The sequence below is a fragment of the Mixophyes fleayi genome, chromosome 1 (assembly GCF_038048845.1).
Source record: "Mixophyes fleayi isolate aMixFle1 chromosome 1, aMixFle1.hap1, whole genome shotgun sequence".
Lineage (NCBI taxonomy): Eukaryota > Metazoa > Chordata > Amphibia > Anura > Limnodynastidae > Mixophyes > Mixophyes fleayi.
The window spans coordinates 246,116,172-246,404,529 of NC_134402.1; the positions used below are offsets into that span (position 1 = coordinate 246,116,172).

At 39.3% G+C, this 288,358-nt stretch overlaps 1 protein-coding gene across 3 annotated transcripts; it reads right to left on the bottom strand.

The window, feature by feature from the left end:
- Positions 1 to 23,167: 23,167 nt before the first annotated feature.
- On the bottom strand, positions 23,168 to 242,484 carry RFX3 (regulatory factor X3). Of its 3 annotated transcripts, none has more exons than XM_075209024.1 (18): positions 242,217 to 242,484; positions 176,512 to 176,605; positions 118,722 to 118,846; positions 99,565 to 99,662; positions 97,217 to 97,475; positions 90,325 to 90,399; positions 72,241 to 72,422; positions 68,432 to 68,551; positions 59,457 to 59,578; positions 56,152 to 56,264; positions 48,547 to 48,662; positions 47,354 to 47,508; positions 40,423 to 40,520; positions 40,194 to 40,343; positions 39,316 to 39,524; positions 36,672 to 36,825; positions 35,759 to 35,801; positions 23,168 to 32,841 (listed from the first exon to the last, which is right to left on the bottom strand). In XM_075209024.1, exons 2-18 carry the CDS (start codon positions 176,603 to 176,605, stop codon positions 32,600 to 32,602), a joined length of 2,355 nt encoding a protein of 784 aa, XP_075065125.1. In that variant the 5' UTR covers positions 242,217 to 242,484; the 3' UTR covers positions 23,168 to 32,599. The 3 variants fall into 3 exon arrangements, with proteins under 3 accessions (XP_075065125.1, XP_075065117.1, XP_075065135.1); XM_075209016.1 differs by having other exon boundaries at positions 176,464 to 176,605; positions 242,217 to 242,483; XM_075209034.1 differs by lacking the exon at positions 176,512 to 176,605 and having other exon boundaries at positions 242,217 to 242,483.
- Positions 242,485 to 288,358: the final 45,874 nt, after the last annotated feature.

The window sequence follows — 288,358 nt, forward strand, 5'->3', positions numbered from 1 at the left end:
CTGACATAGATCTTTCACTAAAAGTTCTTGAAACAGATCAATATGGCTGCTTCTGGACTCAAGTGGATAAAATTTTGAGATGGGCTTCAGGCCCGATTTAGACGCATTCTCATAATTTGAGATTAGAGCAGATTCTTTTCTAGCGAAATGTCTTTTCAACGTAAGTTTCCTTGTGAATTTATTGATGTCTATAAACATTTAGAACTTGTTGGGTTTCGTGGTAGGGGCAAAGGAGAGACCTTTGCTAAGTAATGAAAATTCTGATGTACTTAATTGTTGTTTGGACAGATTAAAGATCCCATTGCTTTTTAGCGTTCCATTATTGATGTATTGTACTTTCTCTTTGTCTTTCTGGGCGCCCTCTCATTTTCCCTTTCTTCCGTGTGCCTGCGTTTTAGTGGTGAGGCTACATTTATACTCTCTCTTACATGTCTCCTGTTTCCCCCTCTCTCGTGTAGCATTCGGACAGGAGACAAAAAAATCATCGCTGTCACTTGCATCCACCCTATCCAATGTAATAAATCTGTTCCTAAGGGGCAGATATTCTGTGGGGCGGCGTTTATTGTACTGTGGACTAGATTGTGATCTTTTTCGTCCATGTTGAACTGTTTGCCAGTTAGTATCTGTTTTGGGGGCACTGTCAGGGTAGGGGGTGTTCTTGTTATTATGTTGTATGGTGTGTCTTTTCCATTGTTTGATATTTTTATTATCGTAGTCGTGTTTATCCCTCATAAACTTTTTCTCTTTTGCTCTGATCACTTCTGTCTCCACTCTTTCTAGTTTTTTGTAAAGTACCTGTTCGTTAACACGATAATCCTCTTTCTCCTTAAATGGTTCTAACAGGGAGTCTTTAATTTTATATGCCTTGTGTACCCCCTATGTATGTATGTATGTATGTATATATATATATATATATATATATATATATATATATATAAATAATGTCCTAAGAGGGTAGTTATCACATATGTTTATACCTATTTTCACTGTATCTATTCTTAGTATTAATTATTATTATTATTATTATTGTTTTAACCATAAAGGTTCACAATCACTCAACTGATCACTATGATATACCTACTAATGTATGGAATAAGGTTTATTTGTCTACATAAACTTTTCTGTACAAGTATTCCCTCACTGTAATTATTCTCACTGTTAAACACCCATATCCTGTACTAAGATGGCTGATAATGTAGCCATACTATTGAATGTTTGTCACTCACCGGACCGTGAGTGCCTCTTCCCGGACATTTAGGAACCGTGGCCGTCCACCATCCTGAGGGTCTGCGCATGCGCAGCCCTTTTCTATACTTCAGTGTATACCCCTTTAACTTAATTGGCAGATCAGGCAACCTCCCTATATTAAGCACCTGTGGTCACTACCACGTTGCCTGATCTTGGAGTCTCATTCCTCATGAGTCTCTGAAGGTGTTCCTGTATTACTTGTGTATTCAGTGCTGCTGATTCCTGTGGTTTCCAAACCACTTCTACTGCTGTGGTTTCCATACCACTTCTACCATCAACTGTATCATCATGACTGTTTGCTGATTCCTATCCGCTGCCTCCGTGCACTACAGTCTTCTACACCACTTCAACGTTATTTTATATCAATGTGACTGTTTGCTCATTGCTATCCGCTGCCTCCGTGCACTCCAGCTTTTACCTCACTCACCTGTTTCTCATCAAGTCTGTTTGCTGATTTCTATCCGCTGCCTCCGTGCACTACAGTCTCCTGCTTGCAACTCGCCTGTGTTCAACATCGTGACTGCCAGCTGACTACTATCCGCTGCCTCTGTGCACTACAGTCTCCTGCTTGCAACTCGCCTGTGTTCAACATCGTGACTGCCAGCTGACTACTATCCGCTGCCTCTGTGCACTACAGTCTCCTGCTTGCAACTCGCCTGTGTTCAACATCGTGACTGCCAGCTGACTACTATCCGCTGCCTCTGTGCACTACAGTCTCCTGCTTGCAACTCGCCTGTGTTCAACATCGTGACTGCCAGCTGATTACTATCCGCTGCCTCCGTGCACTACACTCTCATCTCATCTTCGCTGTGACTTCCTCGAGACTGCCGCTTTTCATTACCATCTGCTACACTTCGTTATCTACAGCTCCTGCCCTGCGCTGCACTCCTGTTTCCCATCGCTGTTGGTTCCTGTGGTTGCTACTGGTTACCTCCGTGTGCCGCTGAGTCCTGCCGCTGTGGTCAGCGCTATCGTCCATCTCCTGCTGATCCACTCTCCACGCCTTCACGTGTTCCACTGGTCTCTACCCTCCTGTCAGCATTGGATTTGTATCTCTTCCACTACCCTCTGCTGGATCATCTCCATTCTCCTGGGTTTCCTATGAGTCCAGTTCCACGTGTTGCTGACTCCTGTGGATTCGTGTCCCTGTCGGTCCACTCACCTGTGCGCTGCACCTGCTAGACCGCTGCTTCTCCTATCCAGGGACTTCCTATCCAGTCGGTCTCCAGCCGCTCAGGTACCGCTGCAATTCCATCTGACTGCTACTGCTGAACCACGGTATGCATACTTCTCATTGACTGTGCTGTGTATTGCATATCTTGCTGGACTGTGTTTGGTTCTCTCTGGAGTCTGCTATCCGCTGAGTCTATTGCCATCATTGACTGTGTTATCATTGTGCTGGACTACTTCAAGAGACTTTCTAGATTGCAGACCTGATCAGTCATTTACATATATATATACCTATATTGTGCATATTACTGTGGATCGTGTATAAGGTGCCTGTGTATATCCTGTGTTGCAGTCTTCCCCCGTACACCTCCTCACATATATATGCAGTGGTACAACTTGCTGATGTCAGACCACTGATCCCTGTTTCCGGTATCACCTGTTCCATTATTCTCTCACATAGCAGTGGTACAACTTGCTACCACAGACCACTGACTACCTGGATACCTCCACTTGGATTCCATTCCTTCACTCAGACAGCGGTACAACTTGCTACCCGCAGACCGCTGACTCTCATCACCTCCTTGTTTCTGTTGGACATTCCTCCTCACTATAGCAGTGGTACAACTTGCTATCGCAGACCACTGACTACCTTCACGTGTCCTTGTCCATACAGTTCCTTGTGTATCATTACCTCATTATTACCAGTGTTGCTAGTCATAGACTTTCCTGAGCATCTCATCGGTCATCATTTCATGTTCCGTGATCACCCAGCTACCAGAGTACCCTATTACCATCTACATTGCTCTGGTAAGCCTACCATCTGGTGATCCCTGGGTAAAGACTCCTAGTGCCCGTGACAGTAAGATCAGGCCATGACAGACCCAGATGTGGAACCTACCGCCAAAGAGATGCTGCAACATCTGGTTAGCCGTGTGGAGCAACAGGATGCCCGCCAACAGCTGTTACTTCAGTGTTATCAGTCATTAACCTCCCAAGGAACATCTGGACAGACTGTGACAGCTACTACTGAAGCTCCTGTGCTTTCCTCCGTTTCCCCTTTGCCATCCCAGGTGTCTATAGCTTCCACGCTTCACCTGCCTACTCCGTCAAAGTACGATGGAGACCCCAAAACTTGTAGGGGTTTCCTTAACCAATGTTCAGTCCATTTTGAGCTCCAACCTCAAAATTTTTCTACCCATCGTTCCAGAGTGGCCTATCTTATCTCTTTGTTTTCAGGACAAGCCCTGGCTTGGGCCTCCCCTCTGTGGGAGAGGAACGATCCAATATTACAAGATAGTGCCAAATTCATTTCTACATTCCGAAGTGTGTTCGATGAACCAGGTCGTGTGACCTCCGCTGCTTCCAGCATCCTCCGTCTGCGACAAGGATCTCATACTGTAGGCCAGTACGTCATTCAATTTAGGATCTTAGCCTCTGAACTTCAGTGGAACACTGAAGCCCTAGTTGCCGCCTTCTGGCAGGGGCTTTCCGATAAAATTAAAGATGCACTGACTACCCAAGAGCTTCCTTCGTCACTTGAAGATTTGATCTCTCTATGCCATCGTGTTGATATGAGATTTCGTGAAAGAGAGGCTGAGAAAACGACTTCTGCTAAAGCACCTTTTCGCTCTAACCCTCAATTTCGTCCAGTGTCACCCGCTGTGATTCCCATGGAGATTGGACGTTCCAAGTTATCTTCTGAGGAGAGGAAACGAAGAGTCAAGAATAGACTCTGTATCTATTGTGCTGATTCCACTCATGTCCTCAGCTCCTGCCCTAAGAGATCGGGAAATGCCAGGCCCTAACTAGTTCTGGAGAGGTGAAGTTAGGGTCCCTGGAGTCCTCTCCATCGTCTATGAAATCTAAAGTCTGCGCTTTTGATGTGACTATTTCCTTTGCTACCAAGACCTTTGAGTCACAGGCATTGATTGATTCCGGAGCAGCAGGAAATTTTATTTCCAAATCGTTAGTTAATCAATGGTCTCTACCAATGATTACCTTAAAAACTCCCATTACTGTGACGGCTATCGATGGATCCCGTCTCATCAACGGTCTCATCACCCAGAGTACGTCTCCAGTAACCCTTCAGATTGGTGCTCTGCATCATGAAGAGATATCGTTTTTAATTCTTCCTGTTACGACAAGTCCGATTGTCCTAGGCCTTCCATGGCTTCAGTGTCATTCTCCCCAGATTGACTGGCGCACCCCTCAAGTCACGTCTTGGGGGCCTGAATGTCACCATCATTGCCTTTCCCAAGTCATTCCTCTCAAGGTACAGCAAGCTTCCATTTCAGCTATTTCACCGGGACTCCCTCCTCAATATGCTTCATTTACCGATGTTTTTGATAAAGCTCAGTCTGAACGTCTTCCTCCTCATCGTTCTTGGGATTGTCCGATTGATCTTCTTCCTGGCAAGACTCCTCCCAGAGGCCGGGTCTATCCACTCTCGTTACCTGAAACTCAAGCTACATCTGAATATATACGGGAGAACCTCCAGCGTGGGTTCATTCGACCTTCCACCTCGCCCGCTGGAGCTGGGTTCTTCTTTGTCAAAAAGAAGGATGGATCATTACGCCCTTGTATAGATTTTCGTGGACTCAATGCCATTACTATCAAGAACCGGTATCCCATTCCGTTGATCACTGAGCTATTTGACCGCATCAAGGGAGCCCGTATTTTTACTAAGTTGGATCTTCGTGGTGCTTACAATTTAATCAGAATCCGTTCCGGTGACGAATGGAAGACGGCGTTTAACACCAGAGACGGGCATTACGAATATCTGGTAATGCCTTTCGGGCTATGTAATGCCCCCGCTGTTTTTCAGGGCTTCATTAATGAGATTTTTCGGGACTTATTATATGTATGTGTCGTCGTCTACCTGGACGACATATTGATTTTTTCACAGGACCTGCCTTCTCACCACCAACATGTGGCAGAAGTCCTCTCCAGGCTACGGAAAAATTCATTGTTCTGTAAATTAGAAAAATGTTCATTCGAATTACCCCAGATTCCATTCTTGGGGTATATTGTTTCCGGAGTTGGTCTGAAGATGGATCCTGACAAAGTAAATGCTGTACTACATTGGCCCCAGCCAACTACTCTTCGTGCCATCCAGCGTTTTTTAGGTTTTGCCAATTACTATAGACGCTTCATTCAAGATTTTTCTTCCATTGCATCTCCTATTGTGGCCCTGACTCGTAAAGGGGCTAATCCTAAGCAATGGTCTACTGAGGCTATTCAAGCCTTTCAAACATTAAAAGAGTCCTTCTCTTCGGCTCCAATCCTTCGTCAGCCTGATGTGACACTCCCTTTTTTCCTAGAAGTAGATGCCTCTAATGTGGGCTTAGGAGCTATTCTCTCCCAACGCTCGGAACAGCAAAAATTCCACCCTTGTGCCTTCTATTCTCGGGGTCTCCTACCCGCAGAGAAGAATTATACCATCGGAGACAAGGAATTACTGGCTATCAAAGCCGCATTAGAGGAATGGAGATACTTGTTGGAGGGAGCTCGTCATCCGGTGACGATCTTCACGGATCATAAGAACTTGTCATATCTCCAGTCTGCCCAATGCTTGAACCCTCGTCAAGCAAGATGGTCTCTTTTCTTTTCCCGTTTTGAATTAATAATTACCTTCAAACCAGCTGCCAAGAACAAAAAAGCTGATGCCTTATCTAGAGCCTTTGCTACGTCCTCTGATATAGAAGAGGTTTCCAACCATACCATTCTAGACCCCAAATGTATCTCACTGGCTGCTTCATCCACCAAAACGCTACCATTTGGGAAGACCCTCGTGCCTTCTACTCTAAGGAGGAAAATCCTTTCGTGGTTCCATGCCTCTCGTTTTTCTGGACACGCCGGTGAACACAAGACTTTTGAGATCCTCTCTCGAAGTTACTGGTGGCCTTCAATGAGGAGAGACGTCAAAGAGTTCATTGCTTCCTGTGAATTATGTTCGCAATTCAAATCCTCCCGCAGAACCCCAGCAGGGTTGCTGCGACCACTACCCATTCCGTCCAAACCATGGACCCATATTAGTATGGATTTCGTTACTGATTTACCACCTAGTAAGAACCATAACACTATTTGGGTGGTAGTGGACAGATTTTCGAAGATGGCTCATTTCATCCCTCTGTCTGGTTTGCCTTCCTCGTCTATCCTGGCTGAACATTTCATTAAAGAGATCTTCCGTATCCATGGATGTCCATCTGAGATTGTGTCTGATAGAGGAGTACAATTCGTGTCCAGATTCTGGCGAGCCCTTTGTAAAACCTTGGGCATACGATTAGCACTCTCATCTTCTTACCATCCACAATCCAATGGACAAACCGAACGTGTCAATCAAGATCTTGAGACTTTTATAAGGATATTTTCATCAGCCAATCAAGACAACTGGGTAGAGTTACTCCCTTGGGCTGAGTTCGCCCATAACAACATGTACCATGAGTCATCATCCAAAACTCCATTCTTTGTGGTCTACGGTCACCATCCGTCTTTTCCGGAATTTCCTGCCCTCCCGCCCACCCAAGTTCCTGCGGTGGAGACTGTTTGTCAGACCTTTAAAAATATCTGGTCTCAGGTTAGAACCTGTTTAAAGAAGACATCTGTCAAATATAAATCTTTCGCTGATAAGAAAAGGCGGGCTATTCCACCACTAAAAATTGGAGATCGTGTCTGGTTATCCACAAAAAATATTCGTTTGAAGGTTCCATCCATGAAATTCGCCCCTCGTTTTATTGGTCCATATAGGATCATTCAAGTTATCAATCCAGTATGTGTGAAACTCCTTCTTCCTAAGAGTCTTCGGATTTCTAATGCCTTCCATGTATCTTTGCTCAAACCTCTTATTATCAACCGTTTTTCAACTCCTCCCTCAGCTCCGCAGCCAGTTCAAGTCCATCAGGAGGAGGATTTTGAGATTACCGAGGTACTAGATGCAAAAATTTCGCGAGGAGTCCTCCACTTCCTCGTTCATTGGAAGGGCTTTGGTCCTGAGGAGCGCTCTTGGATCAAAGCTGAAGATCTTAATGCTCCTGCCCTTTTGAAGAAGTTTTACTCCAAAAATCCGGACAAGCCCGGTTCCAGGCGTTCTGTGCCCACCTTTAAAAGGGGGGGTACTGTCACTCACCGGACCGTGAGTGCCTCTTCCCGGACATTTAGGAACCGTGGCCGTCCACCATCCTGAGGGTCTGCGCATGCGCAGCCCTTTTCTATACTTCAGTGTATACCCCTTTAACTTAATTGGCAGATCAGGCAACCTCCCTATATTAAGCACCTGTGGTCACTACCACGTTGCCTGATCTTGGAGTCTCATTCCTCATGAGTCTCTGAAGGTGTTCCTGTATTACTTGTGTATTCAGTGCTGCTGATTCCTGTGGTTTCCAAACCACTTCTACTGCTGTGGTTTCCATACCACTTCTACCATCAACTGTATCATCATGACTGTTTGCTGATTCCTATCCGCTGCCTCCGTGCACTACAGTCTTCTACACCACTTCAACGTTATTTTATATCAATGTGACTGTTTGCTCATTGCTATCCGCTGCCTCCGTGCACTCCAGCTTTTACCTCACTCACCTGTTTCTCATCAAGTCTGTTTGCTGATTTCTATCCGCTGCCTCCGTGCACTACAGTCTCCTGCTTGCAACTCGCCTGTGTTCAACATCGTGACTGCCAGCTGACTACTATCCGCTGCCTCTGTGCACTACAGTCTCCTGCTTGCAACTCGCCTGTGTTCAACATCGTGACTGCCAGCTGACTACTATCCGCTGCCTCTGTGCACTACAGTCTCCTGCTTGCAACTCGCCTGTGTTCAACATCGTGACTGCCAGCTGACTACTATCCGCTGCCTCTGTGCACTACAGTCTCCTGCTTGCAACTCGCCTGTGTTCAACATCGTGACTGCCAGCTGATTACTATCCGCTGCCTCCGTGCACTACACTCTCATCTCATCTTCGCTGTGACTTCCTCGAGACTGCCGCTTTTCATTACCATCTGCTACACTTCGTTATCTACAGCTCCTGCCCTGCGCTGCACTCCTGTTTCCCATCGCTGTTGGTTCCTGTGGTTGCTACTGGTTACCTCCGTGTGCCGCTGAGTCCTGCCGCTGTGGTCAGCGCTATCGTCCATCTCCTGCTGATCCACTCTCCACGCCTTCACGTGTTCCACTGGTCTCTACCCTCCTGTCAGCATTGGATTTGTATCTCTTCCACTACCCTCTGCTGGATCATCTCCATTCTCCTGGGTTTCCTATGAGTCCAGTTCCACGTGTTGCTGACTCCTGTGGATTCGTGTCCCTGTCGGTCCACTCACCTGTGCGCTGCACCTGCTAGACCGCTGCTTCTCCTATCCAGGGACTTCCTATCCAGTCGGTCTCCAGCCGCTCAGGTACCGCTGCAATTCCATCTGACTGCTACTGCTGAACCACGGTATGCATACTTCTCATTGACTGTGCTGTGTATTGCATATCTTGCTGGACTGTGTTTGGTTCTCTCTGGAGTCTGCTATCCGCTGAGTCTATTGCCATCATTGACTGTGTTATCATTGTGCTGGACTACTTCAAGAGACTTTCTAGATTGCAGACCTGATCAGTCATTTACATATATATATACCTATATTGTGCATATTACTGTGGATCGTGTATAAGGTGCCTGTGTATATCCTGTGTTGCAGTCTTCCCCCGTACACCTCCTCACATATATATGCAGTGGTACAACTTGCTGATGTCAGACCACTGATCCCTGTTTCCGGTATCACCTGTTCCATTATTCTCTCACATAGCAGTGGTACAACTTGCTACCACAGACCACTGACTACCTGGATACCTCCACTTGGATTCCATTCCTTCACTCAGACAGCGGTACAACTTGCTACCCGCAGACCGCTGACTCTCATCACCTCCTTGTTTCTGTTGGACATTCCTCCTCACTATAGCAGTGGTACAACTTGCTATCGCAGACCACTGACTACCTTCACGTGTCCTTGTCCATACAGTTCCTTGTGTATCATTACCTCATTATTACCAGTGTTGCTAGTCATAGACTTTCCTGAGCATCTCATCGGTCATCATTTCATGTTCCGTGATCACCCAGCTACCAGAGTACCCTATTACCATCTACATTGCTCTGGTAAGCCTACCATCTGGTGATCCCTGGGTAAAGACTCCTAGTGCCCGTGACAATGTTCCTACACCAAGATGGCAATCGCTAATATCACGTGACCTAGTATAAATTTGGAGATCCGTGATATTGCTATATCAATCCTATTGTTCCACCCCTCACTTTATCCATGTTCACACTTCATACTCCACTAACTACTGCCTGTTTTTACATAAAATCGCGGCAGTACTGTAGCCGCGCATGCGCAGTACGTCCGTCAGGACGCGCATGCGCAGTAAGTCCGTCAGGACGCGCATGCGCAGTAGGATCTATGCTATGCGCATGCGCAAAATGGCGATGCGCATCGCTATAAATACCCCTCTAGCTAAGACCACTTATACTACCTCCTGAGGAAGTCCTGCTGCGGACGAAATGCGTAGAGGCTCATTCTATTCACTCCTGGGTTATATTTGGATCACCATACCATTAGTAATTCCTGTGCGGAGACTGTGGGAGTTTCCTGTTGTACCCGAGGACATGGTAAATCTGTTACCTGAATTACAGATAAGCTTATGTTTTAATTACTCATTGTGAGTGTGCATTTTATATGTTACTTCTTATTAAATGCTGGTTTCTTTGAAATACTACACCATATAGTGCATTATCCTTTTTTCCCTATCCATTGTGTGGAGGAGAGTTATGGTGTTTACAGTATGCTGCTGATGTATGGCTGGAGAGCAGGCATGCAGTTTTGCTGATTATACTTCCTCCTTGGAGAGAATGCTGATTATATATCATTGAGATAACAGCCGTTAATAAGCTGTGTTCCAGTCTCTGGACAAGATATATGCCGATAAGCAACCTTTATTCCTTGTGGTGTGTATTCATTAGGGTGATGGGCTATCACTAACATACTGATCTCATACCTGTTTTTCTGTCTTTTAATGCTTACCAACTGGACTAATACCTATGGTCCTTAAGGATCGTCCAGGAAATTGAAGCATTGAACTATCTTGAACTATATTACTTTCCACTGAACTTGGGTTTAATACTCCCAGTAACGCACCATATTGCGCCGTATCCAGTACCTTATTTATTCTATATATACATATGTGTATGTATCTATATATGCATATGTATGCATTGGTATATATATATATGTGTATATGTGTGTATATATATATATATATATATATATATATATATATATATATATATATATATATACATATGTATATATATATATATATATATATATATATATATATATATATATATATATATATGTATATATACATATAGATTTATATACATATATATACATATATATACAGGGCTTTTTTTCCCATTGAACGCTGGGAACGGCGTTCCGGCACCTTTCTTTTTAACTTTTTTTTTTTTTTCATTACATTTTTTTTTTTCTGTGTGTGTCCTGCTTCCGTCGGCCGGAAGTAGGACAACGAGAGGAGCCACGATCGAACTGAGAAGAGTGAAAAGAAGCATGCATAGAAGGTAAGTAATACAGACTACAGAAAGCGGGGGAGGGGGAGCAGAAAGAAGGCTACAGAAAAACAAAGGGGGCGCAGAAATAGGGCTACAGAAAAACAAAGGGGGAGCAGAGAGAGGGCTACAGAAAAACAAAGGGGGAGCAGAGAGAGGGCTACAGAAAAAAGAAGGGGGAACAGAAAGAGGGCTACAGAAAAACAAATGGGGAGCAGAAAGAGGGCTACAGAAAAACAGGGGGAGCAGAAATAGGCTACAGAAAAACAAAGGGGGAGCAGAAAGAGGGCTACAGAAAAACAAAGGGGGAGCAGAGAGAGGGCTACAGAAAAACAAAGGGGGAGCAGAGAGAGGGCTACAGAAAAAAGAAGGGGGAACAGAAAGAGGGCTACAGAAAAACAAATGGGGAGCAGAAAGAGGGCTACAGAAAAACAGGGGGAGCAGAAATAGGCTACAGAAAAACAAAGGGGGAGCAGAAAGAGGGCTACAGAAAAACAAAGGGGGAGCAGAAATAGGGCTACAGAAAAACAAAGGGGGAGCAGAGAGACACAATGGAAAAATATGGTCTGGGTCACGAATAATCTGACAATATATTTATTCATTCATTCAATAAAACATATAAAAACCTCTAATGCTACACGTCATAAATTATAAATGAAACTACCCCACAATAGATTAATCAGAGTGCACTGTGATATATATAAATATATATAGAGCTCATAAAATAAGATGGTAGCGCTACTATATCATTGAATGTATACGACAGCTGTCTCCAATGTAGCTAAATATATCAAGATGAGCATATGGAGTAGTTCCATGATGTAGAATCAATCCAATGCCACAGATATCCGTGGTGGATATAGAGCCACACTAAAAATAGTGAATGGTATCCAAATGTCCGGATAAAAGTATTACAATCCTGTGGTTCACAGATAAAGGATATGCATAAATGTTCAGACTTGTTTATCAATGTGCAAGAGCAAGTATCTTATAAATTCGCATCTATACGCTCTAAGATTCTTATAGTATGCAGCTCCCACGTAGGCATCAATATAACATATATTCGCTGTTGTTAATTGTATGGTAGAGGAATAACCGGAACCATTCCCCACGGCTATAATCTTTAACCTGCCGTTAAATCAATGATGGAGAATATGGAACCTCGATGTTATTTATTATAACTATAAGGATATCCGTATATCCGTATTATCCCATTTAAAAAGACAGACTTATCTGTATGTAGGCGAAGTATAGGAATCGTGGAGCCGGCGTACTCAAGGTCTTCGGCTGTATGTGAGGCCGTCCCTGTATGTAGCTCTTGGTAAGACCGAAGTATTTAAAATCGTAAAGCCGACATGATCCGCGGCTCTCAGCCGCAAGTACGGTCGTCCTCGTGTGCCGCTCTCAGTGGAATGCTGACTCGTGTCAAGCAATCAGTTGCACAGATACTATGTATCACTTCTGAAGCTCTCCCCCTTCAGAGTATGAGCTCGATAATGATAGCGGCTTCTATATCCTTCCAAGGAATCCACAATAGGCAAAGTTATAAATTTTCCATGTAGCCATTAGCAAAGGTTGATAATAAAAACAATTAGATACTTGCCATAATACCCCTAACGCGTTTCGTAACTAAGTGTAACTTCATCAGAGGGAAATATTAGTGACCACATAAATCAGAGTATACTCAGAGGCAAATTCCACCATAGAAAAATCATATTAAAACCATATATAAACTTTATAACATGTCTTTAGACACTTGATAACATATATAATGCCTATATACCAGTCTGGCTGATAAAACAATAACCAAAAAGATATAGTTTTATACCTTATATATGCCTAAGAAATGTAAACAATGGACCAAAAGAGAAATAAAAATAAAAATAAATATAAAAATAAATAAAAATATAAAAATAAATAAAAATATAAAAATAAAAATAAATATAGAAATAATAATAATGAAAATAATGATAACAAAAATAAATAAAAATAAATAAATAAAATTAAATATAAATATGAATAAAAATAAATATAAATAAAAACAAAAATAATAATAGTAATAATAAAGAATAAAGAAAAGAGAAAAAATGAACCAATTTTTTGCTAAACTAAACCATACAGATCATAAAAAGCAATTCAATTCCATGGATTCATTCAAACCTTCTGGATGAATAGAGTTCAATTTATGCATCCACACAACTTCTTGTTTGCAAAGTTTGTTATATCTGTCTCCTCCCCTGTCAGTCATTTTAACATGTTCTAGACCATATACAGTAAAACAAGAGGGATTACTATCATGAGCCATTGCGAAGTGTCTTGAGACGCTATGTTTCATGTATTTATTTAGACTATTTCGTCTATGTTCAACAAATCTTCTTTTGAGGGATCTTGTCGTCCTCCCAACATATTGGAGACCACACCTACATTGTAAAAGATAAATAACATACTCAGTGTTGCAATTCACAAATCCTATAGTTTTAAATCTATTTTTTGTAATGGGAGAATTCATTTCTTTCACTCCATGTTGTATAAATTTACATGTGATACAATTAACCTTAGCACATCTATAAGTGCCACTAGGAAGCTGTGGTAGCAAAGTGGAGATTGAACCTTTATTTATTCGATTCTGATAGAAATTCTTTGGGAAACTTGGAGCAAGGAGATTTTTTAAATTACAATTTTTCTTAAAAATTATCTTTGGTTTCTCTCTAAAGTATCGATCTCAGAGTAGGATCTTGTAATAGGATTGGATAATATTCTGAAATAATCTTTTTAACTTTGTGAGATGCATTATTAAATTTGGAGATAAAAGCTATCTCTCCGGATGATGTTTTAGCAGACCGATCTTTAGAACTATCTGTAAGTAGATTCCTTCTATCTATTTGTCTTACTTCCTCCAATGTAGTAAACAAGTCTTGTGCAGGATAGCCTCTCTCTCTAAAAGAGACAAGCATATCATTGGCTTGTTGTTCGAAGTCTTTATTGGTTGAACAATTGCACTTTAATCGCAAAAATTGACTCTTAGGAATATTACGCTTCCATGGCTTATAATGAGCACTGTCGAAGTGTAAAAAATTGTTAGTATCTACTTTTTTCTTGTAGTTACGTGAAGAAATTTGAGACCTATCTACAAATAGTGTTAAATCCAAATAATCCACAGAAACCCTACTGAGAGTATGAGTAAATTTTAAATTGTAAGTATTTATGTTTAGTTGTGTTACGAAATCAATAGCCGATTGATCAGTGCCCCGCCAGATAATAAGCAAATCGTCTATGTGGGGTCTGGGGAATTCAGTTAGCCGTGTAGTGTCTTGCAACCATTCTGGAGACCCTTTGCTGCAGATATTTTGACAGAAATCTTTGCTCATTTTTCTTTGCACCTCTATGGGGCGTGAGGAAAAATGAGCGGATATTTCTGCTGTAGTAACGGTAAAGTAAATATAACCAGATCTTGGATTGGCCGTGTGACCCAAGCTTCCAGAAATGGTTGGCCTTGCTCAAAGAGACCCTTGGGCAAAATCATTTTATGTATACTAGCAGGAACTGGTAGAAATGGTCTGAGACTAAATATGCTATTTCAATGTTAGGAGAAGACACCTCTGGGTGTCCAGTCATTAATGACACCATTGCTGAGGCTGTTTATGCATTGATTATATATTGTGTTTAGTGTGAAATAATTGACTACATAATTGACTCCATTTTGCTGTATGCCTTATACTCTCTTCGCTGCATCCTTAACTTGATTTGGTTTGTAGCTTGATAATCAAGACCATATAATAATATTAATTTGGGCTATGTTTAAGCTGTCATTATTTTTATAACTTGTATTTATTTTGTTTTTGTTCTTTGAAACTTTGCAAGAGTTCAAGTAATAAAATAAAGAGAGGTGAGGGAAAACTGAGATGTTTGAAGAGTCAAAGTCTAAAGCCTGCTTTGCTGCTACCTTAGTAACAGACACTAATTTTGGCCAACAAATAATGAGCAGAGAAATTAAATTTGCTGCCTTAATAACATCACTGAAGCTGTAACCTGTTTCCTTTCTTGTACCATGTATTATTATTTAACAACTCTTACTTACAAAGTTAAACAAGCACCTCAGACGGGTATGCTCAGAAACTCTATTCTGAAATACAGATCCATACTTACCCCAATACTGTCTTGGTGCAAGTCTCACCCATAAAATTAAGAGGTCATGTCTCATGGTGAAGTTCAGTGTTTCCAAAGCCCTAGGCAATACACACTTGTATTACTGGGTACATAACAATTTCAGTACTCACTTCTCCAGTAGAAAAGGATGACGCCGATGGGCTTAAAGATAATCAAAAGAAAAAAAAAGAATACTGGGGAATGGCTTGGACACCATTGTGAAAGGACGTACTTTGCATTAGCTCTGTCTCTCACTGCTGTGAATCCACAACAATCAGGGATAGCCTTTCCCTATATTGGCTCTCCTAGGATTTGCTGCCACCGCTGCATCTGGACCAGTTTGAACCATCTGCAGCCTGCATCAGCAAGAACTTTGCCACTCTACTGTTCCGGCCTGCTCCTCAATGGGGGCAGGCCTCACTGTGGCCTACTCGGCACTGCTGGACGGCAACCTTTTTTCTTCCACTTACTTGGTACTTGGCTGCTATTATTGCACCATTACGGGGACTCCATTTGTGCCTCTGAGCCACCCAGTGCCTCAGTATACCCTCCTGCCGTATGTGAAGAGCCCTGTTGCTTGAGGTGCATTCTCTCCCTGAGACTTTTTGCGGCAGTGCCTGTTGGAGGAAGTGGAAGACACCACGAGCCTCCCTTGGGCGTAGTGAGTGTGGCTCTCCAGGCCCTTCATTACTGCTTGGGCACTCTGATACTGGTGTTCCTCATCCCCCCAAACCCTGTTCACCGATATTGTCAGTGAGGACTCACAACGTAAACTGTCATTGATATTGTATCCCAGATATTACAGTACACTTGTGTCATCTGCAGCATTAGGTGGTCAATATTGGTATTACATATTCATCTACATAGTAATTCACTATCTCTCTAGTGACCTGGACTGTATCCTGTTGTAATTGCACAATACCTGGCCTTCAATTATTATGCAGCCGCTAACCCTCACTGTGTCCTGATCTACTATTTGGGTATGTGATCGGCACAACCTTCATGTATGCAACTTTGTAACTGGCATTTTCGACATCTGAAATGACCTATTCTTTGAGACTTTTACCGGTCCTTATAGATAGACAGAAGAACTGGGTTTAAGAAAAAGGCTAACTATGGCAGGGAACCCTCGCCTTGATTCGATATGCAAAATTACCTTATGGTTTCTATGAACCACACCGCATCAGCTCTATCCTCCAGTAGTGCACCGTCTCCGAATCCAGTTCTGGCACCCATGGAGACATCTACCTCTTTGGATGAATCTGCATCAAATTAAATCTCTCTCAACTAAGCAGGACATTATAGCTATGGAACTCATGTGGATATCTTACATTTGGCTAGTAGACTTACATTGATGGAATATTATAGACTCCTCAACTGACTATGTTGCCAAACTGTAAAAGTAGATCTCACGTCAGGTCTCTGAACTCAAGGACCTCCTGGCGAGAGTTGATGACCTGAATAATTGAGGTTGTTGTAATAATCTCCGTATTAGAGGCATCCCGGAAGATATCCCCTCCCACGGGCTTGTGGATGTCTTCACAAAGATTTTTAACAAGGTCTTAGGCCAAGATTCCCACACTCAAATTATCTTTGATAGGGCCCACAGAGTCCTGTGTCCCAAAGCCCTCAATACGGACAAACCTCAAGATATAATCTGTAGATTTTACTACCACTCCCAAAGGGAGGATATATTACAGAAAATCAGAGGCCTTGCTGGTATTGACTTTGATGGTCACATGATTCAGGTGTTTCAGGACCTCTTCTGGCAAACCTTACAACAGAGGAGGACTCTCAAACCGTTGACTGAGGAGCTCCACAAACATAACGTTAAGTACCTTTGGGGATTCCCCTTTAGCCTCCATACCACTCATAATGGCAAGCAAGCGCTACCGATTCTGCTGGATTCTGGACTTACCTGATGTTTCTCTTCAAGAATGGCGTGACAGTTCTGACAGATTGATGACCCCCTCTCTTCCACTGTTGCATGCTTTTTTCATATCTGACACTATGTATATGGTTGTTACCATCTCCAGGTGTGGTGCTTTAATTTTCTTTTTGTTTTATTGCCTTACTATATGTACCTTCTCTTTCTGTGTTTCCTTCCTTCCCTTCCCATCCTTGCCTTTCTTGTTCCTCCCGCTGTTGGCCCTTTCCTGACTCCTTGGGGCTTACTTCATCTACTTTCTCTCCCCCTCTTATATGCCAGTATTCAGCAATACCTCTATAACAGCCATTCCTACTTCTAATCGCTCTCTTGGGGTTTGCTTTATCAATGCCAGGGCCTTAATGTCCCCAAAAAGAAGTCTCAAGCCCTTCACAATTTCAATACTGATAAGACGGATATGGTGTTTATTCAGGAAATCCACTTCAAACAGGATTTGGCTCCACTCCTCCATAGCAAGCATTATCCCCATGCTTTCTATAGTAATTGCCCTATGGGGAAGACCAAGAGTGTGGCCACCCTATTCTCTAAATATCTATTGGTTTCCAATCTTTCTCACTACTCCTTTGGGCCACTGCCTTCTTTTGAAGTGCATGGTCTTTCACCACCAAATTACATTTGTCAATATTTATGTCCCCAACCACATTCAGGCAGCCTTTCTGGCTTCCACCCTGGACTCTCTAGAATCCGGCCTGGAAGGCACTGTAGTCTTTGGTGGTGACTTGAATTGGATCATGGAGCCATCCATGGATACCTCTGGTGAAACCCTGAAACACTCTTGCAAGGTCTAGTGTAAGGTAAGGCGCATCTTTCATGACTTCCAGCTGACTGACTCCTTGCGCCTTAAAACACCCCACAGGTCAGGAATTAATGTTTTATTTCCATCCCAACTCTGCATATTCCAGAATTTATTTATTTCTTAGTCATAGGCATCTACACTTGATACAAATAACAGATATAAGCCAGGTAGCATGGTCAGATCATGCTTCCATTTTTCTTACCTTAAATCTCAATGCTAGTCTTCTCCAACAATGGATGTTGAAGCTGAATGAATCCCTCCTCTATGATTCCTAATGTAAGGATCAACACAACTCGCCTATAGTAGAGTACATTACCTACAAAGATTCCATAACTATGTCCAAGGTGACTCTCTGGGAGACTCATAAGTGTTTGTTGAAGGGTAAGTTAATTCAATTAGGGGCATTCATTATAAAGCAAAAGACTGCTATTAAGGATGTGTGTGCAAAATGAGGAACTGCTGGATCAACCACTTTCCTTAAAGGAACTGGAGGACGTTACTTCTTCAACGTTGGCGGGCAAAAGCCCAGGCCCCGATGGGTTTAAGATTTGCTACTAGCAACATTTTGGGAGAGCCTTAAATCCTAGCTTTTGGGCATTCTCTATAAGATCTCTGAGGACTTAGGCTTCTCTCTTAAAAACTTATAGAACTATCTTGCCCAAAGATTGTAAGGACCCCTCCTAGCGCTTCAGTTACTGACCTATCTCTATGTTGAATGTTGATTTGCAACTTTTTGTTTAAATGATTGATCCATTGTGACCAGGTTAGCTTTGTCTTGGGTCGGGACAACACCTCCAAGGTCATTGATTTAATGTATTCCGTCCAGAATACCCACACTCCTACTCTATTATTGACGGTTGCTGATAATGCTTTCAACGGGGTAGATTGGCAGTTCCTTAATGGGGTTCTGGAGCACATGGGTAGGGGTCCTATCTGTTTACACAGAATCCTCTCCCTTTATAGAGATCCCATGGCATATCAAAGTGAATGGTTCTCTTTCTGATACATTTCCAATATATAAAGGTACTCGGCAGGCCTGCCTGCATTCCCCTCTAATATTTGTCCTTTGCATGGAAGCCTTGGCCAGGTCTATTAGAAATAATCCTGATGTGCCCAGGGTGTGGGTGGGAAAAACGGAGTATGAACTAGCCCTATTTGAGGATGATCTCATGGCCATAGTTACCAACCCAGTGATCTACTAACAAATTTAATGATGAGTTTCAGAAGTTTGGTGAGCTATCAAACTTTAAAATTAATTACACTAAATCTATGGCCCTGAATCTCTTGATTTCCCCACGCACTTTAAAGGGCCTCCAAGGCTCTTTCCCCTTCACCTGGCACCCTGATCGCATTAAGTACCAAGGTGTTTCACCTACTAAATATTTCTCTGATCTGTATAAGGTCAGTTTTCTTCTTTTAATTTCTAAGTTATGTTTGGCATTCTCCTGGCTGGGAAGAATATAGTAAAAATGAACACTTTGCCGAAGCTCTTGTTCCTTCTTCAGGCACTGCCAATCCACATTCTTCCCAAATATTTTATTGATCTTCAAAACCTGGTTTGTAATTTGTTTGGATGGGGAAACTTTCCAGGTTCCGTCATGACATTATCTATAAGAGGAAATCCCAGGGTGGCTTGCAACTGCCACTGTTTACCAAATACCATCAGGCAGTGCTACTCAATAGAATAATGGAATGGACTAGGGCTGTAGCATCCAAACATTGGGTCCAAATTGAAGGCCATATGATGGAAGTCCCTTCTGCTATACTACCTTGGCTGCTAAATTTACCACATTCTACTCACACCACTATAGGTCCTACACTTTATCGTTGGCCTAGGCTACTCACTCTGAAGTTTATATCCTTCTCATTATCTCCACTCGACCCCTTGGTCCATAATCCTGGCTTCCCACAAGGAGCTTGTAGGTCATGGTCTCGTGGTACGGTGGTCAGCTGGTGGTGAATGGCAAGAAAAATGGGGCCTCCCCTCATGGTGGAATCGGTAGGAGCCTCTCTGGTTTTGAGGACTTGTGCTGCACCCCACAGGAACCTAGATATACGATTTCATATATTTACAATAAGCATATTGTTAATATCTTGGGATAAAGACTTGGGGAGGCCTATCTCTGACCATTATTAGACTAAAGTTTTCCAAAATACTATAGTTAGCTACTCTAGCCTCTCCATGGTGGAGATGTAGTACAAAGTTCTTTTTTGCTGGTACAAGTGCCTGTCCCACCTGTGTAAACTGCACCTGGGTGTCTCGGGCTCTTGCTGGAGGTGTGGTTCTGCTCCTGACTGTCCCCTATACATTTGGTGTTCTTTCCCTGCAATGGCTCCAACCTGGTGTAAAGACTGGGATTACACTGAGGAACTCATGGGTTACTCAGTACCTCAAGGTCCAGATTTCTAGTTGCTTAACAACCCAGATAAGCCCATTTCTAACTATAAAAAAATCACTGCTCAGACACTTGAATAATGCGGCCACAGCAGTTATTCTGGTGCACTGGAGGTCTCTGAATCACCAGACACTGAATGATTGGTTTAGACGGATTGATATCATTAGGCTTTGAATGATTTTACTATGTCCAGCTGTCACGAGTCGCGGCACTACCCATGCTGCCACGACTCACCTACCAGTCGCATCCCAGCCGTCGTCATGATGACTGGGAGGTCACTTCCTGTGACGTCATCCTCACTGCCTCCTAGGCAATGGTCGGGACGCTCAGCTAATGTTAAGAAGCACCACATCCTGGCATTAGAGGGCAGCCGGATATGTGCGCAGATAAATATTAATTTACTCACAGGGACATGTCAAATTAATTATCAGCCCCCTGTGGCTTATTACAGTGCTATTGTCCTGTCACTCTGATTGGAAGCCTTGACTATTTAAGGTAGGGAGGGTTATAGCGTTAGTGTGTCTCACAGTTTGCTGACTTGCTCCTTTGGATGCCTTGCTGTCCTAAGATTTGCTTACCTGTTGTGACCTTGTTGCTTGTTTGTTGGACTCTGCTTTTACCTGCCATTGTCTTATTTTATTTTTAGCTTTTCTTTTTTTTTTTTTTGCTTTGTTTCTTTTTAAATTGAGGTTCGACTATTTTACCAGCTCTGGATATTATCGTTGTGTATCGTCTCATCTGTTGCATTTTTTTCCTCAATAAAAGCAATTACGTTAAAAAAAACCTAAAAAAAAAAATACTTGTATTGCTAGACCTTAGAATTGCAGGTAGCCTGCAGCAGTACAATAGCAGTCATATACTTGTTTAGTGTTTTGTGTGTCTACGAGAGCCTGGAAAAGCCAACAGTTTCTTGTCTGAAGTTTCGTACTTATACACCGATCAGTCACAACATTAAAACGACCTGCCTAATTTTGTGTATGTCCTCTTCATGCCACCAAAACAGCACTGACCCGATCTCGGAAGGTGTCCTGTGGTATGTGCACCAACATGTTAGCAGAAGATCCTTTAAGCCCTGTTAGTTGCCAGCCCTGTTGTTTATCCAGCAGATCCCACAGATGCTCGATCAAACTGAGATCTGGGGAATTTGAAGACTAAGTCAACACCTTGAACTCATTGTCATGTTCCTCAAACCATTCCAGAACATACTGCTGAAAGAGGCCACTGCCATCAGGGAATACCATTGCCGTGAAGGGGTGTACTTAGTCTGCAACAATGTTTAGGTAGGTGGTATGTGTCAAAGTAACATCCACATGAAAGCCAGGACCCAAGGTTTCCCAGCAGAATATTTCCCAGAGCCTAATATATCTCACCCCTTAACAAGTGCCATCGTAACGAGATAATCAATGTTATTCACTTTACTTGTCAGTGGTTTTAATGTTCTGGTTGATCAGCATATTTAGTAAGGGCGCCACATCCTTTTTGGCTACCTTTATATATGATTATAAAAATTATCAACTGATAAACTGGTTATCATACTCACATGCTGTGAGGTTTTTCCTTGAATCATGGACATCATCCTGGCCTGCTAGCATGAAAGCAGTTAATAATTTTGTAGGTGGTTAACTTAACTGTACTAGAATTTGTTTTCAAACTGTTGGTCACACTGTGTAACTAGAAATTTAGTATCTGGGGTTTAGGCAGAGGACCTACTTTTACATTTAATTTTAAAAAAATGTAAACAATTTTCACATAATCATAATTGCAGAGTTTCTCTTAATCATTTTGTCCATCAGAGCTCATCATGAAAGATGACTGCATTAATTCTTCCAAACTTGAAATTCCTATACATTTCTTAACTCCATACGTCAAATAATGAATCAGGCCTCATTTTGGACGCAATCCACTGAATTAAAAACACCCCCTGTACAATCAGACCAATCACAGTAAAGTTAACAGAAACAAGCCAATAGTAACACAACATTCACTTTCACATGACCCTATAAAAGTTCCATTCTTCCCGTTCCCTCATTCTTCCTGCTTCAGTGAGAGAAGAAATGTCTGTCAATGCCTGTATAGTGACCCTTGACTGTCACCTTTGCAGTTCTGCCTTTTGAATGACAGCATCACTAACAAGACATTATTTTAGAACTACTCTTGTTCTTCATCAAACAAATAACATAAGTTAGTATAATACAATTTGCAACAGGTGGCATGTAGTGGTAGTGTTGTAAATACATTTTTCCTTTGAAATTATTTGGTAGGCAACTTTCAAAATATTTACATATTATACCCTTTAGCAAGTCTGACAGCTTTTTAGAAAATATTTTGCTCTTCAAATAAATACCAAATTTGGGTTTTCAAGGTAGTGTATTATACTACACTGTACTTACAACACAAAATGGTGTGTGCTATAAAAGCCTTTTTTTTCTGCTGAAATAATGTGACAGGCAAGTTACAAAATATTTAGATGTTATGCTGCTTATTCACAGCAATAGAAAACCACTTGTTGCTGTAATTTATCAATAATATGTCACCAAGTCAGAAATACATAGTGTGATAGGTAAGTGTGAACTATAGTCTGCTTTCTACATTACATTAGCCACCGAGATAAGGTTTCAATTTTACACTTGTCACCAGGACAGGGGTCAGCTTTTAACACTATCCACCAGGATGGATTGCTTTAATAAGGAGAGACAGACATACAGTAGTATGCAAGAAATGCAAATTTGGGCCATCACAGCAAAACATGACTATCTCTCTGAGATCCCGTATGTAACTGTTACTTCTTTTTACATATAATTTACTTTCCTCAGTTTAGAGTAATTTAAATATAAAGACATGAACAATAAAATAATTACACACATTTGTAACAAGAAAACAAATTTATTAATTTTTAAAAGACAAGACACAATTTTGTTTTGAAAAACAACACAAGAAAGCTAGCCTGAGTTCAAGTCTGAAATATTCAGAAAAATCCTACTAATATCTTTAGTATGTTCCAGTCATTTTTAAACAACACACTAAAAGTTAATATATATATATATATATTTTTTATAATTATAAAAGTTCCCCAGTTATTGTACAGTACACAATACAAATTGCCCACAAACTATCATTTAGCTCCTGCCAATTTGGAGAGGACATGATATACTAAAAGATTTAGCATTTCTCACAAAAATCACATCAGGAAATACGTATTTACAAAATCCAATACATTATACAAAAAAATGCATCACGTGGTATTCTCCAAATAGGTTTTAAATAAAAAAGTATATTCAACTGTAATGCAAAAACTGGAAAAGAACATTACATTATCACACACATACAATTCTATTAAAGGAAAAGAAAGCTTCCTACCTTATTTTTATGCAACATATTAATTCTATATAAAAAAAAATGAAATAAAAGGAAAAAAAAAATATTTAAAATTCCTACTGCTACTATTCTTCTGTGCTTGTGGACTGAATTCATGTCCTCTGCCACTTACCAAGTGAAACTGAATACAATGGCACTTAAAAAAATACAAAGTTCAACTGAATACAATGGTACTTAAAAAAAAAATTACAAAACAGAAAAGAAAAAGATGGCGTTTTGAAGCTTGTTGGGGTAAGAAAGCCCTGAGCAGTTTCCAATTAATAGCGTAGTTAGGTCTGTGTAAAATCCAGTTACTTTTAATTTTACTCTTGAAAGGCACAAACCTTAACCCATTATTTTATTCATTTATTTTCAAGATCTTCATTTACTTTTATCACAAAGGCACTCTGTTTCATTTCTCAGCCCCAAAGATTTTCAGCACAGGCTAAAGTCACAACTTCATTGTTAGGTAGGTACCCTGATGGGTCACGGAGCCGATTTTGAAACAGATGTGTTCTCATTTAAGGCATACACATTGTTGAATATATGCTTGTCAGCTGTACATAAGCAGAAGCATTTAAAAGATTTGCGAGATTCAGAATTTTTCCGTTTGCCAAACAAAATAACACCTTAAGAAATAAAAAAAAAAAAAAATTGATTGCATTGCCCAACAGACATTTTCATTTTCCCTCTCCCGTGGCCACAATTTTGTCGTCTATCAATTCCATAGGTGGGGGTTAGATAGTCAAGATTTAAGAGCTTTATCCTGATCAGGCAGGAAAGTTGGGAGGTATGTCCAATTCACTGCTGCTCTGCAAAGCAGAGAAGCAGTGAAAAGGTGCCACGCACCAGTGGCATTGAAGGGGTGTTCTTACGGAGGGGAAGAGTATGGGGGGCTGCTCAGTACGTCAGACTCTATGGCCACAGCCGGTGACCATGCCTACTTCTTCTACATATGGCCATGTTGTCCCAATTCCACTTGAAAAGTTGTGAGGTATGCAATTCACAGATAATGTGGTTCAAAACTTTGAACTCAGAGCTTTCACTCCCCAAATGTTTAAAGCCAGTGTTAAAACATAAGGCATGTTGAACATTTCTAAATAAACCAGTAGCTACTCAAACAGAACAAAAGTAAACCAGGCAGTCACTTTGTAAGTGGCTTTCACCAAGCAAAATAGGTAAAAATCTACTTATTTCTACTGGCACGTACAACCACTAGCAGCAATGATCAAGGCATGCAAACCAAGAAGCATTTACAGTAAATAATTGTAAAGATCAACAGAATAATTGTCAAACTACAACCCTTTGAGTATTGTACAGCTGTAAGAACATATGCACTGTATGTATAGAAAGAAGCGGGCAGCCATGTAGATCTAATTCCAGAGCTTAATTTTCCATGGAAATCAACGCTGAAAGATGGGTAACATAAGATACCTTCTTGCCACAAATATAATTTACTCTACTTCACGGTAAACACAAATAACTGTGATGTAAACTGTGACTTACCTATTACAGGTATAATGTAATGGTAAAGGTGTTTAGCCTGCTGCATTTAATTTATATGCAATATCTGTTTTGCATCGCCCCAATCTCCTTTTTACTAATCCAATGTTTTAAAAAAAACAAATACTCATAAAAAGGATTTATAATTTCTTGCATTGTGTAGCTGGGATATTTTGACAAAATTAGTAAATTGGAACTTTAGGGCCATATGCTCCTTTAAACATGAATAGTTCTTGATAATCGTTCTTATTTCACAGTAATATCATTGCAATCATGAATTTACTGGAAAAATAAAACACATATGATTACCACAAAACCATTTAAAGTAGAACTGCGATTGCTCTGATAAATCACAGTTGCATGCTTTACAACATCGGCAGGTTAATAAACAAATACTACAAAACATACTAAAAAAAAAAAAGAGGGAAACAATACAAATAAAATGGTCATCAATTATTAAATAAAAGTTGTGCAAAGTTTCTATTTTCTGAGTTGTATTTTGCTGACACTATGACTATCTTGCTCGTAACTTGGATTTTTGCCCTACATCCACATTTTATAGGCTTTAAATCAGTTAAGCATTCCCAGGCTCTCCCTATATTTATGTTATTTTATGTATTTGCAGACTCAGTACACTGTGACATGCAGTTTTCCTCTGGGCCTTTCATGTATTGTAGACTGTTAACATTTTCAGCAGTAGGAACCGTACAGAAGGCAAATATATTTCTAACTGTAGGAAAGGCTTATGGGAATAGTTTCAGTGTTGAAATTTCACTGAATAAATGATACATTGGGCACCTCTAATATGCAATAATTACAACCTACTAAGAATCATAAGGAGATAGTTCCATGAAAAAGGTCTTAATTATTACACTGACTAATAACCTTCCTGTACAAATAAGAAGGAGAGGAACACCTTCTGCTACATTTAATGACTAAAGAATAGAGCAAGCTCCATTTCTCTGTAGATATCATTAAGTGGAAACAAACATTAGGGGGTAAATCTATGAAGCATCGGTTTCTGCAAGTCATCGGATATCGGCGACTTTGTAGGGGAAATTTAAAGCGGCAATGGCTTTTAAAGGCAAGTTTGCCTTAAACAGCCATTGCCGCTTTAGATCTCCCCTGCAAAGTCACCGATATCTGGCAACTTGCAGAAACCGATGCTTCATAGATTTGCCTCCAGGTGGTAGGACAGAACATCCCATAACTGCACACTAGACAGGTTAACATTGTACTGAAGGGGAAGCTATGATTTGATGTTTTCTACATAAAGTTGCCCCTTTTCCAGAAGGAAACACTTTACATTGTTCAGTTTGGTACAGATTCAGAAGCTATGCCAAACATACGTAATTCCCCAGCGCGAAACAGAGTGGAGTGAAATTTGTGTTACCAGAAGAAAGCCAATAATTACTGGATACTGGTGTATTAAAAACAGCAAAAATAACAGCAAAAAATAAAATAATTGTTGTTTGTTGTTTTTTTGCTGTTATTTTTGCTGTTTTTAATACACCAGTATCCAGTAATTATTGGCTTTCTTCTGGTAACACAAATTTATGGACTCCAGTGATACACCCAGCCTCTACTGGTACATCCAATCCAACTTAGTAGTGCTTGGATATCCAAATATCTGGTTTTGTTAATATTGTTTCTTTTTGAACTGTGTTCATGTATGCTTGGTTTGATGCCTAATACAGAATATACTTTATTTATTTATAGATCCTTGTTACACAATACTCCACTCTGTTTCGCGCTGGGGAATTACGTATGTTTGGCATGGCTTATCTAGGAGTATAGACCAACTCCTATCTCTTTGTTCCCCTTGCTGCCCTATATCACCCTCACTTGGAAAGCGCAGATCCCCTATTTCTCTTTTATAGTTCTACAGATTCAGAAGCTAGCTTATAGCAAATATTATGAAGAACTTGTTAGCTTATAAATACATCAAGCAAATATGCAGAGTTTCTACTGGAAACTATACATTTTACATAGCTTCAAATAAGCACATGACTAAGGCTGCATCTTATTTTAACATCTAAAGTGACATCCGCTCCAATCGACCTGTAGAAGATAAAAGCAGTTTCTCCATACACGGGTCTTATGCACGGAGCTCTTCTATGGAGTAGAACTGAGTTACTGCATTACTTTCCTGTATTTTACAATGCTCAAAGGGTTAAGCACCATCTTTACAATAAACACTCTAATAATAGAACATATGTTTCTATTCCAGTTTTTTTTTTTGTCTTTTACTTAATTATCCAAATAAGTATCTGATTTTTTTTAAAATATTTGCCACAGCTTTGCAGACAAAATTATTGGTTATACAGACAGAAGAGGTACTTTCAACCCTTATGACACTGGAAAGGCCTATTTATGAAAACTCAATGCATATTTCTCTAGTACTTAAAGGGTCGGTGCTACTTTCTGTATAACACACCTAAAGCTACAATCTGGCAGACACAGGCAGGTTTAGGGAACTGTAGTAGTTAAATGAAAAGTAACATCGTTTTAGGGGAAAAAACTATGTCAGTAGTAATTCCGAATACATGGACAGAACCTGTACCTTGTATATTATGCTAATATGGATTTTTTTTACGCAATTTCATTGTGTTTAGAAATTTCCTTTAATTCCCTGTAAATATTTGGTTAGAATTACTCTGTCCATCCACAGCTACAGAAAAATAAAAATAGGCACACAACGTTCTAAAATACAGAGCCCCAAAGCTTGTTGTCCTTCTCTTTATTTGTGACTGGTTTATCAAGGCAGATGTGAAATCACACAATTGATTTAGAACACTATTTGTGCCCGAATGTAAAGGCCCGAGATCAAAATAATCACATACTGTAAAATTAATTTCCAATATAATGCACTTCCAAAAATGTTTCAGAAGGTTTCTTAAATTAAAAACATCTGGATGTGCTTTTCACGTTCACTAATAGTAGCATTCAATTAGAAATGTGAAAAGAAGCCACGAACCAAAATGGTTATATGAGGTGATTTACCTTATCTTGTTGTGTTTTACACTGCAATCATCTTAGTGTGCCTTCCGTCCTTGGACATATTTTCAGAGTGAATAAATTGGATGAGTGTATTTATTCAATATATATAGATTGACAAAGGGATTAGGCACAACTCACATGAAACTACTGTATTTATATGGAATGGAATAAATATATGTAACAGATAGGCACTATGAAGTACAAGTTGAACAATTCAAGACTCCCTGTGTAAACAATTCAAAAACAAAACTGTATATGGGTAAAAACCCTGAAAAACAACCATGTTTAATAAACGAAAGGTCAGCACCAAAGCCATTATTAATCATACCACATATACTACTGATCACATGACTGAAAAAAAATGTTGTATTTTAATTACACGTTACAAATGTCACTGCTTTTTGGTAAATTTTGTAAAATTGCACCTGATTGTTTTCAAAATAATTAGTTTCACTCTTTTTTCACTAACTATTACAGATTGATTTAACGATTAGGGGTAATGAATCTCACATTTACTAGAGTCATATTTTTATAGCACCAACATCACTATAATTCACATGGGTGACAGATAATCTCCACTGTGTGCCAGGGAGCCAGTGGGACTCATTCATTTCAATGTTATGCCAAGTGAGCATATATATGAGCATATCCTTCTGTTAGATTACAAAGGGTTTTCTGGTCAGAAAATCACAGCGGTCTAAAACCCCCATGTGACTAAAATGCTAATATAGTGTACATTTGGTTTGACCCATAAAAGACAAGCTCTAGATTATTTTAGTTTAAAGGGACAGCTAACACTTTAGACGTCATTGATTTTGTTCACAAACATGGTATTAAACTAACTTCTTGCTATATTCTTACATTTTTAACAGAAAAGCAGCAGAGGACATTTTTTTTTTAAGAAAATGAAGACTTGAAATTGGTGGCTAAGGGAAATGACCCTGCTATCCCATTCATGTAATTATAACAGCCTAACTTAACTAAATAAAGTATAAGGTACATAAAGAATGCAACTACATATCACTGAAAGTAATGATAATAATAAGTAGTGTTCAGATCTATCTGTCCAAATGACTGCTAGCATATTAAATAAGAAAATATATATACTTGGTCTGTGAAATAAAAAGTAATATTGATTTGTAAAGATAGCTGGGACATTTTAGTCTATACTACACATTTCAGGAAAATGCTACATTGGAGTCTGGACATGTTTTTTGTTGCATCATTCTGTGTATTTTGCTTGTGTAATTGTTGGTTATACTTCCTTTGGGCATTTTGATAAAAAAAATGAGGGAATTGTGCTTATTTTGTAATATGTGGCGAGGACAACCAGACTCATGCTCTCAATCACTATAAAACAGAAATATATATACATATTTTTTACAAAGTTAAATAAAAAACTCAAAGATCTTTTATTTCTCTCTACCATTCTAGTGTGATTTTCATGATTTTATTTTTCTAAAGTGTAATAGCATATTTTCTAACTGCATATCCAGTCCTGGCCTTCTTACTTTAATCGACACAAATCAATATTTTCTAATTGCATTTTTTTGCATTGTTCAGGGCATGGGCAAACCATGCATTAAACTGACCTCAGTGCATAAAGGACATGATATGCGGGGGTTTCATTTGATTACACACCCTGCTGTCCTTAAAGGGCTGAACATAATTGCATCTATGCTGACCCTTTTGGCAAGAAAAAAAAAATTGCTCGCTGACATGTTTTGCTTTCCACAGAAATACGCACATGCAGCGGCCTATGGAGACAATTCCCACAATCCCAAGAAAATGCTACTTCCACAAAAGCAAAATACCTTTAGTTACAAAATGGGGAGAGGGAGACACAGAGGAGAATCTGTATATTTTTCAATCTAGAAGAGCAAAAAACGGTTACTAATTTATTACAAAATTAGGAATTTTCCCCACTTTCTGTGGGCTTTAAAAACAACAGGCACACCTTGCTGAAACATGATTAACAAGAAAGAAAATAAAGACAACTACACCTTAGCTTCAGTTCTGTTTAAGGCACCATTTAAATAGGCGAGGTACTGTGATCCCTGATGTACATTCTTAAATGGCAATGGTGTGTCTAGCCACCTGTTTAAACCCTACACAAATGGGGAGAAGTTCCAATGAGGTGTGCCAGGTACACTGCCTAAATGTATTACACACACTTTTGTCTTTTCACACATTATCCTACTCACATTAATATAGCGGTTTCTGATGCTGTGGCTAAAATATAGGAGAGCTGCATTCAAAAAAGCTTCCTTTACAAGCACACTGACCAGGTTTACAGTGTTTCTTTGTAGCGGTGTGGGTTAAGAATATTAAGAGACAAATGTATCATTCTTATTTTGAACTTTTCCTAGCTAGTATAAAGATGGCACTGCTTACCTACAGAGCGATTGTTGTCATAATCCTCTTCTCTACTCTCAAAAGCACCCTATTAATCCTTTTTTAATTATCCAATAATACAACACAGCATGGGGGTGTAGTAAAGTAATAAGGGCAAGTCTGACCTCATTAGAGCACGATGTTATTGGTTGGGTGACTGGAGGGTCCGAAACTGAGCAGGCAAAGGCGATACAATCACAATCCCCTAAATTGACTCATTGCCTACACAAAGAGATAGCGAACATTTACCTACTATAGATTTTCAGTCTTTGGTATCCTAACCAAAATGCAGGAAAAGTAGTATTTTAATTCAATGTATCTGTCTTGTCGAGATCCGACTGACAGTGAAATGTTAAAGTCAGTTACTTTACTGGAGATATGTGAAATAAATTGGGTGTTCGGACCACCAGGAAAATTAAAAATGAATATATTATGCCATCATCTCTGGGGACAATATAGAAATAGATGGATAGAATCATAATAATAGTGTGTACGTTTCCAGCTAATGTGCACAAATCACACCCCTCTATAACATTAACATAAACCACAGTGCCATCTAACAGCCTGTTCTTTGAGCTGGAAACTTGCTAATCAAGTGATGGTCTGCCGGGGAGCATAGCAGTAATGTTACTGCTCCGTCTAACAGCGGAACCTGAGAAAGAAAGCTGAATTGAATGGTAGTCTCAAAAATATCAATATTTTAACATCGGTATCAAGAACAGCTGATCTAAGAACCTGGTTAACAGTTCTCAATCTTAAATACTATGCAGGTTGCTACATTCCTTGCATTCTATAAATTATATTCTTCACATATATATGTGTACATATATATGAATCTATATATATATACAGTGTAATAGCAGCAGAATGAACTACTGTTATGAAATAGAGAGTTTCTGGAATAGAAGGAACACAAACCTCTAACATTAGTCCTTATCTATTCAGCACATTTATCTCTTTAACCCCAACTTCCCTGAGTTTTTATTTGAATCTTGACACTGCAGAGTTTGGTTACCAACAGATAATTTTCCATCGACTACATCTTAACCAAAAAAAGGCCTTTTTTATGTGATGATCTCGCATTGTTGCCAGTCATTAGCAAGCCATTTCAGGGGTGAAGAGGTTAAAGATTTAGGTAATTGTGTGTCCTTTTTTGTTATATTTCATACCATCTCTTATCAGGTATGCTGAAGAGCATATCTGATTTGTGTGCAATGGTATCCAATGCACAATCAGTAGTATCCCAACGGAGGACTGCTCTTGTACTTCAAAGTCCTTCAAAATGGAGCAGAAGTTTCACAGCAATACCTAACACAAGATAAAATGCATCGTCGCTAAGTGACCCCCACAGGTTGCAAATATCATTCTAAAGTAGATGGGTACAATTAACGGAAGTTGTTAGTGTTGTTTACTGTTAGACAAAAGCATACTTTTCACTTGTATCACAACTTTAGCTTACTGCATTGCTACATGCAGGTCATGATATTGACTTGTAGGACGCAAAAGAAGATGCTTGAATACTCCTTTGTACAACAGAACAGCCAAAACATTTACCTTCATACTCATAAATATCTTATCTTACATAGATAACGGGATTCCCCATATATTTGTCATGCGTCTGCTGCCGCACCTCTTTTCTCCAGTGTAAGTGATCAACATTTTCTTTTAAAGAAGTGCAACTAATAAAAATAACTACGATAAACACAGCAATAAAATATAAAAAAAACTTAACAACAAAATTGAGTTTTAAAATAACTCCAGTGGGACATTAAGGAATTAGGAATCAAGATACGATTACTTCAAAGAATAACATGAATAAAAAAAGGATCATAACAAAAGCCAAGATTAAAACCAAGCACAAAAAAACCATTTTGTACATTGCGAGTACGTAAATGAAACTGTGCTTGGGGCAAGGTTGACAAAAAAGTTAAGGTCACAATAGGAAATTTTGACAACAGTCGACCTTTAGGCATATTCTGTTCTACTGCCGCACTTTTAAGCCCAACATACATATATTTATAAATTTCTGTTTTGAAAGCTTTCATATTCACTAGACTGCAGTGTAGGTATTCCCAGTGGCACTGCACTGCCTGATGGTCTGAGTGCTTGTGACAATGTGCTCGCTGTGTATTTGGTTCAGAACCAGGCTCTGCTGAACGCTGCCCTCCAGTGATGGCTGCATGCAGCCCACCTGAAATGCCTGACCCAACTCAGTTTTCTCCCTCTTGGCTGGGGGCTCTCCAGAGTCATCCAATTCCTCATCCATGTCACTCTCCACTTCGCTGCCCTCATCTGCACAAACAAATAACCATGAAACTAGCACAAAGAGAAAGGGGGAAAGTGTGAGAAAGACATATAGCTAATCATCAACACACCTACTGAATGCAATACTGCAATTACATTAAAGAGGGTTCCCATCTTCAGACTACTAACTGTTTCTATGGTCACTTTTTCGAAATACAATGCTTTATGTTAATTTCATATTACTGTGTGTTTCACCAAGGACATTAGAACATCCGGGTAGACTATGTTATTGTTTGCCCTTGAATTGTTCCTACATACTAATTGATATGATCCAGAAGTTACTTGAAGCTGGGCAACCCCTTTCAGTAATGTACAAAATGCCCCAAATTCTTCAGGACTTCTAAACAACTGAACATTTTGGGAAACTAAGAAATAATTTTATAAAGCATCAATTAAATGGTAGTACTGTGTTAGCCATCTGATACATTAGTAAATGTAAAATGATGCATCGACAGTGATAATAAGGCAAAACCTCTAGAATCGAACGTTACAGGAAATCTTTGCAAATTGTCAGGGCAAAAAGGTCTTATAGGCTTTTTAAGACAATCATGCAAATCTATTTATCTGAAGCATATATATTTTCTATAAATAATAGCTTTGACCCTGTTTTCTTATGCAGCTTTACAATGGGTACATCAGGCATGCTAACAAAATGAAAATATTCATTGCTACATACACAATCGTAGAAGAAACAAATAACCCAGCTTATGTAAGTGTTCTATTTGTATTTTATTACAGTTTCTACATTAGTAAAACATCACACAGCTCAAGCAGTACATTAATTCACGATTGGCAGGTCATGATGGTCACGGAGGAAACATAAAATCTAATCGTGGCATATCCTGCTACAAAGCCTGTGTGAAGGTCCTGTGTTGAGGATGTCACGTTACGATCAATAGAAAGAAGGCCAACTGAGGAAACTGCTTCTAATTAGAAGGGCTGTAGGTAACCCTGTCGACTAATGGATGTTGCAGACCACTGCTTCTGGTGGCTTTGTAGAACTAATGAGGTAGGCAATTGGAACACTAGGGTGAGATTGTTAGTTGCATGGTGCTGCAGCACAGTGGATGTTATGCAGATGCTTCACACCAGCAATACAGCCTTTTGGTTTTCTGGAGGGGAAGAGATGCATCTAAATACTAAATGTGTAGATAAAAAACAAAGGCTTTTTGAGGTGTAAATGCTTTGTGCTGTTATAGGAAGTAGATAATGCCTTTAAGATAGATCTGTGTCTACTTGTTCTAACTCAATTCAATTATCTGGCACACAAAAAAATAAATAAATTAAATGGTTGCAAAATGCACTTAGGCAAACGTATGGTTTGCTCCTCAGCCTTTATGCATTCAGAATACCACAATTCACCCATAAGTGAGCAAAAGTATAGCTCATCTTGACACATACAGCGTTGGGCAACAGCAGAGTCTGGTGCAATGGTGGAAAAACAGACATAGGAGTAAAAAAAAATGGCTTTTGCATTACATTGCGTACTTGCTGTTCATTAATGTACCCCTTTGTGTCAAAAAAGGGGAGAGCAAGCCATTAGCAGAGAAGGCAACCTACTGTAAGCAGCCATTGATGAAGTAGGTATGGGTGGGTTAATAACATTTAAATATATGAGCGTAGACTTGAATATTAAAAAGTGCTGTGGGTCTAAGACACCTTGCATAGAGGCGAAAAATTCAATGGATGGCTGCACCCAACCCTCCCCCAGCCCCCAGGAAGAAAGCTATATAATATTTCAAGAATAGCTGCACCTCTTACTACAAACTTCTAATATATTCTGCCACGTCTGCTACTTCAACTCCGAGTGTACATACAACAAAAAGGTCTACTATAACTACCAAAAAAGATAAAATCTCCTTTATACCATTGTGATATGATGACATAAAAGGATGGGTGGCTAATTTTAGTTGACAGTCAAAGCAGAGGATCTAGTGCAGTTTGTGGGGTTTACTTTTCCCAGCTCTAGGACGGGGGCTGTGTTGTACCCAGAGGCTGTTTCCCACTTTCTGTACTTGTTGATGTTATTGCATGTTGTGTTTTTGTATTCTGTAATTTAAAGCACAAAGCATACTTGTCTACTCTCTCAAAATGTCTGAGAGACTTCTGCAATTTGGGGAGTTCTCTCGCCAGAGTAGGCCATCCTCCAGCGTCCCACCAGCATCAAGTTACCTCCCCTCTGAGCAATGAAGCAATGTTGCACTGTTGCTCAGCGAGAGGTGGTGCTGTAATGATGCAAGTTGCATTGTAATTGTCCCTGCACTTAATCCTTGGATCGCTCCTTCAGTATCTCCATGTAACCTGCACCCCTCACACTAAGGGGTGTATTTATCATTGGGTGAAAAGTCCTAAATCTGTTGAAATTGTGAAAACAGATTTTTTTATTGCCCCTGGATAATAAATAGCCCCCTAAGTGACTGTGCAATGAAGGATTTCTCTGGCAATATAATTAAGCCTTAATATGTTTATTAAACAGTGAGGTTGTTTTGTTTTTACAGTTTTCAATTTTTATTTTGTTGTTTTATTTGGTGTTTTTTTTTTAAACTGTTGCACCCAATAAATCAATGGTCTTTTTATACATTACAAATAAAGAAACAAAAATGGAACATCCAAACTTTTTATATAGCTGCACATGATAGTTTTATAATTTTTGCTTTATGGTCTCCAGGAGACAATATTAATACTCCATTTACCTGGAGAGTCATTTTCTCATATATTATGAAATAAAATATAATAATAAATGAAGCTTTAGTGCCCTCCAGTCTGTGATGTTACAGCAACATGAAGTTCTAACTACATGTTTCAGAGAGGGTTCAGCAATTAAGAGTGGATGTCACTCAAAGGAGCATGCAAAGCAGATAGTAATCATGTTACATTTAAGGCTCTATGGCTAAGGGATAATTACCTTTTTCCATATTTCCAGGAGATGCATCATTTAAGTCACCAAACTACAAGAAGTAAATACAAATGCTGTAAATACAATATATAGTACAAGTCATGTTTATGATAAAAGTTTTTTTGCTTTTTGGGTCTTCTTTTATGATTTTGTACGATGGAACAAAACATCTTTGTAAATAAATTAGTTTAGCAAAGTGGTAATCTAAAGGGAAAGTATTCAGTGGACTCCAATAAATTTGGGTTCAGATATGCAATGAAATACATTTTAAGCTTAACTTGTTAATTGAATGTATTCACTACATGGATAAGTCACACGTGGGATTGTACATGGTCATTCAAACTGTATGGGTAGCTACATTTGGTTGGCTGATGACAGCACACATTTGCAGATTGCAGTGCTTAGCTGACCAGATATATATTTTAATTCTCCAGTACTTTCATGATAGAGTTCATTTCCATGTGAAACAAAAATGATACAAACAAGTGAATCTAACTATATGAACTGAAACATGTGAACACCTGGGACAAGTCTATATATATATTTATATGTTTCCAATCTTTAATTCAAAATGCTTATATTCTGACTCTTGGTGTTGCCAAATGAACAGAATTAGTGGAGTTAGATTCTCATAAGTGCTTTACTTTTTATGGCACTTGGAAGCATGAGGCGCATTTTATGGCTTCAACAAGCTTCATGCCACACAAGAGTCCCAGTTATTAACTTCAAAATGATGGAAGTTCTAGCATAGTGATACATACAAAGTATAAACGGAGGTACACTCCAAATGAGATATTTTAATTGTTAGAATAGAATATGTTTTTACGGTTTTATATAAATCTATAAAGTTTGACATATAGAAGTACTAAAGGCCACTAAAAAATGGAAGCCATCCAATTACATCATTTGTTGACAAACTCACCTCTCCCATGACTGCTATTGGGGATTCTCCAGTTGCCTGGGCAACCCTGTGTTCAACTAAATAAAACATGTATTCATCGTAGAGAAGGCGAATCAGATGGAAAGAGCCAAAGCTAGCAGCACTGCGCAAGGTTAAGTCGCGAATAACCATGGAACTGTTTGAGAAACAAAGATCCATAGATTTCAACGTTAGCATTCCACATGCATTTTTTCAGTATTCACACCAACATGGGAACTTTTAAATAAATATTTTCTAAACATATACAGAAAGCACATTTGCTTTCCATCCCTATACAAGATGGCTATAAATAAGAATTGGCTGACACTTTACAAATACACAAAATATAAATCTCAACCTTTTTAATAAAACGATTGTGCAATTTACATGTTCTTTAGATTAGCTAAAGCAAACAAAACAAATTTTATAATTGTCGTTTTACTATTTCTAAAATGAGATTTCTTCGTTGAAACTTATAGGGATGCTCGTTTCATTTTCTATTAGTGTGAAGCACCAAAAAAAGCAAATAATTGGGAGCAAAACTATATAGCTAGTTATTGCAGTAGTATGTGCCATGCTGCCTCTTCCTACCGCAAGCTTACGGTTAGCTGTAAGCAACACTGGCAATGTATAACTGTGCAAGACCAGGTTACCAATTATATTAGTCTAGCTGTTTAGAGCAGATTCAGCACAGTAGTCTTTCTTAAGGGGCAACAAGTGAGGCAAAGGGGCAGCGAACAAGTGTGCAGTTACTTGGAAGCTGTCATATTAACAAATTGTCTGAATCAAAGGTTAAAAAGTTGGCATTTAAAGAGAAGTTTAATTTCATACATCCCCTCAATACTATTTCAATGTCTCTAATTTGCAAGCAGTGGGACTAGAGGCAGGGCTGGAACAGGGCATTGCCGGACCCCATTGAAAAAATTTGGGTAGGAGCCCAATAGAACAGACTGGGTGGCCTCTTCTGACCATGAATGTTCTCCATTTTTGAGAGCTGAGAGAGGGCCTTGGGAGGCGGGGACATCAGAGTGGGGGGGATGACCTGGCATTGATGCCAGGTCGCCGCCACCCCCTTCCCCTGCTTGTTACACCCCTGGCTGATAGGTTTCTACAAACTTAAATTATAACAACAAATGACAAACATTTCAGTGGAAAGCTATTGACAATAATTTTCATACAATGTAGGAGGATGTACCATGGAAGGCTCATGTCACAAAATATTAAGTAGGGAACAATGTAGCAAGGCATAGTAAAACAAATTAATGGGCAAAGTAATTGCTCCATATGTATCATGAGAAATTACCAAACTGCTAAACTTCAGCATGTATCAGAAATTAGTATAAACTATTGTATAAAAGACAATTAGCCACTCTGACCAATGTTTTATTCCTACAGTAGACAATTTCCTCTGTATATGGGACTGCTGCTTGTGTTCTAGAATAAGCTCGGAATCTACTCTAGAATAGAGTAGGATATTTCTGCAGTGATTATGTTTGAATAAACTTTGTTTTGTATATTACATAAAGAGAACCCACTCTAAATGTTGTAATTGTTTTTAGCAGCAGCAGGGAGAAAAACCATACTGTCAGAGTAGCTTACTTTATCTCCCCATTCAACGGCATTATTACAGGTGAAGGTTTCTTATTTATTCCAGACTGATTGGACACACAAGCATTTGGATACAAAGGACTAGATTTACTAAGCTGCGGGTTTGAAAAAGTGGGGATGTTGCCTATAGCAACCAATCAGATTCTAGCTTTCATTTATTTAGTGCATTCTACAAAATGACAGCTAGAATCTGATTGGTTGCTATAGGCAACATCCCCACTTTTTCAAACCCGCAGCTTAGTAAATCTAGCCCAAAGTCTCTTAAAAAAAAATCTTTGATTGGTGGCTCCCATTCATAACATCCCAACGTTACATACTACCTATTTGTTTTCCCAGTCCATCTAATTTACAAAGTTTTATCTGACTGAGTTGATATGTGGGAGTAATGTTTTGCATTTTTAATAGGGGTGTGTCAATTAATTTGGCTATGAGCAGGGGAGTTGTAGAAGCCATTTTCACTGTGGACCTTATGGTAAAGCCTGAATGATTCTTCGTATTCAATACAGCAGATTTCAAAATAAAATAAAGGAAAAACAAAAACAAAAACTGTGCCCATGAAATTTCCCCTTTCTGATACATAACCTGAGCAGATGAATGGACAAGATACATTGGCTTTTTAAATCTCTTTACATTACGCTGAAGTATATTTTAACAATGTATATTTTTTTTCTACAAGGTTTGTAAACAAATCTTACTACATAGTTATCTATTTAAGAGTTCTCTGCTTTTAAATATAGGGTTAGATTCAATTTCTATTACACTTATGAAAACTGTACAGCTTGTTGTTTGATTGGGAATAACTGTGACTGAAAATCCACTGTGTCTCTGCAAGATCCTTGTGCAACAGCTAGGTCTCAGCTGGTGATATCATTAGCCCCATTAACTCAATGGATCTGCCACAAACTACCAGAGTTATAGCCAACATAGTCAGCTAATTAGGGAAGTCACAGCTATCTATTGAACTTATTAAATCTCTGTTTGAATAAAGGGCAATATTGGTATGAGAAAGTATTTTGTTTAGAACACATGACAGCATTACCTGTAAAATGACCATTTAAGCAGGAACTGTCGAGCTGCCTTAGGAAAGCTGGGCCTTCCTTCATACGGTTTCAGTGCTTGTGTCACCACATTATCGAGCCAGGCAGCCCACTGCTCCAAAGTGCTTTGCTGCTGAAGAGTCATTTTGAAGTCTGTTTCTAGTCTCTGCACCATGTTATCATCACACTGGCACACCCAGGAAGCCTGCTCCTGTCACAAACCAAATGAACAGTTACATTCAATGTCACAAAGTCGGTGCTTCCATAAAGCATGAACAGTCTGATGAGTTATGCTGGTGATTTCATATCAACATTGCGAGGAGTAACATTACCATTGCAAAACAGTAAGGTGAGGGGCTTACAGAGCTGCCTGTTGCCCACAACTGTCATGGACCACTATGAGAGTTGTGGGCAACATTCCTATGATCTGACTATCAGACAAACTTTATATATATATATATAAATATATATATATATATATATATATATATCTATATCTATCTATCTATCTATATAATATTTAAGATTTCAAAAGAGGTCTTGTATTTCTATATTAAACATGTTCTAGTAAATAAAAATATGCTAAAAGCATGGAGTTATTTTGTGTTTATTAAATCTATTTAAAAAAAAATTGCCCCCTTCCCATTTTGGCGGTAGTAACAGCAGGTGCTGGAACTATAAATATATGTGCAATGTAAACCAGGGGTCCCTAAAAGTACACATATGGCCTTAAGGGCTTTATGATAAGCAATTGTGTCTTTTCTATTAAATTGAATTCCTCCACTACATACTGCTACACAAGTCCAATAATCATATCCCCCACAATCATAGTAATGATAACAGGGGTTTGTAGCTGTAGCCTACATTCCTTCTGCTTTACCTGGACATTGGCAAAGTCCACACGGTTGAGGTCATTAAGCATCTGGTTAATCTGAGATGTATTCTGGAGCACAGCACGCGCTGCCTGAGCCAAGTGATTGAGAGATGTGTATCTTCGCAGAGTTTGAGCAAAGGCACTTACAGCAGCAACCTGTCAAAATGACAATGTGTTTATACTCCAATCAGGGGTAACTTGTACTTCTGCCACATATGAGGAGGAAGTCACTCACCTTGGTTTGTACCATTCTCTGTGGAATATTACTCATGGCACTAGAGAGCCAACCTTCAAGGCTTTTTGCAAAATTACGAACGGCTTGGGTCAAGGCACCTTGAGGGAGACATAACAGAAAGGCAGTATGCAGTACAGTATATAGCATAACACACGCAGATTAAAGTGTCTCAGTACATTATTGTGCACGCTCTAGTTATACAAAGTGGATAATGATTTTTTTCAAATTTTAAATGTTAAAGTCAGATTGGTGCATGAAGAAATCACCTCTAAAATATGCAAATGAGACAGTTTTGCGCTCAGCTTCTTGCTATCTAGACTGTCTTCAGATGTATATAAGTGACAGCCATTCTTACCACAACTACACAGGAGACTTCATGTAGTCTGGGTGATCTCCCAGAAACTACTGCACTGTAAACTATAAAAAGTGTACATACATATTAACTATTCTTCATCATCTTCGGTGGTCTGGGGAGTCTCAAATACATGGCGGTTTCTGTGAAAGGTGTAGTAAATCAGCCACGTTGGATAATAAAAATGCAACGTGTGGTCAGCTTAACTCTCATTTTAGCACAGTGAGAGAAAAAGTGAAAAACAGTACGATATATAAAACAAAATGTTCACAAGTTCTAACGGTCATAAAATGTACATCAAGGAAAGTTAGACAAGTCTCATATAACGCTGTTGTTTCTACTATATAAAAGGAGCGAACAGCGAGTCCTCAGCAGTGACTACAACACAGCCTGAGGACCAGATCAATGCGATGAGCGTTGCTCTAAAACAGTTTACATCTTGTATGCATTTCAGGATTACTAATATGGACTCAAAAATTGTACAATATCTGTAACCACCTTTACATGTAATGAGAATGTAACACAAAGAACACATTAGTAGTAATAGGTGTTACAGATACCTTAGACAACCATACACAAAATGTTGGCCCCAGCAGGTGAAACATCTATGCAAAATATTACGTTATATTCTCATTGCTCAGTAAAGACAAATTTAAACTGCATGGTATGTTGGTATGTGGGTTACATAAAATAAAATAGAAAAAAAAAAAACACCCAAAAAAATCCCTGCAAAAAATAAAAAAAAGAATATAGTTTCAAGGGCATGTACCTGTTAAATGCATTTGCTACACAAATATATAAGTCATTAAAATATCAAGATCATATTAGATTTATCTTCTAAAGAAAAGAAAACCAATACACAGAGCTGTTTTTTAGGGGGTACCAACAGTAGCCCCATGCTTAATGGCTCTGTTGGCCCTATTATCTCTAAAGTACCACTGGTATTATGGTAATACCTCGCCCCATTGTAATACAAAAAAAAACTGCATAACCAAGGTATCAATACATCCTGAATGCTTAATGGGGAAGTATGACTCTGCTTTGCAGAGGATGGGAGACGCTTCCTTGGTAAGAGCTGCTGGGCAGACAAGGGAGAGAAGAGAAATGGGAGGCAGTGTAAAGGAAAGGGAACCGAAGGGAGACACAGAGAGAGTTGGAGAGAAGAGTGAACTGAAGATAGTAGGAAGAGAAAGCACTCATCTAAAAGATGTGGGTCCTGTTTGTGTGTGTCTGTGTGGGTGGGGTGCACTGGATATAGCACACAGTCCTGCATTTGCCAAGGCCGACCCTGCCAATTCATAATGATGAATTACATTTGGGGGTAGGAATTAACATGTGTGCAAAATAATAAAGCAGTCAAAAATATGCTTTCATTTTATAACTCAAGATCAACCAATGCTAATTGCCGATTAGCTGTTATGGGTTTTATTGCATACGTACACTTTTCCTGTATATATCCTCCTTTGAGTGGCACTTAGGGAGTTCTGGCATATCAATAATGCCAAATAAGAGAACCTCTTAACAATTTATTTTATTAGTTTGTGTAAATATTAAATATGAATCTGCAGTGGATTGCATATAATCTAGTTCTGTTTCATAGAAATTAATTCCAATTGTTTCCTTAAGTAATAATACATGTATAGACATTTACTAAAGACTTTTTAGAAAGTGACAGTGCACTGCACTGCACTCCAATGGGTGGAACAGTTTCATTTGGTAAGCAATAAAACTCCACAACTTTTCTTTTTTGTGGCTGCAAGCGAAGGTCATAAGTTTATTCATGTAGTGCAAAGCCGTAGGCGTCAAATTGTTCTGTGCAGTACGACATGTAATAAGACTTGCGCAACACAGACATACACATCAATTGAAAGCAGCTTTGTTTGCCACAAGGTTCTTTGGGATTACTGCTCTTCAGAAAATCACATTGACTTTCAAATTCCTGCTGCTTGGCTCATGGGCAGAACACAGACACACATGCTGCAGCACAATAATGACTGGAAGGACAAAATATCCTAACCATTAAGCTCTATGCACAAATAGAACATTCATGGGAGAAAAAAAAAAAGATTATCTTTAATCCCCATTAGTAAGATTACCTTTGACATGGATGGTGTACATTTTTTCAGAATAAAAAAAAAAATGTTTTAGCAACACAAAGTGCGTAATTAGACCACGCTGACCAAGCAGTACGTAGGAGTATTGGCTACTGAATCACAACGAACAACAGTGCCAGCTCAGTTAGACCTTAAATGTGTTATTTTATACCTGTGCATCAACTAAAAAAACACAGATTATTCAATGTTCAGAGCCAGGATGTATTGTACCAGTAGTGTTCTACCACGGATGGATTATATTTGGGCCGGGACACCTTTTAATATTTAAATAAACAAGACAGGAAAAATTGAGCCATTGTGTACATTCACAATACTAATATGTAGGATTCCATGAACAGGTTGTGCTGTGTAGTAATGAAGAGCACTCAAAGGAATGTTATTGACAGCTAATTCAATTGCTAGACATTATTCATGCTATATTCTGTGCAAATATCAGCAAGATTTTGTTAATTCACAATGTTAGTTGCTTACAGCATTTCATTCCATATGTGTAATGAAACCATTGAATGCTGTTGATTAAATAAGTGATTAAAAAGGGGATTTACATCTTATGACAGAATTATCTTTCAGGCAGATTTGTCTATTTTAATTGCCTTAAAATGCGAAAAACAGATCTACTGTATAGACACAAATACAATTGTTTCAAGTATAGTCTCAAACTCATCTGTTGTTATGTCTAAAAGGAATGAACATAACTAGATCTGGTCATAGGGTAAATTTGAATCCTGGGCCGGCGGAACACAGTAAGAGCCCCGTCGGCCCCGAATGTTATATTTTGTGCGCCAGCAACATACAAATCTGAATTGCAAGTCCTAGCGGCGCTCCCCAGTCCTGAGTTTCCACATGTGCAGTGTAGTCACCTCCAAACTTTCGCCATAAAGTGCCAAAGAGGCATCAAGGCGCATGCGCCAACTCAGAACTACCAGCACCAGCCATGCTTGAAACGTACGAGATAAAGGTTGGAAGAAAAATGACACCAGAATGGGACAATATATTATAGGAGCTGTCAGTTGTGCTTTTAATTTCGACCTTTTTTATATTTAATTATTTCTTCATCACTCCATTTTATGTAGTACCAATGTTAATAGTTCTCATATGCTTTCTTTGGTAAAAAAATAACTAAATTAGACAATAATGCACCTGTACTACAGCAGCAAAATCCATCAAGGTATTTGATATATACCAATACCTCATATTTGTATTGTGCTACGTATTAACAGATTTGTACTGGTAATGTCAAGCGCCGACAACAACTGTTATTTTTGTGTACATTTATATTACCATGCAGTTGGTTCCCTTAACATGCAGATGAGGCTGAGCACAGCCCTTTTTATTTTGCTCACAAATAATGCCTAAAGTTGTCTTGGGTAATGTAGAGCTTATAAAAAGTGTTATTTAGGTATGGTTTTGGAAAGAGCCTACTTGTCATATTTTAAACTCTTATGTAGTGTAGTGAGTGTACATGACTATATCTGCACTTCAGGGATGTTTCAAGTATAGATGTGAGTGTAGGGACTCGCAAAAAATGAGGACGCTTGACATTGGGATGCAAGTTTAAATGTTTGAATCAAAATATGAACCAATACTTCACACTTCTATCGTCAGGTTTGTACTGGTAATGACAAGCACTGTAAACAACTGTTCTTTTTGCCTCAAAACGTGTGATATACCTAAATGCTTTTTAGCAGCACAACCATGTGGTAGAAATTTAAGAAAGAGGGAGGTTTCTGCATCATGAAATATGGCATGACATTGTCTAGAGATATCTCAATGAACATGAGTCTAAACCAGTCAATAATGTTCTGAATTCCAAGACAAGGAATATGCCCATCCAACCACTTTGCATTTTTGCTAATGCCTGTTCTCACATCAGTGGGAGATACGTTAGAAATGTACCCAATTTGTAGATGTTTTTGTGTATGTTTTTTTTTTTTGCCCCTGCCCACACCGTCCACCCCCGCTGCTCCAAACCCCAACCTTGGGACTCCAAATTTACCCGCTTCCTCCAAAAATGCTCCTGTACCACCGAACGTCACTGGAGAAAATGCCGCTCCCTGGCTGACTTCCTCCACTTTAAATTCATCCTTTCATCCTACAGCTCTGCCCTCTCCCTCGCTAAACAATCTTTCTTTAAATCCCTCATCTCTTCCCAGTCCTCTAACCCCCGCCGCCTCTTCGCCACCTTCAGCACTCTCCTGGCCCCCTCCCCTCCCCCCCTCCTCCCTGACTGCCTCCGATTTCGCCTCCTTCTTCTCCTCTAAAATCGAGGCCATCCGACTTGAAATCTCCTCCTCCACTCTCTCTTCCACCCCTCCCACTCTTCCGTCCTCCCCCCCCCAACCACCTTCCCCTCCACTCCTTCCGTCCCACCAACGGCGAGGAAGTCCACTCTCTCATTTTATCCTCCCCCCCCACTACCTGTCCCCTGGATCCCATCCCCTCCCACCTTCTTCGCTCCCTTTCCCCCACCACCTGCTCCCACCTCGCTCACCTCTTTAATCTCTCCCTCTCCACTGGCATCTTCCCCTCCTCCTTCAAACATGCTCTCGTATCCCCCATTCTTAAGAAACCTAATCTCGACCCCACTTCTCTCTCAAACTATCGCCCCATATCTCTTCTCCCTTTTGCCTCCAAAATTCTCGAGAGGCTCGTCTGCAGCCGTCTCACCTCCTACCTTTCTGAATACTCCCTCCTTGATCCTCTCCAGTCTGGTTTCCGCCCCCTCCACTCCACTGAAACTGCCCTGGTTAAAGTCACCAATGACCTCCTCTCTGCTAAATCCAGGGGCCACTTTTCCCTTCTCATCCTCCTTGACCTCTCTGCAGCCTTTGACACCGTTGACCACCCTCTCCTCCTTCACACCCTCCAGTCTTTCGTCCTCTCCGGCCCAGTCCTGTCCTGGTTCACCTCTTACCTTACTCACCGATCCTTCTCTGTCACCACCTCTGGGACTCTCTCCCCCCCGTCCACCCTTCCAGTCGGGGTCCCTCAGGGCACTGTTCTGGGACCCTTACTCTTCTCTCTATACACCTCCTCCCTGGGAGAACTCATCAGCTCCTTCGGCTTCAGCTACCACATTTACGCCGACGACACTCAACTATACCTCTCCTGATCTCTCACCCTCCCTCCTCTCTAGGGTGTCCACCTGCCTCTCTGCCATCTCCTCCTGGATGTCCTCTCGATTCCTCAAACTTAACCTTGCCAAAACTGAGCTCATAGTTTTTCCTCCCTCTCATACCTCATCCCCTTCTGACCTCTCCATCACTGTCGACAACACCTCTATCTCCCCTGTCCCCCAAATTCGCTGCCTTGGTGTCATCCTCGACTTCTCTCTCTCCTTTGGCCCCCACATCCTCTCTCTTGCTAAATCCTGCCCCTTCCAGCTGCGTAACATCGCTCGCATCCGGCCCTTCCTCTCCCAAGATGCCACCAAATGCCTTATCCACTCTCTGATCATCTCCCGCCTGGACTACTGCAACCTCCTCGTCACTGGCCTCCCCCACTCTCATCTCCATCCCCTTCGATCTGTTCTTAACGCTGCTGCTAGGCTTATTTTCCTCTCTTGCCGCTCCTCTTCTGTCTCCCCCCTCTACCTAGCCCTTCACTGGCTCCCATTCCCCTTCAGAATCCTCTTTAAGCTCCTCACACTCACCTACATGGCCCTCCCCAACTCCACTGCGCCCTACATCTCCACCCTCCTCTCTATTCATGCTCCATCCCGCCCTCTCCGTTCTGCCTCTGACCGTCGCCTCTCTTCCCCCCTTATAACCTCCTCCCATGCGCGTATCCAAGACTTCGCCCGCGCTGCCCCCCTCCACTGGAACAAGCTCCCTCCCTCCATCAGAACTTCCCCATATCTGTCCAGTTTCAAACGGGCCCTAAAAACCCACCTTTTTCTTAAAGCCTTTCAGTCTCCCACTTAACTTCCTACCTTATCTTCTGCCTCCGTCCCCCTACTCTCCCTCTTTCCCCTGCGTCTTTCTGTCTGTCCACCCCTCCCCTTAGATTGTACGCTCCTCTGAGCAGGGCCATCTCTCCTCCTGTTTCCACCACTTCTAACTCTGCTCTCCAGCTACTTAGCCCTCCTCCTCGAGGCTCCACTCCACGTCCACTCTCGCTTCCTCCTCCCCCCTGGGGGTCTCCCTGTCTTCCGTGCCCTCCTTCTTGGGCCCCGTCATTTGCGGATCCTACCTCCCCCTTCCCCGCCCTCTCTAGCTGTGCATTGAGCTTTCTGAGTTGCTGTGCTTACTGTTTACTGTACTGTGCTGTCTCCCATTGTATTGTAATTTGTTTGTCTCTGTACGGCACTGCGGACGCCTTGTGGCGCCTTATAAATAAAAATTAATAATAATAATGTAAAGTTTTTTTTAGGTTTTATTAATGTGACAAAGCACCTACCATATGCATTATAAGACCATAACAGATGACTATAACATGCATTATGCGTGTTATAAGTAAAACTTACTAGGAATTGGTCTTAGGACATCAGGAATGAGGATCTCCACCAAAGCTTGGTACATCACATGATCACAGTTGCACATCCATTTCAAAATAGATTCATTTTTGCACAGCAAAACCAACAGTGATTTTGGCAGTCTGCTTTCCATTTCACTCAGGTTGCTGCCTCACAAACATAGATAGAAAAAAAGATCAAATGTAAATGAGGTATATTACAGCATGTAAACTAAAGAATACAAGAAAGAATGAAAGACACGATTGACAGTATTATACTGAACCATTTCAAGTCAATTTTGATCCTAAAATGATTTAAAACATAACAAGGAAACTAACAACAATACACTTACAAGAGAACTGAAGATATAAATGTATAATTTGATGTGTTATAATGAACAGTAAAATGCACTCCATTACAGAACAGCTGCTGTACTCTGGAGATAATTCAATAGATTGTACTCTCTGCAAAAGCTGTAAAATATTCTGCTCCGCCTTAAAACACAATGACATACCTCTATTGTCAATCTAGTGATCACAGACGTTTTCAAAACACTGTCACATAAATAATTGTCAGCAGAGCATCTCTGTTATATTGGAAATGTAGTTTTGCATTCCCAGTTTATAAATGAACATCAAGAAAACATAGTTTATTGGTAGTATCATGAATATCTGTTACTATCTTAATATTCATAGAAAAACTGAGCTAATTAGACTTTGCACTCTATACTATTATTACCCTTTATCTATAATGTGCTGACATATTTAGCAACACTGAACATTGATGGGATCAGAACACTAACAAAATACATACAATGACATGAGACAAAAAGTAATGTTGGCCCTGTCCAAATGAGCTTACAATCTAAAATGTGTTGAGATGGTATTCAGGAGATCTTTGAAACAACCCAGGCCATGGTCTAATGACACTCTTCTGCACCAGCGTGTAAGTTCCCACTGCCTTCACAGATTTTTAACGTTTTATATTTTTGAAAACAAAAGGATTATGTGAGAGCTAGGGAATAGAGCTGATCTACAGCTCAGCCATCTCCAGCTGCCACCGCATGCCTAGAATGGTGGAAAGAGTGTAGCTGAGCAACACGGTTTTGCTTTCCCACAAAAGGCTTATTCCCTTAATAATACAGCTGCATTATGAAAACATTCCATAATAAGAAAAGAGTTGTCTTGGAGTGAAGAAGCTCTTACCCAGATTCTGTAATGGTGGTGCCATCAGCTGTAGAGGACGGAGAGTAACGCCAGAATGTTTGCCATAACTTCTCAATCAGACTAAACTGCAGGTTTACAACAACATCCAGTATTGCCTGTGCAAACAAGAGGAGGAAAGGTTGCAATTAACAGAGAGGCTCAATGCAATGTACATTATTTTCATGTCAGAAGAAAGTTGTTTTTATTTTAAACAATACATTGTTCAAATAGTATTAAATCAATACTTGCCAACTCTCCCTGAATGTCAGGGAGACTCCCTGAAATAGGGGTGATCTCCCTCACTCCCTGAAGAGTCTGGCATTCTCCCTGATGCTGAGCCAGTACAAGACGTGGTTGGCTTCACCATCTGTGGCATGATGACACAGTCCAGAAATTGTGTCCTATGTCCCTGAATTGATGCATATGTAGGTGGCCATTTTCATGGAGATCAAGATTTAATCAAAGACTTACATTTCTGTCTCCATTACTGAAGTCATGTTGTCTTACCTGTCAAAGACACTTCAGTCTCTAGAGATTCATTAGCTGATTTTCTTTAACGCATAGTTGCCTACTCTCCCTACTCTCCCGGAATGTCTTGGAGACTCCCACATTTGTGGGAGACCTCCCGGGAAAGATAAGTGGTGGTGGGGGGGGGACTTAATGACGCAAATATCGCATCATGTTAGCCCCACCCCCTGCTGTAATTGGCCAACATTGTGACAATCGTTTAGGGGGCGGGACCAAAATTATATGATTTGTCAAGCCCCGCCCCCACACGCCCACCTCCTCCGGGATCTCCCTGAAGGCAATGAGGAAAAGTTGGCAAGTATGATTAAATCACATCTAGAGAAAAACATTTTTCATGTGTCTGAGTTCTCCAGGAAATTAAAAGTTTGACATTATGGAGTCAACTTGTGTCTTTCTTCTAGACTAGTGTGCCTGATTTTGCACTTATAGAACACTTAAATATACACATTCCATAATAATACATTTCAACATTGTCTTGCATTGACAGTAAACATATGTGCAGCCCATGCACTATATGCAAAAACAGACTAAAAACTTGTTTTAACCCCCCATTTTATTATTAAACAACTTTGGGAAGAGGAAAACGGGTGTATATTTTATTGCTGTGTTCTAGTGTTAATCTTTTATGATACAATGCATGTGCACTCAGCTTACCACTGACGTTTTCCAAATGTTCCTGTTCATTTCCTCTTTTAGTTTATTTAAATATCGGGGCTGCACATATGCCATTTTGTTTTAGTTATGCATACAGTCTGACCTCCCCCTGGCCTATTGAATTTTCTGCATATCTGTAATGCTGACATCTTGGTGCTAAATGCACAAAACAAGGAGGACTGATGCCACAAACTTGTAATCTCCATGTTTTGTCTGTGGTCAGTCCCTATTACTTTGGAACAAAATAAATAACAAAACTCTTACTTTTCCTAGGCAATGTACCATCTAAGCCATGTGCTCCCAAATTCAAATAACTTTTATGAGAAACCTCCACTGTAATCCTGAATTTGGAAAATAAACTCAGTACACTAAGCAACATGTATTGCTTATACTGAGCTGTCTTTGGTCTGACATAAACCCATGTAATTCAGTAACTCTCACATACAGGTGTTTTGTGTTAAGTGCAATGGACTGGAAACTGTCAGACAACTTGAGAACAGTAAACCATTGAAGACAACACAATAACAGGCCTACAAAACAAGATTTCTAAGGGGGGGATTTATTTTTTCTAAATTCTTGAAAGTGTTAATCTAATAACTTATTACTTCATCATAATCTAGCTAATGCTAAGGCTTTTTCAGAATAATGGAAACACACGTGAGTGACTATTACAATCTCTCTTGCAAAGAGTCACACAACTTATATATGCATACTGTCCCCTTATGTCCAAACTTCAACATAACTTCAACATAACAGGCCTGATGATGGTGGTGGAGAAGAAGGCACCAAAAGGGCAGAACAATTGATTTATGTACATCAGCCTTAAGCCAGAAATAAAAATACACAATATTTAAGGAGAGTATTATGACTAATATTGAACGAGAGCCTTCTCTACTGTCCTCATTAAAACGTAGGACAAGGAGGCATATTTGGCATACATTTTACATCATGACATGTTGGTTACTAACCTAACCCTAAAAGTGTCCTTCCACTGATATTGTTCACAGTAAGCACCACAAAAACTACATTTGGATGTATGGGAACTGTGTTCTGTCTAGTATATGTGCAACGAACACCTCTTTGAAACACTGAATTGTTCAACTACACTATTAGATGAATACTGGTATATTCTGGAAAAAACAGAATGCACTATTAATAGTGGAAGAGAACATAGATATACATCAGATGGCAGGCCATACACCATAAGAGCACCATTTAATGTTCTGCCTGTAGGATAAGTATTAAAGCTCTAGTGCTCTTTTTTATGTTATATCCGCATATACTCCTCGGTGATCACATCTTTTTAGTTGTGATATCCTATGCCATACTTCCCAACATTTCAAAGTAAAATTCATGTTATGAAAAAACAGTGAAATCTTTCTTCCATCACAACAAGCACACAGATAATGAAAAAATAACAATTTACAATATAAACAACACTGCAAAGCGTTAAAGCACTTGATAAAGTGTCTGTTATCATGTAGACTATACAATTACAGAGACTGGCTGGGCTGGATGTCAGGGGGACATATGCCCCCTGGGCTGGTCACATACTAGGCTACCTTGGGCTGGGTCACTGGGCAACCTGCTTTATTTTCCTTTTAAGATGTTCCTTATAGACTGATGAGCCGAGCCCCCAGAATAAATTTTGCCAGTCAGCCCCTGTATATATTGTAGCAAAGAGTCCTATTTGCCACAGCTCCCCTGCATAGGGACAGATGAGGTCCCAGGAATTCTGCTAAGTAAAGCTGCATACAGAGTTATCTCCCACCAGGGGCGGATTGGTCATTGCCCTGACCGGGAATTTTCCCGGGAGGCCAGTGACACCTGAGGCCGCTGCAGGCCACCTGATTCTTATAAGTTATTTTTTTTACTCCTCCCGTCGGCGCCAGCCTCGTTCTATCCGGTCCCCTCTCCCCCGGACCAGGGGTTCCAACGAGGGGGGGGGGGGGGGGGGTAGAATGAGGCCGGCGCTGCCACGAGGAGTAAAAAAAATAACTTATAAAAATAAGAATCAGGGGGCTCCCCTCCATACTTGGCCTCCTCCAGTCCCATTCAGGCAGAATGCCACATGGGACGAGCACCACGTGACAGGTGCTGTCCCATGTGTACACGTGCAATACAGCAGAGAAGACTTCAATAGAGCATGCCTCCAAAAAGGTAAGTGTAAGTGTGAGGGGGGGCTGTTATACTATTCTTTTGCTATGTGGGGGCTGTTATAGTATTCTTTTGCTATGTGGGGGCCTGTTATAGTATTCTTTTGCTATGTGGGGCCTGTTATAGTATTCTTTTGCTATGTGGGGGCCTGTTATAGTATTCTTTTGCTATGTGGGGGCTGTTATAGTATTCTTTTGCTATGTGGGGGCCTGTTATAGTATTCTTTTGCTATGTGGGGGCCTGTTATAGTATTCTTTTGCTATGTGGGGGCCTGTTATAGTATTCTTTTGCTATGTGGGGGGCTGTTGTACTATTCTTTTGCTATGTGGGGGCTGTTGTACTATTCTTTTGCTATGTGGGGGCTGTTATACTATTATTTTGCTATGTGGGGGGCTGTTATACTATTATTTTGCTGTGTGGGGGCTGTTATACTATTATTTTGCTGTGTGGGGGCTGTTACACTATTATTTTGCTATGTGGGACTGTTACACTATTCTTTTGCTATGTGAGGGGCTGCTATACTATTTTGCTATATGGGGGGCTGCAATGCTATTTTACTATGTGGGGTGCTCTCTACTATTATATGTGAGAGAAGGGGCTGCTATACTGTTATACTATGTGACAGAAAGGGGGGCTGCTACTTTACTATAATGTGTGAGGGAAGTGAGTGGGGGGGGGTCTTAATATAATGTGGGTGTGAGGTAGACAATTAATTTAATGATGTAGTGTAGGTTGGGGCTAATTATTTAGTGAGTGTATATTTTATTTTTGGGGGTGATGGTGGGGCAATTTAATTTAATAGTGGGGATGTTAATTTAGGATGGGGTGATGGGACCTTTAACTTAATCCTTGGGTGGTTTGGGGGCTATAATTTGAATGTGGGTTTATTTTGGGCTGAATGTAAATATGAATATGAATTATTTAATGGCAGTGATAGTTGCAGGAAATAGGTATGTTTAACATAAATGCTATGAATTTATTGCTGGGGGGTCTCTACTGTAATTTGGGTGGGAGGTAGGCTATTAATTTAAAGGTGGACTGTGGGTCGGAGCTAATTATTTAATGGTCAGTGCTATTAATTTATTTGTTGGTTGATGGTGGAGCAGTTTAATAGTGGGCTCTATTAATTTACGGTGAGGTGACAAGATCTTTAATTTAATGCTGGGGTGGTTTTGGGCTATTAATTGAATGTGGGGCTGAGTTTGGGGAGGAGGGCTATATATTGAATGTGGATTGTTGTGGGAAATGGTTATATTTGTTAAACGTTAATGCTATTAATTTATTGCTAGGGCTGTTTGGAGGAAGGGAGATAGGTTTATTTTTTAAATGGGAATACTATTATTTTAAAGCCAGGGCTGCTTGGAGTTTTCTAAATGTCATGTACCCATTTTGTTTTCCAAATAGGGCCTCCAACATTCCAGGATCCAGACAAGCAGCAACTGAGCTAAAGACACCAGAAGCCACAGGTGGTGAAAGTGGCAAGAACAGGAGAGTCTGTCAACTGTCCGGAATCTGGTGACTGTCACGCTTGGTCAGGTTTGGTCCGACAACAAGGACAGTTGGAAGGTATGTCTCGCTTCACACTGTACTGCTAGTGAAGGCAGAGCTACGTGCACCTAACAGTGTATATGTCTAAAATGACAACCACCCTGTCTTAAGTGCCCCAGGCCCCCCGGAGCTTTAATCCAGCTCTGTTGATACTTTAGTGGATCCTATATTGATCCCATTGCCTGCCTTCTACCTTGCACTGATCCCATTCTCAGATCACATTGTTGAACATATGACCAGCCCCCATTACACTGACAATATTATTAATCCTGCTCCTTTGCACTTACTGTATCAGCAGCAAACCCTTGGAATAGCTCTCTCCTTCACTTATGCCATTGTCTTCCAACCCTCCCTGCACTGTTATTGCAACCCACCCCCAATCACTGGGCACATTAGGGCTCATACACAATTGTTGCAAAATAAGTGTTTTGTTGCATTATGGCAAGAATTTCAGCTTTGTGATGATCGCACCTGGAAAGCCATTTATTATAAGGATAATTTGAAATGCATGTTTTGGAACACACAGACACACACAGACACACAGACACACACACACTTAGAGAGAGATTTGACTGGTAGTTTGCATCTCAGGACATCAGGGAAAGATGCAACAGTGAGGTCCTCATATGCTGCTCTGGCAGCCTGATCAAATGCTTTTGTGCCAACAAGTTTCATAATAGTTAAACTTATTAACTAAAATCAGATATGTTTCTATAAAGGGAATATTGGATGGATGTGTTAATAAGCAACTAAACAAGTTGGAGACAGAGGTATAAACCAGTCGCATATCATGCAAAAGGATTCATGTATTTTTATAGCTCAGGACTGGCAGCTTTTTCCCTGCATTCCTTTAGAGATGACTCCCTGTGTATTAAGTCAACACATGTAGGTTTTCTTAAATGTTACTACAGCCAAATATCAGTACTTCTAAACCCCGCCTACTTTTGTGTTGGCCCCACCTACATTTGATTTGGTCCCGCCCACACGAGGCCACTTCAATTATTTTTTCCAGGGCCAATTTAAGTTCCCAATCCGCCCCTGTCTCCCACACAGTCTTTCCCATAGCACACAAACACCTTATGGGTGTTACTGATTTGTAGTCTGTGATTGGTGTGCAGTGGTTAAAAGACTGTGTTGTTCATTTTAAGTTTGTGACTGATGCTGAACTAGTTGTCCAGTTATGAGAGATCTGGACTATGTTTAGTTAGCATTAGGGTCACCAGGAGGTGTAAGCAAAGGGTGCTGTTTGCTGGTGTCATCCTGACAAGAAGTGTTGTCTTTTATTGTGTTGCAAACACTAAATGTACATTTGAGTTAAAACAAGAAGTTGACTGACATCTCTTTCTCTCTCTGTGTATATATATATATATATATATATATATATATATATATATATATATTATACAAGTTAACCCGTGCTCATGCATTCTAGTCAAATCAAGCTACTTAAGGTGTTAAAAAGGTTCTTGTCGTGCATTTGGGCCATAGCCCAGGCCTCCTCAGGGGAGAGCGTTACTTCCCGACGTAAGCGCCCTTTTTTAACGTGGTGTTGTCCACATGTCACCACCTCATCATTTTTCTCCATCACCTCATCCTTCATCTTTATCGCCACATCTATCCAGATGTCTATCCAGACACAGGGATCTCTCTCAGCGGTCCTGAGTATCACACTCCTCTCGCTCTGTCACCCCCGGAAAATTAAATGAACAAATTAAAAACATCTTAGTATACCAAATTTCAGCCCTTTCTGAATTTTTTTTCCCACACACACTAAGAATTTAGTAGATCAGTGTATAACTCCGCCCAGCAGGTGGTGCTGCAGCTTGGTTTTATTTTTTCCACACACACACACACACACACACACAGACAGACAGACAGACTAACACACGCCACTAGGCATATATATATATATATATATATATATATATATATATATATATATATATATAGATAATACATATACAATATATTTACATACTTTCCATTTTTTTAAGTTGGGGAGTCAGGACAATGATGTGAAAAAAAGGCGTGACCACGCATCACCAGCGTGTCCTCTCCTTCCCAAAGTCCTGGGCTGCATGCATACATCCCTTTAATGCCGCGGGCACCAGTGGCTGCAGTTCACCACTGCTTTGCTATGCAGAGCAGCAGTGACCAGGACATACCTCCGCCTGGGCCTGCAGGACAAAGCTGCCCGAAAGATAAAGATTGAGACAGAGTCCTCATATCGTGACTGTCCAGACAATATAGGGACAGTTGGGAGGTATGTAATTGGCAGACAAATGAACATTTGTGGGAGTCAATGGAGGATTTTTTACACATGCCGGAAAACTGGAAAATTCCAAAAGAGTAATAGTTGGCAGCTATGCTATTTGCTAGAGACTTTTCCATGACACAAGACAAGATTAAGATTGGGAACTCAATTCAAAAGTTTCTAGTTAAGCCAGTGCTTCAAGTAAGCTTTTCTAAATAAGCCTACTGTAGTCATATAATTTTATCCAACATGGACACATTAGAAGATTCTGCATGCTGACCATCTTGAAGTTTAACTTTGCTCCACAAGTGTGAAAATGTATTTAGTCCTTCAGCTATATTCTATATATTCTCTAGTATACCTACAGCACTCTTTATCAGGGATTATTAAGGACACAGCAGAGCACAGAACAAATAAATAGTCGTGTGGGAGTAGTAATTCTCACAAAGACATAGGTGTCTTACCTCACAGTGCTCCCGATAAAGACTCTGCAGTGACTTGATATCTTCAAAGGTTGTACCATCTGGCAGAGAAGATATTTCAACTTCTGCAAACTCTGGAAGTGCTCTAGACGCATCTGTTGCCATAACAACATAATGGAAGAAAGATATTGTGGATGGTGCCAATTACAGCTTCATTAGGAAAATATTTAAGAAGCATAGCAAGACAGACATTCTAAAAGGTCACATTACTTAATGAGCAGAGGCTGACAAATTTTTATTTTTACTCTTTTACTAATGTTGCAATAAAAAATATATAATATTTTTAAACAAACTCATGGCATGAGATATGTCTTCCAATGAAGTCTATAAATATGTACAGCTGATGTTACATGTGACTTCCATCTTGCCAAGTTGAAATGAGGAACAATAACCTGAACATTAATAAATATTGAAATACATCAAATAGTTATAAATGTTACTTGAAAAACTACCCAGTTCAAAAATGTACCTAAAAGAGTAATACAAAGGTATTGCACATAAGCATTGTGTTATTTACTAAAAAAAAAAAGCAAAAGAACAAAAACCAACAGCTACAAATCAGATTTGCTTTTAAAATGTACTGATAATTGCTGATTGGTTGCTACAAGTTACTGCAAATTTGCTCTCTGTTACTAAATACCCATCTGTTCTGCTTTCTGTTGTGCAATGCAAACAAACAAGGCTTACTGCTTTGTATGTCACATATAAATAAATAAATGATGATGACGACTAAAAGAAAAACATACTCCCACCATTTCGGGAGAAATGGCAAGTATGCTAAAGCGGTGTATTGTAAAATAGAATAATCAGGCATGCTGTATGTACCATTCTCTTCCTATTTCATATGTCTATCTTTGGATTGGTGCTAAAGCAATAAACAGGCTCCACCTACTTCTGTGATGCTTTTTGAAAATGAGTTCCAGAATGTTAATAATGATCAAACATTTATGTATAGCTCAGTACTAAAGACGAGCAAAGTAGTGGTAACATTGTGTGAGAATTGACTTTTACAATATCATAAACCATTTCGCAGAGGTGTGAAGTTCAAGAGATAGACTTTTGCTTCGTCATTCTGCATTGTATTTGAATAAATTGATCATCACTTAAAATGTGTCGGTTTGTGGGGATAGAACTCCAAGCTAAACAAATTATTCTGTGGTGGGACTAGAAACATGTAAATGCAAAATGCGGCAAATATTCTTGGAAAGTTTAAAAAAATTCACTCATCTCTAATCTAAAATTTGGTTTGTAACGGTTTAAAGCTACCTCATAGCTAGATGTAAGAAAAGTGAAGCTAAACATGTGCAGGGGCACCAAATAGGTGAGAGGGGCCCAGCAGTGGCAATGATGGTAGGAGCTCCATATACCCATCACAAGATCTAGTAACTGTGTGCACTATAGCTTCCTATTGGTCCGTGCAGTCACACCTCTACCAGGCTGCTAGATCTAAATACAGTATATTACAATTGTAATATGATCATGTCCAGTAGTCATGTTAGATTGTGTATCGGTCTATATAAAGTACTTTGCACACAACACATGCAGAAACAAACGTCAAACATCAAAGTGTCCCTGGAAATTATTTTCAAAAGTAAGGTTAAGAAACATTTTATTGTATTCTGCAATAAAAACATATGTGCATTGACTAACTGAAATCAACATCAATGTCTTCTGAAAGTGTGGTCAGACTCAAGGAGGTATAAAATACTGTTGGTAAAAGCACAGAACTATGATAGTATATGTGCCAGCAGTGCTCCCATTTACAACAAAATATAAGCGTTGGGCTTCCCCCTCTTCATTGTTCCAGCTCCCTGCAGGCCAACACAAATGTAAAACTCTGAGGCTGTGAACTCAGGACTCAGAAAAAATTGAGAACTAAACAAACGTTCACGGTAAGAAGGGGGAAATAAAACCAAAGAATGACACAGTAGGTGGTAAGCAAAGCCAGGCTGAAAAAAGCCTGAAGTCAGCGGTCAAATGAACATAAATGTGCAAAAGGATACAATCACTCAGTAGTGTGGGCTTCTATAAAGGGAAGCACACAGCAAAACCCACATAATAAAGAAAGGATAAAAGTTTGGACTGGATAAACGATGAAAAACATTTACCGACATGGATTTTCCAGATGCTATTCAGTTGCCTTAATGACTATTCTGTTGTCTGCAGTTTTACTACATGAGATTTCATATCACCACTATCAGAACCATATAAACCAGTGAATCTTGCTCACAGAAATTGAATGAAGAGCGCACAATGTCTCAAACACAAGCTTACATCAAAACTAGAATTATAGAGTTGCTTTTATATTTCTTATTTAAAAGTTATTACTAAAAACAAACCAGAAGTTAAAAAAGCTAACACGTGGCAAGAAAAACGTTGCTGGTGCAAATCTTATGCAAAATAAACTTTTGTTTTCTGATTTGCTCTTGGTGCTATGAGAATAGTATGATTACTAGACATCTAATAGCTACTGTCATGTATTCTGAAGAAATATAATTTACAATCTAAATATACCGTATACCATATAGAGCCGTATTTAAAAGTTGTATTACTTATGTATAAACCACTTTATATGTCCCTTTAACATAACAATATCACAGAGAGCAATAAATACAATTTCACTAGATAGTGGAATTGTTTGGACATATTTGCATGCCCATTAAAATGTACAAGTGATATTAATATATCAGCTCCCTTAAATGAGACTTTTATAAACCAAACTGAAGTCACTGCTTATTATTGGTGAGTTCTGAAGTCATTACTTCAGTTTTCACTTGTATTACAAGGAATAAAGCACCTCATATTGGATATTGGAAGCTACCTCCAATTCCTGTATAAAAGCACTCACTCAAAAGCCCTGTGATACGGCCATAGAAATCCTCTGTGACTTCTAATATACATACAATCTACTGTATGAAGTGCTTTATCCCACACATCATGTAAGCTCTTGGTATGGATGCCCATTTTATGATGGATGCTTAGAAAAACCAGTAACACAAGTCCTGGACTATGCTTTGTAAACCTGATTAGCAATGTAAGGAAGCTCTCACAAGTGGGACATGTGCATTAATGTGATTAGATAGAAGTAATAAAAACGACAGGAGATTAAATAAATTCCCTATTTAATTGTATTATTCCTTTCAATATCTGACACCTTTGTTCAAATTAACATCATTGTCAATTTTTCCCATTCTCCACACCATACAGAAATTGTAAGTGTGTTCACATGGACAATGATTATCAGACTATACTTCTGTTTCAAAGTTACTTATTGTCCAGACTCTTACCTAAAAACTGTTGGTGATGTTGGCTTTGGGCAATTACAGTTTGCTCAACAGATGCACCTGTCTGTGGTCCACTCCCTGCAAATCCGTCTCCTACTCCATCCACTTTCTGCATAGGCTTGTACCTGTCAAAGGAAGAAGAAAATACAACACACAGTTATGTTTAGTCTGCTCCAAACCATACTTGTTGAGGTTAAGAAGGTAAAAGGTAATATAACTGTGGTTCTGAGCACAACTCATTTTTGGACTATATATGATTGTACACTGAGGGTGACATATTGGAAATTAAATTAATTAATTAAATCAATAGTGTAAGTAATTTATATTACAAAAACCGTAAACAAAAATTGCAAACGTTGCAGACAAGCAAAAATTTGCATCCATACACTTACCTTTCTGCAACTATATGTTGAGCTGCATGTATCTTAATATACGTACAACTTTAAATCAAGTGTATAGATATGTCTAGCACAAATGTGTGGTGGTCATCAATTGGGGAACTTGCACCAAGCCTACGGGTCACGCAAACATATCACTCTTAAAAGTTTTATGTTACCCTGAGGAGTCCCCACAGTCCCCTTTTCCCTCCTACCGCTCTCCTCTTCTGCCTTTTCTCCCTCTTTCTCCGCTACATCTTGCCTGTCACTCCTTGTCTGTCCTTCTTTGTTCACATTATTTACAGCTGGAAGATGGATTGTAATGTTACTCAAAGTTTATACCACTGTACTATCTTCCATTTGATACATAACCATTTTTCAATAAAAACAGGATACATAAAGAAAAAAGTTTTATGTTAGAATTATGTGCCAGGCAAAATAGGATGCATCTCTAAGGGTTAAATGACTTGTGTCTCCATGCCCCTACCATATTGAGCTTATAAGTAAACGTCACTGACTTGCCTCTCCGAGCACAAGTGGACGCAAATATAAGATATGCTCAACTCAAAATATGGGCACAAGTTGTGCACATGCAGTGCGACAAATGTTCTATAATCAAGCCCCGAGTGAATATCTTTAACAACCTGCAAGCAGGCTAGTAATAATGTAAATGAATCACTAAAAGGTACTATGTCTGAAGATCCAACACATGCAGCAAAGCACTTTATAGGAATGTCATATTACCAAACGATTCTGTGACAGACCAGATGGAAAAAAACAATTGCAGAGTGGTAACATGAGAGTTTAAGCAAAGCAATACAAACTTTATCTCCTTTAAAAACTCAAAACCATAATTTCTACAGCTCCAGTGTAAAGGAAGTAGTGCTGGGTAACAACGTTAATGTGAAGATACCGGGTTTATCTGGCCCAATGCTACCCACTTCACGCTGGTTGACCACCCACGGGTGTCTTCCTATGCCAGGGAAATCTACCCAGTACCTTCTAGGATTCGTATGGTCACTCAGGCAAAGGCAGTTATAGAAATACAACAGTATATTTATTGTCATACAAACAACACTAGAATATTATGTACACACAGTAAATAAATGCCAGGCAGGTTTACCACTTTATCCGTCCCTTACCCCAATAGTTTAAGGACTTATAGTCACCTGGCTGTCCAGACTTCACGACCCATGGATCTCTCTCAGATGCATATATAGACTCTAGTTAGAGAACGACAATTCAAAACTCGATCTTGCACCTTCATGAATGAAATCCCAGAATGAACACCCTTCCCCCCTGGAGTCGTTCCTTATAACTAATTTCCACAATCTTTCCCCTCCCTGGACAAACCCCTGGGTCTATTCTTCTTAACCATTGGTCAGTGCAGGACTAGGGGGTTTGGACAGAGCAGTGAAGATGAGCTGTCCTTTCACAGAAGCCCCCTGCTGGGATGCAGACAGAACGTCTGGACTAGTCCTAAGGAGAACAATTGATGCTAATTGTCTTCCCCTACTTCCAAGGATAAGGTAGCAGTGAGCCCCTCCTAAAATTAACCCCTTACACTACTTTGTGATGTCACAGGGTCCCCAGCTGTTCCATGCTTCCTGTAGAGGAAGGAGGGTGGAGAATGACTGCAGCTCCCGCCCTCTCACCTGTATTGTGGACACCACCTGATCTTTACCCATAACCCTCCTGCCTGGCTTCAGTTTAAGGACAATGAACAACATCACCGCAAGTCATCAATACACAATATACACATCTATACTGAACCACAATGTCCCCCCAACCACATGTAATTGGACAATGCAGTTGTAGTCTGGTGAGCTGGGGAACAAAAGCATGGGCTATAAAAAGTATTTGCTATAATCCACATTATGTGAGAAATGAGAAACCGAATGGTCACAGGGTTATCACACTCATTTCGTCACAGTTAACATCACTCACCCGCATGATCATAAATATTATTTTACATAGTGCTGGACAATTATATAGTATGTTTACTAAATAGTTAGATCACTTCTGTTTTATTTTGCCCCACATAAATTATGCATAAATTGTCTACACAGAGAAATCTCTGTCCAAGGAAATATAATGTAGTGCAGAAAGAGCATGCTTCATATGTCTTTCCTGATGTGTTATTTGATATTTAATGCACTGTACCCTCTTCCTCAGCTACGATACAATGGTTAACCCATGTGTCACAGGAAAAATATGTTGTGCTACAGGATGGTGCAGACTGTAAAGAGTCTTGTATGTACCTCTGAGCTCTGATTGGTTGAGAGCTACAATCAGAGGATGGTGGGAAGAGGTCAAAGATTTTTCCCACCACTTCTCTTGTGTCTTAATGATGGACAATAACATTTTATTATTAAAACTTTAATTCTTCCTTTACAATTACTGCACAGCTATAGCAGCTGGACAGCATCGCTGTTTGGAAAGAGGCTCAGCTTCTCTGGGTTTCCATAGCAACCTGCACACCACTGGACTCTGCAGGGGTTAAACTCACTGCTAATTGTTTCTCTTTATAGTTAATTGCAGGGCTGTCAATATTTTATAGGTAGACTACTTTTACAATAAGCGGCAAAGAAGTGTGGTCAGCTGAGAGATGTAATAGCTGGTTCAACTGTTGTTCAGTAAAAGGACACAGCTATATCAGTAACACCACTTTTTAAAGTGTACCTCTCACCTATTGATTGAATAAATTGCAATTTTCTTTTATTGTAGCAATGTCTGAGAAGGCACCTATGGAAGGTCTGCAACTGCCTCATGTATGTATTACCTGTCAGGAGGACAGCGGTAGCCCTTGGTAAGGTTCACTTTTAATGTAGAATATATAAATTGATGTGTGTGCCACATTGTTGGTATTTTTATTGGTTAGAGTTAGGACCATCTGAAGGCACCTTGAAAGTTGTGGATGGCTTACACATGTATTTGTTTTTATTATTGTATAACTTTTATTAATGTTTTAGAGGCACGTTTTAAATTGGTTCCTTTATATGGCTGGAAGATTGCAATTCAAGAGGATGCTGTTTCTTGTCAAATGAAAGAAAAAGATGTGATTTTTCAAGCTATTGTGTTTATTTGCAGCTTGAAGTGGTACTTTTGAATTAAATGCTATTTTAATATAAATGTTTTTCTGACCTTAAAATGGGCTTAGTTGATTACTATTACTAAATATTAAAACAGTCTTATGCCTTTAATTTCATTTCAAATTTTCATTATTTGTTGTATGTCACACCCTAATCTAACATAATCCCATGCTTACTTAACAAAGTGGCATTAAAATCCATATAAATCTAATAAAAATTAGAGATGTTCACTGACCCCCGTGTTTTGGTTTTGGATCTGGATTAACTTCGTGTTTTGGTCTTGGATCCCTATTTTTTTTCTAAAATCCCTATTTATTTATTTATTTTTGCTAAAATCACATAATTTAGTTTTTTTCCCCCCTACATTTTTATTAACCTTAATAACACTCATTTCAAGTAATTTAGAGTTCTCCTGAATGTTACTGGAGACTATGAAGAACACTGCTACCCCTCCTCTTTCTTTTCTACCTATGACGCTGCCCAACTGCACTAGAGACTGCCAACTGTGCTACCCCTTCTGTGTCCCTCTTTGAAATGGCGCTGGATCGCCGTGGAGGGTGGTACTTATAGAATCCAAAACTTGCTAGATCCAATGACATAACAATGACGCTTTGCCTTGTTTTCAATTCTGAGGGCGCACGAAAGTACCGAGTCGAGCCTAAGATCTGCTAAGTTCGGGTGTGTTCGGTTCTCGGGGAACCGAGCCTGAGTATCTCTAAGAAAAATATTTTATTACAGTGGCTATTTAAAATCTAAGCTAGTAATTTCAGGCACTTTTTCACTAGACTATGAGAAGTGACTGACATGTCGCTTTCTGACGTCTGTCTCACTTTATTATTTATAATATTGAAATCTTGAATTCCCACAGCACAAATGTTTAGGCACTTAAGTCATAACAGCTCAGGATGTTGGACTCTTAAACATACATGCCAACTCTCCCAGAATGTCCACCTTCCCCAGGCAGCTTTTGGACGCTGTCTTTTTAAAGTCGGCAAGTATGCTTAAATACCAGCATTCAGACCAATGGTGCAGTCACTGAGTAAACAAGCAGGTCATAAACAAATGAAATTAAGTGAGAGGCGCAATGTGTATGAAGACACTAATTGCTCTGCACTAAGTGTTCACTGAGGTGGGAGTGGCTTGATTCAGCAAATTGTGACATCACAACATGTCGCAGCTCACTATGAAGGCAGTTAAGCACCCTTTCAGGGAGAAACGCCTTCTCTTCCGGGTCTGAGTGGTCTCCCTCTAATTGAGGAATAGGCAACTATGCTGTAAAGCATGTAGTTCATGTAAAAATGTAAAGCTCCCTACATATCAAAATGTTATTTCATTAAATGCATCATCACAAATGCTTAAGCTTAAGCTTTAATGCAGGTAAGTGTTCACAACAGTACTCTTTCTCTCCCTCACTTTCCCCAAATCGGTGTCAGCACTCTCACTGCTCCTCACTGGTCAAGAATTTTAATTCAAGAATGTGAAACCAAAAGGAAAAAATATATATTTACCACAGGTAAATTTCACACAAAAATCACTTTTCGCACATGAATGAAAATATGAGTATTGAAATTATTATAAATTCACAGCTGCTTATAACCTTATTAACTTAAGAACTTAAAAAGAATATACAGATGTAGCAGGCATCAAATTATCTTTTTACAATTACCAATTCTGGTAAAATCCCGTAGCCCATGCAGTACAATTTCACAGCTTGTAATGTTTACGTTAAACACCAAACAATTTATATATTTTTACAATACCATGGCTAACCGTATGGTTTGCGGTTGAATCAGATCCCAGTGGACTCAGTGTAATGCACAGCACATTGTAAGACCTCTGCCCATTATAGCAAAACAAGTAAAAAAAACTAACACAACTTTAAAATATACTTTGAAGTCCACAAGATTCCTGCTTACCACTTTATTAAAAAAAAACAAACAAACATTCTTGATGTGTGGATGTGTGTGTGTGTGTGTGTGTGTGTGTGTGTGTGTGTGTTCATTTTATTTGGATTACAACAGCTCAAGAAGGGAGATTTACCTTTAGATTTGTGGTGAACAAGGGTTTGGCAATTAATTTCTTTATTTCAATTTTTTTTTTTAAAATAATGTGTGTCTTATAGATTTTAGGTACTTCTGTCTGTTTTCACTATAGCAGCAAACTTGTGGTCTCTCTATTATATTAGAAAACCATCCCAGGCTGGTTAGTGCTAGGGTGGTTGAGGATTTAGGGAGGGGAATGCTGCTATTTTATCAATTGCAGTTCTTCTCTATTATTGAACTGCATGTATTTTTAGGCAATTTACTGACAGTTACCTCTGCGCAGGACAATGATTCTGCCGATTCACTAATTTAAGCCAACATATAAAAATAGCAAATGGATTCAATTTTATTCACAAAGCACATTTATTCATATAGCATGCATAGCACAATACTGTCAAGATGCCACCTAGTGGCAGTAAAATGATTTGCAATATTACATTTTGGGAAATACACAAGTGATGGATGCACTATATTTTCTTAGAATCAATGCACATTGGATGAATGAAGTTGTATTGTCTTAAAAGTTAGTTACTTGCCACAGCCGTTTATTGATTTAGATAAAGAAAAAGAAAAATATCAAACAAAAATCCAACAGCTTGACATTTCACCTAGTTTATCATTTTTGGGCTTTTAAATTTAGCAATTAGTAGGACTTTTCTCTGTATCAGTATATTGTGGTGGCATTCAACACAAGAGCATAAGTAGACATTTCTGGGCCACACAAAAAAACTCTGCATGAACCTCCATGTAATGGCCAAGGTTAAAAAAAAACAACACATATACACATGGCGCTTTGAAAGGAATGGCAAGCCACACCAGATGTGGGCCCTGCAGCACTGAATTAGAACCCCTATACTTTACTGCGGTGATATCATTGATAAATGTAATTTCTTATTTCTAAAAAGACATTATAGTGATGCATTAAAAAACAGAGTTATGTGTATACACTGGAACCCATTCCATAGATCAAGATTGAGTGTTGCCTTGAATATATGGAGCATCAAAAAATAGTTAGATTAAGTACAAAAATTATGTTTTGCAGCTTATTTTTTAAAGCAGCAGAGGAAAGAATGACACAGCTGCAATTAAGTATAGCTCACACTCATCAGAATATTATAAACATATAGTCTATCAGATGATTTAACAAAACTAACCGTAGCACAGCTTTTTCTTATGATTCCTATCGACTTTACAACATACCCTGGGGCTGCACAGTGAATCTCCTACACTGAAATTATAGAGAACTCAGCCCACATGTGCCTGAATGTCCACCCACTGCTCTGACATGGAAAGGCGTCTGAACAGTCAGCAAACTCTAATTAAGAACTTCCAGTAAGAGCAGTGGCAGCACAAAATAAATTCCGAGCCTTTAAAATACAAGTCTATTAAGTGCCATTCTGTATTTTCAATCTGAAAGGTTTTCTTAACCTAATGGTAAAAATAAAGAATGTACTGCCTTGGGAAGTACATAGTGAAATTCTAGTACACCAGTCTTGGTGTCTGTGTTCTCACTTCCACACACCGGGCCTCATATAGAGTTGGACGCATTTTATGTCTGAAACGTAACGTAACATTTGTCCTATAATAAAAAGACACAATTACATCTGTATGCTGAGATGCATGTATCTTATGCTATATGCACCTCAGCATCCTATGCAAAATACGTGTGCTGCATGAAGATACATTTAAAGTGCATTATACACTTTAAGCCTATCATGCAGTAGGAAGACACCAATCATCATCATTAAAGTGATGAGAATGCTGACTAGCAATTTAATGTTAAATGATTTAAAAATAAATAGATAAAAAACAGCATTCCCCACCCCCAAAAAAGTGCTACCAGCAGTAGTGCTCTTACAGACCAAAAAGCAGCAATTAGCACTGGGTTATAAAAGTAGTTACACCCCATACAGGGTATACCATGAATTAAATCTATTGATACAAATGTATATATCAATGGAGTTTATTGATATTTTTCTATCAATTTAAGTACTGTGTGTACTTCCAACCAATACAGAACAGCTTTCCTGTGCTCTGACTAATCAGAGCGAAGCTGCTGTGTGTTGATTAGAAGCTGACAGCCCGTCCAGCTGGTTAGCAGTGTTGCACCTCAGCATCGAGCAAAAAGTCAGAAGAAAGAAGAGGACCCCTCTAGATTTAGTTATAGCTGAAAGAGCGTGTGTGGGAGACATTTTTTAAATAAACTATTTTTACCACAATGTGTGTATTTTTTAGCAGTATTTTTTCTGCTGCAATAGAGGTCTCAGTGGGCCTTGGATGCCTGGACATGCAGACGCTTGTAACGCAGATTTAACTACACTTTTTTGTCCCACTACTTTAAAGAGTACCTTGCAGTATTAGCTTTCACTCAGAGAGCCGTTTCTGGAACAGAGACATTGGAGGTGACAAAAGAGACTAGGATTTGAATAGACAGTGGGGTAATGCTGAGTGGAGTACTAGAATTTTGCTATTTACTGACCACAGGCAAAACCTAGGTTATTCTAAAACCCCAAAATTTAAATGTTCAACCATGAGGGTAAAATACATTAGTCAGTATTATCTTGATTATTTCACTGCAGCTCTATCAAAAAGTAAAGCATTACTTACCCATAACATTACAGAAAGCTGCAACTACTCTCACTTGTTTCAGACAGTGTCCTCATTGGATATGATAAGACTGTATTGCTGTAACATCGCTAGGCCTGCCCCGCTATATGAATGAACCAATCCACACTGTGCATTTCTGAAAAGCAAATCTGTCTAGCTGTCACTATCTGCTTGTTTAGTTCAGAAAGCACCTCCTCCATGACACAACAGTGGGTGCGGACACAGAGCAACTGGGGCACGCCCCCAGAGGGCTGCCTAGCGCTGTAGTGGATTTATTTTCCCTTTAGCTATAGGTGTCAAAAATAGTTAACCTTACAATTGGCAAGATACCTCTGGTGCAAAGTATGTAATGAATCTCTTTATGATATTTCAGAAACTTATCTTCTATTTTCTTTTTGCATAACCACACCTTTTACATGGTCATGGTTACCTGTGAACAGGGTGTAATCTGGCCGCTATTTGGACCCCTTCTTTTTAGTACTCTATGGATCACCAGATTTGGGATCATTATGGGCTCAAACATTTTCAATTATGTTTGATTCTCATAGCAAATACTATACCGTTACATTAACAGCTTTGCATATTCTTGTTATAATGGTATGGATAAAAAATAAAATATATTTGAAATAATATAAATATTTTTGTTGAAAGAGTGCTCAGTAAATTACTGAGAGTATATATACTTCATATATTATGGCCCAACCCCTTCTCCTCTATGGATTTTAATGCATACAGGGGTGGATGGCACACACCAACCAGCCAAAAATGAATACACAGACAAAAGTACAAAAACTACATATAAAGCCAATTACTGCTGCTCCCCTGGCGTATATGGTAGATACAGCATTGCTACCACGTACCTCTGTTTCTGCTGCATGGGTTGCTGTCTCATAGCCATATATTGCATGTCCTCTTGTAACCGATTAAGAGGGGAATCTGGCTTGACACGAATCCCATAATAATGGTATTTGGAGTTACCCCTTTGAAAAAAAATAAAAGAGAAGGAATAAGTACAATCTTTACACCAAGATAATAATTATAAATGCATATTATTGTACATGTGATTTTTAGTGATTTGCACATTTGAATATGCATATTTCTGAATTCTGTGCTTTTTCCATACTTCGAAAATGGTCTTTATTAGTAGGGATATGTAAAGAATCTTAAACCGTGACTTAAACTGCACGATAATGTATTCTGCATAATTCTAATTATACAGAGCATGATTAGGAACAATTCTTATAATCTACTAATAAGTACTGACTGTCAGCATGAAAGCTTAACAAATAAGCAAGTTAATTATAATTGCCCGACCCAGGGATTGTATTTATTTCATAACAGAAAGGGTAGTATATCTTATTTAAAATGAAACGTGGCAGGATTGATTGGATGTTATATAAGGCAGTTGTAGGCGTTTTGGATTCATATTTAAACTTCTTATTAAACTAGTAATCTACTCTTTATATATAGTAAGTTTGTATGTTAAAAGCATTTCAAATGGTTTATAATAAAATCCTTTTGGTTTATGGATGTGCAAAAATTATACAAATGACAATTAATAAAATCAATAATGTAATTAATACTTTAAACTATGCACTACGATGCCTGAACTTTCATCTCTCAAATGTATTGACCTTCCTAATTTGATTATGATAGTTGTATTCCAAAACAAGTACACTGTGTTCCATTTTACCAACTGCAATAAATATATTTGATGACTGTTTCTGCAAAACTGACAGAATGAGGAGGTCAACAGAAATTGATTCATATAAAATATGTGATTTACAGAATTTGGCAAATAAGAAGCAAACGCGTTTCGACTTCCAAGTTCAAGTCTTTATGGGCCTTGATAAAAACTTAACTTGGAAGTCAAAACCCGCTGGCTCCTTATCTTGACATCTGGAAGTAGGAGACGGGTGATCCATGTTACCACGGGACCTGTCTACACATCTCTACATGCCTTTTGTATAGATAAGTTTAGTACTAGTCCATCTATATATTTTACTACACTTGTATTGTTTTACTGAATTTTATTAAAGAGGTAATGCACTAGAATCTGTCCATTACTATTTTCAGGTCCTGGCGTTCTGGAGAGGTTGCCGCTGTCCGAGAATACAACCATTGAAATGGAATTTGTGAAAAGCTTGGAACAAGTTGAAATCTAGTAAGCATATACCCTGGTGGGTTGCAGTGTGGATTTTCACAGGTGAAGTTGTAACCTTAGATTCCTAACATTGAACTGGACCAGAATCATATAGAAACATATTATTATACTTTGCAATTGCACTAATTACTACACTATGGGGGAAATTAAATTCCCTCTAGAATAGCGCCGCGATAAATGTACTACCGTTAATACAGTAATTTTAACCCTGCTTTTTGCTGGCAGCTGAGTGAGCTGCCAGCAAAAAGCCGGCGTTGAAATTACTGTATTAACGGTAATTACGCGCACTATTACCATAATATCGGTAATAGTGCGACCAATTGAAATCCCCCTTAAGTATTGGCATTTGTGTTGTGAGTCTGTTTTCTAGATGATGCTGTGTGAACTTTTCATTAGAACTGACGAATCTTTCCTTCAGGCACACATCTTACAATAAGTTAAGTATCATCTCTCTGGGGCATATTCAATTCCGATTCGTGGCCGCGATTCCGCGCGGCTGCGCATATAAAGCGTCATTATGGTAGCGCAATATCGCGGATTTCTGTGCGCACCCGAAATCCACGTTGTTGCAGTACCGGGACTCGTGCGGCCGCAAATCGTAATTGAATATGCCCCTCTGTGTCTATATATGAGTGCCTGATGTACATATTGATTTCTATGTACTATATGTTTTAGAAGTATAGTTGTACCTTTTTATGTATTCGGCTACACAGAAAGTGGAGCGTCATACTGAATGGTTTAATTTTTGTCTATTTTCCAGGTTGTTGCACTGTTACCAAAAATACTCTTTACATTAGTTCTTATATATTATCATTAGTTCTTATATATTATTTCTAGACATTAAAGTAAACCCACAGCAATTGGAATGTATTTCATACCAATTTAGGGGGATATATATTGTAGCTATAAACGGATATCTTTTAATTAAGATTTGAAAAGATAATGTATCTGTTAAGGCTAGTGTTATAGAGGATGGTGTTAGGGTTCACTTTAGTAAAAATAATTCTAGTCTTTAATTCCTTTTTTGTATTGATTTTTTCAAATGAACGAATACAAAACCAAAATAGCAGTAACAACAGGATCTGGAGATTCCCCATTTCAGTACAGACAATAAAATCTGCATATAGAGTAGTAGGCAGCCCTAGACAGTCTTCTGAGATATAAATTAAAGCAAGAAACTAAAGGAAGGAAGAAGACAATTTTATATAGTGAGTGGAGAGAGGGAATACAGGAACATATCGGGCATGGTTAAGGGAAGGGACGCAGAATTGGTCACCACCAAGAGTAGCATTTGATTTTTTTTAATTAAATAGAAAGAATAGACTCATTAAGTTATTGTAGGTATTGATGACAGATCCCTTGTGCCCAGATGTGCAAGAATTTGGCATGAAAAGGACTTAAAACTGCTGTCAACTATTACTTTACCATTTTATCCAATTTATTTGGGCTGCCAACTTCCAAACGTTCAGAGTAGTGGTTTTCAAGCATTAGCTATGGTATGCCATGTGGCCACAAGGTAAGAGAAAAAAGGTTGTGTTCAAACTTATTCACTGGTGCCATTTTCTTACTTAATAGATCTTACCAGGGATTTTCCTAGGCCAGCCCATGGCATCCTAGAAGGGACCAAGTACTAACAACATCTATAATATAAAAGCCTATCGGGATGTGTTAGTCTGTGTGTGAAAAAAAAAAAACAAGCTGCAGCGCCACCTGCTGGGCGGAGTTATACACTGACCTTCTAAATTCTTAGCATTATCTAATATATAAAAGTAAAAGCCTAGCGGCGTGTGTTAGTGTGTGTGAAAAAAACTATTTTCTCAGAAAGGACTCATCCAATTGACCTGAAATTTGGTATACTGACATTATTTGACAAAAAAAATAGAATAGTGAAGTCAGTTAACTTCCATCATCCCCCCTTCCCCCTGTGGGAGGGGTAGTAAAGGCTAAATTTACGAGTTGAGGGGTCAAACTCATTTTCGTGAGGTAATTTTACCTCATGAACACACATTAAAAAGGGCGCTTGCGTTGGGAAGTAACGCTCTTCCCCTGAGGCCTGGGCTAGGCCCAAATGCATGAATAGAACCTTTTTAAGACCTTAAGTAGCTTGATTTGACTAGAATGCATGAGTATCATGCACGGGTTAACTTGCAGCAGTATATATGTTGATTGTAAAGTAAGTACATTTATGGAAAGGTAAACAGAATTAGACCAAACTGTGGGTCCGTGACATCTGTTCTTTACATATTTATTTTGTGCTGCCAATATTTTACATAGGTTCTCCATCATACACTATAAATATTCATAAATACTTGTAGAACACATTAATGAAACTAATCAAACTAAAGAAATTGTATTTACAGATATAATTTGGAAATGGTAAGAGCCACTGCCCTTGTAGTCTGCATTTATCTGTTTTGAGAAAGAAACTAAAAGACTTAACAGTGATCTTTACGTTGACAACAATCCACTATGTTTCTTATAGTAAAAGCCTGTTCACATACTAACCTAGTCCCCAGCCTTCTTGTTCGGAGTCCCATGAATATGGAGCGAATAAGTTTTCCAAAGGATGCAGCATTGACTGGATCGAGTTTGTGCTCCTGACAATGTCTAAGGTAATGATTGTAAAGAGTACTTCTGGGAAGGCTCACTCCTTCAGCAGTCTCATAGTTATCCAGCAGCCACTGGAGCTAAAACAACAACAAAAAAGTAAACTCACTATTAAAACTTACTTTATATTATAAATATACAAGCATACATTACAGAAAATTATAGATACTATATATACAAATGTGACTGCGCTAGCTAACCGGTCGTGTTCTAAAAATGATTTGTATATAATGATGATGGGCGCATTTCCTTATCAATTTAACAACACAATGTTTATTACAAATAATTACATTACAGAAAAATACAAGCATACTTCTATTACACAGTCCAAAGAATGAGCACTATGCCCAAAACATTGTCCTAGAAAATATCTGCACTTTTCAATGATGGCAACACAATATTTTTCGATATTCATGTCTACAGCTCTGTGAAATTGTTAGTGTTGCCTATCTCCTCATACTTTTTTGATTTGTACTATGCCACAAAGCACATCACAAAAACTTTTTTAGTTGGCTTCAAAATGTGGAAACAATGCAAACCATAAATGCGAAAAGCACACATTCTAAATAATGTATAAAGTGGCTACTTAAACGTTTTAATTAATAAAAGGACCAAAATGAGCAATAAAACGACTAAAAAAGTCTTTGATCTTTTATTGCCATTACAGAAGTCCAACTTTGAATTAAAATGATACTATAAAGTGCAATTTCCTCCTTTTAAAAACAGCTGGAAATCTGCAGTTTAATCTCTTTGCTCCAGTTATCAGGAAGTGCTACCAATCTCCACTTTCCCCTAGTGGGCATTCATTTTATAATTATATTCACTAAGGAACGTGTTGTATTTGCAATTGTTGTATTCATGGCATTTTAGCATGGGTTCTAGTTTTCTTTGTATTTACAGAAACAGCTAAGACAAATAGCCAAGTAAATCTGAACTAAATAAAAAATGTTTATATTGAAATAAAAATGTAAAAAAACATGCAAAAGCAAATAAAATGTAGTATGTGTGTCCTGTATTTTGTCTTAAATGCATTACTATGATTGTGTACATAAGCAGGCCAACCCAAAATTTGTCCACAAGTCCCAAGGGAACTTAATATATCTCATGAAATCACTTACTGTTGTGTCTACGAGAACCTGAAGCCACTGGACGGAAGCAAGGCAATAGGTAGATGACTAAATGGTCTTTACGTGTAACATATTGCAATGTGTACCCACTAGGATTAACTAGAAATCACAGTGGAGATTCTTGGTCATAAAAATGTAGTAGACCGAATGCGAGTACTTTAATGTTGGTCGAAAAATCACAGTTCGACTCCAACCTTTTAAATAAACAGGGTGGTCCATAAGTGTGAACACCCCTTTTAAAACGTAAATGAGCGAGAAAATATTAATTTAATGTTGTGAGGACACCGGGGTTAGAACCAAAGCTCACTAGATACCCTGTCCTCTAGGTTCACAGGTCACACAGGTAAGGAGACAGGAAAGAAATAATAATCCCTTTTATTAAACAAAGTGTACACACTTAGTAAAATACAACAGTGCTTCCCAAGGAGAAACTTGTTCCCCCACCAAATATATCAAGTGTCAGAAAATCACCAGTGCAAGTAAAAACTTCCCAACAAAGTCCCCAGCAGGTTACCTCCAAGCACAGAGTCCTAGCAGGCCCAAACTCCTGGTAATAAAATCCACAGCTGACAATCCAAGTGGGCCACGGTTTCTGATCCTTAAGGTGGGTCTGTGTATCTTGCTGATCCCAGCCGCTCGGCCAACTCTCCACCAGATTGGTGGGACCCTGGGTATAGTCTCCCTACCGATGTAGGCTCACCAATTCCCCAGAATCTGCGAGTGTCTGGAGTGGTAACAGAATCAGTCCTAGAGGTACACTGTCCAATCTCTGTCAAGAAGCTCCTGCCTTAATCATTCCTTTAAGGCCCTGCGAGAATACGGTTACTCTCCAACAGTCCAAGTCCTCACTGTCTCAAGATTCTCCAACAACTCCCCCCCTCCCCCAGACAGCTCCCTTTTGTCCATTCCACAACCCCCCACTCATTGTCCTCTTGTGATTGGTGGTGTGGAGAGTTTGGCTGGTAACAGGGGTGGAAATAGTGCATGACATCAGTGGTCTCCCCCCCTGCGGTGATGGTGCCATTCGGACTGTGTTGCAGACTTGCTAGAACAATAGTTAGCAAACAGGGAGAGACCCCCTCCTGATTTTAGATAAGGTCCTGACCCTCCTCTTTTTAACCCGTTCCACTACTTTTTGATGTCACAGGGTCCACAGCTGATTTACACTTCCTGTGAGCTGCCTCTCCCCTCCCTCTCTGGACACCACAGCAATAACAGATCTGGCCACCGGGCGGCATTTAATAACAGAGTGGGCCATGGTTGTTCAGTTGGCCCACTGAGGACAGACCGGGTTGGCAGGATATTCTCAATATAGGGCCCAGGGTCTGTCACATACCTCCCCCTTATTAAATCAAGGGGACAGTTGGAGTCTGGTGGTCGGGCTCCAGATGTTCTCCTTGGCACGGTGGGTTCCTTAATGAAGGGTTCTCCTCCTCTCTTCTGGAGAGTCCGTCCGCATTTGAGTGGTCTTTCCCCTTTTTGTGCGAGATAGTAAAGTTATAACCTTGTAATGCTAAACTCCACCGTAATAACCTCCCATTTTCCCCAGAAGATCTTTGTAACCAGTAAAGGGGGTTGTGGTCTGTAATTACTGTGAACTCTTGCCCATAAATGTAGGGTTGTAATTTCTTTAGGGCCCACACTATGGCCAGGCATTCTTTTTCAATTGTGGCATAGGCTACCTCTCTATCCACCAGCTTTCGGGATAAATAAACCACTGGGTGCTCATGCCCATCCTCCCCCACTTGGCTGAGCACAGCACCCAGTCCACACCCTGAAGCATCCGTCTGTACCAGAAATCATTTCTTGAAGTCTGGGGCTGCTAACACTGGGGACTGGGTCAATGCTGCCTTCAGAGCGTCAAAGGCTCCCTCGCACTCTGGGGTCCATTCTATATGTCTGGAGTATTTTTTCTTTGTCAAGTCAGTCAGGGGCCTGGCAACAGTGCTATACTGAGGCACGAATTTTCTGTAGTACCCTGCGATCCCGAGGAACGCTCGTACCTGCTTTTGGTTGGTGGGTCGGGGCCACTGAACAATGGCTTCTACTTTTGCCGGTTCAGGTCGTATGATTCCCCCACCAACACGGTGCCCCAAGTATTGTACTTCTGCCATGCCCATGAAGCATTTGTCTGGGCTAATGGTCAACCCTGCCTGCCTGATTCTCCTCAGGACCTCTGACACTTGCACTAAGTGATCCTCCCACGTCTGGCTGAAGATGGCAATGTCATCTAAGTAAGCCTGGGCAAATTCCTGACACCCCCCCAACAGGTCATCAATCATCCGTTGGAATGTGGCTGGAGCATTTTTCATCCCAAAGGGCATTGTCGTACATTCAAACAATTCCAGTGGGGTTATAAAGGCTGACCGCTCCTGAGCTTTGGGGGTGAGGGGAATTTGCCAATAGCCCTTACTCAGATCCAAAGTGGACACAAACTTGGCTGCCCCTAGCCTGTGTAGTAGCTCATCTATTCGGGCCATGGGATAAGCATCAGTGGTGGTGACCTCATTTAGTTTACGGTAGTCCACGCAGAAGCGGGTGGTCCCATCCTTCTTCGGGACCAATACCACCCCTGCAGCCCATGGACTATTTGACTTCTTAATTACTCCTAAGGCCAGCATTTCCTCTATCTCCTTCCGTACTTGGGCCAGTATTGCGGGGGTCATGCGGTATGCTACCTGCCTTATGGGCTTCTCCTCCCTTGTGTCTACATGGTGGGTGGCTAGGTGGGTACGCCCGGGCTTACAGGTAAATTGGGCCTGCTCCTTCTCCAGCACCTCCCTCATTTCCTGCCTCTGTCCCTCTCCTAGCTGCATCCCCACTGTCACTGTCTCCACCCCCTTTTCCTCTCTCACCTCCCCTATCATCTCCAGTAGGGGGTCTACCTCTGTGGGACCCATGGGGGGACAACACACCACCATTGCTGCCATCTGCCGTTCCACATAACCTTTTAGTCGATTGATGTGGAAGGTTTTCAGCCAGGTTTCCTCATCATCCAGCGCTACTACATAGTTGACCGGCCCTACCTGCCTCACCACTTTGTATGGGCCATCCCAGGTGGCTTGAAGTTTATTCCGTCTCATTAGGACTAGCACCATCACCTTCTGTCCTGCGTTCAGCTTCCTTTCCTGAGCGTGGGTATCGTACCACTCTTTCTGTCTTGCCTGGGCTCCTTTTAAATGGCCTTGCGCCAGCTGCGCTACCCTCTTCATCCTCTCCCTCATCTTCTCTACATATTTAAGGATAGGCTGCTCATTAGCCTGGAACGTTCCTTCCCAGCTCTCTCTAACCAGGTCTAGGGGGCCTCGTACCCTCCGGCCATACAAAAGTTCAAAAGGAGAGTATCCGGTGGACTCCTGGGGCACTTCTCTGTATGCAAACAGGAGCTGTTGCAGGGCCCTGTCCCAGTCTCTCCCTTCAGGCTGTACATATGCCTTCAGGAGGTGTTTCAGTGTTCCATTGAAACGCTCACATAACCCATTGGTCTGGGGATGGTATGGAGTGGTTTGCAGGGGCTTAATGCCCCACTTTTCCCATAGGGTCTGGACTAGGTCCCCTTGGAATTGGGTCCCCTGGTCAGTAACCACTTCCCTGGGATATCCTACCCGGCTGAAAATGTCCACCAGAGCCTGGGCCACATGCTCTGCGTCTATGGACGACAGGGCTACTGCCTCTGGGTATCTGGTGGCAAAGTCCACCAGGGTGAGGATGAATCTTTTTCCGGTGTAACTGGGGATGGCTAATGGACCTACGATATCTATAGCCACCTGGGCAAAGGGCTCCTCAATTATAGGCAGTGACTGTAGTGGGACTTTCTTAGGGGCTCTCCCTATTCTCTGGCAGGTGTCACAGGAGGCTTTGTACCGTTTCACATCCTGGGTGACTTGAGGCCAGAAAAAAGTCCGCAACACCCGGGCCAACTTTTTTCTGGTCCCAAAGTGCCCCGCTGCTGGAATGTCATGGGCCAGCGCTAATAAATGGGTCCGGTAAGCCCAGGGTACTACCAACTGCTTCACTTCTGTCCCTGGGTCTTGATCTAGGGTGGGGGTGACTACCCTATATAACAGCCCTTTGTCCCACACTACTTTACTGCCTGCCACTTCCCCTCCCCCGGCGTCTGCTGCACTCCTCAGTTTGGCTAGGGATGGGTCAGTCTGTTGGGCCTTCCTAAATTCCCTTCTGTCCTCCTCCCCCAAATCAATTTCTGGTACAACATCAAATCTTTTAGGGTTACTCACCAACGGTGCTGGCTCTGGCTCCTTGGTTCTGGTTGCCGGGGTTAGTCTTGGTGGTCGCTTTGGCGTTGCGGCTTCTTGTGCAGCTGTGGCTTGCATTCGGCTCTGGCTGCGGGTCACAGCTTGCACAAAGTGAGTGACCAATCCCTGGCCCAAATCATTCTCCAAAATCACTTTTGCTGGTAGTCCATCCAGGATGCCCACCTCCACCATTCCAAATCCCGCCCCCCAATCCAAATGTACCCGGGCCACTTGAATATCTGCAAGATGGCCCCCCACCGTGGAAATCCGGACCTGCTGTCCCTCCATAACTTGGGATATTTTAATTATATCAGGCTCCACCAGGGTCAGTGATGCTCCTGAGTCTCTCAACCCCTGGACCTTGCAGTCCCCCACCCACACGTCCTGTAGATGACTCTGCATATTCCTAGGGCTCTGCCTCCCATCCCCCAAAATCAGGTTCACCACATACACCCCGTCCCTTGCCTCTGGCACATCAGGACAGGGTGGCTCGGCCTCAATGCTGATTTCAAAATCTCCTGGGGCATACTGTACAGCGGCCACTGGTGCAGCTCTGGCTCCTGGGATCGGACCTCTAGTACGGGGACAATCTCTCTGGAAGTGCCCCACCTGGTTGCACCGATAGCATCTCTTTGGATTCAGGTCCCAGGGTCTGGATCGGGCTGGTTCATCTCTTGGATTCCGGGCAGAGTTCTCTCTAATAAAGGGGCCTCCAGGTGTCGCTAGACTTGCTGGAATTGGTCGGCTCCCCCTCCCTGCAGCTGCTTGACTAGGCATACTAGGGGCTCTCCACCTGGGTCGACTCACCACATACTCATCAGCTAGCCCTGCTGCCTCTTCCAGGGTCTCAGGTTTTCTGTCCACCAGCCATTTCCGGATCTCTGGGGCCATTTTTAGAGTCAGCTGCTCCAGCATAATGAGCTCTTTAATTTGCTTAGCGGAGCAGGCCCCTTTCCCTTCCAACCATTTCTCACAGGCCCTCTGTAGCTGGCTGGCAAATTCCTGGTGCGACTGTGACCCTCCTTTATTTAAAGTCCTGAACTTGTTTCTGTAGGTCTCTGCATTTAACTGGAATTTTACCATCAGCGACTTTTTCACCGTACCATAATCCCCACATTCTTGAGGGCTTAGAGCCTGGTAAGCTTCCAGCGCTCTCCCAGTCAGGCTGGGTCCCAGATATTTGGACCACTCTTCCTCCTCAATCCCATGGACTCCCATCAAGTTTTCAAAAACCTGGAGATGGGTATCAATGTCTGCATCTGCCTCTTTAAAAATTGGGACTCCACTATATCCCAGCTGAGGTCTCAACCGGGCCTCTCCCCGACCTTCTTCTCTCTGAATCTGGGGTACCTCAATTGCTACCCCCAACACTGCTTGGAGTACGGCTGCCCTTTCATGCAGGGTTGCCCTTTCCCCCAGTGCTGTCAGCCAATCTTGCAGCACTGCTGGAGTGCCGGACGGTGGTCTGGGTTGTGTCCCACTGGGGGGTCTCTGTGGCTGGCCTTTGGCCTCCTCCTCCTCCACCTCTGACTCTTTCATCTCCTCAGGGTGAGCCCTTTCCCATTCCATTAGTTTGGCCACCAGAACTTCACGCACGTCTGTGTCATCAAAGTCCACCCCTTTGGTTCTGCAGAACCCCTGCAAGTGTTGTTTCCTTGCTTTCATATAGAATCTCTCTGTGGCTTTTAAACTGATCTGCTCTGCCTCTGTGGCCATTCCTGCTGACTTCCCAGCTAGGTTCTTTTTTTACTAACACTGGTGCTGACAGACTGTTGCCTTGTGTCCTTACAGAGCCTGACCGTATCTGGATACGAGTCCCTGCACTCTACCCAAACGTTGGGACTGTGTGACCCCAATGCTTGCCACCAAACTTGTGAGGACACCGGGGTTAGAACCAAAGCTAACTAGATACCCTGTCCTCTAGGTTCACAGGTCACACAGGTAAGGAGACAGGAAAGAAATAATAATCCCTTTTATTAAACAAAGTGTACACACTTAGTAAAATACAACAGTGCTTCCCAAGGAGAAACTTGTTCCCCCTACCAAATATATCAAGTGTCAGAAAATCACCAGTGCAAGTAAAAACTCCCCAACAAAGTCCCCAGCAGGTTACCTCCAAGCACAGAGTCCTAGCAGGCCCAAACTCCTGGTAATAAAATCCACAGCTGACAATCCAAGTGGGCCACGGTTTCTGATCCTTAAGGTGGGTCTGTATCTTGCTGATCCCAGCCGCTCGGCCAACTCTCAACCAGCTTGGTGGGACCCTGGGTATAGTCTCCCTACCGATGTAGGCTCGCCAATTCCCCAGAATCTGCGAGTGTCTCCCGATGGAGTGGTAACAGAATCAGTCCTAGAGGTACACTGTCCAATCTCTGTCAAGAAGCTCCTGCCTTAAGCATTCCTTTAAGGCCCTGTGAGAATACGGTTACTCTCCAACAGTCCAAGTCCTCACTGTCTCAAGATTCTCTAACAACTCCTCCCCTCCCCCAGACAGCTCCCTTTTGTCCATTCCACAACCCCCCACTCATTGTCCTCTTGTGATTGGTGGTGTAGAGAGTTTGGCTGGTAACAGGGGTGGAAATAGTGCATGACATCAGTGGTCTCCCCCCCCTGCGGTGATGGTGCCATTCGGACTGTGTTGCAGACTTGCTAGAACAATAGTTAGCAAACAGGGAGAGACCCCCTCCTGATTTTAGATAAGGTCCTGACCCTCCTCTTTTTAACCCGTTCCACTACTTTTTGATGTCACAGGGTCCACAGCTGATTTACACTTCCTGTGAGCTGCCTCTCCCCTCCCTCTCTGGACACCACAGCAATAACAGATCTGGCCACCGGGCGGCATTTAATAACAGAGTGGGCCATGGTTGTTCAGTTGGCCCACTGAGGACAGACCGGGTTGGCAGGATATTCTCAATATAAGGCCCGGGCCTGTCACAAATGTCTACACATATGATCTGGGTGTTGTGTAAAACTTTTTAGGGTATGTGCCCAGTATAGCGGCCATATTGGATGCAACTCTAATTTATTTTAAATGAGAAGGTAGTCATATGACATATCAAACAGATACAGAATTTCATCAGAAAAACAATGGTGTTCTTTGTTTTGACACTCAAGAATGAATAAAGTTAACTGAGGTTTCTATTGCAGGTAGTGACATTAATGACAATGGCACTAACAGAAACAGTACATGTTGAGATTGTCTTGATATCTATAGCAAATGATTTCAACCAACGTCACCCAAATAGGCTATTAGTCACAGTGCAGTTGCCAAACTCCTTGACAAATTTAAACAAACCGGTTCAGGTAAACCAAAAATTGGATGAGCAAAAACTTCTACAGATGAAGCAACAACAACTGCTGTGCTGGCATCATCTGTCTCGTGAATGTGAGGTTAGTTCTACGGCCATTTTTAGAATTTTGTCTACACAAGATTCAGATGTTGTACCAGCTGACTGAGGATGACTGTCAGGTGGGTAACACATCCCTTTTTGGTTTATCTGCAACTGAACTGGTTTGTTTAAATTTGGCAAGGAGTTTGGTAACTGCACTGTGACTAATGGGCAGCCTATTTGGGTGACGTTAGCTGAAATCATTTGCTATAGCACGTGTGCTTTGTTCTCCAGATATTAAGACAATCTAAACACGTTCTGTTTGTGTTAGTGCCACTGTCATTAATGACACTACCTGCAAAAGAAAACTCAATTAAACCCCGAGAATGAATAAAGTTATGTTAAAACAAAGAGCACCATTGTTTTTCTTTTGAAATTATGTAATTATGTATATGCCTGATATGTCACATGACTACCTTCCCATTTAAAAAATTAGATTTGCATCCAAGATGCCTGCCATACCCCAATAAGTTTTCCACCACACCCAGATCATGTGTGTAGACACTGGATTAATATTTCCCAACTCATTTCTGTTTCAAAGGGGTGTTTCCACACTTATGGACCACCCTGTACAATATGGGGTGTCTTTATTTTTTATAGTGTAAAAGTGTTCCTGTGAAACATCTAATATATAACAATATAAGGCAATGATAATTGTTACATCACTAGACACTGTTAATAGATGGCACACATCAGCACAATTTATACAAAGTTGCAGTAGCATCTGCATTTATTTCTGGTACTTGTGTATTATACAGACAATATGTAACAATGGTGTGCACTGGATTTTAAATTTAGTGCATCATTCTACATTTACTTTAAAGGTAAACAACAGTTCGTCTTCTTTCGCAGTGTAAGCTTCAAAATAACAAATATATTAATGATTTCCAATGCTTTTCAACTTCACACCCACATACCGCGTGAAGGACTCCTACTCTACAAAGTATATACTTTTCTTATGTAGCTGTAATCTGTATTTACACTGACCCAATGTTCCAAGAAGAGAAAGAAAGAGAATCATAAGAGGCTGTGGGTGGATGATCGCAAATGAGAAGAACGAACAATTTGCACATTGGATTATCAGAGATTGGACATTTAATAAAATTACTTTTAACATATAGGGACAAAACAAAAAGTCTCTGAGAATGATGGAATGATGGAGGAATCAATATAGTCGCAATTTGTGCCATTACAATGGTGATGGTCAGTTGAACAATGACTTAACAGTGTCAATATATAAATAATATAGCTTGCGTATGAGATTATATACATATATATATAATATATAATATATATATATATATGATGTGAATGGGTTTTACACATACACACACACACACACACATAGTCTTCTCCACGTGACCTATTTCACAGGCGCTCTGAGTGGCTGTTTTTACTTACCACCAGACTTAGGCTCAGAGTAGATGTTTGCTTTTTGACTGTGTAACCACTAGAGGGCAGCGGAACCACCACTACCTACACTTGATGGCCTAGCACTGCCCCTTGCCCTTTTAAGATGATAGCGGCACCTTTGTGATGTCATTAGGTCACATCCATGATGCGGTCACCTGAGGAGCCTACACAAGCCAGTTGATGAAGCCTAGTGGGGACCTAAGGTGAGTTAAGGGAAAGAGTTTAACCGGGGCACATTGTCTGGAGAGCCAGGGCATGGTGCTGGGGTTGTATTGCCCTTTATCATCTTCAGCTCGGAGTACCCGGAGAGAAACTGTATAATCATCCTGCTCTAATGGACACTCAGGTATCTATGTATAATATTATAATATATATGAGGAACTATTTGGAAATCCTCCCCACTGTGTATCATATTATAGACTTGGAGCCATATAGAAGCCATACAACAAGAAAAATAATGGTTCCCTACATGCAAGTTAAGAGGTTGTGGGGTGGTTGGTTAATGGCCATGATTTAGTTCTCAAGTCCCTAAACTGGGTACATTTTAATGCCAAATCAGTATATGATGTAGAAGGAATAGATTTTGTTTAAAAAAATACACCTAGAGAGGTTAGTGCAATATTATTTGTGAATATTTAATTTCATACTGTAGAAGAGAAAACAGAGGTTCTCAATGTTATAGATTTGTTTGTTGATGTGTTCAACTGCCATGTAAAAATACACTAGAACAGCAATCCTGAGACTTATCGGCTACATTATTGAATGTGGGGCTGAGTTTGGGAAGAATTAGGGCTATTTAGTAAATGATGCAGTTGGGGGGAGGGTATTTATTTATGTTTTTTTCTTAAATGTGAATACTATTAGGTTAATGTCAGGGCAAGATTGGAGGTAATAGTTCTAATTATTGAATGTGAATGCTAACAATTTCAGGGCTGGTGTGGGAGTGGGAGGCTTAGATTTCACTCATTGCTAGACTTTCCACATTTCCAATCATATACCAATCATTTTTCCAAACAGGGCCCCAACATTTCAGGATGCAAACAGGCAGCAACTAAGTTAAAGACATGAGCAGCTGCAAGAAGAGAGAGCAGTATAGTCTGCCTGGTTCTGGTGGAGCAGTACCAATTCTGGGTGACTGTCCTACTCCATGCCACCACTGCAGAGCTAGTTGGGAAGTAAATCTTGCTTCACACTGCTGCGTGTACCTTACAGTCCATGCAGAATTGCCTGTGTATTTCAAGTGGATGGGCAGGGGCTGGAAAGTGGCCTCGCACTGGCTAAAATAAAAAAAAAAGACAGGCTAACTCATCAAACCATGTCTTTGTAGTCCGTGCTTTGTTCACTAGGGCACAGTCATTTTCGAATAGAAAAGGGCCTTCCCCAAACTGTTGCCACAAAGGTGGAAGCATAGCATTGTCTAAAATGACTTGGTATGCTGAAGCATTGAGATTGCCCTTCACTGGAGATAAGGGTTCTAGCCCAAACCCTGAAAAACAGCCCCATACTGTTATCCCTGCTACACCAAACTCCACAGTTGGCATAATGCAGACAGACAGGTAATGTGCTCCTGGCATCCTCGAAACCCAGATTCGCCCATCTGACTGCCAAATAGAGAAGTGTGATTCCTCACTCCACAGAACACGTTTCTACTGCTTCACAGTCCAGTGCTGGTTTGCTTTACACCACTCCATCCGACACTTGGCATTGGTCTTGGTGATGTGAGTCTTGCATGCAGCTACTCGGCCATGTAAACCCATTCCATTAAGCTTCCACTGCACAGTTTTTGTGCTTACATTATGCCAGTGGAAGATCAGAATTCTTCAGCTATGGAATCAGCTTAGCAGTCGTTGACCCCGCTCTGTGATTTTATGTGGTCTTCCGCTTTGTGGCTGAGTTGCCGTTGTTACTAAATGCTTCAACTTTTTAATAATATCGCTTACAGTTGACCGTGGAATATCCAGCAGGAATGAAATTTCACGAACAGTTATTGCAAAGGTGGCATCCTATCACAGTACCACGCTTGACGTCACTGAGCTCTTCAGAACTATCCATTTTGTATCACAAATATTTGCAAATGGAGACTGCATAGCTAGGTGCTTGATTTTATACACCTCTGGCAATGGATCTGATTGAAATACCTCAATTCAATAATTAACAGATGTGGGCAAATACTTTTGTGTATACAGTGTATATACATACATACACACACACACACACACTTGTAAATGGTACTAGAAACACTTGTATACAAGATAACATGGTCCTTTACACCGGATGTAATTTGTTGGGATTTTTTTATACTTTTTTGTCATGCTTCAAAATTAACTAATGTTTTGTTTAATTAAAGTGAGTTATTTAACCACACCCTGGAGAATATTTTCAGAAGACAAATAAAGGATGAAAAATCTATTAGATAAGGAAAGGATGGAGGATGATTAAATTCAAACAGAGGAAAAAGCAAGTGCCTAACTAAATAATGGTGCGATGATGGGGTCTGCTGAATGAAAACCAATTATAAATATACAAAAAAATAATAGTCACTCTGTGGTTTCCTACAGCTACAGAAGAGCTCTGGACCCAGGTGTACAGAGCTTGAGTACACAAGAATAGAACATCAAGATCAAAGAGTCTTGGCTCCTGCATTTAGATTTCATGTTGTTTTGTACAAAAACACAATGCAGGTGAGGCTTGTTATTAATATGGCAAAAGAGGCTTTCTGTTGTGAAGGGCATGTATAGAATATGTTTCATCATGTTATCTCATTGATATTCTGCTTGCGGTCAAAGAGGGTGACTAGAGTAGTGGGAATGGTAGTGAACACAACTTCTTCTAAATAACAATATTGATAAGGTCATGTTGCCATAGACATCTTTATGAAATAAGCTTTACATCAACAGCAGGGAACCTGTGGCTGTCCAGCTCACGATGAGTGAGGCAGACATAGGGTACATAAGCCTGCTACTGCTTTATTTTGAGGTGATGTATTATCATATTTCATGCTAAATTATCATCCGGTAACCAATAGCTAAACTTTCATTTATATTGAAAAAAAACACACATGTACTGTTCTTTAGTGTTAATTATACTGGACAAATAACACATACTGATATAGCCAAAGGTCATAAGAGCAAATTTAAGGTACATACATGATTTCATAGTAATTTATCACCCAGTTCAACTGAATTTGTGATGAATTACAAACACATATCCATGTAAGAGGGAGAGGACGCCAAGAGATGCTTTGTGCACCCAACTGGAGGGACATGCAAGGTCATATATACAGGGGCTGGTTGGGCTTAGGGAGCAGGGGGGCATCTGCCCCATAGTGGGCTACCTTGGGTTGGGTCACTAGCTGCAGTTTTTTTCCTTTAAAATGTTCCTAATAAGTTGTGAGTCTCGGCCCCCGGGCTAAAATTTGCCAGACCTCCCCTGCATTTATATGTTTATATGAAGCAGCTGCAGTTGGATAAAAGCAAGGAGTTGGGTAAATAGTATGCAAGTCATGGAAGCTGTTCTGCAGCTACAAAACAGTTAAAATGTGTCTCTGGTCGGAAAGACCCATGGTACAGAAGATTTCTTGTACGTGAAATAAAAAAAAAAGCGGTGAGACAATTTAAAAAACAAACGAAAAAAGCTACCTCCATACAGGTATACTACTCAGCCTGTGGCAAGAAATGCTCTGAGCGGAGAAAGGAAGAGGGATTGTCTGCGCAGTGTGTGGCTGTAATTTATTCTAACAAACATATATATATATATATTTATATCACCATTAAAATCTTACAGTATGTAGAACATAAAACATTTTATGTCACACAAACAATGACATATTATGAATATTTCCATCCACTGTTTAGTATGCTTATTGTTCAGTCAGCATAAAATGAAAAACTATCAGCCATTTGAACTATTAACAGTCGTCTATGGTTTGCAGACATATATTATTTATTATATATTGTACAAAGAAATCTGATGTTGAGAATAAGGAGAAATTATATTGTTTGACCTTTGCATGTAACCTGTTCTAATTAACAAATACGTTCATAAAGGTGAACACTGCCCCAAAAGCAGGTCTGGGAGAAAAAAGCATTCCCTATTTATATAGAGGGTATTTACTGGATGGACTATGCTCTATTCCTAATTAGCATGCATTAATGAGTACATTTGTGACAGATATTGTTCTTATTAAAATTCCCATCTGGAATGCTCTTGTATTAGGTAAAACCAAAACAAATAAACTAGGTAATGACCGATATGTATGCCTAATTTACAAAAAATATAATCAGGTTCTTGAAACATCATTATATATGGTAAATATTAATCAATCTCAATAAAAGTTCATTGCCATATTTTTTTTTGTATTTGGGTTCTAGCACAACGCAATATACATGGGGTTTTCTAAACTCAATTTTTTTATGATAAACTAACAAAAATATAGTATAACAGCAGCCAGGACATATGCACTTCCTGTAAATATTTACTGACAGGATCAGATTGCATCATGGACCACAGACATACATAAAGTGAGGTAATACATGAGCTATCCATTAGCCTTTTAAACACACCATCAAGCTCATACACCGTGATAAATATTTTTAGCTGGCATATTGAATGTGATTTTGATTAAGCACTAAACAATTATTTCATAGACCTAGGACAGTGTTTTAACTCTCTGGTGTTCTTTAATTAAATTTAAATGCTGTAACTGTATTTAATCAATATTAAAGGAACAATAAGTAGATTAATTATGATTATGCCACAGAATTAAAAGCTACAGTTTCAAAGAAATACAATTTATTTATATTATTTGTATGGTCAGCCAGCTTGTTGTACTTTCTGAATTGTCCAACTTTCCTGGTAATGTATGCTGATTGAAAATGTATCATTATGATCTGTTACGATTATTGCCTGAATGAAAGAAGCTGAACACACCATTAGAGTGATGACTGATATTAATGGTTTATCACGCATTGATACCCATACGCATTAAAAACATCACATATAGTGTTGCTATGTTTGTGTGCAGTTGTATTGTTTATCTTGGATTCCAAAGGCTACATTTTGTGAAATAGGACATGTTGTACATAAAAGGAAAAATTTCCCAAAGACAGATTATGATAGGAAGAAATACTGCAGGGAAAATAAACGTTTGAGCCCGATCAGTTTGTATTTTTATGGTGCCAAAAGGTTGACAGGAACATATGTTGAGACTGGTCTCATACCTGACAGATAAGATGCGATACATTCCAAAACGAAATACATCTGCTACTTGTAAGCTTGTAAAATTATAACTTCTAGTGGGGCCAATGTCTGCCAAATGACCAACAGAGTCTTGACAGTATCACATTCATGTCTCTGTTTTAATTTTTTACAATGTTTTGGTTTGTAAGCCATCCCCTCATATACTAATATAAGGCATTTCAAGAACAGTAAAAATACTACTTAAATCTTTGAACTATATTACTATGCTATTGAGTATATAGATATTATGGATGGTCCATAGTAATGTTGGGCACACATTATGTGATATCACCAGTGATGTCAGGCAGTTGACCCGATATTGTAGTGGGTGGCCCCAAAATTAGTGCGATGCAATACCCCAAAATAAACTTAATGAAACAGATCTGATTGAAATTGGTCATCTAGGGGTAAATAAAGTCAGATTAGGACACATGTGTGTGTAGACATCTTTTGACAGCAATAGCGCTGGAAGTGATCAGCATCTGGCGCATGTGGTCAAATCTAGTCCAATTTGCCCATCTATATGTGTGTGTTGAAAAATTGGACATTGAACCTGTTGGTGCTAGGAAAGAGAAGCAGGACTGGCTCAAAATGTTTTGCCTGAATAGGATTAAATTATTATTTTGGTTTTCAACTTTATATGAAATGTGAGTTTTGAATGCTAAGAAAAGGCAACAGAGTTTACTTTCAAATGACCTTCTACAGTCATCCATAACATAGAAATACAAGTCAATAACAGTTACTTGTCACAGCCACTGTTTATATTTGCAGATTTTTATTAAAAAATAAACAATAGATTATATCATTGCCAATTAAAATTGGCAATTGCTGGAAGGAAGAGTGAATTTAAAGCTAAATTTTTCATGCACCTTTTAGACGTGATAAGTGGTTGTGGGTAAAAAAAAAACAACCACAAAAATAAACATTAACTACTTGTTTTAATGTCAGTTATATGCAGTGCTTTTTAAAGAACTATACAGGCAGTACTTAAGCACATGTGAATATATGACAGCAAGTCATTTAAACTGGATATGCCCAGATAAATACATTAGGAAACTGTACAATTTAGTTGTATTTAAAAGAAAAGCAGGAGACAAAGAATCCAATGTGGCACACTCCAAGACACAGTGCAAGCCTCCAAGTGCCCTATGTCATACAAAGTTCACCCATGCAACGCTATAGCGATGAGGTACAAAGTTCCTAGCGAACTGATAGGCTGAAGATTGGTTCACCTCACAAAATGACTGCTTTCACTATGTGTAGGTGGTCAGTACAGTGGAATAAGAAAAAGAATAGTTTTTAATTAATATATTTTGTCAGGCAATAACAGACAGAGGCCTATAGGTTATGCTACTGTATTAAACCCACCATGTTAAAAACTTACTTTAACATGTAGATGATATGTAAGAAACAAATCTGTCCAATGTACAATACATTGACTGCTTTGTTACTTCAATCTCAAAATCTATATGTCAGTAGCATTGTGAATGAAAATAGCAATTGGAGTGCGATAGTAAGGACAAGGGTACTTGAGGTCATTTTAATCAGCATGTGATTCATCTAGCATACAGGTTTATACTTGTGTAAACAAAACTTCAACAATATGGTTAAAAGTAAAATATAGCAATTAGCCTTATAATGTAGTATTTGCACTGTAATGACTCCTTGATAAGGAGTGGACTACAAGTCCACATGTAAAGTAACATATATCCGTAACCATTACTTATATTGCTTAAGATGCCCATACACAGGCAGATGCCCCACATATGTGGCTAGTTTCATGGTCAATTCGGCCACACAGACGTACGCAGCTAAATCGGATAGATCCGGCTGTTCAGCGGATATTTATTCAATGACTGTACCATGACGGTCAGATGCGGTAAGCAACCAACTGCATTTTTTGACAGTCTTGATCAACACCTGAAAGATCCCAACAAGTTAAATGTCTCTATTGGTTGTGATTTTTGGCCAAGAAGGTTTAAAATTCTATTATTGGCCGGCGTAATTTCAGTGTGTATGGGCATCATTAGGATCATGATAATCATTAGGATTAGGTTAGTTGTAATATATGACACATTACTAAGTATTTCACCTAGGGTATTAAAACAAGCTAGAAAGCACTTTTGCAAACACAATAACCTGATATGCATGAAGTAATATAAAAGGTTAAATAAACAATAATTTGCAGTGATTTCAGAAGTGATCATGAAATCACAAGTTCCATGAACATATTTCAGTAATAATATAGCATAAAGCTATTACTACAGAGAAGTAATCATTTTAAAATGTGATCCACTGCATGCAAAGACAGTATAATACAGTATATATATTACAAAGAAGAGTAACTTAGATAAGTTGATCACACAGTGTAACTTATAGTGCTAGTATTTAACCAGAGTGGGGGCTGCAGTTTTGTTTTTGTTTTATTTTTTAAAGGTTGAAATACAAAAAGGAACTTGTGCTTTCGAGAGGGGAAAAAAAGTGCACAAAAACATGAAAAACTGGAAAAAGCTTGCAAAAGACATGCAGAGAAGAAGTAATATTACAAGAAATACTTACATGGCTGTTGAGAAGAGAGCTTCTGTGACTTGAAAGGCCGTCAGACTTTTGCAGAGTCTCAATCGCCATTTCAATCTGATAATAGATGTCATTGAAAACAGGCTCAAGACACGATAGCATTAAAAAGCAAAAGCATCATAGACAGACTGTTTAAAGTTTATCAGGAATACTATGTAAAATTGCTGTCAACAAATACAAAGAAAACAAAAGAAAGATAACATGCATTTCATTACCCCAGCACCCGCCACCAAATCAAAGAAAGTAGGAGACCTCAATGACACAAGAATAAAACCAAGAACCAGATACAGTACTGTACATAAAATAGAAAGAGAATCAGTGAGGCATGTATATTAAAGTTCACTATTAATATAGGTTTTGTTTTGAAATCTAGCTAGCTGAGACTTGGTCAATCAGAAAGAAACTTTCATGGTTCCCTATCAACCAACACATGGAGAACTGAAGGTCATTCATATAAGGCTATGCCCAAGCACATCTGAACAGTACAAATATAGGTTGAATGAATAGATCAGTGGTCGAAATTGGAAATTTAGAAGTGACGGTATGGAAAATGGAAGTGTATGGAATTGGAAAGTTTTGCAATCAAAGCAGCAGAACAAATATACACCCCCCCCCCCCCCCCCACTTCGACCACTGTAATAGACCATAACAAAGCAGACAATCTAACATTACCATTATTAAGGGGGCTTGTGTACAGAACACACAGTATGCGGAAACTTTACTTCCGCATACTGTGTTAAGTGATTTCATTTATCACTTCCATTACATTATCTACAATGACATTACAAAAGGGAAGACACTTTGGTGATTGGCTATTAGCACCAAGTTGCATACTTACCCTCATTGGTCGAAGTGGAAAATTAGAAGAGGCAGTATACAATGTAAGTGAATGAATTGAATAGTTTTACAATGAAAGAAGTAGCAGTATGGCATACAATTGTATACCAGCCCACTTCCACCACTGCTTACGCTAAAATATACTATGTCAGCACTGTAACAAGAATCTCTGTAGAAATGGTGGCATATTTTAACTAATTAAAGGTGATGTCCACCCATAGCCGTATTTTACAATTAACCCCCATCCCCAATATGTCATAAGAATACAGTCTGATGCCGTACACCAGGCATTGGGAGGTGTTCTGCTCCCAGTTGCTGCCTAACGCCTTATACCCTGAAACTGAGCTCTTCTGACAGCTTGTAATGTGTTCGTACTCAAATTACAAGCTGCAATGTTCGAAAGAGTGTGGGTGTCCCACATGGCAGGTGTCCTAGACATTGGACCCATGCACTGTAACATCTGGAAGGAGGAGATTTCGTAGTAAAACATCTTTATGGGTGTCTTTACACTATAGACTTCAGAAGAATTTCCATAAGTCTTTAACCATTTTCCATGTGTGAGTTCAGTAACGTCCCATTCTGACCTTGGTCAAGTTACTTTGTCTCCTGTGTCACAGGCACCAAACACTAGAATGCAAGCTGGATTAGCAAGGAAAACTGCACCTGAAAAATTAGTGTTCAGTGTTACGTATGTGCTATCTAAAGTCCATGAAACACAATAAGAAAATAAATACATTCATCAATAACTGCTCCTATTTTTGTAATCTATATAATCTCTTATTGCTTTATTAAAACACACCTGAGACATCCAGCTATCATTCTTTTAATGAGGAAACATGCAAGTTCTCAGGCTAGATTAATAAGGAGCTAGAAGACTTTGAAGATGATATGTTCTGTTTCATGAATAATGAAACCATTAGACAAGGTGATTTTCACCTCTTTTTGTAGCCAACCTATCCAATATTTATCTAACTTACATCAACACAATTGACAAGTGAAGTACTTAGAATTCAGAGCTGAATTTTACTAAGTGGGAAGTGCTGAAAGGGCTGAGCAGTGTCTATGAGACCTGATGATGCTCTGCGCCACCACGTCGCCTCAGCTTACTCTACTTGTGTTTTGACAGAAGAGGTGCTGAAGAGAAGAGGAGAGTGGGCTAAAGTAATAGGTTTTCAGACAGGTAACTCATTGAGAGTGAAAGGAAAAAGGAAATAGGGCAGTGCTAGAGAGCATTCTCTGTGAGCTTGACAAGACTTTATAATGCTTAGTGACTTGACACTAAAATGCTGCCAGTATAGCCTTGCATTGAATACTTTTTACTATTTTTAGCCTGACAGTAATAATCATTTCTTCACTAGAGAGTGATCATGAAACATGTAAAAATTGGAAAGATCCTACCAATCAGTGTTTTTTTAAGCCTTGAATAAATGTATATATGTATTAGACTATACCATCTTTTTATAGTAAGGTACATCATACAGTGATGTGTATTTGGCACATTAATAATTCTTGCTTGAAGCCACAATTCATCTATTTATTGAAGTTGTCGCTTGTGAAACTTTACTACAACACACACAATGATGCAAAGGTTCCTTTGGTTACCTCTTTACCTATTGTCTCTTGTCTGTCTACTGTCTGATTCCCTCAAACACCCTGTCATGTCTTTTGCTGCACTCTGTGTGACTCCCCCTAGCATTACTCACACTCATCTGTGCTATTTATATGTATTACCCAATCTATTTACTACTGTATCCGGCGCTACGGAATCTGTGGCGCCTTATAAATAAATAAATAATAATAATAATACTCCAGAACAACTTTTTTAAATCGATTTGTTTCAGACTTGTCTTGCCTATAATCTACTATGCAGTCTGTTCTGTGAATAAGTATATATGAATGCTCAATTTCTTTCACTTGTGAAGTCTAGTTCTCTAGAAGCGGTTTAGTTTAGCAGACTACTAAGGGTCGGAGAATGAAAGTGCTCAGATAAAATGAGCTTACATAAGTCAAATGCAGCTGCAAAGATTTTTTTTTTTTTTTTTGACTTATACAAGTGTCTCAACTCACTTAAAAAAACCAAAATAAAAAATCTAAACAAAAACATAACTAAGCTTTAATAAATTGGCCTGGTGCAATATTAGCATGATGTACAGCCTATAGCAAAGAGTATGCTAGTATCTTTTACATTTCTATTCTCTCAGCCCTTTAGTTTATGAACTATGAACGCACACTGAGTATTGTATACAGGTATGAGATATGTTTTTTGTGTACTGTAAAGGTGAAATATATCAATTAAATAAAATACAATGCATTAGATCTGTGGTTCTAAGTTTTGTTTTGCTACTTCTCTTTTTTGCACTATGACACACAAGTCACTTGTTTTTTCACTAGAATTTTTGGGATACGAAAACAGTTAAAATTAAAAATACATTTGATAATTATTGTGTAATAATTTATGAGTCGCCCAAATCAAACAGTTTTTTTTAGCAAAATCTATGTTCGATTTCGCAAACAGAGTCTGAATACTGATTGCATGTCATTTTTGTGCAGAATGCGGAGTTATGGTTCTAAAACCTAATATTACAGATAATATTTTATGCTCTAAACACAACAATTTCATAAGATCATTGTAACATTCTTTCATAGTAAAAGGGCTACATGGATGAGTCTGTGCTGGATGCCTTTTCCTCTACAGCGTTCCTGCAGCTCTACACAGTATAAGTGAGTATGGAGATCAGCTGCGTTGCTCTAAAGGTGTGAGGCCCTGGGCAGATCCCAACAATGCAATAGTCTAAAAGGAAAATTGGGTTACAAAAAGCCCCACAGCTTTCCCAAGGAGGAAAACTGTTCTAAGTATGCACAAAATAATTAATCCACGTTTAATAGTCCCATAAGGTACAAATTGACAAAAAAACTTGTCTTTTTAAGGGCCTAAGAAATCTTTATTGGCATACTGCTAATATACTTGCTTGGAGTCAGTGGCATATCTAAACATTTGTGCTTTTTAGACTACTGTATGCACAAAATATAGAGATGTTTTGGTGCTCCGGTAGATTTGTATGGGGCTTGCTGTGTTCAACTATTGAACTAAAAATACTGTATGAGCAAAGCAATGGATGGGCAAATGCACATGCTCTCTATATAACAAATAGTCCAAGCTTATAGAATTAAAGAATGACATAATGGACAAAGCTTTATGTTAGCAGGCTACATATGTATTTCTTCAGCCAGTTGGATTTGGGAGAGCTGACTGAGTGTGTGGCTAGTGTAATGAGCTTTACCTGCTGTCTTCTTGCCATGTTAACACTACCCTCTACTACATTTAGATGTTTTGGTATGCTCCTCACTTGAAACAAAGAAGGCAAATGTACATTAAAAAATGTATTTCTTCAGTCACTGTAAGCTTTATAATAACTTTCAAGAGCAGCAGACCTAACCTTACACTATTAGAATGATTGCAGATAAAAAAAGATGATAGAACATTTTGAGCTAAACCGGAGTGTAATTAGGTTCCAGTGTAATAAGTCGGAATATTTATTCAGTGATGCATTCATCTTTAAAGATTCTTTTTCATTATACCAACAACATGATTCATTTCATTTCATTATCAATTGGGAATGTGACCTTTTACATTTAATAATCCTTTATTTAACCTTCTGCTGTACAGAAAAAAATGAAATGCGGTATCACAGCATGATAGGTTGCAAGCAATCTAGATCATTTGGGTATTTCTATATAATTTAGAAGTATGAAGAAAATGTTCCAATTAAATATGTCTCAAACTCAAAGATGAGAAGCTCTTTTCTGCATATGAATAAAAAGTGATCTACTGTACAAGAAAGTGATCAAGAATATAATTGTGTTACTATATCAATTCATGGTTGATTTAATAATTGTATTATTTTACAATTTATACAATTACATTTAGTCTAGTAACAGCATGGAATCAAACACAAGACAATACAGTTAAATAAATCATTTGAATAATGATGGCATGGCTGACACTTTCACTAAGTGAAACTAGGGCGCCAGGTATTATGGGGGCGAATTCAGTGTTATGTACCACTGTAGGACCCCACACTGAGTGCCAGCCGCTGACATGGAGGGGTAGCTGCTGGCAGCTTCTAACCAGTGAGGCTCCTGCCTGCTGTTCTTCCATATTGGTAATGGGCAGGAAGTGTGGCACTGGGCTACAGTGTCGCTGCTCAGCTCAGGGCCTGATTAAGTATTCAGACCACCCTAGGCTAATACGCTCGTAGCGTCCCCTCACCTTCCACGCCAGACTAATATGCGTTAAATAAAAACTAATTTGTCCTCAATTTAAAATTCAGCTTCCCCCGCCCTTCAATGTGTTTTCAAAAATCAGCTCCACGTAAATTTTTAAAAGGGTCACAGTAATCTTTGCCACTCATTTTGTTTTCATTAAAATTTAGAGCTGTATAGCAGAATGGAGGCATGAATGAGCACTACTGAGGGTGAAGTGATGGGGGCTGTCACCATCCTTGTCCCTCCTACTCGCTTATCCTCATGCACTTGCCGAAAGATGACTCATCGTCTTCAGCTTTTACCCTGGGAACATATCATAATTAAAATCTTACTACATTTATCTTTCATGTTTTCTTTTTATTTTGGAAAACAACTATTCTTATATTTTAAAATTAAGTTCAGTTTATACATATCCCTGTCACAATTCTACAGGTGCTTAGCAAAAACTGACAAAAATCCTTGTCTTATTAAGGACATAAGCAAGCTTTATTGACATGCTGCTAAAATACTGGCTTGGAGTCAGGGGCATATCTAGACGTTTGTGGGTCCATTGGAAAATGTTGTACCTCCCAGGAGTTTCGACAAGGGAATCACATGCCTAAAGTAGGCAGAGTACAGTAAAGACAAGTTCATGCAAATGCGGTTGAAGCAGACCAACATGGAGATGCATAATCGCCTGTCAGGAGCTGTATCTTTTGCACCTGCTAGGGGGCAGTTGCAAATACACGCTGATAATGATGACAGTCGCCAGCACTATCTAGCCTCTTCTGATTGACAGATTGTGAATTCACCTCAGAGGCTTGCTTCATTGTTCATGTATATACTACAGGATTTTGTGAGTGTATTTTAAAAATAATTCTTTGCTATTATCATTTGTGTGCGAGACTGTATCATATCAAGCCTAATAGCCTAAATGTGTTTCTCACTATTGAAGTAAAGGTTAACAAACCTTTCTTGTGCTTAGGACCTGGTTGTGTGCATGTGTATGTAGGTGTATGAATGCCTGACATAAACCTGGTGTATATGCTACAGGTGCAGAGCTGGATGCACCTTGTGATGTATGCGGATAGCCACATGGGTGGAAATACGCTATTTTTACTAGTGTTAAGTTACAAAAATTAAACATGTGTGTCCAACTCAGCATCAGACCCTTGGTCTTTATCAGAATAGGGATTTTTCTGTTGCCCACCCCACACAATCATTTTCCTCTTATATTTCATATTTCCCCTTGTCTATATATGTTCCACATTAATAATCATACTTTTCCATCTCACACCTATCTTGCAAAGATATAAAGCTTATCCTATCAAATATATACAGCTTATCTTCTGCTGACTCCCCTATTTACACGATAATCAGTAGTCTGCCTCCTTCTCACAAGGATTTGCCAATTAGTTTTGAACATGCTTCCATATACCCGTAATATATCAAGGATATGGAGAAAATAAAAGTCTTGTTAAACCTGAAAACAAGAAAAACAGTTAAGTGGAATAAAGAAAATGGCACAAATAAATAGAATTTATTTGTCATATTTCTTGCAGTATATATTTCAATATATGGTGAACCATGGTTAATCAGTGAAAAGTAGCTCCACGGTGACAAGCACTTGATGACAATTACCAATGAAGAATGATGTGTGCTTGTTAGTTATCAAAAGGATAATGCATAGAGAACAAGCTACAGAGTATTGTGACACCTGCAGTTGCTAAGGAGAAGGTCAATTGTCTGTTCCCAAATATACCTTTGTAAATGAAGTTTAGAAAGCACTTACTGTTGCTGGAGAGGCACGGGTTGTGTGACTGACGGAGTGGCCTGAGTTTTCCATGGAGTTGCCAATCAGGTAAGTTCCACCAGTGCTGCTAATGATTTGTCCACCAGAGACGCCCATCTGAATTGCTCCAGTACCCACCATATTGTGAGATGAGACAACAGTGGTCACCTGTGCAGATCCACCCTGGGTGTCAAAGTAACTACCCCCAGTATTTTGGCTGTACATCTGAGTTTCTGTGTAAGGGTATGTTGTTGTCCGACTTCAAAAGAAACAAAAGAACAAAAGAAAAAAGAAAAAGAAAAGACACAAATTACAACAAAAATTGGTTTAAAGAATTTTTTTTTAACTTTTTGTGAAATGGTAAATGGTACATTTAAAATATGATATAACATAAGTTCAGCAGTTACATTTTAAAAATGGCATGTCCCTGCATTTTGATTTTATCTAGTTAGTCTCTCCAGCAGTCCTAAAATGAAACACTGAGTGATGCAAGACTACTTTTTTCAAACATTTTAATGTAATAATGTTGTATATTAATGAATGTTAATGGTTATTAGATGTAGGGTCTGAGAACTTGTTGTATTCATTCTTCAATTTATGAAGGTCCACACATAAATCAATTATAATTGGGTTTGCCCAGAACAATCTGTCACCAATTAGAGCATCAGAATGTTCACAGCAGTAGAGTATTTCAAGAACTAAGTGTGTGGACAAGGTGGGAGGAAGAGACATCTTATTGAGGGTGCATTGTATGTAACATGGGCCGTCTCATGATGTGACAAGGATGGAGGCAAGCAGAAAGTTACACAGCGTTTGATAATAGAAGGAGCAGGATCCCCAACAGCACACATTAGTGATGTGATATTCCTGTCAAACTGGTGCAGGAAGATTATGTAATTAAAACAAACTTTATATGAATATTTGTTGACTTAAATGTCTGGGCAATAAGTACCGGTAATATGTGTAAATAATTTTGCATTTTCTATGTAAACTGATGTATTTATCAGAATATATTGCAGGCATTGGGCTTTGCATATATAGAGCACAGAATATATAAAGATGTATGCTCAAATAGTCAGCTATTCACTATATCACGTTGAATGCAGCTCTTTCATTATTGGTGGATGGAGTTTGAAATAAAAAGAATGCTTTATTTTTATTCTATTCTGTGAATGGAAGAAAATGTCCCTGAACCATAATTAACTCCTCTTGTGAATGATAATTGAGAACCATAAATAAGTTCTTCTCTGTTTCATTATTACATTACAAATGACATCGCCTGTCAATTTGCATGACCTCAAACACAATAATGAGAGGTGCTCCGCAATGTGACAGAAAAGCATGTGAGCCCTGAGCCATTGACACGTTTTTATTTCTTACAGTCTAAGAGGGGGAATAGCCCATCAATACCTGTATGTTTTGCTGCATCTCTTCTATATTACTTGAAACTACAGATTGTAATTGCTAAAGGCTTGACCCTTATCTTCATGGTAGCTATAAGTAAACATCTAATGAGCAGTGTGTACGGCAGCTGAAACGTGATTCATGTGCATGATGTATCTGACCAGTTCTTTGTTCATTACTAAATTACCTGAACATCTGTCACCTGAAAGCCTTGCTTTGTCATCCATATACAAAGTGCATAGAACTAGAGTGGAAGATACCAACTTTAAACCCTTAATTAAGTGTAATAGGCAATCTAAAACTTCATTCTCAGCTGGGAGGCAACCTTAAATTTGCACAGAAACCTATTTACCAATTAAAATCTTAATATCTCACCTGAACTGGAGCCTCAGTTTTTAGCTATTTTAAGTTTAAAGACAACATAGTAGTATTCATTACCTGTACATATGGTACATTGGAAGATAATAAATAAATTCGAGGAATAAGTTATTCATAACACCTAACAAACACAGCACTTTCCATGCGGGGTAATGCTTGGGCAAAAAGAGCTGGTATCCAAAAAAAACACCCATAACCAGAAATGGGCATTTGAAAGTCACCGCAGTTAAAGTGGACATGAAAAACAACTCCAAGTTCACTAACATTAAGTATTTCTGGTCTATATAGGGGGATTTTTAAAGAACTAATGGGCCTGTGTTCAAAATTCTTTGCACCCTTCTCCCCAACCCCAAATATGGTGCTGGTGCAGTGACAGAGTCTTTACTATATTCTGTGCACACTCTGGCACCATATTTCTGACCATTATAGATAATCCACTGGATTGCAGACACCTGCAATTATGTGTTTGTGTGTTAGGCTGTAATACAATGTTACCAACAACAATTAGCATATTCCCACAACAGTGACCAACAAAAACACACATAAAAAAAATATTAATAACTCACATTGCTCCATTTGTGTAGACAGCATCACTTCCTTCAACATATTGTACCTGTGCTGGGTAGACATGCTGCACCTGCTGAACGGTCTGTACCTGCTGAACCTAAAATGGTAAAATCTAAAGTAACCCATATGTTCGAAAATGGAGTAACAACCATTTAATGTCTCAGTAAGGATTTATATCTTGAATATCTAATTCCCTTGTTTGCACAATGTTCTTGTTTATAGAATTACTAAAATAGAAGAAGGTGTTTTTCCAGGATACTTTTTAATTGAATGCTTATATCAAACATTTCAGACAAAATTCATAACACTAGCCAAAATTAAATAAAAAAGATATATATAATTTTAAATTTATACAGACACACCTTATATACAATACTGTAAAGCTTCCAAACACATATAACTTGCAGAATGAGTTGGACAGTTTTGCCATAGTGTTCCATAGAGTCCCAAAACTCAAATGCTAACAAGTAATTCCAATATGTTCTAGTAACAATATGAGAAGCACTGGGAAGAGGGGGCATACCATCCTTGTCCCGACTTAGCATTTGAGTTGTGTGAGAGAACCGTTTAATATTCTCCCAAATATCCTGCTTAAGGAAAAAAAAGAATACATAGTCCAAACTTATTGTGTCAAATGCTATATACAGATCCAGGGAATGTAACATAGCCCTCCACTCCAATATGTTATAAATTCTGTTCTCCTTTGGTGGTTCAGGAGCCCCATCAACCATCAATTAAACGATTATGATGATGCATTGGTCTTCTGCTTGCTTGTTTTTCGTAGCAGAGACAGCTGGGATCTGTCGGCAACATCAAGTTTACAACTGCCAGCGCTCTCATCTTGTGGATGGTGAGTACATGGGAGAACGTAAAATAGCCACTAGATAGGAGGTCCTGACACACATTAGCTATCGGTTGGAGATCGGGCTTTAAACTCTAGCCATCTTATTGTTGCCTGCCTTGTATACTAGTTACCACAATACGCTCTGCATTGTTTACTAGTCATCAGCGCAGCTACCCTGCTTGGTAGGTTGGGCCCCAAATATTTTGATGGTAGCCCTGTACATGGAACCAAGATGCAGCCCCTACCCGCTTAAACTGCCACACTTCTGCCAGTTGTAGCCTGCACCGTTCTTGATCAAAGCACCTACCCTCTAAAATGCTGTTTGCATTATGTGGGACAAAAATTTCCTGTTAGCTAGCCCTCTTCAGTTACTGGCTATAAATACTTTCCATTTATTGAACTGCTTCAAATATAGATTTGTGGCTGGAGCCTAAATAATGTAATGTATCTTTTCATTATAAGAAATGGATAATTCTGCATATTTTTGTGCATATATTCATTTATTTTATGGACCAAGAATCATTGTATACTGAATTTCTCTAAACTTATATTTCTGTAATTGATTACCCTAATTGACTGGCAGATTGGCAGAGGGAGAAGTCTAGGATCTCCACAATTAGCATGATGCAGTTACCACTGAAAAAATTTAGTATACAGCCAGAAAAAGTCTAGAGCACTATTAGATAACTTGTCACAGTATGAAATGACAGATAGCACCTAATTGTATAGTCTTGCCAACTCTCTAGTTAGGTGCCACTTGTCATTTCACATTCTATGTCAGATCTCAGGACTGTATAAATGCTCTAAGACAATGCCTGGGGAATAAAGGTATAGGTGCAGGTGTATTCCTGGAACCACTGTGGGACTACTAGTCAATAGATTGTGCGAATAAAATAAACTTTGCAAAACCTGGACATTCTTTAACTTTATAGTTCATATCTGTTAACAGAAAATAGGCTACAAAGAGATTTGGACTTATATGTTTAATTAATTGTTTAATTAACAATTAATAGAATGAAGAACCTACCGACATTCAAAAATTAACTAATGGGCAATGTATAGAGCCATTAAAACAATGTAAACCACATAAAACAGAATACATTACCTATGTCACTAGTCCCACATTTACAGTTACTCTGTGCAATGTTTATTAATACGGCAGAAATAGATATATGTGGCAAAATAATTATACCAAAGAATATAAAAATGGTCACGGTATCTTTCTTTTCCAGTAGGTACTCAGAGCCCATCTAAATCATGGACGTTACATGTCCTTTTACCTGCCAGAGTCTAGCTGAAAGGATGCCATATCAAGTGGACTTTATTCAGAGTACCCAAGTACTCAGTCAGATGCACATGCCAAGACCTACAATAGTAGTGAGAGCATCTATTAAAACTTGGTTATTTTGTGTCTATTATTTCGATGATCGTGTGAGTTCTTGTTATGTTAAATGTTTCTCATGCTTTGCAACTCTTTCAGGTAGTATTAAATTCAGTATTGTTTAACAATCTATGTGTAAGCAGTTACCGTATATACTCGTGTATAAGCCGAGTTTTTCAGCACATTTTTGTATGCTGAAAAAGGCCACTCGGCTTATACACGGGTGAACTTACCTGGTGTCCGGTCCCTCGGCTGTTAACTTCAGCATATGCGTTCCAACAACAGGAAGTTCGGCATTTGGAACGCAAACTTGCGTTCCAAATGCCGAACTTCCTGTTGTTGGAACGCATATGCGTTCCACTGCGGGGTAAGTTAAAAAAAATCTCTCTCTCTCTGAGTGATTTGACAATCGGACCATTTCTCTTATCTCTGCAGCTGGAACAACAAGGAAAACTCCAGCGTCCGTTGGGCAAGGAGTTAAAATGACGCTTAGAACCTTCATCTATTCTTATCCCTGTGCAGGGCGGCTTTCGTTTATAATTTCAGCACTGAGTTGTGAGTCTGATTTAATGGGTCACTAAACAGTAAAAGTATAGGCTCTGAGGTTGTGATAACTGCAGTCACACATATATATTTATATTTTGTATCTGGCCATTATTGGAGAGAGAGAGAACAAGTTGCTGAGCAGGTGAGGGTCATTGATATTGAGGATACTTTTCTGCACCCAGCTAGGTGGTGAAAACACGGTGATTAAAACGTTGAATACATTTTGAGGAGTCCTATCGAGTGACGCTGGGTGTTCACAGTACAACTATTATATTACTTACATTGAATACTTACACGCTGCAGACACCTGCAATGCTGAGTGCCAGATCGTGATCATCTCTAGTCCACGCTGTTTATGCTCCATAGAATTGAATTCTCTCTCTCTCTCTCCCCCTCCCTCCCTCTCTCCCTCCCTCCAAAACTATCTACTTTGCCTCAAGGTAAATCAAATTAGCTTATATTAGATAATGAATCAAACAATACAGCCATGTCACTTTAGAGAAAATGTTCATACATTTATATCCCTACCCCTTTATTTAGGTTAGGTTGTACCCAATGATTTTATAACCATTTATGAATGTACCTTGTCATGTACTGTTATATATGGTTTAGCTACAAATGATTTCATAGATTGAACTTATCATTTTTATTTAGCCTTTTAAATTAGCGCTCTTTTCCACCCTAGGCTTATACTCGAGTCAATAAGTTTTCCCAATTTTATGTGGTAAAATTAGGTGCCTCGGCTTATATTCGGGTCGACTTATACTCGAGTATATACGGTACCTCTAAATGATGGGCAGCCCAATATACCTCAAAGTTCACCTGTGAATCTCTCCAACCTCCAAAAAGGACAGCAAGTTACCTTAAAATGCAAAAGTAAAAAAAATGCCCCAAAACAACTTCTGCACCTCCACACCGCTCATCCCAAACTGCACCCACATGCCTAACTGTTCCAAAATTACCCCCACATGCTACTCAGACCTACCACTTGCTCCATAATAGCCTCGTATTTTCCCCATGCTACTCAGACCTCTGTGAATGCCCCTCAAAAACCAGACCTCCCCGTATGCCCCTCAGACCTCCCCACACTTAAGTGCACAGCTGGAGCCCGCAGAAAAAGGTGGTAGAGAATATAGTGCTGAATGCACTGCCCTAATTCCTTCTCTCATTGGTTGTGCTGCATGACCTACATGCAGTGTGCACAGGATGTCACATGACACGGAAACCAGCTTCTCCTATTCAGTCTTACTCTTTATAACAAAGCTGAGAATATTTTAGATTGGGAGCAGACAACAGAGGGTCACAGGTGAAGGTTTGGCAGGTCTCTGGCAGTCCACCAACTCTAATCTGTACCAATGCCCACCCCATATTCATTTCTAGTGGTCTTTCTTAGATAAGGCGTTGTACAGGGGCCACCACTATATTTGAAGCCCGAGGCAGTCCCTCTCCTATGGATATCATGACAATATAGGAAGGACAATATTTTCCTTCCAGGAAAGATAGCAATTCTACCCACATTTTAGTTGTGCATGTGCACTGCAGTCTATTTTTTTTAATAAATTAATATTTTATTGAGGTAGAAAATGCAATACAGTGTAATAAAGAAAAAAGTCAGAAACATGTAAATGATACAATTTAGAGAAAAACAACAAGTCCAATATGCACAAGCAATGAGTAATACAGTTATCTGAGACAGTCCTTTATCAATACTAGGTGCCAAAAATGGTATAGTATGTAGGGAGGTATGTGGGAGTGTGAAGCAAGATGTGGATCAGTTCCGGATGAGGCGACAGTGCAATTGGGAGATTACCCAGACCTGGAGTATGTAATGTCGAGAAACTATCCCCACAAACCCCTTGACACAGAAATATCAAGAATTTAGGTACTGATGTAAACCCCTATACCTGGGAGGTGAGTGCATCTGATTTTAACTGCATTTTAATGGCGTTTAAAGCATATAGGTCAGTGTAGGACCTACATATAATGAGGTGCCCTTGACGCTGGGATGCAGGCTTAAATGTTTTGATCAAAATATGAACTAATACCTCATGTTTTCATTTTGCTAGACACACACAGATATGCAGTGTAAAGGATAAGCGCTGACAACTGTCTTTTTGTTTTGTGTACTGATAAAAACAAGCCCAATGGTTCTTCCTACTCATTTCCCAGTTACCGTAAGTAGCACTGAATTAATTGATGTTAATTTTTTTGTTAATCTAGTAATTTGATTAGCACTGCTTACTGCATAGAAAAAACAGACAACTGCAACTGCTTACTAGGTAAATTGGTCCCATTTAGGCATATAGAATTTTAAAAAGGAAGATGAGGAAGCCGATGCGATACAGAGATTGCTTTTACCTACTTGCTCTTACTTCTCTTGGCACATTGAGTGCAATGAAATTGTAGTTATAGGAAAGCATTTCCACTAAGACTGGTGTCAAAGCTGTGTTTTTGAAGAAGCATTTACTATGCCGGTAAATAGCAGCAGCTATTGCCGATTAATTCACATCACCAGTTCACAGTGAAGGCACAAACACAAAGAAAGCAGTCCCTTATTCAAACATATTAAATATGTTTAAATTCATATATCAAATTGCTGATCATCATCATTTATTTATATAGCGCCACTGATTCCGCAGTGCTGTACAGAGAACTCACTCACATCAGTCCCTGCCCCATTGGAGTTTACAGTCTAAATTCCCTAACACACACATAGACCAAGAGAGACTAGGAGCAATTTGGTAGCTGCCAATTAACCTATTAGTATGTTTTTGGAGTGGGGGAGGAAACTGGAGCACCTGGAGGAAAGCCACGCAAACAAGGAGAGAACATACAAACTCCACACAGATAAGGCCATGGTCGGGAATCAAACTCATAATCCCGGCGCTGTGAGGCAGAAGTGCTAATCACTAAGCCACTGTGCTGCCCAGTTCAATATGCAGAGTTAACAATCAGCTGTCCATCGCAATCCTATAATCCCAACATCCCAAACTCCCACTACTGAAGTCTCTGGGATCTTTGCTGGCACACAAGCTGTTTCCAAAGCATCTAACACTCATGAACTCTGCATGTAGCCATTTCATCTATTCTCACTTAGCAGATGTAAAAAAAAGTTGCTGAAACCCAGGGCCAACGAAATAAGTGTAAAACACTCTAACCCAGTAATAGACAACATGCCATCAGATGAACCTTCACTTGCACCCTCCCAGCTGGCTACTTCCAATCTCACTTATTTCTTATGAAGCAGGGAATAAAACTTGTATGAGAACAGCTCACGTTCATGTCAACTGACCTCCCCTCCACACCTCATTTGACTGTCAAAGAGTGGGGACCATGTGGGGAGGGTCAGTGAGTGGGGAGCATATGGGGGAGTCAATGAGCGGCAGGCATGTGGGGAGAGTCAATGAGCGGCAGGCATGTGGGAAGAGTCAGTGAGTGGGGACCATGTGGGGAGGGTCAGTGAGTGGGGAGCATATGGGGAGAGTCAATGAGCAGCCGGCATGTGGGGAGAGTCAATGAGCGGCAGGCATGTGGGGAGAGTCAGTGAGTGGGGACCATGTGGGGTGGGGACCATGTGGGGAGGGTCAGTGAGTGGGGAGCATGTGGGGAGAGTCAATGAGCGGCAGGCCAGTGAGTGAGGAGCGTGAGAGAGCAGTAGGTATGTGGTGAGCGTCAGTGAGTGGGGGACATGTGGGGAGTGCAGGGATTTATAGGCATGTGGAGCGTGCCAGGGAGTGGGGTGCATGTGGGGAGTGCCAGTGAGAGGGGGCTTGTGGGATGGGTTGGGTGGTATATGGAGGCATGTATTGAGGACTGAGTGCCATGTGGGGGAGTTTTAAAGTACACGTGGGATGTGAGGCCATATTATGGCAGGTAGTTTTGGAGCTGCTCATTTTTCTCTGCTTTTCGACGCAGCAGATAAACATTGCTTCTAAAACGCAGATGTGACATCAGCCTTATACTGATAATCCATGTCCAGGAGTAGTCTTAACTAGGAAATGTAACATTTTGAATTAAAAGTTTCTAGTAGCTGTCCTGTGAAAACCTGGAAACATGACCCTACATATGTTGTGGTGTAAGAGCCACTATAAAAGTGAATCTAATATAAAAAGACAACTTGTAACAGTCACAAATGTTCATTCTCGCCATATTGGCATGGATTTTCTTCTACTGTTCACCAATATAATGGTAGGTTAACTGGCTTCTGACAAAACTGACCCTTTTGTTTATGTGATCGAGAAGTTAGGGGTAGATCTACTAAAACCTCTTTAAAGGAAAAGTTGCGGTGTTGCTCATAGCAACCAATCAAATTCTAGAAAATATATTCTTGAATGTACTATATAAATGCTAGATAGCAACCATCAAAACAAATGATTCTATGGGCAACACTTCCAATGTTCCTTTTTAGAAGTTTTTGTAACTCTACCCCTTAGACTGTAAGCTTCAGTGAAACAGGGACTGATGTGAGTGACTGAACATTCTATGTAAAACCCTGTTTAATATTTGCCACTACATAGAGGATAATACTAATAAAATAATTATTCTTATATCATAACCGGAGTTAATGTGCTTGACATTGTTTGTAACTTTGCTATCTACATCACTGCAAGCTATTGCTTCTCCATACTCAAACTAGTAACAAATATCTTCTCATTAAACATATACATATAGAATACATAAGTGACATCAATGTACGCAAAATATGTCAAATATAGTTTAGTGAAGTCACATATGTAACATTACTAATTTTGATAGTGTTCTGTCTTACTACGCATTCCTGTCAGTGAAGGTATAAAATATCTAGGTATGACGATCACCTCATACAAGAATTATTTTTATTTGTTTAAATTGTGATGTGTATTTTATAAGGAACAATGCATCTTCCTACTGTAAAAAGGATATCAGCTCAGAGTTACATGACCTGCATAAGAGCATTTTATTTGAGGAAGCTTCTATTTCGTCTCCCTTTATTATTGTAGATTTGTAAGGCACCACAGTGCTCCGCAGCGCCATACAGTAAGGAAAATAGGACATACATAAAACAAGGACATACAAGGCAGAAAAAATAAATGTAGAGATGAAAACAAAGGGTAAAGGACACTGCTCATTAGAGAGCACAGGTGTACCCAGTGGAAGAGGGCACACCTAAAACAAAAGGAACGAGCGTGGCTTAAAGTGGAGATTGGGACAGCTGTGAGAAGGGGACGGCTGGCAAATTTCAGCCCTGGGGCAATTTTCGACTCAGCAGCCTATTTTAAAGGAAAAACAAAATTGCAGGTGGCCCAGTGACCCAGCACAAGGTAGCCCATTATGGGAACAGCCCAGGGGGCAGATGCCCTCCTGCCCCCCAGCCCAGTCTGCCCCTGGCTGTAAGGGTGTATTAGAGTGAATAGTATCATCAGGGATAAGAGGTCAGCTTTAAAAAAAAAAAAAAAAAAAAAAAAGAGATGGGCTTTTAGAGAACGTTTAAAGATTTGAAGGCTGTGGGAAAGCCTGACTGGGCATGGTATGGAATTCCATAAGTGGGGACCAGCAGGGGAGAAGTCTTGTAGGTGTGAGTGAGAGGTGGTTACCAGAGACGAGACAATGTGCAGGTCAAAGGTAGCTCTAAGAGGGCGGGAGGGAGAGTATTTTGATATGAGATTTGAGATATATGAAGGAGTTTTGAAGTTGAGGGCTTTGTAGGTAAGGGTGAGTAATTTGAATTTTATTCTGGAGGACACAGGAAGCCAGTGCAGGGGTTTGCAAAGTGGTGCAGCAGATGTGGAGCGATGAGAGAGGAAAATCAGTCTTGCAGCTGCATTTAGGATGGATTGAAGTGTGGATATATGGGTCTTAAGAATGCCGGATAATAGGAGGTTGCAATAGTCAAGACGGGAGATGATGAGAGAATGGATAAGAGATTTGTACCATGTTGAGTAAAAAAAAAAGGGCATATTCTGGCAATGTTTTTAAAGTGTAGTCGACAGGACTGTGAGAGAGTCTGGATGTGAGGAATAAAGCAGAGGGTGGAGTCAAGTGTGACACCAAGGCAGCGGTCTTGGGAGACTGAGGAAATTGTGGTGTTTTTGACAGTGAGGGAGATTTGAGATTGAGATTCTTCCAGCATTTTTGTCTAAATAATTAAAGTGATCAAATATCTCCTATCATATTTAGTGACAACCAGGAATGTAGGCATAAGCCACTGAATGATCTGTTGGAACAGGACTGGATGTGACTGATTAAGACTAGATACATATTAACAAAAGTAAGCATGCTGCAGTAGGACAGAACAAGTTGTAACATGTCTATGGAACAATGTCAAACTCACTAATAGCTATTTTCTTTGTGTTAGTTTTACATTTGGATTATTTGTTTATTATGAAAGGGAGGTAACAGGATTTTAAAGTGCACCTCTTACTATGAATTCACATGTTGTGCTTTAATCTAACACTCTGCCTCAGATCTCATATTTTGCTAGCCTTTTTCTGTCTCCGCCAACTCTTTTCAAGCTGACTTTCATGCAAATTAGTGGGCGTAGACACAATTGGCCGAGATTGCATTTTAATTTTATAAAATGAAGAGTACCCCAGATACTGTAGTACAGGAATGGGAAGCCCAATATACTTGACCGCATGTGTAGCCTTCCAACCTCCAAAAAGCACACAATTTCAAAACAATTTCGTCTTCACACATCACTTATCTCAATATGTACCCACATGCTACACAATTCTCCCACATGCTCCCATGCAACTCAGATCCCCCCACAGACATCTGCACTTCTCCCCTCTCTCCTTTGTTCACCTTCCTACACTTACCTGCAGGGCCTAGCCTGGATCAGATGGAGGGAGAGGATGTAGTCTAGAATGCACTGCACTAACTCCTCCCCCTCCTCTGATTGGCTGTGCTGCCTGACCTCCCTGCAGTGTGCAGAGGAGGTCATCTGACACTGAAGCTAGCTGCTTCCATTCACATATTCTCTGATTGCAGGAGCAGCAGGCTGGGGGCTGCAGATGGAGTCTCAGTGGACCTCCTGTTGCCCATCACTGCTGTAGTGTCACTGAAAGGACGCAAAAGATTATTCAAAGGACACCATTGATCCATACGAAGCGTTGCAAAAGTGGGCATATCCTGTCCTGGGAAATAGGTGTGTTCTGCTCCACAGAAGGGTGTCTATTATAATTTATATAATTAAGTATCATTCCTATATCTCCTGCCATCTAAGTACCTGCACTTTGCCATTTTTAATCCCACATGTTTCTTTTACCCCCTTTTCTTGCTGACTTTTGCACAGACCCTTCCCTTATGCACATAGATCCTTTATTTTGCAGCAATATCACCCTTTGCTCTGATAAATTCCATCTGAACATCACCCCCCTGCAGAGACATTCGTCCGCTTGCACCCAGCTCCCCCTTCCTTTTCTAAAGACTACCCTCTAGCACAGATATTCTCATTTACACAGATATCTCTTCCCTAAATTCACACTGTGATCTCCCCTGTGTTATCCCTTGCTTGTAATCACACAGCAAAGATACTTTCCCAATGTATGACTCCAGATATCCGGTTCCGCGACGGGTGCAGGATTCTTCTGACAGCCTTCACGTTTTACAGTTGTGCGTCCAGCGGAGACGCAGACAGCACTCAAGGTCCTCTGTGCAAGTCAGGGAGCTTTGTCTACTCTCTCGGGAGTCAGGGAGGTCTCTCAAAATTCCAGGAGTCTCCCGGATATTCCAGGAGAGTAGGCAAGTATGTTATATTCAAGTTGATTAATTGACTAAAATTCTATTCTAAATAACTCAGGCTGATTGTTCCTTTTGCCTGCAGGTGTTCTATTGTTGTCATGGTGCATTTTATATTTTCAGCCTTGTGTGTGTATCAAGGCATTTGAAAAGCTATAGGACATTATTAAGTGAAGAAGTAGACAGATTCCCCTAAACATATTCCAGGTTTGGCAATCAGCGACTTAGAGCTAGACAGATGTGAAGAGAATTTTTTACCAGGTGGATATATTTGTATATATAATTGAAAACAATAGGCCACTAAACTTTTATATACTAATCGCTCCAAAATCATTCTTCACTGGTCTAGGCAGCACCATGGGTGCTGATATTTTAGAGGAGGGATGGTGCAGCCTGTTAAGCTTATCCTACCTATAAAACATCTTAGGGATCATGTTTGCTGGCAGAGGTGGACCTCTCATCTTTATGGTGTGGCAAACTATCATAGGCCAGGCCCAAAAAGTCTGGAAACAATGGAAAGCAGGCAAAAAGGAAAACAAGAGCATAGAAGGTATGGAAAAATAACAAAGACCAGCATGTGAATCCCCATGTACAAAGGACAATTAAGCAAAGCATTTTTAAAAAAAAATTTAATTGTATAGAAATAAGTTGGATGTATGAACTCTGTTTCATACAGGGGTGCATTTTACAACACAATCTTTTTGCATCAATTTGGAAGTTGCCATGCATCCCTCCTCCGTGCTGTTAGAGCAAAATGCTCCTTCTACTATCCATTCTCCACGTCACATCATGCTTTTTAACATGTGCTCACCAGGAATCAAAGAATGAATAGGTCATTGCCTTCTACAAAATCAGCATACTTATCTCCTGAAATATACCTCCTCCATACCGCCTTTAGAATCCTGAAAGCGGGATAAGCAGGCCCGGCGCTCCCATTAGGCAAGGTTAGGCACTTGCCTAGGGCGCCGGACTCTGGAGGGCGCCTGGAGGGTGCCAGATTAAAAATTTCTTTAAAACTGTGCGGCGACCGCTGACCATACCTTTCACGGCCGCCGCACAGCTTCAGATACATCCACAGAGAGGGGGGGAGGGACTATTGGTCATTAACACAGTCTCCTCCCCTCCACTCACTGACTGTCGGGCCGTGACATCATCATCACGGCCCGACAGTGTCAGTGATTGGAGGGGAGCAGATGGAGCAGAGAGGAGGCAAGTTAAGGTAAGAAAAGACGGGGGGGGGGGGGCGCCGATTTTGAAAATGGGGCGGGGGGCGCCGATTTTGAAAATGTGCCTAGGGCGCCAAGGACCCTAGCACCGGCCCTGGGGATAAGATAAACCTCACTCTCACCCCACACAAACGGGGAAATTTGTGTAAGCCCCACCACTCTTGCAGCTCTCGAATCAGAATGTCCCACCAAAATGGGTACAGTTGGGATGTATTCTGAAAAGCTCTGTGCTGCTGTGAATACTCAGATGATCTGACTAAGCACATTACTGTTCTAAACAAAAACAAACGCACAAGGAAAAACGCAGTTTTCTATAATATTGTTCATGCTTTTATTCAATTGGTGCAAGCCCAGAAATACAATTAAAAAAACAATTAATGTGGCTGTGACTAAAAATCCATACATCACTAAACTTCCTGGTAATATGTCAGTTAGGAAATGTACTGAGCTAACTTTAGTTTAGTTAATTTTGTTGGTATTCGCTCCCTTCCTTAAAAAAAATGAAATAATACTATAAGAGAAATGTAAAAGTGAAGTCACATTAGTGAGATTGTAGAACACATTACATCACTGTACATCTTTGGCAGTTAATAGCTAGCATGGATGATTAGTTGCGAGTCAGGTTTACTTGGTTATGAAATGGTTTTTAATGCATAAACCCATTGTTTCAGTCACTTATCTTTAGGTATTAGAAGGAAAAGGTCACTTCATAATTTGGTGGACTTGAAATGGAGCTCTAAAAGTATCTCCCATGATGCGATCCATGCTTATACTTTTGGATTAATTCAGCTTCATGTGCTTTTTGCCTCGGTGGATTTTTGTAGTGCGCTTTTTATTCTGGATTGCTCTGGCACATACAAGATTTCTTACATTTCAGCATGCTAATTATATTGTTTGACTCATTTTTAATGTATCATTGTTCACTAGTAAGTTATGCTACATAATTATTCCTGCAGTGAAGAACTAGCCCTGGCACTTTTCAAACATTAGAAAAAAAAACAACAAAAATAATGCTTTCTTAGGTTCTTAAGTGTAGGCGTCCAAATTAATAGTAATTATGCACATAATGTAAAACTATACAACAAATATGACAGGAATTCCTGTAGAGAAAATGAGCTGAGATAAATAATGAATTGCTTGGTGAACAAATACATTTTCAGGAATTAGGTTTTGTCAAGTCAAGTGAGAAGACAGGTATTTTGTTGGCATACAGACTTCTTCTAATCTAGGTAAATGTGGGACTTAATATGTCAGTTTGATAAAAACAACATATCAATAATGTAAGCTGATGCAAATGTTGAGGCCAATTAAGGCCAATCTAGGCGTAATGCAGATTGAGAGCCCCTCATCCCCAACCCACAACACTCCAACCCGGCAGGGAGCAGAATTAAAAGTTTATTAAAATAAATTTAGTAAAAAAAAAATAAGTAACAGGAGATTTTAGGATAATCATCAACTCTATCTTACCTATGTGCCCTACCATTACTGCCTGAAACCATTTGCAGTCATGGAAGAGGAAGTGCACAGTGGCAGGTCAGTGAAGGGCGCTGGGAAGGGTTGAAGTAGAGGAAATGGGGAGAGAAAATAACTTCTCTTATTCCCATGTACCTCCAATTTCTGCTTTTACCAAAGTTGATTTGTTTATGTGACTATCTGAAGAAATCACTGACTGTGGAGAAAATGGCCAAGGAGCCTCTACCAGATATTTACCATTAACAAGTTGAATGCATCATTATATACTTTCCACAGCGATCTCTTGGAACTAACAGTAAGAACTGACACTTGTTTTTGAGAACACGACTGCAAAAGAGCAGTAAGATCTTTATTTTAATCAGTGGCGTCCATCACTATAGCAACATTGTGGATTTAACTTTATTACCTACTGTGGTGGGATATTTCATTTTTCTAACTAGTATTGGAAAAGTACTAGCGTGATACACTTTATATATTTCCAAATGAATTTGGGACATCTGCATTGTTACTGAGGTAGGTATGTTTTGAATATTTTCCATTAACATCATATCATTATTAAATATTTGTGTGGTTTTTATAATGCTTTTATTTGTTAATTAGCACAAATAAACAGAATTTTTATCAGTCCATAAAAACTATTTTTATTAGCATGCATATTAGTATGTATAGTCTAAATTAATAATTATATATTACCTTGGCTTGTCCTTCTATACATTATATTTCATACCATTTTGAGTATTAAGAATATTTTAATTAGCGTTGCTAATACTCTTATCTTTTTATGTGAATATCGACCTTTACATCTTTTCCATACAGTCAGAAATCAAATTATACCAGTTGTACTATGTAAACGTTCTATGTGCTTACTGCATAGGAATTTTGCACTGTCCTATGCTTTAAGTTCATGTAAATATCAGAATGGCATGTTTGTGGCAGCCCATATGAACGCCAGGTTATCAGCAATTTGAACCTTAATCATTCAGAAAACCCATTGCACAGCTAATTTCTGTGCATGACCACAACTTGCATCTCAGTTGGTATTTATATTGCTGTGAATGATGCCACTGCCAAGCCCGGCTCAATGACATTCACGCTGAAACAGTGTTCTCTACTAACATGAAAGCTCGTGAGGGCTAAAACTATGGATGCTCATCGCAGAGACCCACTGTCTGTTACAGCCTGGTGCTATATCAACACTAACCCCCACTCTTCTGCTCTCTACACTCAGACCTTCCTCAGTAATCTCCATGTCCAGCAGTGCCTTATACCAAACTACACAACCTATTTCTCTGCCCCAACCACATACATTATCTCCCTAGTTTCAGTTGCTTACATCACCAATCAATATAAATCAAATTTTTTCATATCTCTGACATTTAATTTTAACACAAATGATCTATTTTTTAAACCATCATTACACACATATTACCTTGTATGTCACACAAGTAATACTGTTTTCTAATTTGAAACACACACCACTGTCCACATTATTTAAATTTCCACTTAAGAATAACATTTGAGTTTTCATTTAAAAGAAAAAAGCAATGCAAAGCATGAAAATAAAATATACAGTTCAGCAAAAAATAGAAAATAAATAATAATAGTTTTACTAAAGAAAAATGCTTTAATTAAATAACATTTTTCATGTCTAGAGTCTGCTAATGTTATCCTGAAATGGTAATAGTGATATGAGGACAGCATGGGTACTTGTACTGTCTACATCCTAGTTACATAGGCTTCCCCATTCTTTGCTTAGGAAAGTTTTGCTGATGGTGGCCTGATAAAAAGGCTTTGTTAACTGGGGAAAAGTCCTAATTCCAGCAAAAACTAACACTGATTTAACCTCTGTATATGAATTCATCAATTCACAGGCATTCCTGCCTTTTGTTTCCACTGCTGGCTCCAAAAGAGCATGGTGGACATCACTATAATATGAACTCTTTATTCTGTCAGTATAAAAATGAAAAATAAGGAGCAATTCACACTTTCCTCCCAGTAACTCATCACAGCAATTTAAGCACTGGATACGTGCGGGAATACGAGTGGTCTCGGACCTGGTTGTATGTCGGATCTTTACCGCAAGTATGAACCTTATCGTCCACTTTTCTTTGAATAATTCCAGGTCCGACACATCGCTCTGTCCTTGCCCTCCAGGCCCTTATTTTCTTTGAGCATATCATCATCATCATCATCATTTATTTATAAAGCGCCACTAATTCCGCAGCGCTCTACAGAGAACTTACTCACATCAGTCCCTGCCCCATTGGGGCTTACAGTCTACATTCCCTAACACACACACACACAGAGACACAGAGACAGACAAACACATACAGACTAGGGTCAATTTGTTAGCAGCCAATTAACCTACCAGTATGTTTTTGGAGTGTGGGAGGAAACCGGAGCACCCGGAGGAAACCCACGCAAACACGGGGAGAACATACAAACTCCTCACAGATAAGGCCATTGCCGGGAATTAAACCCATGACCCCAGTGCTGTAAGGCAGAAGTACTAACCACTACGCCACCGTGCTGCCCACAATGTGTCTGCATTCCCCACTCACTAATAGGAGGATATCCAAAATTTATAATTGGCTTATAGAGACCACCCTTAACACGCCAGGACGACATGAACGGGAATGGAAGAATGACCTGGACCCCCCTAGATGACTCTTGTTGGGAGGTGGTCAGGGAGGGGATTGGCAATAGTTTGATCTCCACAATAATCAAGGAAACGGCCTACAAATTGTACTATAGATGGTACTATAACCCACACAAACTTTCTAGAATGTTTCCCACGGCCACTCCGAGCTGTTGGCTGGAATGTGGTCAGAGGCGTACGATGCTACATATATGGTGGACCTGTCCTCGTATAGTAATCTGCTGGAACATGGTCCTTGCGCCTATAAACTCAGAACAACAGGTTAATAAAGACGCTTGGTCATTCCTTCTCTCTCGCTCCATTCCTGATGAAAGCGCCTTTTCTAACAAGCTTATCTCCCATATACTGGCAGCTGTTAAATCTCTAATAGCCAAGCATTGGAAGGACCCTTCTTCTCCCTCCATACAGGAACTACGAAATTAGATCTGGCATGTCGCAAGCATGGAGATCATTGCGTACTACCTCCAAGATAAATCTCAAAAATTCAACAAGGTGTGGGCTTCATGGTACTTACTAGAAAGACACAATTGCCTATCCCCTTCAGTTCCACCCCCCCACTAATGAAACATAATTTTTGGGCTGCCTCCGAATCCCCCGGACTGGGTGTGGTGCTTCATTGGTAAGACGTTTGTTCTAGTTCATATTTGATTTTTTGAACTAGAGGCTCTAATTGTTTCTAGCCACGCTCCATGTATTTTCATTTGCAATGTCTGTGGTAATTTTGTACCTTTCTTATTTACTTTCCCTTCCCCCTCCTACTCCCCCTCTGTCCCTCTTCCTCTTCTCCACCTTTTTCCTTCCCCTTCTCCCTTAATATAATACATAAAACTAAGAGGAGACATCTTGTATATTAACATTTCTTTGTTTAATACAATTTTTGTATTCTCTCTGATGTTTCCTCTTTAAATAAAGAGTTTTACAAAAATAATAAAAATTAAAATAAGATAGAATAAAGATGAAAATAAAAATAAAATAATAATAATATTGTAGAATATTTGGTTGGGTTAATATATAATTAACCTTTGTTTTCAAACTGTAATAAAGGAGCCTAAATTGAAAATTAGATGTAGTTCCATGGGTGACTCGACTGTGCCTGCCAACGAGTTATTCATCCAACATGATCCATATCCATAAAGAGCTATAAACATGGTATGATTCGGATACCATTGCATCTTAACATTTTTAACTGCTCTAACCATCTTTTGTTTGCACCACAGTAATATAGTTACATTGGCACCCAACTTTTTCATACTTTATTTTATTTTTACTGTTATGCTACTATTTTTCTTGGCAACAAAAAAGCCTATTTCCAGGTCTACCTACAGCTTCCATAATATCTATTATTTTAACATCAGATATTTCTCACAATATCTAAGGACGGCATTAACAGAAAGAATAGGCCAACAGATTATTAAAAGCAATTTTTTTTTCTACCTGGATGTTTTTATTTAATATGACTGTTGATCTGCCGATTTGTAATTTGATTGGGGGTACTAAATTGAAAAGCAAGTAAAACCACTACTTGACAAGAATATGTTTCCGGAGTTGTGTAATACTGAACAGAGTAGTATACTAGAAATAAGCAAAATGTTAATCCAAGAATAAAATAACTACCTTTTACAATAACAAAATTGGTGACTGCTGTCTAGCTAGCTCCCCCTGCTGTTCCTCTCCTGCCTTATTGTGGATCATAAGAGACTGTCATACACAGCAGTCAAGACCAGCACTCTGGAGATTAAGTAAGTGTTGTGGTGGAGTATTAAAGTAATGTGGGAGGAAGGTATTAAATGTAACATAGGTTGTGGTATTAATGTCATATAGTGTGTGCTATTAAGGTTATGTAGTAGAGCTATTAATGTAATGTTGGAGCTATTAATGCAATATAGTGAGGGAGTTATTTATGCAATCACGGGGCTATTAATGGAGTTCACATTGGATATTAATGTAATGTAGTATGGGTTTTAAGGTAATGTAGAGGCTGGTGGGGACTATTTATGCAATGCACAGACAGACAGGGCTAATAATTTAATGTGCCTTTTTCATTAAATGTGGGGGCTACTAATGTAATGTGGAGTATTAATACATTGTAGGTGCAAATAATGCATTTTGGAGTCCCTTTATTAAATTCAGGGGCTAATAATTTAATGACAGGATAAGATTGGGGAAAGGAGGCCCCGTAAATGTGGGTGTTAGTGATTAATATGAGGCTGGTTGAAGGGAGGAAGACCTAGAGAGTTCACACGTTACTCAGTTTTCTGTTAGATGATTAGTACCTATGTGTTTTCCAAACAGGATCCAGACAAGCTGCCACAGAGCTTATCACACCAGCAGCAACAGATAGTAAATGCTGCTAAAACAGGTAGGAAAGAGCAGCTCAGTCTGCCACCTGTCCAGATTCTACTGGGGTAGCACAAAATTTTTGTACTTTGTCCTTACTGAAGGAACAGTTGGGAGTGATGTCTGGTGGAGAACATGCATCCACGATGCACATAAATTCTATATCCAATATATATAAAATCAGTGAAAAAAATAAAATCAAAATGTTTAAAGACTGTATCTATAGCTGCCTGTAATGTATGTTTATGCTTCACATATGAATGAAAAAAACAAAGAAAACATTACTGAAAGGTTAGACAAACTATGCTAAGAATAGTTTACAGATACATCTTTAAAAGCATGCTCTAGAAAGATCTGTAATATCATCATGGGAACTTAAAGTATATTTCCTAAAAAAAAATAATTATGTTAAATTCCACTGATGATGTATTATTTAGTTGTTCAAAAGCATTTTTAAACTTTTACTGCCTCCATTTTAAAAGGGAGCTACAGTAAACATGTCACTAGCAAAGGTGGCCTACCTAATGTTGTAGTGATTTAGCATTCACTTAAATGTGTGCATATTTAATATGTTTTCAAGTGATCAAAGGTGAAAACAGAGAACACTGAGATGATCTACACATTTGCCTTCATGTGGATCCACTCAGTTTTAAACTGAGAACCCTTCTTAAAAGCATCTACTTTAATAGATGTTCCTCATGAGGTTTCAGTGTGTCAAAATGGCAAGTGTGAACCGGCCCCTAAGGTAAAACTGTCACTCAAAAGTTTTTACTATAGAAAAAAAATGACATTTATTGAGATGGCACAGCTGCTAGCAGATGGGTAGCTTCTGTAATAATGGTCAGAAAATTTGGAACCATCATAACTCATGTATTCACCCACCTTTCTCTCCAAGTGTTTTAATAGAAAGATTCATTATAGGAAAATTACTACAATCATTGGACATTTGTTTACAGTCAATGGCAACTTACCTGCTGCTGCACTGGTACCTGTTGTACGACTTGGGTTGGCACTGCTGCTTGACCTGCCACAGATGTCTGTAATGTCACTGTCGAACCCGTGTCCGACACTGTCTCGGACGTCTGCATGGTAGTTTCTACAAATAAATGGAAACTTCAGCTTAAAATGCTTTCTATTTTATAAATTCAACAACATTAGGGGCTGTGCAGATATACAAAGTGGTTTGAGTGTAGGTGTGCTGCAAATATTCAAAAACATATAAACATAACATACATTCACTTACAGTAGGGAAAGGAATTTGCTAACACACTTAGGGGGGAATTCAATTGGCTGCATTACTGCTGACAGGTAACGCGGTCTGCGCACTATTACCGTTACTACAGTAATAGTGCGCATAATTACAGTTAGTAAGGTCATCTTTAACGCTGGTTTTTGCTCCAGGTTAAAATTACCACATTAACATTAATACGTTTAACATAGCGTTATTCCAGGAGGGAATTGAATTCCCCCCTTAAGATTCCCCCAGATGTATGTCACAATCTATAAATGAAACAGTTCTAGGTCAGAAGTAAATAATGGTGACCAAATAAGGATAAGGTAGCCACCCATACTACATATTCCCAATTTAAAGATTTAACAATAATAAAATACAATTGGCTATTGGTGCTCCTTATGGGGGATGCCCCAAACACAAAACCAGTAAGAAGTGATCAGAGTTAATGGTCGCATTTAAGACACAATGTCCAGATCAATGAGTGTTACATTTGTATCTCACAAGAAATCAAATGTTTGGGATATTCTGTAACATGGGTCATATAGTATACAACTAAAAAAAATTAGGCCACGTCAAGATCATCATTAAATCTGTATGTTGATATCATTATTGTCCAGTTCCTGTATATATTGTTAGATATGCATTTTATACCACCACCAATTTTGGGATGTGTAAATATGAGTATGGCTGGTTAGTTCAGGGTACAGCTGGGAGGTTCAGGGGCATGTTTAATATTTGTTCTAGAAATGCTGGGAGGTATGGTCTATATCTACAAACCTACCATCTAGAGAAAGAGAGATAGAAAGGAGTGTGGGGTAGAGGAGGGAGGTAGAGAGAAGGGGGGAGGGAGGAGACATAGATATAAAATAAGATGGCAAACAAATACCCCTCTCTCTCCATATATATATATATATATATATATATATATATATGTATATACACACACACACACACACACACACACACACACACAAGTTAACCCGTGCATGATACTCATGCATTCTAGTCAAATCAAGCTACTTAAGGTGTTAAAAAGGTTCTTGTCATGCATTTGGGCCATAGCCCAGGCCTCCTCAGGGGAAGAGCGTTACTTCCCGACGTAAGCGCCCTTTTTTAACGTGGTTTTGTCCACATGTCACCACCTCATCATTCTTCTCCATCACCTCATCCTTCATTTTCATTGCCACATCTATCCAGATGTCTATCCAGACACAGGGATCTCTCTCAGCGGTCCTGAGTATCACACTCCTCTCGCTCTGTCACCCCCGGCAACCACCAACCACTCCCCACTGTCACCCCCGGCAACCACCAACCACTCCCAACTGTCACCCCCGGCAACCACCAACCACTCCCAACTGTCACTTCTCCTTCAAGAAATATATAAATACTTTTTTTAAATCTTTACAAACACTTTTAACAATTAACAAATTAAATTAACAAACTAAAAACATCTTAGTATACCAAATTTCAGCCCTTTCTGAATTTTTTTTTCCACACACACTAAGAATTTAGTAGGTCAGTGTATAATTCCGCCCAGCAGGTGGTGCTGCAGCTTGGTTTTATTTTTTCCACACACACACACACACACACACACACACACACACACACACACACACAGACACACACACAGACTAACACACGCCACTAAGCATTTATATAATATATATATGTATATATGTATATATATATGTATATATATATGTATATATATATATATATATATATATATATATATATATATATATAGTCACAATGGCAAATTTAAGAGGTAGGCTTTTTATTTTTCAAGCGCTTTAGTGCTCAAACTTCTAAAGCCTCTTGAGTACTGGGCTTAAAATAAAGCATGCAGGGTTATATGTATCAGTACTGTACATAAAAAAGGAGGTTTTACTCACAGTGATATGTCTCTACATTTTTGCTTTTAGTGGACACAGATTTTAAACAATGAGAACATTAAAACGAGTTAGCTCTTATTTTTATTTTTTTTCGAGAAAAGCTGTCATCTAGTGTGGTTAAATATTCTCCTGGACATTCTTTATAAGTAATCAATTCCAGAGACAGGCATCACCAAGGATCAATTAGAATGCTAACACGAGTTCAGGAAGTATAAATCTTTTGCCAGCTTTCTAAAACAAATCGTTCAGACCTAATGGGGTATGCTTTAACGTATTCAGAATGCATTCTGGTCGAATTCCCAGATTTTAAGAATGGCAATTGTGAACCACTAAAACTACATTTAAAAATAAAATGAAAAGTTTTTGTTTCCACATGAAAATGGTCATTTAGTGTTCAGGCTGCTGGCACTGCAACAACTGCTGGGAGTGTTTATGTTATACATCCTTATCCCATTCAATCTTTGTTTTAGTTGATACACTAATCCGGTCTGATAAGATAGTTACATTTACAGACTGTTTCTGATGCAGCCCATATGTAAATGAGTGTCACGTTTATTGTAGGAAATATGAGCAAAATTTCAATCTAGTCATCCTTGCCTAATGTGACTGTCAGGTGTGTCACGAACAACAGATGCTTGTATGACAAAAGACCTTTTTATTCTGGCCAATTAAGCAGTTGGACACACCCGCTTGTTAATGGTTCCGCTTTTGTACCATCAGCCCTAGTTGAATCATGCAAGATCCACAGCTAAATAGGCCAGAGTTTAAAAGAAGGCTAATTAACCCCTCAAAGAAGGAAAAGGGAAACTGCGAAAAACCCAGCTGCTCAATGAGAAATAATTAGCATTTTTTAACATGACAAGCAAACCAAAGTGTGTTTAGAACAAACACACGTTCTTGTAAGTTTTGTGCATGTCTTTGTTAAGTATTCTGAAGATTATTTAATACACTTAAGCTCCCAGCAGGAATCTTGCTGACTTCTATAATTTGCATGCTAGACAAATTGGTGTAATTGTCTGACATAATCAATTATTTTATCAAACACAAGTATACACATGTGCTTGCTTAAAATAAAAAGAGATACACATTTAATTTCAGATCAAGCTCTTTTTCTCAAGTCATTCAGACTTAATGTCGTCATTTGAAAAGACTTCAACCAAAACATATGTTTGATTATATCACTTTATAATGGAAAGAAAGTCACGTCTTTAAATAACAACAAATAAAAGGCTGTAATTCTTTTTCAAGTGCACTGGGGGACTCTGTTTTCCCTGCCTCTTACAATCAAGTAAGCTGAAATTAAATTGACTAACAACTAATCACGTCTCATAGTAGGCAATATTTTATTCTTAAATTGTGGGACCACTAGCATAAAAAGGAAATAAACACCAAGGATTTAAGTCATTTCTTGAATATATGATTGTTACCTATTGCTAAAATAGTCTGAAAACTACCCCTTAGACTTAAAAAGTCTAAGGGATAGATTTATTGAGCCCTATAAAAAGGAAAAGTGGAGGTGTTGCTAATAGTAAACAATCAGATTTATTCTATTAATTTCCACAATGTACTGTGTAAATGATAGCTAGAATCTGATTTGATGCTAGAGGCAACAACTCCACTTGTCCTTTTTAGAAGGCTTGATAAATCTACCCTTATATGTTTTGCTACATAGCTTTAAAGAAATTATTTACTGTAAGTTTTTGAGTGTTTTTTTTTTTTTGTTTTTTTTTAATACCGAGTGTATTTGAGAGATTTATAATTGAATACACTTTTGCAAGGTTTGCGATGTTCATGGGGCCCCGACACAAAGGAGGTTTCCAGGCTTACTTTTTTTTTCTTTGCTAAAAAAAACCCCCAGGAAGAAATTAGACTTTTATGGCCTTTCCTGGGCTATAGTGAACCCAGAAAAACTGAGGTTCTAGACTTTTACATCATAAGGGACACAAACACAAAAAACATTTATTAAAAGCTAGATATGGGTCTGCATGTTAGAATGGGTACAATATATTGGACTGCTGTAAAGGGGGGGAGCAGTTCCGTGTGCGTGGTACAACTGCGCATGCGCAGTACCTAAGGTGCACGCGCGAGACATTGGCGCGTGCATGGTCACACTGCAACTGCGCCGACGGCAGCTACATAGCAGAACCCCACTGTGTGTGCCGACTCAAGTCGGCAGGTACACAGTTGGGAGAACCGCCAGGGGTGATGACATCATCACCCCTGGACACACACGTTGCTGCTGGGGAGGCTGGGAGTTTCTGGGTCTGAACTATAAAAGCCAAACCTGGGACTCCCCCTCTACAACGAGCACTGTCCTACACTACACTACAGAAAATATATATTATATAGGGATAAACTGCACTACAGAAAATATTTATTATATAGGGTTACACTGCACTACAGAAAATATATATACACTGCACTACATAAAATGTATATTATATAGGGATACACTGCACTACAGAAAATACACTATACTACAGAAAACCTACACTAAGTTACAGGAAAGGATTCTATACTACAGGAACGTTCCCTACATTGCAGATAAAGAATTGGATCCAGGGTACAAGGTTTTGATAAGTATCATTGATAATATATATACATATCTATAAAGCTATATGTGTTTGCAATGTGGATTTAACTATTTATATACATATACCTGTGTAGCTAATGTCTTATATCTGTAATAGTAAAATCAATATTATAAATACTAATTCTTATTAAGGATACATATGTAAAGCAAGGAGAGTGTAAAGAATAAAGGTGTGAACCAAGGGTTAATTTTATATTGATATACTATGTTATGTTGAACAATGTTATGATATATGTGTGAACACAAGCTTTTCTGTGTTAACAGTAAAATACCTTGATTTAAATACATACATATTTTGTGAGTATTGGTTATTTATAACGAATATATACTGTGAAGTACTGCTGAGATACAGTGGTTATTGGGTAAATAATTATGTGGAGCTTAAGTGATATTTAGTGTGGTCAAAAGACTGGGTAAGGCAACATTGTGTAAGGAAAAGTGCATAAAAGTGTGAGTTTTATAACGAGTGTATCTGAGAACAGAATAAGAGGATAGCGTGCGCATGTAAGTTGCAACCACAGATCCTTTTACAATTGCATATTAGATTTAGCACTGGACCAATTTGTACATAAAAAAAATAAGTAACACCTATGCATAATACACCAGGAAAATGACTGTGTCCATTGCCAGCGCAAAGTGAGAGCTCCCCAACGGTGTTGTGGCCAGTCTGGGGTGGGCATAACTGGCAATTAACAAGTGCTGGTCTGTCTCCAGCACCCACCATTCTACCTTGTATTACCACGCGCACAACCACATACACTGTTATTTAGTTAAAGTGGGCATAATGAGTACTGCATAATGTAGTTTGCAATGTGGCTTGCAATCATGCTGTGTCAATAAGACATGTGAAATTCCACTTAGCCTCTGGTCCAGAATTCACCATATAGGGAGCCCCAACATATTTCCTGCCCTTATGTTTATTTTTCTGTACAGTGGCTTTTCTTGTCCATCATGTCATTTCTTTTCATTTTTTTTTAAATGGGATTTCACATAAATATTTGTTACACCTTTTTGAGATTACCTGTTTGTGTTTCATAATTCCGATGGAAATTCCTAGGATTCAAAGGAATATATCTACAAGTTTTTTGCCCTGACAATGAGGGTTACTTACTATCATTGCTCAAGTGTGAGTCTGCATTAAAACCATAGCAACCTCTCACCAATTAGTTTCATTAGACAGATAAAAGTTAATACAATAAAAGCTAATGTCTGACTGGAGAATAATTCTCTTTATGGAACATCCCTGCTGCATTGTCACAAGTTCAGTGTAAAATTTATGTTTGTGTGGGATGGCTCATATCTGTGTTCTAAGCTTGAAAAACCTTCTTCATTCTGAGAGTGTTTTCCTTCATCACTCCACTTTGTACAGAAAAATAATATATCTCCTCCTAGCATCCAGCACAAAATAATCTCCCAAACACAGCTGAATCCTTGCATTTGCATATGTCATTGCAGCTTTAACAAAACACATATTGTTAACTTATCCACTTTGAATAAACAGTGGTGGATTTAATCTCTAAATATTCATCCACATGACTAGAAATAACAACTCTCAGGAGACCTAAATGACACCCATTGCCTCATTCATCTTGTCTCAAGGTTAAGCTAATGTACCTAGACCACCATTAAAGGTAGGTAACATATGAAAAATACATTTTCAAAGACTGCACTGAAAGCCAGGTAACCCCAGATTAGTTATTCTTTTCAAGCAGCAGACATTAAAAAAAGATCACATACAGCAATTCCACAACTGGCATGATTAGTACAGAGGTTTGAGGCCACAGGTGTAAGGATTTTATCAACTTATATATACAACATAATTTTTCATTTGTACACCGCTTGTTCTTCCTATATATGACATTTTCATATTTTTAGTGTTTCTTAACTTTATTATACTATGTAAATATAGCTGTAATACCAGTTAAATTACACATAATGATACATTATTTAATAAAAATACCTGTGTGTAAAAAGTAGCAATACCCCTCTACAGTAGATTACGGGGAAAGTAAGGGATGCCACTATTCATGCACAAATGGATGGGCAGTGGGTACCAAGCATTTTATCATTATATTATTAAATTTCCGATTTTTTGTTTTTCATTTACATCACTTTACCATACCTCCTAACTTTGGAAAAAGCAATATGGAGTCAAAATAAGCCCCTTAAACCCATGCTAATGTCACCTCAATATGCCCAGCCATGCCCAGTTCTACCCAAATTATCCCTATATTATCATGAAACCACACTCCCTTTCAGAATTCGAGAGTAAGATCGTTGGGAGGTTTTGTTAGAAAGCAGAGAATAATAATGAAGGGGAACAGCACATGACCACTTTTGCAGTAGAAGTAGGGGAGGTCTGAGAAGTCACGTGGAGGAGGTCTTAGGGGCATGTGGAAGAAGTCTGAGGGGGGTTTTCTGATGGTTGTAAGTCTGCACATGCAGCCCTCCATGTAGATCGCTGATCTAGACTTGTTTGGGCATTTATAGAAGTTAGACAGGACATATCCCCTTCCTCAACAATATTTGTTGGGGGTTTAGATCCACTTTATGAATGTTTGCCAAAATATTTGCATTGTTTAAAGAAATACATAAAAAACTGTCTAAAACATTTAAGGAGGTTATAAACATTAAATGAATATCCAACAGAATGAGCTGTTTTGCCTATAGGTATAGAATTCCCACAAGCCCACACAACCAGGGATTTCTGATCTTCTATCTAATACACCATGATTTGTACAAATAGCAGTCCCTACAATACAACAATTGTATTGCTATTCCAATGAAATACAACAATGCTTCTCAGAAAGTGAACTAATCGAGACTCATAATTAAAATGTCTTAAGTTCAACAATAAAAACAATGTTTGTTTCTCAGCTATTTTATCATTTGACTCTAAGCTTTGCAGGAGATTATCAAACATTCTTGAAGTAATTAGAGTCTAACTACAGACCCAGTCTTCAACTCAAAGTGAAGAGGGGTAGGGAGAAACTAACGGATTTCTAAAAAAAATCGGAGACAGAGAAACCAAATTCAACAGCATCTGTATTACGTTTAATGTATCTGATATTTTATATAATAGGGATCCTAAATACACTACCATTCAGTGACCTGCAGAGGGAGGAAATTCTGCATTAAATGAGTACTGAAGTTCGATAAGCCTAAAAAAGTTGAAGTGTCAGTGTAGTAACCTTTTTTTTGTTGTTAGTTTTGATATACTAACCGAGGATGGGCGACTAATCTCTTGACTAATGAAATTGTAGTTTTGTAATAGTTATGTTTTAAATGTTATTAATAAACATAATCAGGATTCGGCACAACAATATTAATTCAATTATTTTTCCATCCATAAAATATGAGCCTAGGCACACAGGTGACTTTTCTAAAAACATTACTAGTGTTAAAGAGCATTCTGAAACTACAAGCACCATTTTAATACAAGCTGGAAAGCAGCGTTTTAAAGACATACATGTGTTTACTTATTAATTCATAGGTCTCTAAAACAACGTTTTTTTCTAGCTGCATTATTCATATACATTATCCATATGTAGCACTACTGGTAAATGCAATAAAAATATACAAACGAATAGAAGTACAAGTTCAGCATTTGTAATGGTAGCATACTTGCAATGATGATTTGTGCTTGCTTCTGCATGCCAATATGGCATAATTGTATACATTTTCACTGTGCAATTTGTGAATTAGAGAGCATCACAGAGGCAACTGCTAAACACAATTCCAAATATTTAAATTATCAAAGGAGTGTTGACTTGTTCAACCTAAAGAGTGCTCTTTATCTGCAAAGGGTCATACAACAATTTCAGATGACAAATAGACTGGATTTATATTATAGGTGCCTTACAGCACTGGGGTCATAAGTTCAATTCCCGACCATGGCCTTATCTATGAGGAGTTTGTATGTTCTCCCCGTGTTTGCGTGGGTTTCCTCCGGGTGCTCCGGTTTCCTCCCACACTCCAAAAATATACTGGTAGGTTAATTGGCTGCTAACAAATTGACCCTAGCCTGTGTCTGTCTCTCTGTCTGTGTGTGTGTGTGTGTGTGTGTGTGTGTGTGTGTGTGTGTGTGTTAGAAAATTTAGACTGTAAGCTCCAATGGGGCAGGGACTGATGTGAGCGAGTTCTCTGTACTGCGCTGCGGAATTAGTGGCACTATATAAATAAATGGTGATGATGATGACGATGAGGATATGTGCTTACTTTCCTTGAATGTTAGAGAAGAGTCTGAAATTAGGGGCAGACTTTTGAGAGAGTAGGCAATTCTCCAGCAAGGGAGCTATCATGTCTTTTCTGTTATTGCCTTCACCGCTTTTTAATAAGTAATTATATATATATATATATATATATATATATATATATATATATATATATATACATACACACACACACATACATAGTGCATATATATATATATATATATATATAGATAGATAGATATATATATATATATATATATATATAGATATATACACACACACACATACATAGTGCATGCATATATATATATATATATATATATATATATATATATATATATATATACTATTTGAAATAACTATTGTTTTTTATTTCTCGGATCAGAATTGTGCATTTTCCACTTTAAAGCCTCAAATTATTGCATTTTTTTCATCATTCTGTAATAGTTTGATCAAGCGACTATCCTCTCTGTAAAATACGCATGTCCCATGAGTTCTTGTTTCACCCTCAAGGTGGCGCCGACATAAGTGCTGAAACTGGTGGTATGACCATTTTCATTTATACGCCGTGGATTTATTAGATTACATCACCAGAATGTTTGTGACAAGCTTTCTTGATTGGATTTCACTGGCTTTCCTGTAAAGATATCAGGCTTTCCATTACAACTATTGTTTCATGATACTTTACTATATTTTTCAAGTGGATTATGATTTTGTATACTTCAGTATTTTGATATTCCATTTTATGGAGTTATGCTGATAAAATGACACTTTTATTATGAATAAATAGACTATTAGATGTGGATGGCTATTACAGTTTTTTATGTAAGCCTTATGGTATGACGAGCAGATTGATAAGCTTGCGGTTTAGAGAATTATATCCTATTAAAAGATACTTCCATTGTACAATAATTCCCTTAATTTACACGTTATTTCTAATCTTTATTTTGGAATTGATCACAAAACACTGGACACTAATTTTCTCAAATAATTGGATATATATGTAATGAATTTATTATATTTAAAATAATTTTTATGGATATTTAAGTTTGTATGTTAACTTTGTTTGAAAAGGACAACTAGACACATTCTGATATTTTTTTTTTCTTTAAATGTATTGGTTTTATGTGCAGACAATTTTTAAAAAATTGTCAGAACAGTATGTTGCACTATACATTTACATTTTTTTTGAATCTTTATAAATGAATAAATTACAAAATTATGGAAATCGAGTTGATTTTATCATGCACATCATGAATTTTATCTATATACTTGAGTAGATCTCCTGGACACAACTTCCCAATAATGCAGAATCTATAGTTGCAAGATGGGTGGGAACATGACACCATAAAGCAACACCCACCTCAGTGAGCTCCAATAGACCACAGATGTCATTGTATATTTGCCCTGCCCACTTGATGACATAAATGCCATCATCAAGTCACACCCAAATATTCTGGTTTGTTTTTTTTTAATTCTCCTAAACATATCCCAGAAGTTATTGCTTCTAGATGCAAAGTGCTTGTTGCATGTCTTCCCCTCAAGCTTGCTGCCTAGGTGACATCATTGACTCTGTGCAGTTTTGTTAATGACTAACATACAGCTGTTCACTTGACAAAATTATCTCCCAACTTATCCCTCACTGCACAAACATATATCTGTCCACATGACTCAAATCATCTCCCAATTTACCCGTCCACTTTGCCCAAAAATTGCACCTCACATCCTCACTCAGCTACTCCCAAATCAGAGGATTTTTTTCTGCCTGCAAACACTCTGGAATTTTCTCCCTAGCCTCCAAACCTTTAACCGTTCCCTGATAACTCACCTCTTTAGGCAAGTTTATCAAATTCCCTTCTAAGGCTCTTCTACCAGATTACCACCACAGTTCACATAAAGCTTTATTTATTCTCCTTCCATATTCCATAACCATCTGTTCCGTGACTGGATCACATAGCCCCACACTTAGCACTTTTTCCCAATGCCAATTCTGGTTGAACAAATATGCAATAAGTGCCACTTAAGCTCATGTATAAAACGCCTATTTTCCTATAGACTGGAAGCTTGCGAGCAGGGCCAACTTACCGCTTTGTCTGTCTGTTTCATGTAGCTGCAAGCAGGCAATGCTTGCAATGGGTAGACAATACCACCTCAACTAGATGCAAGATTGACACGAGTGCAAAAAGAGATGCGCTGATAAAAAAAAAAAAAAAAAAAGGAGTACCAGAAAATACTTTTGTAAATGTTTCCCATGTGTGGCCAAGAAATCTAACAAACATAACTAGTTCCTGCTGTCTTCTTTTTTTTAGTGTTACAAAGCTAAATTACACAAAAATAGTAAAAAACAAAAAAAAAAAAGACATAAAACAAATACTTTTCAATGATTACACTCATGATTTTTTTTCCAATCAATTAGTGAACATTTTAGTGGAATGTTCTAAAGTAGGTCACAATATACTTTGAGGGCACTACAGATACTTTTCCATTTTTACCGCAAATATTTACTTTAACTGGAACTTAAGGATGTTAAGTCACTTCAGAAGGACTAAGTTGGGTAAAGAAATAGCAGATGAAGTTCATCATTGTAGAAAACTATAAGACAGTAGATTTAGGCTGTAGTAATAATTTTGCTACCTATACATAAAATAAAATACACATGTGTCTCTCATCCACACTCATCCCTCCCTCGCACAAGACTTTGTACTAGTTTTCAAACCTTCAAACGTTCTCTGAAACGCACCTCTTCAGACTAGGTTATCAAATTCTTCAACCACCCTCTAAACCTCCCTAAAGTACCAAAATACTAGCCTCTACACCAGTGGATTCCAAACTTTTTCAGTTCAAGGCACCCTTAGGGTCTCCACAATTTTTTCCAGGCACCCCTAAGCCAAAATTATTACCAAGTAGTCCCCCGCCTTGCTTACCACTGGTCCTGGCCGAGGCACAGTTTGGGAACCATTGCTCTACACGGTTCACCTAAGACTTGTATGTGTCCTTTCTATTCTTAATCAATCCTCAGACCCCTGACCCCACTGAACAACAATGCTGTGAGACTGGATCATGTAGTCCACTAAGCACTTTCTACCTTTGCAACCTGGCTAGAGCAATACAGAACACTTAAACTAATGTAAAAAAATAACTATTGTCCTATAGATTGTAAGCTTGTGAGGAGAGTCCTCTTACCTCTCTGTCTGTCTGTAATAAGCCTTGTTTTATTACTGTGTTGTTCCCAAATGTAAAGCGATATGTTATATGCTGGTGCTATATAAATAAATGATAATAATAATACTAATAATAACAATAGCTGGGGAGATCTGACATGGAAAAACACTTGGGTATGCTAGTACACAATAAGCTGAGCAACAGTACTAAGTGTCATACACTTGTAGATAGAGGCAATAAAACCCTGGGATGCATAAAATGGGGCATAGATGCAGAAGAAGCAAAATGCAATTAATTAATTCACATCTTGTAAATAAAGTACAGTTGTGGGGACATGTGTATAAAAAAAAGGAGATCAGGAAATTGAGAAGATTTAGAACATGCTACCTTATAAACGGAATAAAGGAGCTAATCTGTGATTGTTTATTTAGAAAATAGACTAAGTAGAGGTGACCTAATTAACTTCTACAAATATATTGAAGAATAAAACAATGACCTGTGACAAGGTTTTTACAACCAGTACTAAAAAGGTAAGAAGGTGGCATACAAGTCGACAGGAGGAACAACATTTTCTCTTCCAACATAAAGAGATATATTTCACTGAGAAGGTAGCTATGTGGAACTCACTGCTGAGAGAGGTAGTAATGGCAGTATCATTGGCTGTAGTTAAAAATGGTTTGGATGCAGTCCCTTCCCCCACCTCTCGGAGATGGCGCCTGCTCAGACAGACAGGGACGGCATCCTCTTTTCCTGAGACTAGCAGTGTGGTGCCTGGCTGTGACAACAAAGCCAAACACCACACTCCCAGCCCATCACAGAAATGGAGGAACAGCATCTAACAGCTTCACATAGATGAAGCAGCAAGCTGATTGAACTTCATGTCAGCAGCCGTTGCTCCAACATTAAAAACACTGGATGAGTGACATTATGCAATAGGTTCCCTTAATGGTAGAATCAGCCCTGATTAGATGCCTTTCTTAGAAGGAAAGGTACCAATAGTAAAAATTAGCAAATTAAGCAGTTTGCATGATCCAGGTAGTTAATCTGACTGCCATGCCTGAGCTCAGGAAGGAATCCTCCCACCCCCAGTGAGGCTATATTGTCAGATGCTTCTAGTGGTTTGTTTTGCCTTCCTCTCGGTCAACACATGTAAGATGAATATCAGGTTAAATTTGATGGTTAACTAATGCAGTGGTCGAAGTTGGCTGGTGTATGGCCACACCGTCACTTCTCCTACTGCTTTGAATGTAAAACTATCAAATTCCATTCACTTACATTTTCCATACCATCACATCTAAATGTCAACTCTGACCACTGAATTAATGTATGGTTTAATGTATGTATATACTATAATACTTGGCGAGTATTAATGTCAGACAGGTATAATAAAAAGGAAGAAAACATCAAGTCAACACCTGTAGTCCCATGTCTCTTTTTTTTTCGTTTTGTTTTTGAGAAAGAGGTTTTTCTTGAGAAGTGCAGGGCTATAAATGTGAAGGCTTTTTACAAGATGCAGGCTGCTTTGTGGATGCAGGCATCTGCAGAAAACACTTTCACTCCTAATAGTATATTTTCAATTAGTGCACTTAATGTTTTCAAGTGACTGTATATGGCAGGTATGTAATAGACATTGAAGAAGTACTGTAACAACAAGATGTCTGAGTTATGTGAAGGTCACGGAGATGCTTTGCTGACATCATCAAGAGGAATCCAAAAGGGAAGCCACTCATACTCTGCAGGCTATAAAATCTTTGAAGCTCTTTCCCTGTGGAGTATTTAATGAATTGTGTGTTTTATAAATGCAATTATTGTGTTTTTATTCGAAAACACACAGTACGAATCCACTCAAGTAAAAAAAATCAAGTCACTTTAATATTCACAATCTGAGATTTATTGATTTCTGTTTTTCATTTGCATCATGAATGTATTTTTAACCATTTTAGTACATATTGATTTATATTTAGTCAAGTACAAATAGTTCCTTAAATGTATATAGCCCAATCACAACACACACATTTTGTTTTCCAATAGAGGATCGGGGGTAAATAAATATTGAACAATTTCGAAACCATCAAGTGTGTCTAGGCCTCCGATAGGCAGGGGATGTGACATGTTGGGCTAGCACATCTCATTGGTGTAGGGAGTGTAAACTGGTATGTTTCCTAAAGACTAAACAGGATAAGTAGTGTTAAGTGAAGGAAAAGTCCTACCAGAAAAATATTATCTTGCAAGGCGCAATGTGGAAAGGAGGTTTTTGAGATTACAGCATCTTTGCTTAAGAGGTCAGTGAAAGAAGTTACTCTGGACTGTAGACTTCTGCTTAAACTCCTACTTTGTACGGGGATAAACAGCATTACTACCCAACTCAGCATTTTGGCATCCAGCTTACTTTGAATTATTTTAGTGAATGCTGGCATTCCTGTCTGACCAAAAGAATTTTGATATACAGTACATTCTTGTAAACATTTTATTATTTGAGAAGCAATTCTTATAGATTGCATTGATAGACGCAAGCCTGGCAACACACTTAGCCGCTTTTGTTTGGGGCCTCCCATACAGACAGCAGACGCCATTTGACTGACCACAGATAGAGGAGTTACTTTCGTTGTCTACCTACTATAAATGCTTGGACATTAAGGGTTAATATATCTACTCAAGGATTATAATTTTTCATCAGTTTTATACTTTTAGCCCATTATTAGCATTTACGTTTTATATGTGATACTATGTTTTCAGATTTTTTTTCCTCTATTTCATATTTGCTGTGTGCTATAGTTTGTTATTTGATATTTGCCTAAGTGGTGTCTATCGTAGTGGCATTGGCCAGAGTAAAAGACATTTTGGTTTGACATCCTGTTACTGACCCAGCTAGTGCTTGACCCTGTTTGTTTGTCTGGGACCCGGACCTTGGCTTGTTTTAACGACTCTGAACTAGTTCTGCCTTTCCTGACCTCAGCAGATGCTTGACATAATGTTTCCCCTCTACCTATAGTATCACTGCTCCTGCCAAGCAAAGATAGTCTGGTAACTGCTATGTGTTCTTCACTGTAAACTACAATGCTTCCACGTAGGGAAACCAGGTTACCCAGTGCAAATCACTAGTGACACACTGGGTTAACATCTGGGACTATCCATTACATTACTATAATAAGTTCGAGCATGGCCTCTCTGACACACCAAGGTTATCAAATTTCCATTAAGAATCTGCAACCTCATTGTCTGGCAACCAATATAATCTATAAGTTTCCATAAATGGCTCAATGTGTCTATGTGTGCTAAATATACAAATGGGTTGTGGTGCAGAGAAACAAAGTTTCTCAAGTCACTATATAAATACTCTGTAATGTTGCAAGTGGCTCAGGATTATGTCCTTTAGTTATGGCAGCAAGCAATATTAATGAATTGTGAATCTACAATATTACATAATTATATTTACAGATAAACGAAAGAAAATAATGCTTTTAGATAGCCTAGTCTAATAATAGATATGTACAATCACTGATTACATGGACACACACTGGAGTTTACTACATGAACACATGGCTAGAACTTGGATGAGTGCATGAATATTAACAGTAATGATAAACTAGGATGAAGTACAGGAGATTTCTATGAAGGGACTAGTGCCATCAAACAAAGCACTCTGCATATCACAATGGTTACACAATGCAGTGATCTAACAGACAATGCACTTCACCTCTAAAAAAAAAAACCTATATGTTGAAAAGATATATTATAATTCTAGGCATTATTCCTGGTGAAGGGCCATTAGACCCAGTAATGTCAACGGTTTAGGCAAGAGAAGTCTACCATGTAATCCCCAAACTTCCAGCTGTCATAAATTAGGTGACTGCCCAGCAGTTTAGAAAGTCAGGATTTTGTCTTGACTGAGAGTCCCTTGCTGACTGCATCTGACATTGGAGGCATGTATTCCTGAGAAGAGGACAATGGTTATAAGGATTCTGCAGGGTAAAAATATGACAGATGTACAATGTATAGACTGTGACAGTAAGAAAAGAAATATCAACATTGAATTGGATGATGTGCATTGGACAATAGACAAATTAAAAAAGTCAATGCTTAAGTCATGTGTCATGCATGCACTAGAGGCATATGGGAGCTGTTTCTAGTATTACACTTAGTGAGAGCACTACTCAAACGCATCATAGAAAACATCAAGTTATACCACTCTTTCAGCTTTCAAAGACTACATATAACATTTGGTTGGAATCGGTGTGAACATAAATTTATGTCTTGCAAAATAATTAAGGAAAATACCTGCAGCCACCATATCAGTGCTAAGAAATCATGGAGATTACCCTAGTAGAGTCACTCAAATATACAGGGCTAACAATAGGAACACTCTTTTTACCTGGAAAATGTGCTGCTTGGCTCTCCTGAAATAGGATTTCAAGGGGGAGGGGAGAGATATTTCAACAGATTACAAGAGATCTGAATGAAAATGCCTGCTATCCCTTATTCTATGTACTGCCATCAGCATCAGGAGGACTTTCAGCACATAATAGATCTTAATCCCTGTGCAGGGATTAATGGGACTACCTGAGGCTGAAGGAAAGGCACTATGACATATTTGGGGAGACAGCTGAGAAATGGACAGTGCACAGAACATCCAAATTGTTTTTATATGGAGTAAAACATGTCCCAGTAAACATGAATTCCTGTTTGCTGTTAACTGTGCACAGTTCTGCTTATGAGCAATAAATAGGTCAATGATAATGTCATGTAATGTCAATAACACCTTAGTTTTCAGTGTTTTTCTAAGACACAAAAATATGTGGATATTGTAAACGTGTAATAAAATATAGCATTGTTTATTTACATATTTAAAGAAATGAAAAAAGATCATATAATGGAAATAAAAAGACTAAAAATGCTATATATAACATTAATTTAATATAACATTGCTTGACAACATAATGACTGGAGGGGTTTCACCCTATCAACTGAATTTATATTATTTTAAGTCTGGATAGATTGGACTTTCTTTTTGTCTGAGATTGGAATAACTATAATTTTATAATATGTCCATAATATAGATAAAGAGACAAAATTTGGAATTGGGTATACATTTTAGTATTTAAGAAGCTTTTTTTTGCTCTTGAATGTAATATAGACTGTACAATTCCTTATGGTGGGAGTAAGTGGACACAGGGCCAGGGTAGACAAACATATGTTTATATGTTTCGTACCACATGCATTTGCATGATATTTATGCATTTTTGCATGACTGTGACACTCATGGAAATGTGTGATACAAGTTTCATGGACTGGGAAGGGACCCAGAGGGAGGCAGGCAGCATTCCTCAAGCCTAAAGGTTTTTACAAAATGCACTGGCGTTTACTGAAATTTCTTCTTATAGGGACCAATGAACCTAAAATGTCCCTATTTTTTATTTTCTGTCCATTTCAAGCTGAACAGTACGACACCGAGATCAAACAGGCTAAATATACATATTTAAATGAAGTGTGTGTGTGTGTGGGGGGGGGGGGGGTGGCTAATGCATCTTTTTGTTCTTCCCAGCAGTATGGTCAGAATAGACAGGCCAGATTCACTTGTGTCACATGCCTCATCTTCCATGAAGGGTCAGTGCAAGCTCCGGGGGAGCCCTAGGTGGTGCCCCTCTACCCTCACTGTTGCTTAACTTAGCAGACAGGAGGTGGGGGCGGCAACCTCTGCTCCTCAGACTGGAAGTGTGGTGCTTGCCATCAAAACCAAACACCACACTCCCTTCTTCCATGATTAAATGCATAGCGGTTAATGTAGACAGAACACATTCAGATATGAGCAGGGCAGGCTGGGCTGGGGTGCATTTGCCTGCCCCCCCTGGGCCGGTCCCACAGTAGGATACCTGGGGTTGGGTAAGTAGGCCATATGCATTTTTTTTCTCTTTAAAATGTTTCCAATAGGCTGCTGAGTTGAGCCCTCCCCTGGATATGAGCATCATATTGTACCAACAACTTGCTTGTGTTTCTTCCCTTAATATCACAGTAGATTCTTATGAGATTGTATATTGATTTTCAGACAATACCTAAGCAAGCAACTAGCTGTGGCTCCATCTATTTGCTTATAGGAACAGCATGTACTTTCTTATTCAAAAGAAAATTTACAGTTCTAGAAGCACACAGTATCAATCCAAAATAATTTTGTTATTAACTGTTAACAGCTCAGGGACACTTTTGAGTCTTTGAGTAACTGTAGGAAAAAACATCACCAGTTGAGACTGTAGGGCTCTTGTAGGGACACAGTAAAAGTCATTTCCGAACTGTGAAAAGTGTGCATCCAAAATGCTTAAAGGGTAAGTGCTCCTGCTTATCTGATTAGCACATTTGAAAGTACACACCATCGTCAAAAACATAAAAATTTTAAATTTATTAAACTAAGGAAAATATTAACTTGATTTTGTAACACTGATTACAGGACAATATCCTTTTTCTTAAAGCATAGGACATTTTTTTTCCAAACTAAGTTTACATAAACTATACATTGTTTTAATATATGTCCTGAGTGGCATACTTAGCAATCCAGATCCACATTTTGTGAAATATAAACAATTGATGTATTATTCGTGTAACTTGCCAACAGCTGAGTGTTTCATACATTTTTACAGATTTTGCCGGTCTGCGATTTCTGTAGAAAGACGCTAGTCTCACCTGGGTAAAGTTTAGGCATTTTTAATCCAATAATACTATTAAAATGTACACCCTTTCAAAAATATGTTATTTCTAAAAACTAAATAATTAGGAAATATGGTCCTACAAATGTTCTAGTGGAAATGGCTCTTATATCACTTAGATATTTGGTTTTCCATTTTAAGAAAACCAGTCGTTGTACTCAGACACACTATTAGGGGGGTATTCAATTGTTAGCGTTAACGGGGAAAACGAGCGCTCAAAAAATATTACCGTTTATACTGTAATATTGCGCTCGAAAAGCGTTAATGCGGTAGTTTACTCGCGGAATTTCAGCTCGCCGCGAGCTGAAATTTCGCGAGTAATTACCGTATTAACGCTAAGATTTTTTGAGCGCTCGTTTTTCCCTGTTAACGCTAACAATTGAATACCCCCCGTAATGATTTAAACGATTTTTGCACGACCAACCGACCAAGCAAGGAATTTTGTCAGGCATATAGTAAATAGTAGGATTCCTACTGCACTATATCAACATGTCTCCTGTCTCCTCTTCATTTATCCCTGAGGAAGCCCTTGTACACATTGGGCGAAATGCGTTGGATTTTTCTATCAGATTTCACTGCCATCTACATTCATCGCCTGGAAATCCTACTTGTGAAATTTAAATAAAGAGGCTGAACATTACCGGCAAAAACTCCCACAAACTTCATTGTGTACCAGATTCAGGAAAAAGAAATATACCATTAATTCTAAAACACATCTTTGTGTATAGTGTAGGTTTGTTTGCTCACTGCTGCACATTAACAATTTGTTTTACTATAATGGATATTGTTAAACTACAGCAGGCTTATGGTCTTTTGCTTCTTGCTATAACAAAAAGCCTGCAAACACAGACCAGGAGGGAAAGAAGGAGAAAGAAACGGTCTTGTTGAACCAAAGAGTGGTTCCAGAGGAGAGACTTATTTCCGCATATGTCCCTGCTACAAGGGATGCAACCCAGATGACTTTCGGAATATCCCGAGGATGAATGAACCCACATTCCAGGAACTGCTCCAACTTGCCACCCCCCTCATCAAGAAGGAAAACACAATCATCATCTATTTATTTAGCGCCACTAATTCGGCATCGCTGTACGGAGAACTCACTCACATCAGTCCCTGCCCTATTGGAGCTTACAATGTAAATACCCTAACACACATACACACACAGATCGAGAGAGACTAAGGGCAATTTAACAGCAGCCAATTAACCTACTAGTATGTTTTTTTTTTTGGAGTGGGGGAGGAAACCAGAGCACCTGGCGGAAACCCATGCAAACACAAGGAGAACATACAAACTCCACACAGACAAGGCCATGGTTGGGAATCGAACTAGCAGATCTCCAATACAGCACAGTAATTTCACCTCAATCTCTAGGTTTGATCATATCCGAGACATGTGGTGCTATAGTTCAAGTTCTGCGGGAAGAATATATGAAGAATGATTAAAGAAATATTCTGTATTTGTAAAAAATTATTATTTTATTAAAATAGAAACTATATAGATTATATAAAAAATGTGCAATACAATTAAAATAATTCAGGGGTTCACAGCTGTTCTTCCTGCAAAATTTCACTACTTTCCATTGGGGATGGACCTGTATACTGTTGCATACTTGTGCCCAAATATAATGTCACATATCACTTCGGAAAGAAAGACACTTGCATACAGCAACACAAAAATGTCATATGAAGCGTGTAAAACAGGTTTACTATTGATGCTCCCTGAAAAGTTTATTATTCCCAGTTGCCTGATGTTATGACAACTCACCACGTGGAAGAGGTAGAGAGATCTTAAATATGTATACACACACCCAGAAATGAGTCACTGTTTGAGAAACTAATCGGCAATTGGTGGAGGAATTGGTCATGAATTCGTACACACTGTAAGTATACACACTAATGCGATAGCTGACCAAACAGTCATTTATCAGGTGAATGAATGGGGGGAATGCTGTTTTTGTCCTGTGCAGACAACTCTGAGTGCTATTTCACTTGAATGTCTGTAATACAGTATTATTTTCACAGAATGAAGAACTGTGTACTCTTTTATTATGACAGGACATCTGTGCGTCTTATAGGAAAGAAAAATGTGGAGGAATGTGACGTATATTTACATAAAGCAATATACTGGGGAAATACAATGAATAACATAATCTTACAAAAGTCAGGTTTCGTTGTTGTGTGAGATTATATATATATATTATATATTTTACACATACATACATACATACACATTCATACTGTGCGTGAAATAAGTATTGGACACATCAACATTTTTCTGAAATTTATACCAACTTTACACCAAATGTCAGCAACAACCCTAGCAATCCGCACATGTAAAGAAATCAAACCATAAATGTACATAAGTTAAGTTTTGTAATAATCTGAAATGACACAGAGAAAAAATATTGAACACATGAAGAAAGGGAGATGCAATAAGGCATGGAAAGCCAAGACACCAGCTGAAATCTATCAGTAATTAGAAAGCAATCCTGCCAGCTGGTTCAGCCACAACTGATGGCCTATAAAAAGGTGTCTAATTACGAAGGTGTCACACAAGAAACATATCATGATGGGTAAAAACAAAGAGCTCTCTCAAGACCTTTGCTACCTTATTGTTGCAAAACATACTGATGGCATTGGTTACAGAAGGATCTTTAAACGGCTGAATGTTCCAGTGAGCACTGTTGAGGCCACAATCCGGAAGTGGAAAGAACATAATTTCACCATAAACCGGCCACGATCAGGTGCACCTCACAAGATTTCTGACAGAGGAGTGAAAAAAAATTATCAAAAGAGTTGTCCAAGAACCAATGACCACTTGTGGAGAGCTTCAGAAAAACCTATAAGTAATGCACCCAACCGCCATGGCCTGTATGCACTGAGCGTGTCCTAAGGCGGGTGTGTTTCTGCACACGGTACTGGCATACTGCATATTATTGAAGGAAGGATGAATGGAAAAATGTACTGAGACTGAAGATGAAACGAGGGTGAAAATTTCACCAAGACAATGATCCCAAATACACAGCCAAAAACACTCTCAATTGGTTTCAGAGAAAGAATATAAAGCTGCTAGAATGGCCCAGCCAATCACCTGACTTGAATCCAATTGATAATCTATGGAAAGAATTAAAGATCAGAGTTCATAGAAGAGCCCACGGAACCTTCAAGAATTGAAGACTATTTGCGTTAAAGAATGGGGCAAAATCACACCTGAGCAATGCATGCGACTAGTTTCTCCATACAGGAGGCGTCTTGAAGCTGTAATTACCAACAAAGGCTTTTCTATGAAGTATTAAATAAATTTCCGGAATACTTTTCCCTGAGTCATTACACAAAACTTAATTTATGGCTATCTATGGTTTGAGATATATATATATATATATATATATATATATATATATATATAACAACACTCTTACCATTAATTACATTTGATCAGCACTAGTTACTGCAGACTCAAAATCAGTGCTGTGTTGGATTAAATAGGCCATGGATAAATGCTATTTGTGACTGCCATAACTTACAAAACATGTCAGTTGTACATAAAAGAACAAAAGAAAGGCAAGATAAAATAACTAGAGATGTCACATGTTAAATCCCTGATACTTGACGGTCTGATAATCGATCAGAAATCTCTGTCAGACTTTGCTGCAAGGGTTAGGTCTGTCTATGAGCTCATAATATTCAGGATGAATCAGAGGTTAGTCCTGGTCATCATTTCTCTTACACGGAGGCATCTCCCTCCTTCCAGCTGACATTAGGTTGACAAGAGAAGGCCTGTTTAGGAATCATATTTGCTGTGCTTGTAGTGGTGGGGGTTGTGTATAATTCAGATCCAACTAAATATTCTTTGTGCTGTTTTTTTTTAAAGAGCTTTCTATGCAAGCACCTTGCCTTGGTACTATATCCCCAATATTTTTTTTTACTTTTAACAATAATTATGTCAATCCTCTAAACTCTAAGAGCCCATCCACCAGGGTTGGGGGTTAATATTGTACATTAAATGCACCTTCTTAAAGACTGATAACTGCTAGGGACTGATAACGCTTAGGGTCCAAAAAAACAATGTAAGCAAATGAACCTGTAGAGACACTTCCTAACGATTATTTTTTCTTTTATTAATTTTCAGGTTACCTTCAGCATTCACAACCATAAAGCTGCGGGGAGTCATTGAGAACGCAATGCAAACACTCGGTTAAGAGTGAGCACAAAGTATAAGGCTTTGTCTACATGCATTGCTTTTCAACAGTCATGTGTAAATGCTTAATGTAACTGCTGGTTTCACTATAATGACATATGTTGCACATTAGTATATTACATCAAGCCAGGAAAGTCTTGTAAAGGTAGATTAATTTCTTGCTTTAGCACAATAAAACCTATGCTTGTAAAGCATACTGATGCACTTCACAAGCAGAACCATAGAGAATACATTTAGATAAGGTAACGAGCACAAAAACTTAAGGCACTAGACAAAAACTGAGGTTCACTTACATTTATTCATAAAGACAGATCTCAAATATCAGTATCAGGAAGTGGTGGCACACAGGTATCTCTAAACATTTCTAAAACGAACATTTGTATACTTGTGTTTTACCTAAAAGGCAAGAAACACTATTTGCTCTTCTGCTGTCTTTCACATACGCTATACTCACTAAACAAGTATGTCCAATTACTCATTTCAAAGTAAGTATCACCTAATACAAGCAATTTACATGTAACAAATACTTGCCAACTCTCCCGGAATGTCCGGGAGACTCCCGCATTTTGCGAGTCGCACAGACTCCCGGGAGAGTGTGGCAATCTCCCATATCTGCCCACTTCCCTAGGAAGTGCCCACTTCCTAGTGAAGTGGGCAGAATTAGGTCCCAAACACCGCGATTCCCGGTGTCAAATGACACGTCATTTCGTCACGGTGCGGGGCCAAAATGACGCGCATTTTGGAGCCCCCCCATCACGCCCCCCTCCCCCGGAGGCTACCGGAAACCAACTTACTAAAGTTGGTAAGTATGATGTAACCTGGAAGTATGACATTTCCTGTTTTTGTGATATTACTGTGCATGTAACAGTACCCCATTAACATTGGGGCACTGTAAGAGACGATCCTGCTTAGATATTCTTGATTTCACAAAATAAATTGACAATCTTTAACGGAGCTTTCACCGTAATTTTATTTTTGCAGCATTAGGTTACTGGAAGAAAGATGGTTGATGCTGCAGACTACATTTATTGATGTTAATTGTATTGTTTCAAAACATTTGTTTCAAATTCACCAGGACAACTTGCTTACAAGAGGCATTTGGGATACACAACACAAGAAAAAACAGCATGTGATGTTTACAGTGGAATTAACTGCTGGGGACTGAGCTAGTGACATACAGCGCCAAGAAAACAACTGCCCATAGAGCTAATAATAAGACCTGATCAAGGCATACAACCTAGGTCACCATTTGTGAATGCAGGTAAATAAAAAAAATATCTGTGGATTGCAAATAGTCTAGAATCCCAGACATCCAATATATTGCTTTATTCTCTTTAACAGTTTTACTTTAAAAAATAAATGATATGTGAATAAAAAAACAAAACAAAAAAACAACAGATATCTTTCGCTTTATTTTTAGAATTAATAATAGATAGTAAAGAACATAGGAAACAAAAGATTCACTCCAGGAGATCGTTTGTGGTGCACAAAAATACATGTAGGGCATAGTTATTCCATGTATGTAAGCGTTATCTGGATTTAAGAAATACAGTAGTTCAGAAAAGCTCATCTCATTTTAAATTTGAAGGACTGATAGGGTTAAGCTGGGTACATACTACATAAAATTTCTCCTGATGGTAAAAACGTTAACAATATCTCAACAACTGAAAGTTCCGATCAGCATTCCGATTCATGCATGCACACTACAGACGTTTTACAAGATTTTCGTCAGATCTGTGGATTTTTGTCTGATAACCATCAGATAAAAGTATTGTGACTCTGTACACACTGTACAGATATCTGCCGTGCCTGCAGCAATATGCTAAATGAATTTAAATAAAGGGCATTCATTGCTTTGTAGTGCTATGTGTGTAGTGTACTTTTGCCAACCCTGTTCACAACTGTATACTTGTTACAATTTATTGTAATATAATGCCCACTTCCAATAAATGAAAAGCCTGTGTTTTTTTTGCTTCTTGCCATGGCAAGAACCCTGCAAGCACTGAACCAGAGGGAAAGAATAAGAAAGAATCAGACTTGTTGACCAAGGAGTGATTCCAGAGGAGAGACTCATTTTCACATATGTGTCTGCTACAGGAGACACGGAACAACAATTGAGATGGCTTCAGGAAATTCCTGCGGATGAATCAACCTACATTCTAGAAGCTGCTACAGCTTGTCACCCCACTCATCCAGAAGGAGACCCATATCTGTAGAGCAGAGACTGGTTGCTACCCTACGACATTTGGCCACAGAAGGGACACTGGCTGATCTCAAGTACAGCACAGCTATCACCGCAAGCTCTGGGTTTGATCATTCCTGAGACATCTGAGGCTATCATACAAGCTCTGTATATGTTCAATATATGAAAGTCAATGAAAGAAATAGCGTGATTTAAAAAACAGACTATAACTCCAACAGGTCGAATGTACAACCTTTCTGAAATGGAAATACGAAGAACAAATGAAGCCTGCAGCCAGTTCCAACCCATCAAATAGCACCAAATGATATTGATCTGTAGTAAGTTTTCTTAATATTTGTGAAAGACATAAAATTATCACAAATGTTTTAAATATTTCAGTATTAACATACTGCGTCATTGTACATAATCTACATCAAAGGGATTGTTTAAGGAGATAAATTAAAAGTAATGAACAGGCCCAGATAGTTCTCATTTTCATTATTATAACAAACAGTCCAAAGTGAAAGCTTGTTAAGAAGGTACAGCTTTAAAGGCATGTAATTTCAAAACCAGTGTACTGTACATATCAGCCTAAGATTTGGCGGTTTCATTACAATCTGAAATGGTAAGTTTGAAATCCTGTGTTGATTTGATGTGGAATGACCCTTACATGGAAAAGCCCCAGTGTGCGCAGCACACCTACTACTATAGAGCACACACTAGAAGTTGGGGAAGTGGTGGGGTTGACAGCACTGGAGTCTTCCCAGATGAGAAATGCCGGTGAAATGGCAAGTTAAACAGGGAGGAGAATTGGGAATATTTTAATGTTAAGGGTGCTGTGAATGACATTTTGTAATGTATGTACATTGGCACTGTACGTTATATTGAAGAACTAATTGTCAACTATATGTAAATAAAGATTTTATGCATTAATGATTTTGTATGTTTATTTACTATGCCAATTGCCAGCATGTCTCCTGTTTCCAGAGGGACAGGTGAGAAATTATGGTCCGTCTAGGCAGGGCCATCTTAACAACATTATGGGCCCACGGGCAAAGCAGTGCACCGGGGCCCCTAGATATAGATATAGATATATAGATGTATACAGATATAGATATAGATATATAGAGATAGATAGATGTACTTGCTCAGTGACTCTTGTAGGGTTTTTTTTGCAGGTTTTTTTCTTTTGCAGGATTATTTATTCTCATTAAGAGCCGTGCCTATGGGGCCCCCTTGCCCGTGGGGCCCCCAGGCAGCTGCCCATCGTGCCCAATGGAAAAGATGGCCCTGCGTCTAGGGCACATTGCTAAAAGATGGTCTTGCAACTTCCTGGTCAGATGTGAACTGCAGGAGGTGAAAGTATCCCAACCTGGACATATACACATCTTCAGTCCCTGCCTCTGATCTTTTTGAGGCCTCCAACTTATTAAGTTCCTTCTTGAACACAGTCCTCATGTTCTGGATCTTTCCTTCTGGATAATGGGGAAGGCTCACTCTCATTATAAGCCAAGAACCCCTCCTCCTGTTGGAATACTCTTTTGGCTTTGATTTCCACAAGCAGGTATGGGACCTATGTGCCTCAAAGAAGTCCTTCATCAGCACTACACTCTTTTCAGATGCCATCTTCAATTATCTACAAACATAATAAAACATGTCTTGTAAGAAACGGGCTTGTGTCCGAAATAATGAGGGAAGTTACAGACCAAGTATAGCTGAGTATAAACAACAGATATCCGGGTGTGGCTGGAAACAGGTAAGTAGCAGAAAATACAACAACAGGTACAGGTGAACTAGCTGAGTGAGATGAATAGCCAGGATCAGGGATGACAGCTAGCAGCTTGCAGGAAGTCCAATGGAACAAGAACAACAATGACCAGCAAGGTGCGCTGTGGGAAGAAGGCATAAATATGCAGAGATACAGGTGCAGTAATTAACCAAGAAAAAGGTTAACTCCTGCTGGTGAAGGGAAAATGACAATAGCAGCACCACTGGTGAATCAGGCCCTATGTGTTGCAAACTAGGCACTTTCTTTGGATAACTCTGCTATCATTAAAAGCCAAGGCTAGCAATCTCCACATTTTGACACAATGTGAACTTCGAATGTGAGCCAAACATTTTGAATAGCAAAATAGGATCAGTTTTTATTGAAGATTGTCCCGCGACCATGTTTGTGAACATTAAACTAGTGAAATTTGATATATTTCAAACCAGTTTAAAGTGTATAAGTGGCGAAGGGGAGACATATTTAGCTGTAGATATTATTTCTATTTCATGAGTACTGAAATTAATGTAGTATTACATTTTATTTTTCCAAACTACAATCACTTCCTTTCTTTGGAACTGTATTTTATTGCATTTACAAAAAACAAAAAAACAAACAAACATACAAGGGAAAAAGAATAAGCAAAAACAATAAGGCTGTATGATTAACTTGAAATGTGGTATGTTTTGGTTTATACATTTATTGGGTGTGTGTCTTTATTAAATGATTGTTACTGGGAAAAATAAGTGGTTGATAAAAAAAGTATGTAATAAAATGAACATAAATTTTTATGCTGCCCACTAAATAGTACCTCGATAGACAGATACTCACAACGTAAATACAGCCCTACACACAGTGGTGGAAGTGAGCTGGCTGCCATGGAACTCACACCTTGTGGAAATTAGCAACTTTGTCCCATTGAAGGCTTGTGATGTATTCCATTGAAGCTATATACCATACATGGAGTCTCAGGGAGCAAGAGGACTTGCAGTATTTGGCTGCCTGCATACGCGGTGCTGCTCAAACATGTTGTACCAGCTTGTCACTATGTTTAGTAAGAGCTTTCATTGGGGAGCAGAGCAACATGACCAGTGGGTCAGAGGTTACTTCGCTATCCAGAATTCAAGTGAGGAGCGCAGACACCTGAAACCAAAGGTTAGATATGAAATTTCATTACCACCATATATGAATAATAGACCCCATTGCCCCACAAGCCCTCCAGCCAAGGGCCAAAGTACCTGGGAAAAGTCTATGATGCTTAGTGGGCACCATGTACCACCTGGTCTACACCTTGTAAGCGTTATCCCTAATCGAAGTGTTGATTGAAGGTTTGGAAAAACCTAGTCCGAGCATTGACCATTCCTCCTGGTCCAAAGTCATCTGGGTGTTGGATTCCCATGCGACATTAAACAAATCCAATTGCTCCTCCTCGGACTGCAGAGTGGAGTGGTAAATGAGTTAGACCAAACCCAGGAATCCCATACGTTACATATATATCCTTTCGAATGCCATAGGCTCTCATAGTTTGGCCGTTTTACATTGAGCAGGATGAACCCCCACAGTTATACGTAGGAGAATTGCAAGGATGGGGAAGGACCGTTTTCTTACTCAGATCCAGGAATGTGCGTGGAGCAAATTTGCACGAGATTTGTGTGAACTGAGAGATGCCCGCCCTTTGGCAACGTGACACATACGACGTAGAGTACCTCGGCGGTAATGCCGAGTAGTGCCAGAGTGACGTGAGGTCCTTAGATTTGAGGAGTTTGTCCCATATATCAAGTATAAGTTGTAGAGTGGGGTGAGAGTAAACCGAGGCTGGTCTTTGGTTCCGGGGAAGCCAAGGGAGAAACTTCAAGGTGTCAGCAGGTGTAAGAGCATTCTCCAGGTCCACTCATCTCTTGATCCCCAGGGTTGACTGCCAGGAGATAACGTGTCTGAGGTTGACCGCCAGATGATAGTGTTCAAATAATGGGAATCCGTTTCCCCCACCAAGGCTGATTTAGCTTAACAAGAGCATTTGATCCGCAATTTCTTTCCCTGCCATATGAATCTATCACAGAGCGTTTGTAAAGTAGCCAAGAACGTCCCTAGGACCAATATGGGGAGCGTCTGGAACAGATATAAGACCCAGGGCAAGACGTTCATCTTAATTACGCTGATCCTGCCGAACCACGATATATAAAGGGGGCCCATTAGAGAAGATCGCATTTCACAAAGTCAAGGAGAGGAGTGTAATTTGCCTGGAACAGCTGTTTGTATTCCTTTGTGATGTGAATACCCAGATATCGCAGGGAATTAGTGCGCCATTGAAACAGGAAGTTGGATTCGAGGGTGGTATTAACGGAGCTGGGAACCTGAAGAGCGAAGCTCCCATTACATTTTTAATACTGCCACGTATAAATATCAACTTTGACCACTGCCTACACATATAACAATCACATTCACACAGCTCAGTTTGAGACATTGGGGCAATGATGTGTCAGTGGGTAGTTGGCTTGTTTTCACACCAAGTCCCCTGCCCCAAAAGAAAGAACCACCAAAAGGGAACGTTTTACATATATTGTACTAAAAAAGGTATCTATTAAACAGTTTTAGCTGATAGGGGTTTTAAAAATATTCTCCAATGGTGGATTAGTCCTTTAAATGATACATTTTGTATGAACACCGCCAAGAATGCCCATTCGCTGCTCAGGAGTCATGAATGTGAATAAGACATTCATGTTCATTTGACTCCTTCTCAAACATATTCATTTAAATCTTTTCATTTTTCCCTATGACTTCCAAGTTATTTTGGAGTGTGACAGAATTTTGGCAGACACCAAGTAGAACATTTACTCTAAAGCAACAGAAATATGCCATATGCTCCATAATTCAAAGATAGATGCAGATAAAACACTGGTAGCACATTTTAACAGAAATATATCTTATCTTTCATATCTATAAGTGAAAAGAAATGTGTGAGACAGGCAAATGATAAATGTGAGTTTATTCACCGATTACAAGTAAAGGTGACGACAATGTATTTCATGCATTTGTGTTGCAATTTATTGCAAAAAAACATTACTTGTAAGAGAGTAAATGTCTTCTGCTATGCAAGTATATATTTGGAAAGAGCTGGTATGTATTCCTGACCTGGGGAGTAACTAGAAACAGCAGAGGTCCATATCAACATTTTATACTTACCCACTGGTGCAGTTACATCCCAAATTAATACCTGTAATATATTAGCTACATGTCTACAGAGTTGCATCGGAGAGAGTTGTCTGAACTATATCTATATCCTTTTTATTTTCTGTAGGTACAGACTCATATTGTTTCCCAAACAAATTATTATTCTGCTAGAAAGGACCATTAGTGACATGTTTTCTCTGTGTTCGGATCGCAAATGGGCTTCTATATAGTCAAGACCCTCATTTCTGACTAAGGAGACTGTTTATTATAGGGAAAAGCCATTTCTCCAGCGAAAATGTGAGCTTTCTCTGTGTATTACCGGTGATACCTTTTGCCAGGTATCTCTGGCAAAGGCTTTACTGTGCTTTGCATGGAGAAGCCAATTTAAAAAGGGTAGTGGCAGTACATGTACTGCTTCTGTCCTCCTATAATCACCTCAGGATGGCGATAGCAGGGCAGAATACTGTATTTAAATAGATCCTTTCTTCATATCGGAATGTTCCAATTCAATTCCATTTTTTTAAAATAATTTTTTTAAACTGGATGCCAGCTCACGCATGTGCAGATGGGCCCAAGACTGGCTGGCAAAGCGTTAATGCTCCTCTTACAATTGCCAGTCAGTTATCACTCCGATGTCCCAACAAAAATGTTATTGAAAATATCTGTGTAACATTTACTGGGAATATACAGTTACAGTAATGCCAACAGAAGGTTGTCATTACATTAACTCCCAGTAAACTTTACAGTATTGTGATAAGTTACCTCTATCTATGGGGGTATTCAATTGTTCCTCCGGGCGCCACCGGAACGAGCGCGTTAAAACTATTACCGTTTATACAGTAAACTTGCGCTTAAAAACCGTTAATATGGTAGTTTACTCGCTGAATTTCATCTCGCAGCTCAGGGAGCTGCGAGATGAAATTCAGCGAGTAATTACCGTATTAACGGTAATAGTTTTAATGCGCTCGTTCCGGCGGCGCCCGGAGGAACAATTGAATACCCCCCAAGAGTCTTTTAGGGGCATATTCAATTAAACCGGCACATCGTGACTGTGTATTTAAATGTCAACATCCTCAATTTCCCTTCGCAACCCTATGGGGTGGGGGGCAAACAGAAAGCTGTGATGATGCAGTAACGCGAGGGCCTTTGGGTCCGTTCTGGAGGCACTTCGCGCTTAATTGAATATGCCCCTAAATGTTTATTATTTGAATTATTAATTTATTTATGCAAGTCATTTTTTAATATATATTTAATGTTTCAAAGATTACAGAAGTAGAGGATTAGCTAGGAATAAACAGATCCACTGTACGGGCAGTGGTCCTGTAACATGGGAATTGTCAACCAAGTCATCCAAATTAAGTTCCCTATCATTGCCTTAAACATTTTCTTAATTACATATTTAAACAAACAGATAGACTAGATCAGATTACCACAAAAAAGAATGAGAGAGAAAAAAAAAAATCAAAAGATGAATCCAAATAAATCGAGAAAGTGGTGCATAGTTAGTTGAAGTAAATAATGGTAATTTTAGTATATGGTGGAAACCTTTTAAATGTAATGGCTTCTATAAAAGCCTTTTTCCACTTGCACTTTCTACTGTCAAACAGCTTGAGATGCCTGTAACTGTAAAACACTTTAGATGACAGGTTTACAAGCTAGCTGCAGCTTTAGATTTTTATGTCTAATTTGTGTTAAAATGCTGCAGCAATTATCTATCTTGTTAGGTATAATTTAGTGCAATATGGCATATTATATTTTGCTTCTTTATTTGGAATATTTGTATTTCTAAAACTATAATAGAAATATACCAAACCAAAATACCGTGTCTTTCAAGCCAAATTTTGCCTGAGAATTTTTTTTCCTTGATAAAGTGACAACAACTCTTTGTAGATATCTGCATAGCTGTATTTATAGAGAACAAATCCAGGCACTCTGCTACAGAAGTATTTCACATTATGTACTACTCATTCCTGGGTGCCATCTTCCTTGCGTCACATTGACTCACATGTGAGTGAGGCAAGAAAGCTGTGTAGTACAAGGTAGCTCCTGGTAGCGAGACTATTGGAAAATGAGAAACTCTTAAGCAGGATCCCTGAATCTGCATACATCACACACTCTTATTCTATGCTCTCTCCAGCAGAGATATATCAGAACTCAAACAGTAAAATAAACCTTAGTTAAATTTAACTGATATACAATGTATAATCTATTTTTAAAGAATGAGACATGTAACATTCTTATCAACTGGGCATACGACTGGTCAATGACTTTTTTTTATACCTATGAGTAACTCAGACTTTCACATGTTTTATTAACATCTCTGTATATTTGGGTTAGTTTCTTTACTACAGTTTAGGATCATGTTTTCACTGCCTTTCTACACTCAATTAAGTGCAGCAGGTAGACATCCATATTGGGTTTTTTCAAGCTTTTGAGCTAAAAAATACCAATTTAATTTACATGTGTGACATTTTATATAGGTTTATCTCAAGATTATACATTTTATATTTTTAATACTACAGGCTCAGAAACAGCCTGCCTTAAACTCCATACAATCATTTTGAAGAGGATTCCAGGTTTTGCAGTTGGTTCAGCAGACATTTCAGGGCAATGTCCAACAGGTGCAAATTAAAGAATATGTTTACATTAAAGGGCAAACCTTACTCTGCAGCACCTAACAAATTGTCAATTTTTAGTTTCTGGTCTTTTTTTGCTCTTTTTTTTTTTTTAAAATGTCTATTAACAACTTAACAAAACCGCAAAGCACATACAATAGAGTAGTTGTTGCAATAAGTTTATGAATAAACATTATACTAAGAGATTGCTAGTTACCAGCATGTAACTATCAATATTTGCATTGAAGAGCAAAATGGATATTACATAAATCTAAGCCCAAGATGGACATAGTGCTCTCTAATGTTTAAGGGGAAAGACAGTTTGCACTACTCTTTTAAACCATGCTACTACACTTTTGATTACTATGGCAGTCAGATAAACTACCAACAGAAGTACTAAAACATATACAATATACATGAACATTTGCCTAATATGTAAGCATTCACAGCACTTTATGCCTGCACAAAAAGCGGCAATCTCTAAAATGTTTTTTTTTTTAATCTTTAAAAAAAAACAAAAAACAAAAAAAACAGAGAAGCAATTTTCTATCAAGGACCTCACTGTAGGGGTGCGATCACTAAGAGGTGAATGCAAAATGACAGCTAACATGCAGCGCAGGTTTAAAGATAGCAATTACTGTATGAGCAACTTGCAGAATTTCTAAATAAATAGACCAGTGTGTCATGATGGCATGTATCCGTAAATGGAAAGGACAAAAAGAGATTGTATAAAAGCCACCTTCCATTTGTGATAATTATCTTACTGTGAGGTTACCCAGCTGTTCAGAAGGAGTACAATGCCAAAAATAAGTTTGCATGAAAATATTTGTATATTTCAATTTTGTTTTCCTCAACAAATAAAAAATACATTGGATGGACCTTGAATCTTAAAATGGTCTACATAGTGGTATCTAAATGGTGTAACTGTGAGCTCTACACTTGTGAGCCCCATAGCAAAGTTTGGTTAGGGACAAGCAATGCTGCTGCAACCTCCCAAGCCCCCCAATCTGCTGTGAAAAGAGCAGAGATGGTGGATCTTCACTGTGCATGTGTTTCTTAGAAAAGAACTCTTGGTGGGTTATGCGAGGGCCCCAGGCTGAGGCAGTCTCTTACAGGGCCTTGAAGGTAGTTCCACCGCTGACTGTGGTGGCTAAAGGAAACACAGCATCATGCGCTATGTGCAATGTTCGGTGTTGTGGAGGCACATTGGGTTGGGGGCGGGGGTAGGAAAATAGCGCTACAATTGCAGAGAAGAAATTAGGTGGAGAAGGCAACCAGCTGCTGAAGGTTTCAAAAGGGAAGATAAAGACTGATGGGGGGGGAAGCGAACTCCTACAGTGGATGGGATGTTTATGGTGAAAAAGCAAGAAGAGGATGACATTACTAAAAATATACAGAGGTTTATTAATGTTATATACGTGGATTCTCACATCTTCTGAGGAAACACAGGGGTGGGAAGTAGAGGCGGTTCCACATACATCATATTAGTAACCAGATGGCATGTCCTTGTACTATTATCCTGTACATTAAAAGTCTGGACACCCCAGCTCTGCTCTGAACCATACCTGTTCATTTCATACACTGTTTATGCTTCAAGTCTTGCTTAAAATACAAACTTTAAAAAGCTATACTGTAAGTACTATATATATATATATATATATATATATATATTTTTATATATATATATATATATATATATATATATACATATACATATATACATACACACAATATCATCAGACATCTTTAATTATAATCTAGCATAAAAGTTGTGTTTCAGGATTTATTTACCTAGAAGCTTTCTCTATGTACTGGCCTGTATATTTCAAAAGGCTAGAAAGGCCCAGACCCAACAGTGCCTACAGTGGCGCTTTGCCTCTTGTGTATGAATTTTACAGCATTATTCTTTCTTTTCTACTCTACTGTAATTTAATTATGTGAAGAGAATTTTTTATCAAAGAAGTGAGAATGTTATTAAAATATATCACTGTTGGTACTTCTTGAATGAGTCTGTGGAAGTGAGGACACTGTTGTAGGAGTTGTGGAACTGTTCTTAACTATCTTCCCTTTGGAAAGAAGTTCACCCTCAAATAGAGGCTGTTGCAGAGATTTCTATGCCGGATTCCCTCTCTTACTCACTTTTACCTCCCAATATCCCAAATATCACTAAACACACCAAGAAACTAATAAGCCACATCCTCGACCACTATGGGGCTACACCTTCCTTAAAACTTTAAATTGTAATCATGAGTGACTCCACACTTCCCCTTTTTCCTTACTTACCCTGTTAGGTTCTTCCTTTCCTAACACTAGACTAACTCACTATACTTAGGATATTCATGGTCTCTCCTGACTCTGAATGATTATAACTGCTGGGTGCATAGTTTGTTTTGTCAATAATCATTTCAACATTATTTAAGTTCCCACCTAATCCTGGAACAATGTTTATTTATTCCTACTACATGTCATTGATATTTCCAATGGTCTTTGATTATACCCCTAACTCCCCCCTTCCCAATTTCTTATTTAATGTACCCTCTCTATTATATGCGGCATAAAAAGATTATTTCAAAATAAAAAATGTATATTTAAAGTAACACATTGCTGTCAACATGAACAAAAAAATCCATGATCATCTTCAATTCCTTGAAGTAACACAATAATCACGTATTATTACCTACTAGTAAAGTTGGACTTGACTTCCGCATACAAAAAATACATTATTATCATTAGTCATAGTCAATTACAAATGCAACATCAGCCACTGTTTTACAGCACCAATTGGAAAAACTCATCACTAACACCTAAGCTGACCACAGAATGGTCAATCGCAAATAATCAATATCCGGCTACTTGGATTAGAATGAAGGCTGTCTGATCACTGGCCATAAATAGATAAGTCATCTGTACTATATAAACAATGGAACAATGGTAAACTTAGTAGAGAGCACAGCAGAGTCCTATATCCCAGAGCAACAAATATAAACTGCACCGATTAATAAAAATATATTACTAAGTGCAGAAGAATACAAGAATGAGAAAGCATGTCTTTTGATAATACTGTTTGATAATGATGTACAAGCCAATGACTTAATCTGAAGCACCTTAAAATATATGCCGGGCACACGCCATGCAGATGAAAGGTCAGTGCACCATATCAGGCTTGAAAAGCACATGCCCTGCATTCCCAAATCATTTCCAGCTTTCTTGAGTTTCTGTCCCTCACTAATACTAAACATTTGCTTCCCAATTTACATGTTTTTCCCGCTTACACTGTTAGCAGATCACTCACCTTAGCTCAATTTCATATTTTAGGATACTAAAAAGTAATTATTTTCAGAAATACAGAGTACAATTATAATGCTAACAGGCTATGTACTTTCTGCTGTGTTTTGTTTGCTGTCAATGTAATATTCCTCTATCTATTTCATCAGAACATTATATAAACAAGCTTTTAAGTAGCTAGCATGACATGAATCAAGGCCACACATAAGTTTTCAATGCTGTTACAATAGCCAGATTTGCAATCCACATAAATAATTACAACAAAATGTGCTTTACTTATCTGCCAAGGTCCTAGAACCGAATTCTTTACATTTATTAAAAGACAATCCAGGTTTTCTGAAATGGTCAATAACAGTGTTCAATAACTTATACAACGGCATAGCGAATGGAAAGACATAAATTGATGTGAATTTTATGAGTAGCTTTTTTTAAAAGACTATGTCCACACTGACATCTGGGTATTTCTGTGGTCATCTTGTGCTGTTGTCAACCAATAATGTGGCGTTTTGAAAGAAAAAATGCACATGCAAAACATAAAATGATGACTGTATATAAGTGTACTAAAAGAGAATATAACAGTTATTAGATTTTAATATAATGAAACCTGTAGAAAAAAAATATTTTTTATGCTCCTGGTATCTGTTAGAGAGCTTGAACGTTGAACAGCAAAAAGCATTATGTTCCCTCCCTTTGCTTTACTTAAAAGAAGGTGGAAAATAATGGTTAGGCTAAATAACCTTAGTTAGTACTCTGTTTTGTTTGAAAAACTGAGACACCCATATGACATTAAGTTTAGCAATTCAATTTGTGAGAGCCCTAAACCTGTTTTAAGAACATGGTTGTCTAAGATCTGACATCAATGGTATCCTCTTCCCCGATCAACAGCATACTCAATTAATTTACTTCACCACCTGCTCTTTATTTGATTCCACAAATAAAAATAAGTATCTACTCCCACTCTACTTCTTATCCACTAGACCATATCACCTCACAAGTCAGTTGATCGCTGTATCCTGTGCTCATCCTATGCTAAACTAACATCTGTTCTCTCCATCTCCTCTGGTACTTTTATATCAATCATACATGCAGTTATTACTCATATTCTGAAAAAATTTACTGCCCCATCCCCTTTTTCTACTCCAGGTGCAGGGTGCCGCATGAGCACAATACATACAAGCCCCTGCCGCCAGATGATGCTGCCCGGACGCTCTGATTGTGTTTAAAACACAATCAGAACATCCGGGCATGATTCTTTGTCTGCCTGTCAGCTGAGAGGCTGACAGGCAGATAGTGTGATGTATATAGTGTGCGGCTGCAGGCAACCAGCGCCCCCCACCCCCCGATCCGCTGATAGGTATGATGAGAACCACGAAAGGACAAACTGTTCCTTTCAGGTTTGTTTTTCTGGATCCACCTCCTATCCATTAACTTTATCAGTTGAAATACCATCAGGCTCAGTCCTGTTCCCTCTGTTTTTTTATATCTGTTAGTATTACCTCTATGCGGCCGCGGCTATATTAAAGAACACTGAATTGTGAGATATCTAGTTTCTTGAAAGGGATTGCAAAGAATGCAAAGATCACCAACTCGTTCCATTCACAAAATCATATAACAGTTTAGGCCCCCCCAGAGTGGTTACATAGAGGGGCGGGAAAGCCATGTGAGTAATCAGGATTATCCCAGACTGAAGTTATTGTAGTTAGTACAAATTTCTTAGTGGCATATACCCAGAGAGCTCTGGAAAAGTTGGGTCGCCAAAGGTCTATAACTGGTCTAGATAGTTTAGTCAAGATTAACATTGAGGCCAAGAAAATTACACCAGTGTTAAGGGTTTTAATTTGTAGCCATTCAGATGAGGAAGGGGGAGAAAAACAGGCTGCTAGCCGAGATAAGAGAGTGGCATAATAGTATTTAGAAATATCCAGAAGGCCTCTATCCCAGTCTTTAGATGATCTGATAAGGGTGGAAAACTTTAGTCTGGGTGGTTTGGAAGCCGAAATAAATGTATTGATGAAATTCTGTACCTGTTTAAGGATGTTGTGTGGGATTTTAACAGGGATCTGCAACATATGCAGAATGTTAAGAGGATGTTAATTTTAACTGTAGAAATGTGGCCATACCAAGAGATAATGTACCTTCCCCATGCATGGAGTTCCTTTTGAACATCAGAGACGAGAGTAGGAAAATTCTCCTTATAATGTAATAGTAGGTTGTGATATAGATTCCCAAGTAACTAATATTTTTAGATACAATATAATCGAAATGATAGTTTGAGACAGTAAAGGATATATCGCTATCCGGGATTTGTAACAGCAAAGCTTCAGATTTGGCAAAGTTTATTTTATAACCCGAGCAAAACAAGTATGAGCTAAAAATTGTATTTAAACTTGAAAGAGAGATAAGCGGGTTAGTAATAGCGAGCAATATTTCATCTGCAAACAGTGGTAATTTACTCCTGACCTTCATTACTCCAACAATTGGATTGTGCCTTGCATAAAACAATTAAGAATTTGGTTGAGCTCTCAGACATTGTAATTGCATAAAAGTTTTTAGAAATATTACTCATTCTCCTCGACCTATCTGCTGCTTTTGACACTGTTGATCACCCTCTTCTCCTACACACCCTTCACTCCATTGACCTTCGTGACACAGTTCTTTCCTGGTTCCCTTCCTACCAATCGATATGCTCCTTTAGTGTTTATACCTCTGGCATATCCTCCCCTCCACTCCCACTACCTGTTGGGGTCCCACAAAGCTGTTCTTGGCCCTTTACATTTTTCATTGTACATCTCTTCTCTTGGGGCACTAACCTATATGCTGATGACACCCAAATCTATATACTTCCCCCTGACCTCTCTCATCCTGTAGTCATGGCCAAATGTTTTGAGAATGACACAAATATTGGTTTTCACTCAGTGTTTTTAGACCTTATTGTCAGATATTGCTATGGTATACTGAAGTAAAATAACAAGCATTTCATAAATGTCAAGCGCTTTTATTGACAATTACATTAAGTTTATGCATAGAGTCAATATTTGCAGTGTTGACCCTTCTTTTTATGGAATTGCAATTCGCCTTGGCATGCTGTCAATCAACTTCTGGGTCACATACTGTACTGGCTGATGGCCGCCCATTCTTGCCTAATCAATGCTTACGAGTTTGTCAGAATTTGTGAGTTTTTGTTTGACCACCCACCTCTTGAGGATTGACCACAAGTTCTCAATGGGAATAAGGTCTAGGGAGTATTCTGGCTATGGACCCAAAATTTCAATGTTTTGATCCCCGAGCCACTTAGTTATCACTTTTCCCTTATGGCAAGGTGCTTCATCATGCTGGAAAAGGCATTCTTCATTACCATACTGTTCTTTGATGGTTGGGAGAAGTTGCTCTTGGAGAATGTTTTGGCACCATTCTTTATTCATGTCTGTGTTCTCAGGCATAATTGTGAGTGAGCCCACTCCCTTGGCTGAGAAGCAACCAGGGGCAGATCTAGACATTTGTCCTACCCGGGGCAATTTTAGTGAGGAAGGGGACGGGGGATTTAGGCCCCACCCCCTTTCTGATGTCTAAGGCTGCACAGTATGTGCAGGTCCGTTCAGCAGTGGCAGTGTGCTGTCCCGCTGCTCTGATTGTGTTTAAAACACAATCAGAGCAGCCGGGAAGCACACTGTCACTGCTGAACGGACCTGCGCAGTGTGCAGCTGTCTGCAGCAAGCGCCTGGTAGGGGGGGGCAATTGCCCCCCCTGGATCCGCCACTGGAAGCAACCGCACACATGAATGGTCTCAGGATGTTTTACTGTTGGCATGTTTTACTGTTGGCATGTCACAGGACTGATGGTAGCGCTCACCCTTCCTTCTCCGGACAAGCGTTTTTCCAGATGCCCCAAACAATTTGAAAGGGGATTCATCAGAGAAAATGACTTTACCCCACTTCTCAGCAGTCCAATCCCTGTACCTTTTGCAGAATATCAGTCTGTCCCTGATGTTTTTCCTAGAGAGAAGTGGCTTCATTGCTGGCCTGCTTGACAACAGGCCATCCTCCAAAAGTCTTTGCCTCACTGTGCGTGCAGATGCACTCACACCTGCCTGCTGCCATTCCTGAGCAAGCTCTGCACTGATGGTTCCCCAATCCCACAGCTGAATCAACTTTAGGAGACGGTCCTGGCGCTTGCTGGACATTCTTGGCCGCCCTGAAGTCTTCTTCACAACTATTGAATCTCTCTCCTTGAAGTTCTTGATGATCTGATAAATGGTTGATTTAGGTGCAATCTTACTAGCAGCAATATCCTTGCCTGTGAAGCCCTTTTTGTGCAAAGCAATGATGACTGCACAAGTTTTCTTGCAGGTAACCATAGTTAACAGAGGAAGAACAATGATTTCAAACACCACCCTCCTTTCAAAGCTTCCAGTCTGTTATTCTAACTCAATCAGCATGACAGAGTGATCTCCAGCCTTGTCCTCGTCAACACTCTCACCTGTGTTAACAAGAGAATCACCGACCTGATGTCAGCTGGTCCTTTTGTGGCAAAGCTGAAATGCAGTGTAAATGTTGTTTTTGGGATAAAGTTCATTGTCATGGCAAAGAGGAACTCTGAAATTAATTGCAATTCATCTGATAACTCTTCATGACATTCTGGAGTATATGCAAATTGCCATCATAAAGGCAGCAGACTTTGTGAAAAATAATATTTGTGTCATTCTCAAAACGTTTACCCATGACTGTACTATCTTGTGTAACCAACTGTTTTTCTGCTATCTCCACATGGATGTTCCAATGCTACCTAAAGCTCAATATGTCCAAAACAGAGCTTATTATATTCCCTCCTGCCAAAGTCATCGCCTGCCCTAAAATCTCCCTCACTGTCAATAACGCCACAATTTTCTCAGTCTCCCAAGCCCGCTGCCTTGGTGTCACACTTGACTCTGCCCTCTGCTTTATTCCTCACATCCAGACTCTCTCCCAGTCCTGTCGACTCCACCTTAAAACACTGCCAGAATATGCCCTTTTCTTACTCAATATGGTACCAAAATTCTCATCCATTCTCTAATCATCTCCCGTCTTGACTATTGTAACCTCCTACTATCTGGCATTCCTGATACCCATATATCGACACTTCAATCCATCCTAATGCTGGTGCAAAACTGATCTTCCTCTCTCACTGCTCCACATCTTCTGCACCATTTTATAAATCCCAACACTGGCTCTCTGCGTCCTCCAAAATTAAATTCAAATTACTCACCCTCACCTACAAAGCCTTCAACAACACTACCCCTGCATACATATCAAAATACTCTTCCTCCCACCCTCTTAGATCTACCTTTGAACTGCACCTTGTCTCGTCTCTGATAACCACCTCTCGCTCCTGCCTACAAGACTTCACCTGTGCTGTTCCTCACTTACGAAATTCCCTACCAGACAATTTTTGAAAAACCATCTTTTTTAGAGGTGACCTCATCCCCGATAACACTATTCACACTAATGTACCCCCACAACTGTCCCAATCTCTGCTCTGAACCACAATTGCTGATCTTGTTTCAGCTCTGCCCTCTTCCCCTTATAATGTAAGCTCTCTCATAAGCAGGGTCCCAAACTCTTTGTTTTCATGTCTGCGCTTATTTTGTCTTCCTTGTATGTCCCTGTTTTATGTATGTACTCTTTTCCCTACTGTACGGCGCTATGGAGCACTGTGGCGCCTTACAAATCTATGATCATAGATAATATTATTCTAAATCTGGGTGATCTGAAACTTTATATTTGGGTCCTGCAAAATGGACATTTAAAGTTGCCAAGAAAGTATTGGCTTAAAAAAAGAAAATCCACTTCGGTCCACAGTTATAGGAACATTGTTGGAACAATTGAAGCGATAAATGAGTACATTCTATCCTAGTATAGGTCTTATGGACTGAGCGAAGGGATATCTAACCCTCCAAGAATGAATTATTCTTCAGGAAAGCTATTAAAGCTGTGCAACCTTTCTCACGAGAGGCTAATGTAAAGGATGGGGAGGATTTGATCTGTCTAGTTTGTTATTCAGAATTGTACTAAAACCCCCCACCATAAAAACTTCTCCTTATCTGTGCTGAGAATGAGTAAGTAAAAGTAGGTTTGATCGTGATTTGGGACATAGACAATCACTAGTGTGATTGAATAATTATTTAATGAGCCTGGGATAATAAGAAATCTACTGGTTTTTATCCATTATGATCTCATCGGGTTCAAAATGCAATTGGTCATGTAGAATTGTTTTAGTAAATTTATCCCAATATATGTTGTGGATTCCAACTCTGTCAAATATTTTGTTTTGCAAAGTGTATTTAAAAATGAATATGTAATGATTTGTTGTGTTACCCGTACAAAATGTATTCTATTGAAAGTTGCCCTGTAAAGCATACTTATGCTTACATGTGTACATGCTAGCTATGCATCTATTATTTAAAGCATTTTGAAAGCCCCTAATGCCATGAAAGAAGGGGTTTGACTGTATTATTCCATTTGTCTCTGAGAAATTACACCAACGCTTAAAATAATTAAAGACATTCACAACAAGCAATAAGTATCGAATGGACCTGCTGCTGACAAAGGGAATATCATGCTGGCTCTAAACATATATACACAAAAGGAGCCGATTATTAAATATGTCATTAAATGAAAATCAGTCTTGCAAAAAAAACTACAAACTTAATATCAAAACAATGAACCACACAGACACTTGGCAAGTACTTGGAAAATGTACCATAATTACTTTTGAATCAATAAACATTATTCAGCCCTGAGCGTTTGGGATAAAGTGATTAGATTGACCTGGTTGTTCTGTGGCTTGTAAAAGGCCATCATGCTTCTGGATGTTATTTTGTATACGTAAGCTAGTAACATCAACATTACATTTTTAATCTAGTAAATGACAAGCTAAGAGACCACTGCTCAGACACTATATTTCGCAGTAGACAATCAATAGTATTTTAAGATTGAATATCAATTTTACAGTATGGACTTTTGGAAAAAACTTGAATGGAAAACTTTGTTTTCGTAGAGTCCTTTTTCTGTTTAAAAAAATCAGAGAACACAGTCAGTTATTCTAGTTGGAGAAACAGACTGATAACTTCATTGTGGGTAAGCGAACAAGACAAGACTGACAAAGGTGTTCTACTAATTATGCCCACCCAAATCCTCACCAAAAAAGATAACCAGAAATAAAAAGACAAAATAAAATTGTTGTTGCTCAGTAATCCTAATCATACACACAGGCTTGAGCACATCCCTCTATCTTATACGTGTCTACTTTTCCTACCCTGCTTCAGGGAATCTGGAAGCAAGGCAAGAAAAAATTGGAAGGGGCTTGATTTTGTGAGCAAAAGTTAGTGGGGCAATCAAGCATGCTTACCTTAATACAATCAGGATGGCAGGAGCGTGATGCCACTTCCACCACGCCAGTGTTTATTTGTGTGGGGACGGGGCTTAAAGAAAGTTCACATCATTGCCACACACAATTTTTGGCAGGTAAGCACTTCTAGGATATGAGATGGATTAGGACCCCTGACAGTGTGAGGGTTAATTAAATGATAATTGTTAAACAATGGCATTTTCTTAAAAGGGTAGAATAGTAATATGTGTTTAAATCTATGTAACTAAAGCTGGGTACAAAGTAACAAAAGATGTGAAATCCAAATAGCGCTTCACTTTTAACAGCTGCCCGCTGGAATTCAAAGGGAATATACACAACTTCCCAACAATTCATAAACAAAATATAATTATATGAAAACCTACAGGCGCTTATAAATATTCTTTCTAAACTAGATAATAAAGAGAATACTTAAATTTACTGATGGCAACCCTCCGATTCTTACTTCTCACAAGTTGTTCATGTGATCATGGAACAGAGAGAAAAAGGGCAATATAGTGTAATACAGTCAAAATAATGCATAAAATTACAAAACTATGTTGTTCAATTAACACAGAAGATCTTCTCTTATATGTAGACGCCCCCTTTAGTGGGGTACTCACAAGAGTCAGATGGAATGTAGGCTCATCAAATTGTAACTTGTCTTTTCTTTTCATATGGTCTTTATCCATGAAATATTTCCATTAACATGGGTTATAGATGTTTCACCAGCATAAAAAAAAATAAAATAAAATATCTCTAGTGTGATATTGCTTTGATAAAAAATTATTCATACAATCACAAAGATATATAATATAAAAACAAGGTATATCTACTCATACCAGATAGATGAAATATTCAGGCAGTTGGTAAAATTCCACAAAGTTTCCAAACTGGTTCCCATGCAGAACACGCCGTAAATCGACATCCATTCAGTGTAAGGGATAATATAAAATCAACAGTAAACAAGCTCCAACATGTTTCGACCTGGACTGGTCTTTTTCAAGGTGCATAGTTAACTGGTCTCTCCTTCGGGCTATTTATATTCAAACCCTCCAATAGGAGCATTCTTTCAATTAAGTTAGTGACTTAGTTAGTCCCTATATTGCCCTTTTTCTCTCTGTTCCATGATCACATGAACAACTTGTAAAAAGTAAGAATCGGAGGGTTGCCATCAGTAAATTTAGGTATTCTCTTTATTATCTACTTTAGAAAGAATATTTATAAGCGCCTGTAGGTTTTCATATAATTATATAAAGCTGGGTACACACTACACGGTTTTCATCCAATAATCGGCTCAATCAGCCGACATACTACCGCTCGTTCAAAAGTCGGGTCAGTGTGTGCAGTGACACGATGGTCGAAAGTCTGCCCAAATGGACGATTATCGCCTCATTTGGTTGGTCGTACCGTTTAATATTTTTGTTCCAATCTCGTTTCCGTTGTGTAGTGTGTATAAACTTCCGACCGATCCACAACAGTGAGTATGCAAGAGAAGTACTTCAATAAAATATTCTAAGTCAAAATCCTATTGTCCCACATGTTTTTGGACCATGAGCTAAATATAGAGTATACAGAGAAACCGTAGACAAACAAGTGCCTTTAGACAGAACGAGATGTAAGGTCCCAAGTGTTGTGGGGCAGAAAGACAACACTGTGACCACCAGGTAAATTATTATCTAAATAAAGTTAGAATTGGATCAAGAAACAATAAAGACAACATATGACATCAAAGGGAATAATGTATATAAAAGTCAACAGCGGATAATTTTCATCTCTGTTATTGTGAACTACAGATAATAAAGCTGTGAAAAGGATGACAAGATTTAATTACCAAAATAATAAATTACAGAAAATAAGGCTTACAAAAATATGGAACTTATCTGAGGTGTACAAGGCAGCAAAATAATTGTGCCTATTGCATGCACGTACTACAATTTGGTAGGCTGAGGTCAAGTTAGAGAACAGAGTCATACAATCATTTTAAAATGGATCTATTATTGTAAGATCTAATTGATAGTAAACAGAGAAGCTATTAATTTACTAGAATAGGTTTTCATAAAATGGTAGAGCAATAAGCCAGTTAATTCTCGAGGATATGTAAGTTCCGGGGCTAACATGAATGAGCAGCATAGAAAGGTTTGTCAAGTGCTCCTTGGACAGTCTACAAAATATACTACGCAACTCAACTGATGTATTTTTTTTATTTCAAGCATATAATGCAAATACTGTTAAAGCGGAGAGTAAATACTTGAAAGCTAATGGTTTAATTATGTTGATACTTTACTAATACAGTAAATGTGGGAGTTAAATCACTCAACCTTCTATTTCTGCAGTATTTTGTACACAGGGCTTCCGCAGGCTGAATGCGAGAAGTCATTTCTCAGTTTGGCAGTAGAAAGTATTGTGTTGACTGGAGAAATGTTTCAGTAAATGATTCTCTAACTAGAAGCTGTACACAGAGGACAGGTTCTGGCAAATAAAAAAGGCATGAGGCTTGTGCTTTGGCTTAAATCTCGTTAAAGTTAGTAAAACAGATTTGAATGCCTACAATCCTTTCATAAAGTAAAAATTTGGAATTCTAGGATTTACAAATCTCTTCATGACGGTAATGATTTAAATTAAGTTGGTTTTGTAATTTTAGGGGGGGTTTGAGGGGAAGGGGTCTCATTTTGTTGCATTTCTCTATAATGTTGTCTTGCAAGCTGGTTAATATACCATGTTGGAGATAATCCAGTTGTGATTCATGGTGGGAAATGGGGGGGGGGGGGTTTCTATTTTTTCCCAGTGATGTGCAATCTAGTGTTTTCCTGCATAGCACATGTGCATTAAGAGTTACTGTGTGCTTATCGACTATGTTTTATAGGGGGACATAAAAGCACATTTTGTGAGGTATAAGTATGTGGGTAGCCCTGTGATATTAGAAGTTAGTGAAAGTATTTTGCTCTAGTAAGATGTAGCTTTTGGGTAGCACCACCAAATATGATGGAAGCCTCCTATTTAGCCACACTGTCTCCAGCACTGGTAGATGTGGGGATACATGTGGCTTAGTGGTTAGCACTTCTGCCTTACAGCACTGGGGTCATGAGTTCAATTCCCGACCACGGCCTTATCTGTGAGGAATTTGTATGTTCTCCCCATGTTTGCGTGGGTTTCCTCCGGGTGCTCCGGTTTCCTACCACACTCCACAAAAAAACAAACATACTGGTAGGTTAATTGGCTGCTTACAAATTGACCCTAGTCTGGCTGTGTCTGTGTGTGTGTTTATATGTTAGGGAATTTAGACTGTAAGCCCCAATGGGGCAGGGACTGATGTGAATGAGTTCTCTGTACAGCGCTGCGGAATTAGTGGCGCTATATAAATAAATGGCGATGATGATGATGATGATGATACATGTGGTGGAGTCAATATTTTGTAGGAATTTTGGACTGTGTTCACTGTTAAGGTAAAAATAGGGATTAGGACTATAGGGTAAGTACAAATAGGTTTAGGACTACAGGGTGAAATAACCACAATGTTATTTAAATAAATCTCGTATTGTACAGATATATGGGGATAAACTCTGCTTTGACTAGTCCGAAAAACTCAACTGTTCACTAACCTTTGCATGTCTATGTGTGATTTGCTTTATCTGTTGTAGTTTCAACAGTATATCACTTTGATACTGGTTATCAGGCAGATCCTGCAACCGCAACTTGCGGGGGGTTTTCACACCTAGATACAGGGAAGGCTTGCAGTCTAGTAATGTTTTGTCTTCTTGCTACTGTAGACGTTGTGATTCTGCTGTAACCAGACTAAGAACAGAATAGAAAGTGGATGTATTGATGGTCATTATCAAGATTATGTAACTAGGTGTCTATAAAGCCAAATAGCTTGCTGAAAGATATTCCACAACTACAAAATAATAATAATAATAATAATAATAATAATAATAATAATAATCTAATTAAATTCAAATACTACTAATTATTATTATGTCTTGAATATTTTTTTATTATTATTATTACTAATCATCTTTAATAAAACAAAAAAAAGTTTCTCGGTCTTAATTTGTGGAATTCTACATTTTATAATTGTACTTTCTTTACTATTATACAATGCCAAGTGTCAAATTGTGTTACAAAGTATTTCTCTGCAGAACTTTTATTGTTTACTATCAAGTATTAATGATTATTTGTAATACAAGTATTTATTGGGAAAAATACAATCATCTATACAGAACATGGTAAATGTGTGAAAAAAATTATCCTATTATGTCAACATCTTCTTTGCGTGAGTATGCTTATAGGGCCAATAATGCAGGTTTCCAATGGTGGATTCACAGGTAACCAAGGTTACCTGGTTACATGAAAAAACAAATGTACCACATAAATCTTAGAGTTGTGCGTCTCTGCTCAAAAAGTGCATATTTTTCTTACATAAATATCCATGTGATGAACAAATGCATGCATATAACACAATGATATGATTTAAAAAATAAAATTATACTTATATGACATAAGGCTTTTTATAGAGGATTTGTTCAAAATGTAATTATGTTTTACATAACATGTAGAAGTCAGACGAACAACAACACGCATTTGGACTGAATTCTGACCCTCGAGAGAATTGATAGCTGGACAAAAACTGTAGTGTGTTCCAGGTGCGTTCCATCTGGAACATGGAGGATTGCTAGAACTAAGTGTTAATGGTGTATGCACCAGACTTTCATTTTTGGAGGTATGCAGCACTTGAAATGAATGGAGCCATTATACGTTTAAGCATCTGAAAGAAGTGAACTGTTTTACTGATCAGATTGGAAGAATAAGATTCATCTAAACTCAACATACAAAAAGACTGACACCAGTGTCGGACTGGCCCACAGGACTACCGGAAAAATCACCGGTAGGCCCCGCTGCCTTACGGCCACACCCCCTTCTAGAAGTGGGTGGAGCCCATTCAGCTCACATGTTCGGTATCCCCGCTGCCCTCCCTGGCGTCCTTGCTGCTGTGTGTACAGAGTTCATCTCGTCTGCTTGTTATAAACCTTTGTAATCATTCTCACTGCCGGCCTGGTGTGTAGAGAGTTCCCCAATCACCATCCTGATATCACCCGTGTTACACACAGTACGTGTGCCCAGATCCTGCCAGCGTGTTAGACAGAGGAGTGTGTGCCTGCTAGGAGACCAGGTCCAGGGATTCTTGTCAGATATTTCCAGATAAGGGTTTGACCACAGGGAACAGTTCCCCCTACGCACATCAGACTTCTTGTCAGTAAGTGTGTTACACACAAACTGTCTGAGCGTGAGCGGAATAATAAAGGGAATACTCATAGAATATTTAACTTAAACCAGGAATTAATGAATGGCTGCTGAACATACGTATCCTGTCATCCAGCCGGCAGGTCAAGACTGTGTACTCTTTATATACACACTGCATTCTTTATATACTACACTATGGTACTAGCTGTCCTTCGTGAGCTGACCACTCCCCCTCTAGTGTCTGGTCCCGCCTCTCTGATGGCCGGCCACACCCCCACTGGTGGGCCCCTAGCATTGCAGTCCCCCGGTGGGCCCTTCATGCCCCAGTCCGACACTGACTGACACTATTTTTATATGAACCAAAACTGTTGGTACCTTATTTATATAGATTTGTTCTACAGATACAGAAACATTCTGAAAATGTAAGAAGGGGCATATGATTCTATTAGGAGATTTAATATATGCCCAATTAGCATGGTCATGTAAGTGGTTCATGCATGTTAAAATAGCTGAATATACAAGCTGGACGATCTTCATTGATCAAGCACAAGTATTTTGGTTTTCAGCATCATACTATAGGAGTGGTTTCCTTATATACAAAAGGCAGCATGATCAAGTTCACTATTATTGTTTTATATTATAATATATATATATATATATATATATATATATATATATATATATATATATACCGTATATACTCGTGTATAAGCCGAGTTTTTCAGCAGATTTTTTATGCTGAAAAAGCCCCACTCGGCTTATACACGAGTGAACTTACCTCTCCGGTCCCTCAGGTCTTAACTACCACAGTGGAAAGCATGTGCGTTCCACAGACAGGAAGTTCGGCATTTGGAACGCAAACTTGCGTTCCAAATGCCGAACTTCCTGTCTGTGGAACGCACATGCGTTCCACTGCGGAAGTGATAGTCTGAAGACCTCTCTCTCTTTCCTCGACTGTTGTATTGGCGGCTCTTATGTCTTGGGGGTGAGTTAGGAGCCAAACTCTGCTTCTTCTTTTTGGGGACACCCTGCTGATGATCGCTCCTTGTGTAGTGTCGTTTTAACGGACTTCAATACACCAGGGTAACCGGAATTTCCAGCTTGGTATGCCAACTGTTTAATCCCAGTAAGTACGGTAAGTAAAATCAATCTCTCTCTCAAAGAGATTTTGTGTACCTGTTCTCCAGTTGAGCCATGTTTCTACTTAATTTAAAGACATTTATACTAACACTCATCACATGTAAGAAACATCCATGAAAAACATATATCTGGCCATGCCAAGATTCAAAGGTCACAAGACAATTCATCAAGAATGACCCCTCTTTCTCCTCCACACCAGATTAACATTTACTGATAGTCTCTTATTAGTTTACAAACAGAGATTTAATAAAAAATTTGTGTATTAATCTAATGCATTGATGCCACCCCCCAATATTTTTATTTTCGAAATTTACCAGTAGCTGCTGCATTTCCCACCCTAGGCTTATACTCGAGTCAATACTTTTTCCCAGTTTTTTGTGGTAAAATTAGGTGCCTCGGCTTATATTCGGGTCGACTTATACTCGAGTATATACGGTATATATATATATATATATATATATATATATATATATATATATATATATATATATATATATGTACACAAGTTAACCCGTGCATGATACTCATGCATTCTAGTCAAATCAAGCTACTTAAGGTGTTAAAAAGGTTCTTGTCATGCATTTGGGGCTAGGCCAGGCCTCCTCAGGGGAAGAGCGTTACTTCCCGACGCAAGCGCCCTTTTTTAACGTGGTTTTGTCCACATGTCACCACCTCATCATTTTTCTCCATCACCTCATCCTTTATCTTCATTGCCACATCTATCCAGATGTCTATCCAGACACAGGGATCTCTCTCAGCGGTCCTGAGTATCACACTCCTCTCGCTCTGTCGACCCCGGCAACCACCAACCACTCCCCACTGTCACCCCCGGCAACCATCAACCACTCCCAACTGTCACTTCTCCTTCAAGAAATATATATATATTTTTTTAAATCTTTATAAACACTTTTAACAATTAAATTAACAAATTAAAAACACTGATTTTTTTTTCCACACACACTAAGAATTTAGTAGGTCAGTGTATAACTCCGCCCAGCAGGTGGCGCTGCAGCAAATTTCAGCCCTTTCTGAGTTTTTAATTCCACACACACTAAGAATTTAGTAGGTCAGTGTATAACTTCGCCCAGCAGGTGGCGCTGCAGCTTGGGGTTTTTGTTTTTCACACACAGACACACACCACTAGGCTTTTTATAGTAGATATATATATATATATATATATATATACACACACACGCATACATACACACACACATATTGTAATAGAATCATATATATATTGTATATATATTTCCTTAGGTTATTAGCGCTGATTAATGTTATCATATAATTTTTTCTGTTCCGAGCAAATGTGCTTAATATTCTTTGGTGTGCTCCAAATTCTGTAATAAAGAGGACGTTTTTCGTTCTCTTGTAGAGCCCAGTTGAGATCAACTACTAAAATATTGATGTGATCGTTTACGCCCTTGTATCAGATTCCCCCTTTACCATTTACCTGTGCATATATGCTGGCCACTTACAATTAATTACAAAAGATGCCAGCATGCTCTGGTTATTTTTTTCAAACATTCTAAAAGTACAAAGTTCCATGTTAATATTTTCAATTCACTGTTAAAAGCACAGAAATAAAAGATGACAGCATGTTACAAAGCTTCATTATAGGTGTTATTTGTATCAATAAAGAATAAAATTCTAAAGTCATTGGAGTTGTAAAATAATAAAAAAACCAGTAAGATAAACAGTCTAATACAAAAGTAACTTCAATGTATAAATAAACTACTGTAAATACCTGATTGAATCACCTCAATGTTTATTAGCAAATCCCATTATAAGAAATAATGTACTCCGTACTGCAAAGTAGAATGGATATTAGAAGCTGCCTTGGATTTGAATGCCCTGTAAGGCCTTCAAACTCATGCTTAATAATCTTGTCATTGACAGCAAGTGATGCACTATCATATTTCCAATATTTTATTTTAAATTTAAAGTCCGGTATTGGTTTCCATGACAGTATCACTTTTGCACATAAAGTCAAATTAAACTGACATGAGACAATAGTGACATATGTGGAAACAGGAAGGTAACCAAAACCCTCACGTGTTTCAGTTATGGTGCAAATGTTAAAACATAAATACAAATTAATAAATAAAATAAAAAATCTAGATATAAAAGGCTTGTATCTGAGTGAAAAGAGAATATACACTTCAAATCAAATTTGAATAAGTATAAAATAGTTCTATTAGTTCTTGACCGAAGAAAGTTCTTCATGTTGGCTTTCAGTGTAAATAATATTTGCTTAGTTACAGAAACTAGAAAAAGTTTACTCAAACCTTTTATATAGAATTATGGATCTCTGAAAAATACTTTAAAAAACAGTGGGTGTTAGGCATCAGCTTAAGTCCTCCTTAGAAGGATATAAATGGACCTAATAAATAGGCATATACTTAATGCTGATGTGGCCCAGTGTCTGAGGAAAAAGGAAACAGCTACAGCTTAAAGTCCTCACATTTTATTACTTCTGGTATTGGATTTTAATTACAATGAAAATACAGCAGCTTTACCACACAGCAGCAATCAATAAACTACATCAGAAACTACAGTGAGATCAAATGGCAAATGTGTTGCCAGTTCAAATGAATCACATTTAGGCTTAACAATTGTGACATTTGATGAGAGGACAAAGACGGCTAAAAAAAGGTCCAGGAGAAGCTGTGGTTAATGAAACAATGTTAAAGGCTCTGCATAGGCCTAAATCAGGCACCTTATCTTGAAACCATCAAAGAAGGTGCCTATATTATTTACTGAAGAAAGCAGTTTCTCTTGGTGATGGGACCAAATTGACTTTCGTGTTTACATTTTTCAGTTAGTTAAAAGGATGATTAAAGTATTCAATGTTGAGTGACATATTTTCTCAATCTACACAGGTGTTGACAGACCTTAAATTGACTATACTTCTGGCTTATTTATAAAATAAACATATGTACTACTGTTGTACAACATTATACTAATTTTGATTTGATTTTCCTTTGCAGGATGCCAGAATAAATAGTTTTTTATACTGCACAAAAAAGTTAAAAATCAAAACAACCCTAAGGAGAACTCAGACCGTACTGATGCATGGAGCTAGGTTGATTCTGGATCTTGAATGACAAGATCCAGAATGAACCATTAATGACATACTTGTAGTCAAATAATCATGCCCTTGGAGACAGAGCGGTTAATCACTGTTCTGCCTTATAAAGCTCCACACATACTTTTGTGTACTGTACCACAGAAAGCTGACTGACGTCTCTTAGCCAAATACTTTCTCAGGACTGCCTGCACTACAGGTGACTAACTGTCAAAACAAAAAAACCTGACCATTATGTATTAACCAATACTAAGCTGGCTTAGATGTCCTTGGCTACTACCTAAAAAGGTATTTAAGAGCAACATTTTCAAAATCCTAATGTATGAAGAAGTCTTATTGTAAGTACAGTATACTATATAAAAGTTACATTTCAAAAGCTAAATCTGTATTTTAGAAATACATATAAGAAATGAGATGGTATAGTTGCTTGACAGCACAGTAAAATCATTATTCATTTTATTTATATAGCACAACATACTCCGAATACTATACAAAAAAAACACTATGCGAACATGAATTAAAGAAACATTACCTCAATTTTTCTTATGTGATGTGTGCTCAAAAGTAAATGTCAAAAACATTGTCTGTTTTTATGTTCTATTTTTGGGTAAAGACATTTCTGTGGATGACTGCAATTTTGTTGGTACACAGCAGGCAGCTATGAGTGTTCCTCTGAGATTCCCTTTGTCCACCCCCCCCCCTTATTTTCTGCCCCTCACCTTTCTGTCTTTTAAACAAATGTCTGATGTGGAAAGACAACAAGGACAATGGTATTGCTTCACATTGGCTATTTAACTGCCGTTTGTAGCAGGAACTGACAATGAGGACAATCAGCAGCACTAGCTAGATTGACCTCTCTAGCTGAAGGTACTTAATTCATTAGTGTGGTTGCTATATAATATTGTGTAGCATCCATCTACTCATATTTTTTAATTGATCTTTTCATTTGGACTTCAGCAAGAAAGACGATTAGCATTAGATTTTTAAAGGGGAAAACAACAGATGTCTGTATTTAATCCTATTTTATATGATACATGCGATATATATATATATATATATATATATATATATATATATATATATATTTATATTTAGAAGTGACGGTATGAAAAATGTAATGGGAATGTAAGGAAATGGAATTGGACAGTTTTACAATGAAGGCAGTAGCGGCGGTGTGGCATTCCACTGTATACATCTCTATAAGTATAACAAAATATAGTATACATAAAAAAAATGTCCAGAGGATCAAATCGCTCTGTTGTATATATTTTTATCATTTTTTTCTTTCAACACTATTGCAATTTGCGTATTGGGACCCTATAATTATATGATAAAGATCCAGGAGATTAAACCTAAGTGTATACAATATATAAACTTGTAATTCATTCCAATTCACATGCAACCTTGGTATCATATACAAGATTTATTTTATTCATCACAGAAATAAAACATTTAGTACCCAAATAACATGATAGGCTTGAATGCAAGCATTATGTGTAATTATTTTTCGTGAAATTGAATATATCCCATAATTGAGTAAATAAAATAAATAAATTCTAAATTGCCAACACATAAAACTGACTTTTATGAATCAATTTCAGTATAAATTTTACTGCATTACAATTATTGCACATTCATCATGCCAGACACAGTGGTTACATATATATGGATACAACTTGGATTGAACTGCAACTTATAAAAATAAAATATATAATTGTCATTGTTTTCTCTGGACCATGTTCTCTTTGGCTGTTATTCAATTTATTATGAGATTATCTATATTTCCCTTAATCAATTCATATAATGAACCATTTTATTGATTTGCATTACATTCAATGCTATGTCATTTGAAAGATAAATGGTTTAATCATGTGATGAAACCACAATAGCATAAATATATTTTTATTCATCTGAAACAGAATAAATTCCAATTTTTGTGAATATTACACACTGGTCTTCTGATTTTCCATCCTATAATTGTAGGATCCCAATGTAATAATTTTTCTAAAGGTTCCAGGATTGACCTTATTAATACATTGGTGAGCGGCCCTGTTTTCTAATACATTTCAATTAGTGTAACCATGGTTTTCCAACCCTATAAGGATAACATTAGTCAACCTTTCTCACTCCTCTATTTGGAGTTCTTTATAAACCTTATTTGCATATTCAATGTATATTCTACTTGCAGGTGCAGCTATTCATCCTCTCTACACAAACTGGACCTGTGGAGAAAGTCTAAGATCCACATGCAGCAAAGTGTGGTGTTCGATTTTATATATTTTCTTCAACTCTTCCTTCATAGTCCTTATTCCCTACTTCCTCTCTGCTATTCTGCGTTTGTCTTTTGTTCCACCCAATGCAATGACACACACTTGATGCAGAGTTTAATATAGAGCCTGGCTACCAAGTCTGATGCTAGGCAAATGGTTGGAACCTTTTCTGACTTTATTTACAAATGTAAAAAGAACAATGTACAGTATGTAGCCCTAGAACTAGTTTTTGCATCTGGGCAGCCTAAAAGCAATAAAAGGTCTTAGAGCTACAAACTGTAAATTTATATGTTCTCATTATTTATGATTTTGGAAGTATAGATATTAACATTGTGCAAAGCATTTTACTCCCCAGTGTGTGCAATGTTTCAGACAGATGCTGCATTTTACTGTCTTGGTAGCGCTGAATGTAAAGTTAGCAAGGCCATATCGATCATTATTATAGTTCACTACCAGAGCAATTTGAGTGCTTTTGTAGTTTATAAATTGTTTTTAATCTTCCTACAAAAATGTCTGGCGACCTGTTTTTTTCTCTACCAGAGTTACTTGCTCCTGTGTTTTGATATACATAGAAGGAACTATTAGTATCTTCATTTCTCAGTATATGTTAAATTATAAAAAAAAAAAAACATCAATCTGTTCTTTAATTCCAACATGATTCATTAGAAAGAAAAGCTGTTTTGCAAAAAAAAAATTGCAATATAACAAACAAGTTAAAATATTTGCAATTTTTTTGGTTACTTAATTTAATGGCATAATTTCTAGAATTACCATGGAAACTCACTTTCCCCAAATTATAAAAATATAAATAAATAGTTTTCCTTTCATTAAATACAAAATGACATCACTATGAACACGTTTCAGAAAACAATGTGAACAATTAAGACATTTCATTTACATGGGCATGATATGATGCAATTAATAGAAATAGAAATATGTAGTGTTATAATTATAAAGCATAAGAAGTAACAAAAGTAAACCGAAAACTATTAAAGGGAGATTTTAGAAAGTGTTTTCTATATGGTAAAAAAACACGGCAACAGGTTAGAGGTTTATGTGGCTTTAAAAATACACAATACTAACTTTGTTTCTGTTTGACAGTAGTCCTCAAAGGATATTGGTTATTCTGGAAAAAAACTACTTAACAACCAGTCATTGAATATAAATACATACATAATTCTGAGCCTCACACTACATACAAAGACTGGTAATGGAGGCCCTGTAAACTGCAACATTGTTGGACATGGGGTGTCAGTGACACTCCTAGAGTCTAGATCAAGGAGAGGCACTAACAGATTCTGTCCCTGACCCTCCACCTATGGATAAACAGAATTCAATCATCCCTGCCATTAAAACATTTATATTCAGGAAAACAGAATATCATACAGATAGGAGTACAGTCATTGTGGTCGTTCGCCATGATCCAGCAACCCTCAAAGCGAGGATGGCGAGTCAGATCTTGCTGCACTAGTCCTGCTTACTCCACTGTATTGTAAATGCACTGTTCATCTGACTTCAACACACTCAATCTGTTTATGTTTAGCTCTGATAAACCCCAGATTATTTGTCTCTTTCTCTCTCTCATTATATAGATCACTTTTACATTTGTAAATATCACCATCAATTACACCATACATTTAGTGGCCTTAAATATTATAATATATAATATTATACAGTAGTTTTAAAGGCAATTAAAAAAATTTTAATTTTACATTTGTATATCTCTAATGTCTAACAATACACAGATTAAAAACAAAAGTCATCTTGAAAAGCTACAAAAAGTCTAACCCTTTATTTCTCAACACAAATCATTGCATCATTCTTTAACTCAATCCTGATCCCTCCTTCATTCTTTCTCAAGTGTGATAATCCTCTAGATTTAATCAATATCTAGGTGGGTGGTCCATGCAAGTCTGATGTCATTATGTTATTGATTTAACTGGAGGTGTGTCATGTCAGGGGTCTAAAAATAGAACAGACACAAGTTAAAAGGTAGATAGACACAGTTCCCTAAATCGGCTCATAAAATGTACGGAAGGGCTACACAAAACTAAGTCTAGAGTATGTATTAGTTTAGAGTACCTTTAAAATATCCTGCAATCGATTCAATTTAGTTTTATCTGTTAAGCTAATCACAGGATATTACTGGAGAGTATATCAATGTACACACACAGTTTACTAGAATACTTTATATCATTATATAATAGTTTTCTGAATATGGTTCACTGACTAATTATGGACAACACCAACTAGAGACCCTTTAACAATTTTCTGATGCATAAAGCAGAACAAAAAAAAATAAAAATTGGGATGTTAAATTATTCAATACAAGTAACCACGTTAACTATCAATGAAGTAACTAGTCTGAATATATTTTTATTGTTTAGCTTAGAGAATGTTCCCTCTTCAGTGTGTGGTGATGCTGCTTTCTCAGGAAAGAAAATATACCCTCTATATTACTACAAGGAATATATTTCACAATAAAGTCTGGTACTGATTGGAGAAACCCTTTTATAAAATCGGAACTAGTCATATGGGCCTTAGAAACATTGTCAATGGTATAATATAACCAGCAAACCACTTACTCCCCACTTCACATCCTTCCAACCCTTTCCTCAAAATGAACATGTCACCTCCATGCTGCATCCAGTTTCTGTGAGTCTCGATGGCATGGTCTTGGCATGTTCCTGCTGCTGTAACTTCATCTAGATTGTTTTTCAGCCGCATCTAAAAGTGCCAGAGTTGTATGGGAGAGGAGTCACTAACGGTATCACGCAAACACAGATAAACTTATATTTTGTAGATATTAGCACAGTTTGCACAACAATAATTCTACAGGCAAGTTTCAATAGTTCAGCAGCCCTAGAAATATAGTGATATACTTACGCATACTACTGGTCAAACCATTTCTCTGTATAGACCTTAAACTCTTTTAGCTATAGAAAACCAACACAAACATCCATTGGATACATACAATTGTTCTTTGTTGTTAGAGCCACCACTACAAATCTTGAAACCCCCCATACATTCAACAATGACTATTTACAGACTTAACATACAGTATGAATATGTATACCAAATATTTGCCGTATACAGGATATTCTGCTTTGGATGAAATATGATATTGTCCAGCAAAGAACATTTAGAACAAGACTGTGTGGAGTGTTAAGAATGGCAGTAGAACTATTTTTCTCTATCTCCCAAAGTAACTCATGTATCTTTAGTTGGGTGAACATCTTTACTCACTTTCCTGCTGGCATTCCCTGCCTATCACAAGTGGCTGCAGTATATAAACCAGAAAGAATAATTCAATTCAGAACCATTCTAACGATGTAAAATGCAGCAGGGCTCCAGTCACTGCCTTGAGAGAAGACTGAAAAGGTATTGCAAAAGCTATAATAAAGCCATGTATGAGATTTAAAAGACACACACAAATTTAAATGTGGGATAATGTATTTAAAGTGTTAGTTTTAAAATCAAGTCACAATTCTTGAGTTCTTGTTTGTTGCGCTCACACATGAAAAGTATTAGCGAACGTCTATTAAAATACATTACCAAGTTATTGGAGGAAAATATGAGGCACAAAATGTAATTGTATATTTTATATTACCCCTATTGTTTGGTATTTGCAGTCTTTATTGTGCAATTAAAGACTATTTCCACCTTTGGAATGAAAATTTGGGAAAGTAATGAATCCCGCAGGCCACTTGCTTCCCTTTACCTGAATTGTGGAAGTCTGTTTCTTGTGATCCCCTGCTCTGCGTTATTAGGGTTCCTAGTGGATTTGGGTCTCCACTATGAAGGGCTTGATTTGCAAGAAGCCTGTACGCTGAGCTCAATGTTATTTCCCTCATTCCATGCTAACATCACACCGCTTAAGGCTGCCAATGCTTTTGTCCCAGAGTGTTAATTGCTAGCATTAGGGATTTGATCATCAGCAGACTGAAGTATAGAGACTCCCAAAATTCAAATAAGGGAGAGCAATCGGAAAAAGATTATCAGGGCCGATGTGGGACTAAAAATCGGCCATGGCATTCAAAGCACACAGACCCACATGCTGTGGGCTTCATGCAAAATATTGTTGCATGCTGATCGGCCATTGCTGATGTAGTGAATTGTCACAAACATATGTATATGCCTTTTTTCTAATAAACCAGCTACTAGTACAGACAGCTGTTAATCTGAAAAAAAAAAGTCAAATAGGGGCAGCAGGGTCCGCTGAGAGTGAGGCAGTACCAGTCCTGTGTCTATCGGCCTTTCTGGCATTTGCCAGAAGTGTCGGATGGCCCAGTCCGGACTTGTAGATGAGTTTGCAAAATGTTTGATGAAAAAGGTGAAATTAGCCTGTAAGACCATCATTATTAGAGAAATGCCTACAATTAAATATTGTTCTTTTCGCAGATTTGCTGAAAGGGCTCACATGGCACCTGGCTTTTTCAGTATGATGGCGGTTAGAACATACTATTGTGCGTATGTCCGACACAAGTCCTAAAACTTCTTTTTAGTCATTTAATTTTTTTCATCTCATTCAATTACTAGTGTGAGTGGAAACGTATGGAAATTAAATAGACGAGACTAATCAAATAGGCATTCTAGTATTTTAAAATGAAAGATGCCCCCTGCCACTGTATCTATGAGAAAGAAAAAAACAGGCCCTTACAACAAGTCTTGACTATTTGTAACAAATTAAAGTCACTATTCATTTTAAAAACACAAAACATGTATGTGATTCTGGTTCACTATAAAAAAATGTCCAAAACGTATATTCATTTAATTGATAACTTTGATCTTAAAAGTTATGTTAATAAAAAAATACAATAATGGTTATATATTATTTAAATGTTAATACTATCAAGGTTCTTTGCTTATACAATGTTTCTCTTTCTTAAGTTCTCTTATTTTATATTTTAATTGCATTTACTTATATGAAAAATGTTATTTGTGTTATTGCACTATTTTATATTTCACCTCTTCAATAAAACAGTTTGTCACGAAAAATGATCAATAAGATGTTGTAATTTTATTATTATTATTATTATTATTATTATTAGAATACTTCTGTTAAAAACCTACATTTATCTATTAAACGGTTTTATTAAGATCAGATGCCCCTGTATAGATTCATTTAAAAATGGAAAAAATTATCCGTAATAAATTGCCTGGTTCTCGGTGGTCATGACCCACCTTGTTCATGAATTTTCAAAGGGAAAAAAATATATGAAATTACCATCTTGAAGCTGATTTTGCAGCTGAAAAGAAAAACAACATGTTCTATAAATGGTCATTTTAACCACTCAAACTTTACACCTAGATGTCAAATACATTACACTATGTTGCTCCTTGGGCATACAGATCATAGTTTAATGCTTATACATAGAGCTTCAACATCAAACATTGCATTTTTACCAAGAAAAAAGAAGGTCTTTGTTTGTTTTTAAACTTCTTTATTTGTGATTTTATTTAAATATTTCACAAGAAAGCAAAGACTACAGGAATAATTTTAATTTAATGGAACACTGGCACATTAACAGTACTTTAATTTCTTGTCTTAAACAGGGCACTATCTCTTTTTGTCAATTTATATAATAAACAATAGCAAGTATGTTGCTTTATTCTCAACATCCAGTGTAAATGATACAAATAATTAGCTCATTACTGCTGACAATGAAAAGCTTACTAACTTCACAACATCCAGGAAAAGGTTAAAGGTCAGCTAGCTTACTAACCAGACAAACTGAAACATATTAGTCCCGTTACAGTCATTACTTACCATGGCTTGATTGGAATGATTAAGATACTGTTTATACATATTAGGGCAAACATCTGTGCATAGATAAATATATTTATTTTAAATCACAAGGAAAAAATACTTTTTTTTTTTTTTTTTTATATTCAGGTATTTAAGTGGGGGAAAGTATTTTTCAAAAACCTAACAAATATGTTTTTTTTGGGTGAAGTTGAGTTTCAATTTTCCACGATGGAAGTTTAAGAATATATGGTTGCTACAACATTCATCCTTCTGGATGATACCATAACATCACTCACGTTGTGACAAAATCACGACTGCTACAAGAATAGATATAAATATAATGGCCTCGTCTTCCATACACATATCCCAGGAATATGTGGATTAACAGTTCTAAAATAGATCAGACCTAAAGGAGTATGAAAGGCCACAGTGGTTTGTTGGATGCCTGCCAATATCGGTAAGGTTAAAGCAAAGACTAGTATCTTTTTAAAAATCACTTGGCACAGCCTCACTGGGTTCTTCAGCAAACAGAGAAAATATTACCTGTATTTTATTATATTACCATAATACCACAATCGAAAATTTAATACAATTAAATTAAATAATTAATATTTAGGATATGAAGGATATTTTATACAAAAATTAAAAGTGAGACTTCAAGATTAGGAAAATCCTGAAATTTTCCCGATTGGGAAAAGTTAATATTGTAAAAATTAATTTTATTCCCAGGATTCTATATGTCCTGCAGGCAGTCCCGACTAAGGTACGCCCAACAATTCTAGTTCATCTACCTCATCAGACAAAGTCGCGCACCATGATTTGTAGGAGACCCAGGTGTAACCATGACTTATTATATAGATGCAAAGATAAAGGAGGTCTACAGCTATCGCTGTTCTCATGCTGCTACAATGCAATAATGCTTAGTAGAGTTTTAGACTAGACTCAATTTGAGGGTGCAAAACAATGTACGACAATAGAAAATATATATTCCCAAACGCCCGTTCATATATCGTCTTGGCTATCTAAACTACCCAAAATTTCGCACCCTACGACTAGGCCCAGTCTGGAATGTTGGAGAAGGGTCTGCATTTGTAAGAATTTGCAAGAATTTCTCTTCTCCACTACCCCCTCTGACCCCCATCATAAACAATCCGGATTCCCCCCAACGCTCCAAGTTTGCTCATTGGAGACATAGGCTGGTGGGTAATGGAGGGGGGAGGGGGGGCATATGCTCATTCTGTAAGATTCGTAAGGAGTTTTCCCCTTAAACCTCGGAAGCACTGGCATATCTGCATTTAGACATTTCCTGTCAACTTCTGGCCATCTACCTTATTTCAAGAGACCTCACGTCTTTTGAATCATTATGCACAACTGATTCAGTCCCAAAACACACTAGTGCTATTATTTACACATTACTTCTGGAGGAGTCACTCCACACCCCGATATGTCAGAGCTTGGAACAGACTTTTCCAGACCTTTAACGGAAAGTGAATGGACAAAATATTCCAAAATGACTGCTCACTTTGTATCTGTTAGAAACTTATCTGCTCCTGTGCTGCAGATTCCTCTGTCTCTGTGTACAGGTCAGCACTTCCCAGTTGTGTCGGTCACATGATCGTGGCTGGGAGGCATGATATACAATCTGTAGAGGACATAAGGCTCACCTTGACACTGCAGATGTGTCAGAGAGCAGTTACTACTTGGCGTCTGGCTCTCCCTGTGTACCCTTGTGATGCTTTCTGGTGTTTCCCTGTGTATGACCTTTTGGCTTGTTTGACCTCTTCTTCTGGACACACGCTCTGCTGCCTGTGCACCTGTGTATCCAACCCGGCTATCCATACTGACTACTCTGCTGCGTGTGGTCCAGTGTATCCGACCTGGCTATCCATACTGTCCACTCCAGTATATCTGACCAGCGATTCTCCTGTGTGCGGTGTTTCTTAGTGTATGTGACCCGGTGTTCCACTGATTAATGCTTATGATTCTTCTGTGTGTGCTGTACCACTTCAGCTAACTAAATCCTGCTTTGCCTTGCTGTACTTCACTACCGCTGTAGAATCTGTTCTCCCTGGTTCAGCCTGATCTCATACCAACAGTCTATCACCTATCACATCAGTGGGCTAACTTAAGGGCCGCAACCTGCGGACCTCCGGCTACAAAATTCATCCTGCCTTGCGGTGGTTCTTGGTAAAGACTGGAGGGTTTGTTAGATTCCGTGCCTTTGGAAGGCCAGCGCTAACACTGACTAATTGAAATCTCCTGATTTGTAAAGGTATCTAAGTTGTGAAGACCTTGTAAAATTTTGTCAAGATAGTACAGGACACGTAGCCTGCTTCTAGAGATGGTCACTGACCCCCGTGTTTTGGTTTTGGATTCGGTTTTGGATCTGGATTACCATCGTGTTTTGGTTTTGCAAAACCGCCATTGTGTGTTTTGGTTTTGGTTTTGTTTTGCTATTTTGTTGGAAAATCAATGTTTTTGGGCCAAAAATAACCCAATTTAGTGCTCCAACTGTTTTAGAGATAAGTAATCTAATTGTTGAGGTAATAAATAATCCAAAAAAAACAGTTTAATTCTTCGTTGGTAGGCCTTCATTTATTCTACACACAAAACAGATTGTCTTCCTCTCCATCTATGCATATTGGCAATGCAGCCATCGTCTTTGGATGTATATTACACCCTACACTTATAGTTAAATATGTAAAGAAATGGAAAAAGGCAGTTTGCTTTCTGTCTCTATAGGCCCCCCTCCACTTGTTTAAAAAACCAAAAAATTCAGCCGTTATAGACTGTACAATATTATGAGAAATGGACAAAGCCAGTTTGGGGTCACTCTGTCTATGACACCCTACCCTTAAGGATAAATTGCCCTAACAGCAGCCTTTCAAGATGGAACGTGATATGGAAATGCCACAAATCCCTTTCCTCTTTGGGGGTAGATTGCACCCTACACTTACATAGAAAGTTTTAAAAATATGTTATCGTCATCATCTTCAGCTTAATCCTCACCCTCATCAGTGTGTACGTCATCATCACAGACTATCAATTCATCGCCGCTTGAATCCGCCATTAGAGAACAGTCAGTGCTTGGATGTCTTGGATGGTGAAGGCCTTCCTCGTGGAAGATGTAGTTCATTTTTATAAACATCATTTTCTCCACATTTTTGGGAAGTAACCTTCTACGGCGATCACTGACTAAGTTCCCTGCTGTGCTGAACACTCGTTCAGAGTACACACTGGAGGGTGGGCAGCTTAGGTATTGCAAAGCAAGTTTGTACATGGGTTTCCAAATGGCCTGCTTTTCTTCCCAGTAAGGAAAGGGACTGTCTGACATTTCCATATCAACTACCTCTTGAAAGTAATCCTCCATCCTTTGCATGTTTATACTCGTATTGGATGGAGTTATGGGCAAAGTGACACATTTTTTTGAAAAATCCTTCAAACCAGCCTAGATGTTAAATTGTTCTGGTCTGCCCCCTGCGTCTTCCCTGCTTCTTTTTGGGAAATTTAATTTTTTACGAGCAGCAGCAGCTTGAGAAAGTGAAGGAGGACACGTCGTCAAGCCGAGGCCCAGTTCAGCTGCCAACTTGCTGAGCAATAGCTCCTTGCAAAAGTTCACATCTCGCTCATTTACAAGTAAAAACTCAATGTAGGTTTTAAACCTTGGATCAAGCACAGTGGCCAAAACGTACTGATCCAAATTCAAGATCTTAATAACTCGAGGATCATTGTGAAGCGAATTAAGTACTTGATCGACAAGGCCTTTTTATTATTTATTATTGATTTTTTATTATTGATTTTTTATTATTGATTTTTTATTTATTTTTTATTTTTGTGGATTTATAGATGATTGGCGCCTGTTTGCAAATTTGCTGTTTGTATACTTTGCTGAATTGCTTGCTTTCAGCTCCTCCTTCATTTTCTCAAGCTGCTTTTCCAATAGTCTAATTAAAGGAATGACTTGGCTCAAACTAGCAGAGTCTGCACTCACCTCACATGTCACAACTTCAAATGGTTTCAGCACCTTGCACAGCACTGAAAGGATTCCCCACTGTGCAAGAGGGAAATACATCCCCCTCCTTTCCCAATGTCATGGCTTGTGCAATATGCTTGGATGGCTTTGCGCTGTTCCTCCATCCTCTGAAGCATGTACAGGGTGGAATTCCACCTAGTTACCACCTCTTGCTTAAGTTGGTGGCAGGGCAAGTTAAACTGCTCTTGGAGCTGCTGTAATCTCCTACATGCTGTGGCTGAATGCCTGAAATTTTACGGGCCACCGAAAGCATCTCCTGCACCTCACGGTTATTTCGTAGGAAGCTCTGCACCACCAAATTGATGGTGTAAGCAAAACAGGGAATGTGTTGGAAATCACCCAGCTGTAATGCTCGCACTATATTGTTGGCGTTATCAGAAATGACATACCCTGGGGAGAGTCCAAGTGGTATAAGCCATGCATCAATCACATCTCTCAGTTTGCGTAACAAATTGTCAGCCGTATGCCTGTTAGTGAAGCCGGTGATACAAAGAGTGGCCTGCCTGTGACAAATGTTACGTAGTGGTGTACATGCTGCTGCTGTTCCTGCTGGTGAAGGTGAATGACCAACCCAGTGGGCTGTCACAGTCATATAGTCTTTGGTTTGGCCACTTCCACGTGTCCACATATCTGTGGTTAAGTGAACAGTAGGCAGAATGGCATTTTTCAGCGCAATCTACATTTTTACACACTTTTTGGTATAGTTGTGGAATTGCTTTACGGGAGAAATGGTGTCGCGATGGAATTCTGTAACGTGGACACAAAACCTCAATTAACTGTGAAAAACCAGCTACGTTTATTGTGGAGATTGGACGCAGATCTAACACTAACATTGCAGCCATGGCGTCTGTGATTCGCTTGGCGACTGGGTGACTGCTGTCATATTTGCTTCCCCTCACAAATGATTATTTCACAGTTAATTGCTGAAATGTAGGACTGCTCATTTTCTTGACCTGCCTCTGGGATGACGATTCACCCCCAGCAGCAACAGCAGCAGCAGTGGGACTAACGCTTTCTTCAGAGGAATCAATAATAGTGCAGGAGTCATCCAGCCTTAAGTGGGATGCCGGGCTAACTCCGAGCGCTACTGAGGATATTGAGGAGGAGGGTGTGGTGGGTGTATTTTGTAGCCGTCGGGATGTCGGTGAGCGGAGGGTCTTCGCTGATGATGGAGTGCTTGTATTTTTTTGGGAAGAACTTTCAGTTTTTCCCAACACTTTGCCATGAACTCTCGTTAAATGGCGTAACATAGACGAGGTTCCAAGATGGTTAAGGTCCCGCCCTCGACTGACTGTGGCTTGACATACACTACAAATGGCTATACAATTGTTGTCTGGATTTGGGTATTATTATTATTATTATTATTATTATTATTTATTTATTTATAAGGCGCCACAAGGCATCCGCAGCGCCGTACAGAGACAAACAAAATTACAATACAATGGGAGACAGCACAGTACAGTAAACACAGCAACTCAGTAAGCTCAATGCACAGCTAGAGAGGGCAGGGAAGGGGGAGGGAGGATCCGCAAACGATGGGGCCCAAGAAGGAGGGCGCGGAAGACAGGGAGACCCCCAGGGGGGAGGAGGGAGCGAGAGTGGACGTGGGGTGGAGGACCCTCGAGGAGGAGGGCTAAGTAGCTGGAGAGCAGAGTTAGAAGTGGTGGAAACAGGAGGAGAGATGGCCCTGCTCAGAGGAGTGTACAGTCTAAGGGTAGAAATAATTCCACACATAAGAAGTGGATTTTTTTGTTTTATGCCCATGCATGACAATGGCCTTTTTCTTGTCACGTGCCAGAACTGCTGCCACTGGTGCAGGACTTACACAAACAAGCTCATCCTCATCAACATCCTCATTAGCGCCCTCGTTGCCTACACAAATCTCCCACTCATCCTCTTCTAATTCCAAAGTGGCATCCTCAATTTGGGTGTCACCGGCTACACTCGGGCTATTAAGGCACACATCAGCAGAATGCTCACGATTAGACATCCCACTGTTGGATGGACTCTCCACAGGGATTGTTGTAATTTGTGAATCAGAGCAAACATTCTCCTCTAATGCCTTACTGTTATCTTGCAGCTCGGCTTTGACGCGTAACAGTAGTTGTGCACCAATTGTAGGCTGGGTAACTTTTTGGGATCTGCCACTAATAGCCAAAGGTGAAGGCCTCATTCTCTCTTTGCCACTGCGTGTGTAGAATGGCATGCTTGCAATTTTTTTTTTATCGTCACTTAACTTTTGCTCAGTTACACTTCTTTTTCGCTTCAATACAGTATATTTTTTTGGGGGGGTTTTGTTTTTTGCACTAATTTGGAAACACTCTGTTTGACATCGCCTTGGCCAGATGACGTACTGGGAACACTAACATCAGGACTGGTGACAGAACCTGGTTGCTCATTCTGATCATATGTGGACTGCTTTGAATCCATTCTGAGCACAAAGCACTGGGGAGTGCTAAAAAGTATTTGGTAGATACTGCTGACAGATATGACTTTTGACAGCCAGAAATATTTATGCACAATTATGGGGGACACCCCAAAAGCATTGAGGAGTGCTAAAAATTATTTGGTAGATACTGCTGACAGATATGACTTTTGACAGCCAGCTCGGTACTCGATTACCCAAAGTTCGGGTGGGTTCGGTTCTCGGGGAACCGGACCAGCCCATCTCTACCTGCTACATACATTTACAGGTAGTGTTCCTACTTCCTGATGGAGATGCAATTCGTCTATGAGTTCCTCCTTTCATATAGGTTGAGAGTGCCTCAAACTAACTCCTTATTGGCAAGCAGTGATTAGTCTATTAACAGGTAATAACAAGGACAGAGGTACTTGTGAAAAATGTAAAATAAAGAATATATAAACAAACAAAAAATGGTCTGCAGTTCACTTCCACGCCATAGTAGCTTGCTTGGGCGTATATTTACTAAACTGTGGGTTTGAAAAAGTGGAGATGTTGCCTATAGCAACCAATCAGATTCTCGTTATCATTTATGTAGTACATTCTACAAAATTACAGATAGAATCTGATTGGTTGCTATAGGCAACATCTCCACTTTTTCAAACCCACAGTTTAGTAAATATGTGTATATGCAACAAGCAAGGTCACCCAGCACTGCGCATGTCCGATTTGTAATCTGTAGCAGTTTTTATATATTAGCAAATTATTTGGGAAATAGACCAAAAATGCTATTTAGAAAATAAGATTTGTTGCTTTGTCGCGTTGTTGTTATGTCGTGTTGTCGCAAGGTTACCTTCCAGCAATCAAACAATTATTTACAACTAAATAATTATGTTTTAAATATGTGGTCTAATAGGTTACTTTTTCAATACTAAATAACTATACAAGATTTGGTAGCTTTACATTGAGAGATTAAGAAGATGTTTGCTAACAAACAGAGAAACAAACAAACTTCTTCACATACATATTATATATACACACACATACATATACACACACAAACACATATATACATATACACACACACACCTATGTGATAAGACACCAATTTCTATTTATAAAGCTCCAGCATGTTATGCAGTGACAAAGATGACCCTGCCCAAAAAAAACATTACAATCTCAGAGGTGTGGGGAATAACAAACACTTGCATACATGACACGCTCTCCTATTCTCTTCTGTCACGGCAAGGACTCAATCCACCCATAGTTCTACAATGAATATAGCTCTATGGAAGCTCTTCCATATAATTCTTTATTATTAGTATTGTCTGATTTGTAAGGAGTCAAAGTGCTCCACATAGTGAGCATACATAAAATGGGGACTTACAAAATAGTGTTCTGCTTGTGAGAGAGCTTATAATCTATTGAATAGCGTGAAAGATGCTGTAGGGAAAATCAGTGTCATTTAGCACTAGCCAGGTTTAGGCTTTAAACAGCAGGTGAAGTCACTATTGGACATTTATATTTAGCAAATGCTATTAATTAATGAACTGGTGTATTTTGTATTTTAAACCATCTGAAAGTGTGTAACAGCTTTCCAAATGTACTCTGCAGAGATGTGTGGATTTAGGAATGCATATACAGAGGCTGGGCCAGTGATGTTAATTCAGCTACTAACTGACTGAAATTTCAGTTTTTTGTCCTGTATGAGGTCCCATTAGGACAGTGCACCAAAGACGTAGGATGTGGCTTCAGCTGTCTGTAGTGGAGTGTACTACCACCTACTGAAAATGTTTTACTAATGACCCTTAGCTTCAGCCTCTGGGACTGCTACATGCAGCTGTTTTATCCTGGAGATGGTTCTTATGACAGTCCTGGACAAAAACCAGGCAAGGGTTTAAGTAGGAGGACCAATCACAAGTTGCAAATAATAAAGTAGAGAAGAGCACTGATTTGACAGAACCAGCAGGGCCCGGAGGAGGAGCATGTTAGTAACATTTCATAGTAGTTGGCAGTGTAGCTTTAAAAGTTGTAGGGAAATGTTAGGGTAACACTGGACAATGTACTTTATTTTTATAATTAATATTTGTCAATTTACATTTTTTGGCTTAGTTCTAATGTAACAGTCACATCTCATGCTCCATTGACACCTACTGAAAAAAAGAATGTATGTGACACTGCTGCCAGTCCCATATATCTAATTGCCTTACTAATAAGGGCTGTGTCAATGAAAGGGTTAACGATCTCAGTACTGTTAGATAGAACTCAAGAAGGATTTCTTAGCCCTCTGTCAAGGTAGAAATGAAACTTAATTAGTCCATACCACCTGTACCAACGTTATAGTTAATTGACCTAATGGTACCAGTAGCAGAAAAGGTGCTAATTATACTATACCATCAATGACACAAAATGTGTTAATTAGCTGGTCTCTGAAACAAGAAGTTTTAATTATACCACTAGTAACTCAGAGTGTAGAAAGGGTTAGCCATACATTACCTGAATGTAACATATATTAAACCCAATAATTGAATAACAAAAATTATCTGCTGAACAATTGGAGTTAATAGATTTTAGAATATGAGTTGCTTATGTACACATCCTTCATGAAAGCATGGTCATGTGTACATGCCAATTCTTATATGTTTTTGATAGGCATACCAAGGTTAGATAGATCTGTATGGAGAGAAGGAAGTTCAGTGCACATGGTAGCTTTATAGAAAGACATACCAGAGTAAATCTCAAATGCTATAGTTTCCAATATTTTAAAATGACTAATTTCGACACATAGCTCCTGAGCCAATGCACTTAACTTTGTCGCACGTGATACTGTCTCAGTGGACCAGGAAAGCTACAATTCCCACCATGTTATGCTGAACTTTATTGCAATGAACTTTGATGAATTTTAAATAATTCTCTACAATAAAGTGAGTAAGAACAGATGGCAAGAATTGCATCTAACATGAAGAGGAATTTCATTGTGCAGTTTGGCAATACTGAGAAATATGGACAATAGTGTACAGGGGTAAAACTTTAAAATCTTAGACGATCCCTGCAAATTAGGGACAGTTGATAAATATGTACATGAGTTTAACAGGTAATGGTAACAAAACAAAAGCAAAGTAAAGCAAAATAAAAATGCTTTAATGTTACAGTTTATTATAGCAATATGTTATGTTAAACAAAGGAGTTGTAGAGCACATTGTACAAACCCTATTGATAATGGCATGAATATGATCTATAACCAAACTGGATAAAGCGGATAATACACTTGTATAGCAATTTTTATTAAAGAAAGAATTTATCATTAAGTATGAATTGCCTATAACATCTTAAACGATTTAATGCTGTACAGCTTGCACATTCATATGTGTGGGCACGTAATTCATAGTTTAATATATGGGAAAGAAGCACTTACACAGACCTACTATGGGAAAGACAAGTCATCCAATATAAATATTTTACTACTTAGAACTAGAATTTACACACTAGAAAATAAATATAACTGTGTGGATGTTTATTAGACAAGAATTAAAAAGGTGTACAACAAATAGTATTCACCTCTTCGCTTAAAAGGTGCTCTCCAGTTTAAAATATATGCCCCACCAATGTATGACCCAACACAATGTTAAATTGTTTATTTATAATAAAAAAAACATTAAAAATAAATAAGTGTTTTTGCCAAAAAGAGCTTAACCTGCTCTCAACAGACATGACAGCAGACTTGGCAGCTCTACAGACCTGTGATTTCACACAGCTCTCCTGCCCGTTTAAAGCATGATTTTCTATATCTCAATCAGAGTTGGACTGATGGGAAGAATACATTTGTTTTTAAAATACAATTAATGAGGATGATCCTAAATGTTTTCTCTTTATCTAGAGAACTCCATTACATGGAGTAATTTTCATGATACTTGTATTTCCAATATATGTATGTATTTAAACATGTATGACTCTAAGGGGGGTATTCAATTGTTAGCGTTAACGGGTAAAAACGAGCGCTCAAAAAATCTTAGCGTTAATACAGTAATTACTCGCGGAATTTCAGCTCGCTGCTCCCTGAGCGGCGAGCTGAAATTCCGCGAGTAAACTACTGTATTAACGCTTTTCTCGCGCAATATTATTTTTTGAGCGCTCGTTTTTCCCCGTTAACGCTAACAATTGAATACCCCAACACTATTTTGTGGGATTGGGGTGTATTCTGTGTGACATTGACATGCAAAGGAGTTTTCATAGACTGGCAATGGCGTTGGATGGGTGGTTTTATTATGTATTTTTGTTTTTATCCATTTTATTTAACTTCTGTTCCTACTATTTTTGCACTTGTATGTTACATAGGTGCAGGGGCGACAATCCATGCTTCCCCTGGGCATGAGCAATATTCGATCACAGTTAAATGATCTAACGCTAGTGGCCTGCCCCTCCTGGAGGAAATCCATGGCAGCTTCAATGCAAAAGCAATTCTTCTACATTATAGAACAAAGTGAACCCTGTTTTAACCATCATGCAACAAAGAACCATATATTTATTTATTAATGGTTGAAGTGGATGTGTATACAGTGGTATGCCATACTGCCACTACTCCTACTGTCTTCATTGTAAGACTATCAAATTCCATTCACTTACAATTTCCAGCTGGAAAATGGTTCATCAATGAATAGTGGCCAAGACATAAAATAAAAAAAAAATTTTTTTTTCATTATTAAAAATAAAAAATATACAAGAGTTAAGTTTTTATTTCACATTCAGCCTTTTGCATTTCTGCATTACAGAGAATGTGTTATGTGTTATAAAACTAGCAATTTTGACAGAAAAGAAACAGATCAGAAGCAATACATATGCACCTCTTTAAAAGCAACAGGTTTTTATTAGGGATGTGCACCGGCGACTTTTGAGGTCTCGTGTTTTGTGTTTTGGATCCGGATTTTCATTATTTTTGGGATTCGGATTTGTCTCGCAAAACACTTGACGAAAGGTCTCGGTTCGGATTTAAGGTTTTGGATTCGGATTTTTTTTGAAAAAAAAACATAAAAAAAGTTTAAAAATCAAGTTTTTGGGCTTATTTTCACTCCTACGCTATTATTAACCTCAACAACATTCAATAACAAGCATTTCCACTAATTTACAGTGTATTCTGAACACGTCACAATATAGTTATTAGTCCAAAACGTTGCAACGAGGTATCTTTCTGGACTGCGTAGAGGAGTGGGTCACCACAATATATATAATAAGAAAACCATCAACTTGTATGATTCGCACCAAAAAATGTACCTGGACTGCGTAGAGTAGTGGGCACTGGGCACCACAATAAAATATATATAGAAAACCTTCAACAGGTCAGAATTACACCCAAAAATAGTATCTGGACTGCATAGAGGACTGGCCACTGGCCACCACAATAAAAAATATATAGAAAACCTTCAACAGGTCAGAATTACACCCAAAAATAGTATCTGGACTGCGTAGAGTAGTGGGCACTGGGCACCACAATAAAAAATATATAGAAAACCTTCAACAGGTCAGAATTACACCCAAAAATAGTATCTGGACTGCGTAGAGTAGTGGGCAATGGGCACCACAATAAAATATATAAAAAACCTTCAACAGGTCTGCATTACACTGCACATACGGCTGCTCCTCCATCCTCTCCATCATATACATGTTGGAGTTTCAGCGTGTGAAAACCTCTTGTTTTTGATAATGTCAGTGCATTTTGAATATTTTTCAATTTGCCCCACACCACTGAATGTACTTTATCTATGATACGCATCTATCTATCTTGACTGCGTAGTGTGGTGGCCCCGGTACACAATTTGGTACCGAGGCCACAATATAATTAAAAAACCCTCCACGGGTCAGAATTCTACCAAAAAAGGGTATGGACTGCGTAGTGTGGTTGACCCGGTACACAATTTGGTACCGAGGCCACAATATAATTAAAAAATTGGGCATCAACTGTCACCGTTGTTTAATATCTGATACACCTAAATATGGACTGCACAGTGGAGTGGCCCCGATAGTAAATTTGGTGCCGGGGCCACAATACCTCCTCCAACTTCAAAGTGTAGTGTTTATAAAGAAAGACAGCGTCGAAGTGTTATTAGTTGACTTTCTTAACCCTAAAATTGTCCCTGTTGCAAATATTCGTGCAATGGACAGTTACTTTTTTATTGAAAGACTCAAGCTTTCAAGTGTAGTGTTTATAAAATATAAACAACAATACAGTAGTTTTAGAGCACGTCAATACCTCTTGTTTTAAATTATGACAGGGCATTTTACTTTTGGTTTAATTTCTTGAATTTGGTTAAATTTGGTTTTACTTTTTGAACATGGCAAACGACTGTTGATTGGTCATATAATGCAAAAAAAAGTTCCAACATGGAATTGTCCTTGGGCCCTCACACCCACCCTTATGTTGTTGAAATAGGACATGCACACTTTAACAAACCAATCATTTCAGCGACAGGGCCTACCAAACAACTTTGGCTGAAATGATTGGTTTGTTTGGGCCCCCACACCAAAAAAGCTATTCATCTTTCCCTGTACAGACTAAACAGGCTCTACTGAGGCAAGATGTCGTCCTCATCCTCAACCTCTGATTCCTCTCCCCCTACAGTGTGTACTTCCTCCTCATCACACATTATCAATTCGTCCCCGCTGGACTCCACAACCACAGGTCCCTCTGTAGTATCTGGAGGGCAGTGCTGTACTTCATTGAGGAATTGATTATTCATTTTTATAAACATCATTTTTTCAACGTTATGAGGAAGCAACCTCCTTCGCCGCTCACTGACCAGGTTCCCCGCTGCACTAAAAACTCTTTCCGAGTACACACTGGAGGGGGGACAACTCAGGTAAAATAGAGCCAGTTTGTACAGGGGCTTCCAAACTGCCTTTTTTTTCCTGCCAGTAACAATATGGACTGTCTGACATGTCTACTTGGATGGTGTCAGCAAAGTAATCAGCCACAATTTTTTCTATTGTGACAGCATCCAATGCAGCGACAGTAGACATGTCTGCAATGGTTGGCAGGTCCTTCAGTCCGGACCAGATGTTATCAGCATCCCCGCCAGCGCCTCTTTTGGGAAAACTGAGCTTTTTCCTCGCAGCCATAGATGTGGAAGAAAATGAGGGTGGAGCTGTTGGCATGTCACGGTCCTCTTCAGAGGACAATCTCCTGACCAGCAGGTCTTTGCACCGCTGTAGACTTGTGTCCACCGGAAACAGAGACACGACATACGCTTTAAACCGAGGATCGAGCACGGTGGCCAGAATGTATTCCTCTGACTTTAAAAGAGTGACCACCCTCGGATCCTGGCAAAGCGTACGAAGGGCTACATCCACAAGAGCTACATGCTTGGTGTAATCGCAATGGCTTACCAGCTCCTCCCTCACTTTCTCCAGCTGCTTCTGCAACAGCCTGATCAGGGGAATGACCTGACTCAAGCTGGCAGTGTCGGAACTGACTTCTCGTGTGGCAAGTTCAAACAGCTGGAGAACCTTGCACAACACGGAAATCAGTCTCCACTGCGCTTGACTGAGGCGCATCCCCACTCCTTTGCCTATGTCGTAGGTGGCTGTGTAGGCCTGAATGGCCTTTTGCTGCTCCTCCATCCTCTGCAGCATATAGAGGGTGGAGTTCCAGCACGTCACAACCTCTTGTTTGAGGTGATGGCAGGGCAGGTTCATGCTTTTTTGATGTGCCTCTAGTCTGCGGTAGGCTCTGGCTGCATGCCGAAAGTGTCCAGCAATTTTGCGCGCCACCGCAAGCATCTCCTGCACACCCCTGTCACTCTTGAGGTAATGCTGCACCACCAAATTAATGGTGTGGGCAAAACATGGGACGTGCTGGAAATTGCCCATATTTAATGCCCGCACAATGTTACTGGCATTGTCTGACACCACAAATCCCCATGAGAGTCTAAGTGGGGTAAGCCACTGGGAGATAATTTCCCTCAGTTTCTCTAATATGTTGTCAGCGTTGTGCCTCTTATTAAAGCCTGTAATACACAATGTTGCCTGCCTTTGCACGAGCAGCCATTTTGTAGTTGCTGCTACTGATGCAGCTGTTGCTGCGGAAGGGGATGCATCTACTCAGTGGGCTGTCACAGTCATATAGTCCTTCGTTTGCCCAGAACCACTTGTCCACATGTCCGTGGTTAAGTGGACAGTGGGTACAAACGCATTTTTTAGAGCACTGAGGACACTTGATCGTACTTCTCTGTACATTTTTGGTATCGCCTGCCTAGTGAAGTGGAATCTCGACGGGATTTGGTACCGGGGACACAATACCTCCATCAACCCTCTAAATCCCACTCCACTGATGGCGGACACCGGGCGCACGTCTAACACCAACATTGCAGTTACAGCCGCAGTTATACGCTTTGCAATAGGGTGACTACTATCGTATTTTGTGGTCATGGCAAACGACTGTTGGACGGTCAATTGTTTTGTGAAAGACTTAGCGGTCTTACGACTTCCCCTCTGGAAAGATGACCGACTAACAGCAGCAACAGCAGCAGTGGCAGTAGTAGGCGTACCGCAGCAGGATTCCTCGGATGAATCCCGTATTGAGGAGGACTCAGTCTGGCTGCTGACTTGGGCTGCAGGACTGAATCTGATGGAGATTGTGGAGGAAGTTGACGAGGAGGGTGTTGCTGGTGTGTATCCAACTGGACCACAGGATTTAGGTGTCCCTGTACCGATGAGGGTCCTAGCCCCAGTTCCTGAACTAACCACTGAACTATGAAGGTTATTCAGGTGACGTATAAGGAAGGATGTTCCTAGGTGGGCAAGATCCTTACCCCTGCTTATTTGAGCTTTACATAAGCTACATATGGCCATACATTGGTTGTCTGGATTTGGATAAAAATAACTCCAGACCGAAGAGGTGCATTTTTTGGTCTTCTGACCAGGCATGACGATGGGCTTTTTCATCCCATGGACATCAGCTGTTTCCCCCCCTGGTGCCTCATTTACAATAACCACATCACCATCCTCATCATCAAGTTCCTCCACAGCGCCAGCTACATCATCAATAGGCTCCTCCCGAGCCACCTCTTCCCGTACAGTGATGGGAAGGTCAGGCTTGACAACCACCAACACCTTTGGACTCGCCTTGAGGATTTGTGATAATTTCTCTTTAGAAGGCAGAGTTGTTTGCTGTTTTGTTGCTGACAGCATAACTCTCTTCAATTTTTTGGAGGGGGGGGGGAGGAGGAGGAGGGATAAGATCCGTGGGTGAAGCTGAACCACTAGTCATGAATACGGGCCAGGGCCTAAGCCGTTCCTTGCCACTCCGTGTCGTAAATGGCATATTGGCAACTTTACGTTTCTCCTCAGATGATTTTAAGTTTCTCTTTTTGCTACTTTTTCTTAACTTGGGCTTTTTGGATTTTACATGCCCGGTACTACGAGATTGGGCATCGGGCTTGGAAGACGACGTTGATGGCATTTCATCGTCTATGTCATGACTAGTGGCAGCAGCTTCAGCATTAGGAGGAAGTGGGTCTTGATCTTTCCCTACTTTATCCTCCAAATTTTTGGTCTCCATTATATGTAGCACAAGATACTGCAGAATGTGTGAACTTGGTAATATTGCAGTACCAATGGACTTATACTGCTGGATTGGTTTTGCAAATTTGGTTATAATTACTTTTTTTTTTAATTTTTAATTTTAATATTTTTTATAATTTTTTTTTTAATTTTTAAAAACTTGGGAATAATGGGGAAATAACTATGCCCTTAGAAGCACAGAACACAGGACACAGCACCACTGGACTGAACAGGACACAGCACAGGACCCAGCAGCACTACGGAACTCAGCAGGACAGAGCACAGGACACAGCACCACTGGACTGATACTGCAGAATGTGTGAACTTTGTAATATTGCAGTACCACTGGACTTTTACTGCTGAATGTGTGAACTTGGTAATATTGCAGTACCAATGGGCTTATACTGCTGGATTGGTTTTGCAAATTTGGTTATAATTATATTTTTTTTTTTTTAATTTTTAATTTTAATTTTTTTTTTACTTTTTTTTTATTTTTTAAAAACTTGGGAATAATGGGGAAATAACAATGCCCTTAGAAGCACAGAGCACAGGACACAGCACCACTGGACTGAACAGGACACAGCACAGGACCCAGCAGCACTACGGAACTCAGCAGGACAGAGCACAGGACACAGCACCACTGGACTGATACTGCAGAATGTGTGAACTTTGTAATATTGCAGTACCACTGGACTTTTACTGCTGAATGTGTGAACTTGGTAATATTGCAGTACCAATGGGCTTATACTGCAGGATTGGTTGTGCAAATTTTGTGGTAATTAAAAAAAAATTAAATTAGTTTTTGGTATTTTTTTAAATAACTTTTTTTTATTTTTTTAAACACAGGGGAATATTGGGGAAATAACTATGCCCTTAGAAGCACAGAGCACAGGACACAGCACCACTGGACTGAACAGGACACAGCACAGGACCCAGCAGCACCACTGACCTCAGAAGGACAGAGCACAGGACACAGCACCACTGGACTGATACTGCAGAACACAGCACAGCACAGCACAGCACAGAACTAAACCGCACAGCACGAGATCTACCAGGACAGAGGACCACCTAACACACCCTCCCTCTACCCTGATCAATGCCCGAGTGAAGATGGCGGCGACTAGCGGGGAATTTATAGGATCCGAGTATCGCGAGATCCGACAACGGGATTATGAGTCAGAGCCTCAGTTTCAGATTTGAATTTGGCGCCAATACCCGGATCTGTCTCGGATGCGACTCGGATCGGCAACGTTCGGGTGGGCTCGGATTTCAGAAATCCGAGTGCGCTCATCTCTAGTTTTTATGCAAGAGTTTTGCAGCCAGGAGACTTACAAAAAACCCCTAAAGGGTAATTATATTATACACAGGGTAATTATATTATACACTGATGCAGCTTCTTTTATTCTCACCTCCAGAAGTCATGTCAAATGAAACTTAATGACTTCCCCAAAGAATGGAAGAAAAAGGATCTTTCTGCCTACTGTAAATGAATGACTTCGTTGCCAACTATGCATATGGCAATATTGTAAAAGCCAAGGTGTAAAGCTTGGTACAGAATAATGCAATCTAAATCAGATGCAATTTCTTTAACAATTTTACCAATGACTGAAAGACCCAATGAGCATGCCAATTCATGAGTACATACCTACACGATTTACCTTCAGATCTGTGATCTTCTACAAATATCTGCCTACACTGATGGTCGCAAGCGTGTACAACCTTCCACATTTGCCCGCTATCGTTCCATCATTGATCGAGAATTTTAGGAAGGTTATAAAACCAAATGCGATGTACTTTGGAACTATGAAACATGGGAGTGAACACACTCTTGCAATATCTGACCAAACGTTTATCATGTGATCTGCACTATAACTGCATTAGTGTGTACCCAGCTTAGGAAGGACTATTCCAAAACCTATATAACCACTTTTTTTAAATTAGCACACCAGCAAAATAGTGAAAATTTATACTTTGGTAACTTTTTCTTTACAGTAGCTTATTTTCCTCCTTTACCTTGTCTTCAACCTTTAAACAAACATGAAAGAAAAATAGTTAAAGTAAGTATGTAGCCATTTTATAAACATTGTTATATGCCAGTGTTTGCCATACACAGCACCGAGTCAATTATAACTTCAATGGATTTCAAAAAGCACTGTCATTATTGAAACAAGCAGCACCACCACTTATAATGATTCCACTTAGCTATCAAAGTAGGAAGATTGGGAACCCTCTCACCTGGTCACAGCACTGAAATTTTAAGATTAGATTTTGGAAAAGGCAACAACCTTTAGAAATAAACAAAGAGTACGTATCTACAGTCGGGAGTGCTCCTTAATGTAAGTGGCTGCCTTGGAAATATATAGGAGTGATCACTAGAACACACTCCTGGAGAAATATAAAATAACCAGCATATATACAACCCTTGGCGCTACCTTGGTCATATAAAAAAATATATATGTATATCCTCTTACAGTGAAGCATAGAATTTTGAAGAAGTCATACATCAGTTCATATTGTCTAATCCTCTTGTAATGTTTTCCAAATATCCTTTACATACTTATTTGATGACTGATGTCCCCATAGAATATATATTCAACATACTTCACTATATTTGTTTCCATACTTCTCTCCATATATGTAATCTCATTTGATGGACTGGTAACATTACAAGAGGATTGAACTATTACTACTTTTAAATCTATTAATCTCAGAAACTTTGTGATCTTTTGCTTTTTTGCCTTGTGTTTATTTCAAACAGTTATCAACAACTGGCAATGGATCAATATAATTTTAAACATATGTACAGAGTTTTACGGCAGATAAGAACCACTTGGCCCATCTATTCTGAACCTTTCTTAACTCTAATAACCTCAGAAACTATGTGATCCTTTCATTCCAGCCTTTTTTCTATTACAAGTAAGTTTAAAATTCCTCCACTGTAGTAGCCTCTGGGAGTGACGGAACTATTGTGGCTGCAGCTGAATACAGGGCCAGGAGGTGTGGTGTGCTTAGCAATGCTAAGTCAAGCCTTGCTGCTGAGTATCTTGTAATCCATTGGACTCAATATATTACAAATATTTCTTTCTGAAGTATTCTTATTATTTTTCTCACTATTAATATCAGGCTGACAATTCTCTAGTCACCAGCCTCTTGCTTACTTTCACTTCTTTTCAACTATACTACATTTGCTCTTTTCTAGTAGTCTGGAACTATACCTTTTTATAGTGACTTGTTCAATAATTATGTTAATATTACCAGTAAATCTTTAATCCCTTCTAGAATCCTTTTTTTCCAGTTTTGAGAGTTTTGATATTATCTGCTGTCAACAGAATTGTTAATATCTCCTTTTTATAAATACTCAACAATACCATCCTTTCATACATCCTAAATCTCATCTCAAAATACTCTCCCTTTTACATCTCTGACCTGCACCATGTCTAGGCTCTGGTAACCACCTCTCACCCCTGCCAACAAGACTTCTCAAGTGCCACTAAATATTTATGGAAATCCCTACCTGGTCTGATCAAATTTTCCCATAGTCTTTAAACATTTGAATGGTCTCTGAAAACCCATCTCTTTATTATAGCTTACCCTACTCCCACCTATACTACCCACACTAAGGCCTCACAACTGTCCAAATATCCTCTCTGAGTCACACTCAATCCCCTTGTTCCAGCTGTGCCCTCTTCCAATTTGAATGTAAGCTCTCTAATGTGCAGGGGCCCTCTCTACTCTGTTTTCATGTTTGCATTTATATTATCTACCATATATCCCTGTTTTATGTATGTTCAGTATTCCACACTGCCCGGCTGAGGAGTTATGTGGTGCCTTACAAATCAATAATAATAATAATAATAATAATAATAATAATAATAATATTTGTGCTATTTACCAGTGGTCCCCTTCCTTCTTCTGTGAACATAGTGCAAAACATGTTTATTAAGATGAACTTCGATACCCTTGTCTCCCTCAAACATGTTTTGTCTACTTTTCCTGCTGTCTGTGATATTTTGTTTTCAGTCTTTGCACATCCATGTACTTCTTTCGACTTCTTCTGCCCAGTAAAATATACCTCTGTCTTTCATCTGTGTCTGCTAATATTTCCTTAAGGCCAACATTTTTGCTCTTTTGAGAAGCAAATTGACATTCTTTTCTTGGTGCCTTTCTAACCTGTCTAACACAAAGGTCTGCTGACTTTAGTATTGTATTTTTTTATTACTTTACGCTCAATACATGTGCCTCTAATCTCTCATACTAAACCATTTTGCTTGGTTAAAATGTAGGATGGTTTAGGATTAGAATCGAACAAATATGACATGAGGGAACTGTAGTCCTTTAAGGGTATTGCACGCAATTTCCTTTTAAATTGTATACAGGTGTTTGAAACTATGGTATTTATAAATATATATTCATTGCAAGCATTCTAACATTGTACAGTTCATCATATATAACAGTGTTTTCCAAACCCAGTCCTCAGGACCCCTAAAAGTGCCGGTTTTCCAGGTCACCAGTGAAAATGATTATACCACCTGTGGATCACTTACCCAGACATCTTCACACCGAAGGGCTCCTTACAGATGATGCTCGATGACGACTGATGTGGCAATCGACTGGAAGCAATCGCGATGAAGGAAGAAGCCGCTATGACTTGATGACGCCACTTACATCCGCAACGCTGTTAACGCTGCTAAGGGGGTAATGTAAGTATGCACCCATGTACAATGTACAACACTTTGCAAAGCACATTTTACATGGGCGCATACTTACATTACACCCTTAACAGTAGTGTTAACAGCGTTGCAGATGTAAGTGATGTCATAAAGTCGTGGCGGCTTCTTCATTCATCGTGATTGCTTCCAGTCGGTTGCCACATCAGTCCTCATTGAGCCTCGTCGGGAAGGAGCCCTTCGGTGTGAAGATATCGGGGTAAGTGTTGTCGGAATAATCAACATCATTATTCCGAACCCCAACGTGCCAAATACATTGTACTTAGCAGTAAGGTGAGGAAATCTACAGTAATGCCAAGGATGGTAGAAGAAGCATGGACTGGCAACTCTACTAACATTATATTATATCCTCTAATACGTAGAGCAACCCTTTGCCTTTATTGTCAATTGTGCCCATAACCATGTATTTAAACATTTAGCTAGTAAAGTATGATTAGCATGTACTACTACTATGGATAAATAACTGTTTAGCTTCCACGGTACAAGCCACGCATGAGATATTACGGCACAACAGTATTTATTATGGAAATGGTTAATGTGCCTGTAATTTCACGTTAACTTTTTTTTTTTTTTGCTGAATAATAATTTGGTGATGGATAACTTGTATACTAAATCGCATAGTGCGCATGTCTAAGCAGAATAGCAGACGTCTTTATTTGTCTTCAATAGCTTTCCCTAACACAGGTATCCATCCATTGCACAGCATATTAACAGTGCACATTATGCACAGTGAAAAACATTTGCAAGGAATACAATATAAAAAGGTCTTCTTTTCTTAGGCTACATTCATTTTCTGTCATTTAGAGATTGTCAAGGTAATAGTTATGTCAGCCGTCAGCGCCAGTTTTGATTATGGTGTTATGTGTGACCCTCTTGCCAAACACAGGTCACTATATTTACTTATTTTTAATAAATCTAAAAAGATAAATACTACTTTAGGTGATAAAACAATTATTTTAAAAAAATGATTGTGTTTTACTGTTTCAGAAATAACTAGTTGTGATTGTTGTCCATAGGTAAATACTTCTCTTACAGACTACTTACAAATAAGTAGAGATGAGCGGACTCGGATATCTGAAATCCGAGCCCACCCGAACGTTGCCGTTCCGAGCCGGATCCGAGACAGATCCGGGTATTCCCGTCAATTGCAAAACTGAAACTGAGGCTCTGAGTCATAATCCCGCTGTCGGATCTCGCGATACTCGGATCCTATAAATAGCCCGCTAGCCGCCGCCATCTTCACTCGGGCATTGATCATGGTAGAGGGAGGTTGTGTTAGGTGGTCCTCTGTCCTGCTATATCTCGTGCTGTGCTGTGCTGGGGAAATAATGCCCTTAGAAGGACACAGCACGAAAAATTTTAAAAAAAGTTATACAAAAAAAAAAAAAAAAATAATAATTATAAAAAAAAAGAAATTAAAAAAAATTATCCAAAAACAATCCTGCAGTATAAGTCCATTGGTACTGCAATATTACAAAGTTCACTGATTCTGCAGAATAGACTGGGAATTAGTGGAAATGATTGTTATTGAATGTTATTGAGGTTAATAATAGCGTAGGAGTGAAAATAAACAAAAAAACTTGATTTTAACACTTTTTATGTTTTTTTCAAAATAAATCCGAATCCAAAACCTTAAATCCGAACCAAAACCTTTCGTCAGGTGTTTTGCGAAACAAAGCCAAACCCAAAACCTCAAGCAAATCCGAATCCAAAACACAAAACACGAGACACCAAAAGTGGCCCGTGCACATCCCTACAAATAAGTCTACTACATTAAGGCAATACATAAAACAGACATGAATAATGGACCGTTGAAGGGGATCGGTCAGCGCAACAGAAGGTAAATATAATTTGGATTTAAAATAAGCATAGTGAACTCTATTCTATATTAAGTTTTAAGTTTTGGTGGGGTTTTTTATATATTGAAAAGCACCTGTTCTAAAAATCATCATCCCAGATCAACAAGACAATGCCTTAGGAGATCTTGCAAAATTTTCTTTAACAAGCCTAACTTTCTGCTTTTTTTGAGAGTTTCTTTTTTTACCACTGCTGCTAACTGAAGTAGTACGCAAAGGCAATTGCTTGGCAAATATAGTACTTCATAGGTAAGAATACAATGGAAATACTCAGAGGGGAGAGAAATTAGAGAAAATAATAGTAATTAAAAAAACTTGGTCCCATCAGTACACAAGGGTATAGCGCGTAAAATGTATTGGAAAAATTCACATCTACATATTGCAATTATATTTATCCATAAAGCCCCACACCAATTATAAAATTGCAAATCATCTCTGAAAACGCCACATATGTTTTAAGAAAATATAACAGAAAAGCTTTTGTTCACCATAGGTGTCATTTTCAATAGATTTCATGGTGGTCACTAAATAGGTTTTAAGAGTTTTAACAGTTTAACCTCCCCAACTTTGTCTCCTTGGGCATGATTCATTAAGGAAAGTAAAGCAAAAAAAATTGAGTAACTTTGAACCTTGGCAAAACCATGTTGTTTTGTGGGGCGAGGTAAATTTAAAATGTGGGGACAGATTTATAATTGGGGTAGAGCTTACCCTAGATTAACTTTAAATTTAAGTGTACATATAAGTTAAAGTATTTGGGGCATATTCAAATGTCCGCGGTTTCCGCCGCGGAAAAACTATTGCCAGTATTACGGTAATAGTAAGCTGGATTTCAGCTCGCAGCTCCCTGAGCAGCGAGCTGAAATCCAGCTAGAAATTACCGTAATACCGGTATTTACGCGCAATGACGGTAATAGTGCGCACCGTGAGAATTTTGCCTATAACGCCAACAATTGAATATGCCCCTTTGTGTGCTACCTGAAAAAACAGACAGTATTTATCTTATGTGTAAAAAAATAAACTAATATGCATCCCTTGCACTGTAACATGTCCAGAATACTTACTCATTTTTTTGCCTTACTTTCCTTAATGAATCAAGCCTATTGTCACTATCAAATGTTAAGATGCTTTCTTATTTTCTTTTAAGCTTTTTTTTTGCTTTTTGTTTTAAATCTCTTGCATGATGACTATAGGCAACATCTCCACTTTTTCAAACCCGTAGCTTAATAAATTTACCCCCAAGTGTTGTTGTACCTAGAAACCTTCAAGGACTCTCTACATTAAAACATTCATCACAGCCACTCAGACATTCAACCTACTGTGGCTGCTGTAAATCTAGGTACACACTACAAGTTTTTCATCCAATTATCATGTCAATCACACGATAAACAACCGTTTGGTCCAATATCGCATTAGTGTGTACACTCCAACAATCATGTTTTATCTTTCCAAAGTACATCGTATTGATTGATTTGATTTTATAAACATACTAAAAATCTCTATAAATGATGGAATGATGTTGTGCCAATTCTGAAGTGTGTATTTAGTCACGACCAGCAGTGTAGGCAGATCTCCATAGGGTTTACAGTCACGAACTGTTCAGCAGATGGTTATGAAAGATGAACAGCACAGATCTGTAGGTAAATCATGTAAAATCATGTAATCGTGTACGCATGAATCAGCATGCTGATCGGGGCTTTCAGTCGTTGGTAAAATATTTTAAAATATCACATCGGGAGAAATGTTCTGTAGTCTGTATCTAGCTTAGGTTTGTTGCTGTGCCTAGTAAGAGTATACAAAACTTACAGTATAATTAGGACCTGATTTAGAATTAGGAGTTAATCCATCTAGAACAGACCTGGCCAACCTGTGGCTCTCCAGGTGTGGTGAAACTACAAGCCCCATCATGCTTTTCCTGCTGATAGCTAGCAGGGTATGCTGGGAGTTGTAGCTTCACAATACCTGGAGACTCACAGGATGGCAAGGCCTGATCAAGAAGTTGCAGATTTGCACCTTGGCAAAACTATTATTGTGCTGCAGGGTAGGGGGTAAAAATAAAGTTGCCCAGTATTTGTATGCTGCATAAAAAAACAGGTGTTATTTTCCATGCATTATAAAAATAAAAAAAAAGTATTTGCACCCCTTTTGTCGCAACATGTTTTCTCCAGGTGCAAATCTGTACCCTCTAGCTGGATTTGCTGTTAAAAATAAACGAGGCCCTTCTTATTGATTCTGTCTATGTAGACCTTCATCATGGGCAAGAAGAAAATTTTCATCTTTTAAATACTATCACTTTAATAAAGGAAAAAAATAAAAATACAAAACCTTTTGAGTCATGTGTTTAATGCATAAAGCTTTAGAATGAATATGTATGAGCATCTGCTGCAAAGAAAGTAGCAAAATAAGTAGACTACAACCATGCCAGGCAGCACAACAATTATATTTAAAGAAGGCCTAAACTTTCATACTAGAAAGCTATATCTCTAACATGTTTGAGGAGGTTTATTGCTTATAAACTCACATTCAATACAATTAAAAAACAAGATCCTCCTATGGTATAAGTTGATAATATATATATAGACATAAACAGATTTCTGCTTTCCAGGGGAAAAAATACTGCTTAGCAAACACAGACATTGCAATAAAGCCAGCAAGCTAATAGGGCTTACTGGAGAGGCTTGATGTGCCCGAGGCAAAATGGGGGGCGACCGCTGACGGACAGAGACACAGTTCCACTTCCAATCTTCCTCTGATTTCTGACAACGAATCAGAGTTCAGTGCAGGACAGGAAATGGCCCATAATTAGAAAGAATACCACTCACTGATGTAAACTCCACAACTCTAAAGGTTGCTTTGACCAGCAGTGGGGGCCGGTGAAACTACGATGTACAACCTCAGAGGAACTACTCATCACAAGAGACTAGTCAGCATTTCATAGCAAAGTTGTGTACATGCCACCAGCTTGGGGAATAATTTGTGTACAAGCCATCTGAATAAGGTCAGTTTTGTATAAAACATACCACATTGGACTCTGTACTTTATACTATTCATGAGACTGGGCTCTGTTTTATATACAAGTCACCAGAAAAAAAACATACTGAAAACACATTGAAAAGTCTACTGAAACATTCATAGTGAAGCTCACTTAGATGTATTTGAGCCCAGAGGTTTCCAGACCTGTGCTGAAAAACCTGGCGGCTTTACCTGACCAACCTGGACTATGGAGGCTGTGGTAATTAACAACTTTGTTCATTATATATGGGCCAATGGGGTGACAGTGTCCCTAAGACCCCTGCCTTTTATACATACACACAATTCTTAAAATAACTGCCAGTTGATTGTGTTTATGTGTTTATTTCTGCACTCTTTCGGTTTAAATGTGAAGGGCTCTTAGTGATCCCTGTCCATTACTGGGCTACCCAATATCGTTAATGATCAAAGAACATAAAGCTTGAATGGCAATGCATGGCAAAAAAACATCCCTCTATCTTCCATGCGGAACACTTAAGACCAAAATCTGCAATTGAGGAATAAGGGGGATATTCCGCACAACAATTTTGAAAATTGTACTAACCTACAACATCTACCAGCTGCCAATGTATTCAAATCATAATCTAGAGCATCAGCAGTTGGTTACAAAGAGTATTTAAGAACCTAAATTCAAAGCTTGTATTTGCTTCCTCCATACATCAAACACTGGCCAGCTTACACAGCCTTTTCTTCATTAAACTGGTTTAAAATGTCTCAGTGGGATAAGAAAGGAGAGTCTATCAATTATTTATGCAGGAGTGCAGAAGCTCATGCGCTTTTCATTAGTGGCATGCGCTCACCAACTGCATGATTTAAGATGAGAGTGTCTCTGTGAACAGCAATGACCATGACACTCAAAAGTCTTTAGAAGTTGTCAATAACAACTGTCACAAATGTTAAGCACATGTTAAGTACAAATATATGTTTGGTCAACTTTATCTAGCCAATATACTCGACTACTAATCCAAATTATTATGTCTGGGGTGGAAAATGTTATGCGTTTAATTATAATGCAGAAAACACTTCATTACCAAGGATTCCATTGCAAAACACTGCACCATCAAAACTGAAAAGATGTGGTTCCTAATAATTGGTTCACGCCTATGAACTTTGTGCTTTCAGGGGAACATAAAAAAAAAAAAAGCATGAAAAACACATGCACTTTTGATGGAGATTTTATGCATTGTTCATTTGAATTAATAAAAACAGGCATACTACAAGGATGAAAAACGCAGCATGCTAGGAAGGAAAAGGCCAATGCCGCACACAGCACTGTCAACGCATAGAATGAATGGTGCTGCAGGAATCAAATCGGGTGCAGCAATAAAAACTGGTGCACAGAAAAACCCATAGCAACTTCACATTTGCATTCATTTTCTAAACTGTATTAGAAAATAAAAGGTATGCGATGGTGCACATCATTTTCCTGTGCACCATTTATCATAAATGTTCCCCAAATGTTTTCTAGATTTTGTTTCAATTCATCCAATCATCCAAGACATCTGAAAACTGAACAGGCTATTGAATAAACAATGAATGTCAGAGCATAATACTCATGACCAGTCTATTGGTAGTAATCACTCCTGGTCACAATCAGTTTGCCACAGCTCTTATTATCAACAATAAGCCAAGAAATACCCACTGACTCTTTATATGTTTACAGCCAGGATGAGTTGTTACAAGGTCAATCTCCTCAAAGTGTTGCCTGTCAGATGTAGGACAAGCAGTGTTTTTCAATTTCTTGAAAGCATGCGATGAATCATTACTATTCTTTTCAAGTTACAGAGAGAAGAAATAAGTGACGAATAAATGTGGATTATATGATAGAGTCTATAAAAAAAATGCCACCTTTGCGCTTTATTTTCCAGTATTTGAACATCAAAATAAGTGCAAGGCCTGATGTGTCTAATATGAAGCATGCTTTCTAGAGTACTGTTAAGAAACTGCTGGAAAAGCACAATGGTCTACTTAAGCACACAGAATTGCAACTGTTTCAGTACTGCAAAATTGTGGCCTGTATACAGAAATTTAGTGCACAAAACAATTAAGCAAGATGCCTAAGACTCTGACAATGTTGCAACACCTTGTCATTATTATGATTTATAAATGACTAGTAATAGATCACAAAACGAAATTCAGGTTTTTAAAAACTTTGTGACAGATCCTGGTTAAATGCTCTGTGGCTCTAGCAATTAGTATGCTAACCTGCCCAGCCAGCATGCTAGTTGTGGCCACAATCCCATACTCCACAATCAGCATTCGATATCTGTGAGAAGCAATGGTGTGGAGTGGGGGATAGGCAAAGGGATAGATTGCTGCGCGGGCCCTCACCGCTGACTGATTTTATTTTTAAAGCTTTTTTTTTAGGTCTTTTTTTTTTTTTCTGCAGGGCGAGGGGCTGGTAGCGGTTCACATGTTCACGGCACCGGCGTCCCTCCTCCTTCTTCTCTGCTTCGTTTGCACTGAATGTCGGGCGTGACGACATTGAGTGAGGAGCAGCGCAGAGAGGGCCCAGCAAGAAGAGAGAAGACAGAAGAGAGAAGAGAAGAGGTGAAAGAAGCCAATACAAAGGTAAGTAAAGGAACAGAGGCAAACAGAAAGGCACCGAGTGATGAAGGAGGGGGGAGGGGAGCAAGATGGCACAGTGATGAAAGAGTGGGGAGGAGCAGCATGGCACAGTGTGATGAAGGGGAGGGGCAGCAAGGCACAATGATGGAGAGGGGGGGGCAGGATGGCACAGTGTGATGAAGGGGGGAGCACCATGGCACAGTGATGAAGGGGGCGCAGGATGGCACAGTGATGAAGGGGGCGCAGGATGGCACAGTGTGATGAAGGGGGGGCAGCATGGAGGACACAGTGTGATCATAAGAGGGCACAGCATGGTGATGATGAAGGGGCACAGTAATGTGTGTGTGATGGCACAGGGTGCTTGCGGTAGTGTGTGGGCGTGTGATGGCACAGGGGGCTTGTGGTAATGTGTGTGCGTGTGATGGCACAGGGGGCTTGTGGTAATGTGTGTGCGTGTGATGGCACAGGGGGCTTGTGGTAATTTGTGTGCGTGTGATGGCACAGGGAGTTTGTGGTAATGTGTGCGTGATGGCACAGGGGGTTTGTGGTAATGTGTGTTCGTGATGGCACAGGGGGCTTGTGGTAATGTGTGTGCGTGATAGCAGAGGGGGCTTGTGGTAATGTGTGTGTGTGATGGCACAGGGGGTTTGTGGTAATGTGTGTGCTTGATGGCACAGGGGGCTTGTGGTAATGTGTGTGTGTGATGGCACAGGGGGATTGTGGCAATGTAGTGTGAGGTAGGTGGTGGCTAATTAATGGGTGCAATTTTGTTTATGGCGTGATGGTAGGACAATTTAATAGTGAGGACTATTAATTTAAGATGGGGTGGTTTGGCTGTTATTGAATATGGGGGTGACTATGAATTATTTAATGGCAGTGATGGCTGGGAGAAATAGGTATATTTATGAAATGTAAATAATATTCATTTATTGCTGGGGCTGTCTGGAGGGAGGGAAATAGGTTTATTTATTAAATGGGAATACTAATATTTTAATGTTGGGGCTGGAGGAAGGCATAATTATTAATCATGGGTGATATTGATTTAACCCCAGGGCTAGTTGGAATTTTCTAAATGTACCCATTTTTTCCCCAAATAGGGCCCCCAACATTCCAGGATCCAGACAAGCCGCAACTAAAGAAACCAGCAGCCACAGGTGGTGAAAGCCACAAGAACAAGTAAGAGAGAGCAGGAGAGTCTGTGAAATGTTGTGATTCTAGTGGGACAATCCCAATTTTTGGTGACTGTTCTGCCCAATATAAGGGGCAGGCCAAGACTGTAGACTTTTTATGTACACACTGCATTCTTTATATACTACACTATGGTTATGGTGCTAGATGTCCTGAAAGTCAGGAGTCACGCGGCGGGCGAGCACTGCACCCTTGTGCCAATGGTGTACATAACAATGCAGGTTTTTTCTCTGTAGGATGGTGGCCTATTGCTTTTCACCTGCTAGCCACGCCCCAATGATTCATAGCCACGCCCTCAATTGTATGAACACACCCACCACCACTTAAGTTGCAGCGCAATTTTTTTTTACATGCTCCACTATAAGGGGGCCCCATGAAGTTGTTGTACTGGGGCCCCGAATTCCTCTTGGCAGCCCTGATTTCTGCTTATTATGTTATTAGCACACTGAGCATGCTTTTAATCTGTCCCTCTTTCAGGTGATTTGGGAGATAGAGGGGGGGAGTGATGCTTTTAATAACCTGAAGAAAAAAAAAAAGAAAAAAAAAGGGAGGACCAGTCAAGCCTCTTTAATCTGTGAAAGGGAAATGGTTACGCCATGGATTTCTGTGGAAAGACATCCAATCTATAAATTGTGGATTGCTTCTACTTCTAACTTGTATTGGATACCCAAACTCACCACAGCAGAACATCTTGCATGGAGTACAGAAAACCGAAATTTACAAACAAATTATTTGTACAGTTTACAGCTTCAATACAAGAACCAAAACAAAATCAGGCAAGTTTTTATGGTTGATGCTTATGAAGGCGGTTCCCAAAGTGTGCGCCGCAGCTCCCAGGGGAGCCGCGGGCCAGACATAGCAAAAAGAAAGAACACAAAAACTTACCAATCCGCCGGACGCCGGGACCTAGCAGCCTCCTCTCTCCGCCGGGCGCCGGGACCTAGCAGCCTCCTCTCTCCCGGACAGAGGAGGCTGCTGGGTTCCGGCGCCCGGCGGATTGGTAAGTTTTTGTGTTCTTTTTTTTTTTCCTATGGCTGGCGCGCGGCAGAGGAGTGAGAGGGATCGTGACAGGGGCAGTGGAGGGGGACACAGCGTGACAGGGGCAGTGGAGGGGGACACAGCGTGACAGGGGCAGTGGAGGGGGACACAGCGTGACTGGGGCAGTGGAGGGGGACACAGCGTCACAGGGGCAGTGGAGGGGGACACAGCGTCACAGGGGCAGTGGAGGGGGACACAGCGTCACAGGGGCAGTGGAGGGGGACACAGCGTGACAGGAACAGAGGAGGGGGACAGCGTGACAGAGGGCAGAGGGGCCAGTGTGAGAGAGGGCAGTGTGTCTGGATGCAGAGGGGGCAGTGTGTCTGGATGCAGAGTGGGCAGAGTGTCTGGATGCAGAGGGGGCATTTTTGCATATAACTAAATAAGTTTTTCTGTCCTGACCTAAATACTTATTACAATTTTTTGACCCAACTACTTCTAAAACAGGACTGCTCAATAATTATTTTGGAGGGGTGCCTTGAAAAAATTTGGAGACTCTAAGGGTGCCGCGAACTGCAAAAGTTTGGGAACAACTGCCTTATGAGTAAATATGCCTTAAAAGGACTGTTCCATCAAACATGCACCCTTTTCTTTCAGAAATTTACTGCTGGGTGATTCGATTTAGTGTGCCACCAGACATCACCTCAAAACTTTCACAAGAGAAAAAAAAAGTCACATTTGCACAGATGTTTATAAAATTATGTATGGCACAGTTCAAAATAATTTTAAAGCAGATCAATAAATTGAATACATAAGAAATATCTGTAAGTTGAGGATGCCATAGGTATGTTTGGTGACAGATCGTCATCAGTCAATGTGGCTAGCCTACCTTTATCTAATAAGAACTTTAGCTGAGGCTACTAGTGTTTAAAATGCACTTTTTTAACACATGTTAAAATCCAAAGAAAAAAAAAAATACTTCTAAACCACACTGCATTTATACATCCAAATGTGTTTTATATGCATTTTGATGGGTTAACAAGTATAAACACACAGCAAAGCACACGTGTAAAACACACCTGTAAACACTTCTTGTCCGCATCGGATTGTGATTACAATGAGTTCCAATTGAGAGGAATGCAAGTTTTCAACTGCACTGGTGCACATCAAATGCACTGAAATTGAACAATAGGCATTAAAAATAAAGCACTACGAGTTAAACTTAAATATTATACAATGATTTTTAGTTTCACCTCGATTTACATGCAATTAACCGGTGTTAAAAATGCATGTTAAATCTATCATTTTAAAGCAAGTGTATACAGTTAGTATATGAGTTCGATACGGTTTTATAAAAGAAAAGCAAAACAAAAAACATATGACTGCATTAAAAGGAAAAAAAAATATATAAAACAAAAACACAAGAGTGCGTCTGCTTGTGTAACTTGCACTCTGCAGATTCTGCTCCAGGTAGCACTGGAACTTTCAAGGTTCTCTTGGCAAGTTACAGCCCTCATTATTTTGAGTACAAAAATGTATTGTTGCATATTTAGATCAATTAAAACTTGTAAGCTGGGTTTGTTATTATTACCATTTGACATGTATTTCTACATTGTTTGATGTTCATGTTGGTGTGCACGAAAAAACTATTTAAAAAGGTGACTAAAAACTTAAGCAATGCTTAACTTTGCTATCTTGCTTACATGTAGAAATATATAACTAATCAAAAGGATCAATTTAGGTTATAGGACAGCAAGAACACACTTCTTTGATTTTATCCAAATATTTAATGTCCTGAAGCGCTTTAGTAAAAACGGCAAATGTTTCAACCATCTGGCCAACAGCTACATGATTATAACAAAACACTGTGCTACACAGAAGTGTTACAAAGTATTAAACAAAAAAAGCTTGCATAGTACAAATAGATCATTAAACGCAAACATGTTTTGAAATAATAATAAACCACCCTTCAACACACCCTACCAAGGTGGATTATGCAGCATTATGGAAGAGTAGACAAGCACCACTCTAATATGCTCCATTTCAGAGACATCACAGGCAGGTTGTACTATAGAGCAATGTGCTTCATCCAAATCACACCGACTAATCAATTCACAGCTATTGTGCCAAAAGCACAGCAATGATGTGAAAATACATTACTTTTAATTAAGCAATTTTTATCCCAGTCACAGTACTTTTACAAGAGTGTCTGTTCCTCTGCCTACTTATCCATTTACCTATTTAGGAAGGACACAGCACTTACAGGCAGAGGTGAGCCTATAATGAGTAAAAGTGGCAGATGTCTCATGTAGTTGGTGGGAAGTAAATATAGAGATGTAAATAGGAACAATGCTAGATTTCTAGATTTAAAGGTCTAAATAAGTGGGTTTTCATGTTGTTTCACATCAGATACTGATTGAAATGGAACTATTTTTTAACATAGTTGCACATATTAAAAAAAATGTTTTATGTTGGTAACAACATGGTTAAGCACACCCCTACTTGTAAAAGAGAGATATAGCATTACGGTTGATCAGCGACCTGATAGAATTACCATTTCCATCCTCGTGCTGTACCAACAGTTGCGGTCATTCAGCATGATTATTCATGCTTGCACCAGAGTGTTATCCTTCTTAATATTTCCAGCTGCATTGGATTTCTTTTTTATTTTTTTTTGTTGCTGGTAAAATACAACTTCAGTCATACAGGTGATTATAAACAAAAATATTGACACACATTCCTATTATTGATTCTTATTACAATTATGAAAATGTATGAAGAGCCAACCTCTCCGGCAGCTCTGTAGATGCTTACAATGGCATTAAAACAATGACATCATTTGAACATTTATGCAACTTTGACAAAGTAGGGATGAGCACTCTGCTCAAAACAGCTTACATTTATATTAAATTTATTTTCTTTATATTGATTTCCAACATGATAAGCTACCTATAGCGTAATGTATATCTGTCTCTGTAAAGCTTAGAAATGCAGAAAGAATTTTCTTCAGACATGACGCAAGCTCAGTATAACACTTAACGCCTGAGGATGAAGGAGATGTCTGTTCTTCTGTCATAATCCATGTGCTTACAAACACTGAGTGTCTGACCATCACAGCTATGCTGCAAATTAACTACCTATTTTATATTACACAGCTGTGCCAATGTAAGATTAGGGGAAAACAAAAAGTATATTAAACTAAATCTATCAGCATTATTGTAGGAGGTCACAATTTCCACCACTTTCTGCTAGCTAAGATCTTTTTTAAAAGCTTAATTAAATATTGAAGAGCGCCAAATAATAAAGGCACCTAAATATTAATTCAAAAATTAGCAGAAAATTCATCCTAATAATGAAGTGCAACAGTTGTCTAAGATTTCATCATAACATTGTTTACTTGAGGTAAATATATCCACAGAGACCACAAAGAGAAGGACAAGCAGAACATTGCCCATAGGGGAATAGAACACTTCTAACACCCATAAACAATACAACTAGGGTTCACCACACCACCTTACCAGGACTACCAATTCTTGATGAATTAAAGAAATGTGTATATGTAAAAACTAAAACAACAACAATTTTCTCCCTTTCAGATGAAAACCAAGCTGCTGCGCTTAAGGGCACACAGATCCTCACTCTCTCTCATTAAAGGATTGCTGCAAATAATTAAGACACTTAAGGTACAGATTGACACTCGAGAGATTCATTATTTTGAGTTGGGGGTCAGAGAAACCTCAAAATCAATTAATTTGAGTCATTTCCGTTTGAATATCTATTTTTAATTGAGGTCCTTTGTAAAACAGTGTGTTTTTCCCTATAACGTAGGTAGTCAAATAAAAAAATGACATATGTAAACAAAATATTTGCAACAAAATTGTGTTTTTGCTTGAAAGTTTAGCTGGGTACACACTGATGCAATTATCATGCAGTTCACACAATTAACGACCATTTGCTCAAATATTGCAAGAGCGTGTATGCTCCCACGATCATGTTTTATCATACCAAAACACATCGCAGCTTTTGTTTGGTTTTGTAAGCTCCCTAAAAATCATGACCAAAGATGGAATGATGTTGCGCACATGTGGAAGTGTGTATATATGTACGCACTCATAATAAGCAGCATAGACAGATAGATATGTAATTATTTCAGCAGATAGCTATGAGAGATGCAGATCTCAGACTGATGGCATATTGTGTAGGTGTGCATGCATGTACCAGCATGCTCATCGGGACTTTCAGTCGTTTGTAAAATCGTTACAGAAATCCCGTCTGAAGATTGCATTAGTGTGTAGCCAGTTTAGAAATGGAAACCAGTTTTAAGTAATATCTGATTGTCTGTTTTGTCTCACAACTGAAAAAAGATAAAATGTAACTAACATATCTATTTTCACTGATAACACAGGTCTGCAACCAAAAAGCTGTTTTCATAATTTTATCTGATTCTTATGTTGTTTGGTGCGCTGAATTATAAAATAACCACCGTCTTTTCCTGGGACGTCAGGTTTTTTCACAATCGAAATGTGCCTTGGTCAAACAGGTAGCTGGAAATCACTACATTTCAAATTCATCACACTTGGGGAAAAAAACCAAATATATTTGCACTGCCAGTGCTCCCAAAAACATGAAAATACATGTTTATTGGTCCTGATAGTGATCACTACATTGTTGAGTGTGCTTGCTAGGGCCTGCCCGGACATGTTCTTTCATGCATTAACTTGTTCTCTGATTCCTCCACAATCTTGTATTTCATTTCAGTCGTCATCCTGCTATTGTCTGTGTGGTTCAAATTTAGTGCAATGCCTCCAAGAAAGTGTGTAAATTCTCCTAACAGTTTCTGTTTCATATGTGGAGAGTTCATGGTGAAAAAGCAGCAGTTGAATATTAGAGATTTTGTTAAGAAAGTTCATTGACTCTTCCAAAAGAAGCTTAAAAGCAGTTTTACTTCACAATGGTGGCCGTTATGCGTCCATTCCTGTTGCTCATTCGGTGTACTTGAAGGAGACTTATGAGATTTTCACTGATAATTGTTTAATAATTGTCATTACCCATTACAGTGGCATAGTTTTATGCATCGTTTGTTTATCTTGGTGGCCCAAATTCACTACATTTAAAAGGTATCGCCAAAAAAGTGTCTCTAGGTCTACTCCTAAGCACATGATAATTTTAGAGGTGAGCAAAATTTACAAAAATTCCATAAAATATTCGCTTCATTTGATACTTGGCTGAAAAGTTTTTTGTGTCACCAGTGGAATTAGGCCATAAGTGTTTACAGCTTCAACCACAGAGAAAGAAAATAGCTGTGAATTAGCAATTTACAAACAGTGCGGAAACACCTTCTGAGAAAGAAAAGTGGAATTCAAAGTCTGTATCTATGGTACCTGTTCTGCCATGAAACTTAATTTGCCGCAAATGTTGCAGCAATGTTGCTTACTTTTAGATAATTTGCACTATTGTAGCTTTCTATGTGGAATGTCTCTTCGTCAAAATGTGCACATGAGCCTTTTGCATCACTCACCTTCTTTTCCTCTCATGCTATAAAGTCTATTAAGTCTTCTCATCTTTTGTCTCAGGTTATATTGCTGTATGGTCATTAATGCATATTTACTTTATTCTCCTATTACACAGCACTTGAGCCTAAGAAACCATGTTTTATACAAAACATAATAAATACAAACAAATCACTATTTCTGTGTCCTGCATGTTTGTTAAAGTGACGACTAGTCACCTAAAACCTAAATATGGTGGATCTGTGCAGAAAGAAAAGCCGTATTAAACTAACATTTTCAATAAGAAGTAGAGAAATGTTTTTATGGTCGTTGAGAAGCAACCACTGGGAGTCGTGGGATCTGTCTCCAGTTAGATTATTATGTTAGTATTAATCCTTAAAATAAGACCCCAGGCAACAATGTTTATCTCAAAGTGAACAGAAAGGAAGAAGTGTGCCTTTGCTGCCTTTATGTTTATTTTCAGCACAACAAAAACACATTTTTCCAAACTACTCCTCTATTATTTGGCCTTAAAAATATTTTTTGAGTTTCTTTTTTTCTTTTAAAGATTAAAAAAATACAGTATAGCCACAACTCCATAGGTAGCTTTATAACAGCAACATAATCTGTCTATAAAAAGCCTGAAAATGGCAAAGATAACAAACAAAAAAGAAATGAAATACATAAAAAAAAAACGTAAAAGAACTATAATGATCATGGCTGTGTGTATGATATGATTACTGAGCAGCAGCAATTACAGACATTTTTTCTTTATGCTTCATACCTATTAAATACATGATATGAGCAAACAAGCAGTACATGATTTTACACGCAATACTGACTTTTTAGTGGTGATAGTAATATATACATAAATGTCGGCAACGACGTGCACATTTGTTGTACAACACAATCTGAAGACAATCGGTCCCCAATGGGATGCGCTGCACTTGCAACAGCTATAATATTGTGCAACAGTGACACCAATGAAGCACACAACCTTTTTGTTGTGCTGCTTCTGTTCACGAAAAAAGTTGTGTGCATTAACATGAATGGGAGAAGCACATTGTTCAGCAACAGGAACATAAATAAAGATTACAGGACACCAGGAAAAAAAAAAAGTTGTATGTGATTTTCATATGCAGTTTGTGGCAAGCAACTAAGATTAAAGTTTGTCAAAGTTTAAAATGTTTTCTCAGTTTTTAGTGGTGTCTTAAGGTCTGCATTTATATTTACTATTGGTATAGTATAGGCATGTAGCATACAGCCTACTGCATCTGCGGTCCTCCAGCCTTCAAATGGACAGCACAGAGGAAGAGCACACTGCACTCCTCCCTGACCCTCCTCCTCCGAGTATGTCGCATGATATAACTGGGTTGTGCAGAGGATATGTGACGCATAAGTCAGCTGTCCCTGTTTTACCTAATTCTTTGTGAAGCCTGGGTGGGCTGACTGCTGCCCACCACTGACTTAATATCTCACATATAAATACTACCTGCAGTATACAAATTAATTATAAAATTAAAAAAACCTAGATTAATACATAGCTAAAACAGTCAACAAATTGGTATTGTTTCATAATACTACAGCTAAAAATAATTTTAATCAGTGGCCGATATGGAAGTTTAGAAGTGGCGGTAAAAATGTAAGTGAATGGAATTTGATAGTTTTACAATCAAAAGAGAAGTGGTGTATGGCCATATACCCCCCTTCGACCACTGACAGTAAACATAATAATAATAATAATATAATATAATATATAAGATGTCTATTCGCAACAAGGGTTCATATGGTCTATGTACTCATCTACCTTGCACACCATATTTGTCATGATATCAATACAACAAAAGATAACAGCGCTAAATGACACTCGGGGGTAAACAATGTGAATGATAAAAAATGGTCTCAAAAACCAGGGCAGAATAAACCAATACTTCAAACATTTAATAATGCACATACATGTATTGAAATCCAGCAATATAATAAAATAAGGAGATAATACTCCTAAGGTGTATATAAAAAACCGCAATCAACTTGTCAATTGAACACAAAGATAATAATCAATGGGCCACAATGATGTACAAACCAAGGCCACAATCACATATATATATATATATGGATAAAAATAGAGAGCATGGTGGGACAATAGATGTGGATACTAAAGACAATACCGGAGTGTAGAGTTCAATTCAAGTGTCCAGCAATAGATAGGGATAGCGAAAACCAGCGGTACTCACGATCCTCTAATCTCAGCTCAGTTCACGATTCTCCGGATTGAATGTTGTTACAGCTTAGGCTGTTAGATGTCCAGTGTCCTGAGAAGCAATGTCTCCTTAAACGTATGTAGCAGCTCTCTACAGCGTGCAGCTGTCAGCACATGGTTGTGTGTGCGTTGAAAAAGTCTGCCCGGGCAGAAACAGGGAACCAAATTTTTCAGGTCCCTCTCAAATTGGGTCCGTGTATCGGATATGTGTTCAAAACTCCAAGTGATAAGCGGTAATATGCTCCACAGCAATAGGCGACGCGTTTCGTCTCTGAGTGAGACTTTCTCAAGCCAAAGGTTTGGCTTGAGAAAGTCTCACTCAGAGACGAAACGCGTCGCCTATTGCTGTGGAGCATATTACCGCTTATCACTTGGAGTTTTGAACACATATCCGATACACGGACCCAATTTGAGAGGGACCTGAAAAATTTGGTTCCCTGTTTCTGCCCGGGCAGACTTTTTCAACGCACACACAACCATGTGCTGACAGCTGCACGCTGTAGAGAGCTGCTACATACGTTTAAGGAGACATTGCTTCTCAGGACACTGGACATCTAACAGCCTAAGCTGTAACAACATTCAATCCGGAGAATCGTGAACTGAGCTGAGATTAGAGGATCGTGAGTACCGCTGGTTTTCGCTATCCCTATCTATTGCTGGACACTTGAATTGAACTCTACACTCCGGTATTGTCTTTAGTATCCACATCTATTGTCCCACCATGCTCTCTATTTTTATCCATATATATATATATATATATATATATATATATATATATATATGTGATTGTGGCCTTGGTTTGTACATCATTGTGGCCCATTGATTATTATCTTTGTGTTCAATTGACAAGTTGATTGCGGTTTTTTATATACACCTTAGGAGTATTATCTCCTTATTTTATTATATTGCTGGATTTCAATACATGTATGTGCATTATTAAATGTTTGAAGTATTGGTTTATTCTGCCCTGGTTTTTGAGACCATTTTTTATCATTCACATTGTTTACCCCCGAGTGTCATTTAGCGCTGTTATCTTTTGTTGTATTGATATTTTTAGTTGGGGATTAGCAATTTCCCCTATGTTTACAGCTGCTTTATTTCACCTGGATTACAATATATAATACTTTCTTAGCCCAGCGCGGAACCCCCTTGTTTTGTTCGATATTTGTCATGATACCTATATCAGGAGTACAAGTTTATATTCTTGAAGCATGTCTCTGTGAGCATGACTCTCGGGATCGGGATAATTAGTATGACAAACATCTTGCATTTGCTACAGTAATATAATTTTTCTGTTTGACTAGTTATCATTCCTGCATACATATAAGTACCATGTCCAGCATTCTAAGTGCCCAAGTTAATGTAAGGTACAACCCATTTTATGCATCTTTTAATGTGAATGCATGAATTTGCATAAAGTAAGCAGCACAACTGTTAGCTAATGTGATCTATAAGAATATTTCAGCATAAAAGCACAAAAAGATTCAACTTTATAATAATAATTTGAAATTATTCTCTATCCTGCTGTTATTTATATAATAAAGCTGCCTATTTAGTTCATAAACTTCATATAGCAATCTCTGACTAGTAAAATTGTGATGGCTACATATCATTCATTTCCAGGGTTATGCACAAACAAAATAACAAATATGCAGTACCATATAGCAACCTATCATACATTTGGTTTAAATAGCTAACATGTCCTCTATTGCATTCTTTGCATAGGTGAAAACTGAATAGGATAGGAACAATTAGCTTCAAATGCAGTGAAGCCACATTTTTACTTTAGAGCCATATTGCAATTTTGTCAAATATTAGGGATTCTTTATATCCCTCTTACCGATTCTCATTTATACATTCGCAAACAATCATCCAGTGGATCAATTGTTGAACGATTACTTAAGTATAACATAAAACTATCTGACAGTTAAAAGCAGACAACCCAAAGATCCATCAAAGCTAAACAACCACTGGTTGCAATGGATCAAATGCACACAGACAGTAAATAAGCCCACTTCTAACTCCACTATATAAAATGTGTCTAGTTGTTATATGTAGGAAGTAGCAATTGGAAATGTAACCTTTGGCATCATTTAATGAATAAGACACAATAGATTACCTTATTTTCAGATAAATAAGTACCCACCTTATTCAACTGGCATAATTGCAGAGTTACTGCAGGATGCCTGTACTTCCTAAAATATATACTACAGCTGGTAACAGTCAGTTCTCCAAGATTCTACACCATGGAGAATGTACGTAGCAATAATGCTGAATGGACAGCAAAGACCACGCCCATTCAAGGTGTCCCTGGAAAACAGACCATAAGCTGTAGATATGCTGCATGAACTGCAGCCATTTCGGACAGGGTAACCCCATGGACTACCCCTAGGAGGGTAGGGGTTGATTTATGAATTAAAAAAAACAAAACAAACAGTTTAGGTGGAAATGTACTGTTGTATTGGTGGGTCACATGAAAAATGCCCTGGTTGAAATTATTGCTCTTTTGGTTTTAACATTAAATTTATACATTGGGCTCATCTCCACACTTTTATATAACAATCAATGCTCTGGTTTCATTACATGCGGTGTTATTTTATAATATTATGCACTTTACCTTATTGTACTGCTTGGTGAACTTTTACATAAGTTTAGGAGAAAACTCTAGTTATATGTATAAATCATATGTTTCAGTAGTTAATGCTTTCCAGCAGTAATTATCCATCTTTTTCCTCTGTACACTTCAGCAAACCAGATTCTCAGGCACCATCGAGTACCACTCAGCTTGTTTTTTTTGAGACAAATGAGGACACACAGTTAACCCAAATCAGTAGAATTCAGAGGATGTGTAAACAAGAGAAATTCATTCAAGGGAATAACAATCCCTACTCACTTTAGAATGACAACAATCAACTTCAAATTCTATTTGTGGAATCCGGATTACAGAAATACCCTTGTACTATTGTACACTCATGTGCCTCCATGGTCTTAACATGTTGAAGAAAATGTTCCTTTTATATTGACATTGAAAGTGACTGAATCAAATTCACAAAGTCAAATGATCTGTATGTTGGTATGGCAGGAAAATATGTAAGCTAAACAACTCATGACATAAGCATAAGCCAAAACACCTAAAGCATAAGCCCAGACAGTCTTTATCAGAGCTGACACTCATGGACAGCTTTACAATGCCCAAACTACTTGCTCTGTTTTGGTCCATTAAGCGTTTGAAAAAAGTACCATCAGTACTGACAGTGTGGTCCTTATAGTGATTTACTGAATACTATTCTAAGGGCTGGTGAACACAGTGCAGGGTAATGTACCACGGGAGAGTGTCAAACCACGAAGATCAAGCTGTAAGAAACCTCAGCTAATAGGAAAGTCACAGGTGCAGGCTTTAGAAATGCACAGGCGTCTCCTTATCAGACAAAAATTGAATGCAAGTTATAATTAGAGTCCTGCACTGTACAGCAGAGCATTAATCACTTCATCAGGCTGACAAAGACTTGCCATGAAAAACCTTATTTTGTCTTTGTAGCTTTGTCTGATTCAATGTAAAAATATGTGTGTACTTCTATTAAAAACAAACTGTTACTATATGCAGAGTAAAATTTTCTTGTGTTGCACCCATCATAATTGTGTTATTTATTTAAAAATGATTAATACATGTTTTTTCTACATTTTAATATCATGTCATTAAAATAGACGTTTAACCACAAAAGCACAATTTAATATTAATATTTTTGCTTTTATTGTTTTCCAATATTATGCAACAAAAAAGCAAAGCTTTGTGTTTTGGACCTTCGGGGGATAGGTTTTAAAAAAAAAAAGGCAAAACATCATCAGTTTCATTTTATATACAATCATTAACTATTAAAAAGTTCAAAAGCAACACAGTGGCTAAGTGGTTAGCACTTCTGCCTCACAGCACTGGGGTCATGAGTTTGATTCCCGACCATGTCCTTATCTGTGTGGAGTTTGTATGTTCTCCCTGTGTTTGCGTGGGTTTCCTCCGGGTGCTCCGGTTTCCTCCTACACTCCAAAAACATATTAGTAGGTTAATTGGCTGATATGAAAATTGACCCTAATCTCAAAAATTTATCCTACTCTCCCTGTATGTCTATGTGTGTGTGTGTGTGTGTATGTTAGCGAATTTAGACTGTAAGCTCCAATGGGGCAGGGACCGATGTGAATGGGTTCTCTGTACAGCGCTGCGGAATTAGTGGCGCTATATAAATAACTGATGAAGATGATGATGATGAAAAGCCAACACACAAGTGGTGCTCACGCAGAGTTGTTCATAGGCACATTTACTTAGCATAAAATACAAAAAGTTGTACTGCATATGTCCATGAAAAAATTCATACATCTAGTAATGGCCAAAAGTTTTGAGAATGACACAAATATTATTTTTCACAAAGTCTGCTGCCTCAGGTTTTATGATGGCAATTTGCATATAGACCAGAATGTCATGGAGTGATCAGATGAATCGCAATTAATTTCAAAGTCCCTCTTTGCCATGACAATGAACTTTATCCCGAAAACAACATTTCCACTGCAATTCAGTCCTGCCACAAAAGGACCAGCTGACATCAGGTCAGTCATTCTCTCGTTAACACAGGTGAGAGTGTTGATGAGGACAAGGCTGGACATCACTCTGTCATGCTGATTGAGTTAAAATAACAAACTGGAATCTTTAAAAAGGAGGGTAGAGCTTGAAATCAGGGTTCTTTCACTGTTAACCATGGTTATCTGCAAGGAAACACGTGCAGTCATCATTACTTTGCACAAAGAGTGCTTCACAGGCAAGGATATTGCTTCTAGTAAGATTGCACCTAAATCAACCATTTATCGGATCATCAAGAACTTCAAGGAGAGAGGTTCAATAGTTGTTAAGAAGGCTTCAGGGCACCCAAGATCGTCCAACAAGCGCCAGGACCGTCTCCTTAAGTTGATTCAGCTGTGGGATCGGGGCACCGCCAGTGCAGAGCTTGTCTCAAGAATGGCAGCAGGCAGGTGTGAGTGCACCTGCACGAACAGTGAGGCAAAGACTTGCAAAGACTGTTGGAGGATGGCCTGGTGTCAAGAAGGCCAGCAAAGAAGCCACTTCTCTCCAGGAAAAACATCAGGGACAGACTGATATTCTGCAAAAGGTACAGGGATTGGACTGCTGAGGACTGGGGTAAAGTCATTTTCTCTGATGAATCAACTTTAAGATTGTTTTGGGTATCTGGAAAAATGCTTGTCCGGAGAAGGAAAGGTGAGTGCTACCATTAGTCCTGTGGCATGCCAACAGTAAAGCATCCCGAGACCATTCATGTGTGGGGTTGCTTCTCAGCCAAGGGAATGGGCTCACTCACAATTTTGCCTAAGAACCAGCCATGAATAAAGAATGGTACCAAAACATCCTCCAAAAGCAACTTCTCCCAACCATCAAAGAACAGTTTGGTGACGAACAATGCCTTTTCCAGCATGATGGAGTACCTTAAGGCAAAAGTGATAACTAAGTGGCTCGGGGATCAATACATCAAAATTTTGGATCCATGCCAGAATACTCCCCAGACCTTAACTTAATCCCATTGAGAACTTGTGGTCAATCCTCAAGAGGCGGATGAACAAACAAAAACCCCCAAATTCTGACAAACTCCAAGCATTGATTAGGCAAGAATGGGCAGCCATCAGTCAAGTATGTGGCCCAGAAGTTGATTGACAGAATGCCAGGATGAATTGCAGAGGTCTTAAAAAAGAAGGGTTAACACTGCAAATATTGACTCTTTGCATCAACTTAATGTAATTGTCAATAAAAGCCTTTGACACTTATGAAATGCTTGTAATTTTACTTCACTATACCATAACAACATCTGACAAAAAGATCTAAAAACAACTAAGCAGCAAACTTTGTGAAAACCAATACTTGTGCCATTCTCAAACCTTTTGGCCATATCTGTGTACCCATATGCAGATTTGACACTGGCAAATGCTGCTGCTGCTGACAGTAGCCAGTACTAGCTAGCTGCTTTTGATTGGTGGATTCACCTCTAAAGCTTTCTTCATTGTTCGTGCCTATATTATATGATTTTGTGGGCATAATTTAGGATTATACTTTTTGTTACTCTTAGTCGTACACGAGAAGGAAGATGAAACCTAATATGAAATATATTTAGCAAGATCAAAGCAAATGTTAAAAAAAAAAATAATTATTGTCCTTTTGGTCTGGTTGGGTGTAACTGTATCTGGATGCAAGTACACCTGACATAAACCTGGCTACTGGCGCATCTTGAGATGCCTGATTCAGCATATGGGTGTAAATACATTAGTGTTAGGTGCAGCATTTTAGAGGTCATTTTTGTGACCACATATGCATCTATCTCAGCTTCAGCCCCACTAAATCTACACAAAAAGACTGCAGAGCATGCACAATTTAATTTGGGTAAGGATTAGGAGGATTTTTTTTTTTTAAATTAAGATCCAGGGTCTTTTTATTATCTGGGGGTTTTAATGTGAAGGTTGTACCTCAACCATATAACAAATGTTCTCTGTGAACATAGAATGAAACCAAGCAGATTACACTGCAGCTAGGGTGAGATTGTGCGTGCTTCAGCTCACATTAAATATATAATTACCCTATAGCAGGAATGACATAGTACAATCAGAGTTGTCAGTTATCAGTAAATTAACAGACACTCAATACAAATTAGCGGGAGCATTTTATGACACATGGGGGCATTCTGTGCCAAGTGGGAGATTTCTGTCACAAGTGGGAGGTTTGAGGGGCATGTGGGGGAAACATGGACCAAGTGGGGAGGTCCAAGGGACATGTTGGGAAATTTTGGAATGAGTGATGTGGGGGTGCTGAAGTCACTTTGGGGCTGTTTTTATTACTAAAATTAATGGTAATGTGCCACCCTTTTGAAAGGTTGAGTTCCGCAAACGCACATCTTGAAGTGTACCAGGCTGCCCATCACTGTACTCAATGGATGTCATTCACTACATCCCAATATATGGAACAGAAAAATAATAAAAAAAAACTTGTACGTTTGGGAAGTTATCCAGAAGATTTTTCCTATTTTATTTTCATTATACAGTTTTCTCTTGTGGTTATCATAACATCAAACTATGTGTGTGGGGGGGTCACAGAACCTTTTGCGAACTGGATGAATATATGAAAATAGCATGATGAGGCATGGGGGTGTAAAAAATGTCCCTAGGAAGAATGTACCAAACTTGCATCAATTTTTTTTTCCTTTATTAATTACTTATTTGATGTTGCAGCAATAAAATAAAAATAGAATAATGTGTCTGCGTTGACAATTTGGTGGTGCACAATCTATATGCTAGATTCAGTCTGCACTTTCAAAAACAGTCCTGTCCATTAATATTTTAGCTCGGGATAGAAGGCTGTAGGCTTTAAAGTCAATCAAAATGAATATATTCCGCCTGCTGTAGAATACATATATGTGTAGTTAGTATCAATGATCTAATTTCACAGGGATATACTAATCTATAGCTAGAGAATTAGAACTTTCAAGTGACTAGACTTGTAGACAGTGGAGATCATTAGAACTTCCACAGAACAACCTGTAACATTAGATAGCTCACAGTGCTAGACCAAACTATAGCCATTCATAGAAGAGATCATTACATTTATACCATAAAACAGGACAACAACAAAGTATTTGTGTGTTAAACTAGCTTTAACAGTCCAACTTTTGTCAAACATCACAGAGCCATGGAAAAAGAGATGGTTGTACTGTTTTACATATCTTGTACTAGCGTTAAAAAGAAAAAAATAAGGGAAGAAAAAGGAAGTGAGGTATAATTATAATTTTAGAGTGAGAATAAAGATATATTTTTCTAACACACAAAATAGAGGCACATATGACAGTCAGATGTGGTTATACACAAGTGTTTAGAACACGTTTTCACAGAGATACAGACGTAGCAAAACATTTTTAGAACACTTTTGAGGGATATTCGTTCTAGCACCATGGACAGATGTAAACCCCATGTGAGATTGCACCATTAGTAATCTATTTGATCATATCATTCAATTGTATTCATATTGCAACGTACCATAAAAGATCCACTGAACCAGGAGTTTGAAACCTCAAGACCCACAGAGAATAAGCCAACAGGCTACCCGTATGTTGATCTAATCAGAATCCTGGAAATGTGTACGGTTTATTAAGAAACACTGCTTTAGATTGCCTTAGCAGGGCTATGTTATTCTGTGAGAAAACTACAGATGAAGTAGCACATTTGGCACGGTATTTCAGCAATTGCTGGTCATGAGAATTTCAATATTGTAGCAAGTAGTGTCATGCAACTTAAGCCAACTGGTAGTGTCTTGCTCCATGTGTATCAAAAGTAGTCAGCACTGTGCTCAGCATACATCTCTGACCTGCAACATGTGTTGAAATAGACATTTTGGAATTCCTTGTTGAGTACAATGACTGCATCAGGATACAAATCTAAGTATTCAATCCACTGAAATAAATATTACCAAAAAGTGTTATGCCTTCTGATTTCTATATAGGACAAACGATCCTCTCGGAAGCATACATTTATGTAACAGGGCTACATCAAACCAAATATAACATTTTCCTTTACTTGTAATGAAAACTATTGTCGGATTTATTTTATTGCGTTTGAAATATTTTGGAGATAAGGATGTTGAATTAACTGCATATAGCTCAGTTGCTAATGTTAAATGATTAGTCACTTAAACCTGGACACACATGCACATGCTGCTTTGCAGTTAGCTCAGATCCATCCTACATGTTTGCATATTAGCAAATGTATGCCCGCAAAATGTGTATTCATATGTATTCATATGTCAGGTGGTAAAGGGCTGACTAATGCTTTGTCCATGCAGACTTCTCTCATGCACTTTAAAAGGAATCTTGCAAGCCCTGAAAGACCTAAAACACTAAATCTAAAATGTGTCCCCCATAAACTTATATGGCATTTTAAAAAAACATCTAACAATTTTATTTTAAACACATGGCTTTCCAACATGAAAAAATATACCTGAATCATTTTACTGCCCCTGGATACTGAGAAAAAAAAAGTCTCCATCACAGACAATAAAAGCTAAGACACCTATTAAAATGCCCTACAATGTCATATATTGGATTTACAGCGGAGTGGGAACATATGTATAGTTTTCAGTTGTGTGGAAACACAGTGCAACTTTACACCATCAGCTCCGAAAAAATAAATAAATAAACCTTATCACTATTCCCTTCGCGTGGAACCCATGCTTTGCGATTATATTGCTCTATGGTGCAAATTAACAAGAACATCGCACTACAAAAGCAAAAAGAAAAAAGTGCTGCAAAAGAACAGCAGCATTTAACACCAGCAATGCCTTTCATAATGACTCTGCTGGTATATATGTAGTACTAAGGCTGTCCTGAGCACATAAGCCAGGTGGGAAGACAGGAGCATATGGAGGAAGGGTTAGGTGACACAAACATTGATACGTTCTGTGAATGCTGGTTGCAGGCTTAAGAATAGGTTGGCAGAGGGGGGGGGGGGGGGGGCTAAGAAAACACATTTTGCATATATAGATAACTATAATATATGATGTTTAGAAAAAAAAATAATTATGAAACAGCAAAATTACATCCATGCACAAGCACAGTGGCATACTGGTTAGCAGTTCTGCCTCACAGCGCTGGGGTCATGAGTTCAATTCCTGACCATGGCCTTATCTGTGTGGAGTTTGTATGTTCTCCCCTTGTTTGTGTGGGTTTTTTCCAGGTGCTCTGGGTTCCTCCCACACTACAAAAACATACTAGTAGGCTGCTGTCAAATTTGACGAGTGTGTGTGTGTGTGTGTGTGTGTGTGTGTGTGTGTGTGTGTGTGTGTGTGTGTGTGTGTGTGTGTGTGTACTGATGTGAATGAGTTCTCTGTACAGCACTGCGGAATTAGTTGCGCTATATAAATAACTGATGATGATTACACTGTTGTGACATTTATAATTCACAGAGTGACATTTTGTTTGGCATTGTAGATTTTATGACAACTTTAATGGCTGCAATTTTTTAAAATTTAATTTTGAAACAAATATAGTTAAAACAACACCCAAACCTATCTGGTGCACACAGATCTCAACCTGACCCATATCAGCAGCAATATATTTGTCTGCTCCTGAAATTAGCACCAAGTTAACTTGGGCTCAACTAATTAATTGATGTAGGAGGATTATTTTACATTAGTTAATTGATTAAGCCCAGAAAGTGAATGCTAGAACCCGAAGCAGATAACTATCTCCTGGATGAAGGTAAGCTGGCAGCTCTCTATGTATGGGCCACCAGCAGGTCAAACTTCTAAAAGCAGAAAAACTTTTATTTACTAAATTTGATGCAGGAACACAGATTCATTTTTCAGCTGAATTCTGTCTGCGCATGTTTTGACAGCGAGCTGTTTTTTGAAATGTCACCTACTGAGTTACAACTAGATATGTTGTGTTGTTTACACTTTATAGGGAAGGAGCTACACCTGGTGTTAATAGTTAATGATTAATTTATTCTGAAATCTCTGCGGTTTGTAAGCTCACTCAGCATGTAAAATGGATGAGGCACAAAGTGACAAAAACAATATCACGTTGTTCACAGAACAATACAAATATGGCAATTAATTTACAGGATTTTAGGCTCATGCTTACTTAGTTCTGTAAAAATAAAAATATTAATAAACTGGTAAACCTGTTTTTATAAAGATTCAAATTGTAATTATGTATTTCATTCATTGATACTGTATTAAACAAATATATAGACACATTAAGTGCAGAGCAGGTACTAATAATGCATAACCCAATAAAATAGTGTTCTGTATTTATGTCATTTAGCCATTTGCCATACACACATTCTACCATAGTTGCACAACAGAATTGTACCAATTTATATATTTTCAACATGATCATTATTTCTGCTTCAGTTTGTTTTTTTAAAAAAAAAAAAACTATTCTCCAAATGAATTGACTGGAGCTGAATGTATTCAATGATGTAAAAGAAAATATTCAGATGGGCCTTTTTTTAACCAGGAAACCACTGAATTCTAAAGCAATGAGAGTTAGATAACATGAAAATAATTTGTAAATGCTGTTCCCCATCACACCATAGTGATTCCGCTGTCAAAATGCCACATGTAGCACAATGATGGCGGAATTTTTATACTAAGACAGAAGAACAGCGTTTCCCACTTGCTTTGAGGATATGCTATTAAGTAGATTACACAGTGTTTGAAAATGCTCTCCTGGAATAGCCCTTAGCAACGACTATTTAATGCAGCCCAGGTTACTGAAAAAAACTAAAAAAACTAAAGCAGTTTTAAAGCAGAAGCAGAAAGCTGTGTATCAGAAATGCATCATTTTAGAAAGTATGGTTATGCGAGTTACTCTATACATTAAAATAAGTGAGGTGAGGACAAGGTGGGAAAAAGAAAATAAAAAAATTGCCTCCAGGGAAGAAGAAATACCAGACAGCAGCAGAGGTCACAAGGTAGGATACCGCATGTGACAAGTGGTGCCCATGTCAATTGTGGCACCCGTATAGATACTATACTCTTGCTTTCATAGCATTTCAACTATTCATCCTCATGCTATTCACTTAATTATTCACTTAATTACAAATTCATTTTTAATACCTAATCAGATAATAATTCACACCAAACACCACCTAAATATTTTCTTTATGTTATAAAAATAGCAAGGTAAAAACATTTTGGATAGAATCCAGATGTCAATTGAAGTATCTCTATAACGTCTGGTTCATTGAGGCCGTTCATCATCATCTTAATTTATTTGTATGGCGTCACAGTATCTGCAGTGCCGCACAGTCAACAAAAAATAAATAGAAAAAAAAAATACAGATAAGTGAGGGACCAGAAAAACAATATAATCAGTAAAAGTCAATGCAAGAGACCATAGAGAAAGCAAATACAACAAAGGAAACATTACAAAGAGGATGAGGAGATATGAGGTACAGAGTTAACATTAAGAGGATTAGGGTAGTAAACAGAGACAATAGAGGCAGCATGAAAGGGGCAGGTAGAGCATGAGGAGGGAATTGTATTAGGATGGGGCCAGGTAGGTTTGTGTGAAGAGGTGAGTTTTGAGGGTGCGTTTGAAAGATTCAAGGTTGGGGGCTCGTCTAGTTGGGCGGGCAGGAAGTTCCCAATGTGGGCAACAGCAGTTTACATGGGCCTGTGATTCAACTTTTAACACACAGTTTTAAAGTATCAAATGAAGTACTAATGATCCTTATGAATCATTACCACCCTTAACCAAGCAATTATGGTTAATATGGATGGATGATGGATACAACAAAATGCTTCTTTAAACATTTTCTAGTGTCAGTGCAGCATTTATGATAAGGATCAATAACCCTCATCATAATGAGAGTCATTCTCCATAAGGGTCAATAACCCTAAATCTTTGGTGTATTTAACAAAATGGGAGCATGAAACACATACATCTGTACAAGTAAGGTACACACAGGGAAAATGTTCATGCAACATAACTTCTGCCATAATGAAGCTGCTTGTAATATAATGAAATGGGCAAGAGAAAAGTAAATTTTCCCCTTTATATGATCAGTTTACAGTAATTTACTAATATGGTCAGTTTACAAGGAAGCAAAATGGACAGCAGGAATCAAAAAAGTCAAATTTGCAATTGCAACAAAAATGTGGCAAGAGATGTGATCTATATTATGCTAAAATCTAGAAACACACACTCATGCATATTTTTCCTACAGTTTTAAAAGTTAATGGGTCCCCATAAACTTCAATTGGATTTAAAAGAAAAACTGTGTCTAAATCAATGTGTTTTTTTTCTTTACAAATGATGCTTCACAGAGTGAAATATTACGTCTGCTTCATTTTTTATGCAGCTGCTGTAAAAATAGAAATCGCTGTACTGCAAATACAGGTTTCTTTTCTCTGGATGGACAACCATAACATATACATCACTTTATATTACATACATAAACACATAAATAAATGTATATAAAAGGGTATTCATCAGGTCAGGTGTTTTATCTCATTAAGTAGACATACAAGGGTCACATGTATTCTCTGGCTAAGGATAGGTTATAAAAGAAAGTCAGGCCTAATGTGAATTAAAACGTGAAGATAAGACATACTGCATTTTCTCTGCTTAAATGTGCTCCCAGTGCCTGGGAAAATAATTAGCTGCTTACAGAGATCTTGATAATGACAAAGGCATAGCATGCCACCTGCTTCGGACAACCCCTTTGTGAGCCTCTGGAAGTCCCAGCACAATGTATTAGAAATGAAAGTGACACCTGTTGAAAGCAGCCATCTGTCTTTAACAAGGGTGATTTAGTAGAACCGTGGTCTACTCACTTGTTCAGGCACCTCTTACAAGGGTTTACATTCACTTGATAACAACTGTCTTGAAACGCTACGGACAAAGAAAGCAAGAAACAGAAGAAAATCCCTTAAACAGTAGTTACTTCCATGTAAATATTTATCAGAAAACTGCACTACAATTGTAACCTAGAGTTGAAAACCTGAAAAGAAAATCAAAATTAAAAAAAGACATTTTTTTATATTTTACTCAAGTTTTTGTCTTAGGGAGCAGGCCCTACTAAACTCTCCAGATACATCATTCTGCTATACTTGTTTAGGGCATGCGTCTGTCTTGAATAATGGAAATCTCATATCTCAACTAATCACATGGCACTGGCGATTTGTATGGGATAAAGGGATACAGTCATTAAGCATACTTGCCAACTCTCCCGGAATGTCCGGGAGACTCCCGCATTTTGCGAGAGTCTCCCGGACTCCCGGGCGAGTGTGGCAATCTCCCGAATTCTGCCCACTTCACTAGGAAGTGCCCACTTCCTAGTGAAGTGGGCAGAATTAGATCCCAAACGCCGCGATTCCCGATGAATCGCGGCGTTTAGCCCCGCCCCCCGCTGTCAAATGACGCAATTTGCGTCATGACGTCACAGGGGGCGGGGCCGAAATGACGCGATTTTGGCCGCCCCGCCCCCTCACGCCCCCCTCCACTGGCTGGCTCCCGGAAGAGAGCTGAAGAAAGTAGGTAAGTATGTCATTAAGTGGTTAGCATCTCTTCACTCTTCCAAATCTTCGAATATTTATTTTGATCTAGCATTAAAAAAACAACAACCAAAAAAACAAAAACAAACAAACCATGTTTAGACTATACTGCCCAATATTTATCGGTCTCATATTAATTTATATTGCATGCCAAATGTAGTAATCTTGTTCTGAAAGGACATATATTCAATGTTCTTCGGTTTAAACAATTAGGGGGGAATTCAACTCTCCCCAGAATAACACTATGTTAAACGTATTACGTTAATATGGTAAATTTAACCCAGATTTCTGTTTGCGGCTCCTTGAGTCAGGAGCAAAAACCAGCGTTAAAGATTACCGTACTAATGGTAATCATATGCACTATTAGTGTAATAACGGTAATAGTGCGCAGGCCGCTTTACTTTTGGCAGTAACGCGACCAACTGAATTCCCCCCTTAGACTTGCCAATATTTTCTTGGGAGGGAAAAATACATACAACTTGAACCATAGTTTAACTGATTCTCCTTATTATTTACACAAACTGTGTGAACAGATGGTTTTCCCTGGGAGAAACTGGGCTGATATGTTTCACTATATATAAAACGAGGAGTAGTTAGCATATTCAGTATTAACTTTAGGATCATTGCAGCTGTCTGTTAGTTTCCTGGCACACAACTTTCATAGGAGACAACATTTTTTTCTGGCAAAATACAGCAGTGTAGGTCTTTTGCAGCAATATTACACGTGTAAAGTTATTACTAATTTTGTGGAGGACTATTTTTGGAACATGTACAATGTATATTCTGTGCTCCGTCTCCCACATACTTTTGTGAATAGACATTGGGCTAGATTTACTAAGCTGCGGGTTTGAAAAAGTGGGGATGTTGCCTATAGCAACCAATCAGATTCTAGCTGTCATTTTGTACAAGGTACTAAATAAATGAAAGCTAGAATCTGTTTGGTTGCTATAAGCAACATCCCCACTTTTTCAAACCCGCAGCTTAGTAAATCTAGCCCATTGTGTTTATCAATATGGATTTGGGATGTAGATTTTAGTATGTGCCCACCTCTTCATTCCATTTGTTGCATTTTGGACTTCAGATACGATATCTCAGATATCCTAATAGAGGAGCACACTCAAGTAAGGGTACTGGTCAAGGAGGCCAAACTGTGCACTCTCATATCACTTCCGGACAAGTATAAAGGGAACTAAATTTTATGTTTAAAAAGTAATTTCAAAAGGTGCACGAAGCAGCATTTCAAGCCTGTTAAGAGGCTTGCACACAACAGCTGGCTCCTGATTGGATGAGAATTGTGGCCATTCAATCAGGGGCCGGCTGTCATTACTAACCAAGTGGCAGATTCATTCTCTCCTCCACTCTTATACATCATAGCTGAAGCCATTAAAATTATGTACCAGATCTGGTTGCAGTAAAGACATTGGTGGGGGAACTACTTTAGACATGTAGGTAACTCTTCACAAATATTTAGATAAGCTTCTGTGAAAATTCAATACACATTACTAGTTCTCAGTAATTAAAACTATACTGTAAGGAACAAATGTTTCTCCTAAATTTACCTGTTTTTATTTGACATTGATAATGTCCAACTGCAAGCCACAGACAGGGCATCTGTGCAACATGGATGCCATACAGTTTTTCAGGGAGGGGAATATTGTGCTTAGTGGTTATTAAACACACCTACTTCAATTACATTCAGTTATATTATGATCTTACTGATTCACAGCTATTGCTGGTCTGGGGAGACCCCTGGAATTTCCTAGATGTTCACTATATAGCCAGAGCCCGCGTAAGTAGTACAGCAGATTCTGGTCTGGGTGGTCAAGGCTGCCCCCAGAGGTCACAGGAGTACACCAGACATTTCCTTACTATATAGGGAAATCCCTCTTGAAAAATAACAGCCACGTCTGCATTCTGTTAATTGATCCAAATTCCCTCCTCCAGCTATATTAAAGAAAGGAGGCCTATACAAAATAAACGCTAAACAAAAAAGAAATATCAGTAACACAGATCTGCATTGTCCGATGCCTGGATTGGTGACTTTGTATTTTCAAAAATGACCACTCAGATCACATAAATGTTCACTTTTATAATCAGTAACATTATGAAGAATTTTAACTTTTGAAGGCATGTACTATCCAGCAAATGGTCAAAGTGCCTGCACAGAAGTAATTCCAAAAAACAGTAGTATTACCAAAATGGTTTGTTTTTGTCTGCACTCCCTGTACATCTGTACAGTCCTGGTACAATGTTCTGAATGAGCTCATCCTAAAGTAAAAAACATAACTGCAAATTTGCCTATTTAAAGGATGTAAATAGTATTACTGTAATTTATACAACAGGGTACAAGTACAAGCTATTAACATATGCCTTTAAATCCCATTTCTTATTTTCTGTACGTATACACAAATTTGACATTTATTTAAAATGCAATATTTTTTTGCTGTGGAAAAATCTGCACATCCAAAGGAGACAGTGCAAAGACTTCTGCAGTGTAAAACCTTTAAAAAAAAATCCAAAATGGCAGATTTCCTATATAAATCAGAAAGATGATAAATTGCACTTTTCCAGCTTTTCTTACCCTGTCTAACCACACCAGCTCAGGCAAAAGTTAAGCATTAACAAAGCATATACCTCAACTCTCCAGCAACATCAGTTATACCCAATCCACTCTCAACTATTGAGGGAATCTTATATAGACAAAAAGTTAAAATGATAAGCAAAGCATGCTAATTATAACTGTTCCAACATTACAGGCAAAGCTCCAAATTACAAATATTCTGTCTTCACATAATATTTTTTATTATCTAAAACAAAATACTCCCACAAGATCTGATCTATGAAATCCCACCGGAGGATTTTAAATAGATCATTTACATCATTCTGGACTGGAGCACAAATTCCAAAAACCTGTAATCTTTCCTGTGGTTGCCTATGATAGCTACGGAATAGAAACCTCCAAGGAAATTAAGAAAAATAATGGTTAAAAAAATAAGTTAAACAGTTGTTAGTGCATTGCTGAAACCGATGCATGCAGCAAATGGCTCATAATGAACATTGCCACAATTTTCAGCTAAGACAGTTTATTTTCATTTAAGAGTGAGCCTATCAGGCACCCGTCTCAGACAACAGAGCATTAAGGGAAGCAAAATGTAGGGAAATGAAAAAACCCAAATGTTTTGTTGTAAAAGTCGAAATGAGAGGTTTCTATTTGTCTTTCATAGTGTTATTTAATAGTACTGCTAAAATATACAAATGCGTTCTTGTAAGGGATGAGAAATGTTTCATATCAGCTGCTGTAACTGGTAGCAAATTTACTGCACTATTCAGGAGCAGGTTGAATTTCCCAAATTACCCAATGTAAAGGGATGCTTGCTTGAAAAAAAGAAAAGAAAAAAAAGATCTACAACAATCATAAGTAAAGATTTAAAAAAAAAAAAGAAAAAAAACCTACCTCCACATGTAGATTCTCTTTGCCCATTTGGGCATTTTAAACCAAGCTGGGAGGTAGCAGGGTTGGGCTTGGGCCACAAAAATATTATCCCAAATGATCCAGTGAGGATCTGAATGGAATTAAACTGTCAGAGCAGAAATCCTGTCTGCAGATGGTATTTGCTAATGTGTGTGGTCATCAGCCAACAAGTAAAATTGCCCCCACTAAAGCAGAGCAATATGTGCCTAATTTAGCCATAATGGGCCTGATTCAACTTGCACAGAGTTTGCATTCGAAAAAAAATAAGAACAGAACTTGTGCGTAGTTCCAACCATATTCAAATCCAAGCGAATCTCAAGATACATTTATATTTGAATATGGGTGTAAGTACACTCTGTCTACACGGCACTTGTCATACGTACGCAGAAGACACTGCAGTATCATCATCATTTATTTATATAGCGCCACTAATTCCACAGTGCTGAACAGAGAACTCACTCAAATCAGTCTAAATTCTTTAACACAGACATAGGTCAATTTTGATAGCAGCCAATTAACCTACAAGTATGTTTTTGGAGTGTGGGAGGAAACCGGAGCACCTGGAGGAAACCCACGCAAACACGGGGAGAACATACAAACTCCACACAGATAAGGCCATGGTCGGGGAATCAAACTCATGACCCCAATGCTGTGAGGGAGAAGTGTCAACCACTAAGCCACCGAGCTGCCCGATACTCACAAGCGTATGCACAATATAAGTGTACAATATAAGGTCACATCAGAATGCATGAAAAAAAAATAATTGATGTTGAAATAAAATAACTACTGTTATTAGCATAATCATTAATACAAAATTTCAATCTCTTTACATTATTTACATTAAGATGCTTTCAATGCATACTGTATTTACATTTTTATAGTCTATGTTACTTGCATACAAATGTGTGCTAGCTAGTGGCATGCATACATGTACTTTTAACTCAAAGACTATGCTGTGACTGTCGTCACTAGTAATTGGTTTTTATATCAGCCCTGTAGAGGGTGCAAATGATACGGCTGAAAACAAGTGCACTTACGAGAAACCCAGGACTTAGATCTGCTTTGGAACATTATTGTAGATGGTCTACGTTAGTCTGCCCTTTGTCTCTCCCATCTCAAGTCTCCAGTCGCAGGCAGTCGTGTCATTTGCGTTCGAACATGAATTAAATACAATTACGTTCACTGGTGTAAGGTCCGATTTTGAGCATGTGCAGAGATATTTTACATCATACGCTACGCAAATGGATGTATGTCTGAACATGAATCAGTGCCAATGTGTGCAGCTATGTTAGGTTCGAAACCACTCTCTCGTCAATCGGCTGAACAACCAGATCTGCCACATGTGGTTAGTGTAACTCAGTATCTACAATACAAAGGGCTTGCAGGCTTCACAAAACAGGATTCTCCAAGGTATCTTCAGGCATTAGTCCCGTTACATTGCTGTATTTTGTGTGAAATTGCTCTGCTCATGCTCAGAAACGGACTTTATACCAGCGAACGCAAGAGCATGCAATTCATGTCCAAACTCAAATGACACTTTGATTTGAATGGGGAAAGGACAGGGGAAGGGGCGTATGCACATAGGCAATATACAGTAACTGAGTGCCAAGGTCGAGCACGCACGTTCATCCAATTCAAGCTCTGGGTATCTCTGACGTACGTTACTTTTAGCCGTATCACTTGCACCAAAGTCAGGGTAGATGTAAGTGACGATTGATAGTGATAACAGGCGCAAATGCATGCCAGAACATATGTTTGCAATTAAGAGCAACTGTAAAAAAGCATTTTATGTACAGTAGGCATTAAGAACATCCTGATATATGTATTTTATTTTAAAAAAAAAACCACTTTTTTGTATTTTTAATAATGATTATAGTGTTAGGAGTTGTTGATATACTTAATATTTTTTTCTATGCATTCCAATGGGACTTTATACTGCACATAAGCATTGTGCATATCCTGCACTGTGTTCTGCCTGCATACGGCAAGTACCATAAAGTCAGAGTGTACACTCGTATTCATATGGAAACATTTTTGAGGTCTGATTGTACTTGAATCTGGGCGTACATGTGTGCAATTCATGATAGAAAACCGAAAATTTTGTTGACTTTGCTTTCCTTGATGAATCAGGATTTCTGTTTCTACTATGCCTCCTGGTTTGGACAGGACATTGTTTTTTGATGCCACTGAAAACATGCAATTTGACAAGATTACTTAACTATAGCTTTCCTAGGACACAGAGTAATAGTATTTCATTCTTCTCACTGCACTAAGTAAGCAGTAGGAAGCAAGGGTTGGCATAATCAAATTCCATCTAACAAGCAGTACTAAAAAAAATGTTCTTTTTGCAAACTGAAAAAAATGGGAACCATAGTTTAGGCTCAAACTACACTAACAATTTCATCACCCGGACTAATAGCATAGGGAAATTACTGTAATTGGGCTGTAAATGTTTTAAAAGATGGAAGGGAGGCATTTCTAAATAGGACTACTGACATCATGGTATGGCCCCCTGAGATTCCCCTAATTAACAAACTATTGCATCATAGAGCTTTATGTGTGTAATGGGACTGCTGCATGTTTCCCCTGACACTGATCCTTACAAACAAAGTGACTGTAGGCTGCTTATTTCAGTGACTTGCATATAAGTGGTGGACAAAAACATGGAAACACCTAGGCAAATGAGATACAGTCAGTATGTTCAAAACAAGTGTATTTGAATATGCAAAGGGTAAATGGGTAAAGGGTAAAGGGTAAATATTTAAACGGATGGCTAGCATGGCTTCCACACAAAAACTCCATTGCCTTAAAGGTTATATCAAGTTTGAACAAAATGTAGATGGAAAACCCTACTAATAGAATTCTACAATAGAAAAAACCTACCTGTAATTATTCTGTAGTTAGAGCAGCTGGCTTCTTCTTCTCAGTTTGGTACAGGTTAGAGCGGGCAGTTTGGAATTTCCAGGGTCAAAATTCTGGAATGTCCCTGGAAATTAGGGAAAGCTAGAAACTACCTCAGAAGTAGAACAGTCCAGGCAGGGGCGGGGCTGGCGAATTTGAACCCGGGGAGCAAGAATATATTTAGGGTTTTTCATTTCCCCCAAAATTTCAATTTTTCGCTACCCATGCAGATCCATCAACACATTATCTGGCTAAAATCCAGTTATCATGCTGATCCAGCTTGTAGGCACACTTCTCCCCAAATTTTTTTGTGGTTCTGAAGCATGTGTTGCTTTAGTAAATTATTTATAGTGCAGAACACTGAAATGTAAAATCAAATAGTTTTACTTTGACAAAGAACCAATTATATCAGTTTTTATTACCCTTTTATATAATACTTGGAATCTGCAATTTTTATTTTCCTTGGAAAAGTAAAACAGATTTACAGCTCAACATTACAATATAAACATTAGGCTGGTTACACTGGCATTAAAAAGCACGCTTTTACTAGCATTTCTTCAGACCAGTGAAAGGATGTAAACAAGTATGGGGATGAAACCCAATAGTTCCGATGCCCCTATAACCACTTTGACTTTTGGCCCTTTATGGTCTATATACTTGTGTTCACTGAAGTCAACGCAAGGAGGTAATCTATTTATCCGCACCCAGAGCCAAGGTGGAAGCATACCTGCTAAATATCCCTATTCATGCGGTACATTCCTGATTTGAGAACTCTGTCCGGTCACGCCAGAAGGCATAACAGAACAGCAGCGAATGGGTGCCACTCACACCTGCCATTGGTGCGCATGACATTCAAAGGGTGTATTGTATTTATTTGAGAGGAGGGCAGTGGGAGTGCTGTGCATACCCATGGGGAACACACAGCCACTCCTCCTTCACATGAAGTGGCTCTCGACCCACAATGTCCGGATCCACCAACTTAAACAGTTGGAAGGTATGTGTAAGCACTGGATATACTACAGCATGTCAAACATGATTGGATTTGACATGCAGTGTCACTGGCATTCCATTAACCCCAATGGGTATCCAGTCTTTGAACATATGTAGCCTTGTCTAAAGTTCCTCCTTACCCAAAATAATTAGCAGTGATTTAGCCCAGAGACAAAAATACACTCATGCAAGACTAACAACTTTTTAAGTTTACGCTCCAAACTCCAACATAATATAATATACAAAATATTTTAAAAATGTTTAAATAATATTGATATGACTACAATATCCTGCTATACAGTTGATGTTTCCATTATAGCACAGTTAGCAAGCTTCTCTCACAGGTGTAATGTGTATAGCAGTGGAACCCTTCTGGATAATTAATAAATAAACCTGAGCAATTACAGGATCTTCTCTTCTCTGGTACATCACATCTAATTAACCTCTTTGGGCCTTGTAAAGATTTGATCCAGTGAAACACAACTAAAGCAAATTTGGCTTAGATGCTGTGTAATAAAACCATCTCTACTTCAGCAAACAAACATCACAAAGTGTTGCATTTCAGATAACGTATAATAAATTGTAAATCTAAGGTACAAATACGTAATCTTGGCTTAGACACCCTTTAGAGCCAGGGCACAATAGCTGCTATATAGTCTTTGCTTTGTTATTTGTTTTGTTTTTCTTCCTCAGATACAAATAAATGGGAACAACAAAAACATGTAGTAATAGGCCAGGGAGACTACTTAAAACAAATACACAAGTTTGTCCTGCATCACAGACTAATGTTGGAGTTTATTTTCTTAGAAAAAGCTCATGTGTGTCCACAGTGCAGCAAAAGTATTACATCTGTTTAGTAACCCTCAAGCCTACAAAGGCATATCAATCTACATATAACCTGTAGGCTAGGGTATCATCCCATCCTCTTACAGCTTCCCGTGTCTCACAAGTCAGGAGACTTTTGTGTGTGTACCAGGAAATATGTAGTAACTGTCTGCATAAAACCGCAGTGAATGAAGTGGGTTTCAATGAAGGGAGTAATCTGCGTGTGAAAGTGCTTGAGGAAAAAAAAAAGGAAAAACAAACAAGTAAGGCATCAGGATTTATAATTTAGAAAGCAATATTTAAAAAAATAAAAGGGCTCACATCTTGTTTCTGACAGTTCCTACAAAATTTAGTATAAATACACAATTTCAAAAATTAGAAGAAAGTAATATGCTGGCATTGTGTATGTAATATTTGAATATATATATATATATATATATATATATATATATATATATATATATATATATATACACATATATTCATTCATGTCCATGTGATGGGTAAATGTTACCTTTACATAAAGCATGTCTTCTGCGCTAAATGTAATATTTTTTCAAAATACTGCTACTCACTTCACTTAAAAATAGACATATTTTACTATCATGCCATGATTGTTTTTGTTGTTGTTAAGGCAAAATTAAAATGCCACAGGACAAAATTAAATTACAGTCATCGGGATATACTGCATCTTCCTGAAACAATAACACTAATGATTATTTAAGTAAAAAAAATTATACTGCTTCATGATGGATTTTTAGACCATTGTAGAGTGTGCAATTGAGAATCTAAGTCATTAAATCAATGACATTGTTAATCATTATTTGAGTGACCAAAACATAGAAAATAAAAGTAAAACTGGAACAGCAGCAACACTAGGCATGTTGGTCTCAGTCCCTAGATATGAGGCACATCAAAAGATAAAACAACCAGACGTTTCAAGTTCACATGGTTCATGCATTGTTTATGATCAGCCTGTCTTCAATTTCAGCTTTCAGTAAAGAAAACAAAAAATACACCACTGAGAACTATGGAACAAATCAGCTTTGAGAAGGCTATATTCCAGCAGCAAGCAAAACTGATCTGTGATTGGCAAGTGTGGGAGCTGCTTGTAGGTACTCACAGCCCTGCCAAGTGCTGAGGCCCCCCAGCCTGAAGAGGATGCTAATCTCATGGATACATCAGAGGTTTATAACATACAGTACTACAGCAACATCTCTGGAAAGCAACATTCATTTGTCACATGGTGCTCACAAAGCCTTGGTAATCAATTCATTGTTATTCCTACTTGATGCACAGGGGTTCATAAGGGGACCTAGGGACATTCAATGTGCACCTGTAAAACTCACTAGGGATCTCTTCCCTCCCCCCTTTCCAGTCAGTAAATAATGTCCTAGGGGTGCAAATGCTGAATGGAGTCTTCCAACACAAAGGAAGATGTGGTTAACTCCTTCACTACTTGGGTGGCAATGACGTGCATACCCTTCGGACACAGCAAGGGTTACAACAAAGAAAAGCAAAACATCCACTACCAATGCACTGACATAAATCAAAACAACCGCTTAGTAGGATTTGACAATGTTATCAAATCATCGTGATTAAAAACTGCACATAACCACATTGCATAATTAGTCTCTTATTCATGATGTATCTGTCTTTCCCCATTACAATGCTTGCCGCTTTGAAAAAAATAATAATTTGCAGAAAATATGTCATACAGATCCTTATTCCAGAATTCACAAATCCAATCCCGATTCCCTCCCCTCCGTGCACAACAAGATCTGCAAATACAGAGTACATGGCAGGGGGGGTGGTTAACCCAATAAATGCCCTAGTCCCCGGCTACCCCTCCTCTTCTGCCCCTTTCCCCCACCCCTCCACACCAGACATCAGACCAGAGAGATGAAAACACACACACTACAAGGGGGCTTGGGAGGCTGACAGAGCCAGAGACAAAAAGAGAATGAAAGTGGGGGGCAGAGAAGAGACATTTAAAACACGTTATTCTGCAGGGAGATTTCACACTGGCACCTGCATCTCATACTATGCGTTTGAGAATACCATGCATATAATAATCATCATCATAAAGCACATCCTCTATATGTAGACAGGGTATGATGCAGCACAGCAGAGATCCCAGCAACGTGAGACGGGACAGCGACAGACAGAGCTACACCACATACAGACAAACCACTACTAGAGCAATAATAATAATAGTCATATTCACCTTGGCTGTGGATTATTGTGTTGTTGTTGGTGCTTGTTGTGGGTGATGGGGAGGATGATGATGAGGAGGTTGGAGAGGTGGTGATGATGGAGGAGGAGGATGAGGAGGAGAGGAGTAGTTGTTGTTGATGGGTAACAGTCGCCAGGACTACGGTGGCTATGGCGCTGGATTCACAAGGCAACAGTTGCTATAACTCACAAAAGAGGGAGGCAACCTAACCTGAGAGGAGGAAGAGGAGGGGCCGGGCTGACACTGACACACACAGAGCCTGACAGCCCGGCAGCAGCGGGGAGGAGACTGGGCGGGAGCACCAGCAAGTGGAGAAACCTTTTTATTCAATCCCTATCAAGCTTTATTGTGAACCGACAAATTTTTCTATTGCAGTTTTTTTTTTTCATATTATTTCGTCATATGCAGTGCAAGGGATACAATAAGTCTCATTTTATTCTGTAGTATATAATACCTTCTTCATCCTTCTGTACAGCTGCGGTGGCTATAGGGCGCTTTTGTGTGTGATCTATGAGACATACAGTATCCTAGCATGCTGCTGCTGTGTGTGTGTGCTCACATCCTATTGTCTGTCCTCTCTTCTACACAGTGCATGGAAGCAGTGTCTGCTGGTAGAATGGGTGATGGCGGGGAATAAATGCTACCAAACAAGATCTGCATTTTAAAAATAAATAAATAGGTTTTTGTTTGCATTTGGAACATACACTATAAAATTATTATTTATGATCGCTGCTGTTAATGAATTATAAATACAAATAATCTCTATGTCTGGTTAAATAGTGCATTTGTTCTATGTTTCTATGGCAGCCGCCTAGAGTTTACAGTTCTGCAAACACATGTAGTGTGTTTGCTAATCCATCTTATTAAACTGTTATACATTATGTCGGTATTGGGTGTTACAAACTTGTCGTATGCAAAGCAATAATATAATTGGCCACATTTTGATTGCGGTGATATTTGGAAAACAAGTATTTTAAACAAAATATTCTTATATATGTACCTTTCTAAAATTGTACTGTACTTGTGCATAAACAATGATGGTTACTAAAATTGTAGTATTACAGTTGTTTAGTACTTCGCTAACCAGCTACATCGATTATAACAATGTAAATCAATTTTTACGAGACTCCATGCCCGCACTATTATAAAACCAATTACATTGGCAATAAATTAAAATTTGTCAAGTAATTTTATACTTAACACATAGTAAAATATATGTATTTCAATATGAAAATCGCAGAAAGGAAAAAGGTCCATATGTAGCAGTCCCCAGTGCTCAAGCTAGGGCAAGGGGCAACCTTAGTGCAATATTTTACATAGATTGTAGTGTAGTAAAGGTTAAGGGAAAGCAGAAACCTAGAAGAGGTGATTAATACATGACACTTTTGTGACATCATGTGCTCTTTGGTTATTCGGAACAAGCAAGTACTGAACATTAGAGACTGGAGGAAATTCAATTCTGTGATTTGCCAATATGTTAATTTTTGGGTACTACAGGTCCCAAACATTGCTGACTTTACTGTGCACCTCTACGGGGTGCGTGCACAAATTGTCGAACATCGCAGGGCAGTGCCTAGTTCGATGGTACGTCACTTATAATTTAATCTACTTTTTTAGTATTTATGTCCGTCTATGCTCTATGAAACATGTTCACTACACTGCCTCATTTTGATGTGAAATCCACATAGGAATCAGTGATCCCTTTCTAAAGTTCTGATCCACTGCATTATCTTCAGCAGCCATTTATTGGAACACAGTTCAAACAGTGGATCAATGGAAACTAGAAGTTCATGTCCTCACTTCCTTATTACATATTGGAAATTGAGGTTGGCAACACATTTGTTCACATGGCCAAGTGAAGTGTGCACCAAAAACAGACTACATAGGAAAAGTAAAGGTTCGATATCTCTTGCTATACCCAAAGCAAGCTATAAAAAATTAGATTACAGGTGTTGATCTTTATACTTAACATGTGCATGCTTATTTTCACGCTAAACCTTATCATATAAACAAGTCAAATTGTATGTCCCAAGTGAAAATGATTAAATTCGTCACTGCACTATATATAGTTTAAGACTTCCAGAGGCCCAAAGGCTATATAAGAAAACAGAGGAGATAATTAGGGAGAAAAGAGCTGCCTTTGCTGATCAGATGTGTATGGTTACTATTAATGAGAACTACATGCTCATTATACTAGAGTAACACCTGGGAGTGAATTTTCTAGCTTTACTGTGCTGACAGAGAGTTATCAGGCATGCTAGGTTTCACATAAAGTCTGTATTCCTTTTACATATTATTTTCCTTTATTTGTGGATGAGAGATATCCTCATAATAACAATAGTGTACTTTAGGACTTTGAACATAGAATTAGTTCTTGCAGTTTGAGCCAATCTACCATATTCAGGGGCAGGCTGGACAGGGGAGCATCTGCCCCCCAGGCCAACCCCTTAGTGGGCTACCTTGGGCTGGGCCACCTGCATTTTCTTTTCCTTTAAAATAGGTTGCTGAGTTGAGTTTGCCCCCGGGCTAAAAATTGCCAGCCCTCCCCTGACCATATTACAGTTTGAACACTGAAGATTCATCCAATTAAAATTCATCTCTGCCTCTAGTACTCAAAGTTTGCTGTTACACTTTAAGTCTCACCCAGACAAGCAATTTATTCAAATCTCTCATTCCATTCAGCACAAATGCTCGCTATTTAGTCTCTGCTCCAATTTCTTTTTTACATACAGAATACCAACCCCACTCGAACCTTTGACAGATGTAACACACAGTAAGCATAAAGATCATTGATCCCTATGCTAATACATCTTTTATTTACATGGGCAAATTATCCTCCAACCCTGTGGACAGTAGTATGCTATGAATGCAATGTAAAATATCAAATACCGGTACATTAATACAAATCAACATAAACACTCCAAATTAAAGAGACACCAAATTAAAATATATATTTACTTTTCACCCTACTTCCAATTACATGGATTCTCCACCTAAAATATATTTTGACATGATATTGTTTGTGAAGCACTTTCCTGATGCTTTCTCTGCTGGCATGATCAGTTCTATGGTCTGAATAACTTTGCAGAATCATACACAACAACCCAGCAGATGCTTGGATAGCCAGCACAAACTCTCTCCGTGATGACGTTTGGATACAATTTGAATGTGCATGCATTACGCTCTGGGAGCCCATTCAAATACAGTGCATTGATTTGATACAGGAGTGTATCTGTATGGAGTCACACTTCCTCAATGTAGCCTCCACCTAAACCTATTGCCCATCAGAGCAGAGTCAAATGAATACAGTATCTCCTGACATTTTGTTGTAAACATCTGGAAACAGATAATAATAGCATATTTAATAAATATTTATCCACTTATTAATTACAGATGTTAATTGCAACAGACACTATAGCGCAGAACCCTCTTTTTAAATTAAATATGTTTATTAAGATTTTTATAATAACAGTACATGAAAAAGAAATACATGACATCGGTCCAAGATGTGTTGCATTCCACATTATTAGAAAAAATAGTAATCCAGATATCGCATTGTGCATCATCATACAAATTTGGTACTTGAATGATAATACAGAGAGACAAAGTAATAGATTGTGTCCAGCTCCTTTAACTCCTTTGGTGAAGGGGGAGAAAATAATGCTAATTACAGACAATAAGATAAGTGTGTGATTGTTCCCAGCTAGTGGTGTCGGTAGTACATATAGAGGATAAGGAGAAGCAACTAGAGATCTAACAAAATGAGCAAGGAATATTCAAATAGGGTCAGCAGCCAGGGACCGCACCACATACCTTGACTTCATCCATCTCAACCATACTTTGAAGTAATTTCACATGCTGTCTCAGTACTGGTAAGTAAAATGCTCATGACCCACAGCTACATTAACAAGGGCTACCCAGGCACCAAAGTCAGGCCCATCTCGCGGCATCCACATATATTGAGATGGTTTTAGTGGAACCCACCTATTTAAGAAGTACGAGAAGAGGGTCCGGGCTAAAAGTGACATGAGTGCTTCCCAATTGTGCCGTCAGGGCGTGACAAAGCTGTAGGTATGTATGGAATAGGTTATTCAGTAAATGGAAATCTACCTGTAACTGTGCAAATGATTTGAGGGTGCCACTGGAAAATAATTGTCCAAGAGAAGTAATACCCATGGCCCGCCACCTGGTAGACTCGTAATTTGTACAGTTCCAGGAGTGTGTTATTGGCCCATAGTGCTTAAGCAGTGGTGAGACAATTCTCGTGAATCTAGTGCCCAGTAGGGCCTGTATGGGTGCTCTGTCAAACACTACATCCTCTAAGGATCTTGTGATGTCAGCTGTCGGGGAGTCCCCAATCCATTCCCAGATATGCGCCAGCTGTGAGGCAAAGTGGTAGGCCCTGAAATCAGGGAGGGCCAGTCCCCCCCCTGTCCGGGGACAGCATAAGAAGGTCAACCTGATACGTGCTCGCGTCTTCCCCCAGATCAGAGAAGACATATATTTGTTGATTTGGGAAAAGAGTAGGGATGTTCACTGACCCCGTGTTCTGGGTTTGGTTTTGGTTTTGGATCTGGATTAACTTCGAGTTTTGGTTTTGGCAAAACTGCCCTTGCATGTTTTGGTTTTGGATCCCTATTTTTTTCTAAAATCCCTATTTTTTTTTGCTAAAATCACATAATTTTTGCTTTTTTACCCCTATATTATTATTAACCTCAATAACACTAATTTCAAGTCATTTCCAGTTAATTTTGACCACCTCACAGGTCACAATATTATTTTCATACACTTTCAAACAAAGACTGAAGCAGTTCTTGTGATAAGAAGAAGGCCATTGTCATGCCTGGGCATAAGACCAAAAAATCCACCTCTTATGTGTGGAATTATTTTTACACAAATCCTGTCAACAGTTGTCTAGCCATTTGTAACATTGTATAGCCACAGTCAGTAGAGGTAGGGACCATAGTCATCTAGGAACCTTATCCATATTACTCTTCTTGAGACAAGTTCATGGAAAGCTTTTGTGAAAATCAGAAACTTATGCTAAAAAATAACAACAAGCAGTCCAGAATCAGCTACCTCTCTACTCTCAGCTTAGTCCTGCATCCAAGTTTCTAAAGCGAGATGACTCCTCCCCTATCTAGGACTACTCAGGAGAATTCTTGAGCGTCAGGCCCACTGCTGCTGCTCCTGCTGCTGGGGGTGGATCTTCAACCCAGAAACAGATCAAGAAGCAGACTACAAGTAGTTTACAACAATTGACTGTTAAACAATCCTTTGCAAGAGGAATTAAGTATAAAAGCTGTCACCCAGTCGCAAAGCGGATCACAGACTCCATGGCGACTATGCTAGTATTAGATCTGCGACCACTATTAATGCAGCTGGTTTTAGACAGTTACTTGAGGTCGTCTGTCCCTGTTACTAAATTCCATCATAACACCATTTTACTAGAAAAACTATTTCTCACCTCTACCAGAAGGTTCGTAAAAATGTAATTATTGGGTTACAAAATGCCATTCTACCCACTGTACACTTAACCACAGACATGTGGACAAGCGGAACTGGCAAACTAAAGATTATATGACTGTGACAGCCTACTGGGTTGGTGATTCGCCTTCACCAGCAGGGACAGTAGCAGCATGTACCCAAGAACGTCACATTTTTCAGAGGCAGGCTACTCTATGTATCATCTGCTTCACTAAGAGGCATATTATTATTATTTTTCTTTTTATTATCACAGATTTGAAAGGCACCACAGTGCTCCACAGCGCTGTACAGTAGGGAAGACAAGTACATAAATAAAACAAGACATACTTAAAATAAGAACAGAGAAGGCAGGGAAAATGAATGGAGACATGAAAACAAAGGGTATGGAGGACCCTGCTCATTAGAGAGCTTACATTCTAAAGGGAAGAGGGCACAGCTGAAACAAGAGGAGTGAGTGTGACTCAGAGTGGAGATTGGGATAGTTGTGAGGGTGTATTAGTGTGAATAGTGTTATCGAGGATAAGGTCACCTCTAAAAAAGAGATGGGTTTTCAAAGAGCATCTAAAGATTTGAAAGCTGTAAGAAAGTCTGATTGAGCGTGGTAGGGAATTCAACAAGTGAGGAGCAGCACGGGAGAAGTCTTGAAGGCGGGAGTGAGAGGTGGTTATCAGAGACGAAACAAGGCGCAGGTCAGAGGTAATACCGCTGACAACCTATTTGAAAAACTAAGGGATGTCATTGCAACTTGGACTTGTAGATTAAGTACTTTATTAGCTTCGCCAGGATCCAAGAGTTATTAACATCTTGAAATTGGATCATTTCATTTTGACAACTGTGCTTGATCTTAGGTTTAAGAGCTATATCTTCTCTTTCTTTCCAACTGACCCAGATCTCAAGAGATGCAAAAAGCTCCTGGTAAGCAAGCTGACAGCTCAAGTGGCACATGACACAATGACGTCTCCTCCTTCAGTTTCTCTGGAAATTGCTGCTAGGAAAAAATTAACTTTCCCAAAGACATCCAGTGGTGATGCAGATGAGTCTGCACAACATTTTGTCATTTTGTCAGGTCTAAAAGAATTGGCCAAAAATAATGACAGCTCTTCCGTAAAATGAACTATAAATTCCATGAGGAAGTCTATTACCGGCAATTACATCAAAGTACACAGACTTCTGTGATGGTGGATTCCAGTGGGGATGAATTAGTATTGTTTGAGGATGATGTACACACTGATGAAGGTGAATATGGTGACAGTGTAGATTGCAGGTGCTGAGATCTAGCTGAGAGAAGGGACCTAGCTGAAGCTGGTATGCTTGGTAATATTTTGGGTAGAATGGCATGTTGGCAATTTTATGTTTTTCTACAGTAAACTTTCACCTTTATTAGAGAGATGTTTTTTTCTTTAAAAAGATACAAGCTTTTTAGTTACATTTTTGTTTCCCTGACTTAAAATCACTATGCACTTGAACATAGGCTTTAGCACATGAGGTAGAGGGATTAGTATCATCATGACTGAGACTGGAGAGTGACAAGAACAATGCCACCCTTCCTGTTTCTGTATGAGCTATGGCACAGTAGAATGTCACTAGAGACTTTTAAGAACTCTGACAGCCCTATTATTACAATTTCTGTTTTAGCACTGAACCCTGCCACCTCTCCTGTTTCTGAGTGAGCTATTGTACAGTAAAATGTAACTGCAGATTTAGATGAAGATTGCCAGCCCTTTTAATTCTATTTCAGCAATGACAATTAGCAATGGAGCAATGGAGCTCTCCTCTTTGTGTGTTACCTATATAACACAGTACAATGTGACTGCAGATTTAGAAGACCAAGCCTGCCAGCCCTATTTTGTCTATTTCAGCAATGACAACTAGCAATGGAGCAATGGAGCTCTCTTCTTTGTGTGTTACCTATATAACACAGTACAATGTGACTGCAGATTTATAAGACCAAGCCTGCCAGCCTTATTTTGTCTATTGTCTATCTGCTAAGTTCGGGTGTGTTCGGTTCTTGGGGAACCGAGCCCGAGCATCTGGGGATATAAACCGGAGAATGATGCAATGGGTACAATAATTTTGGTTGCAGGACCATTTTAATTGAATAGATCCTACCTGACACTAACAGGGGCAACCTCATACAGGCAGAGATCTTGGCCTTAAGATGACTGATCATTGGATCGATATTTAGTGGTATATATTCAGTAGGCGAATTTGTGATCCATATTCCTAGATATTGAAAATTTAACGTCCACAGCAATGGGAGGTAACCTAGCAGCACTCTCCAGGACCCCCCCCCACCAATGGGAAAAATACTAGACTTGGACGAATTTATCTTCAGGTCGGAGAAGCTACCAAATTCATCAACCGGGTGTTGCAGTGTGGCTAGGCATGCCTCCGAGTCTTGCAAAAAAAGCATATTAAAGGGTGACCTTGTCTACCCCATCCCCAGGCCTGAGTCCACAGATTTCAGAATGTGCACCAATCAAACATGCCAAGGGCTCTATGGTGATGGCAAACAGGGCTGGGAGAAGGGGCATTCTTGCCTTGTGAACTTGCCTATTGCAAATCTGGAAGTGGTGTGGTCATTTACATTAATTCCGTCCGCTGGGGCCAAATATAATAACCTCACCCAGGACAGGGAGCGAATTTATACATGACTGTCCACAATTATTCCCATTCTACGGAATCAAATCCATTAGCTGGGTCTTGAGATACAATCACTGCCCCATTCTCGTGATAGTCAGGCATCTGTAAATGGGTATAAAGGTGCCAAAGGTTGATGGTCGTAAACTTCCCTGGCATAAACCCCATCTGGTCTGGGTGGATCAGGTGAGCAACAACTGTGTTTAGTCTCGTAGCAAGTATTTTAGCTAAAAATTTTACGTCTGTTGTCAGCAGAGAAATGGGCGGATAAGATTTGGGCATTAGCGGCTCCTTGCCCGGCTTAGGGATGACCACTATTACTGCCTCAGACATGGATGTCGGCAGAGCGGCTGCCTCATCAAATTCATTGTAATGCTCCAATAGCGTATAGATAAAGTAGGTGCCAAATGTTTTGTACAGCTCCATGGGTAGTCCTTCCACACCCAGGGCTTTATTGCATGGAGAAGACGCTATGGCCACCTCACTTTCCTCTACAATAATGGGGGCCTCAAGGGAATCCACAGCCTCCAACGAGAGCCTGGGGAGACGCACTCGGGACAGTCATACAATTGGGATGTGGAATTGTCTGCTCTGGAGGTGTACAAATCCTCGTAGTAGGGTCGGAATACTATAGCAATTTTTTCAGTCTGAAAATGAGTGGTCCCTGACCAGTCAGACATGGCAGATATAGATTTGTTTTGCAGTTCCGTTCTTGCCAACTATGCCATTAGGCCTCCATTATTCTCACCGTGTGCATACATAGCATATTTAGAGAAGAGGAGCCTATGGTCAGCCCATTCTTTCTGCGCATGCAACCAAGTAAGCCAGTCGGCGTGAAGCTTTGTTAACAAATATACCTGTTCTGAGTCCCGATAGTCCTGATCTAGCCTTGATTCCTCCATCCTGGAGGACCTTTTTTAGCCCTCAACTCGGTTAAACAGTGGAGAAAAGCTGTAAAGGCATCCAAGAGGATGTTGAACTGACTGTGGCAGCATTCTATGAGAAGAATCCATCCCAGTCCGCTACCAGGTCACTAACCGTTCCCATAAGTGTGAGCCAAAATGGGTTAAGTTTCCAGAATCTAGTTCCGGCATCTGGGACAAGGGTAGCAACCAACAGCACCGGGGAGTGTTCTGATATTCCCCTAGAAAGGTACCTAATCTCTCTGACCAGCAGTCCAATCTGCTGGATATCAGGGCCAAATCTATGCAAGAAAAGACATGGTGAGATGAGGAGTAACAGGAGAATAACCTTTGCAAGAGATATTGAGATCTCCAAATATCTATTACACCCATATTCGCTACTAATTTAGCAAACGGAGAAGGACTTTCACTCACTGCCGGGGACGTCTCCTGCCACCTGTCAAGACCTTAACTGCATTAAAGTATCCCGTGCTGACAGCAGCACTCCTCAGCACTTGTAATGTATAACAGCTGCAGCTTGATCACCACTCTGTGTTGTGTCTCTCTCACAGCGCAAATAGACACTGTCCCTCTTTCTTTCCCCTCTCTTGCAGGCAGTTCTTGATGACTAATAGGATTAAGTTGGTCCGCAATGCTTCTACCTCTGTCAGATCAAGAAGGAACCGAGTCTATGCTATTTAGCATGTTGTAATGCTAATACAGCATAAACATACCACAGGCTTGAGAGTTGTTGTATCCGTAGTTATTACCAGTGGAGGGGAGGGGGGAACTCTGGCAACACTGTGAGTCCCGATCTCGCACATCTATGGGAAATCAGTCAATCTCCAGCCCAACCGTTGTTTAGTTGGTTAGTGCCAGGAAAGGCAAGGCAGTCAGTTATCAAGCAGACAGCCTGCCCCAAGCTCCAGCGGCCAGTGCTGCAATAGATGGTATATACAAGCAGTGTCCCTCAGGGATCCGAGCAGCTGCACAGCTACAGGTCAGCTCCAAGGAGGGAGAGATATGCATGCAGACGCAGAGCAGGGCCACGGCTAGTACATAGGAGTGGAGGTCCAGGGGGTCTGAGAGTGATAAATTGAGAGTCCGGACCACAGGAGTTAACAGCTGTCACAGGCACTAGGAGTCTTGCCCAGGATCTCACCAGTTGACTATGCTTATCAGAGAGGCAGAGTTTGCACAGTGGTCCTCTGGCAGCAGGGTGAATAGTGGAACGTATATAACAGCAGATGGAGAGAGGATGCCAATGGAAATGATGATAGTCAGTGACTTGCAGCTATACTGGTAAATGAGTCAGCGACTTGCAGCTATATTGGTAGATGAGTCAGCGACTTGCATCTATAGTGGAAAGACAGGTTTAAACCACGGAGACCAGGTTGGACGTGAGCAGGTGAAGGAAGGTAACAGGAGAGTCAGTGGTCTGCGTACAGCAAGTTATACCACTGCTATGGTGAGAAGACTTGTCCAGGTGCAGGTAATCCGAAGCCAGCTGAGGACACAAGCAGGATACAGGAGTCTGTAGCGGGTATGAGAACCGCTGATGAGCAGAGCAGGTAATCCAGAAGCCAGCTGAGGACACGAGTAGGATACAGGAATCAGTAGCGGGTATGGAAACCACCGATGAGTAGCACAGGTAATCAGCAGGAAGCTGAAGACACTAGTAGTACACAGGAGATACCTTTAGAGACTCACAGGGAATGAGACTCAAGATCAGGCAACGAGGTAATGAGCACAGGTGCCTTAAATAGGGAGAGGTGCCTGATCCACCAATGAGATTAAAAGCAAAGGTCATAAGTTCTTGGATGCTGCGCATGCGCAGTGCATCAAGATAGCGGGCGGCCGCGGCTCAGGACAGGCGCCGGCAGGAAGGCTAGGGAACCATGCACCAGCGCAGAGGCACTCACGGTCCGGTGAGTGACAGTACCCCCCCTTTTAAAGGTGGGCACAGAACACTTGGAGCCGGGTTTGCCCGGAAACTTGGAGTAGATCTTTTTTAGAAGAGCTGGGGCGTTGAGATCATCTGAGCGGATCCAAGAACGCTCCTCTGGACCAAAGCCCTTCCAATGCACAAGGAAGCGAAGAACTCGCTAAATTTTAGCATCTAAAATATGAGTAATTTCAAACTCTTCCTCTTGATGAACTTGTACTGGCCGAGGTGCTGAAGGAGGAACAGAGAAACGGTTAATGATAAAAGGCTTGAGTAATGACACATTGAAAGCGTTGGAGATACGAAGGTCCTTAGGTAAAAGTAGTTTGAAGCACACCGGATTTATCACTTGAGTGATCCTATATGGACCAATGAAACGGGGAGCGAACTTCATAGACGGGACCTTCAAGCGAATATTTTTGGTAGAAAGCCATACGCGGTCTCCAATCTTAAGTGGTGGAATAGCTCGCCTCTTTTTATCCGCAAAACACTTGTATCTGGCAGATGTCTTCTTTAGGCAGGATTTATCTTAAGACCAGATATTTTTGAAACTCTGACATACACTCTCCACTGCAGGAACTTGGGTGGGAGGGAGGGCAGGAAATTCTGGGAAAGACGGATGGTGACCGTATACCACAAAGAATGGACTTTTTGAAGATGACTCGTGATACATGTTGTTATGGGCGAATTCAGCCCATGGAAGTAAATCTACCCAGTTGTCTTGGTTGGCTGAGGAGAACATCCTTAGGAAAGTCTCAAGATCTTGGTTGACTCTCTCGGTCTGTCCATTTGATTGAGGATGGTAGGAGGATGATAGTGATAATCCTATACCCAAGGTCTTGCAAAGGGCTCGCCAGAATCTGGAAACTAATTACACTCCTCTATCCGAAACAATCTCAGATGGACATCCATGAATTCGGAAGATCTCCTTGATAAAATGGTCAGCCAGAGTAGATGAGGAAGGTAAACCGGTCAAAGGAACGAAATGTGCCATTTTCGAAAATCTATCCACCACTACCCAGATGGTATTGCACTTTTTACTCGAAGGAAGATCGGTGACAAAGTCCATACTAATATGGGTCCAAGGTTTGGATGGAATAGGTAGTGGTTGAAGTAACCCCGCTGGTGTTCTGCGGGGAATTTTAAACTGGGAACACACCTCACACGCGGCCACAAATTCTTTGACATCTCTCCTCATAGAGGGCCACCAGTAGGTTTGAGAAAGGACTTCTTGCGTTCACACGAATGTCCAGAAAAGCGTGAGGAATGATACCAGGACAATATTTTCCTCCGTAGAGACGGAGGCACGAGGGTTCTCCCAAATGGTAGCACCTTGGTGGAAGAAGAGGCCAGAGTCACACATTTGGGATCTAATATAGGATGGTTAGGACCATCTTCAACGTCTCAGGACGCCACAAACGCCCGAGACAAGGCGTGTGCTTTTCTATTCTTGGAAGCTGGTTTGAAGGTTATGATAAGCTCAAAACGGGAAAAGAAAAGAGACCATCTTGCTTGACGAGGATTCAAACATTGGGCTGACTGTAAATATGACAGGTTTTTGTGATCCGTAAAAATAGTTACAGGATGACAAGCTCCCTCCAGCAGATATCTCCACTCCTCTAATGCTGCTTTTATGGCCAAAAACTCCTTGTCCCCGATAGTGTAATTTCTCTCCGCAGGTAGAAGACCTCGAGAGTAGAAGGCACAAGGATGGAATTTTTGTTGCTCCGATCTTTGGGATAGTATGGCCCCTAGGCCAACATTAGAGGCGTCTACCTCTAGGAAGAACGGAAGAGTCACTTCAGGCTGTCGAAGAACAGTAGCGGAAGAGAAGGACTCCTTGAGGAACTGGAAAACTTGAAGGGCCTCGGAGGACCATTGTTTAGTGTTAGCTCCCTTCCGGGTCAGAGCCACTATTGGAGAAGCGATGGAAGAAAAACCTTGAATGAAACGTCTGTAGTAGTTTGCAAAACCTAAAAAACGTTGAATTGCTCGGAGAGTAGTTGGCTGGGGCCAACGTAGTACAGCGTTCACCTTATCAGGATCCATCTTGAGGCTAACTCCGGACACAATATATCCCAAGAATGGAATCTGGGATAACTCAAAGGAACATTTTTCTAGCTTGCAAAATAAAGAGTTTCTTCGGAGTTTGGAAAGGACCTCTGCCACATGTTGATGATGAGTGGGCAGATCCTGGGAAAAGATTAATATGTCGTCCAGGTAGACGACGACACATACATACAACAAGTCTCGGAAGATCTCATTCACAAAACCCTGGAAGACAGAGGGGGCGTTACACAACCCGAAGGGCATAACTAGATATTCATAATGGCCATCCCTGGTGTTAAAAGCTGTCTTCCATCCGTCTCCAGACTTGATCCGGATTAAGTTATAAGCGCCTCGAAGATCAAGCTTGGTGAAGATCCGGGCTCCCTTAATGCGATCAAATAGTTTGGTAATTAGTGGAATAGGATACCGATTTTAGATGGTAATGGCATTGAGTCCACGATAATCTATACAGGGTCGTAATGATCCATCCTTCTTCTTCACGAAAAAAAGAACCCCACTCCAGCGGGAGAGGTGGAAGGTCGGATAAATCCTCGCTGGAGGTTCTCCTTGATATACTCAGATGTTGCTTGCGTTTCTGGTAGCGAGAGTGGATACACACGACCCCTAGGAGGGTTCTTGCCAGGTTGTAAGTCAATCGGACAATCCCACGCCCGATGGGGAGGAAGGCGTCCAGACTGAACCTTATCGAATGCATCCGCGAAGGAAGCATACTGTGGAGGAAGACCCGGCGGGCAAGGTGAAATGGAAGACTGATGTATTTTGAGTGGAACAACTTGAGAGAGACATCTATGACGACAATCAGGACCCCAGGATGTGACTTGAGGAGTGTTCCAGTCAATCTGAGGAGAATGAAGTTGAAGCCATGGAAGGCCAAGTACGATGGGACTGGTGGTAACAGGAAGGACCAGTAAAGAAATTTTCTCTCGGTGTAAGGCTCCAATTTGAAGAGTCAATGGAGACGTACTTTGAGTAATGAGTCCATTAATTATACGTGATCCATCGATAGCAGTAACAGCTATAGGTGCTTTTAAAGGAATCACTGGTAGAGACCATTGATTCACTAGGGAACTAGAGATAAAATTTCCAGCAGCTCCTGAATCTAGAAGTGCTTGAGACATAAATTATTTGGTAGCAAAGGAAACGGTAACATCAAAAGCACAGACTTTAACATCCGTAGAACATGGAGAGGACTCCAGGGACCCTAACCTTACCTCTCCAGAACTGGTTAGGGCCTGGCATTTCCCGACCTTCTAGGGCATGAGTTCAGCATGTGAGTTGAGTCAGCACAATAGATACAGAGTCTATTCTTCACTCGTCGCTCTCTCTCCTCAGATGTTAATTTAGAGCGACCTACCTCCATGGGTTCTACTAGAGGTGGAAGATGATGAACTCGGGATACTGAACGAACAGGCGCTTTGGAGGAAGTTACTCTTTCGGAATCTCTCTCACGAAACCTCATGTCTACACGATGGCATAGAGAAATCAAATCGTCCAAGGAGGAGGGTAACTCTTGTGAGGTCAGTGCGTCTTTGATCTTGTCGGCAAGCCCCTGCCAGAATGCGGCTATCAGCGCCTCAGTGTTCCACTGAAGCTCAGAGGCGAGAATCCGAAATTGTATGACGTACTGAGCTACTGACCGAGATCCTTGGCGTAGTCGGAGAATACTGGAAACTGCAGAGATAACACGACCAGGTTCGTCAAAAATTCTTCGAAACGTAGAAATAAACATGGCACTATCTTCCAATAAGGGGTCATTTCTTTCCCACAGAGGGGAGGCCCATGCGAGAGCCTGTCCGGAAAACAAAGAGATGAGATAGGCCACTTTGGAACGATGAGTAGAAAAGTTATGAGGTTGGAGTTCGAAATGAATGGAACATTGGTTAAGAAAACCCCTAAAGGTTTTGGGGTCTCCATCATACTTAGAAGGAGTATGCAGGTGTAGCATGGAAGCAGTAGACACCTGGGATGGCACTGGGGAAGAAGATGGAGGTACTGGAGGATCAACAGTAGCTGCTACATTTTGTTCAGGGATTCCTCGGGCGGCTAAAGCCTGACAACATTGAAACAACTGTTGCTGTCGAACATCCTGTTGTTCAATCCGAGTAACCAGGTACTGCAGCATCTCTTTAGCTGTTAGTTCCGATCCTGGGTCTGTCATGGCCTGATCTTACTGTCACGGGCACTAGGAGTCTTGCCCAGGATGTCACCAGTTGACTATGCTTACCAGAGAGGCGGAGTTTGCACAGCGGTCCTCTGGCAGCAGGGTAATTAGTGGAACGTATATAACAGCAGATGGAGAGAGGATGCCAATGGAAATGATGATAGTCAGTGACTTGCAGCTATATTGGTAGATGAGTCAGCGACTTGCATCTATAGTGGAAAGACAGGTTTGAACCACGGAGACCATTTTGGACGTGAGCAGGTGAAGGAAGGTAACAGGAGAGTCAGTGATCTGCGTACAGCAAGTTGTACCACTGCTATGGTGAGAAGACTTGTCCAGGTGCAGGTAATCAGAAGCCAGCTGAGGACACGAGTAGGATACAGGAATCAGTAGCGAGTATGGAAACCACCGATGAGTAGCACAGGTAATCAGCAGGAAGCTGAAGACACTAGTAGTACACAGGAGATACCTTCAGAGACTCACAGGGAATGAGACTCAAGATCAGGCAACGAGGTAATGAGCACAGGTGCCTTAAATAGGGAGAGGTGCCTGATCCACCAATGAGATTAAAAGCAAAGGTCATAAGTTCTTGGATGCTGCGCATGCGCAGTGCATCAAGATAGCGGGCGGCCGCGGCTCAGGACAGGCGGCGGCAGGAAGGCTAGGGAACCACGCACCAGCGCAGAGGCACTCACGGTCCGGTGAGTGACAACAGCTCACTCATCCATCCGTAACAGTCGGTACACTCCTGCTGTTCTCCAGCCTCCTAGGGATAATACAGTCATGATGGCTGCTTGCCGACCCCAACCTCCCAATGGAGACAAACTGTGGCAACCCGGGCACAAGAGGTACCAGAGACAGCCCAACCCAGCAACCCTTGATCCGGGGGAAAGGGGGGAATCCAACTCAGAGCAGCAAACCTGTCCAACAGGATAGGGGCCACAGGTACGAGCCTGTGCAAAAGTTCCTCTGTTGCCGACCCCACACACCGCAGCTATGGCTCACCAAAAACGCTCCAGTGACCGGACAGCAGGCACCAAGCCGGACCACTCCAGGGACACACAGGGAGTCCAACTGGCAGATGCATGTTAATTCTGAGCAGGTGAATGCAGAGAAAGAGAATATTTTTCAAGATATTTGTGAAAGAGTATCCTACTCCATGCCCAATCAAGCCACGCCCTCAGCGCAGAACCCTTTTAAATTAAATGCATTAAAATGAATACAAAAAGTCAGAGTTAATAATAAGTGCAACAAATCAATATTAAGGCACCAGATTAGTTTAAATAGTTGAAAACTGTCCAAGTAAGTCTAGCTCTCTAATCCTGCTTTCACCAATTTCTATTAAGTGGTCACCCAACTAAACAGGGTCAAAAGTTAAAAGAAGATATGAGTTTCAAGCCTCCAGCTGATGTATTGGGTTAGCAAGACTTTATCACCTGTGGTACCTTCTATCCAATATAAGAGGACTACATGTAGTTGAATTCAAAATAATGATTGTAACCCCTCACACACCATATCGATGTGTAATTTCAATGAGTCTAGCTGGATGTAAGAGAGAACTTGTGTGTCATGGGATTTAATAGATCAATAATGTCCTCAAAGGAGGACAATTTATGTCTTGAGAATACAATAATTAAAAATATTACATTCCATCACAATTAAAGCTGCAATTTTCCAAATTAAGTGATGTAGTTCCTCTTTATATCCCGCTTTAACATATACTGTTGGGAGTAACTTCTTTATAGTTGTGAATTATGGGTCTTTTCCACACTGGATTGTGGGACCCTCTTGTCAACTTTGTTAATTAGGATGGAAAACTTATGAATAATTGTTTTGTTTTTTTACAGGCATGGGCTTTGCCGTGGTGGGGTTTCATCTACTTCACTTCAAAGGCCTTAATATGTATGGCACATACACTTATTAGATTGCCCATATCATCTAAAGAGTTATTTTTATTATCTTTTATTTATAAAGCACGGACATATTACACAACATTGTATATTACTTACGATGATATGAAACAGAAGGTAAAGATGGACTATCCCAAATGAGCTTAGAAATAGGTGTGGGGAACACTTGATACATAAGGTAGCCAAATGTATTGTTATTGTAGCTGCTGGTGGGAAAAGTTGTTGTGGCTATTGTAGGGCAGTAGCATTATCAGCTGTCAATAATTGTTAAGAACAGCAGGTAACTGCTCTCTAAGTAGTTAGGAGTTAATTGCCTTGCTGGCGCTGTTAACGAACATTCAGGTTTTTACATGTGTATAGTAATCTGTTATGTTAGCTGAAGTTCTCATTCGTGTCTGATGCCTTAATTAGCTACTTGTGTCTGTCATACCTTGCTGATTATACCGTTGATGCGCTAGTAGTCTGTGCTTCTGGTCAGTGTTGTTCCGACTCTTGATTGGGACCCTGACTATACCGTTTGCAAGAAAAATTACTGTAACTAGCACTACTTGTGGTATTAATTTACTAAGCGACAGTTCCAACAAACCATCGATTCTCTGCACTTTGCAGTCATTTTTTAAAATGGCAATTGTATTAAAGACAAAGCCCATCTGACTTTTTTACTTTTTTTTTTATTGAGTCATATATCAAACTATGGATACAAATAACAAGAAAGGGGATAAGGTAAAGATACATAAAAGGGACATGGAAAAGGAGTACATAGTGGGGAAAGAACACAGGAGTAAACTCACATCAGTGAAAACCATTGCCTAAGGAGGAAATAACAGTTCCCAATATAAGCAGAGTAAAAAAAAACAAAAAAACACACAGGTATGTTGACAAACTGAAACTAGACGGAAATTACGCTTGAGAGTGTTGGGTGTTGGGGTGAATCTAACTGGGAGGCATGGGCTGGGGACAGCGTGATGGTAGCCAGAGATCTTCAACCCTTCCCATCAGTGATGAGGCCACAGTGGAGTAAGATGCCCCATCTCTAATATGTACTGTACCTTTGAAACTATTTTAATAAGAGGAGCGGACAGAGGGTGTTTCCAGTGCTGAGCAACAGCCGTCCTAGTGGCTATGAAAATGTGACCCAACATACATTTATCACTATGTGAGATACGAGGGGGAAAATGGAAAATTTGCTGGCCAAGGTGATAATTTCAGACCATAACATCTATCCGATCAGACATGACCAGAAAATATGAACTAGTACATTGCCTTAGAGTTAGAAGGCCACATTCTATGTAACTTCTCTGGAATGAGATATAACCTGTTAAAACGTTTTACAAGCATTTCTGAATGGTTGAGGTATCTGGACATACGGAAAAGAATGCTGGTATATGTGCTTCCACTCAGCAACGGAGAATTCCTTTCATAGGTCCATTTCCCATTTTAATTGAACCAGTGACTTCTGTGGATCATCCACTGTCATAAAAAATGTATACCAAAAATTTATACTTGCTCTCATTACCCGTCATTTGCTTAGAAAAAAAGAAGAGAGAGTGGTGGACCTATGGGGAGATGTTGGGGAGAAAAAAATGAGAACCGGTGTCTAATTTGAATATATTTGTAGAAATCATTGTGAGGTATTTGAGATTGCTCCCGGAGGTGGGCAAAAGAAAGCAAACTCTTAGTGTCCAAAAGATGGTTCAGGTATAAGATGCCCCTAGCAATCCATGAGGAAAGATTTTGATCGGGAATTAATCCATCTATGGCCTGTAAGGATAAATTCTTAGTACGAAACGATAAATCAGCTTCTCTAGTGCAAACTCTGTCCCAAGCAACCAGTGAATCTCTGTTCAGTGCAAGTAGGTTGTCAGCAGATGGTCTTTAGGTAGCAGAGATCCACAAGAGATCCACCAGGGGAAAACTAGGCTTCTGAAGAGGTGAAATAGATCACTCTCTCAGGTGTGAGAGGAGGCAGGCGTCGTGGTATTTAACTATATTGGGTAAGTCAAGACCACCTTGATTTTTACTTACTTTAGTCATACAGTGGTAAGCCATTCTCGGTGGTTTACTTTTCCAAACGTAGACCTTCATAATCGCTGATAGCTTAGTCTTAAGCTGTGTTGGGGGTAAAAAAGGAAGCATCATCTTTGGTAAGAGCATCCTCTTGAAAGCTGCTATTCTGCCCATTCAGAAGACCTTGCAATACATTCAACAATAGTCATGAGTAGTGAGCTCTAGTGAAAGCATGGAAAAGTTTATGTCTAAAATAGTGCTCAAATGAGGAATGAATTGTAGGGAAGAGCAGTGGTTTTCTAGGAGTAATTAAACTTGTTTTTAAGATACATCAGTTTCCCGTGGGGAGTATTCATTGGAAGACCCTCTGATTTGAAAGTATTCAGCTTATAGAGAGAGGCTTTGCTATTCAAATCTAAAGTTTTGTGGATGGCCACCAATGAGGTCTCCGGATCACAGACAAAAAGCAGCATATCATCTGCAAAGAGACACAACTTTTTCAAGACAATGCCCGACACACATGGGAGATACTAATCCGTTCAGCCAGTGGTTATAGGGCAAGGAAATAGATAAGTGGAGAGAGGGGGCAACCCTGTCAAATTTCATTAGCGATTGAAAAGTTGGGGGAGAAGAAACCATTACTAAACACCTGGGACGAGGGGCCTATGTATAAGGCTAGAATATAATTTTAGATTCTATTTCATTTAAGACCAATGGAGTCTTGCGAATGCCTTTTCCGCACCGAAAGTAATAGCAATTCACCATGGCTGTTGTTCACATTTTCAATTAACTGTAAAATACAACTGTAATTGTAATTGTCTGATGCTTGGTGTTTGATGACAAACCCCACCTGATCCAGATGAACCGGTTTCAGTATAATGGGAGTCAGTCTATTCGTGATAAATTTTGCACAAATCTTTATATCAGTGTTTAGCAGAGCAATAGGTTTATAATATTTACAGTCAGTGGGGTCCCTGACCAGTTTGGGAATGAAAATAATATGCAACTCTAACATCTCTGCCAGGAAACTCTCCCGTTCCATACTAGCATTTGCTAGGAATCTGATCCTAATTTGTATCTGGCCTGCAGTATCACTATGCTACCAGAGGTGCTGCTGTTTTGCCATTGGACATTTCCACCTTGCCTCCTTCACTGATCATCCCCTGCACCTATTCCACTGCCTTATATATCCACCCCAAACATTTACCCTTGCAGTTCTTCAATTGTTTGGTGCTTCTAGTCCTTCTCTGTACTACTGAGAATTTTGCCTGTTGTTCTCCTAATTATCTGACTTTTGCCTAATCCATCATTTTACACCTTTGCCTATGACCCAGATCCTGGCTTTGTTTGACTTTGATTCTGTGTACTCCCTGGTATTGTTTGTGGATCTCACGGCTTCTAACCCTAGCTTGCCTGACTCTCCTTTTGCCTGTTTCTCCCGTGGATCTTCTGGTGTCTCCAGACATCCAATGCCTGCTGTCACCTATAAATCTTGGAAAACCAGAGTCTTCAGATTCCCAGCTTAACCTATCAATCCAGACATCCTTGTACCTGCACTCCATCTACTATACCTGGACACCAGTACCTCTTGCTCCAGGAGCTAATGAGGTAATACAGTCCCCTTGTACCTGTACTACCTCTGTTTTACCCGGATTCCAGCATTATCAAGTCTTTAGTTCCTGTTTGATCCAGTGTGCCTTTGTATCGTGACCTGAGTCTGCCATATTCACTACCTGCTACTGTAAGCTGTTCACTCAATCAGACAAGTGCCAGATTATTCTGTATTAACCCCTGCCTGCCTGACTCTGAGTTCTGCAATACATCTTACCAGAATTACCTGTTGTATCTATGGACTTGTGATACCTTTATTAACATTGACTGCATTTTGATGTTACCTGTGTGACCTGTGTTCAAAATAAAGACAGACTCCGTTTAATTACCAATTCTTTCCATTGTATTCATACTGGAAGCCTAAACAGCATTGTACAGCTGTTCGAGAATGAGAAACAGTTCCTCCTGAAAGTAGTGAAAAAGTTATTTATTTAACCATCAGAAACAGGATCCATATCTTTGGGAATGATCCTTATAACCATGTGAATCTCTGATTGGGACCAAGGTGCATAAAATCGTCTTGAATGACTGGAACAATTAGGGTGAGTTGAGTTTGTCTAAAAAGTTTTCTATGTCTATTAAATAAGGCTGGTAGGAATTGGCATCTTCCTTCATTATACAGGCCAGTAAAATAGGAAGAAAATATATTGGCTATAGCAACATTTATAGCACTTGCAGTCGGTACGGAATTTTCTTCTATTCCAAGTCTGCTGTCTGCAGGCCAGCAATGACAGTTGAACTCACTGAGACCAGCCCTGAGATAGTATTTAGAAAATATTCTGTCCTTGGTGTGATGATGTTTCTTGGCTCTACCATGTCTCTTCCCACTGCCTTTACAATTTATTAACCAGTTTAAATCTACGTGAAGATGATTATGTAAGGCATAGAGCTGATCTAATGTGCAGACATCTATAACTGCCATAACACATGTCATGGCGTTAACCCCACCTCTCAGAATATGTGGTGGTGTCTTCTATGGGCTTGGTTACAGGAAATCTAGGTCTGCTGGCTGAACTCTAGGGGTCTAACTCTAAATTTCAACATGGCTTTACCTGATATTTACAAAACACTACAGAGCATTCTATACACAGCACTTAAGATAAAAATATAGGTGCCGCCTGTTACATATATAGTGATCCACTGCTCATGTAATGGAAACAATACTAATGTAATATGGTTTATGTATATGTTAGTTTGCTGTTCTGATATCTATGTGATACTCCAATATATATATCCATGGTATTGCCTAGGACAAGTTATTTCAATGTTAACTCTGACTGTAATACTATATACTATATATACTAATGATATAAAATATACAACCTTCAATGGTAATTTGTTCTGCTAGACAGATTGTTATGTGGTCAAAGTAAGAGAAAACAAATTATTTTGCATCTGTGGGAAACCCATATCATAGGTTTTATAACAAGCATATGTTCTCATTGGTAAAGTGGTTTTATATTGTGTATTAACAAATCTATGGTAAAAGATAATAAATCTATAATAAATGTTATAACTCTAATGGTTTATAACATGTTCTAGGGATGCTTAATAAACACACTGGATTTGTTTGTAGCTAACAATATTGTAATCTCATAGTCGGAATAATCAGAACCCTCTTCAGATTTAATGTACTGGTGTACAATGACAATTAGATAACTTAGATAATACTAGCAATTCTTACTTTTTCCTGGTGATAATGCACTTAAGAAATAATTTTTCTAATTTTATTCTCACTTATACGACCATCAAGCAGATCTTCTACCTCCCAAAGATCTACATGATGTTATCAAACAATTTCCCAGTGAATGATATCTCCCCTCTCTTTCAGAACCCCAAGTTTCCTTCCTTAATGCAGGAATCACGACCGAAGAACTTAAACAGACTATCAAGACAATCTAAAATACAAACAGAAGGATAGGGCGCACAATAGTGTTGTATTTTAGGATTAAAATGTCCAAATTATTAGGTGATGTATATATGCGTACCAGACTGTCAGAATGTGTAAGCACGTTCAAAAACCTCATCACCAAATATTCAGGATCAAGAGCTGATTGAGTAGGTTATACCCAAAAAGAGATACTAAACCAGAGAGAGTATTATAGATAAAACAAGCTGTGCACATCATTCCCACTTAAGTGTATAATTGCGTACCAGATATATAATCTTTAACAATATTCCGGCACATCTCAAAAAATGCAGTTAATAGCAGTTTTAACAAACATCACTGAAAACTAGATGGATTCATTCAAGTGGCTGGATTCCATGCCAATCATTACAAATTATAATACTGGCTCTCTGATTGGTTTTGTCAGTAATGTGATTAAACACACCCACCAAACGGCACTATATAAGAACTGTCATTTGCCTCCCCGCTTTCAGCTTTGAAAAAGCAGCCGAGCAAAACGCGCGTTGGCGTTTCAGGGCTCCAACCTTCACCTCCTATACTGGCTCACTATCCCCCTGATCGCTCCCCAGTTATTCTAGGCAGGGACTTCTCACAAAATCCCGCGATCAGAGGGGAGTAACGGTATAGCCCTTCACTCGGTGCCAACATCGGTGACTTTATCATTGAAGATCTATTTTGTCCACCTGATTTATTTATACCAAATCAGGGGACAGTCTATAGTGCTTTTATTGATTACAGCATGGCACCACATATAGGTTAAAACATATGGGTATTTTCACTGCAATACCATTTCCTAGGAGATGCACCTGCTTTATTTAATTGGGTTTATTATGACCGTGTCTTTGCATCAAGGCTCACCTTAACCTTGCTGCTTTCAACTGTGTGCCTAGTGATTTGTTGGAGCCCTTGCAACACAGTTTGCAGTTTTATTATGTCTTGTTCCATTGTATGTTTATATGTTTATTTTAATATTTCGCTCTCATTTCTACCCCATTTTTAATGCATATTAATAAAATTTATTTATTTTATCTATTCCATTTGGAGTGCCCCACTTACACTTTCTTCCTGTATTTATCTTTGTGCATATACAAATACATATACACATAAATATACAAATATTGCACAGATATTGATAATATAAAGATATAAAAACATATTAAAAGACATAATAAAAGGACGTAATAACAAATATATTAAAAGGTAAAGAGGACTATGCTATATAGAAAATGATTATACACAACTCAAGTAACTTATGTTCTCTACAGATTATAATAATCAACCATCATTATATAGATATTATATAGATACTTAAAAGTTATTAAAACTACAGAAATGGAGCTATTTCGTACCCCTCATTAAGACCATGTGGAGTTAGTGTACCCAGCTCATAGATCCAAAACATTTCTCGTTGGGCTAGCTTCTTCTGAATATCTCCACCTCTTGAGCTCAATGCTACATCTTCTGTGGCCATGAATTTAATATATCTTGGATCAGATTGATGGAGGTCAATAAAATGTTTTGACACAGAATGACTTGCTATGTTGTTCTTTATATTTGTTACGTGCTCTTGAATATGTAATTTGAGTAATCTCTTAGTTTTCCTCACATATTTGAGGCCACATGGATATTCCAGTAAATAAATTACAGATGATGTGACACAGTTCATCAGATTTTTAATAATAAAACTTCTTCTATTATTAAAATTATAAAGTACCTTATTATTTGCATTGGTATATTTGCAATGATTGCACTTTATACTGCCCTTGGAATCTAGAAAAGTAGTACTTTTATTTTCTTTCACTTTATGCATGCTTGGAGCTAATACCTCCTTTAGGTTCTAACTTTTCTTGAAAATAATACTCGGTTTCTTGGGAAGGATACTGCTAAGAACCGGATCCCTTCTGAGAATGCTCCAATGTTTGGAAAGAACTGAACTAATCTTATTCTCCCCACCATTGTATCGAGTAATGAAAGACGGTTCCTCCATTTCTGATTTCATTCTGTTCTTTCTTTCTATATTTGAGTAATTCTGATCTATGAATATTACCAACTTTATTTGCAACTTCTGTAAGGAAATTTTTACCTCCTTCAAGGAATCTATTTTTATAGATTACCAGTTGTTCTTCACAATCATCAGCTTCACTACAATTTCTTTTTATATGATTAAGCTGCTAGAATGGAATATTAGTTTTCCATCTTTTTACATGGCAGCTTTTAAAGTGCAGGTAATTATTCGTATCAACAGGTTTGATGAAATTCTTGGTAATAAACTTATCATTCTGTCCCACTAAAACAAGATCTAAAACCTCCACTTGAATAGGATCATGTTTTGCCTTAAATTTTAAATTATATTCATTGGTCTCTATATAACTTAAAAACTCTTTTAAAGATTCAACATCCCCTTTCCAGACCATAAATATATCATCTATATATCTTTTGTACAGTATGATGTTTTCATGATATTTCTCACAATGATAAATATATTGTTCCTCCCAGCTTCCAATAAAAAGATTTGCGAAGCTGGGGGCAAAAATGGTCCCCATTCAGGGGCAAACGCAGGATTTGTAGAGGGGGGTTTCCACACCATGCCACCAGTGGGCGTGACCAGCATGCATGGGGACATGGCTATAATTTTAGACGGTGCTTGGCTGCTCTCCAACTCTTCCTATCCCCATAATATACATGGGCAATGCTGCGTGCACTACTGTTAGGTGCACACAGCTCTCCCTTTTCAAGCAGAGCTGTGTGTAGCGGGAGCAGGGTCCAGCCACCTCAATTATACAGTGCCCCAGGCTTTGAGGGGGGTTTCCAGGCACTAGGAAACCCCTCTCGGTTTGCCTATGCCATTGCAGTTCCACAGATTTGGAGATAAAATTGATCTAAAAACTTGAATCAATTGTGGGTTAATATGAATTTAATAGGATTACAAATAAAATCTTTATGAAATTCTGTCACCGCATCATCTGTATTCAAATACTGTCTAATGGCTTCTATACCTCTCTCATGTTGAATCGATGTATACAATGACTGTACATAGATAGTGAACAATAAAAATTCTTCATTCCAAATAAAATCTATAAAAACATATGGAAAATTCGTAGTATCCTCCAAATATGACCTCAATTTAGCTAGATACTTCCGTAGAAATGTATTAACATATTCCGAGACCTGTGATGTTTATGAGTCAATCCCAGCGATAATAGGCCAACGACAATCCCAACATATTTTTATCAACATGGTATACTTGGATGGAGTACTTTAATACCTAAGGCCAGGGGTCCTCAAACTACGGCCCGCGGGCCACATGCGGCCCGCTGAGGCCATTTATCCGGCCCGCCGCGGCATCAGTGGGGGAGGGGGGGGGGGTTTTGAGGGCTCCCTTCGTTGGTGGGGGGAGCCGGGTAGCAAAAAAAAAAAAAAGATACACTACTCACCTCACCACGGCGCTGGCGTCCCTCCTCCTCCTTCCTCTCTGCACTGTTGATACTGAATGACAGGCATGATGTCATCAAGTCACGCCTGTCATTCAGTGAGGAGCGGAGAGGAAGCAAGAAGACAGAAGAGAGGAGAAGAAAAGAAAAGCTAATAGAAAGGTAAGTAAAAAAAAAAAGGGAATAACGCAAAAAGGCACAGTATGGAGGACAAAGGGTAGAAGAGGCACAGTATGGAGGAAAAAGGGTAGAAGAGGCACAGTATGGAGGAAAAGGGGTAGAAGGCACAGTATGGAGGAAAAGTGGTAGAAGGCACATAATGGAGAAAAAGGGGTAGAAGAGGCACAGTATGGAGGAAAAGGGGTAGAAGAGGCACATTATGGAGGAAAAGGGGTAGAAGAGGCACAGTATGGAGGAAAAAGGGGCAGAAGAGGCACAATATGGAGGAAAAGGGGTAGAAGAGGCACAGTATGGAGGAAAAGGGGTAGAAGAGGCACAGTATGGAGGAAAAAGGGGCAGAAGAGGCACAGTATGGAGGAAAAAGGGGGAGAAAAGAGGCACAGTATGGAGGAAAAAGGGTGAGAAAAGAGGCACAGTATGGAGGAAAAAGGGGGAGAAGAAAGGCACACTATGGAGGAAAAAGGGGGAGAAGAAAGGCACACTATGGAGGAAAAAGGGGGAGAAGAAAGGCACACTATGGAGGAAAAAGGGGGAGAAGAAAGGCACACTATGGAGGAAAAAGGGGGAGAAGAACGGCAGACTATGGAGGAAAAAGGGGGAGAAGAGAGGCACACTATGGAGGAAAAAGGGGGAGAAGAGAGGCACAGTAAGGAAAAAGGGGGAGAGGCACAGCATAGGAAAAAAGGGGGGAGAAAGGCACAGTATAAGAAAAAAAGGTGAGAGAAACAGCATGAGGAAAAAGGGGGGAGAGAGACACAATAGTGGGGACAATTAATTAATTTAAGATGGGGTGGTTTGGGGAGAATGAGGTCCCTTTATTAAATGTGCCTATGAATTATTTAATGGCAGTGACGGTTGCGGGAAATGGGTATATTTCTGAAATGTAAATACTATTAATTTATTGCTGGGGCTGTTTGTAGGGAGGGAAATAGGTTTATTTCTTAAATGGGAATACTATTATTTTAATGTTGGGGCTGGAGGAAGGCCTAATTATTAATCATGGGTGGTACTGATTTGATGCCGGGGGTTGCTGTAATTTTCTAAATGTAACCATTTTTTTTTCCAAATAGGGCCCCTAACATTCCAGGATCCAGACAAGCCGAAACTAAAGAAACCTGCAGCACAGGTGGTGAAAGTGAGAAGAACAGGTAGAAGAGAGCAGCAAAGTCTGTGAAATGTTGTGATTTTAGTGGTATAATCCCAATTTTTGGTGACCGTTCAATGGTGTACACAACAATGCAGTTTTTTTTCTGTAGGAGGGTGGCCTGGCCATGCCCAATGTATCAATGGTATTTTAATTTGCGGTATCATTGCTAGTTTTAATGTGCATTATAAATTTTATTTTTAAAGTGCGGTATCATTGCTAGTTTTTTTTACTATAGTCCGGCCCTCCAACGGTCTGAGGGACAGTGAACTGGCCCCCTGTTTAAAAAGTTTGAGGACCCCTGCCTAAGGCCCTCTCCGATTCTTTGTTTGCACAATTTTCATATATCCCCCCCCCTCTCACCCCCTGTCTTTCTCCACTTCATTCTCTCCCTACTAACATTTCCCAGTTCTCTCCACCCCCTCTTTCTTCCCATTGTTCCCTTTCTCTCTTACAAACTATACGTCTGTCTGTACTATTTTGATTCATATATCTGCAATCTCACACTGAGATACTCTCATACATTCATTCTCTTAATAAAAAATAATATTGTAGATTTGCACTTATTCTCATATGTATATGTTAACATTCCAATCTCAATCCCCTGCCCCCTTTTCTTTTTTGTACCCCTCCCTCACACCTTTGATTTAGTGAAATTTCAATAAAATTTTATTTAGAAAAAAAAGAAGAAATACTTATACAACTGTATTAGCAGGCTTGACAAGTCAGGCTCATATCTAATACCGGTATTGTGATATGAATTGTTGATACTTTTGGAGGTGCCGCGATGTGTTTCTGCAACAGTCCGCGAAAACACATTATGGCAGAGTTTTTACTCAAATATCCGCAAATTTTCCCTCATGTCCCACATGGATGTGAGGAGTAAATGAGCGGAGATTTTGTAAGGGCTGGCAATGTGCGCAGCTGGACATTGGGGTGATGTCCTATAACACATCGCCAGCAATTGAATTTTCCCATTCAAGTCACATTGGTATTACCCAGAATTCTATTCACTTTTAGGGTGGCTTCTTTTGCATAGTTTCCCTATTAAGTGTAACTTGATAATCTCCCAAAAATTTATTTTTTTAGTAAATATTAGGATAAAAATTATGAAAAACAGGAACACAAACTCACAACATATCTTCATTTCTAATATCTAGTAATGCTTATTTGATAACAATGCAGATAACATAAATGTGCTGTGACCAATAGTAAGCAGTCATTTGGATTTGCTCAAACTAGTGCCAGTTAGATTAATGAAAGCTAACATGTGGCAGATATGAGTTACCACACACTTCTGTTACTCAAATCATGTCATTAAGTAAGCCTTATTTCACATTTAAGGATTCACACAGGATTTAAGGATTAGCTTAATATAAGGATAGAAAATAGATTTTTTTGCTACTAATCAAGACAAATAACATTTAATGTGTATATTCTTTATTGTCATGATGAAATATTATTGTCTCATGAAATATTTCCATAAAAATGTGTTGTACTAAAAAATGGCATTTGTTTTGATAGTAGATAATTATTATTATTATTATTTTTTATTTATAAGGCGCCACAAGGCGTCCGCAGCGCCGTTCAGAGACAAACAAATTACAATACAATGGGAGACAGCACAGTACAGTAAACAGTAAGCACAGCAACTCAGTAAGCTCAATAAACAGCTAGAGAGGGTTGGGATGGGGGAGGGAGGATCCGCAAACGACGGGGTCTAAGAAGGAGAGCGCGGAAGACAGGGAGACCCCCAGAGGGGAGGAGGGAGCGAGAGTGGACGTAGGGTGGAAGACCCTTGAGGAGGAGGGCTAAGTAACTGGAGAGCAGAGTTAGAAGTGGTGGAAACAGGAGGAGAGCTGGCCCTGCTGAGAGGAGCGTACAATCTAAGTGGAGGGGTGGACAGACAGAGAGACACAGGGGAGAGAGGGAGAGTAGGGGGATGGAGGCAGAAGATAAGGTAGGAAGTTAAGTGGGAGACAGGAAGGCTTTAAGAAAAAGGTGGGTTTTTAGTAGAGATGGGCGGGTCCGGTTCTCCGAGAACCGAACCCACCCGAACTTTGGGTATCCGAGTACCGAGCTGAGCAGCTCGGTACTCTCCCGCCCATTCCGAATCCAAATCGAGGCCGAACGTCATTGTGACGTCGTCGGATCTCGGGACTCGGTTCTCGCGATACTTCAACTTTATAAATACACGCCTCCACAGCAATCCATCGCCATTTGACAGAGGGAGAGAGCAGGGTGTAGTCATAGGCTAATTAGAGCAGGGACAGAGAATACAATATTGTTCTTGCAATTGCTCTAACCAAAATCGCTAGTGCAGAGAGGAGGATAGAGGTTTATTATTTTTTCTTCATATTTGGCACTCCCCAGCGCTTTTGGGGTGTCCCCCATAATTGTGCATTAATATTTCTGGCTGTCAAAAGTCATATCTGTCAGCAGTATCTACTCAATAATTTTTAGCACTCCTCAGTGTTTTTGGGGTGTCCTCCCTAATTGTGCATTAATATTTCTGGCTGTCAAAAGTCATATCTGTCAGCAGTATCTACTCAATAATTTTTAGCACTCCTCAGTGTTTTTGGGGTGTCCTCCCTAATTGTGCATTAATATTTCTGGCTGTCAAAAGTCATATCTGTCAGCAGTATCTACTCAATAATTTTTAGCACTCCTCAGTGTTTTTGGGGTGTCCTCCCTAATTGTGCATTAATATTTCTGGCTGTCAAAAGTCATATCTGTCAGCAGTATCTACTCAATAATTTTTAGCACTCCTCAGTGTTTTTGGGGTGTCCTCCCTAATTGTGCATTAATATTTCTGGCTGTCAAAAGTCATATCTGTCAGCAGTATCTACTCAATAATTTTTAGCACTCCTCAGTGTTTTTGGGGTGTCCTCCCTAATTGTGCATTAATATTTCTGGCTGTCAAAAGTCATATCTGTCAGCAGTATCTACTCAATAATTTTTAGCACTCCTCAGTGTTTTTGGGGTGTCCTCCCTAATTGTGCATTAATATTTCTGGCTGTCAAAAGTCATATCTGTCAGCAGTATCTACTCAATAATTTTTAGCACTCCTCAGTGTTTTTGGGGTGTCCTCCCTAATTGTGCATTAATATTTCTGGCTGTCAAAAGTCATATCTGTCAGCAGTATCTACTCAATAATTTTTAGCACTCCTCAGTGTTTTTGGGGTGTCCTCCCTAATTGTGCATTAATATTTCTGGCTGTCAAAAGTCATATCTGTCAGCAGTATCTACTCAATAATTTTTAGCACTCCTCAGTGTTTTTGGGGTGTCCTCCCTAATTGTGCATTAATATTTCTGGCTGTCAAAAGTCATATCTGTCAGCAGTATCTACTCAATAATTTTTAGCACTCCTCAGTGTTTTTGGGGTGTCCTCCCTAATTGTGCATTAATATTTCTGGCTGTCAAAAGTCATATCTGTCAGCAGTATCTACTCAATAATTTTTAGCACTCCTCAGTGTTTTTGGGGTGTCCTCCCTAATTGTGCATTAATATTTCTGGCTGTCAAAAGTCATATCTGTCAGCAGTATCTACTCAATAATTTTTAGCACTCCTCAGTGTTTTTGGGGTGTCCTCCCTAATTGTGCATTAATATTTCTGGCTGTCAAAAGTCATATCTGTCAGCAGTATCTACTCAATAATTTTTAGCACTCCTCAGTGTTTTTGGGGTGTCCTCCCTAATTGTGCATTAATATTTCTGGCTGTCAAAAGTCATATCTGTCAGCAGTATCTACTCAATAATTTTTAGCACTCCTCAGTGTTTTTGGGGTGTCCTCCCTAATTGTGCATTAATATTTCTGGCTGTCAAAAGTCATATCTGTCAGCAGTATCTACTCAATAATTTTTAGCACTCCTCAGTGTTTTTGGGGTGTCCTCCCTAATTGTGCATTAATATTTCTGGCTGTCAAAAGTCATATCTGTCAGCAGTATCTACTCAATAATTTTTAGCACTCCTCAGTGTTTTTGGGGTGTCCTCCCTAATTGTGCATTAATATTTCTGGCTGTCAAAAGTCATATCTGTCAGCAGTATCTACTCAATAATTTTTAGCACTCCTCAGTGTTTTTGGGGTGTCCTCCCTAATTGTGCATTAATATTTCTGGCTGTCAAAAGTCATATCTGTCAGCAGTATCTACTCAATAATTTTTAGCACTCCTCAGTGTTTTTGGGGTGTCCTCCCTAATTGTGCATTAATATTTCTGGCTGTCAAAAGTCATATCTGTCAGCAGTATCTACTCAATAATTTTTAGCACTCCTCAGTGTTTTTGGGGTGTCCTCCCTAATTGTGCATTAATATTTCTGGCTGTCAAAAGTCATATCTGTCAGCAGTATCTACTCAATAATTTTTAGCACTCCTCAGTGTTTTTGGGGTGTCCTCCCTAATTGTGCATTAATATTTCTGGCTGTCAAAAGTCATATCTGTCAGCAGTATCTACTCAATAATTTTTAGCACTCCTCAGTGTTTTTGGGGTGTCCTCCCTAATTGTGCATTAATATTTCTGGCTGTCAAAAGTCATATCTGTCAGCAGTATCTACTCAATAATTTTTAGCACTCCTCAGTGTTTTTGGGGTGTCCTCCCTAATTGTGCATTAATATTTCTGGCTGTCAAAAGTCATATCTGTCAGCAGTATCTACTCAATAATTTTTAGCACTCCCCAGTGGTTTGCGCTCAGAATGGATTCAAAGCAGTCCACATATGATCTAAATGAGCAACCAGGTTCTGTCACCAGTCCTGATGTTAGTGTTCCCAGTACGTCATCTGGCCAAGGCGATGTCAAACAACAGAGTGTTTTCAAATTAGTGCAAAAAACAAAAACCAAAAAAAAATTTACTGTATTGAAGCGAAAAAGAAGTGTAACTGAGCAAAAGTTAAGTGACGATAAAAAAAAAATTGCAAGCATGCCATTCTACACACGCAGTGGCAAAGAGAGAATGAGGCCTTCACCTTTGGCTATTAGTGGCAGATCCCAAAAAGTTACCCAGGCTACAATTGGTGCACAACTACTGTTACGCGTCAAAGCTGAGCTGCAAGATACCAGTGAGGCATTACAGGAGAATATTTGCTCTGATTCACAAATGACAACAATCCCTGTGGAGAGTCCATCCAACAGTGGGATGTCTAATCGTGAGCATTCTGCTGATGTGTGCCTTAATAGCCCGAGTGTAGCCGGTGATACCCAAATTGAGGATGCCACTTTGGAATTAGAAGAGGATGAGGGGGAGATTTGTGTAGGCGACGAGGGCGCTAATGAGGATGTTGATGAGGATGAGGTTGTTTGTGTAAGTCCTGCACCAGTGGCAGCAGTTCTGGCACGTGACAAGAAAAAGGCCATTGTCATGCCTGGGCATAAAACAAAAAAATCCACTTCTTATGTGTGGAATTATTTCTACCCAAATCCAGACAACAATTGTATAGCCATTTGTAGTGTATGTGAAGCCACAGTCAGTCGAGGGAGGGACCTTAACCATCTTGGAACCTCGTCTATGTTACGCCATTTAACGAGAGTTCATGGCAAAGTGTTGGGAAAAGCTGAAAGTTCTTCCCAAAAGAATACAAGCACTCCCTCATCAGCTAAGACCCTCCGCTCACCGACATACCGACGGCTACAAAATACACCCACCACACCATCCTCATCAATATCCTCAGTAGCGCTCGGAGTTAGCCCGGCATCCCACTTAAGGCTGGATGACTCCGGCACTATTATTGATTCCTCTGAAGAAAGCGTTAGTCCTGCTGCTGCTGTTGCTGCTGCTGGGGGTGAATCGTCATCCCAGAGGCAGGTGAATAAAATGAGCAGTCCTACATTTCAGCAATTAACTGTGAAACAATCATTTGCGAGGGGAAGCAAATATGACAGCAGTCACCCAGTCGCCAAGCGAATCACAGACGCCATGGCTGCAATGTTAGTGTTAGATCTGCGTCCAATCTCCACAATAAACGCAGCTGGTTTTTCACAGTTAATTGAGGTTTTGTGTCCGCGTTACAGAATTCCATCGCGACACCATTTCTCCCGTAAAGCTATTCCACAACTATACCAAAAAGTGTGTAAAAATGTAGAGATTGCGCTGAAAAATGCCATTCTGCCCACTGTTCACTTAACCACAGATATGTGGACAAGTGGAAGTGGCCAAACCAAAGACTATATGACTGTGACAGCCCACTGGGTTGGTCATTCACCTTCACCAGCAGGAACAGCAGCAGCATGTACACCACTACGTAACATTTGTCACAGGCAGGCCACTCTTTGTATCACCGGCTTCACTAACAGGCATACGGCTGACAATTTGTTACGCAAACTGAGAGATGTGATTGATGCATGGCTTATACCACTCGGACTCTCCCCAGGGTATGTCATTTCAGATAACGCCAACAATATAGTGCGAGCATTACAGCTGGGTGATTTCCAACATATTCCCTGTTTTGCTCACACCATCAACTTGGTGGTGCAGAGCTTCCTACGAAATAACCGTGAGGTGCAGGAGATGCTTTCGGTGGCCCGTAAAATTTCAGGCCATTTCAGGCATTCAGCCACAGCATGTAGGAGATTACAGCAGCTCCAAGAGCAGTTTAACTTGCCCTGCCACCAACTTAAGCAAGAGGTGGTAACTCGGTGGAATTCCACCCTGTACATGCTTCAGAGGATGGAGGAACAGCGCAAAGCCATCCAAGCATATTGCACAAGTCATGACATTGGGAAAGGAGGGGGGATGTATTTCACTCTTGCACAGTGGGGAATCCTTTCAGTGCTGTGCAAGGTGCTGAAACCATTTGAAGTTGTGACATGTGAGGTCAGTGCAGACTCTGCTAGTTTGAGCCAAGTCATTCCTTTAATTAGACTATTGGAAAAGCAGCTTGAGAAAATGAAGGAGGAGCTGAAAGCAAGCAATTCAGCAAAGTATGTTGGCCTTGTCGATCAAGTACTTAATTCGCTTCACAATGATCCTCGAGTTATTAAGATCTTGAACTCGGATCAGTACGTTTTGGCCACTGTGCTTGATCCAAGGTTTAAAACCTACATTGAGTCTTTACTTGTAAATGAGCGAGATGTGAACTTTTGCAAGGAGCTATTGCTCAGCAAGTTGGCCGCTGAACTGGGCCTCGGCTTGACGACGTGTCCTCCTTCACTTTCTCAAGCTGTTGCTCGTAAAAAATTAAATTTCCAAAAAAGAAGCAGGGAAGACACAGGGGGCAGACGAGAACAATTTAACATCTGGGCTGGTTTGAAGGATTTTTCAAAAAAATGTGTCACTTTGCCCATAACTCCATCCAATATGAGTATAAACATGCAAAGGATGGTGGAGGATTACTTTCAAGAGGTAGTTGATATGGAAATGTCAGACAGTCCCTTTCCTTACTGGGAAGAAAAGCAGGCCATTTGGAAACCCATGTACAAACTTGCTTTGCAATACCTAAGCTGCCCACCCTCCAGTGTGTACTCTGAACGAGTGTTCAGCACAGCAGGGAACTTAGTCAGTGATCGCCGTAGAAGGTTACTTCCCAAAAATGTGGAGAAAATGATGTTTATAAAAATGAACTACATCTTCCACGAGGAAGGCCTTCACCATCCAAGACATCCAAGCACTGACTGTTCTCTAATGGCGGATTCAAGCGGCGATGAATTGATAGTCTGTGATGATGACGTACACACTGATGAGGGTGAGGATGAAGCTGAAGATGATGCCGATAACATCTTTTTAAAACTTTCTATGTAAGTGTAGGGTGCAATCTACCCCCAAAGAGGAAAGGGACTTGTGGCATTTCCATATCACATACCATCTTGAAAGGCTGCTGTTAGGGCAATTTATCCTTAAGGGTAGGGTGTCATAGACAGAGTGACCCTAAACTGGCTTTGTCCATTTTTCATAATATTGTACAGTCTATAATGGCTGAATTTTTTAGTATTTTATACAAGTGGAGGGGGGCCTAGAGAGACAGAAACCAAACTGGCTTTCTCCATGTCAATTAATATTGTACAGTCTATAATGGCTGAATTTTTTGGTATTTTATACAAGTGGAGGGGGGCCTAGAGAGACAGAGTGACCCCAAACTGTCTTTCTCCATGTCAATTAATATTGTACAGTCTATAATGGCTGAATTTTTTAGTATTTTATACAAGTGGAGGGGGGCCTAGAGAGACAGAAACCAAACTGGCTTTCTCCATGTCAATTAATATTGTACAGTCTATAATGGCTGAATTTTTTGGTATTTTATACAAGTGGAGGGGGGCCTAGAGAGACAGAGTGACCCCAAACTGTCTTTCTCCATGTCAATTAATATTGTACAGTCTATAATGGCTGAATTTTTTAGTATTTTATACAAGTGGAGGGGGGCCTAGAGAGACAGAAACCAAACTGGCTTTCTCCATGTCAATTAATATTGTACAGTCTATAATGGCTGAATTTTTTGGTATTTTATACAAGTGGAGGGGGGCCTAGAGAGACAGAGTGACCCCAAACTGTCTTTCTCCATGTCAATTAATATTGTACAGTCTATAATGGCTGAATTTTTTAGTATTTTATACAAGTGGAGGGGGGCCTAGAGAGACAGAAACCAAACTGGCTTTCTCCATGTCAATTAATATTGTACAGTCTATAATGGCTAAATATTTTGGTATTTTATACAAGTGGAGGGGGGCCTTGAGAGACAGAAACCAAACTGACTTTTTCCATTTCTTTACATATTTAACTATAAGTGTAGGGTGTAATATACATTCAAAGACGATGGCTGCATTGCCAATATGCATAGATGGAGAGGAAGACAATCTGTTTTGTGTGTAGAATAGGCCTACCAACGAAGAATTAAACTGTTTTTTTGGATGATTTATTACCTCAACAATTAGATTACTTGTCTCTAAAACAGTTGGAGCACTAAATTGGGTTAATTTAGGCCCAAAAACATGGATTTTCCCAAAAAATAGCAAAACAAAACCAAACAAAACCAAAACCAAAACCAAAACACGCAATGGCGGTTTTGCAAAACCAAAACCAAAACCAAAACACGACGGTAATCCAGATCCAAAACCGAATCCAAAACCAAAACACGGGGGTCAGTGACCATCTCTAGTTTTTAGGGCCCGTTTGAAACTGGACAGATTAGGGGAAGTTCTGATGGAGGGAGGGAGCTTGTTCCAGTGGAGGGGGGCAGTGCGGGTGAAGTCTTGGATACGTGCGTGGGAGGAGGTTATAAGGGGGGAAGAGAGGCGACGGTCAGAGGCAGAACGGAGAGGGTGGGATGGAGCATGAATAGAGAGGAGGGTGGAGATGTAGGGCGCAGTGGAGTTGGCGAGGGCCTTGTAGGTGAGTGTGAGGAGCTTAAAGAGGATTCTGAAGGGGAATGGGAGCCAGTGAAGGGCTAGGTAGAGGGGGGAGACAGAAGAGGAGCGGCGAGAAAGGAAAATAAGCCTAGTGGCAGCGTTAAGAACAGATCAAAGGGGATCGAGATGAGAGTGGGGGAGGCCAGTGAGGAGGAGGTTGCAGTAGTCCAGGCGGGAGATGATCAGAGAGTGGATAAGGCATTTGGTGGCATCTTGGGAGAGGAAGGGCCGGATGCGAGCGATGTTACGCAGCTGGAAGGGGCAGGATTTAGCAAGAGAGAGGATGTGGGGGCCAAAGGAGAGAGAGGAGTCGAGGATGACACCAAGGCAGCGAAGTTGGGGGACAGGGGAGATAGAAGTGTTGTCGACAGTGATGGAGAGGTCAGAAGGGGATGAGGTATGAGAGGGAGGAAAAACTATGAGTTCATAGATAACAGCTTATAGCTTATAGATAACAGCTATAATTAACAAGAACGCTGTGCAGCGGGTTTCTTTATTTCAAGAAAGATCATTTCCAAGAATTTACAATTTCAATAATTTCATATCTATTAGTGATAATAAAGGACAACCTATATTTAAAACATTAATCCCACCTGGATATTTTTTTCTTTAAAGTACTTGTTAAGCACGTATCTGATCAATTGCATCAGCTGTCCTCCTACAATCATTATCTCCTTTTCAAAATCTCTCTGTAGGGGGAAACAAGTATGGCTGCCAGTCACAATCTGTCACAGTCTTACCTTCCAGAGATTAAGAGCATGCACAATAGGTATTCCTATGTTTTATCACTCTCCAGCTGCCCCTGATAAGTCTTGATTACTTACCTTTTAAATATGGGCATTTTTTATTGCAACTTTGCTAGGTCATTATTTTTATCACACTGCAGTCCTGCTGCTGCACCCTCTGACTATAATTTTGGATACCAGAACTTTGGGTAAATCTTGAAGTTATGCACTTTCAATATCCCTCACCTTGGTTTATTATTTGGACAATGCTTTTGTGTGCAAGCCATTTATTCCAACCTGTTACTCTAGTGTGTTCGTTTGTGCAGTCCTTAAGCTCCTATAACTACAGTGAGTACCCACACCTGCTAATGCTCATCCTGGTTAGTGCAGCCTTGTTTACCGCTCAACGTATTTGCATGTATTGCCACTGTTATTCTGAATGCATATCCACAACTTCTGTGATTATTGTACCATTGTATTATCAACTTTGTCAGGTGCGCATTTAGGGGGGTTTCCAGTTGCCTGAAAACCTCCCCTCTGTCCAGGACAGGCCAATCCTTTCCTCGGGACCAGCCAGTTTAGTGCGACGGATCTACACATCCTTTCCGCCCCTCTTTATGTAGGAAATAGGAGAGGCAGATAGAAGAGTCTGTCTCTGAAATCTACAAAGCCATATGTAAGAGTGTAAGTGTGGGGGGAGGGCTGTTACTGTAATAGTAGAGGCTGGATATTAATTTTATGGTGAGGGTGGATGATAATCATTTAATAGTAAGTTGAAAATATTTACTTATTGTGGGGGGAAATTTATTTCAGAGTAAGTACTATTTAATTTAATAGTGGGGTCATACTAATGACTATTAATTTAAGGTGGTGTGATGGCATTATTTAATTAATGCTAGGGTGCTTTGTGGCTTTCTAATTTAATATATAAATGAGAGTAATAATTAGCTAATATTTGGGCTGTTTGGGGGGAAATAGGTGTATTTATTAAACGTGAGTACCATTTAATTTAATGTCAAGACATAATGGGGGGGATAGGTCTATCTATTCTGAATGCTATTAATTTAATGCTGGGACCATTTGGGGAGAAATAGGTCTAAATATTAAATGTGAATGCTATTAACTAAATGTGGAGGTCGGGATGGAGAAAATAGGTTAATTTATTAAATGTGAAAGTCAATAATTTAATGTTGGGGCTGATTTGAGGGACATAGGTCTTTTTATTAAGTGTGAATGCTATTAATTTAATGTTGGGCTGGTTTCAGGGATAGGGAGGCCTAATTATTAAACGTAGGTGCTAGTGATGTAATGTCTGGCCTGGTTGAGGTAGGGAAGCCTAAATGGGTTTACTCACTGCTATACTTTCCATATTTTATCTCCCTTTTTCAAACAGGGCCACAATATTCCAGAAGCAACAACTGAGTTTAAGAGACCAGCAGCCACAGGTAGTGAATGCCACAAGAACAATTAGGAGAGATCAGCATAGTGTGCCGACTGTTCTGATTTTGGACGGGCAGTCTCGTTTTTGTGTGACTGTCCTGATTGCAACGATAGTTGGGATGTGTGTCCCACTTCGTACCACTTATTATGGGCAAGCTGCATGCATTACAGTTTTATGCCATCTACTCACCCTTAAGTAACAGTAATTAACTATCCTTGCACTTGGAACAAAGTCTTGACTGAGCAGGACAGTTCCATTAAAATCTGGCTGCCCCACCAAAATCAGGACAGTTGGCTACCATTGCCCATGTATTTCAAGAGTATGGGAAGAGTTTGAGAGCATGCTAACACTGTCTCAAATGAGAGCCACACAGCTTGTATATGGCATGGAATGGAAACCACCCTCTAGAAATATTGTCTTATGGTCAATAATCGTTTTACAGAAAGGCAACATCACAAGTGATGAGTGTATATCCAGCTTTCCATTCTATTTCGTTAAGGATCTCCAAGACATGGCCTGTGTCCCTAAGATATCTTTTTTGTTTGACTACGAGTGGCTGTAGAAAAGAGTCTATTTAGCTCAACAGATTGCTGGTAAATGAATGGATCTCTGACACAATGGGTCTTCCTGGTGGGTTGATTAGAGTTTTGTGGATTTTATGAGGTTGGTAGATGACCAATATTCTTGAGAATTTTATGTGTAAGAATTCAAATTCAGCCTTTCTCAAAATGCACCTTTGGAGTGCTGGCTGTAAAGGACTAAACACTTCCTTTTGGTATTGTTTAGTGGAGTCACCAAGGAGGCGTTCGTAAGTAGAGCTGTCATTAAGCTGTTCATTTAATTCTAACAAGTATGTATTTTTATCGAGGATGGTGATTACCCTCTCTTATCAGCCGGTTTGATAAGGTTCTGGTTTCTCTGAGTTCCTTAGCAGCTTTTCTCTCTGTACCTGTCAGGTTAGAGTTTTTGTTACTCTTTCTACTGGGGATAAGCTGTAGGTCATTCTCAACCAATTTTTTAAATGCCGTAATAAAGAGACCCTTAATATGACTGGTATAAAATTTAGATTTTTCCTTCAAGTCTGTATGTATAAACTCCATTTCTTGATTTGGAAGTTGTGTAGATTGTTTGCTCCTACCTGGATTTCTGAAAAACTTCTTGAGGGTCATTTTACAGATGAACTTGTGCAAGTCAATGTAAGTTTCAAACTCGTTAAGCTGTCTATCGGGTGCAAATTTTAGACCTTTTCCCAATACCGCATTTTGAGGTTTGGTGAGATTGATGTTACTCACATTGAAGATCCCATTATTTGCCCCTAGAGACCCTTTCTCCCCGTCTTTCTATGACAGTTTTGGTCTTTTTCTGTTTTTCGAGGTTTGTGTCAGAATGTGGTCTCTGCTTGTCTGTAGTAGGTCTTGTGAAAGGGAAGTTAGGTCTATCGGGCATTTGTCCTGTGGGAGTGAAGTTTCCCATTCTAATTCTAAAAAAAGATTCAGATTGTTTTCAGTTTCTAAATCTAAGTTAGGATTATTCCTCTTTTGATTCTCAACTTGTTCTCAACTTGTATCTCTCCCTTTCCTGTAACCCTGCAGTGCTCTCCTTGAGTAACTTTGTCTCTTTTGGAATCTTTGTTTAAGTGAACTCCCTGAATTCTTTGGATTTAGGGGTTCATAAATTCTTCTATAGGCTTCCTTCTTATGGGTCTTTTTGATTAATGGAGATCTATATTGTGTCTTTATGAACTGGTGACCCCCAGTTATCCTGTCTTTCTCAGTTTGTGCAATCACCCTTGGACGCTTGCGGTGTTCTTTTGTTTCTCATATCTGGTGACGGGTTTTCTAGGATGAACAACATTTATCAGGTGTCTATTTTGTTCATAATCCTTAATGTCCCTTAGGAACTTTTTCTAATAATTTCTTCCTCAATCCTTTTGATTTTATTATGGGTTAGTGTTTCTAAATTCTTTTAATCCACAAGATGCTGTAAGGGTTTAAGTTTATCCTGTATGAGGGTCAATTCTTCTTGAATACGTTTAAGTGACATCTCCCTGTCTGCAATAACTATTCTTATTAGTGAAAATGAGCAGGATTCTAAACACTCATTCCATGATCCCATGAATTGTTCATTACCTAAGTTTATAGTGGGTCTTTTTAAAATCCTTAAAATCCTCGGCACAATCTTGTTCTCAATGTACTTTGAGAGGGTGGTTGCTTCCCACCAGTGTTTGAGCTCTAATGTGAGAAATTGTTTGTACCTAAGAAAGTTGGCACAGAAGGTGTTTTCATTAATTTAGGGTTCTAATACCATGTTCTTTTTGGAGAATATTCCATCTAATCTGGCGGGTCTGTCTTCTCTTTGTTGGTGTATCATACCTAAATGTTGAGTGAATACCTCAGGAGTACTGTTGATACCTGTGGAACTCTAATTGAACTAATCGTATTGCAAAATTTGAAATATGCACTCCATGTGGGTGTGAATAATTTCACAAATCTGCTGCCGTAAAGGACAAATGGCGGGAGAGGGAAGTTCCAACCCTCCAAGTAAACTTAAAAATAGTACGTTCCCTGGCGCAGAGGTGAACAGGATACCGATTTGCAAATGAAACCATTCATTCATATCAAGCCAAACAGTAAATACAATTTGATAAATTACTGTACTTGCAACAGAGTAAAGGTAGGCAGGTAAGACATTTCTAAGCTGTATTTTGCATAAACAATTTTACATTCATTGTTTAAAAAATACCTTTAGGTAAAGTGTGCACATAAACATCAAGGATATAGAATGATATACCTAATTTCAGTACCAGACTCTTTATTACTTACCAATTCTTATGTTAGCATTCAACAGATCATCATTTGAACAGGGCATCTAGATCATCATCATCATCATCATCATTTATTTATATAGCGCCAACATATTCCGTAGCGCTTTACAATTGGGGACAAACATAATAAACTAATAAACAAACTGGGTAAAACAGACAAAGAGGTGAGAAGGCCCTGCTCGCAAGCTTACGATCTATGGGACAATGGGAGTTTGACACATGAGGTTAAGTATACATTTTGCATCTTGGCCCAGCCAGACTGCAAAGGTAAAAGTGACTCATAAGCTAAATGATCCTGTCACACAACAATGTTGGTCAGGGGGTAGTTGTCTTGTGTGAAATTGTGTAACAGGCGGTAACAGGCTAAAGGTAGTGAGGTTAAGAGGGTTGTTGAGGAATATTATAAGCTTGCCTGAATAGGTAGGTTTTCAGAGAACGCTTGAAAGTTTGTAGACCAAAGGAGAGTCTTATTGTGCGAGGGAGAGAGTTCCATAGAGTGGGTGCAGCCCGAAAAAAGTTCTGTAACCGGGAATGGGAGGATGTAATGAGGGTGGATGAGAGACGCAGATCTTTTGCAGAATGGAGTTGCCGAGTTGGGAGATATTTTGAGACAAGAGAGGAGATGTATGTTGGTGCAGCTTTGTTGATGGCCTTGTAGGTTAGTAAAAGTATTTTTTATTGGATTCGGTAGAAGACAGGCAGCCAGTGTAGAGACATACAGAGTGATTCAACAGAGGAATAGCGATTTGCTAGGAAAATCAGCCTTGCCGCAGCATGCAAAGTAGATTGTAGGGGTTTGAGTCTGTTTTTGGGAAGACCAGTAAGGAGGGAATTGCAATAGTCAATGCAGGAGATGATAAGTGCATGAATTAAGGTTTTAGCAATGTCTTGCGTGAGATATGTGCGGATTCTGGAAATGTTCTATAGATGTATGTAACATGATTTAGATATAGAGTCAATGTGGGGAACAAAGGATAGGTGTGAATCAAGTATTACACCTAGGTAGCGAGCTTGTGGGGTGGGATTTATGGTCATGTTATCAACAGAGATAGAAATGAAAGGTATGCTCTTGTTGGTGGGTGGGAATATTATTAACTCTGTTTTAGAAAGATTAAATTTGAGTTGGCGAGAGGACATCCAAGATGATATGGCAGAAAGACAGTCAGTTACACGGGACACGGGATCTAGATATTGTTTTCCCTATTTAAATAGTATTACTGAAATTAGGTATATCATTTTAAGAGTTACAATATTACATCAAGGAATAACATGATTTGCATGCGTGAAACATTAAGACTTTTGACACAATGTATCTGCAGCATTGCATATTCTAAGTCTGAGATAGATTTTGATACAACATTTATATTGATACATATTAATACATCTCACATTGTTATTTCAGCCAATATAGTACTGTGGAGTCACATTGCACAATACCTGACCTAATTACCTTATCTCTCAGATTACCTGTTAAACTAGATAATTAACTTGGGCTTCAAGCTAACTATCATAGCAGTCACTCAGACATTGTTCTGATTACATTATTATTATTATATTTGACTTATAAGGCGCCACAAAGGGTCCGTAGCGCCGTACATTACATATACAGAGAACAAAACCAAGACACAACATGATAGAAAAATATATACAAACACAGGTGACAGGGTAAAGCAAATCAGATTATATCTGACAGATAGTGAAAGGGATAGTAGAAATCAGCAAGAAGAAGGCCCAAGATTAATAAAACAGGGAAAACAGGGCTAGCGAAGCAGGCCAAGAGGTACAGAGGGTGAAGGAACAGTAGAAGGAGCACACAAGGAAAGAGGGCCCTGCTCATGAGAGCTAACAACCTAAAGGGAAGGGGGAGACACATAAAGGGTGGTACTAAGTAGGGGAGAGAGCCAGTACAAGAAAGTTAGGAGGACTGATAGACTTGAATAAAGAAATGAGTCTTAAGGGCACGTTTGAAGCCTTTAAGAGTAGATGCTAACCTGATGGAACGTGGAAGATCGTTCCACAGCAGGGGAGCAGCCTGGGCAAAGTCCTGAAGACGAGAGTGGGAGGAGGTGATCAGTGAAGTAGTGAGGCGGCGGTCAGAGGCAGAGCGGAGGGGGCAGGCAGGAGTGAAGGTAGAGATGAGATTGGAGATGTAGGGAGGGGAAGATTGACTAAGAGCTTTAAAGGTGAGGGTGAGAAGTTTAAATTTAATTCTGTAGGGTATGGGGAGCCAATGTAGTGACTGTTGGAGGGAGACCAGAGAGATAGAGCGGCGGGAGAGAAAAATGAGGCGGGCAGCAGCATTGAGGATGGACTTAAGTGGGTCAAGGCGAGAATCAGGTAGGCCAGAGAGAAGAAGGTTACAGTAGTCAAGGCGAGAGATAATAAGCGAGTGAACAAGGGTTTTCGTGGTGAGAAAGGGACGTATCTTTGATATATTCCGAAGGTGGAAGTAACAGGATTTTGAGAGCGACAGAATGTGAGGCTTAAATGAGAGGGAGGAATCAAGGATGACCCCAAGGCATCGGACTTGGGGGACAGAATTGAGGGTAGTGTTATTAACAGAAATAGAGAGGGGGGGAGAGTCCTGGCAGGGGGAAGACTATAAGCTCGGTCTTGGAAATATTGAGTTTAAGGAAGCGTTGGGACATCCAAGATGAGATGGCCGAGAGACAGGAGGAGACACAAGACAGAAGCAAAGGGGAGAGGTCAGGGGATGAAAGATAGGGGGGGGCCAAGAACGGAGCCTTGAGGAACGCCAACATGTAGGGGAAGAGGGGGTGATGTAGAATCATGAGTAGAGACTGAGAAGGAGCGGTTGGTGAGGTAAGAGGAAAACCAGGAGAGGACAGTGTTACATAGGCCTAAAGATTTGAGAGTTTGCAAAAGGAGTGCATGATCAACGGTATCGAAGGCAGCAGAGAGGTCAAGAAGGATAAGAAGGGAGTAGTGTCTATTGGATTTAGCGAGGAGAAAGTCATTAGTGACCTTAGTGAGGGCAGTTTCCGTGGAGTGGAGGGGGCGAAAACCAGATTGGAGCGGGTCAAGTAGTGAGTGAGAGGAAAGAAAGGAGGTGAGACGGTTGTAGACAACCCCTTTCAGGAGTTTGGAGGCTAAAGGAAGAAGCGAAATAGGGCGGTAATTAGAGAGAGAGGCGGGATCAAGGGACGGTTTCTTGAGTATGGGGGATACAAGAGCATGTTTAAAAGAGGAGGGGAAGATTCCAGAGGAGAGGGAGAGGTTGAGGAGGTATGCAAGGTGGGAGCAGGCTTCGGGAGAGAGGGAGCGGAAGAGGTGGGAGGGGATTGGGTCCTGTGTGCAAGTGGAGGGGGGAGAGGAAGAGAGAAGAGTATGACTTCATCTGCAGATACCGGAGTGAAGGAAGAGAAGGAGGGTGAGCTAGCTGGAGGGAAGGGGAGAAAAGAGATAGCAGCAGCAGAGGAGGGTGAGAAGGGGGACAGAATGGGCATGGAGGGGGGAGAGGGTGGGGTAAGAAGGGACTGCTGGGAGATGTCATGACGTATAGACTCAATCTTGGAGGTGAAGTGGGTAGCAAAGTAGACAGCAGAGAGCGTGGTGGGGAGTGGGAGAAGGGGAGGGGAGAGGAGGGAGTTGAAGGTGGCAAAAAGCCGACGGGGGTTGGAGGATTGGGAAGAAATGAGAGCTTTGAAGAAACATTGTTTAGAGAGAGAAAGGGCCGAACTATAAGAGGCAAGCATGAACTTGAAGTGGAGTAAGTCAGCATGAGTGCGTGACTTTCTCCAAAGCCGTTCTGCACTGCGGGAGCATTTTTGAAGATAACGGGTAAGTTTAATGTGCCACGGTTGTGGCGGTGACCGACAAAGCTTTACGGTGACATCTGGGGCGACAGAGTCAAGTGCAGCGGTAAGAGTGCGATTGTAGAAGGAGACAGCCTTATCGGGGCAAGAAAGAGTGGTGATGGGGGAGAGGAGTGAGCCCAGGGAGGAGGAGAAACTGGTAGGATCAACTGTGTCAAGATTACGCCTGGTGAGAGTAACCTTGGGGGCCGGGGATGATGAGAGGGGTAGAGAGATGCTAAAAGAGAGGAGATGGTGGTCCGAGAGAGGAAAAGGTGAATTAATGAGGTCAGAGACAGTACCGAGGTGTGAAAAAACTGATCTAGGGTGTGGCCACTGCGGTGGGAGGGAGAGGAGGTCCATTGAGAGAGACCAAGGGAGGAGGAGAGGGAGAGAAGTTTGGAGGCAGCAGGGTCTGAGGGATTGTCTATAGGGATATTAAAATCCCCCAAGATCAGGGAGGGAAGGTCAGAGGAGAGAAAGTGAGGGAGCCAGGTGGCAAAGTGATCAAGAAATTGGGAGACAGGACCAGGAGGACGGTAGATAACAGCAACACGAAGGTGGACTGGGTGGAATAGGCGGATAAAGTGTACCTCAAAGGAG

Excerpts from the sequence above, each read along its gene's own strand:
- RFX3 (XM_075209016.1), bottom strand. The coding sequence starts at position 176,605 with ATGCGGCTGAAAAACAATCTAGATGAAGTTACAGCAGCAGGAACATGC. Across the intron at positions 90,400-97,216 it reads CCCGTGCCTCTCCAGCAACA|ATTGAAATGGCGATTGAGAC; the intron begins GTAAGTGCTTTC and ends ATCTATTATCAG. Across the intron at positions 36,826-39,315 it reads CTTAAATGGTCATTTTACAG|TTCCATGGTTATTCGCGACT; the intron begins GTAATGCTGTCA and ends TTTCTCAAACAG.